We start from the raw sequence: 288,358 nt of genomic DNA, 5'->3' as shown, positions 1-288,358 counted from the left end.
TTTGACAACCGAGTGTAGAGAGTATATAGACAAAATAGGTGTTTCACGAGGAGTTCCAGATGAATTTAAAGTGCAGAATCAAATAACAGCAGGACTCACCTCACTCTTCATATGGGTCCAGCCCAAAAAGAACGTCGGCTGGATAAACTACATCTACTACAACTGGCAGAGGTTTGTGAATTACACCAGAGATGCTATCAAAGGCATAGCAGCACAAGTGGACGCCACCTCTTTGACATCGTGGCAGAACCGTATAGCGTTGGATATGTTGCTGGCAGAAAGGGGCGGGGTATGCAAAATGTTCGGCACCTTCTGCTGCACTTTTATTGCAAACAATATGGCACCTGATGGAAGTATCGCCTTATAAAGGCCTACAAATGCTATCTGAAGTAGCTGAGAACTCTGGTGTAGAGAACCCCCTAACAGGACTCTTCGAAAAATGGTTTGGTAAATGGGGTGATCTTGCAAAAAGTTTGCTTATCTCTATTGTCATGGCAGCTGCAGTTACTACATTGTGTGGATGTTGCTGCATTCCCTGTATTAGGGGAATTCTTCAAAGATTGATTGACACATCTTTAACAAAAACTATGCTCCTCCAGAGCGACACGGAACTATCCTCATACCTGATGATGAATTTACAACTCTCACTAAGGACTCATCTGTCTAAATGATAATACCTGGTAAAATAAAAGAACCTGGATATTTGAATTATTGACATTATGAGTATAAAAGGAGGGAGATGTTAGAGAAATTATACTTTAAATGTCCTCTATGAAAACATCATTTGATATGAATATGGCCTTATAGCTGTAGTGATAATATGCTTAGACTTGCATTATATAGCTCTAGTTATAATATGCTTAGACTTGCATTATTTGAAACATCCTGTTGTTTGCAAATGGCTTAGGGAGTTTTCCAAGTCAGTATCCTGTATAACCATTGTGAATGTATATAAAAAGTCTGTAACGGATATTTCCATCTTTCCTGTTGTGTTCAGAATAAAGTTGAAACACGTGACTGGGCATTTTTAAAACAGGAAAGGGGGGTGTCCAGGGCCTATAAAAAAGACATGTACTACAATATTCTCTTCAGAAATTAAATGACACCACATGAGCTTGTAATGCAAATTTTATTCATTTCTCTTGCATATGCAATAAATGTTATCTTGATTCCCGAGGACGGTCTTAAGACAGTAACAATTCAGCTACTGTAACCATCATGGTTCTGTAATGTGTATCAAGTCATCAGGTTTCTTTTTTTTCAGCGAGCCAGCATCTGTGGGCATCATGACTGACGATAAGGGACATTTTTGGGATTTTTATTTATTTTAATAAAGAACTCGTCAAACATTTGGGCATCTTTAGTTATAGGTTATTTTATTTTGTGAGTGAGTACCCCATGCTCTATCACGTAAGGTGGTTCCTTTATAATTAAAGGGGCTTCCGGATTTTGATAACCCCCCCCCACCTGCAGGCCCCAAAAATCAATGTACAAGGGTTGTGGGGATGAGGTCATTGACCACCCCATGTTGGGGTCATGTGGCCTAGTACATGTGGGGGCATCAGGCACACTTGCCCCCCCTCCTAGCCAGCCTGCATGCTTGGATTAAGGGTGTGGTATAGATTTTAGGTCTAAAATGACACCTAGGCCTGAGCCCGAGAGTTGAACAGAGGATGACCCATACTCTCCACCAAAGCCCAGGTGACCTACAGTAGCAGGCCAACTACCTCTAATTCTTAGAGAGTTCAACTCTCTTTTTACTTCAGCCTAATACATAGCATACTTGTATACTTCACAGAAAAAGGGGATGTCTAGGCCAAATTACATTGTAACAAACAAATTTTACTTGAACAAAAAGAAATGTGAAAAGTCCATTCAACAGAGTAGCTTCACAAGTTGCATCTTTGTAACACAGTCTAATTTTCCTTCACTGGAAATCCACTGCCCATATTGGAAGATTAGCTCTACACTTATTAATTATGGGGGAAAAAAAACTTATCTGAAAACTGTACATGAATAAGCTGCCCCTGTTACACATAGGCACATGCTTACTGGTAAATCTGGCCCTGGTTATTGTATAATTTACTAACAGACTAAAGCTTGGAGCAGTAACAGGGTGAGCTTAGCTGATGGAAGAAATTGTTTTTAGTTATCTAACTCTAAATAAGACTCCATGCATGCTAGAATTTTTTTAAGCTCCTAGAAGCTGTTATTAGCATTTTTTTTCTGTTCCTAGAAGCTAAATAGTGTTATCCTATGTGTCCATACACAGTACTTAAGGCTATTAGTGTTTTTTTGAGTTTCAGCATCTAGAAGCAGAAAAAAAATAGTTTTTGTAGAGTTTTTGTGGAGTGTTTTTTCCAGCAGAAATGCTCCTAAACGCTGCTAAACGTTCCTAAACGCTACTGATAGTGTTTTTTTTAGCTCCCCCCCCCTTTTTTTTTAAAGGAACTGCAAAAACACTAATAAACAGTAACGCTCTTAAACGCTCCTCAATCACTGCTAAAATGCTGCTACAAAAAGCTATTACCAGCGTTTTTTTAATCTAGCTTTTTCCCAGCATTTTTTTAGCTTAAAAAAATGCTAGTGTGCATGGAGCCTTAGGCCTCATGTACACTGCAGCTGATAAATTCATGTTTTTGTGAGTTTGGGCGTTTTTTTTTTTTAACAGCCCATAAATTCCCCTCTATGTTATCCTATGTGTCCGTGCACACATGGACATTTTTTTAAGTTTATCAGCAGGGGAGTTTATGGGCTGTTGTCTGAATGCCCTAAAATCACGTTCAAGAGCAGTTCTTCTGACCACAAAAAACGCACATAGTGTGCATTTTTTACAATGTAGAGGTGAATGTAAGCTGGTGTAATTTTACAAAAATGTCCAAAACCACTGACTCTGCAAAAAGCTCAAAAATGCACACAAACTCTATAAAAAAACACTGTTAAAAGGGTGTTTTTAAAGCAGCGTTTTATTGCCAGTAACCCAGAAAGACTTTTTTGAATGTCCTGTGTGCCTGGAGTCTTAATTTAAAGATACATTACTCCACAGCACCTGCACCTAGAGAGGTCAGTGAGGGCTTGTTAGCTGTTTTACAATTTGTGGAGAGCACGCAATTACTTTAATGACCATAGCCTAGGATCAGATTAACATGAACTCCAGGAGGATAAAAAAAACACACACACACCATAAATGCAGTTATGTATTTATTACAACAATCATTAAAATTAATCTGGATAAATGTACTTTATTGGTTATTTGCAAGTTTTAAAAGCATGGATATAGTAATAGCTAATAATATTAATAAAAGATCAGTCTGGTGAAGATATGTGGGTTTTGACCCCAGTGCAGACGTTGGTTTCTTTCCCACCCATCTACTGCTGTGCCTAAACCCTCAAGCCCACGCTATACCACTCCTACTATTATGTTGAAGAAAGAGTTCTGCCCTCTGATTTGGCTACAATATTACAACACCCCTTGGCTTACATTTTCTACATAGTAAGTGTAAAGGCCCGCACACACGATACGAAAATTGGATGGAAAAATTTGTACGGCGAGCTGTCTGCTGATTTTTGGATCGTTAGTACAGTGCTTTCAACAGCCAGTTTGGCTTTTTCGTCAGACAAAAGCTGGATGTGCAGACTATAAATTTTTTGTCGGATGTGAACTCAACGTCCGATTTTCATTTCATTAGTACGGTTTTCGTACAAAAAAAATCGTAAGAGTAAAAGTACGCATGCTCAGAAACGAAAGCATACATACAAAACTATTCAACACATTACAGGGGGTCCCCGGGTTACAAACAAGATAGGGACTTTAGGTTTGTTCTTAAGTTGAATCTGTTTGTAAGTCAGAACAGGTACATTTTTTAAGTGTAGCTCCAGCCAAAAAAATCTATTTTTAAGTTTTGTAGATAGCATAGGGAAGGGTTATCACCCCTGTAACATTTGTTTTGCTGTCTGTGCCCCTGTTCAGAAGATTTCACCTCACTTTCTGTCCCAATGACAATTGGATTTTGAAAATTTGGGGTTATTAGGGAAATAAGGATTGGTGATAAAGCATCAGTGGAGACACCTTTTTCCCATATTAACTCTTACAGGAGTGAATTTCCCTTCCTAGGGGTAGATTTCATCTCACTTCCTGTTGTCTCCTTCCGTTTGTAAGTAGGAGTCGTTTGTAAGTCGGATGTTTGTAAGTAGGGGACCCCCTGTACTTCACTTCTGATGTTGAATTCTGTCGTATGAAAATTTTCTGATGGTGAGTAACCTCTTCACTTTCAATTTGAGACTAGCATGCAACAAAAAACTTACGAAAATTTGTCCAATAATCTGATCATGTGTACAAGGCTTTATACACTATGTGCAGGGGAAAATGGACAGAAAAGGTCCGGTATCAGCTGTGAATGCAGTTTCTATGCCACTGCACCTGTCTTTGAGTTATTAGCATCTAGCTTCTAGAACCACCTTGAAATTAATAAATGTTTACCAATATTAATGGAATAAACATTTTTATATATTTTAACTTGGCATAGGATTTAACTGATCTCTGCTGTTTAACTGTGTTAATTATATCAACCATTGGGAAAGCAACAGGATAAATTGCTAATTAGAACCTGGGTAGAAAAAAAATTATATAATTTTCCCTATGATCATGCTTTACAGGCATGGACAAAGTAATAGCCATCATGATGAAAGGTGTCCTTTACTGGTTTTTCAGTCCATGGAATGACCTTTAGTTTTACTATTTCATAGCCAGCCTCCTTAAATGCCATCTCCAGTTCTTCCTTAGTAATGGACAAAGAGAAAAACTTTTTATGACCAACATAATAATATGAACTCTTAAGCACACTCTGAATTACTATGTGACCCCCAGGTTTAATGAGGCTCTTGAGATTCCTCAAAACATTGGTGAAAGATTCTACATCTTTGCAGGGTGCTTCTAAACAGAGGCAACTAATCAGGCAGTCGGCTTGTGGTATGTCCTCCGGGTCAAATGGTTTTTTTTTCAGAGCATCACATTTCAGAACTTTTGTCACTGTTCTCCTTAGTTTTTCCTCCTTCTTCTTGCAGCTCTCATTGTCACTAAAAGAGGACATTGTAGTGTGTTATTATTACACGTTTCTAATAATCTTTATAGTAAATAAGCTCTATATGGATTGAAAGAAACCAGAGTACCTAGTACCAAGCTAAGTAAGAATCTTGTCTCCTTTAGCACCCTCTATTAGCACTGGAATGAGAAGAGTGGGTTCCACCAATTTAATTAAAGTGGTACTAAAGGTGATTTTGTTACTTGCTGTGCCCTTCCCCTCACCTAAATACTTACCCGAGTCCTGTATTGATCCAGCGATGTGCCCGTCTGCTGGTATTCTTTCCTCTTGCCCCACTCTCGCAAGCATGGCTGAAAGAAGCAGGAGCCATTGGCTCCTGCTGCTGTCAGTTAAATCCTGTGAGCAGAGAGTGGGGGGTGGGGCCGAACCAAGTTGTGTGTTTCAATGGACCCACATGTCTGCCCCCATAGCAAGTGTTTGCTATGTGGGCAGACACAGAAGAGGAGGAAGCCAAGATTGAGGGCAGGGAACCTGGGAAGGGGAGGTTCGGGGACCGTACCACAAGTTAGTTGCAATTTACATTTATACATTTTCTATATTTTACTTTGTGTGTAATTTTTTGAAGGTTTCTCCTAGGTGCAAGAAAATGATTATGCAGGTCAGTCCCTTTTACAGCACTACAGATAATATGAGAAAGGATTCTCACCTAGCCTTTAGCTGCTTTCTCCTCCTGTGGAAGCCATGTAAATATATTGGGAATATGGATTCTACATAACAGCAGTTACCCCTGTTTCAAAAAGGGGACATCTGGCAGGTTTAGGGCTTGTTCACCCCATATCAATTGAACTGCGTTGATCTGCAAACTATTGTTTTCTATGTGCCCTATATAGCACTCTCGGCAAATGTTGTTTTTGGATGCTTCTGTAGTCAAGGGAGCAGTGATTGATTGTTCTGGCCTGTTCGGGGTTTCACAGGCTGGGAGAGTCAAATGACCAGACTGAATATTTCTCATAGCCTAGACAACCTCTGGAGGGGAATGTTCAGATGGTGCCTAGGAGGCAATACATGGTCTGGAGCCCTACAGAGATCATTCTTTCCTCATCAGGGAGAGTTCCAAAGCCTCTGAGGCTGTTGCCTCCTGAGACAACCGGTGGACCGTGTAGCTGTTCTTTGAGGTATCAGCTGTGGCAGAGCTGAGAGCCCGAAGTGACCTTGAGAAGCTGGCTTTGGAACTTCACAATAAGGGCTCGGGTCTGGAGAAGGATTGCCACCCTCACTGGATTGTGTCTGAGGGAAGCTGAAAGTTGTGCAGCTATCCTGAGGACTTGTGAGTACTGTTCCTGAATTGTGATACTTGGAGACTGCATTACTTTGGAATGTAAGTGCTAGAGGTAGCCATAGACTGAGACAGCTCTCATAGTGCCTTAGAGTACAGGCCATTCCTCTGTGGCCCCAGTGGATCTGTGTATGCAAGCCTAGAGAAGAGAGTCCTCTTATTTTTGTGAAGGCAATTTTGAGTATCCCATGCTCTAACCCTCCTCCTGTTTGAAGTACTTAAAGCAATACATTTCAAAAAGACATAACCTAGACTAAGTTATTGGAGCTGGTGTGTCTATGGACTGGTGCTTGTGGGGACGGGCATCCTCTGTACTATTGGAAAGAACCAGCTATTCTGAGCAGCCCCTAGAGGGCTAGCACTACACTTATTTCCACCAAAACGCTGCGTTGAGGTGGGTGTTGGTGAAGTGCGTAAAAAAGCAGACACGCTGCTTTTATTGCAACATACCACACCTCACCTCATGTTAGTGCATTTCACTGCAATGCGGCAAAGAAGAGAATGAAAGTGTGTGACATTTCAATAAAGTTGTGTAGCGGTCATAATATATGTATAATATGATGTTGCATATATATGTTGTCATTTGGCGCCACCTAGCGGCCAAAATATAAAAGGACTGCATCTTTATTTTCTATTACTGTTCAGAAGTTGACATGGAAGTACTTTGTTTGTTTACCTCTGGACATTAACTTGACCTATCCAGAATGCTGAATAACTCCCATGAATCTTAAGGGAACAGACTGCATTGTGGGAAGCCTATAAAAGGGCTGGGAGCGGCCATCTTAGGTCTCTTGGACACGCATGGCCAGCCTGGGAGGAGCTGTGTGAAGTCTCCAGCACAGCGCGGCCTACCTCCACGGAGCAGGGATCCGAGCAGCGGCACTGTGATTTACCAGAGTGCTGGACTGATGGCGGGGCAAGACTGGAAAGGAGTCTGAGGGGCCTGTAGGAGTCATCTGGGAATTCCGGACCGTTTTATAGTGTGAAGCGGAGCAGCACAGCAGTGCCGGCCGGCCGGAGACAAAACCCTAAACATCTGAACGGAGTCCTCTGACAACACTGTCCTGGTTGGGTGAGAGGGCTGTTGCCTACAAGTTCATTGATGCATTTTTATACATACGTGTACACAAGACAGAGTTGCTGGGACCCTTAGTTCCACAAGCAGATTCAAGAGGATTTAGTACTGAATCTCTAGCATTAAATTTAGTTAAAGTGCCACAACACCAGAGCCTGGTTTTCATATTCTCAGTATACTTTGATGAGAAGTCATTAACCCTTGGATTACAAAATTATCTTGTTTGCTAGCAGAAGAAAAGAAGATAAAGAAAGACTGTTCAGTAACACAAGGCCTTGTGTCCCCTTACTATATAGGGGTAGTGTGATATTATTAGAGGGAGCTCCCAAATTGTGGTACTATATTTAATCAAGTTATCATTTGGTTTAGTATAGCCAATAAGTGCGCAGGAGATAGGACAGTGCTCAGAGTGAGATAGATTCACTCTGAAGGATGTCCTATTTGCTTTGCTATACCATTTATACGTTACTTCAGACAATTTATACCTGTATTATATTCTTGTAATATAAAGTTAAGTTGACTGTCAGATTATGTTGGTCTGATTGTACAACTATTGTAATACATCCCTTTAAAGTAATTACAGTAAACAAAGATTTACTTAAGTATAGCTGTATGGGTGTTATTTTCTTTGTATCCTCAAGTAAGTGAAGATCAAGGTAAAGACAAACAGGTATACTATATTGTGCACTGTGAATTTGTTTTAAGGTTTTGTGGTTATCACACACTATTACACATGATGGAACCTGAAGTGTCAGAGGTAGGGATAGCTTCAAGGGTCTGGGATGGCCAGTGGGAAAATGAACAAATTAGCAGCTCCTACGGGAGTAGTGCGCTACAGTTGAGAAAAAAAAAGATAGATAGTGTAATATATACAAACTAGTCAGGGAGGGCAGGACTGCTGTTACACAAACACATTATCCTAATAACACAATTGTGACACACCTGTTACCTTCCAGCTCACACACAAACTTGACAATTTTAGTCCAGTCTAATGCATCGGGATCCTTCCTCAGCCACTTCTGTAGCTGTGCTCGGTTTTGCTCAAGAAAGTCGGAAGTGATGATATTATTGAAAGCTTCACAAGCAGAGAGAAGCTGATAAATTGTGGGTCCAGCTCCAAAGTCAATTAGTAGGTCTCCTTTAACACCACCTTAGGGGACAAAAAAAGAGAGTGTAACTTTTTGTTTAGAAGCATAGAGGAGTCGAGGTGAAATCAGATTTATTCTGATAACACTGTGGTTAATGTATAACATACTTCTATGTGTGTTGTAGTAAGCAGTGCCCTGTGTAACAAACTGAATATCTTAATATTGACCTACCACATGGATTTTGTGCTAAGTCCTTTTCACCTCTGTTTTAAATGACAGTCTTTAACACTGAATGACCAAAGGATCCAAAGGATGAATATTTGAAAAGCTTTTCAATAGTAAATTAAGCAGGTTCTAAAAGAGTAAATACTATGGGGGGAGATTTACTAAAACTGGAGAACACAGAATCTGGTGCAGCTGTGCATGGGAGCCAATGAGCTCCCATGCAGCACTGCACCAGATTCTATGTGCTCCGGTTTTAGTAAACCTCTCCCTATATGTGCTAAAAATATGTTTAAAACAAGGGAACAAGAACTACACACTGGCTGGAATTTTGTTCTATGACTCTGAAGCCTCTGTGAATAGCAAAATGTGGCTTGCCGCCTTTGAAATCTTACATCAAACTGCTTCAAAAGGGGGGCTAAAGCTCTTTGGCCCTATTTCCCTTGCGGGTCACAGGAGTGCACTCAGTTTTGCACTCCTGTGACCCGTATTCAGACAACAGCAGGCTATAGTCTGGCTATAGTCACTCAGCCGGTCCAGGCTCTTTCATTTCAGGATACCACCAGATGCCTGACAGGCAGCTGGCTCAGCCTCTCGGCATTGCTGCTGAGATTCTCCTACACAGCTTGGTGCTCCAGGGAGTGCTGGAGGGGTAGAGCAGAAAACCAGTGACTGATAGTCACCAGCTCTCTGCTCACTAAAGACCGAGAACTGAGTGATCAGTGGTCTTTAATCACTCAGTTCTTGATTATAGAGGAGGCATGGGGCAGATGCAGCATTGGATCAATGCTGCACATATCTTCCAACAGTCAGCATCTTCAGCATTCCTCATTATCTATTTGATAGCAGTATCAAAAGTGATACACGTATATAATGAAAATGAACGTCATGATGACCCTTCTAACTTCCTTCACTTGCCTCACAAATTACACCTAGTTCTATTTCCCTTTTTCCTTCAATAATTTTAATATTTGCTACAGTACCGGGAATATCTTTCTATATATATATATATATATATATATATATAGTATCTCACAAAAGTGAGTACACCCCTCACATTTTTGTAAATATTTTATTATATCTTTTTATGTGACAACACTGAAGAAATGACACTTTGCTACAATATAAAGTAGTGAGTATACAGCTTGTATAACAGTGTAAATTTGCTGTCCCCTCAAAATAACTCAACACACAGCCATTAATGTCTAAAACGCTGGCAACAAAAGTGAGTACACCCCTAAGTGAAAATGTCCAAATTGGGCCCAAACTGTCAATATTTTGTGTGGTCACCATTATTTTCCAGCACTGCCTTAACCCTCTTGGGCATGGAGTTCACCAGAGCTTCACAGGTTGCCACTGGAGTCCTCTGCCACTCCTCCATGACGACATCACGGAGCTAGTGGATGTTAGAGACCTTGCACTCCTCCACCTTCTGTTTTAGGATGCCCCACAGATGCTCAATAGGGTTTAGGTCTGGAGACATGCTTGGCCAGCCCATCACATTTACCCTCAGCTTCTTTAGCAAGGCAGTGGTTGTCTTGGAGGTGTGTTTGGGGTTCTTATTATGTTTGAATATTGCCCTGCAGCCCAGTCTCCAAAGGGAGAGGATCATGCTTGGCTTCAGTAAGTCACAGTACATGTTGGCATTCATGGTTCGCTCAATGAACTGTAGCTCCCCAATGCCGGCAGCACTCATGCAGTCCCAGACCATGACACTCCCACCACCATGCTTGACTGTAGGCAAGACACACTTGTCTTTGTACTCCTCACCTGGTTGCGGCCACACACGCTTGACACCATCTGAACCAAATAAGTTTATCTTGGTCTCATCAGACCACGTGACATGGTTACAGTAATCAATGTCCTTAGTCTGCTTGTTTTCAGCAAACTGTTTGTGGGCTTTCTTGTGCGTCATCTTTAGAAGAGGCTTCCTTCTGGGACGACTGCCATGCAGACCAATTTGATGCAGCGTGCGGCGTATGGTCTAGGCACTGACAGGCTGATCCCCCACCCCTTCAACCTCTGCAGCAATGCTGGCAGCCCTCATGCGTCTATTTCACAAAGACAACCTCTGGATATGACGCTGAGCACATGAAGTCTTGCCACAGATTCTCAATTGGATTTAGGTCTGGACTTTGACTGGGCCATTCTAACACATGAATATGCTTTGATCTAAACCATTTAATTGTAGCTCTAGCTGTATGTATAGGGTGGTTGTCTTGCTGGAGGGTGAACCTTTGCCCCAGTCTCAAGTCTTTTGCAGACGCTAACAGGTATTTTTTTAAGATTGCCCTGTATTTGGCTCCGTCCATCTTCCTATCAACTATGACCAGCTTCCCTGTCGAAAAAAAGCATCCCCATAGCATGCTGCTGCCACCACCATGTTTCACAGTGGGGATGGTGTGTTCAGGGTGCTGTGCAGTGTGAGTTTTTCGCCACACATAGCATTTTGCTTTAAGGCCAAAATATTACATTTTGGTCTCTTTGGACCAGAGCACCTTCTTCCACATGTTTGCTGTGTCCCCCACATGGCTTCTCACAAACTGCAAACGGGACTTCTTATGGCTTTCTTTCAACAATGGCTTTCTTCTTGCCACTCTTCCATAAAGACCAGATTTGTGGAGTGCATGACTAATAGTTGTCCTGTGGACAGATTCTCCCACCTGAGCTGTGGATCTCTGCAGCTCCTCCAGTGTTACCAGGGGCCTCTTGGCTGCTTCTCTGATTAATTCTCTCCTTGACCAGCCTGTCAGTTTAGGTGGACGGCCATGTCTTGGTGGGTTTACAGTTGTGCCATACTCTTTCCATTTTTGGATAAGGGATTGAACAGTGCTCCATGAGATGTTCAAAGCTTGGGATATTTTTTTTTATGATCTAACCCTGCTTTAAACTTCTCCACAACTTTATCCCTGACCTGTCTGATGTGTTCCTTGGCCTTCACGATGCTGTTTGTTCACTAAGGTTTTCTAACAAACCTCTGAGGGCTTCACAGAACAGCTGTATTTATACTGAGATTAAATTACACACAGGTGGATTCTATTTACTAATTAGGTGACTTCTGACGGCAATTGGTTCCACTAGATTTTAGTTAAGGGTATCAGAGTAAAGGGAGCTGAATACAAATGCATGCCACACTTTTCAGATATTTATTTGTAAAAAATGTTGAAAACCATTTATCATTTTCCTTTCACTTCACAATTATGTGCCACTTTGTGTTGGTCAATCACATAAAATCCCAATAAAATACATTTATGTTTTTAATTGCAACATGAGGAAATGTGGAAAATTTTGAGAGGTATGAATACTTTTTCAAGGCACTATATATATATATATATATGTATTTATATGTATGGCACTGTATGTATATGTGTATATATGTATATATATATATATATATATATATATATATATATATATATATATATATATATACAGTATTTCACGAAAGTGAGTACGCTCCTCACGTTTTTGTAAAAATTTTATTATATCTTTTCAAGTGACAACACTGAATAAATGACACTTTGCTACAATGTAAAGTAGTGAGTGTACAGCTTGTATAACAGTGTAAATTTACTGTCCCCTAAAAATAACTGAACACATAGTCAGTCATTAATGTCTAAACCACTGGCAACAAAAGTGAGTACACCCCTAAGTGAAAATTTCCAAATTAGGCCCAATTAGCCATTTTCCCTTCCCGTTGTCATGTGACTCGTTAGTGTTACAAGGTCTCAGGTGTGAATGGGGAGTAGGTGTGTTAAATTTGGTGTTGTCGCTCTCACTCTCTCATACTGGTCCCTGGAAGTTCAACATGGCACCTCATGGCAAAGAACTCTGAGGATCTGAAAAAAAGAATTGTTGCTCTACATAAAGATGGCCTAGGCCAGGGCCGGCCCTACCATGGGACCCGATGGAGCCATGGTTCCAGGTGGCACATTCAGGGGGGTGGCAAATTGCCTCCCGCCAGCCAGCCCGTTCCGCCCGCTCCTCTGCGGATCCCACTGGGAGGATCCGCCGAGAAAAGTCCCCCATCGGATACTGTCCGCCCTGTACTGCGCAGGCGCAGCGCTTGCGCAGTACGGAGGACAAAGGAGACGCCGAAAGTCTCCAAACATGAACAGCTGTTCATGAGCTCTACACGGCGCCTGCGCTTCAGATTACATTGAGCCACACGCTCCCGCTGTTGATGTTAGGAGACTTTCGGCGTGTCCTTTGTCCTCCGTACTGCGCAAGTGCAGTACAGGGCGGAGACTATGCGATGGGGGACCTTTTTCGGCAGAACACCTGGCTCCTCACAGTGGGATTAGCAGCAGTGGAAAGTGACAATCCACAATGTGTGCCTGGTGACGTGGCAAGCGACAATCCGGTACGTGTGGCAGGTGACATGGCAAGCGACAATCCGGTATGTGTGGCAGGTGGAGTTGTGGCAAGTGACAATCCGCAATGTGTGGCAGGTGGTGTCGTTGAAAGTGACAATCCGCAATGTGTGGTGGGTGGCGTCGTGGCAAGTGACAATCAGCAATGTGTGGCAGGTGGAGTAGTGGCAAGTGACAACCTGCAATGTGTGGCAGGTGGCGCTGCGACAATCGGCAATGTGTGGCAGGTGGTGCCGTGGCAAGTGACAATCCGCAATGTGTGGCAGGTGGAGTCGTGGCAAGTGACAATCCGCAATGTGTGGCAGGTGGTGTTGTGGCAAGTGACAATCCCCAATGTGAGGCAGGTGGCGTCACGGCAATCCGCAGTGTGTGGCGGGTGGCGTCATGGCAAGTGACAATCTGCAACGTGTGGCAGGTGGAGTTGTGGCAAGTGACAATCCGCAATGTGTGGCAGGTGGCGTCGTGGCAAGTGACAATCCGCATCTGAAGGCAGGTGACATTGGCAAGTGACACGCTCGGGGCTCCCACTGATTCTGCATTATGGTGAGTTGAACTATTTTATTGTATATAACAATGTAATAATAGAAATATTGCACTTCAATCATTTTTTTTGCGATATGACACTGCATCGCTTTAACTGACAATTACGCGGTCGCGCGACATTGCACACAAACAAAATTTACGCCCTTTTTTTCCCACAAATAGAGCTTTCTTTTGGTGGTATTTGATCACCTCTGCGGTTTGTATTTTTACAGGTCCTCTTTATACTCCTTTACATGTATAGAGCCATGGCAGGTCCTCTTTGTACTTCTATATACATGTATAGAGCCATGACAGGTCCTCTTATACTTCTATATACATGTATAGAGCCATGACAGGTCCACTTTAGTTACCATGATATAAAATAATGGATGTGGGGGCATTTTGGTGGGCGTGATTTTTTTTGGGGGGGGGGGGCAGCATTTCATTCTTGGTACCAGGCAGCACAATGTCTTGGGCCGGCACTGGCCTAGGCTATAAGAAGATTGCCAAGACCCTGAAACTGAGCTGCAGCACAGTGGCCAAGACTAGGGATGAGCTTCGAGTTCGAGTCGAACTCATGTTCGACTCGAACATTGGCTGTTCGCAAGTTCGCCGAACAGCGAACAATTTGGGGTGTTCGCGGCAAATTCGAATGCCGCAGAACACCCTTTAAAAGTCTATGGGAGAAATCAAAAGTGCTCATTTTAAAGGCTAATATGCAAGTTATTGTCATAAAAAGTGTTTGGGGACCCAGGTCCTGCCCCAGGGGACAAGGATCAATGCAAAAAAAAGTTTTAAAAACGGCCGTTTTTTCAGGAGCAGTGATTTTAATAATGCTTCTCAACTTCTTTGGTCGACCATGGCGAGGACTGCTGTCCTGTTAAACCACTGCATGGTCTTGGCTAGGGATGAGCGGAACACCCCCCTGTTCGGTTCGCACCAGAACATGCGAACAGGAAAAAAGTTTGTTCGAACACGCGAACACCGTTAAAGTCTATGGGACACGAACATGAATAATCAAAAGTGCTAATTTTAAAGGCTAATATGCAAGTTATTGTCATAAAAAGTGTTTGGGGACCTGGGTCCTGCCCCAGGGGACATGGATCAATGCAAAAAAAAGTTTTAAAAACGGCCGTTTTTTCAGGAGCAATTATTTTAATAATGCTTAAAGTCAAACAATAAAAGTGTAATATCCCTTTAAATTTCGTACCTGGGGGGTGTCTATAGTATGCCTGTAAAGGGGCGCATGTTTCCTGTGTTTAGAACAGTCTGACAGCAAAATGACATTTTGAAGGAAAAAACTCATTTAAAACTACCCGCGGCTATTGCATTGCCGACAATACACATAGAAGTTCATTGATAAAAACGGCATGGGAATTCCCCAAAGGGAATTAAAAAAAAAAATTAAAAAAAAAAATGACGTGGGAGTCCCCCTAAATTCCATACCAGGCCCTTCAGGTCTAATATGGATATTAAGGGGAACCCCGGCCAAAATTTAAAAAAAAAAATGACGTGGGGTTCCCCCTAAATTCCATACCAGACCCTTCAGGTCTGGTATGGATTTTAAGGGGAACCCCGCGCCAAAAAAAAAAAAAAAAAAAACGGCGTGGGGTCCCCCCAAAAATCCATACCAGACCCTTATCCGAGCACGCAACCTGGCAGGCCGCAGGAAAAGAGGGGGGGACGAGAGTGCGGCCCCCCCCTCCTGAACCGTACCAGGCCACATGCCCTCAACATTGGGAGGGTGCTTTGGGGTAGCCCCCCAAAACACCTTGTCCCCATGTTGATGAGGACAAGGGCCTCATCCCCACAACCCTGGCCGGTGGTTGTGGGGGTCTGCGGGCGGGGGGCTTATCGGAATCTGGAAGCCCCCTTTAACAAGGGGACCCCCAGATCCCGGCCCCCCCCTGTGTGAAATGGTAAGGGGGTACAAAAGTACCCCTACCATTTCACTAAAAAACTGTCAAAAAATGTTAAAAATGACAAGAGACAGTTTTTGACAATTCCTTTATTTAAATACTTCTTTCTTCTATCTTCCTTCATCTTCTGGTTCTTCTGGTTCTTCTGGCTCTTCTGGTTCTTCGTCCGGCGTTCTCGTCCAGCATCTCCTCCGCGGCGTCTTCTATCTTCTTCTCCTCGGGCCACTCCGCACCCATGGCATGGGGGGGAGGCTCCCGCTCTTCTTCTTTTCTTCTTTTCTTCATTTTCTTCTCCGGGCCGCTCCTCACACATGCTAGCATGGAGGGAGGCTCCCGCTGTGTGACGGCGCTCCTCGTCTGACAGTTCTTAAATAACGGGGGGCGGGGCCACCCGGTGACCCCGCCCCCTCTGACGCACGGTGACTTGACGGGACTTCCCTGTGACGTCACGGGGAATGCCACAGGGAAGTCCCGTCATGTCCCGTGCGTCAGAGGGGGCGGGGTCACCGGGTGGCCCCGCCCCCCGTTATTTAAGAACTGTCAGACGAGGAGCGCCGTCACACAGCGAGAGCCTCCCTCCATGCTAGCATGGATGCGGAGCGGCCCGGAGAAGAAAATGAAGAAGAGAAGAAGAGAAGAAGAGAAGAAGATGAAGAAGAAGAGAAGAGCGGGAGCCTCCCCCCATGCCATGGGTGCGGAGCGGCCCGAGGAGAAGAAGATAGAAGACGCCGCGGAGGAGATGCTGGACGAGAACGCCGGACGAAGAACCAGAAGAGCCAGAAGAACCAGAAGAACCAGAAGATGAAGGAAGATAGAAGAAAGAAGAAGTATTTAAATAAAGGAATTGTCAAAAACTGTCTCTTGTCATTTTTAACATTTTTGACAGTTTTTTAGTGAAATGGTAGGGGTACTTTTGTACCCCCTTACCATTTCACACAGGGGGGGGCCGGGATCTGGAGGTCCCCTTGTTAAAGGGGGCTTCCAGATTCTGATAAGCCCCCCGCCCGCAGACCCCCACAACCACCGGCCAGGGTTGTGGGGATGAGGCCCTTGTCCTCATCAACATGGGGACAAGGTGTTTTGGGGGGCTACCCCAAAGCACCCTCCCAATGTTGAGGGCATGTGGCCTGGTACGGTTCAGGAGGGAGGGGGGGCCGCACTCTCATCCCCCCCTCTTTTCCTGCGGCCTGCCAGGTTGCGTGCTCGGATAAGGGTCTGGTATGGATTTTTGGGGGGACCCCACGTCATTTTTTTTTTTTAATTTTGGCCGGGGTTCCCCTTAATATCCATACCAGACCTGAAGGGCCTGGTATGGAATTTAGGGGGAACCCCACGTCATTTTTTTTTTTTAATTTTGGCCGGGGTTCCCCTTAATATCCATACCAGACCTGAAGGGCCTGGTATGGAATTTAGGGGGACTCCCACGTCATTTTTTTTTTTTTAATTTTGGTTCGGGGTTCCCCTTTGGGGAATTCCCATGCCGTTTTTATCAATGAACTTCTATGTGTATTGTCGGCAATGCAATAGCCGCGGGTAGTTTTAAATGAGTTTTTTCCTTCAAAATGTCATTTTGCTGTCAGACTGTTCTAAACACAGGAAACATGCGCCCCTTTACAGGCATACTATAGACACCCCCCAGGTACGAAATTTAAAGGGATATTACACTTTTATTGTTTGACTTTAAGCATTATTAAAATCATTGCTCCTGAAAAAACGGCCGTTTTTAAAACTTTTTTTTGCATTGATCCATGTCCCCTGGGGCAGGACCCAGGTCCCCAAACACTTTTTATGACAATAACTTGCATATTAGCCTTTAAAATTAGCACTTTTGATTATTCATGTTCGTGTCCCATAGACTTTAACGGTGTTCGCGTGTTCGAACGAACTTTTTTCCTGTTCGCATGTTCTGGTGCGAACCGAACAGGGGGGTGTTCGGCTCATCCCTAGCCAAGACCATGCAGTGGTTTAACAGGACAGCAGTCCTCGCCATGGTCGACCAAAGAAGTTGAGTGCTCAGCGTCATATCCAGAGGTTGTCTTTGGGAAATAGACGTATGAGTGCTGCCAGTATTGCTGCAAAGGTTGAAGGGGTAGGGGATCAGCCTGTCAGTGCTCAGACCATACGCCGCACACTGCATCATATTGGTCTGCATGGCTGTCGTCCCAGAAGGAAGCCTCTTCTGAAGATGATGTACAAGAAAGCCCACAAACAGTTTGCTGAAGACAAGCAGACTAAGGACATGGATTACTGGAACCATGTCCTGTGGTCCGATGAGACCAAGATGAACTTATTAGGTTCAGATGGTGTCAAGCATGTGTGGCAGCAACCAGGTGAGGAGTACAAAGACAAATGTGTGTCTTGCCTACAGTCAAGCATGGTGGTGTTATGGGCTGGGGCTGCATGAGTGCTGCCAGCACTGGGGAGCTAAGCATGTCTTCAGGCCTAAACCCTATTGAGCATCTGTGGGTCATCCTCAAATGGAAGGTGGAGGAGCGCAAGTTCTCTAACATCCACCAGCTCCGTGATGTTGTCATGGAGGAGTGGAAGAGAACTTCAGTGGCAACCTGTGAAGCTCTGGTGAACTCCATGCCCAAGAGGATTAAGGCAGTGCTGGAAAATAATGGTGGCCACACAAAATATTGACACTTTGGGCCCATTTGGATATTTTCACTTAGGGGTGTTCTCACTTTTTTTGGCCAGTGGTTTAGACATTAATGGTTGTGTGTTGAGTTATTTTGAGGGGACAGCAAATTTACACTGTTATACAAGCTGTGCACTCACTACTTTACATTGTAGCAAAGTTTCATTTTTTCATTGTTGTCACATGAAAAGATATAATAAAACATGTACAATGTGAGGGGTGTACTCACTTTTGTAAGATACCAAATATATATATATCTGTTTAGATATATATATATATCTATATATATATATATCGATATATATATATATATATATAGAGAGAGAGAGAGAGAGAGAGAGAGAGAGAGATACATATATATATATATATATATATATATATATATATATATATATATCTATCTATCTATCTATATCTATATATCTGTGTGTATATATATATATATATATATATATATATATATATATATATCTGTGTGTATATATATATATATAGCTATAGATATAGATATATATCTATATCTATATATATATATATATTTAGACATAGATATACAGTCGTGCTCAAAAATTTGCATAGAGACAAGGAGAAAGGCGCCTCTGAATGTGGACGTTTGTAAAACTTTAATAAAACATACAGTTTAACAACTCACATTTATGTGGTGAATACAGGCATGTGGGTCCCAACAAGGGTAAGTCCTGGTGATGTCCCTGCTTCCTGCTTCCTCAATCATCCACGCACTGACACTGTCTGTGTGGATATCCAACGCTGTAGATGAAAAGCCGGCTGCTGTGGAAGGACTCAGAACGAGGTGTGAGGCACAAAGGCAAGGGTGGCAGCAAGGGATGACGTCACACATAATGGACACGTTTCGTGAGCATGCGCTCTGCGATATTCCGCCAACCCGCGCTCAATTTCAAATGGAAAAAAAAGATCCCGCCTCCCCCATGAAACAAGAACCAATATGTAGTGTATTTATATGATAGTGGAAATTTCGATGCCTTCGTTGATACCACCAGGCGAAAGGACATCGAGGTTGTAAATCCAGAATATTTCTCTGGCACAAAGTTTCTTAAAGTGTTCGGCCAACGGGAGAGAGCTGGGTATCCTGTCTTGCATAGGAGGGGCCCTGATCCTTCTCTGCTGCAGTTTTCCTTCCAGGTCCCCTCCTTGTGACTGTACAAGAGAAGCAGCACATCATTAAGCTTAGGTGGGGACCTGGAAGGAAAGTTGTAGCAGAGAAGGATCTGGCCACCTCCTATGCAAGACAGGATACCCAGCTCTCTCCCGGTGGCCAGACGCTTTAAGAAACTTTGTGCCAGAGAAACATTCTGGATTTACAACCTCAATGTCCTTTCACCTGGTGGTATCAACGAAGGCATCGAAATTTCCACTATCATATAAATACACTACATATTGGTCCTTATTTCATGGAGGAGGCGGGATCTTATTTTTTGAAAAAAGGGGCTGGAATATGGCAGCACACATGCTCATGAAACGTGTCCATTACGTGTGACGTCATCCCTTGCTGCCACCCTTGCTTTTTTGCGCCTCACGCCTCGTTCTGAGTCCTTCGACAGCAGCCGGCTTTTCATCTACAGCGGTGGATATCCACACAGACAGTGCCAGTGCGTGGATGATCGAGGAAGCAGGAAGCAGGAACATCACCAGGGCTTACCATTGTTGGGACCCACATGCCTGTATTCACCACATAAATGTGAGTTGTTAAACCGTATGTTTTATTAAAGTTTTAGAAACATCTACACTCAGAAGCGCCTCTCTCCTTGTCACTTGCAATGTTTGGAACCTGGTTTCTGTTCCTATATGATTGCAGCCTTGAGATCTCTGGACTTTTTATTTCCCATATATTAATAATTACCTACATGGACTAAAATAGACTGTGTATTTCACAACAGACTTTTGTTGCTATTGGGAGATTTACGATTCTAAGATATTGCGCCTTTACTTGTATTTTTTTTTCAAACGTTTGCATACCCTGCCATAGATTGTGAAATTTTGGCATTAACCAATTGCCGACATTTGACAGCGGCAGAATGTTTCCCCTGCGCGAATCACAGTAGGTGTAAGGCACCCGTCGCGTCACAGAGGAGCTGATGCTTGTGCCCGGCAGGGGCGATGTCCACCGGGCATCCTCGATCACTCCTGACAGAGCAGGAACGAGGATCTGTGTGTGTAAACTAGGGATGAGCTTGAAGTTCGAGTCAAACCCATGTTCGACTCGAACATCGCATGTTTGATCATTCGTCGAATTGCGAACGTTATGGGCCGTTCGCGCCAATTTAGAGTGGCGCATCACAGCCCATAATTCACTGCGGCATTGCAGTGCATTGCTGGCTGATGATTGGCCAAGCATGCACTATGACCTGCATGCTAGGCCAATCATAGCGCCATCTGTACAGAGAGCCGTAATTGGCCAAGGCCAGGGTGGCTTTGGCCAATTATGGCTCAGGGGGTTTAGTACACGCCCCACACTGTATAAGGTCGCCTGCGGCAGCGGAGAGATAGACAGAGAGACAATGTCATTTGATTTAAGTTAGAGTAGGCAGGCGAATCAGTTAGCTGCACTTACAGTGCATTGTGTATATATATGCATCCCAGGTGTTGTGTATATATATATATATATATATATATATATATATATATATATATATACACTGTATTCAGTTTAGCTAGATCCGTTCCTGTTATTCTCTTCCTACTGCCAGGCAGGCAGGTGTTTTTACAGTATTTACAGCTACCAGAAGAAAATTGCTGGTGTTCTTCTGATCCTCTTAGTACCACAGGCAGACAGCTACAGTATTTACAGTTAGTGTAGTGCGTCCTCTGCACAGTGTGCACCTAAAGCGAGACTCTGCACAATCACAACGCGAGACACCAGCACTGGATTAACACCTGTTGTATGCTTTGAGGAATCCCACAAAGGACGCCTTTTTTCACTTATAGTGCACCGGGGACTTACCCATATGAACTGTTTACTATCATAGAACCATTTGCATGGCACGTGTGTTTAGCACTTTTCAGAGTGACCTCTTCATAGGGCACTTGTCACTTTGTTATTTGCAACGTTTGTAGAACAACATTTTAATATTTATTTATTTAGCACTAGACACTTTAGAATTTTTTGCATGTCACGTGTGATGTATTTATTGCAACTTTGCGTTTTCTAGTGTTTAGACACAGACCGCTTCATGCTCTTAGCAGTGATTAATACTGTTTTTTCCTTTTGAGGGAATATAGCACTAGACACCTTGGATGCGATTTATTGCACTCATTATGCTTCTCATGTTTAAATCACCAGTCACTTTAACCCACAGGAGTGGTAATAACTGCCATACATATTTCACTTAAAGGAATACACACGTGACACTTTTGATAAAACTGTATATATGCAGACATTTCTTCTGCAACTTTGGGACAGCGCCACACTCACACACTTTTCTTTTTTCACTTTTTCCGCTCATTCCACCCCCTGTGGAGTAGGGATGAGCTTCGTGTTCGAGTCGAACCCATGTTCGACTCGAACATCGGCTGTTCGCCCGTTTGCCGAATTGCGAACGATATGGGCCGTTCGCGCTAAATTCGTGTGGCGCGTCACGGCCCATAATTCACTGCGGCATCGCAGTGCATTGCTGGCTGATGATTGGCCAAGCATGCACTATGACCCGCATGCTTGGCCAATCACAGCGCCGTCAGTAGAGAGAGCTGTAATTGGCCAAAGCCAGGGTGGCTTTGGCCAATTATGGCTCAGGGGATTTAGTACACACCCCACACTATATAAGGCCGCCTGCACGGCGGCCCTGTGTAGTGTGTGTTCCGGTGTGCTGAGAGATAGAGAGAGAGAGAGACAGTGTCATTTGATTTGAGTTAGATAGATTAGGCAGAACAGTCAGTCAGTCAGCTGCACTTACAGTGTATTGTGTATATATATGCATCCCAGGTGTTGCATATATATATATATATACACTGTATTCAGTTTAGCTAGATCCGTTCCTGTTATCTTCTATCTAGACTATTTACATTTAATGCAGTGCGTCCTGCTCACAGTGTTTAGCTAGATCCGTTCCTGCTATTTACATTTAGTGCAGTGCGTCCTGCTCACAGTGTTCAGCTAGATCCGTTCCTGTTATCTTCTAGACTATTTACATTTAGTGCAGTGCGTCCTGCTCACAGTGTTCAGCTAGATCCGTTCCTGCAATTTACATTTAGTGCAGTGCGTCCTGCTCACAGTGTTCAGCTAGATCCGTTCCTGCTATTTACATTTAGTGCAGTGCGTCCTGCTCACAGTGTTCAGCTAGATCCGTTCCTGCTATTTACATTTAGTGCAGTGCGTCCTGCTCACAGTGTTCAGCTAGATCCGTTCCTGTTATTTACATTTAGTGCAGTGCGTCCTGCTCACAGTGTTCAGCTAGATCCGTTCCTGCTATTTACATTTAGTGCAGTGCGTCCTGCTCACAGTGTTCAGCTAGATCCGTTCCTGCTATTTACATTTAGTGCAGTGCGTCCTGCTCACAGTGTTCAGCTAGATCCGTTCCTGTTATCTTCTAGACTATTTACATTTAGTGCAGTGCGTCCTGCTCACAGTGTTCAGCTAGATCCGTTCCTGTTATTTACATTTAGTGCAGTGCGTCCTGCTCACAGTGTTCAGCTAGATCCGTTCCTGCTATTTACATTTAGTGCAGTGCGTCCTGCTCACAGTGTTCAGCTAGAGCCGTTCCTGCTATTTACATTTAGTGCAGTGCGTCCTGCTCACAGTGTTCAGCTAGATCCGTTCCTGTTATCTTCTAGACTATTTACATTTAGTGCAGTGCGTCCTGCTCACAGTGTTCAGCTAGATCCGTTCCTGCTATTTACATTTAGTGCAGTGCGTCCTGCTCACAGTGTTCAGCTAGATCCGTTCCTGTTATCTTCTAGACTATTTACATTTAGTGCAGTGCGTCCTGCTCACAGTGTTCAGCTAGATCCGTTCCTGTTATCTTCTAGACTATTTACATTTAGTGCAGTGCGTCCTGCTCACAGTGTTCAGCTAGATCCGTTCCTGTTATCTTCTAGACTATTTACATTTAGTGCAGTGCGTCCTGCTCACAGTGTTCAGCTAGATCCGTTCCTGTTATCTTCTAGACTATTTACATTTAGTGCAGTGCGTCCTGCTCACAGTGTTCAGCTAGATCCGTTCCTGTTATCTTCCTACTGACAGGCAGGCTTGTCTGGTTACAGTATATAAAGCTACCTGAAGAAATCGTGGTATCGAGGAGAAGGACCAATACTGGCTGGCAACCCTCCTTGATCCACGTTACAAGGGTAAGGTTGCGGACCTTATCTTGCCATCGCAGAGGGAGCAGAGGATGAAACATCTTCGGGAGGCCTTGCAGAAAGGTCTGTGCAACGCGTTCCCAGAGACTGGGAGGTTACAAACTCCTGTTTCTGGACAACGTGTTGCTGAGGCTTCGGTCAGTCAAAGAAGGAGCGGTGGAGAAGGTGGCCGTCTGACCGATGCGTTCAGACAATTTTTTGGTCCGCAGCCCCAAGGTATGATCGGTTCCAGCAACCATCGCCAGCGTCTGTTTTACATGGTGCAGGAATACCTAGGGGCAAGATCAGACTTGGACACCTTTCCCACCGAAAATCCTCTGGGTTACTGGGTCTTGAGGATGGATCACTGGCCAGAGCTTGCACAGTATGCAATTGAGCTACTGGCCTGTCCTGCATCCAGCGTTCTTTCGGAACGCACATTCAGTGCTGCTGGAGGCGTGGTAACCGATCACAGGGTGCATCTGTCCACCGACTCGGTCGATCGGCTGACCTTCATAAAAATGAATGAGTCTTGGATCACCACCAGCTACCAAGCACCTGATGCTGATGTAACCGAATAATTTTTTTTGAAATCTCAGATCCCTTCAAAGACTGCCTATGCTGATGCTGAGTGACTATCCCTGAGTAATTATCCTCTTCCTCCTCAATCATCACGCTGATAACTTGTAAGAACATTTTTGGTTCTGGGCGCCACCACCAGTGCCTAAGGCACAATTTTTCAGCCCCTGTTTAACAGGGGCGTGTAATTACAATTTTTGATGTAATACTTTGCAGCAGGGCTCGTTCCTGCATTCCAACTAGAGTGTCTGTGAGGGGTTGCAGTGTTGTGGCACCAGCACCAGTGCCTAAGGCCCAATTTTTCTGCCCCTGTCTAACAGGGGCGTGTAATTACAATTTTTGATGCAATACTTTGCAGCAGGGCTCGTTCCTGCGTTCCAACTAGAGTGTCTGTGAGGGGTTGCAGTGTTGTGGCACCAGCACCAGTGCCTAAGGCCCAATTTTTCTGCCCCTGTCTAACAGGGGCGTGTAATTACAATTTTTGATGCAATACTTTGCAGCAGGGCTCGTTCCTGCGTTCCAACTAGAGTGTCTGTGAGGGGTTGCAGTGTTGTGGCACCAGCACCAGTGCCTAAGGCCCAATTTTTCTGCCCCTGTCTAACAGGGGCGTGTAATTACAATTTTTGAAGCAATACTTTGCAGCAGGGCTCGTTCCTGCGTTCCAACTAGAGTGTCTGTGAGGGGTTGCAGTGTTGTGGCACCAGCACCAGTGCCTAAGGCCTAATTTTTCAGCTCCTGTTCAACAGGGGCATGTAATTACAATTCTTGATCTAATATTTCACAGCAGGGCCCTGTGAGGGCTTACAGTGTTGTGGCCACAGCAACACCTAAGGCCCAAATTTCTGCTGAGTATATAGGGCAGGACCCTACTTTCAAACATCTAACTTACAAACGACTCCTACTTGCAAACGGAAGGAGACAACAGGAAGTGAGATGAAATCTACCCCTAGGAAGGGAAATTCTCTCCTGTAAGAGTTAATATGGGAAAACAATTTCTCCTTTCCACTGATGCTTTCCAATCCTTGTTCCACAAAAAAACCCAAATTTTCAAAAAACATTTTTCATTGGGACAAAAAAGTGAGGTGAAATCTTCTGAAGAGGAGGAAAGACAGCAAAACAAATGTCACAGGGGTGATAACCCTTCCCTATGTTTTCCAAAAAGCTTAGAAAAGATTTTTTGGCTGGAGCTAAACACGTTAAAAATGTTCAAAATTACAAACAGATTCTACTTAACAACAAACCTACAGTCCCTGTCTTGTTTGCACCGCCTGTATACTGCTGTTCAGAGTATATAGGGCCTGGTGGCCCCACACCTTTCCTTATTTTAATTTGGGTGCGGGGTTCCCCTTAATATCCATACAATACCCAAAGGGCCTGGTAATGGACTGGGGGGTACCCATGCCGTTTGTCTCACTGATTTTCATCCATATTGCCATGACCCGACATGACATTAAACCCGCAAGCAGTTTTAAATGAGATTTTTTCCTTTAAAAATGACATTTGGTGCAGGGACTGTTCTAAACATGGGAAACACGCGTCACTTTACAGGCATACTATAGACACCCCCCAGGTACGATATTTAAAGGAATATTTCACTTTTTTTTTTTTACTTTAAGCATCATTAAAATCACTGCTCCCGAAAAAACGGCCGTTTTTAAAAGTTTTTTTTGCATTGATACATGTCCCCTGGGGTAGGACCCGGGTCCCCAAACCCTTTTTAGGACAATACCATGCAAATTAGCCTTTAAAATGAGCACTTTTGATTTCGAACGTTCGAGTCCCATAGACGTCAATGGGGTTCTAACGTTCGTGCGAACTTTCGGTCCGTTCGCGGGTTCTGGTGCGAACCGAACCGGGGGGTGTTCGGCTCATCCCTACTGTGGAGTCAGCGTATGTGAGGGCAGCAGTCTATCAATTTAGGAATATACTTCCCACCTAGGCTTCTAATTACACCCATTAGCGCGGACTCCCTATTTCCTCTGTTGCACCTAAAGCTACCTGAAGAAAATTGGTGGTGTTCTTCTGATCCTATTAGTACCACAGGCAAGCAGCTGCAGTATTTACAGTTAGTGTGTCCTGTATAGTGCAGTGTGTCCTCTGCACAGTGTGCACCTAAAGCTACCTGAAGAAAATTGGTGGTGTTCTTCTGATGCTTTTAGTACCACAGGCAGGCAGCTGCAGTATTTACAGTTAGTGTAGTGCGTCCTCTGCACAGTGTGCACATAAAGCTACCTGAAGACAATTGCTGTTGTTCTGATCCTAGTAATACCATAGGCAGGCAGCTGCAGTATTTACAGTTAGAGTAGTGCGTCCACTGCACAGTGTGCACCTAAAGTTGCCTGAAGAAAATTGGTGGTGTTCTTCTGATCCTATTAGTACCATAGGCAGGCAGCTGCAGTATTTATAGTTAGTGTACTGCGTCCCCTGCACAGTGTGCACCTAAAGCTACCTGAAGACAATTGCTGTTGTTCTGATCCTATTAATACCACAGGCAGGCAGCTGCAGTATTTACAGTTAGTGTAGTGCGTCCTCTGCACAGTGTGCACATAAAGCTACCTGAAGACAATTGCTGTTGTTCTGATCCTAGTAATACCATAGGCAGGCAGCTGCAGTATTTACAGTTAGAGTAGTGCGTCCACTGCACAGTGTGCACCTAAAGTTGCCTGAAGAAAATTGGTGGTGTTCTTCTGATCCTTTTAGTACCACAGGCAGGCAGCTGCAGTATTTACAGTTAGTGTAGTGCGTCCTCTGCACAGTGTGCACATAAAGCTACCTGAAGACAATTGCTGTTGTTCTGATCCTATTAATACCACAGGCAGGCAGCTGCAGTATTTACAGTTAGTGTAGTGCGTCCTCTGCACAGTGTGCACCTAAAGCTACCTAAAGAAAATTGGTGGTGTTCTTTTGATCCTATTAGTACCACAGGCAGGCAACTGCAGTATTTACAGTTAGTGTAGTGCATCCTCTGCACAGTATGCACCTAAAGCTACCTGAAGACAATTGCTGTTGTTCTGATCCTATTAATACCATAGGCAGGCAGCTGCAGTATTTACAGTTAGTGTAGTGCGTGCTCTGCACAGTGTGTACCTAAAGCTACCTGAAGAAAATTGGTGGTGTTCTTCTGATCCTATTAGTACCACAGGCAGGCAGCTGCAGTATTTACAGTTAGTGTAGTGCATTCTCTGCACAGTATGCACCGAAAGCTACCTGAAGACAATTTGTTCTGATCCAATTAATACCACAGGCAGGCAGCTGCAGTATTTACAGTTAGTGTACTGTGTCCTCTGCACAGTGTGCATCTAAAGCTACCTGAAGACATTTGCTGTTGTTCTGATCCTATTAGTACCACAGGCAGGTAGCTGCAGTATTTACAGTTAGCGTAGTGCATCCTCTGCACAGTGTGCACCGAAAGCTACCTGAAGACAATTGCTGTTGTTCTGATCCTATTAATACCACAGGCAGGCAGCTGCAGTATTTACAGTTAGTGTAGTGCGTCCTCTGCACAGTGTGCACCGAAAGCTACCTGAAGAAAATTGGTGGTGTTCTTCTGATCCTATTAGTACCACAGGCAGGCAGCTGCAGTATTTACAGTTAGTGTACTGTGTCCTCTGCACAGTGTGCACCTAAAGCTACCTGAAGACAATTGCTGTTGTTCTGATCCTATTAGTACCACAGGCAAGCAGCTGCAGTATTTACAGTTCGTTTAGTGCATCCTCTGCATAGTGTGCACCTAAAGCTACCTGAAGACAATTGCTGTTGTTCTGATCCTATTAATACCACAGGCAGGCAGCTGCAGTATTTTCAGTTCGTGTACTGTGTCCTCTGCACAGTGTGCACCTAAAGCTACCTGAAGACATTTGCTGTTGTTCTGATCCTATTAATACCACAGGCAGGCAGCTGCAGTATTTACAGTTAGTGTACTGTGTCCTCTACACAGTGTGCACCTAAAGCTACCTGAAGACAATTTGTTCTGATCCAATTAATACCACAGGCAGGCAGCTGCAGTATTTACAGTTAGTGTACTGTGACCTCTGCACAGTGTGCACCTAAAGCTACCTGAAGACAATTGCTGTTGTTCTGATCCTAATAATACCACAGGCAGGCAGCTGCAGTTTTACAGTTAGTGTACTGTGTCCACTGCACAGTGTGCACCTAAAGCTACCTGAAGAAAATTGGTGGTGTTCTTCTGATCCTATTAGTACCACAGGCAAGCAGCTGCAGTATTTACAGTTAGTGTACTGTGTCCTCTGCACAGTGTGCACCTAAAGCTACCTGAAGACAATTGCTGTTGTTCTGATCCTATTAGTACCACAGGCAGGCAGCTACAGTATTTACAGTTAGTGTACTGTGTCCTCTGCACAGTGTGCACCTAAAGCTACCTGAAGACAATTGCTGGTGTTCTCATACTAATAATATTACAGGCAGGAAGTTGATTCTGCTAGCTGCAATATCAGTATATATATACATCCCAGCTTTGTGCATCTACATCTCACTGCAGGCCATTAGTATGTTTGGAAGGCAAACAAGGAGAGGCAGACAGTCACAAGCCAATAAAAGAGGGCAAGCAGGCTCTGTCTCTAGAGGCAACAGTGCTGGTCGCGGAGACGGTGTATCCTCATCAGCACGTGGCCGTGGGACGCGCTTGTCCTTTTTTTCGGCAGCTGGCCGTGTTGAGCTGCAACATGCCGAAGACTTGGTAGAGTGGATGACCAAGCTGTCCTCATCCTCTCTCACCCAGGTTTAGGGTACTTTGTCTGGCAAAGCAGCTGCCAACGCAGCCTCTTCCCTCGGCTCAATGCCATCCGTCACTCCTTCCCTAGCCCCGCCATGTCCTCCTGAGGAGTCTCCGAACTGTTTGACCACAGTGTTGGGTACATGCTCCAGGAGGATGCCTAGCGTTTTGAAGGCTCCAATGATGGTACCCAGCTAGAGGAAGGCAGTAACGTGAGACCAGAGAGAGGGGTTGCCCAAGAAGGACAGCAATCTGGCAGTCATGTTCCCCCAGCTGCAGCATACTGCCAGGTTTGCTCCAGTGATGAGGAGGGAGGGGATGATGAGGCCACTGACTCCACGTAGGTGCCTGATAGGAGAGAGGAGGAGGCACATCTCCAATGAGGCAGGATGCCCTCCAGGGGCCAGCTTAAGGGCAGCACACCGACTGCATCACACCGCAGAGCTCCGCATGTGCAGGGTGCTGCTGTCTCTGCGCATTTTTCCAAAAGTTCTTTGGCGTGGGCCTTTTTTGAGATGAGTGCATCAGATCCCACCACTGCTTTTTGCAACATATGTCTCAAGCGTATCTTGCGTGTCCAAAACATCACCCGCTTGGGCACCACATGCTTGACCAGACATATGTCGACCTGCCATGCAGTTCGTTGGCAAAAAAGACCCACACCAAAGAACAAAGTGGACCTCTCCTTGCTCTTCATCAGCTGGGATCTCCAACCCCACTATACCTTCAGTCCTCTCTGAAACCTGCACTGAGAGGAATGAAGGTGTAGAATTAGGTGTGTCACCGCCAAGTACTTGCGGGCAATCTGCTATCAGTACACCAACATCAGATTGTACCAGGCAAATTTCCCTGCCCCAGCTGCTGCACCACTGAAAGAAGTTTGCTCCCAACCATCCACATGCCCAGCGGTTGAATGCTAGCTTGGCTAAATTGCTAGCACATCAACTGCTGCCTTTTCAGTTGGTAGACTATGCCCCTTTCTGTGAGTTTGTGGAATGTGCGGTTCCTCAGTGGCAGGTTCCGAAATGCCACTTTTTCTCACGGAAGGCGATTCCGGCTCTCTACCGGCATGTGGAAGGCAATGTCTTGGCCTTGCTGGACAGGGCGGTCAGCGGTAAGGTGCATATTACCGCTGACTCATGGTCCAGCAGGCATGGACAGGGACGTTGCCTATCTTTCACTGCGCACTTGTGACTCTTCTGGCAGCTGGGAAGGATGCAGGACAAGGTGCAGTAGTGTTGGAGGTTGTTCCGCCACCACGCCTCCAAAATTCTACTAGTGGTGATTCTGCCACACTTCTCTCCTCCACCCCCTCCTCTTCTTCCTCCATGGCCTCTTCCTGTGCTGATTTGTCCTCAGAACCAGCGGTGCTCCGTAGGCATTCAAGGGGCTACGCAAGCACATAGGCAAAAAGATGCCATGCGGTGCTTGAGCTGGTGTGCTTGGAGGACAGGAGTCACACTGGGGCAGAGATTCTGTCAGCTCTGCAGGGGCAGGTTCAGAGGTGGTTGACGCCACGCCAGCTTAAGCCAGGTATGGTGGTTTGCGACAATGGCACCAACCTCCTCTCCGCCCTCCGACAGGGACAACTGACCCATGTGCCCTGTTTGGCTCACGTCCTTAACTTGGTGGTGCAGCGGTTCTTGGGCAGGTACCCGGGCTTACAGGATGTCCTGAGGCAGGCCAGGGAAGTCTGTGTGCATTTCCGCAGGTCATATAATGCCAGTGCTCGGCTGGCAGACCTCCGAAAGGAGTTTAACCTGCCCAAGAACCGCCTAATATGTGACATGCCCACCAGGTGGAACTCAACGTTGGCCATGCTGCAGCAGCTGCACACAGAGCAGAGGGCCATCAATGAGTACCTATGCGACTATGGCAGCAGGACAGGGTCAGGGGAGCTTGTTTTTTTTCCCCACGCTATGATGGGCTATGATCAGGGATGCATGCACTGTCCTGTCACCATTTGAGGAGGCCACGAGGATAGTGAGCAGTGACAGTGCATGCATCAGTGACACTGTCCCTCTTGTCCACCTGTTGGAGCACACGCTGAGTGGAATAATGGACAGGGCACTTGAGGCAGAACAGAGGGAGGAAGAGGAGGACTTCCTTACCTCTCAAGGCCCCCTTTATCCAGACAGTGTTCCTGCATGCCCGCCGATCACACAGGAAGAGAAGGAGGAGGAGGATTGTGTCAGCATGGAGGTGGAGCCTAGCACTCAGCATCAGCAGCAGTCTTCAAGGGATCATTTACAGTCCCAAGAAACCCATGGACTTGTACGTGGCTGGGAGGAGGTGGCTGCGGATCATGTCGTCCTTAGTGACCCAGAAGACTCTAGACCGAATGCCTCAGAAAACCTACGCTGCATGGCCTCCCTGATCCTGCACAGCCTGGCTGGCTGGCAGGCAACCCTCCTTGATCCACGTTACAAGGGTAAGGTTGCGGACCTTATCTTGCTGTCGCAGAGGGAGCAGAGGATGAAACATCTTCGGGTGGCCTTGCAGAAAGGTCTGTGCAACGTGTTTCCAGAGCCTGGGAGGTTACAATTTCCTGGTCCTCCTGGACAACGTGTTGCTGAGGCTTCGGTCAGTCACAGAAGGAGCAGTGGAGAAGGTGGCCTTCTGACCGATGCGTTTAGACAATTTTTTAGTCCGCAGCTCCAAGGTCTGATCGGTTCCAGCAACCATCGCCAGCGTCTGATTCACATGGTGCAGGATTACCTAGGGGCAAGATCAGACTTGGACACCTTTCCCACCGAAAATCCTCTGGATTACTGGGTCTTGAGGATGGATCACTAGCCAGAGCTTGCACAGTATACAATTGAGCTACTGGCCTGTCCTGCATCCAGCGTTCTTTCGGAACGCACATTCAGTGCTGCTGGAGGCTTTGTAACCGATCACAGGGTGCGCCTGTCCACCGAATCGGTCGATCGGCTGACCTTCATAAAAATTAAACCAGTCTTGGATCACCAGCTACCAAGAACATGATGCTGATGTAACCGTTTGATTTTTTTTTTAATGTGAGATCCCTTCAAGACTGCCTATGCTGATGCTGAGTGACTATCCTGTTATGCTGAGTGACAATCCTCTTCCTCCTTAATTTTCATGCTGATAGCTTGCAAGAACATTTTTGGTTCTGGGCACCGCCACCAGTGGCCAAGGCCCGCATTTGTGAGGGGTTGCAGTGTTGGGCACCAGTGCCTAAGGCCCAATTTTTCTGCCCCTGTTCAACAGGGACATGTAACTACAATTCTTGATCTAATATTTCACAGCAGGGCCCATTCTTGCGCCCACCAAAACTAACTGTGAGGGCTTACAGTGTTGTGGCACCAGCACCACCACCACCACCAAAGGCCCAATTTTTTTGCCCCTGTTCAGCAGGTGCATGTAATTACAATTCTTGATGTAATATTTCACAGCAGGGCCCGTTCCAGCGCCCACCAAGAGTAACTGTGAGGACTTACAGTGTTGTGGCACCACCACCACCAAAGGCCCAAGTTATCTACCACTGTTCAACAATGGCATTCCTGCACCCACCAAGAGTAACTGTGAGGGCTTACAGTGTTGTGGCACCAGCACCACCACCAAAGGCCCAATTTTTTTGCCCCTGTTCAACAGGTGCATGTAATTACAATTCTTGATGTAATATTTCACAGCAGGGCCCGTTCCAGCGCCCACCAAGAGTAACTGTGAGGACTTACAGTGTTGTGGCACCAGCACCACCACCACCACCACCAAAGGCCCAAGTTTTCTACCACTGTTTAACAATGGCATGTAATTACAATTCTTGATCTAATATTTCACAGCAGGGCCCATTCCAGCGCCCACCAAGAGTAACTGTGAGGACTTACAGTGTTGTGGCACCAGCACCACCACCACCACCAAAGGCCCAAGTTTTCTACCACTGTTTAACAATGGCATGTAATTACAATTCTTGATCTAATATTTAACAGCACGGCCCGTTCCTGTGCCCACCAAGAGTAACTGTGAGGGCTTACAGTGTTGTGGCAACACCAACACCTAAGGCCCCAATTTCTGCAGAGTATATAGGGCAGGCCCCTACTTTCAAACATCCAACTTACAAACGACTCCTACTTGTAAACGGAAAGAGACAGCAGGAAGTGAGATGAAATCTACCCCTAGGAAGGAAAATTCTCTCCTGTAAGAGTTAATATGGGAAAAAACGTGTCTCTTCTTCACTGATGCTTTATCACCAATCCTTGTTTCACTAAAAACCCCAAATTTTCAAAAAACATTTGTCATTGGGACAGAAAGTGAGGTGAAATCTTCTGAAGAGGTGCACAGACAGCAAAACAAATGTTACAGGGGTGATAACCCTTCCCTATGTTTTCCAAAAAGCTTTTGGCTGGAACTACACTTTAAAAATGTACCAGTTCAAAATTACAAACAGATTCTACTTAACAACAAACCTACAGTCCCTGTCTTGTATATAAGTTTTGTTGGCGGAAAATTTGAGAACCTGCTATCAAACATTTGTTGGCGAAAAGTCGGACAGCAAATGTTCGATGGAGCATACACATGGTCGGACTTTCTGACAACAAGCTCATATGCAACATTTCCCGTCGGAAAGTCTGACCGTGTGTGCGCTGATCTAAAAAAAATTAAATATGTATCTTACCACAAAGCACGTGAGCAAATATTATATATAATACATCAAAAATTGCTGCATAAAACTACATTTCCACAATCCTGCGTAGTGATGATAATAATGATCGTGTATTCAATAGATAAACAGTCCCCTTGATCCTCTGTATAAATGGAACATCCAAATCCCATGTGCACAAATTCACATCTGTGACTGGAATAAAGTTTTCACTAATTCGTGAGACACCACCACCTTCTGAAATGGGCACTCACCAGAAACGAGTAAAAAATGCACCTTTGGTTAATGCTGGGTTTAACCACTCCACTCTATGTTTGAAGATTCCCAAATTGGTTGCCAACAATTTTCACTGTAAACATTTTATACCCCACAATTTTGACGGGGGATTTTTCAATGTCAAGGTATTGTTGAGCATATTGTAACAAGTTTTTTGGAACTTGTCCAGTAAAGGCTTCTTTCTGGCAACTTGACCATGCAGCTCTTTTTTGTTCAAGTATCATCGTATTGTGCTCCTTAAAAACAACCACACCATATTTTTCCAGAGAAGCCTGTATTTCTCCTGAGGTTACCTGTGGGGTTTTCTTTGTATCCCGAACAGTTCCTGTGGCAGTTGCAGCTGAAATCTTTCTTGATTTATCTGACCTTGGCTTGATATCAAGAGATCCCCAAATCTTCCACTTCTTATTAAGTGATTGAAGAGTACTGACTGGCATATTTAAGGCTTTGGATATCTTTTTATATCTTTTCCATCTTTGTAAAGTTTCATTACCTTGTTACACAGGTCTTTTGTCTTTTCTTTTCTAACTCCTTATGTCTCAGTGTCTAGACTGCTTGGTGCATCCATGGGAGAGCTAACAAACTCATTGACTATTTATACACAGACACTAATTGTGATTTAAAAAGCCACAAATGTGGGAAATTAACCTTTAATTGCCATTTTAACCTGTGTGTGCCACCTTCTATGTACCAAGGCCGAACATTCCAGGGTATGTAAACTTTTTATCAGGGCCATTTGGGTGATTTCTGTTATCATTATGATTTAAAAAGGATCCAAAAAACTATGCGATAATAAATTGCTTCATGTGATTGCTATCCTTAAATAAAAGACAGTTTTTTGGCATGATCAGTAATATATGACTGCCAAAATGTCACAATTTCTGCCAGGGTATGCAAACTTTTGAGCACAACTGTATATATATATATATATATATATATATATATATATATATATATATATATATATATATATAGAGATAGATCTATAGATAGAGAGAGATCTATCTATCTATCTATCTATCTATCTATCTATCTATCTATCTATCTATCTATCTATCTATCTATCTATATATATCTATAATATCTATAGAGAAACCACATACTATACATACACATAGGTATCTGCAACCAACTTCTCATCCCAGCCAGGTGTGTCAGAGTATGGAGCTATTCACAGTGTTGTGGGCCAATAACAGAGGACCTGATACATCAAGTTGTTCCTTCGGGGTAATCACTACATGCATAAGTAAAAATAGAACAATTTTTGCATTTTTTTAGTAAATCCTTGTTTTAAAATAATTTTTCAAAGAAGCTCACAGTTTGCACTGAAATCAAAATAAGCAATTTGTAATGCAATCCATGCTCCAAGCTCATAAAGGACGTTTTTTGGAGTTTGGGCGTTTTTTTTAACAGCCCATAAACTTCACTCTATGTTATCCTATGTGTCCATGCACACATAGACGTTTTTGAACTTTTATTAGAAGTGGAATTTATGGGCTGTTTTCTGAACGCCATAAAATCGCGTTCAGGAGTCGTTTTTCTGACCACAAAAAACGCCAATCGCTCATAAACGCTGATAAACGTTGATAAATACTCAAAAACGTGGCTCACTAGCGTTTAACGTTTTTGATCCTTTGAAATAAAAAAAAAATTGCTAAAAAATACTAGTGTGGAAAAACGCTAATAAACGCTATTGCAAAAACATTAAAAAACATTGAAAGACTCACTGCAAAGCTACTGGCGTTTTTATAACGTTATTTTAACGTCCAGTGTGCATGGAGCCTGAAAAGAAAGATGGAGTACAACTTTTTTGTGTGATAATTCTTGTAGCAATAATAATAATAATAATAAAGCTGTCAGTTGTTTACCTGAAGTGAAAGTTTCATGAAAATTCCGCAATGTAAAATCAAGCCATTCTCCGGTTATAGTTCCCTCTTCAGGGTGATAGTATGTTCTGTAGTAATCTACAGGGTCAAACTCATCAATGTAGGTTTGAGGTGATGTATATGGAGTCTCCATGCTGATCTATCTTCTCTCAATAAAGTATGCTTGATTCTGTTAATTGCAAGTGAATTGAAACAGAGAATGCAATACTTTGGATTAAAAGAGATAATTAGGAAGGACTTTGCTCATTATGAAATGTTAAGCAAACATCAAACATCATTCTCTGTTTAAATATTGCCACTAATATTCAGAGTCAAATTTGTGTGTTCTCTACTGTGGTAGATCATAGAAAGAATTAAAATATATTGGCAATTTTATGCAAATAACAAAATCACAAACTGGCATAAATGTTTTATTGGCCTAAAGCAAAACTTTACTCATAACAGTTTGATAAAAAAATAATGTTCCTTAGCAAGGGACAAACATTCCACAATAATAATTATGCTACCAAAATTAGTGTGTGTTGTAAATTGCCTTCAGCATTGCTCCTGTTTCTTCTTGACGGAAGCTGCCATTTTGCTGAAGCTCAGAGCCCCTGAACAGCAGTAAATCATGAAGGGAAACTAAACCTATCGATTTAAAGGTTTAAAAGAAAACAGATACATTCCTGGAATGCCAGGATTGTTAACCATCACATTTGCTTGTGTCCTCAACCAAACTGTCAAACCATCAAATGGTTGGTGTCATAATTGATCACATGTGCAGCACCATGGCAGTTGCAGATCAAACAGAAGCAGCTTCCTTGGCTGTAAAGGATAGGAGAGTATAATTCTGCGTTAAGGCTGTCAGCACACAAAACAAACTCGGCAATGCCTAAAAATGGAGAGCAAATGAGCATGTGCAGAGCAGGGTAAGACAGTGTGTTACTGGACTTTAAGTGGTATAGGCACTTATTTTTAATGTTTTACATAGCTATACCTGCAAAAGGGGCCAGCCTGAAGTCATCTAGTAGGTCTTCATTTCCACTTTAATTAGGAGAAGTAGCCTGGATCTCAAATGTTAAACATGTTCTGCCTCTTATCTTAGCAGCTTCTTTAGTTCTAAAAAAAGTCAAACATACTCTGATATTCATAGACCCAACAACCAAACACAGACAAAGTAACCTGTAACCTGGTATTTGTATTCCAGTGTACCGAAGAACTGGGGAGCCAAAGCAACCTCTCAATATAAGGATGGCCCAACATGGAAGGCAAACTCTGTAGGTCAAAACTCAGCAGTCTTCCATACCTTAAATATGAACACCAGAAAAAAACATATATAACTCTTATGCCCTGTACACACGATCAGACTTTCCGACAACAAAACCGTGGAATTTTGTTCGAAGGTTGTTGGCTCCAACTTGTCTTGCATACACACGGTCACACAAATGTTGGCCAACAATTACGACCGTGGGAATGTGGTGACGTACAAGATGTTCTACGAGCCGAGAAAAAGGAAGTTCAATAGCCAGTGCGGCTCCTTCTGCTTGATTCCGAGCATGTGTGAACTTTTGTGCGTCTGACTTGTTTACACACGATTGGAAATTCCGACAACAAAGTTTTGTTGGCAGAAAATTTGAGAACCTGCTCGCCAACAAATGTTCGATGGAGCATACACAGGGTCGGACTTTCAGCCAACAAGCTCACATCCAACATTTGTTGTCGGAAAATCCGATCGTGTGTACGGGGCATAACAGTGGGTATTCCCCAGCACTGCAAGGAATCATCTGGGGGTAAGGGAAAACCAGCTATATTTATCTTTTCCCTTCCTTGCCCAGCAGCTGACACGCTTCTCTCTCCGACACCGAAATGTAGTTGAAAAAGTAAAAGTCTGGCACTGATCCAACTTGAAGTAAAATCATATAGCCTTTATTAGTGATTCATCAGAACATAAGCGAATCTGTGGAACAGCAAGATTGATGTGTTTCAGCCCTAACCAGTGTCAACCATCCCTTCAAATGGGTTTTGCATTTCCCAATAAAGTCTGAGCATACAAAACCATCTTGAAGCAGGTCAAATGCACCCATCAATTGATTCTGAGTTCTCAAAGAGTCTCAAACTGATGTCATAGACTCAAGCCCAAAGCTCATCAACACAGGCCCTTATACTTTACTCCTTAGGTAACTTTTTGGTTTAAAGAAAATATGCAGCTTTTCTATGTACAAAAAGAAACACACATCAAGGTTATGCTCATGGTGGTGACAAGGTTCGGTTTTGCAGTCGGCGTGCTAAAAATTGTTTTAACCGCTTGCCGCCCAGCCGCTGCAGTTGTACTGCGGCAACATGGCTCGGCTGCGCGAATCGCCGTCATGTTACATCGCTTTTATATCTGGCCACTAGGCGCGACCCCCGCTCGCCCACGGAGCCGATGCGAGTGCCCTGGCGGTCACGATCACCGCCGGGCTGCTGCGTTTGCTTGGGGCACATGGAGAACCGGGATCTGTGTGTGTAAACACACAGATCCTGGTTCTCTGAGGGAAGAACAGACAGATCATCTGTTCATACAGAGTATTAACAGCGATCTGTCATCTCCCCTATACAGTCTCCTCCCACCCTTCAGTTAGAACACAGAATAGGGAACACAGTTAACCCCTTGATCACCCCCTAGTGGTTAACCTCTTCACTGCCAGTGACATTTTTACAGTAATCAATGCATTTTTATAGCACTGATCGCTGTAAAAATGCCAATGTCTCAAAAATGTGTCACAATTGTCCGACGTGTCCGCCATAATGTCGCAGTCCCGATAAAAATCGCCAATCGCCGCCATTACTAGTAGAAAAAAAAAATAATAAAAATGCCATAAAACTATCCCCTATTTTGTAGACGCTATAACTTTTGCGCAAACCAAACAATATACGCTTATTGCGATTTTGTTTTTTTTACCAAAAATATGTAGAAGAATACGTACCGGCCTAAACTGAGGAAAAAAATATTTTATTTTTGGGGGATATTTATTATAGCAAAAAGTAAAAAATAATGCATTTTTTTCAAAATTGTCGCTCTTTTTTTTGTTTATAGCCCAAAAAATAAAAACCACAGAGGTGATCAAATACCACCAAAAGAAAGCTCTATTTGTGGGAAAAAAAGGACGTCAATTTTGTTTTGGTGCAACGCTGCACGATCGCGCAATTGTCAGTTAAAGCGACGCAGTGCCGAATCGCAAAAAGTGCTCTGGTCAGGAAGGGGGTAAAATCTTCCGGGGCTGAAGCGGTTAAAGTGAGAGACAACAACATGTCAGAAGAATCATGGTAAAAAGGTAGTGCACCATATTGAATACATGTATCTCTACAAGATTGCCATTTTTCCCCGAACAGAAATTGTGTTTGGATTTGTTTTACATTGCAGAACTTCACATTTAACATTGTAATATAAAATTAAATCTTTCCATGTATTTAATCAGCTTGTTATATGGCATATGTGACTTCTACAATACTGTTTTTGGACCCTTAATATCTATATTCAGCACTTTTTACCACATAAGGAAATACATACTGATATACAATTTTATGGTCAATTGTTTTTCAGACTTACTGTAATTTTTTATTTACGGGCTCGCCCCCAGCATAGCTCAAGTCAATAATGGTGATAGTATTCACATAGCCCTAAATGATCCACAATGCCTCAAAAATTGATATGGCCCAGAAACACTAAACAAAATAAAGATGAATAAAGTACCTGGACCTGATGGCTTACACACAGGTGTCCTCAGAGTTGAGCTCTGTTATTTTAAATCCATTGTTTCTCATTTGGTGTAAAGCCAAGGTGGTGCCTATATTTACTGTAAAAAGATCAAAATCTTTACCAAGTAACTATAGACTGGTTAGTTTAACTTCTAAAGTCTGGAAAATACTTGAGAGTTTAATAAAAGACCATATGAAAGTTTTTTGCTAGAAAACAATATTTTAAGCAATAATCAGCATGGATTCACAAAATACCAAAGTTGTCCATTTCTTTTTATGAGGAATTAAGCAAACACTTAAACAAAGAAATGGCTCTGGATATAGCATAAGTGTTTGACACAGTTTCCCACATGTGGTTATTGTGTAAGTTAACCACTTCAGCTCCGGAAGATTTGGCTGCTCAATGACCAGGCCATTTTTTGCGATTCGGCACTGCGTCGCGGGCGTGCGACACTGTACCCAAACAAAATTGACGTTCTTCTTTTCCCCACAAGTAGAGCTTTTTTTATTTGGTGGTATTTGATCATCTCTGCAGTTTTTATTTTTTGCGCTATAAACAAAAAAAGAGTGACAATTTTGAAAAAAACACAATAATTTGTACTTTTTGCTATAATAAATATCCCCATTTTTTAAAAAATAAATAAAACATTTTTCTCAGTTTAGGCCGATATGTATTCTACTTTTTTTTGGTAATAAAAATCACAATAAGCGTATATTGATTGGTTTGTGCAAAAGTTATAGCGTCTACAAAATAGGGGATAGATTTATGGCATTTTTATTATTATTTTTTTATTTACTAGTAATGGCGGTGATCTGTGATTTTTATCAGGACTGCGACATTATGGCGGACACATCGGACACTTTTGACACATTTTTGAAACCATCGACAATTATACAGCGATCAGTGCTATAAAAATACACTGATTACTGTGTAAATGTCTCTGGCAGGGAAGGGGTTAACACTAGGGGGCGATCAAGGGGTTAACTGTGTTCCCTGACTGTGTGTTTTAACTGTAGGGCGAGGGGACTGACTATAGGAGATGACAGATTGTGGTTTCTAGCTATTAGGAACTCATGATCTGCTTCTCCTCTCGTCAAAGAACAGGGATTTGTGTGTTTACACACACACGTCCCTGTTCTGCCTCTCGTGCCTGCAACTGCGTGCGACCGCTGACCATGAGCATCGGAACCCCAGCAATGCAGCGGGCGCACATGCCTGCTATCCCGCTTAAGGGAACCAATGTACAGCTACGACGGTTCGCAGGATCGTGCCGACGTGCCACGGTATAATGACAGCGGCTGGTCGGCAAGTGGCTAAAGTCTACACGCTTAAGAATCCAGTTTGTAAATGGATAGAAAACTGGCTAAAAGACCATATTCAGAAAGCAATAATATTGATTCATACTCTAAATGGTCTAAGGTTATTAGTGGTGTACCCCAAGGTTCAGTGTTGGAAACCTTACTTTATAACCTATTTATAAATTATAGAGTTTGGGATTAAAGTACCATATTGCAAATGAGGTTTAATGTTGAAAAATGCAAAGTTACGAAATGGGGGGCAAACATTACACAGTCTAAAAGAAGAACTGCTAGAGGAGTTAGTGGTTGACAAGGATCTTGGTGTTCTGGTAGATCATGCAATGTAAACTTAATAGCATGTATATCACCCTCCAGTGTACAGTTTAGGTAGGTAAATTTAGCTGACTCGTAGTAGCTTGTATGAGTCTGGGAAATTTGTTTGGGCTCAGTTTAAGGTCAGGTTGAAAGGCTCTGCAGACCAGGCCCTAATTGCCTCCCCCTGGTTCTGGAGGTCCATGGAAACTTCTAGAAACTAGTGAGCGGTGGTAAAGAGGCAGGGTCTGAATATTGATGGGGTTTTTGACCAATCCCCAGGCAGGAGGCCTGGCAGGACTGTCAAACAGGCTCAGAAATATTGAAGAGCCTGGCCAGAGGTTGTTGTCGGGTGGAAGATGGAGTGCTGTGGGCTAAGGTTGATGTAATAAGGTCCGTGAGGGGACCCCGGCCCTAGGGGCCTCTGCCTCCAGGCTGAGGCTGAAGAAGGAAGGGGAGGAAGCTAAAGAGAGGGATCTCAGGGTGGCTGGTGAAGTTTTAGGATCGTAGGGAGCCAGACCCCGCCCTTCCTTTTTGACCCCCTCATTTCTCATAAGCCCCACCCCTTATAGAATCAGCCCACTCTGTCCCCTGTATTCCACTTGCTTCCAACCATATAGTGTCAGGAGTACACAGCTCAGCATCACAGATCAGGGTATATAGATCAGCAGCATCACATAAAGGCTATATAGATCAGCAGCACCACATATATGGTATATAGATCAGCAGCATCACATATACTGATCTCGCAGCACACTGTCAGCACCCCCACACTGGTGGAGGACACGATAACAGCACCTCCCCGGATCGCAGCACACTGGCTTGGGGCTCGTAGGACACACTGACAGAAATTCCTCCCCCCAGCGGGGATTTAGGCACACTGATAACATCCCCCACCTCGGGGCTCACAGGACATGCTGACAGCACCACCAGCCAGCAGGGCTGCTGTTAGAAATCACAGGGCGCTGTACAGTCTACCTGACAGGCCCCCCCCCTCCCCCCGAAAATATCAAATGACATTTTTGCTACAATGCGATGGTTGCAATGCGGTTTTGCAGCCATGCCAGAAATGATATCCTTGCTACAGCCACCCCCTGATTTTTGTTATACTTTTTTAAATTGCTGAATGGTAATTTTACATTGTGAGATTGCACTGCAACTGTGAGCCAAGTGTTTGGCTCGCAGTTGTAGAGTGGCTCCATTGAACTCAACAGGGAGTTTGATCGGTGATGCCACCTTCCACACTCTGTAGCCTGTGTTAAAAGTGCCGCAGCTGTGTAGTAAAGCGTTGCAGCCACAGCGTGTATAAAGCCTTGTCTGGCTGTATTTTTAGGATTTGGGTGCGCAGCCAGAGATGGCGGTAAATCCGTGACTCAGCCACCCATGTGAAAGAGTCCTTAGGCCGCATTCACATTTTGCATTTCCTAAATATGTGACAAAGTGCACAGGAAACTAACGCTTTGCAGTACATTTTATAAATGCACTGCAAACTCACATAGCACTTGTGGTGCCATTAATTGTTAATGGCACCCCCAAAAACACTTAGCAGACTTGCGTTTTGTCATGTGGCAAAGTTGTATGCCTCAAAAGAGCATTCTATGGTGCGTTTGTCAAACGTAGGGCAGCCCATTCAAGTGAATGGGCTGTCCTACGTGTGAAAAACGGGCTAAAAGAAAAAATGTGAGCAGAAACATGCATTCCCGCTATGCAAAGTGTGAATGGGGCCTCATGGGTGGCATATAGAAATGGCTGATGCAGAGAAATCTTTCAGGTGGAGGGAGAGGTGTATTCACTGGCCCCTAGCTCCAGCATTGCAGTGGTAGCCGGGGTCTACCTGCAGTACAAGGCTGGCTCCTGGCACATTCTCCCCTTTCTTAAGCTTCACCCCCCACTCACCTTCTTCCAGCAGTAGCACTACAACATGCAGCCATTTCAGGTTATAGGACACACAGAGCACAGTGTGGAGGTCAGTAGAGCTCAGGACTCAGGGAGAAGCAGGCAGAGAACTTCTTACCACGATCTTTCCTCCAAGAAATAACATTGCGATCACAGGGGGAGGGGAGTTTTAGGACCCGGTGTATAGTCACATATGACGACCCATCACATTTGGCTACCCGCTGGAGTACGCATGCACGACGCCGCCATATGCGTTCCAACACTTTTACGACAAAACAGTATGTGGCTCCACCCCTGAGTCTAGGTTTAAGCCCCTATATATACATAGAGGTAGAATATAATTATGCCGAGCGAAGTGAGGCCGTGCCGAAGCGTGGCGAGCGGAGCGAGCCCGCGAGGCGCCCTGTTGCAAAGTGTTGTCTTACAATACGGAAGAAGTTTCACTGCTCCGTATTGTCGTAAAAACTTTTGGAACGCATATGGATAAGTTACGTATGCACAGTGCGTAATTTGTCAGTGGAAAGTCACTTTCGTAGCAAAATGTGATGGGTAGCCGAATGTGACGAAACACCGGCAGGCAGTGTAAACAGTTTATGGAAAAAGGCAGAGAGATTTTGCAGCTGTCCCTGCTGTTCCAAAATCAAGACACAGCCTGAGAACAAAGCCAGCATGGGACAGCTTTCTAACTGAAGGAACTGTGTGCAAATATGTAGCATTGATCCCCTGCATAGCAGCTGGGAGGAAGAAATCCAGCAGCGCTGCAGGGGTTGAACACCAGTAACAAGGCAGAACAGCGGCTCTCCTCTCCTGCAGGTGCCCGGCCCCCTTCTGAACTAATGAGGCTCGAAAACACACACTTATAGCACCCCCTTCCCCCCCCGTTCTCCGTAGGAGGTCCAGCACTTACCGGGCTGTGGTGTCCTCTCATCCTGCTGTGTCTCCTTCAGTGGGCAGCAGGCAGCAGCGGCGGTTGAGGTAGAGTTGCCACCTCATCCCTTTAAAACTGAACACATATTAATTACACAGGTTCTGTGGATTATTAGAGTGGTAGTTAAACTCACTTGGTGTCTTATCTGCATTAAATTAGCCTCAGAAACTGTGTAATTCATATGTGTTTGGGTTTAAAGGGATGAGGCAGCAACCCTAGGTGAAGGAGTCCGCTCCTCATGCTTCCTTCACTCGGGCGCACTGGCACAGAGAAAACCGGAAGTGACATCGTAACTCGAATGTCAATCAAAGCACCCGTCCGTAGTAATACATACTACGGCGCCAGGCGGAAGTTATTCAGCACGATGGATTGCGCCGCAAGGCAGGTCAAAAGCCTGCAAATGAAGCGCCTCGCCTCCAATCTCGTAATTGCATAGATGTGGTGCTTCACCCGGACGCAGTGCACTTAAGGACCTTTTTTTCTATTTTTTTTTTTTAAAGGGCCATTTTTATTTTATTTTATTATTATTATTTTTTTGTGACTGCCTGGAGGGGGTTGGGGAGGGGGGGGGGGGGCGCCTTGCCCGTGCGCCCCATATGGACAGGCCACCACTGCAAGGGAGCAACGGTTTTCACAAAGCTTGATTTGAGAGGGGCATACAATCTCATGAGGATTAAGGAGGGCGACGAGTGGAAAACTGCGTTTAATACCAAAACAGGTCATTATGAGTACCTCGTAATGTCTTTTGGCCTTTGTAACGCCCCAGCAATTTTCCAGGAATTTATTAACGATGTCCTCCGAGATTTGTTGCAGTTATGTGTGGTGCTTTATCTCGATGATATCCTCATATTTTCCAAGACCCTGGAGAGCCACCACACAGATGTCTGTCGTGTGCTTCAGAAACTAAGAGACAAGAATCTCTATTGTAAACTGGAGAAGTGCGAGTTCCATCGTGAACAGGTTAAATTCCTGGGTTATGTAATTTCCACTGCTGGTTTTTTTCGATGGACCAGGAGAAACTTTTGTCAGTTCTACAGTGACCCTGACCCATGGGTTTACGTCCTCTGCAGCGTTTCCTGGGCTTTGCCAACTATTAGCGGAAGTTTATTCGTAACTTCTCGTCTCTGGTCAAGCCCCTGACTGATATGACCAGAAAGGAAGGTAGCCCACAGAGTTGGTCTCTGGAGTCCATTAAGGCCTTTGAGAGTCTCAAGGCTGTCTTTGTTTCTGCTCCTGTGTTGGCACATCCTTATCCTACGTGATCTTTTATCCTTGAGGTTGATGCTTCTGAGATTGGTGTTGGTGCCCTCCTGTCTAAACATCCTACCTCTATGAGCGCTATGCATCCTTGTGGCTACTTTTCCAAAAAAATGGTCACCTGCAGAGTGCAATTACGAGATTGGTGAAAGAGAGCTGTTGGCAATCATTTTAGCCCTGAAAGAATGGAGACATCTCCTCGAAGGTACCACTGTGTCGGTTCTCATTCTTACTGACCATAAGAATCTCACATTCTTGTCTGAGGCTAAACGCCTCTCTCCCAGAAGGGCGCGATGGGATCTTTTCTTGTCAAGTTTCAATTACATTGTGTCATTCTTACCCGGTACTAAGAATGTAAGGGCTGATGCCTTGTCACAAAAATTTTCCTCCACTTCCAAGTTGGAGTCGGTTCCAGTGTCTGTGATTCCTCCTGATCGTATTCTGGCTACGGTTCGCACCGGTCTCACTTCTCCTTTGGGTGACAAAATTCTTGCTGCTCAGGTCCATGCTCCTTCTGAGAAACCTTGTGACCGCTGCTTTGTCCAAGAGAGTCTCCGTACTGACGTGCTCCAGACTTACCATTCTCCCAAGGCTGCTGGCCACTCTGGGTAGAATCAACTCTTTTGGGCCATTTCCCAACAATTCTGGTGGCCTAGTCTAAGTGCTGATGTAATAGCCTTCATAGCTGCCTGTTCCATGTGTGCTCAGAATAAGGCTCCAACACATCTTCAAGTGGGCCTCCTACAACCCATACCCAATGGAGAGAGGCCCTGGACCCACCTGTCTATGGATTTCATTGTGGAGTTACCCAACTCCCAGGGTAACACAGTTATCCTTATGGTGGTTGACCGGTTCTCAAAAAATTTCTCATTGTATTCCACTTAAGAAGTTGCCCACTTCTAAGGAACTGGCTTCCATTTTTGCTCGGGAGATCTTTCGCTTACATGGGCTACCCAAGGTGATTGTCTCGGACAGGGGTAGTCAGTTTGTGTCCGGATTCTGGCGAGCCTTTTGTGCACAGTTGGGAATTCAGCTTGCTTTTTCCACTGCGAATCACCTGCAGTCTAATGGGGCCGCAGAACGAGCCAATCAGTCCTTGGAGCAATTCCTTCTTTGCTATATTTCTATGCAAAATAAGGGAGAGTCGTGCTGGGACTTTAAATGAGGTGGTCACGGTTAGCCACTGAGTAACAAGAGTAATAGCAGTATAAATGTTTATTAAAATTAATGTACATACATGGATAATAGTATATTAGCTCAGCCAATGGATTTGCACTTAATAAAGAGAATGAATAAAGTTAATACAAATGTTATACAATGCAGTATTTATAAATGCATGCATCAGAAAACCCGACGCGCGTTCATTGCCGAGATCATTGCTGTGCCATACTTTGGCTGCTGCCGTCCATTTGGGTGTTCAGCGATGGAAACTATAGTTTCGTTCATTGGTAAGTATTGGGCCGTTTTGCTCTGGCCCATTCTGCCATTGCTCTTACATATACCACTGTGACACATCTTTTTGTCTATTTAGATACATCTCATCCGCATCCACCCCTGATGAGCGAGCAATGATCTTGCGAAACGCGCGTCGGGTTTTCTGATGCGTGCATTTATATATACTGCATTGAATAACGTTTGTATCAACTTTATTCATTCTCTTTATTATGTGCAAATCCATTGGCTGAGCTAATATGCTATATTATCCATGTATGTACATTAATTTTAATAAACATTTATACTGCTATTACTCTTGTTACTCAGTGGCTAACTGTGACAACCTCATTTAAAGTCCCAGGGCGATTCTCCTTTTTTTGCATATGTATATAGGGATGGAGTTGCATCACTGGTGACTGCAGACCTTTTATTTTATTTTGTTTCTACTTTGCTATATTTCTGCCCATCATAACAACTGGTCAGACCTATTACCGTGGGCAGAGTTTGCTCACAATAGTGCCTTGAATTCTGCTTACCGATTGTCCCCGTTTATGGCAAACTATAGTTTCCAACCTTCCATGTTGCCTGACTCATTTGTTCCGCAGAGTATTCCTGCGTTACAGGAGCATCTCCGTGGTCTTCGTTCCACTTGGGCACAAGTCCAGGAGGCTTTGCGACATACTAATGATAGGTACAGACTCCATGCTGACCGCAGACCCCTGCCCACGCCTTCCTAACAGGTTGGGGACAGGGTCTGGCTGTCATCTTGCAGCATTAGACCTTCCTTCTAACATGTGTATTTCGAATGTATTTCATGTCTCCTTAATAAAACCTTTGGTCTTCAACCGCTTTACCACCTCGGTGCCACGTCCTCACCCTGTACAGGTTGAGAACCATGAGTTTGAAGTACAGTCCATTGTTGACTCCCGTAGGTTCCGTGGGCGCATACAGTACCTGGTGCATTGGAAGGGGTACAGTCCGGAGGAATGCTCTTGGGTCTCATCCTCGGGCGTACATGCCCCTGTCCCCCTCTGAGATTTCCATAGACGTTTTCCCCCTCAAGCCTGGTAGTCCTCTGAGGGGGAGGGGTCATTGAGGAGGGGGTACTGTCAGGGCTGGGCTCAGCCTTTCCTTCTCAGAGCTGGCCGCTCACCCATTGGCTAATTGCCAGCTCCTATCTCTCCACAGTTACTCAGCTGTTGATGATATCCTGCTCATCAGTCCTGCCTACTTAAGCCATCCAGCCCAAAGGATCTCTGCCTTCGTCTTGGTCAACATCAAAGAAACTATCTCCTGCGATCCTGTTCAAGACTTGCTTTGCTGACATCCCTTCTGGCTCCAGATCCTGCTTGCTGTTCCACTACATTGATCCCTGACTTCTGGCTTGGCTGACTATCCTTTCCAGTTACTGAACTCTGGCTATATTTTGATTATATTTGTTCTTTTTACTTTTATTATTAAACAAGTGTGATTTAACTGTACTTCTGTCTCGGCCTGATTTAATGGTTTCTGACATAAGGTCTGTGAGGGGATCCGGGCCTAGGGGCCTCTGCCTCCAGGCTGGGGCTGAAGCAGGAAGGGGAGGAAGCTAAAGAGAGGGATCTCCACTGACCTTCTGTCTCATTCAGGAGACGTGCTGTCTTGGGAAGATCTGTCCAGCAGGAGGTCTGAACAGTCTTGTCCAAAGAAGCAGAAATAAAGGGACAGTGTGAGTACCTCTATACCTCCAGGGCCTATAAGGGAGAAGGCTGCCAGATGCAATATCCAGCATCCTTTCACAGGGACAGTGCCACACCTAAATCGCTTGATCTGGGACACTTTTGAAGGCAGCCAGGTGGGCTTGTATTTGCTGCAAGTGTTTAGACTTTGTGAGTTTCTACTAAGGGGACACAATCCTCCTACATACAGTTACGTTTAAGCTACTTTCTCCTAGCGGGACACAGTGCTCCTGCATATAGCTGAGACTTTGAGAATATTCACCAAGGGGCCATAGAGCTCCTGAAAGAGGAAACCTTGCTATTGATCCATGAGAGACTGATATTGGGACTGGAGTACAGTCCAGGTTCTGCCCTTTTGTGTACATAGTGAAAGAAGTTTGTTCTCAAGTTGTTCTTTTTGTTTACCAAGTTCAAGTTGGGCATCCCATAATCCTTCATCCCTATTGAAGTTGATTTGCCTCAATAAAACAACAAAAAAAAGCCCATGGACTGATTACTGCCTCAGTAAAAAGAAAAATTCAAAACAAGAACTTTTTTTTTCAAAATGAGAATTTATTTTTTTAACCACTTGACAACTGGGCACTTAAACCCCGCTTGTGACCAGATCAATTTTCAGCTTTCGGTGCTCTCACACTTTGAATGACAATTACTCATGTCATATAATACTGTACCCAAATTAATTTTTTGTCCTTTTTTTCATACAAATAGAACTTTCTTTTTGTGGTATTTGATCACCTCTGGGTTTTTATTTTTTGCGCTATAAATGAAAAAAGACAGAAAATTTTGAAAAAAACGCATTTTTCTTAGTTTCTGTGATAACATATTGCACATTATTAATTTTTCTTCATAAATTTTGGCCACAATTTATACTGCTACATATCTTTGGTAAAAATAACCCAAATTAGTGGATATTATTTGGTCTGTGTGAAAGTTAGAGAGTCTACAAGCTGTGGTGCAAATCATAAAAAATTGATCACACCTGATGTACTGAGGCCTATCTCATTTCTTGCGACCCAAACAAATCAGGAAAGTACAAAAACTCCCCAAATGACCCTCTTTTTGAAAGTAGACATTCCAAGGTGTATAGTAAGATGCATGGTGAGGTTGTCATTTTTTCCCACAATTCTTTGCAAAATGAAGATTTTTTTTTCCACAAAATTGTCATTGTAACAGGTTATTTCTCTCACATGGCATGTATATACCACAAATGACACCCCAAAATACATTCTGCTACTCCTCCTAAGTATGGTGATGCCACATGTGTGGGACTTTTTCACAGCCTAGCCACATAGAGAGGCCCAACATGCAGGGAGCGCCATCAGGTCTTCTAGGAGCATAAATTACACATCTAACTTGTTGACTACCTATTACACTTTTGAAGGCCCTGGAGCACCAGGACAATGACACTGATGTGGCACTGATGACAGATGTCACTAATTTGCGGCACTGATGACACGTGACACTGATGTGGCACTGATGACAGATGGCACTAATACGTGGCACTGATGACACGTGGCACTGATGACAGATGGCACTAATATGTGGCACTGATGACACGTGGCACTGATGACAGATGGCACTAATACGTGGCACTGATGACAGATGGCACTAATACGTGGCACTGATGACAGATGCACTTATACGTGGCACTGATGACACACGACACTGATGACAGATGCACTGATACGTGGCACTGATAACAGATGGCACGTGACACTGACAGGTGGCACCGATAACAGATGGCACTGATGACAGATGGCACTGATGACAGATGGCACTGACATGTGACACTGATGACAGATGGCACTAATATGTGGCACTGATGACAGATGGCACTTATACGTGGCACTGGGGACAGATGGCAGTGGGGACAGATAGCACTGACAGGTACTGTGGTCATTTTTTTTTCTGTTTATTTATTTTTTTCCTGACACTCACTGCTGCAGCCATTAGCTCTTCCTCCTCACATGCTGTCTCTGTGTGAGAAGGGAGAGCCAGCAATGAGAGATGATCTCATATGTTTACATATGAGATCATCTCTAATTGAAAGCTCCGATCACGCTGTAAACGGCCACTGTGATTGGCCATTTACAGAAATCTGTGACTGGCTGTGGCCAAGGGACAAGGCCAGCACAGAATTTCCCCGATGCGTGCCCGCGGGTGCGTGCATCGCGGAAGTAAACAGGAGGACGTCCAGGGAAGCCCTCCCGGCAATTGGCGTCCGCGTTGTAGCCGTCTTTCGGCTATAGCGCGGACGCCTAGTGGTTAAACCTGAACTGTCCATAGCAACCAGTCCATAGCAACCAGTACATAGCAACAAGGCAAAATGAGAAAACAATTTTTTTTTTTTCAAAACGCCGAAAAAAATTTTTTTCATAGCAGCCAGTCCATAGTAACCATCCATAGCAACTGTTCATAGCAACCAGTCCATAGCAACCAATCTATAGCAACCAGTCCATAGCAAAAAATTTCCAAACCAGAAATTTTTTTTTTCAAAATGTGGAAATTTTTTTTTTTTTCAAAACGAGAATTAAAAAAAATTTCAAAACGAGAGTTTTTTTTTTAAATTTGAACCGTCCATAGCAACAAGTCCATAGCAACCAGTCCATAGCAACCATGCAAAATGAGAAAACATTTTTTTTTTCAAAATGAGAACTTTTTATTATTTGAACCGTCCAAAGCAATCAGTCCATAGTAACCATCCAAAACGAGAATTTTTTTTTCAAAACGAGAAAATAATTTTCTTTTTCAAAACGAGAATTTTTTTTTTTCAAAACGAAATTTTTTTATAAACCTTGAACCACCCATAGCAACCAGTCCATAGCAACCGTCTATAGCAACCAGTCCATAGCAACCAATCTATAGCAACAAGTTCATAGCAACCGTCCATAGCAACCAGTCCATAGCAACCATCCAAAACAAGTTTTTTTCTCAAAACGAGAAATTAATTTTTTTTTTCAAACTGAGAAAACATTTTTTTTTAAGCGAGAACTTTTTGTAAAATTTGAACCGTCCATAGCAACCATCCATAGCAACCATGCAAAATGAGAAAACATTTTTTTTTTGCAAAATGAGATTTTTTTTTTTCTTAAATTTGAACCGTCCATAGCAACTAGTCCATAGCAATCATCCAAAGCAACCAATCCATAGCAACCATCCAAAACAATTTTTTTTTTCAAAACGAGAGTTTTTTAAAGTGAGAAACAGTGGGGAAAAGATTAGGGGGATTTTTGCGATGCCAAGTACAAAAAGAGAAGAGTTGTTTTCATCAGTTAAAATAGAAAAAGATTTTATTTAAAGACATATTTAAAAAAGATTTGAATGTATAAAATTACAAATGTTTGGTGGTCATATTTTAAACAAATATAGCATGATTCACAGTGGAGACGTTGCACATTAACCCGACATGTTTTGCTATTCGCTTCCTCAGGGGATGTGCAAGGCTTATTTGAAACCACTAAATGGATGAGATATAGAGATATTATTACACGCATATGAGTCATACAGTCAAAATTTGTCATACAAAAGATATAAGATAGGATATGAGTTTGGTTGCCAAAGGGAGACGTGGGTGCAAACACTTACCCAGACAATAGCTAACACCCGCACACCACCAAGCCGGACCCTAGACAATCACCCCCAGTTGACCCGATCCGTCAGGTGTGGCCATAGAGGGAAGAAAGGCGACGCTGGAGGACAGTAAATGGTCATAAAATTAAAATTGATTTTAATAAATATATTTAAGTATTTTATTTTTTATTTTTTATTTATTATTTTTAGGGCTAATAATAATTATTTTATTTTATTATTATTTTATTTTATTTTTAATAATAATTTTTTTTAGGAAAGGATTAGGGTCTAGACCTTTGCCAAATTCCCCACCTATTATTACCCCTAGTAAAGAAAATGACCAACAACTTTCGATCATTAATCTGTCTTCCCGCAAATTAACAGACATAGAGACACAAGTCTTACAATTAGGCCTCACATTTTGTCCTGACTCTCAATGTGACAAATTCTCACTCATTAAAGACCTGCATTTATTTGCACATAGGCTTATCTACAGGATCATCTTTGACAAACTTCCTCTAGAAAAGTTAGAGGATAGAAGCGGGATAAATTGCATCGGACTCCTGATGATTGGTTTCAAGCCAAGAAATGCCTTGAGTTAATAACTATTGATGCACATATCAACCCACTGTACAATGTATTCTTTCTTGCAACTGTACAATTAGTATTTGAATTATGCTTTTCAATATACTGTCTACAACATGCTCAATTGTGGCCTAAGATGTGTCCATTTATGATTGTATTTGGCTCTAGGACCTATGTTATTAAACTTTTATACCATTACTATCTTGCAACAACTTTCTGTGGACATTACTATGTACAGGACCTACTCCAGATATTATATCACACCATATATCATTGAGTTAACACACCCACCAACATGCCTCATGCAAAGTCCCGCTTCTATCCTCTAACTTTTCCTGCATTTATTGGGATGGAGGCATGTTGGTGCATCCCTATAAAATTGCGTGGACAGGTCACAACCCCATTTTTCGATATACGATAACCAGGGAGGCAGACACCCGTTCTCTGTGAACTGAGTAATCCACCTACTAAGTCCACACATACCAACTACAATTTACCCTTTATTTATTTCATGTAACCTTGTTTTATACTTTATTCTACTTATTTCTACTCTTTTATATTTTCTATTTTTACATTTTTTGTTTTTTTCTTTTTCTATATCATTATATATTTGATAGAGACCTATGGTCCTCCTCTTGTCCATTGATTAATTTCAGTGCAAGAGTCGCATATATATTCTTTTTTATATATTTTTTGTTTACAAAAATTGTTTTTGCATATTGATTCAATTCAGTGCAAAGAACCAGAACAATTTTCCATTTTATTAATTTTTCTACATCCTTTCCTATATAATTCCTTCACTACACACCGTTTCAATTCAGTGCAAAATAACAGTTTTTGTTACCTTTCAAACGCTATATAGGATTTTCATCACTATAGCTAATTCTATTTCATGCATATCTACTTTAGTAAATATTTCCCCTCCCTTTTCTGTCTTTGTTGTTTTCCTTTAGTCAAACAAACACTGATTCAATTCAGGGCTAAAGCTTCTGTTCTTGTCTGTTTGTGTTGTTTCCCTTTAGTCAGATAAATACTGATTCAATTCAGGGCTAAAGTTTTTTGTTTTTGTTTTTGTTGTTTTTCTTTAGTCAGACATATACTGATTAAATTCAGGGCTAAAGTTTTTTACATCTCACACTTCTTTGCATAGTGATTAAATTCAGTGCAAAGAGTGAGTGTTTATTTTGCTACTTTCTTTGCTATATATTGATTTAATTCAAGGCAAAGAATTTTTGCTTTTGCATTTATTATTTAGTTTTTTTCGTTTTTCTTTTTTTTTTAACTTTTGTTCCCTTCTGAATTTCTGATTCTTTATTACAGTCCATACATTTTTATCCAACCACTTCCATTATGCATTTGGTGCTGGGATCGGTCTGGTCTACTTCCCGGGGTTGCGATGCGCCCAGTTTATGACCTGTCACCTGTCCTGTCACATGACGGGGGCGGGCCCTGGCCTTGGCACATTGGCGTCATGCTCTCCACATCCCGCTTGCGCCGCTTCACGGGATTCTCAGTGGCTTACCATCCCTGGGCCTAGGCGCTGCGTGGGATGGTGGGCGGCCACATTTGTGTTGTGGCTGTCCTTCCCCCCGTCGCGTCATCACACCCGTACATGATGTTGGCGTGAGCATGCCCCTGGCCCACGGCATTTAACGGCGGTCTTTGACCGGGTGCCTTGAGGTGTCGTCACGGTTTTGGGACATCTGGCCTGGCCCGGCATTCACCACACAGGCAACTCTTTGACACTCCTTCACTCTGGTCCATCCACGACAGCAGTGGCTTCTTAGTTGCACATACATTCTATCCAACTTATACTCTTACACTCCTCTTTTATTTTCTAGCTCCTCTCCACACACTCACACTCACTCACCTCTTGATTTTCTGCCTAGTTTTTCCCTTCTCATTTATCTTTTACCCACCACACTCAGTCATTAGCTTACACACTTCCTCTCATTGTTTCCACAGTTTTTCCCATGTCCTCTGGCCTCGTTACTTGTCCCTGCCTGGCGGCCCTTATGGTACTTTGGCCAATTTGGTAGCCGTGGCCGACGGTTGCCTGGGGCGTGCTCTCTGCCTCAACCCCGGGGGAGACTTTATGGACCCAGACCAATGCTGTATCTTAGTATATAGGTCACTACCGATCAATGCATTATTTGTGAGTATTTTAGATATTTACATCCCCAGTGTATCTTTCCTTTATATATCTGTCCATACACTAATAGATACTTCATTGTCTTAATACAGCTAAATTGCATCGGACTCCTGATGATTGGTTTCAAGCCAAGAAACGCGTTGAGTTAATAACTATTGATGCACATATCAACCCACTGTACAATGTATTCTTTCTTGCAACTGTACAATTAGTATTTAAATTATGCTTTTCAATATACTGTCTACAACATGCTCAATTGTGGCCTAAGATGTGTCCATTTATGATTGTATTTGGCTCTAGGACCTATGTTATTAAACTTTTATACCATTACTATCTTGCAACAACTTTCTGTGGACATTACTATGTACAGGACCTACTCCAGATATTATATCACAGCATATATCATTGAGTTAACACACCCACCAACATGCCTCATGCAAAGTCCCGCTTCTATCCTCTAACATTTCCTGCATTTATGGGGATGGAGGCATGTTGGTGCATCCCTATAAAATTGCGTGGACAGGTCACAACCCCATTTTTCGATATACGATAACCAGGGTGGCAGACACCCGTTCTCTGTGACCTGAGTAATCCACCTACTAAGTCCACACATACCAACTACAATTTACCCTTTATTTATTTCATGTAACCTTGTTTTATACTTTATTCTACTTATTTCTACTCTTTTATATTTTCTATTTTTACATTTTTTGTTTTTTTTTCTTTTTCTATATCATTATATATTTGATAGAGACCTATGGTCCTCCTCTTGTCCATTGATTAATTTCAGTGCAAGAGTCGCATATATATCCTTTTTTATATATTTTTTGTTTACAAAAATTGTTTTTGCATATTGATTCAATTCAGTGCAAAGAACCAGAACAATTTTCCATTTTATTAATTTTTCTACATCCTTTCCTACATAATTCCTTCACTACACACCGTTTCAATTTAGTGCAAAATAACTCTGTTTTCTTTACCTTTCAAACGCTATATAGGATTTTCATCACTATAGCTAATTCTATTTCATGCATATCTACTTTAGTAAATATTTCCCCTCCCTTTTCTGTCTTTGTTGTTTCCCTTTAGTCAAACAAACACTGATTCAATTCAGGGCTAAAGCTTCTGTTCTTGTCTGTTTGTGTTGTTTCCCTTTAGTCAGATAAACACTGATTCAATTCAGGGCTAAAGTTTTTTGTTTTTGTTTTTGTTGTTTTTCTTTAGTTAGACATATACTGATTAAATTCAGGGCTAAAGTTTTTTACATCTCACACTTCTTTGCATAGTGATTAAATTCAGTGCAAAGAGTGAGTGTTTATTTTGCTACTTTCTTTGCTATATATTGATTTAATTCAAGGCAAAGAATTTTTGCTTTTGCATTTATTATTTAGTTTTTTTCGTTTTTCTTTTTTTTTAACTTTTGTTCCCTTCTGAATTTCTGATTCTTTATTACAGTCCATACATTTTTATCCAACCACTTATATTATGCATTTGGTGCTGGGATCGGTCTAGTCTGCTTCCCAGGGTTGCGATGCGCCCAGTTTATGACCCGTCACCCGTCCTGTCACATGACGGGGCGGGCCCTGACCTTGGCGCATCGGCGTCATGCTCTCCACGTCCCGCTTGCGCCGCTTCACGGGATTCTCAGTGGCTTACCATCCCTGGGCCTAGGCGCTGCGTGGGATGGTGGGCGGCCGCATTTGTGTTGTGGCTGTCCTTCCCCCCCCGTCGCGTCATCACGCCCGTACATGACGTTGGCGTGAGCATGCCCCTGGCTCGTGGCATTTAACGGCGGTCTTTGACCGGGTGCCTTGAGGTTTCGTCACGGTTTTGGGACATCTGGCCTGGCCCGGCATTCACCACACAGGTAACTCTTTGACACTCCTTCACTCTGGTCCATCCATGACAGCAGTGGCTTCTTAGTTGCACATACATTCTATCCAACTTATACTCTTACACTCCTCTTTTATTTTCTAGCTCCTCTCCACACACTCACACTCACTCACCTCTTGATTTTCTGCCTAGTTTTTCCCTTCTCATTTATCTTTTACCCACCACACTCAGTCATTAGCTTACACACTTCCTCTCATTGTTTCCACAGTTTTTCCCATGTCCTCTGGCCTCGTTACTTGTCCCTGCCTGGTGGCCCTTATGGGTACTTTGGTCAATTTGGTAGCCGTGGCCGACGGTTGCCTGGGGCATGCTCTCTGTCTCAACCCCGGGGGAGACTTTATGGACCCAGACCAATGCTGTATCTTAGTATATAGGTCACTACCGATCAATGCATTATTTGTAAGTATTTTAGATATTTACATCCCCAGTGTATCTTTCCTTTATATATCTGTCCATACACTAATAGATACTTCATTGTCTTAATACAGCTAAATTGCATCGGACTCCTGATGATTGGTTTCAAGCCAAGAAACGCGTTGAGTTAATAACTATTGATGCACATATCAACCCACTGTACAATGTATTCTTTCTTGCAACTGTACAATTAGTATTTGAATTATGCTTTTCAATATACTGTCTACAACATGCTCATTTGTGGCCTAAGATGTGTCCATTTATGATTGTATTTGGCTCTAGGACCTATTTTATTAAACTTTTATACCATTTTTCGATAAACTTCCTCTAGAGATGCATTCAACAGACCCAAATTCCAATATTCAGGAAAACATTGAAGAACATCAAGCTCTTGAGGATTTGATGGAACTTTGAGAGGAGGGACACACCACCGACGACGACGCAGTTGGTATTCCCCCACCAGCGCTGTCGATCGCTGGTGTGTCCTCCCCCCTCCCTCAATCCTTCAGACCCAAATCTAGACTTTTCCCCCTTTTAAATACTAACCCAAATATATGGGCATTTATCCAACAAACAACAAAAGCTATTGAGGACCTCAAAATCTCTACCACCAAGACTCCCAATTTAACTCCAGAACAAATCGATGCTATCAAATTTTTGCAAACAAATTCTGACATAATAATCAAGCCCTCTGACAAGGGCTGAAATTTGGTGGTCATGAACATCTCCCATTATGTAACTATGCGTCAAAAAATTCTCACTAACCGTAGTTGGTATCGCCCCATTTCTAAAACAGTGATCAACAACTTTGATGCACAATATCGTGCAATTATCTTTCGGGCTTACCACCAAGGCGTCATTGATCAGAACACTCTGAATTTCTTGAACGTTAGGGATCCTAGGATCCCTACGTTTTACGCACTACCCAAAATGCATAAATCACTGAACCCCCAGGACGTCCCATAATTTCTGTATGTTCCAGCCTGACTGAAAATGCTAGCTCTCTAGTAGATAGCTACTTACAACCTCATATCACGGCACTATCATCATACATCAAGGACACTACTGACCTTTTAAGAACTATTGAAGGTATTTCCCTTCCTCCCAACACCTGGCTAGTTGCCCTTGATGTAGAAAGCCTTTACAACGCTATTTCACACGATCTAGGAATTAAAGTGATACAGCAACACCTCAAATGAAAGAGGTCCTTCTTTTGCCAAATATAATGCATTTGTATTGGATCTACTCGACTACATCCTGAAACACAACGTGTTCATCTTTGACTCCTCCCACTACCTCCAGGTACAGGGGGTCGCAATGGGGACCAAATGTGCCCCCTCATATGCGAACCTGTACCTGGGGGGTGGGAGAAGGAGGTCCTCACTAGAAAGGATTTGAGTCATCTCCATGATAAAATCCTGGCTTGGTACCGTTTTATAGATGATGTCCTTATTTTTTGGTCCGGAACTGAAACTGAACTCAATGAATTTTTACGAATAATCTCAATTAATAATCTGAATCTAAAATTCACCATGCATTGCAGTCAGAACAACATCAGCTTTTTGGATCTGGTTATATCTATTAATGCACAAGGCAAACTTGACTCGTCTCTCTACAGAAAGCCCTCAGCGGGAAATACTATCCTTCATGCCCAAAGCTCGCACCCTACCTCACTAATTAGAAGTATCCCCTATAGCCAGTACTTAAGGCCTAAACGTAACTGCAGTAGAGACTCCGACTTTAGAACCGCAGCTAGGGATTTATATAATAGACTGAGAGTTAGAGGTTACAGCCATGCTTGCCTTAAAAAAGCCTTTAATCAGGCAAATGCGGAACAAAGAAATTCATTGATTTTTTCCAACAAACGGGTTACAAAATCCGACATGGTGAGAGTCATCACCCGATACTCGAGCCAGCACCAACAAATTAGACACATACTAACCAGATTTTGGCCACTTCTAACCGCAGATTCCATTGCAAGTAAATATATAAAAGATGTTCCTGAAATCACCTTTAGACGAGCTCCCTCTCTCAGGGATCGACTGGTTCGAAGTCACTTTGAAACTACACAACCTTCTATAATTCAAGCCAACTGGGGTACCTGTGATGTTGATGCTAAAACTAAATTCAAGCTCCCCAACGGCAAATGGCACTCCACCCAATCTAGGGTCACCTGCCAGACACCCGGTGTTATATACCTGGCCCAGTGTCTGTGCGGTGGCTTCTACATTGGAAAACAAAACATCAATTCTTTAAATGTATACGAGATCATATTAAACCCATCAAGAAAAATAAAATGGACACTGCCATTAGCCGGCACATTGGTATACATCATCACTTTAATCCTCACTACAATCAATTTTAATTTTATGACCATTTACTGTCATCCAGCGTTGCCTTTCTTCCCTCTATGGCCACACCTGACTGATTTTTCGGATCGGGTCAACTGGGGGTGATTGTCTAGGGTCTGGCTTGGTGGTGTGCGGGTGTTAGCTATTGTCTGGGTAAGTGTTTGCACCCACGTCTCCCTTTGGCAACCAAACTCATATCCTATCTCATATCTTTTGTATGACAAATTTTGACTGTATGACTCATACGCATGTAATAATATCTCCATATCTCATCCATTTAGTGGTTTCAAATAAGCCTTGCACATCCCCTGAGGAAGCGAATAGCGAAACATGCCGGGTTAATGTGCAACGTCTCCACTGTGAATCATGCTATATTTGTTTAAAATATGACCACCAAACATTTGTAATTTTATACATTCAAATCTTTTTTAAATATGTCTTTAAATAAAATCTTTTTTTATCTTAACTGATGGAAACAACTCTTCTCTTTTTGTACTTGGCACCGCAAAAATCTCCCTAATCTTTTCCCCATTGTTTCTCACTTACATTAGGATGAGGTGCCTAACTTAGGGGTGTTGCATCATCAACCAGACCAAAAATTTCTTGAGAGTTTTTTAAAATCTAAACCATCCATAGCAACCGTCCATAGAAACCAGTCCATAGCAACCAATCCCTAGCAACCAGTCCATAGCAACCAATCCCTAGCAACCAGTCCATATCAACCAGGCAAAATGAAAAAACTATTTTTTTTTCAAAACAAGAACTGGTTGCAATCCATAGCAACCAGTCCATAGCGACCAATCCATAGCAACCAGTCCATAGCAACCATGCAAAATGAAAAAACATTTTTTATTTAAAACGAGAAAAAATATTTTTTTTTTTCAAAATGAGAACTGGTTGCAATCCATAGCAACCAGTCAATAGCAACAGTACATAGCAACCAGCCCATAGCAACCATCCATAGCAACCAGTCTATAGCAACCGTCTATAGCAACCAGTCCATAGCAATCCATAGCAACCAGTCCATAGCACCCATGCAAAATGAGAAAAACATTTTTTTTTTCAAAACGAGAATTTTTTTTTCTTAAATTTGAACTGTCCATAGCAACTAGTCAATAGCAACCATCTATAGCAACCAATCCATAGCAACCATCCAAAACGAGATTTTTTTTTTTTTTCAAAACAAGAAAATATTTTTTTTTTTCAAAACAAGAAAATAATTTTCTTTTTCAAAACGAGTTTTTTAAAATTTGAACCATCCATAGCAAACGGTCTATCGCAACCATCCATAGCAATGAATCCATAGCAACCAGTCTATAGCAACCAGTCCATAGCAACCGTCCATAGCAACCAGTCCATAGCAACCATCCAAAATGAGAATTTTTTTTTCAAAACAAGAAAATAATTTTCTTTTTCACAACGAGAACCGTCCATAGCAACTATCCAAAACGAGAATTTTTTGTTTCAAAACGAGAAAATAATTTTGTTTTGCAAAACGAGAAAAATTTTTTTCCAAACGAGAATTTTTTTTTAACCTTGAACCATCCATAGCAACCAATCCATTGCAACTGTCCATAGCAACCAATCCATTGCAACCGTCCATAGCAACCAGTCCATAGCAAGCAATCTATAGCAATCAGTCCATAGCACCAATGCAAAATGAGAAAACATTTTTTTTTCAAAACAAGAATTTTTTTTTCTTAAATTTGAACCGTCCATAGCAACTAGTCAATAGCAACCATCCATAGCAACCAATCTATAGCAACCATCCAAAATGAGAATTTTTTTTTTTCAAAATAAGATAATAATTTTCCTTTTAAAAACGAGAAAATAATTTTCTTTTTCAAAACGAGAATTTTTTTTTTTTCAAAACAAGAGTTTTTTAAAATTTGAACCATCCATAGCAACCAGTCCATAGCAACCAGTCCAAAACAAGATTGACTAATTTGGAAGAGGATAAGTCCATTGTTATCCGCAACACAGACAAAGGACTGTTAAGAGTTGTCATGGGTGTTGATTCTTATTTAAATGAAACAGCCAGGCAGCTTTCTGATAACCAGACATATAGTCGGTTGAAGAGCGATCTCACCAAAAAATACAAGTCTATTTTGACAGAACTAGTGGATAGGGGGTTTAGACAGGGTTAGGACAGGGTTAGGCGTGAATAAATAAAACAATGTGTCCTATGCGCCACAATTGAGTAAATGCAGTGAATGTGCTGAAAAAAAGGTGGATATGTGTCTTGCCGTGAAATAAGATTGCAGCAAAATCTGAAATGTGTTCACACTACATCAACATGAAATATATAGTAAAAATGATCTTGCGCAATCCCATCATTTCTCACACAATAAATATACAGCGCCAAATATAAAATGACGTCTCAATAATCTAATAATAAATAAAAGTACTCTATTGGTGTCATAGAGGCTGAAAAAAGGTGAAAAAGTTCTATCAAAAAATGATATAAAATGATGAAGTCACGAGCGGTGACGTAACGTGTAGGGAGTGGCCGTGGAAAGATGTAAACCGGAAGTCACGTGAGAAGGCGCTTCAGACGCCGCTGTTCTGCATTTCACTGTATCTCGCCTGTTTTTAATGGTTTTAATTGTAAGAGCACATCTGAATACTTTAATAAAACCTTTTACGTATCACTTAACTACTACACTATTGGAGCCTTCTTTCCTTTTCCTTCTTATACCACCGGGCCGTTTGTGCCTCGATGGTATATATCATGACAGGCCAGTGAGCGGTATTGGGATATAAGAGGAAACTGACCAAGCCAGGATAAAGTGATGAGGAACGTTTGAACTTCATTTTGCTGCCATACATCTTTCCACCACTTGATGTCAATATACAACACTTGTTCATATATGCATGAAGGTGAGAGTTTAGAGAGACTGACACGTACAGGGCACCATTTATGAAGATACTTATGAACTTTGATTTATCTACACATTTTTTATGCATTTTTTAGATATATTTTTTATGCATTTTTTATTCTTCACCCAGCCACTTCATTTTATATCATTTTTTGATAGAACTTTTTCACCTTTTTTTCAGCCTTTATGACACCAATAGAGTACTTTTATTTATTATTAGCTTATTGAGACGTCATTTTATATTTGGCACTGTATATTTATTGTGTGAGAAATGATGGGATTGCACGAGATCATTTTTATTATATAGGACAGGGTTAGGGTTATTTAAATAAAAAGGAGGCTGAGTCTCTAATACCTGAATACCCTACACTACCCACCTTTTACCGCCTCTCTAAAATGCACAAAGGGCTCACCCCCTTACAAGGTAGACATATAATAGCAGGCATAGGGTCTCTCAATGAAAGGTTGGGCCAATAGCTGGATGGACATTTGCAGCCTTTGGTCAAACAGCTACCTGTTTTTTTGAAGGATACTAACCACCTCCTACACATTATGCAAAACTTTTCTTGGAGTGATCATTACCCGTGGGCCACTTGTGACATCACGAGTTTGTATTCTTCCATTCCCCATGGGTTGGCTATCACAGCAGTTTCCTTTTATTTGGAGACATACACTGATTTTACCTTGGACTATCAGGCATTTGTCATTGAGGTATTGGAATTTCTACTGACACATAACTACTTTGTCTTTGATGGTGTGTTCTATCTCCAGAGGTGGCCAACCTTTACATGGGTTGGTGGGAGCGATCTTTGGAGTGGAAAACACATTTAGATCTCAGATTGTACTCTATTTAAGGTATATTGATGACCTGTTGCTGGTGGTTACTGATGGTGACATGCTTGACCCGTTTTTGCGATACCTCAAAGACAATGACAAAAACTTGGCGTTCACAGGAATGATAGATCCTGACAGGATCTGTTATTTAGATGTGTGTCTCATGGGAGAAGGACTGGAAGTAAGTACCACACTATACAAGAAACCTTCATCTGGGAATACATTACTCTTAGTCCAGTCTGGACTTCCCAAACACACTATTAGGGTATCCTTGTAGGACAGTTTTTCCGCATAAGACGCATTTGTAGTGATGATTCACGATTCAGTATAGACAATTCAGTAAAAACGATTTTTGAATAGGGGCTACCCTAAGTGGATGCTAAACAGAACTTATATAGTATTGCAAAACGCAAGAGTAGGGATGAGTTGGTGACTCCACAGGCTTGTGAGAAAGTATATAAAAACAAATTAACTCTATCTACACCTTTCAGTTTGGAGCTTGGTGAGGTGCTATCATCAACAAATACCTACCTATTCTCTGTGTTGATGATGTATGTGTCGAATATCTTGCATAACGCATCAACATAGTACCTAGAAGGGCACCAACACTAGGACATTCCCTGTCACCCAGTTTTTATGATAATAAGACTGGCACTTTCAAATTTCAAATGTGGGTCATCAGAATGTCCCTGCTGTGGCTATGCTCTTGGGGGAAATATGTGTAGCAATAACTCTCGGCGGAGCTGCTGGTTTAAAGCGGGCTTGTTACCTTCACTCTCCTTCCCTCCGTTTCACCAGCACCGGGTCTAGGGTTCCGTTGAGTTTACGTCCGGACGATACAAGCACCAACACTTGAGTAAGTTTTCAATGCTTTATTGAACAATTAACGAAGGAAGTAGCAGGAAAGAGGCAGAAGGGAAACTGCAGGGAAAGCTCAAATACCTTTCTGTAGGATTCTTGATAAATGTCCTTTAGAGTTGAATATTACAGTAGAATGCGCTCCCCTCGTGGGACACACTCTTTGCTCGCCTAGATAGGCCTCTCTCACTTGCCCAGCAGCCAGTACGTAGCAGGAACAAAAGTCTCTTCCACAGACTTGCTTGGGATGAACCCGTACGATCCTCTGCCACAGGATGTATTGGTTTTGTGGTGAATGTCAGTCACAGTGCTTGAACTTTTAAACCAAACCCGGCAACACTATGCTGTAAAGTTATTTTAGGATACGTCCTCCAACCGAGTCACCAGGCCCCTCTCCAGACCAGCACTCTGCATGATCCTTCCATGACGGGTCCTCCCCTGGGATCTCCTTGGTTGTCCAGCTTCTTCACTCTGGATAGACAGCTCAGGACCATTCCTCGGCTGCTGTGGTAGGCCCCAGACAAGCTTCTGGGCCCACCCATGCGCCGCAGCGACGCGGGCCTCCAGAACGGAGGACCACGAGGTAGCACTCTAACACATACCTTTCGGCCAGGAGAGCCAGCAGGTGGCTGTAAAACGAACCCCAAAATATAGCGTCTGTCCCATAAATACCCTCTCCCAGAATGCAACTTGGAGGACCACCTCCACCGAGTTGTCTCCGGGACAGAGGAGCACCCATACGCTTTGACACGTTGCCTTTCCAACACTAGCCAGTGGTAACAGCGACACCCACCGGCTCAGTACGGAAACACACACAACGTCAGCCAAGTTGGAACAGAGGCAAATTTAACTTCCCTAATGAACAAGTTACTAAATTTACCTATCAGATGGTAGATCGCAAATCTACCAGTGCTACATATGTTTAGGGCATCATCCAACCAGAGGGAATATGAAATCAGGTCCTTTTATAATTGTAACACAAGTTATGTTATATATCTGGCTATATGCAAAATGTTGGTAGGACTACGAGACGTCTGCATGACCATTTCTATGAACATGTATACAGTGTAGTCAAAAATAAGGGAACCAACATAGCTAAACACTTCAGAGAGTGCCATGATGGTAACATCAAGGCTATAAAAGTGCAGGTTATAGAAAAAGTGTGTACACCAAAAAGGTGGGGTGATGTCTTTCGGATGTTTTGCCGAAGGGAAACGTTCTGGATACACAGGCTCCAGACTCGCATCCCTTCAGGTCTCAACTTTGAGTGGGATGTTAGCCACTATCCCGATTAGACACTTGCCATACTGCTGCAAAGATGTTGTTATGTTTCTCGCCATTTGGTGGTCCATATGATGTTCTCCACACTACCTTTGCCCGTATATGTTTAAAATTTGTAATTATGACCCCTTTCACACTGGAGGCGTTTTTCAAGCGCTTTAGCACTAAAAATAGCACCTGTAAAGCACCTGAAAAAAGCCTCAGATGCAATCCCAGTGTAAAAGCCCAAGTGCTTTCACACTGGAGCGCTGCGCTGGCAGGGCATCACAAAAAGTCCTGCAAGCAGCTTCTTTGCAGCGCTGTAGGAGCGGTGAATACACCGCTCCTAAAGCGCCCTCGCCCATTGAAATCATTGGGCAGCACCGCCGATCTGCCGGTAATGCGTTTTGTGGCCCGATTTAACCCTTTTTCGGCCGCTAGCGGGAGATAAAACTGCCCCGCTAGCGGCCAAATAGCGCCGCTAAAACGACGGTAAAGCGGTGCTAAAAATAGCGCCGCTTTACCGGCGATGCCCGGGCGCTTTCAGTGTGAAAGGGCTCTATATACAATTAGTTGACTATTTACTATAGCGGGTTGATGGCACTGTGGACATTGTTTGTATTGGATTTAGGGGATGTCTCTTGTGGAGTATTTTTCTATGGCTATAGGTTGGGGTCACCATGTGGTGTGCCAAGGGAAATGAGATCTTTTAGTCTTATCAGTTGTAATACAATAGTTTTGACTAGCACCATATACTCCACACTTTCTCATTAAGAGATCTTCTTTGTTCTTGTGCGTCCACAATATTAAACTGATTTATTTATTTTATGATATTGGGATGTTTTTTTCTTTTTCTTTTCTTCCTTTTCTTTTACTTTTGTTTTTATATATGAATTGCTAGGGTATTTACATATGGAATGTTATATTTCATTTGTTAATCAATATAGGACACTTTTATTTATTTATTTATTTTATTTTATTTACATATTTGGGCTAGTTTATTATTTTCAATATTATGCTATTTGTCATTTAAGTTTTTCTCCTTTTTTCTTCTTTACACATTTACATATTTATACCTATATTGTATGATTACTATACCAATCTTTAGCTGTGTTATTTTTCACAATATTATATATTTTTTGTATGAAGTTTCCATGTTATGCCATGTTGTCATATGGTAACACAGAGGTATGGTTATGCAGGTGTATTAGGATTGCCTTGGCAGACATTCGGCACAGCTGATTGCATTATCCCGTACCTGCATGGGGGGATGGAGCCTTTATGTGCTTCAGTTGTGCCGCAGATTTGAAGAAGCACTGAGGTCAGTGTGAAACGCTTGCGGCACCTCCTGGGTTCAGACACTCTGTCTTTGTTGGCTGTCATTTGCCATTTGGAATAAAATCGTTGGAACGTTCCTGTGGTGTACAGCCATTTTTTTTTCTTCCCACCTTTATAAGGTTACGGTGTGAAGGCACCACTGACACCCAAAGACCAATTTTTTCCACACCTGTTACTTCTATCCAAAGTCTGTGGAAGAGACACCAGAATTTATCCAAAAAATCTCTAATCCTGTTCCCAGTGCATTACATTGTGGTCTCATTATACAAACTGGCTCTGCAAGCTGTTGCTTACAAAATAAAGGTAGCTTGCAGGGAAAATGTCATTTTTTTGGCTTTATAAATGCAATTATTGCTGCAGCAGATTTTATACACAGTGCAGATGTGGCACTTTACAGGTAGACTAAGGGGACCCCCCAGGCACTATATTGAAAGGAATTTAAGCATCAATACATCAATGCTCATTTAAAAATGACATTTTTTCCAAACTTCTTTTTCATTGATACATGTCCCCCAGGGCAGTACCCGGACCCCCATAACCATTGTATGCCCAATCACTTGCATATACACCTTCAAAATGGGCACTTTTGATTTTTACAGTTCGGGTCCCATAGACTGCAATGAGGTTCGTTATTCCGTTCCGAACTTTCGCAATGTTCGAAACTTACTTATTTATTTACTAATATAGTGTACTCTTAAGAGGTTGGACATATAGTGCCAAAATGGGACAAACAGACACAGCTGGAAATAAAATGAGCAATAGACCAAAATCCTGCGATGCATGTCCACAAAGAGAAAATACACAAAGTCTAGGAGGGTGGAAAGTGTAAAAATAAAAATAAAGAAAACAATAAAACATGTTTTTTAAAGTGCCCCTATTCCCTTGTGCTCACAAGCAGAAGCGAATGCATATGTAGGTTGCACCCGCATACGTAAACGACATTCAAGCCACAAATATTGCTGCGAACATTAGAGCGAGAGCAAAAATTCTAGCACTAGACCTTCTCTGTAACTCTAAACTGGTAACCTGTAAACAATTTTAAAGCCTGCACAATTTTTGCATGTTTGGTATCTATTTACTTGGTGTAACCTCATCTTTTATATTTTACCAAAAAATTGTATTACCTATTGTGTTTTCTTGCATTAAAATTCAGTAAAGTGTATTTTTTCCCCAAAAATTGCATTTGAAAAATTGCTGAGCAAATACTGTGTGATATACACAATTGCAACAACTGTCATTTTATTCCCTAGGGTCTCTGCTAAAAATTACAGTGGCTTGCAAAAGTATTCACCCCCTCCTTGGCATTTTTCATGTTTTGTTGCCTCACAACCTGGAATTAACATGGATTGTTTGACGATTTGCATCATTTAATTTACAGAGCATGCCCACAACTTTGAAGATGTTTTTTTTTTTTTTTTTTTTATTGTGAAGCAAACAACAAATAGGACAAAATAACAGAAAAAAAGTCAATGTGCATAACTATTCACCCCCCTAAAGTCAATATTTTGTAGAGCCACCTTTTGCGGCTATCACAGCTCCAAGTAGCTTTAGATAAATCTCTATGAGCTTGCCACATCTTACCACTGGGATTTTTGCCCATTCCTCCTTGCAAAACTGCTCCAGCTCCTTCAAGTTGGATGGTTTGCGCTTGTGAACAGCAATCTTAAAGTCTGACCACATATTTTCTATTGGATTGAGGTCTGGGTTTTGACTAGGCCATTCCAACACATTTACGTGTTTCCCCTTAAACCACTCAAGTGTTACTTTAGTAGTGTATTTGGGGTCATTGTCTTGCTGGAAGGTGAACCTCTGTCCTAGCCTCAAATCACACACAGAGTGGTACAGGTTTTGCTCAAGAATATCCCTGTATTTAGCACCATCCATCTTTCTCTCAACTCTGACCAGTTTCCCAGTCCAGACTGCTGAAAAACATCCCCACAGCATAATGCTGCCACCACCATGTTTCACTGTGGGGATGGTGTTCTTTGGGTGATGTGATGTGTTGGGTTTGCGCCAAACATAGCGTTTTCTTTGATGGCCAAAAAGTTAAATTTTAGTCTCATCAGACCAGAGCACCTTCCTCCATACATTTTGGGAGTCTCCCACATGCCTTTTCGCAAACTCAAAACGTGCCATTTTGTATTTGCTGAAAGTAATGGCTTTCTTCTGGCCACTCTGCCATAAAGCCCAATTCTCTGGAGCGTACGACTTATTGTCGTCCTATGTACAGATACTCCAGTCTCTGTTGTAGAACTCTGCAGCTCCTCCAGGGTTACCTTAGGTCTCTGTGCTGCCTCTCTGATTAATGCCCTCCTTGCCTGGTCCGTGGGTTTTGGTGTGCGGCCGTCTCTTGGCAGGTTTGCTGTTGTGCTATGTTCTTTCTATTTGGTTATGATAGATTTGATGGAGCTCCTAGGGATCATCAAAGATTTGGATATTTTTTTATAACCTAACCCTGACTTGTACCTCTCAACAACATTGTCCTTTACTTGTTTGTAGAGATCCTTGGTCTTCATGGCAGTGTTTGAGTGTTTGGTTAGTGGTGCTTCTTGCTTAGGTGTTGTAGCCACTGGGGCCTTTCAAAAAGTTGTGTATATGTAATGATAAATCTTGTGACACTTAGATTGCATACAGGTGGTCATCATTTCACTAATTATGTGACTTTTGAAGGTAATTGGTTGCACCGGCGCTTTTTATGGGCTTCATAACAAAGGGGGAGAATACATACGCACATTCCAATTATCAGTTTTTTATTCCCGAAAAATAGTTTTATGTATATATTTTTTATATAATTTTACTTCACCAACTTAGACTATTGTGTTCTGATCCATCACATATAATTCAGATTAAAAAAACATTAACGAAAGGCTGTAATTTAACACAATAGGTAAAAAGCCAAGGGGGGTGAATACTTTTTGCAAGGCACTGTATATATGAATAATGTTTGGGGGGTTCTGAGTAATTTTCTAGCAAAAAAAATTATGGTTTTTACACATAGGAGAGAAATCCCAGAATCGGCTTGGGCTGGAAGTGGTTAGGGAAAGAATCAAAGAGATGCATACTCTTAAAATGTGAGTAAATCAAATGTTTCTTTAGCATATCTTGCCAGAACAAGGCCAAAGCACCGCTGCGCATATGAACAGACATTATGCCCATGGTGAATGCAAACTTAGCTGCTTGCAAGAGACTTTTGCAGCTGAAAAGCAGGCTTCAGTTATTTAAGGCTTGGTTCACATGTATGCGGGCCGCTGCGGCTGCGTGAATCGCAGCGATTCCCTTAACCACCCGTGGTGAAAACGTGCTGCTGTGAGAAAATGTGTGAGTCTGCCATTCATTCTGAATGACACGCCCACACATGTAAAAAACGCATGTGATTTCCCTGTGGGCTGTCTTTTGAAAAAGGTGCATGCAGGAAAACGCAGGCACAGCAGCCTATTAAAATGAATGGGCTGCTGTTCCTGAGTAAACGCAGCCCACACACATGCATAAGTGTGAACTGAGCATCAAAGTTCCAGGACACAAGAGATTATGGAGTGATCTCGTTTAAGAGTTGATCCACATTGATATGAATTCACCTAACATACCACTAATATGGAAAGGACAGACACAACAGATAACTCAAGCTGAGACCTAAGTTGAGAATCCAACTGATAGTGAAATCCCTAAGGATCCTTTCACATGGGGCAAACTCCGCCAGATATCCACTTGCTCAGCAGGGAATCTTTCCTCTGATCCCCGCTGAGCAGGTGGATAACAGGTCATTGTGGACAACAGGACTTATGCAGAGCGGACATGGACACAGCCCCTGTGCAGTCGAATGTAAATGGTTGAACTGGATGGACTTGTGTCTTTTTTTCAACCTGATTAACTATGTAACTATGACGGATGGGAATGAATCACCCTTCCATTTGTTTTTGGTGGAACGGATTGGAGCAAGGTGGGTGTAAATGGACACATGACTGTTTAGACCTGCCGCTCTATAGAGGAGAATGGAGGTTCTGATTGGGTCCATCAGAAAAACGGACAAGCGGACCCCATCGGGACATTTGTGGGAAAGGGGCCTAAAAGTAAAAATATCATCAACCTGTTTGGTGGTATGTTTGTAAGGCCCCTTTCACACAAACGTCATACGTTCAGTCACGTTTTTCCAAAGAAAGTGGATTCAGTTTTTAGTTCAATTTAGTTCAATTTAGTTCAGTTTGCACCAGTTTATATCAGTTTAATTCAGTTTACATCTGTTTTTTCTTAGTTGTTGCAGAGACCACTCAGAGCTGACAAAAGTTTAAACAAAAAATGTTTCTGGCCTAAAAACTGACATAAATGGAACAGATGTAAACGGATGGTATACATTTAGATCTGTTCCATTCCATTTCCTTGTCAAAAGAAGTTTATTGAGTATACAATGTTATAAAGATACATAAAGTAAGTTTACAAGGATCTATAAAGTAAGCTCATTGTTTTACAGTAGGGTTTATATAGGTAAATATCATGAAATTTCAAATATTAAACATTGGGTTCACGTAAACCTAAATTAAAGATATATATCATTTCCTTAGTTACTTTTGTAGGTATTTAAATTATTTATACCTACTATACATATTGTTTACAAGTAGAGTGTATATAGGTCAAATAAATTCTGATAATGAGCTTTAATCGTAAGGTGGAGAAAAGGAAAGAGAAGAAAAAGGGTTGAAAGGTAGAGGTATGGTCCACAAGGTTGTCCCGCTCGTCAGTTTATTATTCTTTTTAGTTCTCTTTGAAGCCTTAGAATGGGTGTCTCTGTAAGTCATTTAATCTGTTACCATGGCAACAGGACAGAGTCATTGAAATTTGACAGGAACTGTTGTTTTATCCAAGGATGCCAAAGTTTTTCAAATTTTGGAATTTGATTTTGATCGATGGCTACCATCTTAGCATGGGACATTGTATTATTCATTCTGTGAATTGTTTCTGCTAGTACCAATGTAGGAGATTTCCATGCCTTGGCCACTGTTTGTTTTGCAGCCGTTATTAGTTGGATCATAAGTTTGAATTGAGAGAGTGTTAACCATTCCGGTTTTAGATTAAGCAAAGTTAAATATGGATCTGGTTGTATTATTTTTTAAAATATTTTAGATGCAATCACGAAGATTACTGGGCACGTCCACCATATGTGTAAATATGTGCCTATTTCTGGGCATCCTCGAAAACAAAGAGTTGAGGTATTAGGTGAATATTTTGCCACTCTAGCGGGTACAAGGTACCAGCGAGTTAGGACTTTATAATTTGTCTCCAGTGCTAAGATGTTGGGTGAAGATGACTTAGATGTGAGCCATATGTTAGACCAGTCCGTGTCTTCTAAAGTTCGTCCCAGGTCCTCCTCCCACCTCTGAACGTAAGAGGGTCTATTAAGATTTGCTACTCCATATAATTGATTATAAAGTGATGAAATTGTACCTTTAGCAAATGGATCTTTTGTACAGATTGATTCAAAAATGGATAATTGGGATAATGGTGTATCCCCCTTTAGGAATGGTGTATAGAAATTTTTGATTTGGAGATATCTAAATATCTCAGAGTTTGGTAGATCATATTTTTCTCTAAGCGATGGGAATGAAAGGAATGATTTAGATGCTATGAAGTCATTTAGTGTCTGAATGCCTGATGTTGTCCAAGCTTTAAAAGAATTTGGGTAGATCCATGCCGGATAAAAGGCCGGATTTCTGATAAAAGAAAGGAGAGGATTGTGTGGAGATTGTAACTGATATTTGGTTTTTAGTTTATCCCAGAGAGATAAGAAGTGTTTAGTTATGGGATTATGAATTTTAAAGCGGTCTTTAGGATCAAGCCATAATAAATTTGATATTAATAGAGGGTCATTTTCTGAAGCCTCTATAAATACCCATAATGGGATTTCCTGTTTTGCATGGTATTTGGACAGACTGGCCAAATGTGCTGCTCTGTAGTAGTTAGTAAAATTAGGGTATCCCAGGCCTCCTTTATTTTTGGGAAGATGTAGTGTGTGTATAGGTATACGTGGTTTAGAAGAGCCCCATATAAACGAAGTTGCTCTTTTTTGTACTATTCTCAAAAAATAGGAAGGAATTGGAATAGGGAGGACTCTGAATAGATAAAGCAATTTGGGTAGAATAGTCATTTTGATTGCATTCATCTTCCCTATCCAGGATAAAGGAAGTTGCGACCATTGTTTTATTAGATTTGTGATCTGTCTTAATACAGGAGGATAATTGGTTGAGAATAAGTCAGAATGAGATGCTGTTAAATGAATTCCAAGATATGGGATTGATTTTTCTGCCCATGTGAATGGGAGTGCAGCCCTAGCCGGGATCAATTCCATGTTTGTGAGAGAAATATTAAGCACTAGGCATTTCTTAGGATTAATCATAAGGCCGGATAGGGCTGCAAATCCATCAAGAGCTGGTATTAAGTTAGGACCAGAGACCTGTGGTGATGATAGAAAAAGTAATATATCGTCTGCAAATATACATAATTTGTGTGTAATACCTCCTACTTCAATGCCAGTTATAGTTTGGTTTGTTCTGATGTATTGGGCCATGGGTTCGAGTATAAGGGCAAATAATAAGGGAGATAATGGGCAACCCTGTCGGGTACCTCTTTCGATATTAAAGGCTTCAGATTTGTATCCAGCATATTTTATATAGGCTTTGGGTTTATTATATAATGCTTTGATCCATGTTAAAAAGTGGGGTCCAAAACCCCATTTTTGTAATGAATATTGCATATATTGCCAGGATACTGTGTCAAATGCCCTCTTAATATCGAGAGATAGAAAACATAAAGGGATTTTCCGTTTTTTAGCAATATGTGCCAATAACACTGCCCTGCGTATATTATCGCCTGCCTGTCTATTTGGCATGAAGCCTACTTGATCTCTATGTATTAATTTTCCTATAATGCTATTGAGGCGTTTTGCTATTATTTTTGCTAATAATTTAATATCGAGGTTTAACAGTGAGATAGGCCTATAATTCACACAGGAAGTATCATCAGAAAGGGGTTTTGGGATCATACAAACAATTGCCATTAGTGTTTCTTGCCGAAAAGAATGTCCATCTAGAAGTTTGTTAAAAGTTTCAGTGAGAATGGGAGAGAGTATTTCTGAGAATGTTTTATAGTATAAAGCCGAGTAGCCATCTGGGCCTGGTCTTTTGTTAAGTTTTAGGTCTTTTATGGCGTTAGCAACTTCATCTATAATTATAGGCTCATCCAAACTGCTTTTTTGATTCTGAGATAACTCAGGTAAGGTTATTTTTGAGAAGAAGGATTCAGCTTCTGTAGGATTAAATTCATTGTTTGTCTTGTATAAAGTTGCGAGATGTGAGTGAAATTTATGGACTATTTTAACTGGATTACAAGTGTAAACATTTTTTGATAATTTCAAACGTATTGGTTTGAAAGATTTGTTAGTTGAATTTAATGCCCGAGCCAAATATGTACCTGGTTTGTTTGTATTCATGTAGAAATTGTGTTTGGAGCGTTTGAGGGATTTATCAACTGATTCAGTGAGAAATAGATCGTATTCCAATCTAGATTTTTCCAGATGAGATTTTGTACTCTGAGATGGATTATCTTGAAATGATATGTAGGCTGCATTAAAATTGAGTTCTAGTTTTTTTGCTAGATTTTTGCGTTCCCGTTTAAATAGTGCCATTTGTCTTTGTATTGTACCACGCAAGACAGGCTTATGAGCTTCCCACAGTGTTATTGGGGAGATGTCTGTTGTATTATTAATTGATATGTATTCCTTTAAAGCTTGTTCAATGGCCATCTGATGTAGTGGGTGTTTGAGCATTATGTCCGGTAAGTACCACGTTGGGTCATGCGCTTTTGGTATGGCTGAGGCTATAGTAGTGTATACTGCATTATGGTCAGACCACGGAATCGGAATTATATCTGATGCAATAATTTCTGGTAAAAAGGTGATTTATCTAGAAATGGGAGGAGGACCTGGTTCGAATCCCCACACATTATCACTGTTCCTATTTTGTGTGTATTAATCACTTGTAATATATGTGAGAGGAATGGTGTAGGTTGTTTGTTAGGAGCGTAGTAGGAAATCACCGTGATTGCTGTATCCATTATATAACCCATGAGTATCAGGTATCTACCTTCTGGGTCTTTAATTTCTGATGATAAGGTGAATGGTGTGGATCAGTGAAATGCAATTAGAGTTCCCCTTTGCTTGGTACAGGCAGAAGCCGTGTAAATTTGTTGATAAAAAGGAGAAATATATTTCGGAGTAGAATCTTTGGTGAAGTGTGTTTCTTGGAGGCATACTATGTGAGCCTTCTTGTTATGGAAAGTACGGAAGGCTTTGGTCCTTTTTTGTGGGACATTTATTCCCTGAACATTCAGGGAAAGTATATTCAGTGGTGCCATGGCAATAGATCAAATAGTTTTGACTTACTTTTTGTTATGCAGAGCTGACTGCGCAGATCAACCTGTGTGGACTGAAGAGATGAATAGATAGAAAAGAAACCAGTGAATTCTGGAGTAAAGAGTAAACAAAAAACATATGAGATTAGATGATACATTGTATAAATTATTTTTTGCAAGTAATTACAATTTACCCGTGAAAGAGAATAAATATCTCTCTCAGGGGAATAAGTGCCTTCGTCACACTCCCACATAATATGGTTGGGAGAATGAGGAGGGCTAATGGGGGTACACGGATCTTCCGCTTACAGGAGAGAAGTGCTATGTCAAAAGACATCAAAATGATGTTTCATTAATTGGAGTGCAGAATATAGTTTTTGTTGAAATTATTTATTCCAGGGTGGTTGTATATGGTTAGTCTTGCCCTAGGCTAAATAATTCAGTTAGAAAGGTACTGTTAATAACTTTGGTATTGATGAAGATAGTTTGAATTATTTTGGGATTTTAACCCTTTTAGAGTAAACAATTACATATTTTATTCATATGTAACTGTTTAGATATGTTAACTCGTAAAATTGAGGTTGTATTGCTTCAGATTAGAATAAACAAAAACATAATTCTACGAACTAGTTAGGTAATAATATATTTGTTTTAAGAAAAGAAAGAAAAAGCTTCCATTACTTCTGGATTATTGAACATATTTGTCCTAAAAAGTAATAAATCTATTGTTATTACCTGATAATATATAACTGAACAAGAATTTCCTTATTTCACTTATATATTCTAAGGCTATATGAATCAGAATTAATAAGAAATATAACTGGAATGTAACATGATCCCACACAGTGTGTGACTATCAGAATGCAGTTACATTCAGTTATAAATATAGGTTTTTTATAGAGAACCATCTCTTGGTATAATAAATGAAGAGATATCAGGAATTAGGATGTCAGTCCATTGAATCTTCTTGGTCCATGGATGATGTGGCATAACGGCCTCTTTTGTGAGAATGATGATTCCCATTTTGTTCTGAAATTTTCTGGGTGCTGCCTGAAGGTGAAGATGATGCCATTCTTCTGTGTGTGGGAGTGTTGCTGCTTGTGGGTTCTGTCAGATTTAATTTTAAAAGGGTTTGTTGTAGTTCATCTGCTGATCTGCTTCTGTAAATTGTACCTTGGTAGTTAAATCTGACTGAAAAGGGGAAGCCCCATTGATACATAATGTTGTGGCGTTGCAGTTCCATTAGTTGGGGTTTCATGGATCGTCTTTTAGTAATAGTAAGTTGGGATAGGTCAGCAAAAATTTGATAATTGTGTCCTTGAAAATTAAGTTCCTTTTTTTCTCTTGCAGCAATTAGTATTTGTTCTTTCGTTCTGTAATAATGAAATTTTGTGATTATATCACGTGGGGGTCCATCTTTCTTTTTTGGCTGTGAGGGCTCTGTGTACTCTGTCCAGTTCTAAACGTTCAATAGGGATATCTGGCTTTAGTTCTTGTAATAGAGCAGTAATAGTAGATTGCAGGTCTGTCACAGTTTCAGGTATTCCCCTTATGCGCAAGTTTGAACGTCTGGCTCTATTTTCGTAATCTTCGAGCTTAGTTTGAAGTATTAAATTCTCTTTTTTTAATTGTTCCAATTCTGTTATATTTTCTTGGGTTGTAATTTCAATTTCATCCATTTTTATTTCTAAGGCTGCGGTGCGGTTTCCCAGCTCTCTTATTTCTTTGGTTAGGCTTTTTGTTATTTGGTCTGAGGTTTGTTTTAAAGCCTTATGAAGCATCTTTTCAAATTGTAATAATATTACTGGGGATACTGAGGAGGCTTGTGGAGAAGTTTGTGAGAGGATTTGTTCTGTATCTGACTCAAATGGAGAGTCTTGCTGTGACATTTTCTGTCTGTGAGAGCGCCCTGATGCTGTATCTTGTGAGGTGACTGGAGCTGCTTCAGCTGCAGTGAGTGCCTGTGAGCTCTTTGTGAGGTGATTTTTATTTCTGCCACGGTTTCCTCCCAGTACCATATTTCCTGCCCAAACTTTCACAGTTTGTTCCCTGGGGCAAAAAGGTTCAAATGGATACCTTTTGAGCCTGCAGGCTCCGCTTTGTCCTTCTCTTCTCTCCTCAGCGGTGTGGAGTTCTAACAATGCATGTCTGCTCTTCTAGGCTCCGCCTCCTGCCCCCTGTTCCATTCCATTTCAACGGATCTAGACGTTGTTGGCTGTTCCACTTTATATATATATATATATATATATATATATATATATATATATATATATATATATATTTTTTTTTTTTTTATTAAAATTTATTTTTATTAAAGTTTTCATAGGCAAGTACAAAAACAAAAAACGCTCAACAACCCGACCCCTTTCAGGACGCCGGGCGCATGAATTCCTATGGCAGGGATGGGGAGGGTGTGTTTTTTGAAGCACCTGATTAGAGCCAGAGGCTATAATAGGCTTCAAATTAGGGTGGGCTTGGGGCGCAGAGAGTGCACCCTGATCCAACCCAATTGTGTGACCATAGCAAATAGATTTTTGCTATTTTCACACTACAGTTCCTCCCCGCAGATCAGGAGGCAGGTCGTAAGTCCTGTTTCCCGATTGGCCAAAGCACCAGGCGATCCTATTGGATGTCTAGTGCTTTGGAAGAGGAGACACGCTGGAGTCCGACCCACCGCAGCCGCTGCCCGGAGGACACAGGAGGAGAGGAGGACACATCAGGTTAGCAGCCCATCTCATAGTAAGTGCCGGATCTCCCATGGGGGGGGGGTGTGCTGGCTGACAGTGCCACGAGCCCCGCAGCCTGGTGGGGGGGAGAATTAGTGCTGCGCCGTCTGGGGGGGGGAGTCGTGCTGGTTGTTTTCTGTCCCCCCCAGAAGAAAAGACCACCAGCCGCCACTGTCAACAACATTCAGCACTACAACACAGCAACACCAGTAAGCAATGCAACTCTTATATAGGATATTAGTAGAGCTATTGAAAAGATACAGTGCCTTCAAAAAGTATTCATACACCTTGAAATTTTCCAAATTTTGTAATGTTACAATCAAAAACGTAAATGTATTTTATTGGGATTTTATGTGATTGACCAACGCAAAGTGGCACATAATTGTGAAGTGGAAGGAAACTGATAAATGGTTTTTAAATCTTTTTACAAATAAATATCTGAAAAGTGTGGCGTACATTTGTATTCAGCCCCCTTTACTCTGATACCTGTAACTAAAATCTAGTGGTACCATTTGCCTTCAGAAGTCACCTAATTAGTAAATAGAGACCACCTGTGTGTAATTTAATCTCAGTATAAACACAGCTGTTCTGTGAAGCCCTCAGAGATTAGTTAGAGAACATTAGTAAACAAACAGCATCATAAAGTCCAAGGAGCACACCAGACAAGTCAGGGATAAAGTTGTGGAGAAGTTTAAAGCAGGGTTAGGTTATAAAAAATAAATATCTCAAGCTTTGAACATCTCACGGAGCACTGTTCATTCCATCATCCGAAAATGGAAAGAGTATGGCACAACTGCAAACCTACCAAGACATGGCCGTCCACCTAAACTGACAGGCCAGGCAAGGAGAACATTAATCATAGAAGCAGCCATGAGGCCCATGGTAACTCAGGAGAAGCTACAGAGATCCACAGCTCAGGTGGGAGAATCTGTCCACAGGACAACTATTAGTCGTGCAATCCACAAATCTGGCCTTTATGAAAGAGTGGCAAGAAGAAAGCCATTGTTGAAAGAAAGCCATAAGAAGTCTCATTTGCAGTTTGCGAGAGGCCATGTGGGGGACACAGCAAACATGTGGCAGAAGGTCAGATGAGACCAAAAGTGAACTTTTTGGCCTAAAAGCAAAACACTATGTGTGGCAGAAAACTAACACTGCACATCACCCTAAAAACACCATCCCCACTGTGAAACATGGTGGTGGCAGCATCATGTTGTGGGGATTCTTTTGTTCAGCAGGGACAGGAAAGCTGGTCAGAGTTGATGGGAAGATTAATGGAGCCAAATACAGGGCAATCAGGACAAAAACAGTTGGAATCTGCAAAAGACTTGAGACTGGGTTCACCTTCCAGCAGGTCAACGACCCTAAACATACAACCAGAGCCACAATGAAATGATTTAGATCAAAGCATATTCATGTGTTAGAATGGCCCAGTCAAAGTTCAGACCTAAATCCAATGGAGAATCTATGGCAAGACTTATAATGCCTTCCATGCCAACACAGTTAGGGCTGCAGGTGTTTTCCATGTCAGAATAATTACTTTCCTTGCATAATAGAAGAATAGACTAAGTAACGTATGAATCACCTTTTTAAGTGTTATGCCCCGTACACACGGTCGGATTTTCCGACGGAAAATGTGTGATAGGATCTTGTTGTCGGAAATTCTGACCGTGTGTGGGCTCCATCACACATTTTCCATCGGATTTTACGACACACAAAGTTTGAGAGCAGGCTATAAAATTTTCCGACAACAAAATCCGTCATCGGAAATTCCGATCGTGTGTACACAAATCCGACGGACATAGTGCCAAGCATGTCCAGAATAAATAAAGAGATGAAAGCTATTGGCCACTGCCCCGTTTACAGTCCCGACGTACGTGTTTTACGTCACCGCGTTTAGAACGATCGGATTTTCCGACAACTTTGTGTGACCGTGTGTATGCAAGACAAGTTTGAGCCAACATCCGTCGGAAAAAATCCTAGGATTTTGTTGTTGGAATGTCCGAACAAAGTCCGACCGTGTGTACGGGGCATTAGTGAGTCAATCAGGCTCAATAAACAAATCTCCACTGAAGGAATAATACTAATGGTGGTGACTGACCGTATACAGCCTACCACCTCTGACCAAAACTATTGAATGGCTGTACAGTGCATGAAGTTCGCCCCAGGTGTAGCACCTCTCCAGCAGTTAGACGATTGAGTAGGAACATCTTTTGATATTTTAGCAGTGGTAAAATTGATTCTATGTAGGAAGATATACTGTATAAGGTGGTCACCAACCTAGAAAATGTAGGGCCCCAGATGTCATCCCAGTCATCACCATCCAACTGAGGGAAGTCCGAAAGCCATGCAATGCGACATGAGGAATAAACCTTAGGTGTATCAATGTTGGCTGTTCCATTTAAATAAAACGGACCTAAATAGATACGGATGTAGGCCTACATTCACCCACCCATAAACATACATTGTTATTCAGTCTGGATCCGTCTAAAAAACTGACACCCAAGTGAAAGGGGCCCTAAGGTGGATGACTGAAGGATGGGTATCCTTCAGTGGGGATCAGTAAATTACCTTTCAAATGAAAAAAGCTCCTGCACACCAGAGGCTTTGCCACAGCCCTAAGGCTGGAGAGAATTCTATGTCTAACTAAGAGTTCTGAAAAGAATCACAATGCAGACCCAAGTGCCAGGCTAACCCCCACAATCTTCAGTCCAGTGAGGCCCAAGTGCAGTCTCCAAAGCTAGTGCTGAGGAAACACCAATCCACAAAGCTGTTTGATAGAGACAAGTTTGAGCAGCATGTCTCCAAGTCTTAACTAAAGTTACCAGGAAAAACATCTATGGATTGTCTTACTGTAAATTAAGAAAGGTAAATTATCATTTTTCTCAGAGCTGGGAAAAAGGCATGCAACCTCCAAGGACAATAGCAAAAAACTGAGGCATGAAAGTTGGGGGAAGGGCTATATGGGGACTGTTTAAAGTGGTGTTAAACCCAGAATCAAAAATGTAGTATATTACAGCTTACCAATCATTAGATGTGATGGCTGCATTTGTTTCTTTTCTTTGGCTTTTTTCCTTCTGTTTTCACCTGATGATCTGCCCAGTAATACACCTCCTGTATTAGTGAGACGCTACTCTGGATGAATGAGCACGGGAGGCACAGCAGATAGCAGCTTTGTCAGTCTGGGGGAGGGGTGGGGAGGGTGGGGGTAAATGTATTAGCTAATTTAAATACACTAACAAACTGAAGCAAAACCCCAGCTCATAGTTTCTAATTTGTTACTAAAAACAGTTTTTTACTTTTGGGATAAATGTTTTGCATTAATAAATAAAAGATGATCATTTTAAACAAAAGTCTAATAGGGCGTACACACGGTCGGACTTTGTTCGGACATTCCGACAACAAAATCCTAGGATTTTTTCAGACGGATGTTGGCTCAAACTTGTCTTGCATACACACGGTCACACAAAGTTGTCGGAAAATCCGATCGTTCTGAACGCGGTGACGTAAAACATGTACGTCGGGACTATAAACGGGGCAGTGGCCAATAGCTTTCATCTCTTTATTTATTCTGAGCATGCGTGGCACTTTGTCCGTCGGATTTGTGTACACACGATCGGAATTTCCGACAACGGATTTTGTTCTCGGAAAATTTTATATCCTGCTCTCAAACTTTGTGTGTCGGAAAATCCGATGGAAAATGTGTGATGGAGCCCACACACGGTCGGAATTTCCGACAACACGCTCCGATCGGACATTTTCCATTGGAAAATCCGACCGTGTGTACGGGGCATTAGAATTACTACCTCCCTGCGGTGAGGTAAGTGGCTGGTGAGGCACTGGCTAGTATCAGAGCCAGATACACGCAGGGAAACTTTCTGAGGGTGCTTAGTGCGTACCCTAATAATCATTTAGTGAATCAACCCACATCACTATTTACTGAATAAACCCCCACATCACCATTTAGGGAATAAACCCCCACATTATTTAGTGAATAAACCCCACATCACCATTTAGTGAATAAACCCCCACATTATTTAGTGAATAAACCCCACATCACCATTTAGTAAATGAACCCCCACAGTGTAGTCGAGCGCTAATTTTTCATCTTCATCTTCAGCCAATTTGCTTTCGCTTTTAAAACATGTTCGTCAGAGGCAGGCAGTCAATCAGATACCCCCAGACAAATAAACGTCTGGTGAAAGGAATCTATTGGACAGCAGATTCTTATTTTTTTCTTCTGCATTCTGTAACAGCCCTGTAAATGCTAAGATTTCACTGCTCAAGTACAGGGCTGTTACAGAATGCAGAAATAAAAAAATAAAAATGACACTGCGCTCTATAAAGCTACCAACAGTCCGGATTTTATTAACCGCTTCCGGACCAGCCGCCGCAGATATACTGTGGCAGGTTGGCTCCCCTGCGTGAGCCGTCGTAGCTGTACCTTGGCTCTTTAAGACGCCTCCGGCTAAGGATTATATACGGCACCGCGTCACTTTAACTGACAATTGCACGGTCGTGCGGCGCTGTACCCAAACAAAATTGACGTCCTTTTTTTCCCACAAATAGAGCTTTCTTTTGGTGGTATTTGATCACCTCTGTGGTTTTTATTTTTTGCACTATATACAAACAAAGAGCGTCAATTTTGAAAAAAACACAATATCTTTTACTTTTTGCTATAATAAATATTCTAAATTTTTAAAAAACAAAAACAATTTTTTTCCTCAGTTTAGGCCGATATGTATTCTTCTACATATTTTTGGTAAAAAAAAAAATCACAATAAAGGTATATTGATTGGTTTGCGCACAAGTTATAGCGTCTACAAAATAGGGGATAATTTATGGCATTTTCATTATTATTATTTTTTTACTAGTAATGGCGGTGATCTGCGATTTTTATCGGGACTGCGATATTGCGGTGCACAAATTGGACACTTTTGACACATTTTTTGGGACCATTGACAATTATACAGCGATCAGTGCTATAAAAATGCACTGATTACTATATAAATGTCACTGGCAGGGAAGAGGTTAACACTAGGGGGCAATCAAGGGGTTAACTGTGTTCCCTAGTGTGTGTTCTAACTGTGGGGGGATGGGACTGACTAGGGGAGGAGAGAGATCGGTGTTCATATTTGCTATGAACACACGATCTGTCTCCCCTCCCCTGAATCTGTCACGAGCAATCGTGGGTCCCCGGCGGTCATCGCGCCTGCCGGGCAATCGCATCGGCTCCCGCGTGGCCCCTAGTGATCAAAAGGCGAACTGATGTACAGTTACGTCGGTTCGCCTAGGGGAGCCAACCTGCCGCAGTACAACTGCGGCGGCTGGTCAGGAAGGGGTTAAGGTAATTTACTATATTTTCAAAATCTGTACTCAAGCAGGTGTCTTAACGGACAAATTACTGAAGTTTGAAGTTATAACTTCAAACCAGTAATTTTACAGTAAATAGATAAATAATAAATTATTATGTTATAACATGTAGCGCTGGTAGATTTGTGATCTACCATATGTTAGGTAAATTTAGTAACTTGTTCGTTAAGAAGGTTAGGTTTGCCTCTGTTCCAGCTTGGCTGACGTTGTGTGTGTTTCCATACTGACCGGTGGGTGTCGCTGTTATCACTGGTCAGTGTTGGAAAGGCAACGTGTCGAAGCGTATGGATGCTTTTCTGTCCCGGAGACAACTCGGTGGAGGTGGTCCTCCGAGTTGCATTCTGGGCGAGGGTATTTATGGGACAGACGCCATATTGTGGGGTTCGTTTACAGCCACCTGCTGGCCCTCCTGGCCGACAGGTATGCGTTAGAGAGCAATCTCGTGGTCCTCCGTTCCGGAGGCCTACGTCGCTGCGGAGCAGGGGTGGGCCCAGAAGCTTGTCTGGGGCCTACCACAGCAGCTGAGGAATGGTCCTGAGCTGTCTATCCAGAGTGAAGAAGCTGGACAACCGAGGAGATCCCAGGGGAGGACCCGTCATGGAAGGATCATGCAACGTGCTGGTCTGGAGAGGGGCCTGGTGACTCGGTTGGAGGATGTATCCTAAAAGTAACTATACAGCATAGTGTTGCTGGGTTGGCTTAAAGGTTCAAGCACTGTGACTGACGTTCATTGCAGAAAGACCAATACATCCTGTGGCAGAGGATCGTACAGGTTTATCCCAAACAAGTCTGTGGCAGAGACTTTTGTTCGTGCTACGTACTGGCTGCTAGGCAAGGGAGAGAGGCCTATCAGGGCGAGCAAAGAGTGTGTCCCACGAGGGGAGCGCATTCTATTGTAATATCCAAATTCTACCAGGACATTTGTCAAGAATCTTACAAGAAGATATTTGAGTTTCTTCTGCAGTTTCTCTTCCTCCTCTTTCCTGCTACTTCCTTAGTAAATCGTTTAATAAAGCATTGAAAACGTACTCAAGTGTTGGTGTGTGTATCGTCCAGAGGTAAACTCAACGGAACCCTAGACCCGGTGTCGGTGAAACAGAGGGAAGGAGAGTGAAGGTAACAGGCTCCACTGAGAGTTATTGCTACAAACATATAGCATAATAATATATCATTTAGTTTGATTAAAAAGGTACCTTTTCAGCAGCAGCAGATTCTCCCTCTTAACTGTGTGAGAAAAACATGGAATTGTCGGTAAACCTTATACCCATAAACCCATGTATTTTCCTTGTAGTTAAGAGGGCTGGGCTGGAAGGGAGCATTTGTCTTTTCTTTGAGACTACAGTGAGAGGTGAGCCTCCACTGCAGCATTTTTATTGGACAGCTTGGACCAATGGTGCTTTACCATTGGTCCAAGGCTCAAAGCTGTCCATTGAGCTCAGTGCCTCTGACAAGAAGTCAGAAGCACTGTGAGCTCATCCTCTCAGTCTGCCGCAAACAGCGTGTGCCAGCTTGTATTTAAACTGGCCTCGCTGTACTGTATTTAGCTTCAGACAGGCTGTGCAAGGAGCCCCATATCTCCGTAACCATAGGTGCTAGGAGCCCCAAATTTTGACCAGTGGTGAGGTAGGACTTCAGCTACCTACCCCCATGAAGCTCATTTTTTGTGTGTGTTTTTTCTATGTTCATGAAGGTTCATGAAGTTAGAGAGAGAGTGACCCTGGTTCTACAGAGAGTTGGCTGAGGGGGCTGTCTATTGAAGATCTGGACTGCTATCACTGGTATAGAGTGTCGCTTGGAAGTTGGAGGAGTCAAACAGCTATCCCTGAACATTTTGTGAGTACAGACAACCTAAAGGATCTATAGACTTGTGCTCTTAACCCCTTCTGGTGTGCTATATATTCAGCTAAGGGTCCAGACAAGGGAACACTGGCTAGTGTTCTGACAAGTTTTGTCCAGTTACTACTGCTACTAAAAGGCTCAATCCTGAAACGACTTTGATGCTACTACCAAGAACAAGTCTTTTATCTTCTGTCAGCAAGGACTTCACCAGAGCTTGAATAAGAGATCAAATAGAGTCCCCCTTGTAGTTCTATTCTTGGAGTATACCACTTAATCCCCTTCCCTATCCAAGTTCTCCAAAAATAAAACAACAACCCCTAGACTGATCAGTGAAGACAACAAGTGGAATTGTGTGTGCACCTGGCTGTGTGAAATTACCTTCTGCCTGGTTGCGGGGCAAAAGTGGGGAAGACCTGGGCAAAGTACCAGAGGCTCCTACAGGAGTAGCACTACAATACATAGAGAGCAGAAAAATAGATGCATTCCTATTTATTGCTGTCCGTCAACTCTACATTTAACAAATAATTCAATTTGAAATTATGGGATACAGGTGTATAAAATTACAAAATCTACGGTTTCCCATGATTTTTATGTCATAATTTTCAAAGCAGCAAAAATAGTCTTTGGTTGGAATTCATCTGTGTGTACAGATAGAACAGATGTTGAACTGATACACCAACTGTGAGTAAGCATTATTCCGAGCTATTCAGCATGAAATGCACAAGAGATCCTGCTGCCCTGTACTATATGTATTCTGTTTTAAAACAATAAAAACAATAAAGGAGTGAGCACTTAATTCTGGCTCATGTCGTCATATGTTGTTTGCTTAATATATATTCCTCAGTGGTGAGCTGGACGGGCACTTAACTGTGGATTGTGGGCCGACCTGGAAAGGTATTAATGTTTTTTATTATTTTTTTACTAATATTCATTGAATTAAGAAAAATATTGGTTATTACATTTAAACTTGGCATAGCAATTCATTGATCTATGTTGTTTCCCTAACTTTGCTGATTATATCATACATTTGGAATGCATCCTGAGAAATTACTGATTAGGACCTGGGTATATGTATTTTATAAGTTCATTTGCCCTATGAACATGGCTTACGGGCATGGACAAAGTAATAGCTGTCCTGATTAGAAATGTCTGTTGACTTTTCAAGAACTGGAGTAACTTTTATTTTCACAATTTCATAGCCAGCCTCTTTAAATGCCATCTCCAGTTCTTCTTTAGAAATGGCCAGAGGGAAAAACTTTTTTGGGCCAACATAATAGTAAGTACAGTTAAGCGCACTCTGAATTACTATGTGACCCCCTGGTTTAATGAGGCCCTTAAGATTCCTCAAAGCATTGGTGAAGGATTCCACATCTTTGCAGGGTGCTTCTAAACAGAGGCAACTAATCAGGCAATCGGCTTGTGGCATCTCCACCGGGTCATATGGGTTCTTCTTCAGAGCATCACATTTCAGAACTTTTGTCACTGTTCTCCTTAATTTTTCTTCCTTCTTCTTACAGCTCTCATTGTCACTAAAAGGGGACAATATAGATTATATTTTCTAAGTGTTATGATTGCAAACATTTAAAGCCAACATTCCAAATCTTCCTTGTGTGACTACTACAGAGCACCCCAACAGACCTATCTATTAAACATATCTACTGTATATAACCTAAACAATAAGTGAACAATAAGCGAATTTTACATAACAGGAGACCTGTGTTACATGGTGGAGTATAAGACATACACATGTATTTGTACCCCATAGAGGGAAGATATATTTTCCAAATGCAATAATACCATCTGTGTTTTTGCTGGGATGTACATTGTTCTTAAATCCTTTTCGGATGTTTATTTCTTTTTTGGGGGGAAAGTATAGTATTTTATGTTCCAATGCTTATTTAGAGGTGTGGAGTCTCTGCAAAGGTTCCTTTTTAATGAAAATGTTTAATATATTTTCTATGCCAAATCAGCTCTATACCAATGTATGGATAGAACCAGACCAGCCTTTTAGCAAGCTAAGTAAGAACCTTGTCTCATTTGGCACACTCTATCAGTGCTGGAATAGGAAAGGTAGATTCCATCAACATCAAGTTATAAGATGTACAGTAACATTAAATATATATATATATTTAATATGCCTAATACATTTGATATAATATCATAATTTACATTTACAGATTTGCATATTTTTTCTATATTTTACTTTTGTGAAACATTAATACCTTCCAGAAAATTCTTATACATGTCTAGTTGCCTTCACTTCACTGTCCTTTAGGATAATATGAATCAAAATTCTCTATAGGAATAATATAGTGATGTGAATTCTACCGCAGTTATTTCCAAATCTAAAAGTGGAGGTCTGGCAGCTTTAGTAAAGTAATTATATGTAGCGCCCTACCCCAGAGGGCCACTGAGAATTTACCCAGGTCTCCCTTTTTAGAGGCTGCCTGCCACAGACACCATTACATACATACCGACAATACAGGCTCAGTCTAGGGTATGTCTTTTAAGAATTTATTGCTGAATAACTTAAATGGGAGAGGGATAAGGGTTCAGGATACCCTAAAAAAGATATCAGAGACTAATAGCAGGACAAATTTCTAAATTCATGTCTTATTTACAATGTCCCAGGAGCTGTCTGACAGCCAGGTTCCATAGGTAGTTCATCAGTGAGGGAGACATAAAAGATTTTTCTCCAACCCATGACTTCAAAAGAGTGCCCTCCAGCAAAAATTCATTACTAATCAACTCTAGGCCCTCAGCTCAGTACCTGTTGAGGCCCAAACTGCAATTCTTGACTCAGTATAGCTGCCTCCCAGGGGTAGCAGCCCCAGGAGAACTCTATTCCTCCTAGCACAGGAAGAACTCACTGGAAAGGCCTCCCAAATATTTAGTACCTTCCCCAACAACCTTTTGGACACTCCCTGCAGGGATTGTCTGAGGTATGATACGTTTTCATAACTGAGTGATTGACCCTCCTGATCTATCTCATGGAAAATTCTTCCAGAGACAGGCAGGAGCAATTAAAGTGGGGTTTCACCCACTTTTACAACTCTTCAGCATCCCTCACTAAACTGTGCACTGTAAACAAATTGGATATTTTTAATTTTTTTTTCTCAGCACCTACTGTATATCTGCTGTATTCATTTTTCACTTCCTCCTCCCTGGCCGTGGCCCATTGCATCACTTCCTGTTTGCAATGCCTTCTGGGAAGGGGCAGCAACTTTCTCTGACACTGCAGTTGCTATGGAAACCTGACCTGAAACCTATTACACTGCTTGTGCTGCACTGAGCATGTGCGAGATCTGCAAGGATGAGATCCAGGAAGAAATACAGTCTGGCTTCAGATGCCCACACTTAAGATGGCCACGGCCAGCTGTAAGTTTATAAAATAACAAACTACTGCTATAAACTAACAAAACAGACCTTGGTTTACAGACTAACTTTACTAGAATATATTAAGCTTGTGTATTATAGGGGTATTTTTATTTAAAAACTATCATTTCGGCTGGAACACCACTTTAATCACCTAGCCTGGGAAGCTCCGACCAGACCTAAGAAACTGAGCCCTACTCCACTAACTACAGTAGAGCTAAAAACTAAATTTAGTTTATCTTAGGCAGGGCATTATATATACATTAGGTACAGTAATTATGGTGTAATACATACAAATGAGTCAATAAGAGGGATAGAACTTACACAGGTACATTATGTTAACCACTTGCCGACCGCAATATGTATATATACGTTGCGGATTGCAAGTGGTTTACTGGGATTATGGCTGAAGATATCCACCATAACCCAAGTATAGTTTTTTGCAGCTGGCGGCTGGCTTCTCATTAAACTGTTCTGAGCGCCCCCCCCCCCCCCCCGCCACTCGTCTGTGTTTCTCAGGCTTACTGTTTCGGACGGTTCGCTTGAGGTGCGGCCGGCTGCTCCCTAGGCTATCACAGAGTAGATACTCTTTGATCACCTCTATGGCCTTGGAGGACCAGAGCGGCGTCGTGACATCACTTCCGGTCCAGGCTGGAAGTAAACCTTTTTTTTTTTTTTTTACAGTAAAATATCAAAAACATATCTTCATAAAGGGCGACCTGCCACTCTTACTTCTATTACAACGGATGTTTACAGTCTTTGTAATAGGAATAAAAGTGATAAAAAAAAATAAAGGGACAGTGTAAAAAAAAAAAATATGATTTTTTTTTTTTTTTAAAGCGCCTCTATTCTTTCGTGCTCATGTGCAGAAGCGAACGCATATGCATGTCGCGCACACATATGTAAATGGTATTTGCAATACACATGTGAGGTATCGCCGCAAACGTTAGAGGGAGTGCAATAATTCTAGCACTAGATCTCCTCTGTAACTCTAAACAGGTAACCTGTAAAGGTGTTTAAAGCATTGCCTAAGGTGTATTTTTTCCAAAAAATTGTATGTGTAAAACCCGCTGCACAAATTGTGACATAAAAAATTGTAATGATGGCCATTTTATTCCCTAGGGTCTCTGCTGAAAAAAAAAAAAAAAAAAAAAAAAGTATAATGTTTGGGGGTTTTAAGTAATTTTCTAGCAAAAAATACTGATTTAAACTTGTAAACAAAAAGTGCCAGAAAAAGCTTGGTCGGCAAGTGGTTTTTAAAGTGCAACTGAAGGCCCACAGTAAAAACTGGAACTGGCACTCAGAAGAAGATGCTGATGCCAGCACAGGGCTATTGGACAGGTAAGTATGGAGACTTTAGTTCCAGGAAGGGAAAGGCTCATTGCGCAACATCTATACAACCAATTTTCTATTAGGAAAAAATGCTACTCACAAGAAGAAAGAAATAAACAGGCATTCAGATTAACGCAGCGTCCGGCATCCCTGCAGGTGAACTAACACCACCACTGCTCCTGACCGCCTGACATACGTTTCATCCTAACAGACGTGGTTATGGGGCAACTGAATTTTTTTTCCATATCATCACTACCACTGGCTATAACCATCAATCCATGGTTGAAGGAACAAAATGCACATAATGTATGACCAGCCTTAATCACAATTATCACACACTTGCAACTTACCTATTACCTTCCAGCTCACACACATACTTGACAATCCTTGTCCAGTCAAATGCATCAGGATCATTCCTCAGCCACTTCTGTAGCTGTGCTAGGTTTTGCTCAAGAAAGTCGGAAGTGATGATATTGTTAAAAGCTTCACAAGCAGAGAGAAGCTGATAAATTGCGGGTCCAGCTCCAAAGTCAATTAGTAGGTCTCCTTTAACACCACCTTAGGGGACAAAAAACAAGCAGTGGACCTTTCCTTTAGAAGTGTAGATGAGACAAGTCAAAATCTGTCAATACCATGTACAATAGATAAAATACTTTTTACTATTTGTGTTCTAGTTAGTTGAAGCCTGTGTAATAAACAGAACCTTACTATTAACCTACCGGCTGGCATTGTGTATAGTCCTTTTTACCTCTCTTTTAAAGTGGAGATAAGTCACTGTTTAAAAAAATAAAAAACGCTGACAGGTAGACTTTTTATATGGCCGGTATAACCTAGAGGGCTGGTATTTAGGAGCAGTTGCTTCGCTGTGCAGCCACCTCCTGTGATGAAGTCGGAAGGATGAAACATGTCAAAGCATGGCTACACGGCAACTGGAAGTGGCGTCAAACACCGATCCGGAAGTGATGCATCAGAGGACTGGGTGAAGCGCCATTTGCTTGGCATGTATTCTGTGTCCAGCAGCTTTGGCAGGACACAGTTTTTTATTCAATGCTTTATGAGCTGGAATTTTATGTCCCTTGTGAGTTGTGATTTTTAGCCTATTGTAATAAAGTTTAATACACAATATTACGCTATGGAAGTTCCTTCTTTTTCTATACCATATGCCTTTGGAGCAGTATAAAAGGAGGAAGAATTGTGTATGAGAAGGAAGGGGGAGGATTTTGTAATTAAAAAATGTTTTGTGCCGATCATTGATATGAGTGGTATATGGATACGGTAAGTGCCTAACCTGTGGAGAGTGGTGCACTCCCGTTAGTCACATAGAGAGTTATTTACTAAAACTGGTGCACAAATAATCTGGTGCAGCTGGGCATAGTAATTGATCAGCTTCTAAAGTGGGGTACACACTATAAGAAAATCGGGCGAACGATCGACCGATTTCCCTCGTTGTTTCACAGCAAATCAGAACCGGTGAATGAAAATTCTTACGAAAAATTCTCGTGCGACAAAGGCTTTTTTTTGTTGTTGTTTATTGTTTCTGATCATGCGCAGTCTTTATTTTCTGATTTTTCTAGTACGAATATCGCACAAAAACAGTACACAGTAAATGAAAATTGTTTGTTCTGTCCCCGTATGAGAAAAATTTCCGCGTTTGTCCCTTCGGGAATTTTCGTATGAAAATTCAGAATCGGCTGTCAAAAGTTGTGTACACGCCATACGAAAATCGTAAGAAAATTCTTTGGATGAAAATATTCCCCAATTTTCTTATAGTATGTACAAGCCTTTACTTCAGCAAGTTTCAGCTTTGACAATAAAACCTAGAAGCTGATTGGTTACTATGCACAGCTGCACCAGATTCTGCATGCACCAGTTTTAGTAAATCTCCTCCATGGTGATTTGAAGATTTACTAGGTGGATAAAGAAGAAGATAAAAGCGAACATTGTTGACTTTTGTTTCTTTAGACATTTTTTCACATTTGCACATGCGTTGACACATGCAAATGTCTTGCAGTCTTTTCTTCTCTACATACATTAAAAGTCCAAAATTTATAAAGCTTACCTGAGCTGCCAGAAAAAGGGGGCAGAGCTGATTGGAAGGAGGGGTGTAAAAATGTGGAGAGGGTGTAAAAACCTTCTCTTCTCACAGACACGTGTTATGTCAACAGTGTCTTAGGCGTTTTGTTCAAAAGTTCAGTAGCCAGGCTGTCTTAAAACAAAGTGTGAGTTTATTTGGTCACACTTGGCAACAACTTGAAAATATATACAAAGTTAAATTCTTCTTACAGCTAGATGTAGCAAAACAAAAATAAATAGGAACAAAATCTTGTATCAAGAGAGTTCAAGAGATGCATCAGCTCTGTCTGTTTCTTCTCTATGTCAGAGAGGTGTCTGCTCTAGCAGCTGTTTGTGACGTAGGCTGTGTATAGGCCTAATGTAAACAAAACGTCTTCTGTAGTATAAGGATGCGTGTGTCCTTCCTCTTGTATGTGTGAAAAAGCAGTGAAGTCCTTCTGTGTGTGTGAGTGAAGGACGTGTGTTGTGTGTTGTAGTGAAGTGTCACTCTGTTTTTATACTATTTCAAATCAACTAGTCAGCAGACTAAAGTCATAGCCATATACGGCTAGAACTAAAAATGAAATGATCATATTTGTGATTCTTCTAAATATTCTCTTTCCCATGAGCTAACACGTCTCTTAAACTTCTTGATTGTCAGTAACACACAGCAGATTCTTATAAAAAACTAAAGGTGAATGACCTTTCCAAATGGCCGAATTCTTGTAATGGATATCCTTTAAGCTACAGAAATGCAATTCTGTACCAAACCTTACAAATGCATATTAAACTATAATTGGATACATATAAACATATATTACTTCACACAAACTCAATCTAGCTAACTAATTAAATAACTATATCAAATAACTAACTATATTATAGATAATATATGTTTTTACTTTTAAAAAGATCTTTACAATAAAGTCTATGACAGATATACTGAGTATATTCTTATCTGTGAATCCACTGACCTACTGACCTTAGTCATTAACTCAGCACATGTAGAACAACTGTTACAAAAATGACATGCACACAACCTAGCTATTTCAAGATTTGTCTTATGCTGAGCTGAATGAGCTTTTTCAATGTCAAAGCTTAAAAGGGAACCCAGACTGCATACTTACAGATCTTGATTATAAAGCCAAATTAATATAATTATTCTACAATTCCCCCTGAATATAATTTATTATATTAACTAAATCACGCACACTCCATTTATGGCCCTTTCATACACATTTTGAATCAGTTGTTCCAGATGTACCACAGCCAATCACAGGATCAGATAAGCCAGAAGTAATTTTCCGACTAAAAATACCTGTCATAATTTTTTCACCTTTTTTCATTTCTTCCTTAATCAATTTATAAAATTGTTTCATTCTAACCATAATACAGATTTGAAATAAAATACATAATATCATGATAATAAATATAATAACTATAGGATGCAATAATATATTTCCGGCAGCAGTTGTCACTGAGGTATTTCCTCAAACTAAAACATTACTGCTGATTACATCCTACCCATTTAGTTCTTATTTTTACCAATTATTTTTATTATTTATTACCAATTCTTTAGAAACAAAAAGTATAATTCCAATGTACCTTAAAAATAACAAAATAATCTTTCCAATTGACATCTCAGTTGACATCTGTTTGCATCCCTGGTACCTTCAGATCTATAATTCTTAACCATAACTTTAGCTACTGGAATAAATTACTAAACATACTCATTAGAAGTAGAAATCTCATTCAAGACATCATTTCTATTTAAATTTAGCAAAGGCCTAGCCATATTTTGTGAACAAACTTCTGAAATACCTGTACCTGTTGTTTGCAAAGTTTGCAACCACACTTCTTTCTATACAACAGATTATATAAAAATAACAGAGTATGCTAATCTCAAAAGACATCCTGTCATTAACTCAAAAAGTTAACAAACCCTATGTTTAAAAAAAATAATAAAGTTTTTCAACTAAAACTGTAGCAGGTAAATAAGTCACCCAATCTTTACCTTATTCTTGAATCATCTTACCCTATTTAGACTTTATAATACTATTCATACGTTCTACAATACCTGAGTATTTAAGATGATAAGAAACAAAAACTTTACTAAATACCTAAAATTGCATACATGTCCTGTAAAATTTTAAATCATAATCTGATTCCATGGTTTGAAATCCAACCCCAATGGAATATGACATAAGTTCACAACAACTTAGCTTTTGTTAAAAATATTATTTTTTCTAGAATTATCTCAATTAATTTATCAAAAAGAAACATTAACTAAAAAAAAACAACATCCTAATATCCTCCTTTAGTAGGTGGAAAAAAATTAATATAATCAATCTATAAAGATTTGCCAAATTCCTCAATACTTTGTAGTATCAGGTTACTTTTTCCTTTTGGATTGCTCTATAAACAAATAAAACATTATTCAGAAGTTTGATGACAAAGTGTTCTAAAATGAGTAGTTCAGAATTTCTTTCATTAGCTTAAACAAAAAAATCAATCAATCAGTTAGTCAGTCAGGTACCTGGATATGCAAAAAGAAATATTTTCATTTAAAAATAACTCTATTCATTATTGTTGGAATTATTTTTTTTTTTTTTACAATAAATATTATCTTCATCAGTCTGTACTGATTCTAACTAAAACAAAATGTCATAGTCCCCCTCTTTATCCTGTGACTAATATTAAATCTTGTAAAAGAATAATCTTACCAGATTATTGTATTTTTTCCTTTACACTGACAATTTAGGTTGGGCTTTCCCAAATATTCTTTTTCTGAAAGAAATGTGATCATGTAGAAATCTCTTTTCAGAACCAACCATCCCTCACATACAGTATGATTGAATGAGCCACACATGCCTGTCACTCTGACTGCTAAACACATGGCAGCCTTAAGTTCAGCTTTTAATGCAGACACTTACAGAAAGTTTAATATTGTCATTCCATTGTGCCAATATATTTAGCGCTATCTATATAAACACAGGAAATCCTTTTCCAATAAATGTCCACTAAAAATTGAATAAGTGACTTTTTCCTTAATTTACACAACTGTGGTTCTATCCCTCATATTGCATCTATATAATCCTCATGTATTTTTAAATACCACTACAACTGATCTTTTTAACATCCATTTGCCACTAGACAAAGCTGTGTGTTGACACCTCCTGTTTTCCTTGTAATAACACCCTTAGCGTAACATAAGATGTTTTTCAAAACAAATGGTGCAAAACCCACAATGTCTCTGATCTGTAGCATTGGACAATGTTTTTTTTTTTCCAATGAAATTGTCTCATCACCCACATACACTTGAATGTAAAATGGCTGAGAGAGATCTCTATATTAATCAAAAATACTAAATTAATAAGGACTTTTTTTAGATCTTCAAATTATTTTATATAAGTTCTCTCTTGTAATTAAAAATATTTACCCTACAGTAAGCCTATATAATTCATTAAAATTTACTCAGACAAATACTTTGTCTACAAAAATCTCAATGAACTCTCGAGAAAAGTTAAGGCCCAAAAAATCTTATTTTTTAAAAACAATTACTTTAGTAAGTGATAATACCTTTTAAAAATACATTTTTCTCATCCATGAACCCTCTTCCAGATATTTGGAAGACTTTGATCCACAGAAGTGAAAACTGTCATGGCATGACGACTAGTCTGTGTAACTTGATCTGCATTTCTCTGTTGGTAATAGGCTCCTCGTATGTCACAAACTCTTCAGAGAATGATCTGTTACAGTCAATCTTAGCTATCATGCTTTGTATACAACACACTGTACAATTCGGTAACAATCTAGTTTTTCGTTTTTAAAATGTTTAACCTTTTTAACACTTTTTAAACATATTTTGTTTGTACATCTGCCAAAAATCATGTACACTACGTTATATGACTTTCCTGATTATAATAATGACAAAAAAATTGTTTAGAGCACAATCTCGTGAAGCTCACAGATTGAGTCACGCCCAAAAACTGCGATTGGCCATATCCCCGAGAAAACTCCTCCCTCAATCAAAGTCCTTACTTTTACCAGAAATACTCATTTACAAAGACTTTTAACAATTGCTATTTTTACAATTTTTTAGATTGAACAAAACTTTCATATTTTAATATTTTCTCTGGGTAGTTTTAAATAAATTAGAACAATCTACTACTTTTAATTTAATAACCAAATCTAAGTTTGGAATTTTTGTAAAAATTGTTCAATCCTTAACTTATTATTTCTTACAACCAAATCTGTAGGATTTTTGTAAGACACTAAACACCATGTTTTTCCATAATCTCAATTTCATACAGTTCTTTCCACAATCTTAATCAATACTTTTTTCTCTGAAAACTTTTTCTTGCCCCCTATTTATGTGTCTTAAAATGACCACATGTAATAACACACATTTTCTGTTGTTCAGGGCTAAAATATTCATAAACATCATAAACATTTACATGCAGCATTAAACTTAGTTTCCTTATTAAATAACTTCTTTACACTCTGGAATTAATTAATTACCTTACTACTGCATGTATTCCTGTATTCCATATATATGGAATGTATCAATTTCCCGATGGTACAGGAAAATACTTCTGAACCTTGAGATGTTAACCATCCCATGTTACCCTATTATATAAACAAACACACTCACCCCTTGTTAGTATGATAGTCCTTGTGCACTTAAAAAAAAACAAGAGATGAATAATGTCCTTTAAATTTGTTGTTCGTTGCCTTTTCTTTAGTTTGTTGCTTTTTCTTTCGTTTGTTGCGTTTTCTTTCTTTCGTTGCTTCTTCTTTCGTTTGTTGCTTTTTCTTGGAAGAATCATTTTCTTGTAGCTTTTTGCCTTGTTCCTTGTATTGTGTGCTGTAGTGTGCTTTAGTGTGCTTTAGTGTTCTTGCCTGTTGATTTTTCTTTGCCTGCTTCTTGGACTTTCCATCTTCAAACATCAAAATCCAACTTTCATCTTAGCTTACCAAATAGTACATACATCTGCCTGTTGTACCTCAATGGTAGCTTTTTCAAATAACGTGAAGTCTCAGTTCCTGATTCAACATTTTTTCTTATTGGGCAACTACCCAATATTTTCTTATGTGAGACTTTCTCACCTTCTTAGGAACTAACCTTGGCAGAAATCTTCACGTACGTAACGTTACGTTTTCACAAACAAAGTCTTGGATTTCCAACCATAGCTTGAAGCAATCAACTTCGTAGGCTGGGTCTTCCTTTTTTTTTTTTTTCAAAGTTACAAACTTTGGCTAGAGGTGAGAAAACAGACATAGAAAAACTCACCCGCGACTTTTATTGAACTGTTGTCCACATCTGACGCAAACGCCTCCTTCTAGGTTCTTTACTTAGTTTCTTCTTGGAGCTTGTTCTTCCTCCATATTTGATTATCAGATGCCATATCTTATTTAGAAGAATTTCTTGTCTTTAGCTGGCTCAGTTCCTTGGACCTTGCATCCTTGTCTGATGGAACACAAACGCCGCTTTCTAGGTTCTTTGATCGTTTTTTCCCGAGACTTGATCAATCATGAAAATGTGTGAGTCTCCCCCCCTTTGTCAAGGAGCAGGGAAAAAAAACTGGACTGGCTGGCAATCGCCAATGTAAAAATGTGGAGAGGGTGTAAAAACCTTCTCTTCTCACAGACACGTGTTATGTCAACAGTGTCTTAGGCGTTTTGTTCAAAAGTTCAGTAGCCAGGCTGTCTTAAAACAAAGTGTGAGTTTATTTGGTCACACTTGGCAACAACTTGAAAATATATACAAAGTTAAATTCTTCTTACAGCTAGATGTAGCAAAACAAAAATAAATAGGAACAAAATCTTGTATCAAGAGAGTTCAAGAGATGCATCAGCTCTGTCTGTTTCTTCTCTATGTCAGAGAGGTGTCTGCTCTAGCAGCTGTTTGTGACGTAGGCTGTGTATAGGCCTAATGTAAACAAAACGTCTTCTGTAGTATAAGGATGCGTGTGTCCTTCCTCTTGTATGTGTGAAAAAGCAGTGAAGTCCTTCTGTGTGTGTGAGTGAAGGACGTGTGTTGTGTGTTGTAGTGAAGTGTCACTCTGTTTTTATACTATTTCAAATCAACTAGTCAGCAGACTAAAGTCATAGCCATATACGGCTAGAACTAAAAATGAAATGATCATATTTGTGATTCTTCTAAATATTCTCTTTCCCATGAGCTAACACGTCTCTTAAACTTCTTGATTGTCAGTAACACACAGCAGATTCTTATAAAAAACTAAAGGTGAATGACCTTTCCAAATGGCCGAATTCTTGTAATGGATATCCTTTAAGCTACAGAAATGCAATTCTGTACCAAACCTTACAAATGCATATTAAACTATAATTGGATACATATAAACATATATTACTTCACACAAACTCAATCTAGCTAACTAATTAAATAACTATATCAAATAACTAACTATATTATAGATAATATATGTTTTTACTTTTAAAAAGATCTTTACAATAAAGTCTATGACAGATATACTGAGTATATTCTTATCTGTGAATCCACTGACCTACTGACCTTAGTCATTAACTCAGCACATGTAGAACAACTGTTACAAAAATGACATGCACACAACCTAGCTATTTCAAGATTTGTCTTATGCTGAGCTGAATGAGCTTTTTCAATGTCAAAGCTTAAAAGGGAACCCAGACTGCATACTTACAGATCTTGATTATAAAGCCAAATTAATATAATTATTCTACAAGGGGACACCCCCCTCCCCCCACACACAGCACACAGGAACAGAGCTGAGGCTGTCAATCCCCTGTCACCTTTTTTCTCTTGGTGTCAGGAAAACTTGCAGAAGTGATTAATACTGATAGCAGAGGAACGAAGCATCAGACAGAAATGACATTTAGTGCACCTAATTGAGACAAGTACACACTATAGAGGAATATGCTTTGTTCATATTTCACGTCTGAGGTTTACAACCATTTTAAGGAAGATGGCCGGTTCTCCTCCCTATCTGTGAGTAACTGTATTATTTAATACAACTTGTGGTATCGCCCAGCCAACAATCTAAATCACCCTGTATCCCTAAGGAATCCTTCACACTTTTGCAGATACATGTTCACAGCTCTCATTTGTGGCTGTAGTGTACTGCACCAGATGTGCATTAGGTTGCGTTTAGCAAGGTGCATTAAGGTGCCATTAAAATTGCCATTTCTGTCAATTCTGGTTTGGGTATTAACACAATGCACAGCTGTGAATCCTGTGAAAGGGGTGGGAGTGCTTAAAATTTACACCAAGGCCCTAAAGCTGAACTCCAGCTTTTGCTACACTTTACAATTTATAATTTTGGCCAAGCTGGGCCAAACGAACTATGTCCCTCACTAACATGTGAGGCCGCTGGATGTACTGTATAAACTGTTTGTATGTAGCTGAGGCTATATAGAGCATACGGCACTGTGTTCCGGGTTCGAGCCGAGGCTTCCTGTTTTATACCCGGAACACACTAGAGTCTGTCTGATCGGCACTCAGCCAATCAGAGAAAAACGATGTATGCTAATGTAGCCATGGTGTTGCAGCTAATAACAAACAATCCGCCAAATCACCCCACTGCCAGACCTCATACATCCTTTCAGAGACAATGAACAGTCTTTTGCAAGCTTTGTTTTTGTTGTTTTATTGGGGGGTACAACTTGGATAGGGATAGGAATATGGGATGCCCATAGGATAAGTCTTTACCATCATATTTAAGGATTTTAGTACACTTTGAATAAAGTTAGAGCCAGAAGCTAGAATGTGCATTGTACATTAGATACTAATCTCCTCCTGCATCTCCATGCAGACTGTTGCTCCTCCTGTGGCTCAACCCCCGCAGACTATTTCATCAAAGAGTTCCCTGCCATCTGACCGTTTGGTGGCTGAGGCATCACTAATGACCCTGTAAAAGCAATGTTCTTAGATCTCTGTCACCTCCTGCACATAACTTGTTTCCTCCTGTTCCCTTGGTTCCTCCTGCACAAACTTGAAGTTACTAATTGAAGCATGACACATCCTCTTCTATTGAATAGTAGGGGCCCACTCTGAATAAGCCTCCCTACTGTGGCTCTGGTTGCCCACTGCCACTAGGCCAGAGGCCTGCAGAACCTCTCCCCGGAGGCCCAGTGTGTTAAAAGCATATATTCTAGGAAATATGGACTACTGTTCCCAGCCAGCCCAACTTGCAAATCATGTGCCCACAGGCTACACCGACTTGACACACATCCCCACAGTCTCTTTTCTGATTCAGGACTCCCCATCATCCACCGTGTGTTTGAAGAAGACTCCACTAGTGACAGTGTACTAGCAGAGTTCCCTTCACAGGCTCCTTGGCATTTCAGCCCTTGGCACCTCCAGCCCCACTGTGGTAACACTCACCGACCTTCCAACAGCCCTGAGTCCTTGATGAGGAACTTTGACTGGACCATGCGTACTGCCAGTTTCACCTGCCCTTCTGCTCCAGGAGTTCCCTGCCATCCAACCGTGTGGTGGCAGAGACATTGCCAATGACCGTGTAGAGGCAATGTTCCCTCAAAGCTCTCCCCGGGCCTCTCCTGCGATCGGCACCCCCCCCCCAGATGGGGATGGCCTCCTGCGACTGACTAACATGCCATTCCTCACTTCACCCAGCCGATTCTGACCCCTGTGGAGAATCACCTCAGCTACATATGAGGCCCGCCCCCTGCCAATCTCGGTTGGGGATTGGTCAGGGCTCACACACAAGCTGCCTGCCACTCCAGTTCCAGACCAAGCCCCCTTTCCAGAATCTTCTCTCTGGAAACAGGGGGAGGAACCTCAGAGTTAGAGCACAGGTGGTAACGCCCACAGCTACTCTGACCACTCCCAGCCCCCAGATCAAAACAGACAAGCCTAGCATGCAGTATAAGCCTGCCTAAATTTACCTGTGCTGGAATAACCTAGTAAAAATACCTTACTAGCACCTACCTACTAGTAGAGGGTGCTACACTAACAGTGAATACAAAGCTTCCTTTGATTGGTTCAGAGGTTAGGACATCATCAGCATGCCTCTGAGTCATAGAGGCATGCTGATGATGTCATAACCTCTGAACCAATCGGAGGAAACTTTGTATTCATTGCTATTCATTGACCGACCCTTGTTGACCAATTCAACTACATCCCGGTTGTCGGACAGAAATAAAATAGTGTGTCCTGTCCAGAGATGGCCCCATACTGATGCTGCAGCCACAACAGGATATAATTCAAAAAGGGGGGAGGAAACTGTAAGGCCTCCTGAGGCCACGGACCCCCCAACCAATGAAACTGAAAAATTGCGGCGTAGCCCCTAGAGGCGGCTGCATCTACGAATACCTTAGGGGACGAAACAGACACTGTAGGGATGAACATGGAAATGCCATTCCATCCACCTAAAAACTTATTCCACATTAAGTCAACCTTCGCCTGCTGATCCAGAGACACTATACTATCGGGCTCAGGAGCTAGAGGAAGCAGAGCCAGGTGCCTGGAAATAAAAGCTGTGGTATGATCCACATAGCATGATTCAACTGACCCAGTAGTGATTGTAGAAACTACAAATTTGTGTACTGACTGTGTAATCCGAATCAACTTGTTCGTGGGTAAACTAGCCTCCATTTTTACAGAACCCAAGGTAATACCCAGGAAGGTCAACGACTTGACAGGGGGCCTCTACTTTGTGGGGTGCAACTGGGCCTCTTAATTTGGCAAAAACCCTCTTAAGAATGCATAAGTCAATAGGGTCCCGATGAGATGGCTCAATCAGCAGAAAATCATCTAGATAATGTATTACATTAGCACAACCAAAGGGATTACGCAGTATCCACTCTAAAGCATCAGCGAATCTGTTGAATAGCCAAGGGATACTTTTTGAGCCGAATGTAAGGCGGACAGCAAAGTAGTAAAACTGATGCCACTTGAGCCCGTGCCATTGCCATGGAGACGGTAGAATAGGTAGAAGTTTGAAGGCATCTGATATGTCAGCCTAGGATAACCAACCGCCCCTACCTAGGCGGATAATCTGCTGAATGGGGTAATCGACCGATGCATACTTCAGTGAAAATTAGGGAACTAAGGAGTTTAAACTTGGGGTTGACAAAGAATGATGACCAGACAAATCGTAAATGAACATTTTTTAATTAGAAAATTTACCCAGAGCTACACCAATCGGGCTGACTCTCCAAGAGTTGAAGGGAGGTGTTACGTAAGGCCCAATCAGGAAGCCTTTGTCCACTTCTGTCTAAAGCAGTAAGTTCACTGAACCTGGATCCGACATGGCTGAAAGCAGATTCCTGCACTCAAATGTATCATGTGGGACAGCAAGCAACCCAGTGTGGAAACCTGAGGTGAATCCCTAGCAAAGAAATTTTGCCAAACATGCAACTGGTGACTATCTAAGCAGAAATCGAGATAATCGACGTCCACACTCCCTAGTCAGGAACTAGATGTCCCAACCTTCTTGGGGCATTGGGATCTTGGATGAGCCCTAAAACAAACTGAGCAGATATGCAATTGCCTGCACTTACTAAAATAGCACACCCTATGATTGAAGTTATTACATATTTTGGCTCTGCCTAGGTAATGGATCGGCCTGCTCAGCTTATCAACTTGCGGGGATTGTGACAGGGAAGGAACCACGGATATGGAGGGAACAGATGTGTAATGTGACATCGGACACCATTTACTGTTGTGTGTCATAGACTGGCAGTACTGACATGCAGGTGATTTGAAGCCAGCAAAATGCCTACAAAAGCGAAGGGTGTTGAGAACGCTCCAGGTAGTGGAGTATTGGAACTGGGACAATGCTGCGGCTGCTTTAGATGCCACTAGAAGGGACTATCCTTGCCAACCAGAATATGTGCAGAAATAACTTTCGGAGCTGGTGCGGGTGTACCTGTCACTGCGGGGACCGCTACACTGGTGACATTGATATGTTGAGCGGATGGGCCTGTAATAGGGAGCACTGGGAGGCTGGTTCAGGCTTCCAAGATCTCCAACCTATCCTAAATATTCTGGACGGAGGTAGACATAGAGTTTAATAAGGTGTGAATCTGGGCTAAGGAGGTGGCCAAGGACTAATTTAATATGGGCTGTTGACTAGAAACTGCCTGGCTAGGGTACAGCAGGCAAAACAACTCTGTCTTTCTAGCTGTGGCTGGATAGGGAATACCTTGCCGGTGGAGTTCAGTCGTAAGTTTAGGGATAGTTCAGGCTCGTAAAGATGACACGCTGCCTAGCTCTGAGGCTCTTGCAGGGGGAAGCGGGAATAGCGGCAGAGTCTTCAGAGTCTGAAACATGTGACATCTTGTCCTGGGAACAAATCGGGACATATGAAGTCAAATCAAACAGATATCTAAGAGGGCATACACCCAGTACCGGACAAAAAGACGAGAATAATTGAATACACCATGTGAACTGATACAGATGACAGTAAGGTGCACAAGACAAATGTGACTTACATGACATGGCTTACATGACATGAGGCATCGGGCATTTACGTAGAAATGCTGACCTTGAACATGGCCACCACAGACAATAAAAAGACTCATAATAGAGCCCCGGCCAACAAAGAACCTGTCAGGGATCCACCAGCACCAGTCCAGGGCACTTGCATTCGCCTATGCGTCGGCGCGCTTCCATTCGGACACGGCATCAAACTGCTGTGCATCAGCGCGGCGCTCGGGCGCGCGCGGGTGCGCGGCGCGGGTGCGCGCGCGTTCGCGTTAGCGCCGGTTTGGCGCCATTTTAGCACATAAAAGTTCCCCTGTTCCATGAGAACGTCGCTGCTTCGTCTCAGCTCTGTGAATCTGTTGACCCGTATCCTGATTGTCTGCTACCTGATCTTGACCCGGCTTGTTTGACCATCCGACCTGCTCCTATCCCGATCCGGCTTGTCTGACTACTCTTCTGTCTGTATTTGCTACCGTTGCCGAACCCTGCCTGTTCACCGACTCTGCCTCGCCTGCCGTTATTACCTGTGCCAGCTACCTGCCGACCCGGACTGTCTGACTCTGCTTGTGCCTACTGTTCACTTGCTGTTGCACCTTCAGCTTCAGCTTCAGTGATCTCTCCCTCCAGCGTGTCAAGCCTGCTGCCGTTCCAGTCTGCTCTCACCTGCAACTCAGCCATCCAGTGTGTCAAGCCTGCTGCCGTTCCAGTCTCCTCTCACCTGCAACCCAGTGAGTCAAGTTACTGCTATTCCAGTCTCCACTCACCTGCAGCTCGGCCATCCCAGGAGGGATCTCTGCCTCCACATCAGAGACTATACAGGCACTCCTACCCCACTGCGCTCAGGAGACCACTGTCCCCACTCCAGTGGCTCCTGAACCAGCGTTGTATGAGAGGTCTTCTCCTACAGTCAGGCTCTCCTACCAGGTACCTTACAGTACGAAGCAGCCATGACTGAGCCTGCAGGAGATACCTCTCCTTTGAAAGAAATATGCACCCACCTTGCGGCCCTCACTCAAGCCGTACAATCCCTTCAGGATAACTACAACAGATTGGAGGGACAAGTCCAGAACCTAGCAGGGCCTAACCCCTTGGCCTCCTCTTCAGCCACAACCCCAGCACAGACGGCTCCTGGACCTTCTGTTGTAATGCTTCCACCTGAACCAAAGGTTCCCACTCCTGATAGATTCTCTGGAGACCGGTCCAAGTTCCGGGCCTTTCGCAACGCCTGCAAGCTCTTCTTTGCGTTACAGCCCCGAACTTTTTCACTGGAGGCCACCAAAGTGGGGTTTGTGATCTCCCTCCTACAAGGGGAACCTCAGATCTGGGCTCATCGGCTACTTGAGGGGGACTCAGTCCTAACCCAGTCTTTATCCTCTTTCTTTGAAGCCATGGCACAAATTTATGAGGACCCTCAACAGACTGCAACAGCTGAATCAGCACTGCTCACGCTCCAGCAAGGTCGCAGACCTGCGGAAGATTATGTCATGAACTTTAGACGTTGGAGTGCGGACACTCAGTGGAATGACGCGGCCCTGCGTCATCAGTTCCGCTTAGGTCTGTCTGAAGGTTTAAAGGACGAACTTGCCCGAGTGGGTGTACCAGACACTCTTGAAGCATTAATTAATCTGACTATCCAAATTGACCGGCGAATCCGGGAACGTCGTTCTGAACGATCCACTTTACAATCCCGCCCGATGTGGATGACAGCCAGAGCACCACTCCCGGCAGCACGCTACTTACCCCCATCCAGTTCAAATCCAGCTAATGCTATGCCTGATCCTGTGGAGCCTATGCAATTGGGACTGATGCGACCTGCCTTATCGCCTGAAGAACGGGCCCGGCGCCGGCAACTCAATCTGTGCCTCTACTGCGGTGGGACTGGGCACTATGTCCTGAACTGTCCAGTCAAATTAAGTAAGTGCCCATTCTCTGTGTATACCAGTCTTTCTGCTCTGTCTGCGAACTCTACCCACATTGCCATTCCTCTGTCTTTACAGCTGCAAGAAGGGACAATAACGATCAACGCCATCATTGATTCCGGAGCATGCAGCTGCTTTATTGACTCAAACTTTGCCAGCCAGCATAACATTCCATTACAAACCAAGACCCATGGACTCGCTGTGTTTCTAGCTGATGGTTCCCGCATCAGATCGGGACAAGTAACCCAAGAAACCCTGCCTCTGCCTGCTTCTACTTCCTCCCAACACAAGGAACTGCTGGTTCTTGATGTCATCTCCTCCCCTATGTTTCCCATCATCCTGGGCATTCCTTGGCTGCAGGCCCACAACCCTTACATTCATTGGACATCTGGAGAAGTGAAATTCTCATCTTCTTACTGTCTTGAACACTGTGTAAAGGAAGATTCGGATTCTTCATCTACTCTACTTTGTCTAGACACCGACCAGAAACTCTGCCAGGTCATACCTAAACAATATCATGAATTCATCGATGTTTTTAGTAAAAAGGGGGCAGACTCTCTTCCACCTCATCGGCCCTACGATTGCCCCATTGATTTGCTGCCTGGATCCGAGATACCATTCGGACGCATTTTTCCTTTATCCGAGAAGGAACAGGAAGTACTAAAAACATATATAGATGAGAATCTGGCCAAAGGTTTTATACGTCACTCTACCTCTCCAGCTGGTGCCGGAATATTTTTTGTGACCAAAAAGGACAAGTCGCTCCGGCCGTGTATCGATTATCGTGAGCTAAACAAGATCACGGTCAAAAATCGGTATCCCCTACCCTTGATACCTGAACTTTTTCAAAAATTAAGGACTGCCGTCATCTTCACCAAGCTTGACCTAAGAGGGGCATATAATCTAGTCCGCATCCGGGCTGGACATGAGTGGAAGACAGCATTCCGAACCCGATTCGAGCATTATGAATACCTGGTCATGCCCTTTGGGCTCTGCAACGCCCCTGCAACTTTTCAACACCTGATTAACGACGTCCTCAGGGACTTTCTAGATGTGTTTGTAATTGCATACCTGGACGATATCTTGATTTTTTCTGAATCCCGTGAATTGCATCAGGAACATGTCCGCAGGGTGTTGGGTCGTCTTCGCTTACACAGTCTGTACGCAAAAGCGGAGAAATGTGAGTTTGAACAACAGAGCATCCAATTCTTGGGGTTAATCATCTCCGCAACAGGCATCAAGATGGACCCACAAAAAGTGTCCGCTGTGCTGGACTGGCCGGTACCCTTGGACAAGAAAGGAGTTCAACGGTTTGTGGGGTTTGCAAACTTCTACAGGAAATTCATCAGGGGGTTCTCAGCCATAATTGCACCCATCACGCAGTTAACCAAACAAAATATCCGTTTCTCCTGGAACCAACTTGCCCAAGATGCCTTCGAAAATCTCAAGAAGCTGTTTACTTCAGCACCTATCCTCAGTCACCCTGAACCATCCCTACCGTTTATTTTAGAGGTTGATGCCTCCGAGATTGCGGTAGGTGCGATTCTTTCACAGCGCAAAGGTAGCAAAGAGATAATGCATCCTGTAGGGTTCTTCTCCCGTAAACTCTCCCCCGCGGAGAAGAATTATGACGTCGGTGACCGTGAACTTCTCGCTATAAAAGCTGCTCTAGAAGAATGGAGGTACCTGTTGGAGGGGGCTATGCCACCAGTACTAATTTATACTGACCATAAAAACCTAGAGTACTTACGATCTGCCAAACGTCTGAAGCCTCGACAAGCCCGCTGGGCTCTGTTTTTCTCACGTTTCTCCTTCCACATCATGTACCGTCCAGGCTCTAAAAATATCAAACCAGACGCATTATCACGTATGCATGACAATCCTAAGGACTTATCCACTCCGGACACCATCTTACCCTCAAACAGTTTTTTACTGCTGCAAAAAGATTTACTTTCCCTGATTAAGGAAGCATCCTCTGAATCAGCCAGGCCTACTGGAATTTCTTTAGTAAGTAGAGATGGTCTGTTCTGGAAAGGAAGCCAAATTTTTGTTCCTGAAGACATTCGGGTCAAGGTTTTAACACTTCTCCACGACCACCCATTGGCAGGCCACTTTGGGGTCCGCAAGACCTTGGAACTAGTGCAGCGTACTTTCTGGTGGCCCAATCTGAAAGACTTTTGCGAAAAGTATGTTAGTTCCTGTCCCATCTGTATCCAGAATAAGTCGTCCAGGAATCGAGCTTGGGGCCTATTGAAACCATTGCCCGTACCCGACAGACCATGGAAAATGATTTCTATGGACTTTATTGTGGAACTTCCATGTTCCGAAGGATGTTCAGCTATCTTTGTAGTTGTGGACCGTCTAACCAAGATGGCTCATTTTCTACCTTTAAGGGGAACCCCGTCTGCCTCCGAAACTGCTTGCATATTTATCAAGGAGATCATCAGACTTCATGGAGTACCGGCAAACATAGTTTCTGATAGAGGGGTTCAATTCACTTCACGTTTCTGGAGATCCCTGTGTGAAACCTTAAAGATTGAATTGGCCTTGTCCTCGGCATACCATCCTCAGACAAACGGTCAGACAGAGAGGACTAATCAGACCCTGGAACAATACATCAGATGCTTCACATCATTCACACAAGATGATTGGGTATCTCTATTACCCTTAGCAGAATTTGCCTATAACAATGCCAAACATTCTGCCACCGGTCAATCTCCCTTTTTCGCCAATTATGGCTTTCACCTAACCTTTCTACCTGATTTCCTTTCAGAGTCTTCGGTTCCAGCAGTACAAAGTACGGTGGAATTCCTCAGACACAACAGCCGGTTGCTACAGGAAACGGTATCCAAGGCTCAGGCTGATGGTAAGAGAATCTTCGACCGGAAAAGAAGGGGGGAGCTGAACTTGCAAATTGGCGACCAGGTATGGCTTTCTACTGTTAACATCAAATTAGGATGTCCTTCCAAGAAGTTGGCACCTAGATTCATGGGACCTTTTCCAGTCAGAAGGAAAATCAATGAGGTATCTTATGAGTTGACGTTACCTGATTCATTTAAAATTCATCCAGTATTCCATGTATCTCTGCTTAAACCTGCTGTACCTGATCCCTTTCCTGCTAGGGGCACAAGACCCCCTGAACCTGTTGTTGTTAATGGCAGTGAGGAATTTGAGGTCGAGGCTATCCTTGATTGTAGAAGAAGGCAAGGGCAAAACCAATTCTTAATCAAGTGGAAAGGCTACGGCCCAGAAAGTAACTCATGGGAACCGGACAGTAATGTGCATGCCAGGCGTCTAGTGCGCGCTTATTTTTCTACTCATCCTGAGAAGAAGAGGTTGTTGGGCATCCGGAGGCTGCCCCTTGGGGGGGGGGCAATGTCAGGGATCCACCAGCACCAGTCCAGGGCACTTGCATTCGCCTATGCGTCGGCGCGCTTCCATTCGGACATGGCATCAAACTGCTGTGCATCAGCGCGGCGCCCGGGCGCGCGCGGGTGCGCGCGCGTGTGCGCGCGTGCACGCGCACGGGCACGCGTGCGTTCGCGTTAGCGCCGGTTTGGCGCCATTTTAGCACATAAAAGTTCCCCTGTTCCATGAGAACGTCGCTGCTTCGTCTCAGCTCTGTGAATCTGTTGACCCGTATCCTGATTGTCTGCTACCTGATCTTGACCCGGCTTGTTTGACCATCCGACCTGCTCCTATCCCGATCCGGCTTGTCTGACTACTCTTCTGTCTGTATTTGCTACCGTTGCCGAACCCTGCCTGTTCACCGACTCTGCCTCGCCTGCCGTTATTACCTGTGCCAGCTACCTGCCGACCCGGACTGTCTGACTCTGCTTGTGCCTACTGTTCACTTGCTGTTGCACCTTCAGCTTCAGCTTCAGTGATCTCTCCCTCCAGCGTGTCAAGCCTGCTGCCGTTCCAGTCTGCTCTCACCTGCAACTCAGCCATCCAGTGTGTCAAGCCTGCTGCCGTTCCAGTCTCCTCTCACCTGCAACCCAGTGAGTCAAGTTACTGCTATTCCAGTCTCCACTCACCTGCAGCTCGGCCATCCCAGGAGGGATCTCTGCCTCCACATCAGAGACTATACAGGCACTCCTACCCCACTGCGCTCAGGAGACCACTGTCCCCACTCCAGTGGCTCCTGAACCAGCGTTGTATGAGAGGTCTTCTCCTACAGTCAGGCTCTCCTACCAGGTACCTTACAGAACCAAATTAGCCAATTTGAGCTAACACGTATTGTTAGCGACTATGCACAAGCAATAGACCTAATCAATGGATCACGGTCGATTAATAACGAAAAATTGGTTATACCAAATACTGAAAAGGGGTATTAGGATATGCTATACTAAAATCAAGCTGAAAAAAAAAACTGATGGGGCCAGAATTGTGGCCCATGGAAGTACACTAGATCTTGTATGTACCTCCAGCAGATTATGGTCGTATGCATAAAACAAAAACAAACAAAAAAATAAATTTAAAAAGTTCTGTTTTTTTTCCCCCTCTACACAGACACTAAAGCCGCATACACACGATCGGACTTTCCAACAGGAAATGTTCAATGACAGGCTGTTGACGGTAAATCTGACCGTGTGTATACTCCATCGGACAAATGTTGTCGGACTTTCTGCGGACAAATGTTGGGTTGCAGGTTTTCACATTTTCTGCGGACAAATGTGTGTTGTCGAAAATTAGACATGATATCTGCAAATAGAACTTAACCAAAAAGTGCATTCTATGCATCCAAAAATATAGAAAATATACCAAATCAAATCATTATTCCACCAAAAAAAACAATGTCAAAGCAATAACTCCAAGGCCAATAATAAATAACACGTTATCTCCTCCGATTCCGCAACATGGCTGGTTCAGAAACGAACTGAAAAGCGCAAGATGAAAAGAGGGAAATGAAAAGTGCAAAATGAAAAGTGCGAATCCACACACCAGACTTCTACTAACATGAAATTAGCAGAAGGAGCCCAAAGGGTGGCGCTAAAGAGCTGAAAAACAACGTAGTATGTCACTACATTCGTATTTGTTGGCCAACAATTGTGTGGCCGTGTGTATGGAAGACAAACTTGGGCCAATGCCATTCGGACAAAATTCCATGGTTTTGTTGGCCAACAATCTGATCGTGTGTACGAGGCTTAACAGGACACAACCAACAAGATACAAAAATGAAACGAATGATGTACACATGAAGGAGACACTAACATCGCCTAGAATATAAACGCTAATGAGTCAAGGTGCTATACATAACAAAATGTAACTTACTTCAAGTACCTCACTTGACTGGTGGGTGAGTAATGAATTCACAGTACCTGTGAATGAACGTACGTGGTCAGAGCTAAAAAGGTTTTTTTTCCTAAGCATTCAGCAGCCCTAACTGACTAAGCAACCCTGGTTACAAAGAGAGCAGCATAGATTGAAAACGTCAGGTGTACAAGTCGTAACATGATTTGTATGAAGCTAGCACTGCAACAGACACCCTGCACCCAGACATCCCTTATATTGCTGCTGAATTAACACTAAACAGTGGAACCAGCTGATGCTAGGCAATGAAGCTCATTAATGGGGCTGGGAGGAAAACTGAGGAAACAAACAAACAGACAGCATGAATCCCCAGGCTGGGGGAGCTGGGCTTAAAAGACAAGTATGTTTTTTTGATTTTTTTTTAATCATATTTACAAAAGTGGATGCAGCATCGGATCAATGCTGCATCTGTCCCCTGGTGCCTCTGCACTGAGAACCGAGCCATCGAACATCGCCAATGGCTCAGTTCTGTCAGCTGCCCGAGCAGAGAGCTGCTGCCTCTCAGTCAGCAGCTCTCTGCTCTGCCCCCCCCCCCTGTGCTCACTGAGGAGGGGAGGGAAGCGGCCCTCTCAGGCTCTCAGCGGCTCGACGAGAGGCTGAGACGGGTATCAGTCCAGGCACCTGGTGGATCCAGACTTTATTGTAGTGATAACGTGGTGCCTGGACTGATTTCGGCGACATCAGCAAACAGCGCACTTCAGACCGCTTTCTGTTGAAAATGGGTCACAGGAGTGCAAAATTACACTGATCCATAGGAGACGCCCAGCCAAACAAGCTCAGGCTGGACTTCTCCCTTAACACAAAACAAGTGGGACTGCATAAAGCAGCCTAGGACCGACGGTACAAGTAACAGATAACATAGCCACCGAAGTATAGGCCTATACACGTAGCACAGCAAATACGTATGGAACACCTAGGAACGAGAGGCACATTTAACATACGGAGGGAGTTTTATATGGCATGGCAGCCTTAAAAATGAGCAGGGAAATCGCCTGCAATACTTAACCGTCAAGAGGGTGGAAGACCGCATACTGCACGAAAGACAAGCATATACGAACAGCACAGGTCCAGGAATGAGAGAACCACATGAGACACTGTGCTGACCCGAAAGTAGTCAAAACGTAACGCAGTGACCACTAGAGGGTAGTGTCTGGGGGTTTAAATAGATGAATAGCTCCCCCCCCACAAATACAGGCTAACTACCTCAGCCTTACAACTTAAGCAGCAATTTATTGCTCTGTTCATCTATTATGGCATACATTCTGGTAGCTTTCTCTGGCTTCGCCTCTGGGTACATCTTGACTAGACATACCTTGGCAAAGTATTTGGAATTGGAGCCTTCCCCACAGACTTCAGTACATGAAGAGGAAACAGTTATTGTGGCTGGAACATGACTTTGTGGCTCCCCGCCATGGTTTGAGGCAGGGCTGGATGTCCCTGGATACTGTGGATTGTCAGGAAGTGGGGTGGGATGCATAAGTGCAACATGCTTGTCACTATTGCATTTTGTGCACTTGATAATAACTTCAACCCTTTCACTGTCAAGTCCGTATGCGGACCTACAAAAGAGCCTGCAGGTGGCCAGGTCTGTATGGCATATGGACCTCCTTTCTTCCTCTCCTATAAGCTAATGGTCACTTCAATGACCATAAGCTTATATCAGAATTGTTCAGCAGACTCTGCTGAACAATTCTATAACTGATCCGCGGATTACAACCCGTTGATCAGAGTTATTAACCCCTAATGTGACCACCCCCCCCTCCATGCAGCCGCTTCCCTGTCCCCAGCCTCTCCACCTCCCGCAGCTCCCTTCCACCTAAAACTACTCCCCCAACTCTCCCCTACCTCAGCCTGCTGCTTCTGCTCTGGTAAACTGATAGGCTGGGGATTGCGGCGGGGGGGGGGGAGGGAGAGAGGTGCGGGTGATGTTTAGGCTTGGGGGGCTTGGTAAACATGTGTTTACCACCCCTCTTATTGTGGCACCCTGGGCGCATGCAGCGATCACTGAGTATGAGTCCGGCGCAGGGGGGTGGCGCCCCTGTGCCCTAATGAACCGGCCGCTCTTGGTAGGACTCCTTTCACATGGAGCAGACTCCGTCAAGCTTGCTCAGCTGGTGAACTGTCTGCTGATCCCCACTGAGCAGGCGGATGACAGGTCCGTGTCTGCTCCTCTGATGCAGAGTGGACATGGACACAGCCCGCTGTTCTCTATGGGGCGGTCAGATGGAAACGGACCACCTTTTCATTTCCATCGGATGACATCCGATCTGCTAGATGGATGGGGAATAGAATCCCCCTCCATCTGTTTTTAGCGGACTGGATCAGGTGCAGGCGGGAGTAAACGGACACATGTCCATTTACATCAGTCTCTCCATAGAGAACAATAGGTGGTCCAATTTGGGCCCGTCTGAAAAATGGACAGGTAGACATGATCGGTGTGCTTGTGTGAAAGAGGCCTAAGGCCTTGTTCACACAGGGCATACACAAAGTACCTTTACAGGGATGCACAGGTGTTCCATGCATCTCTGTGCAGGCAGTCCCCTTGATGCCATTTGGGATGTAGCAACTGCACGAACAGAGCCGTGGCCGTGTAGGTCCTCATGCATGTCCCTGAGCTCAGACTGTCTGCGTTCGGGGTCATGTACCCACACCCACACGGATGTCAGATTGGGAACAGCAGCTATGCCTGTGCAGCCGCTGCATCCCAATTGACATAAATGGGACTGGCTGTCTGGGGATGCACGGAACACCTGTGCATACCTGTGTAGGTGAAAATGGCCCCCCATGAGCGTACACTTTAGTATGCCACATGTGAACAATGCTTTAGTACTAATTTAGCAGGAATTTTGTAAGTTACGTTGTGCAATATTAATGATTTTAGTGTATTTTTAGTGAGAATAGCGATATGATGAACATTTGCACAATTATTGTGGGGCCCAAAAAATCTGTAGCACTTTTCTTTTATTGTACAGGTCATGTGCTTTTAGAAAATGTCTAGTTTGAGCGGTCTTTATAAATTCTGAAAGATGAAAAATGAAAACCTCCAGATTTTTTGAGAAATGTTTGGGTACGTTCCATCTTCACCATTTTGCAAAAAGGCACAATTTAAAATTTACAAATATTTGTTATTTATTAACTCCATACAGGTTAAGCTTTTATATTTAGTATAGTAAGGATTTAGCAGGAATTTTGAAAAATTAGCTGTATTTTTATCTGCTAATTAGCTAATTTTAGTGTATTTTTTGCAAATATATTGATTTGATAAACATTTGCGCAAATACCACAGGGTTAAAAAATTCACTACCCTGTTTCCCCGAAAATAAGACCTAGCCTGATTGTTGGTGATGGCTGCAATATAAGCCCTACCCCCCAATAAGCCCTACCCTGAAAATAAGACCTACAAGGACTTTAACTAGGGCTTATTTGGGGGGTAGGGCTTATATTGCAGCCATCACCGACAATCACGCTAGGTCTTATTTTCGAGGAAACAGGGTAGCACCTTCTTTTTATTCTAGAGGTTATATGCTTTCAGAAAATATATGGTTTTGGGGGTCTTTCACAAATTTTGAAAGCTGTAAGGGAAAAATGTAAAACTTCAGATTTTTAGAGAAATTTGGATATTTACATTTTTGCATACGTTCGATTTTCACCATTTTGCAAAAAGGCGCAATGTAAAAATTAAAACTTTTTGTTATGTATTAACTCCATACAGGTTAAGCTTTTATATTTAGTAGGGATTTAGCAGGAATTTTGTAAAATTTTCTGTGTTTTTATCTGCTAATAATGGATTTAGTGTATTTTTAGCGAATATATTGGTTTGATAAACATTTGTGCAAATACCGTGGGGTCTAAAGAATCAGTAGCACCTTCTTTTTATATTAGAGGTCATTTACTTTCAGAAGATATATGGTTTTGGGGGTCTTTCACAAATTCTGAAAGCTGTAGGAAAAAAAAAACCTTCTGGTTTTTTGAGAAATTTGGATATTTACATTTTTGCGTCTGTTCAGTTTTCACCATTTTGCAAAAAGGCGCAATTTAAAAGTTACAAATATTGGTTATTTATTAACTCAATACAGGTTAAGCTTTTCAGCGTTAAATGGTTTGTCTCAACCCTCTAACCACTACTTTGTCTGGACATCTTGGTCTGTTAAAGTAAGTTGAAAAATAACAGACTTACTAAAAAAAGAAAAGAAACAAAAACTACTGCAGCAATCACTTTAAAGAATTGTTGATATGAAAGCTAATAGATTTTTCTTTTAATACCTCTTTAACAAAGGTGGGTATCTTTCAACCCATAAGACTGAGGGCATGCTGTGGCAGAAAAGAAGTACTGCAGAAGTTAGCTCCAGATTGAAGATAGGTATTACAGCCAGAGCTGTTTTTTTTTTTTTTTTTTTTTTTTAATCAGCTGGGGAACCATTTAAAAAAGCTCGGGGTTCAGTACAGTAGTTAAGAATGCTTAAAATATTGATTACATGTGACTCCTAGTTTAACAACCAATTTGTTTAACTACTTGGTCGTTAAGTGAGGAGTACCTGTATATCTCTATCACCTACACTGTCCACCTTTAAGCTATCCTTGAAAACTCAATTATTCATGAGGAAAGCCTACCCCACCTCCACCTAAAAACTGTACTTCGGCCATCTCCATCAGATAATTCCCCACAGCTATTATTTTTTGTACCACCTCCCCCTCCCTGTGGATTGTAAGCTCCGATGAGCAAGCCCCTCCTAATTCTTCTGTATTGAACTGTACTGTAACCGTACTTTCTACCTTTATGTTGTAAAACTCTGTTTTCAAACTGCTGATGCTATAAAAAACCCTGTATTATACTGATAATAATATAAAAATACGGTAATAATAAAATACAGGCACTATACACATATAACTCAAAAATACAATCAATTTATCTCATTTCTAAAATTTCTAAAAAAAGCTTTAAAAAATCAAATTGTTTACCTAAAGTGAAAGTTTCGTGAAAATTCCGCAATGTAAAATCAAGCCATTCTCCAGTTAATGCTCCTTCTTCAGGGTGATAGTAAGTTTTGTAATAATCTAAAGGGTCAAACTCATCAATGTAGGTTTGAGATGATGAGAATGGAGTCTCCATGCTGATCTCCTCTCCAGGAAAGTCAAGGTAGCTCAATTCTGCAAAGTGCAGCTGGACTGTTACTGGATGGGAAATAAAATCTTTTAAATATATTTGGAATTTAAGTAGAAAGCACAGTATGAAAGGTGAAGGACAAACATTATTTCCCCTTGCGAAAGTCGTCACTGATGCAATGCATTGGGGTTAAGTCAGGCAATGCCTGATAGTGTAGAGCAGTGGCGGCTGGTGCTCCATTTTTTTAGGGGGGGAGCAAACAAAATCCCATCCCAACCCCGCACCCCCCCCCCCCCCCCAACGTCACTCGCCCGTGATGGGGCCTATAGACAGACAGAGGGGTAGATGTGTAGAATAGATAGATAGATAGATGTGTAGAATAGATAGATAGATAGATAGATAGATAGATAGATAGATAGATAGATAGATAGATAGATAGATAGATAGATAGATAGATAGATAGATAGATAGATAGATAGACAGATATATATATGCAGTTATAAAGATAGATCGATAGATATGCAGCTATACAAATAGATAGATCGATCGATAGATAGATAGATAGATATGCAGTTATACAGATAGATAGATCGATAGACAGACAGATAGATATATATGCAGATAGATAGATAGACAGACAGATATATATGCAGTTATATAGATAGATCGATAGATATGCAGCTATACAGATAGATAGATAGATAGATAGATAGATAGATAGATAGATAGATAGATAGATAGATAGATAGATAGATAGATAGATAGATAGATAGATAGATAGATAGATAGATAGATAGATAGATAGATAGATAGATAGATAGATAGATATTCACAAACAATGAGAAATAAACAGAAACAAAGTATTTCTCCCTCAGCACTCATGCAAAAAAAAAAAAAAAAAATGTGATAAATAAAAATATATATAGCTGCTACTATAAAAATGTAAACTGTATCAAAAAATATGTTAAAAAACCAAAGTATTTAAAACATTAGCAGCGCTTAAGAAGTTCATATGTGAAATAAAATATAAATAAAGATGAAAAGTTCCACTTGTGTCTTAGTTGTGTACAGCAGGGTGTGGGGTGGTAGCTGATCTGTTTATAAAGAATGTTGAACACCAACTCTCTGCTGATCAAAATGCCAGATAAATCCTTCACCACATTGCTTTTATGGGAATCCCCTATAGGTAATTCACTTACCAGAAGGTGATGGGTTAACAGCGTGCCTTTGACTGGTTTAATATCGACTGACTTAGTTCACTCAAATAGGACTGGATCCGTGAATTAATATTTGGATAGCTGTCAGCGCACTCTGCATACTTCCATCTAAATTAAGCTCATAACGGCCGAAGAAATAGAAGTGCCCATAGCGTAATCCAGTAAATTAAAATACTTTTACTTAAAAAACAAAGTGATCCCATATAGATGTACACTTACAATGTATTAAAATAATATAAGCATGTATCATAGATCGTTGAGTCCAGATATACCTTATTACCACTGAGAGCGGTATTCCCTGTATGGTCATGGCCATACAGCTACCCACGCCGTTGATCTTCTGTGATACCTTACCCGGGAATATGATCAGCAGAGAGTTGGTGTTCAACATTCTTTATAAACGGATCAGCCACCACCCCACATCCTGCTGTACACAATTAAGACACAAGTGGAACTTTTCATCTTTATTTATATTTTATTTCACATATGAACTTCTTAAGCGCTGCTAATGTTTTGTATATGTATATATGCAGATAGATAATGTTTTGTATAATGTATATATGCAGATAGATAGATAGACAGACAGATATATATGCAGTTATATAGATAGATCGATAGATATGCAGCTATACAGATAGATAGATAGATAGATAGATAGATAGATAGATAGATAGATAGATAGATAGATAGATAGATAGATAGATAGATAGATAGATAGATAGACAGATATGCAGATAGATAGATAGAAATATAAAGACAGATAGATATATATGCAGTTATACAGATAGATAGATCGAGAAGAATATAATACGGTGGACAGACAATTACAGGCTCAGCTGTTAGTAACACATTACCTGGCTTCTACATTTACACAGAGCCGAAACAGCAAGTGATGTGACACGCCGCCTGGGGACAGCACCGCCCAGCCATGAAGACATGAAGGAGAATGCCCCAATGAGCGTGTAGAGGCACACTGCACAGCACCACAGGGCATAAAAAACACCGCAAATGAAGCGTCTTGCCTGCAATCACGGGATTGCATTGGCATGACGCTTCCATAGTGCACCGTGTCCGGCGCCCTCCCCGAACACAGTGCACTTAAAGGAACTTTTTTTTTTTTTTCTTAAGGGACTTTTTTTTTTTGTTGTGACTGGCTTTGGGGGGGCGGCGCCCATGCGCCCCCTATGGACGGGCCGGAGAACTTTGAGACATAGCCAGGCATGGGGAGCAATGCTTTTGCTACAGTAGCCGATCAATTGCAGAGCTCTGTCAGAGATTCCTACCACATTCCTGTGTGTGTACAGCCATTGTATTGGCCAGGAGCAACAGGATGGGGAGGGGTTTGGTTTAAGGGGGAGGTGGGGTCTCCCAGGCATCAATGGAGGGACAGGTGACAAAGCAGGCCGTTTCCACGCTGCTACTTGTCACAGCTACAGAGAAGATGGCTGACGTTGATAGGATCCTGGCCCAGCTGCGAGCGGCAGCAGCATCCAAGGGGCCTGAGTGGCTACAATGCCAGGTAGCAGCCCTGCTGGACCATCTGGATCAGCTGCGGGGGGGGGCAAGACATCCCACGCGCTTGGCGGTCTAGGCCGCGGGAGCGTTTTTTGCCCAGATCCTCCCCCTGAGCTTTGCGCCATGCTAGGAGCCCAGTACAGGACCCATCAGGCCCACAGCGAAGCACCCACCGGCTTCCACAGGTGGCGGGCCTGGACGGAATCCTCGTGGGAGGCAGAGCTCAGCAGGCGGGGAGTCAGGTAGAGTATGCACGCCTCCTCCACCTGCCTGGCAGCACTGTCCGGAGCCCGCTGACTGCTCCCCCTCTGACATATTGGGGACGGGGGAGTTTCGGCCAGGGAGAGACAATGTCACGGCTGTCAGCCCGTTACCTGACGCAGGCCGGCAGCTCCGGTGTGCTCGAGATGACCCCCGCTAGGAAGGAGAAGGGAGGGAAGTGCCGCAGGGAAGTAGAGACCTTGGCCCGGGGTCCGTGACATGGGGGCGGTTGCAACAACAGTTCTGTGGGCGGATCCGGTGCTGGGAGGCGGAGCCAAATACACTGTGGATCCACGGCAGCCAGGCCCCCATTGCCTGGGCTGCTTCAAGCTGATGATCTGCCACTGCCAGAAGTAGGTTGGAGGGTAAGCTGTCTTGCTCAGAGGAGGAATCACGGAGCCAGCCTGCATCGGGGAATCCTGGAGCGGCAGCTGTTGGGGGCACCCCTGGTCAGCCTGGTAAGTCTGCTAACTTATTTGCTAGTTCTGTTAACAATGTTTTGGAAAGCTTGTTGGGGGTAGCGGATGGGAGCGCAGCAGTAACGGGTGGAGCCACGGTGGGCTCTGCGCCCGGCCCGCAGGTGGTGGGTGTTGCAGTTTCCACGTCCGGTACGGACGTGCAGCTATGGGATTTGTGAGGGAGGGGCTGCGGGGCTTAGTGCAGCGCTTCACCAGGAATAACGTGGGGACAACCCCGCAGGTGTCGTCATGGGTCCATGGGGCCCGTAGTATCTCCACCAGCACAAGGGGCTGCAGTTGCAGAGTCAGGGTCTAAGGCCGGATCATCCCAGGATGCCCTGAGAAAGGTGGATGCTGTGTGGATCGCCGAAGCAGCAAAATGTGAGGTTTATGTGTGTTTTGAAGGGCTGTTGGGGGCACACTTAAAACAGGACGTCCGGGATAAGATTTGGTGATCTCACCACTGGGGGTGGTGCCTAAGAAGGAACCGCACAAATTTTGCCTTAAACACCACCTGTCTTTCCTGAAGGGAGGTTCAGTCAATGATGCCATAGATCCGGAGGCGTGTACAGTTTCGTACACTTCTTTTGACGTGGCAGTTGGCTGGGTTTGCCGTTACGGAATGATGCTCTGACGGCAAAAGCGGACATTGAATCCGCTTTTCGTTTACTCTCTGTCCACCCAGACAGTTTCCGCTTGCTGGGGTGCTGTTGGTAGGACAAATTTTACATAGATCGCTGCTTTCCTATGGGCTGCTCAGTTTCCTGCGCTCTGTTTGAGAAGTTCAGTTCTTTTATTGAATGGGTGGTCCGTGATGTATTGGGGGTAAATTCCGTCAGCCATTATTTGGATGATTTCCTTTGCGTGGGGCTGCCTTCTTCTAAGGTGTGCGTGATACTTTTGTCCACGTTGCAGCACATTGCAGGTAGGTTCGGTATACCATTGGCTGCGGACAAGACAGAGGGCCCAACTACCATTCTAAGTTTCTTAGGCATAGTTTTCGACTCGGACGCCATGGAGTGTCGTTTGCCGGAGGATAAATTGTTTGCCCTCAAGACGGAGTTCCATGGGATATTGGGAATGCGCAAGATCCAGCTGCGGAAGCTGCAATCCCTGTTGGGCAGGGTTTTTTGCCAACGGTTGTCGGCTGCCACAGCGTGGGTTAAGTCCCCTACCCATTTTTATCCGTCTCAATCGGGAACATCGAGAGGATTTGAGGTTGTGGCACACGTTTCTGGAACACTATAGTGGTATGGATGTCTGGTCCGGTGAGTAATTTTGACCTGGAGCTGTTTACGGATGCAGCAGGGTCATCAGGTTATGGGGCTTTCTACCAGGGTCATTGAAGTGCGGAACCTTGGCCGAGTTCCTGGGGAGACACAGGTTTTCTTAGTAACATGGTGCTCCTGGAGCTTTTTCCAGTAGTATTGACTATGGAAATATGGGGTGAGTCATTTTGAAACTTCGTTTGAATTACGACAACATGGGAGTGGTTCAAGTCATTAACCGCATCTCAGCGTCATCACAACCTGTCATACGGCTGTTGCGGCATATGGTGCTATGCTGCCTTCAGTTGAACATTTTTCTGTTCAAGGTATGGCAGGAATGGTTGGAGATGTTGCGTTTAGCTAGGGTGGAGCAGAGAGATACGGCTGGTGGTTCTGTACTTTGTTTCTTGGAACATGGAGCAAGGTGTGTTGGTGTCTGCCCTGGAGCGGAAACTGGCGGGCTTGGTGTTTTTCTTTAAGTTGCAGGGCTGGGTGGATTTTACAAAAGATTTTTGGGTTCGTCAGGCGGTGAAAGGATATCGAAAGTCACATAAGCGCAGGGATGCTAGGCGGCCTGTGTCCTTTAGTAATCTACAGGCCATTTTTGTGGGGCTGGGCTCGTTGTGTTCATCCGGATACAGGTTGCCTTATTCAAGGCGGCTTTTTCCCTGGCATGTTTTGGGGCATTTCGGATTAGCAAGCTGGTCAGCCCGTCTCGGAAGGTCCCGGGGGGAACATTGGTGCAGGATGTGTTTTGTAGTGGGGACAGGTTGCAAGTCTTGCTGCGCAGGTCCAAGACAGACCAGGTGGGCAAGGGAGTGTGGGTGCAACTGTCTACACTGCCAGGTTCCCCGGTGCGTCCGGTGAGGGTGGTACGTGAGTTTATAGATATGCGCCCGATCGTGGAGGGGCTGTTTCTGATACATGGGGATGGGTCTCTGTTGTCCAAGTTTCAGTTCATAGCCATTTTCAGGAAGGGTCTTCAGGCAGCGGGCTTGGAAGAAAAGCAGTATGCCTCACACTCCTTCCGTATTGGGGCGGCCACAGAGGCTGTTCGGTGCGGGTTGGACAAGGAGGATGTTAGGCGGATTGGTAGATGGGACTCCAGGAGATGCTGGCTTGTGTAGCAGCAAATTAAAGTGATCTCAGTTTTTTTTAGCTGCTTTAAAGGCCAGAGGAAAGATCTGGGATCTCATAGACCCCAGATCTCTCCCTAAGGAGGATCTGCCATGGCCCATGTTATCACAAGGGATGTTCTTCATCCCTTATAATAGCAATAAAAGTGTAAAGGTACTGTGCGGTGTAAAAAAATTATAAAACAAATAATAAAATGTAAAAAAATGTTTAATGTGCCCCTGTCCCCCCGTACTCACACGCAAAGGCGAACGCACATGTTAGTCATGCATGCATATGTAAACACATGTGAGGTATCACTGTGAACATAAGAGCAATATTTCTAACACTAGGCCTCCTTTGTAAATCTAAAGTGGTAACCTGTAAAGGCATTTAGAGAGCTGCCTATGGATAATTGAATGTGCCGTAGTTTGTCGCCGTTCCACAGGTATGCACAATTTTAAAGCATGACATGTTTGGTAGCTATTTACTTGACGTAGCATCATCTTTTATATTTTAACAAAAATTTGATAATATGTTGTATTTGAGTCTACTAAAATTCACTAAAGTGCATTTTTTCCCAAAAATTTGTGTTTGAAAAACCGCTGCGTAAATACTATGTGACAAGGATTGCAACATCCACCATTTTATTCTCTAGGGCCTCTGCTTAAATAAAATATAATGTTTGGGGGCTCTAAGTAATTTTAAAGCAAATAAAAATTTGGATTTTTACATGTATGACAGTGTTGCCTTATGCGTTTATGTGAAATCTCCATTAATAGCTGTAAAATATTGTAATTATGAATATATTTCATTTAGCTTGTAACAATGGAGGGCATGTAACATAGCTTCACAGAATTGTCTGTTAGACAGACAATTCGGTGCCTAAGCTTGTGTATACAAACAATGGGACCCAAACCCCATTGTTCTACACATACTTCAAAGGATCCCAGGTTTGAATATGCAATGAGGAGCCGTGGCCAGTCCGTCATGTATACTTCATTTCCCTGAAAATGTAATCTACTTACAAGGTTAAGTTTCCTGCTCAAAATAGTCTGGGACAAGGATTTGCATTAAAGGGGACTGACTTATGCCACGTACACACGACCGGACTTTGCGGCATACTTGGTCCGGCGGACCAGAGTCTGTCAGACAATTCGATCGTGTGTGGGCTCCAGCGGACTTTTTTTTTCCAAAAGTTCGACGGACCTAGAAATGAAACATGTTTCAAATCTTTCCGACGGACTCGAGTCTGGTCGAAAAGTCTGCTTGTCTGTATGCTAGTCCCACGGGCAAAAACCGACGCTAGGGCAGCTATTGGCTACTGGCTATGAACTTCCTTGTTTTAGTCCGGTCGTACCTCATCATGTACGAATCCATCTGACTTTGGTTGATCGTGTGTAGGCAAGTCCGTTCATTCGGAAAGTCCATCGAAAAGTCTGCCAGACCTAGTCCGTCAAAGTCCGCCCGTGTGTACGCGGCATTATGCAAAGTATAGGGACCGGAAATGTAGCCAGTCCTTACCCAGGATTAGAGAGCCCCACCAATCAGAGCCACACTATGCCAACCATTGAGGCATCAGCCTGTAATGATATACACAGACTAGATGGGAGGGAAACACACACTCTCTGGTGGAGTGGTCACCCGAATGGAACCTTTGTGGGTCATAGCTTGGTAACTATTGGAACTAGTGTAAAAAATGTAGCGCTAAAACAAATAGTGCAGTAGTGACACATATAATATTAGAACATATTAATGCTCAAAAAGTGAAAAAATTAATATTGGAGTCCAACATGGTGCAATAAAGAAATGTGTAGAACAGAAAATATATATATATATATATATATATATATATAATATAATTAAAGTCCTGAAATATAAATCCAATCCTGTAAGGAAAAAAAAAATATTTATAGAAGTCCAACAGTGAAGTGAAGATCTTCCGATATGAAATATAATCCAAAACTGGTGAATCCTTAAAGTGAGAGAGATTAAACACTCTTACCGGAACAGGTGGATCCGGATGTCAGCGATACCGAATCAGACAAGCCTAGAAATCCAGATAGGTGGCTCTCCCAGATGGAAGTGAGGACCCCCGATCTCAGATGGCGTCTCCTCTTGTCTGGAATAACCTCAGCAGTATCAACCAAACTGGAGGGGCGATTTATCCAATGGGAACACCACAACAACTCCTCAACAACTCATCCAACTCCTCTGCTGCCAATTCCTGCAAGGTAGCGGCTAGTTCCTAGCCAGTAGAAGGACCCTGGTGATGCCAGCAGACCATGTGACTGTCGCAACCATTCCTGCAATGTCTCCTCTCTACTTCCTCCCAACTCACCCCTCTGTTGGACTTCTATAAATACATTTTTTTCCTTACAGGATTGGATTTTTATTTTCAGGACTTTAATTATATTTTATATATATATTTTCTGTTCTAGACATTTCCTTATTGCACCATATTGGACTCCAAAATCCTTTTTTTCATTTTTTGAGCATTAATATGTTCTAATATTATATGTGTCACTACTGCACAAATTGTTTTAGCGCTACATTTTTTGCACTATCCTATTTGAATATTAGTCACATTCTTGTGTAGCCGCTGTTCTATTTAGTTTGTTATTGGGTTTGCGCAGTTATATTATATTTTTCACCTAACTAATGGAACTAAAGATCTTTATCTTATGTCTTTTCTGTCCTACTGTTTGTAGATTAATGTTTTAAGGAATATACACTGTATTCCTTCATGTAATCCATGATTTTTACCCTTTTCCTGTACAATTAGATAGATTGCTGTGTATTAGTCTAGGCCTACTTTACTATATACCAATACATTTTTGTTATTGTGTTAAAGCTTTCACTCGTGGTCCAAGAACTGTCATTTAACCCAAATCATATCTGAGAGATATTTAAATCTCAAATATAGTAAACAGGTAACAACAGGAATGTCAGAATTGGCCTGAGAGTCAAGTGGTTAAACTCTTTGTGCAGCAAACTTTTCTGCTGTCGTTTGTGCAATTATTGAAGTTGACATTTAGTGTCACCACCTTAGTACATTTATGAGGAGATTATTTACTGTCACTGTAAATCCATTTTATTGCACATTTTCTATATTTATTATTGTATTTTGCATTTTTGTTGAATTACATTATGATATTATTGCACAGCTTATAACCATTGCACCATGTATATGAAGAAGGGGGGTGTTAGATTAAGAAACACAGAACAAACTGAAGCCAAACCCCAGCTTACAAGCAGTTAGAACTACAGTTTTGTTCCTTTTGGGATAAATGTTTTACATTAGTAAATAAAGGCTGATCATTGTATGCACCCCTTTAAGTGGTAAATGGTTTGTCTTAACCCCCTAGGTCAGAGTTTTCACATCTGGGGTTCTGCGGATCCCTAGGGTTGTGCCACAATTCACTATTGTGGTGGATGTATATTCACCCAATGGTGGGTTCAGTGAGCAATGACAGTGAGTACTGCTAGGGCACACTGATACCCAATGCTTCCCCTATAGTCCCGGCTTCTGTGACGTCACTGCAGTGCGCAGCACAGTCTAGAGGAGTGAGTGCACCATGGGAGAAACTTCCTGCCTCCCTCATCAGTGGCTGCTGAAATTGGGAAATATTAGGAAAATATTATGTTTGGGAATATTAAAAGATTACGTATTAATAAAGAAATATATATGTGCCAAAAAGTCCTAAAAATTATATCAAAAGTCTACCAGTGACTCAAGGTACTTTAAGTGACATGCAAACTAATTCAATTGCTTCAAGTGTTCAGGTGCCACTCTCTCATGCACAGACTCACTCATCATGCATAAAAAAATCACATACTGAGAGTCCCAGCATTCAGCTCCAATATAATAACAACAGAGGATATCTGTCTCCTTAGCCCACACTCGAATCCACAGATAATAGCCAAATTAAACAATGGAGAAGTCTGAGTCTCATAGCTGAAAACATGAATTTATTCAAAAAGTATTGCACTCATAGTTACATACATAGTTACATAGTAGGTAAGGTTGAATAAAGACAATAGTCCATCCAGTTCAACCTGTGTAGGTGCATGTGTGTCAGTGTCTATAATTATTTCCCATATTCCTGTATGTTGTGTTAAGATGCACATCCAAAAGTCTCTTAAAAATATCAATACTCTCCACAGCCACCAATTGTGGAAGAGAGTTCCACATCCTTATTGCCCTGACATTGAAAAAAAACCCCTGCGCAGTTTAACCACTTCGGGACTGCCGCACGCCGATATATGTCCTAACTTTGAAGATTCATATCGTTGTTATGGCAGCAGCTAGCTGCCATAACCCTGGTATCCTCTTCTTCGGCTGGTATCCTCTTCTTCAGCTAGCTGCCATAACCCTGGTATCCTCTTCTTCGGCTGGTATCCTCTTCTTCAGCTAGCTGCCATAACCCTGGTATCCTCTTGTATTTTTTTTAAACGCACCCCGTTCCGCCGAGCTCGCTTGCAGAAGCGAGCACATATGTGAGCAGCGCCCTCATATCAAAATGGTGTTCAAACCACACGTGAGGTATTACCGCGATCTGTAGCATGAGAGCAATAATTCTAGCCCTAGACCTCTTCTGTAACTCAAAACATGCAACCTGTAGAATTTTTTATACGTCGCCTATGGAGATTTTTAAGGGTAAAAGTTTGTCGCCATTCCACAAGTGGGCGCAATTTTGAAGCGTGACATGTTGGGTATCAATTTACTCGGCATTACATTATCTTTCACAATATAAAAAAAAATTGGGCTAACTTTACTATTGTCTTATTTTTTAATTTAAAAAAGTGTATTTTTTTCCAATAAAACTGTACTTCTAAGACCGCTGTGCAAATACGGTGTGACAGAAAGTATTGCAATGACCGCCATTTTATTCTCTAGGGTGTTAGAAAAAAAAATGTATGTTTGGGGGTTCTAAGTAATTTTCTAGCAAAAAAAACAGTTTTTAACTTGTAAACAACAAATCTCAAAAAGAGGCTCGGTCCTTAAGTGGTTAAGGTTAAACCGCTTCTCCTCCAATCTCATAGTGCAGGGCTCAAAATTTCAAGTCCTGAGCTTCTAGCCAGGCCTCAAGGGTTACTCGCCACCAGTTGATCCACCCAACCCCCTACCATGCCCCGCCCCTAATTCCACCCCTAAACATGCCTTCATAAATTATCTCATGAAAATGACACTTAAATGATTATGTAGAATTAGATTATAAAAAAAAAAATTACAACAACTTTATCTGTGCCCATCAGTGCAGCCTCACCTGTGTCCATCAATGCAGCCTCACCTGTGCCCAACAATGCAGCCTCACCTGTGTCCAACAATGCAGCCTCACCTGTGTCCATCAATGCAGCCTCACCTGTGTCCATCAGTGCAGCCCGTCCGTGTCCATCAATGCAGCCTGTCCGTGTCCAGGGCCGGACTGGCCAACTGGGATACCGGGAAATCTCCCGGTGGGCCGGTGCTCTGGCTACCCCTGCGGCCGCTGTGAGGGCAGCGGCGCCTGAAAGAAATATGGCTGCGGGGCCAGGCCGACGTGCAACTGCGCAGGCGCCAGCGCTGTTCCGAAGTTAGCTGTGCTCGGGAAAGCCCGTACACGCTCGTCAATTTTCGGAAATGCAGGCGCATGCGCAGTGACACGATGGCGCCGAGTGGCGCCATTTTTAAAAGTAAAGCGGTTACAGCGCTCAGTGAGGACTCATCTGGTGGCGTGTGCCTCTTCCTGCGTCCCCCCCACAGCCTCTGACCACCTGCCCCCCCCTGCAGCCTCTGACCTCCTGCCCCCCCCTGCAGCCTCTGACCACCTGTCCCCCCCTGCAGCCTCTGACCACCTGTCCCCCCTGCAGCCTCTGACCACCTGTCCCCCCCCTGCAGCCTCTGACCACCTGTCCCCCCCTGCAGCCTCTGACCACCTGTCCCCCCCTGCAGCCTCTGACCACCTGTCCCCCCCCCGCAGCCTCTGACCTCCTGTCCCCCCCTGCAGCCTCTGACCTCCTGTCCCCCCCTGCAGCCTCTGACCACCTGTCCCCCCCTGCAGCCTCTGACCTCCTGCCCCCCCCCTGCAGCCTCTGACCACCTGTCCCCCCCTGCAGCCTCTGACCACATGTCCCCCCCTGCAGCCTCTGACCACATGTCCCCCCCTGCAGCCTCTGACCTCCTGTCCCCCCCCGCAGCCTCTGACCCCTGTCCCCCCCGCAGCCTCTGACTTCCTGTCCCCCCCTGCAGCCTCTGACCTCCTGCCCCCTCCTGCAGCCTCTGACCACCTGTCCCCCCCTACAGCCTCTGACCACCTGTCCCCCCCTGCAGCCTCTGACCTCCTGTGCTCCCCTGCAGCCTCTGACCTCCTGCCCCCCCTGCAGCCTCTGACTTCCTGTCCCCCTCCTGCATCCTCTGACCACCTGTCGTCCCCTCCTAAGCCTCTGACCACATGTCCCCCCCTGCAGCCTCTGACCTCCTGTCCCCCCCCTGCAGCCTCTGACCCCTGTCCCCCCTGCAGCCTCTGACTTCCTGTCCCCCCCTGCAGCCTCTGACGTCCTGCCCCCCCCTGCAGCCTCTGACCACCTGTCCCCCCCTGCAGCCTCTGACCACCTGTCCCCCCCTGCAGCCTCTGACCTCCTGTGCTCCCCTGCAGCCTCTGACCTCCTGCCCCCCCTGCAGCCTCTGACTTCCTGTCCCCCTCCTGCATCCTCTGACCACCTGTCGTCCCCTCCTCAGCCTCTGACCTCCTGTCTCCCACCCGCAGCCACTGACCTTCTGTCGTCCCCCCCGCAGCCTCTGACCTCCTGTCGTCCCCCCCGCAGCCTCTGACCTCTCCTGTGGTCCCCTCCTCAGCCTCTAACCTTCTGTCATTCCCTCCGCAGCCTCAGCTCCTGACATCCCCCCCGCAGCCTCTGATCTCTCCTGTCGTTTCCCCCCCCCGCAGCCTCTGACCTCTCCTGTCGTCCCCTCCGCAGCCTCTGACCTCTCCTGTCATCCCCTCCGCAGCCTCTGACCTCTCCTGTCGTCCCCTCCGCAGCCTCTGACCTCCCCTGCACCATCCGCAGCCTCTGACCTCCCCTGCACCATCCGCAGCCTCTGACCTCCCCTGCACCATCCGCAGCCTCTGACCTCTCCTGTACCTTCCGCAGCCTCTGACCTCTCTTGTACCATCCGCAGCCTCTGACCTCTCCTGTACCATCCGCAGCCTCTGACCTCTCCTGTACCATCCACAGCCTCTGACCTCTCCTGTACCATCCGCAGCCTCTGACATCTCCTGTACCATCCGCAGCCTCTGACATCTCCTGTACCATCCACAGCGTCTGACCATCTTTTGTCTTATTTCACGACTGCAGTCTGGAGCGGAGTCAACAGTGGGAGTGCCGCAGGGATGGGGGTCATGGGAGAAGTCAGACATGTATGGACTGTGGAGAGGAAACTATGGGATAAAACCAGAGCCACCGAGCTGGAGCCGACTGACTGAGCCCTGTACGGTGCACCTGAGAGGAGGTCAGTGACAGAGCTGCCAGGCCAGCCTGAGAGGGGGGGGGAGTCAATACAATATTGTAAGGGGGCACTGATATATAGATTTCCCCCTTATATCAGTAAACCCCCGTACCTTAGTGTTTTCTTTCTGCAGAAGGTGTTCTCTGGTCACCAGAGTCCTCCCCACATTCCCAGAGTTCCCCTTTACATCATAGTATGCAGGATTCCACCTTACAGTGCAAGGGGGAGCTCTGATGTAAAGGGCAATTCTGCAGACCCTGATGTAAGTGAGAACTCTGATGTAAAGGGCAATTCTGCAGACCCTGATGTAAGTGAGAACTCTGATGTAAAGGGCAATTCTGCAGACCCTGATGTAAGTGAGAACTCTGATGTAAAGGGGAAAGCAGTGGACTCTGATATAAGTGGGGTCTCTGGTCACCAGTGCCCTCCTTTTATATCAGAGTTCCCGCTTAGATCATGATCTGCAATGTTCCCCTTTATGTCAGAGTTCCCTTGCACTGTAAAGGGGAATCCTCCTGATGCATAGGGGGAACTCTGTGCTGGGTTATATTAATCTGACCTTCATGTAAGAGGAGAAATATGGTGTTTGACTTTTGTTTAACTTAACACATTGCTAATAGCAGTTTATAGCTTAAATATTGATATTTGCACTGAAACCTGCCATTTACGGCACCTTTTTTTTGTAGTATCAGTAAAAAATGTGCCAGTAAATGCCATGATTTTTGCCAGTAAAAAAATAAAAAATTGCTGCTGTTTGTAAATTCCATGTCTCTCTTATCTATATATAATGCACTCTTCAAATGTGCTTTAAAATGCATGGTTTCCCCTTTTGTGAACTAGAAAATAACGATGTTATGCAGTTGGGCTGGTATAAAAATGCTATGGGGCTGGTATGAAATTATTTCCAGGGCTGGTTTTTATTCCCAGTCCGGCCCTGTCCGTGTCCACCAATGCAGCCTGTCCGTGTCCACCAATGCAGCCTGCCTGTTGCCCACCAATGCAGCCTGCCTGTTGTCCACCAATGCAGCCTGCCTGTTGCCCACCAATGCAGCCTGCCTGTTGTCCACCAATGCAGCATGCCTGTTGTCCACCAATGTAGCCTGCCTGCGTCCACCAATGCAGCCTTCCTGTGTCCACCAATGCAGCCTGCCTGTACCCACCAATGCAGTCTGCCTGTGTGCACCAATGCAGGCTGCCTGTGCCCACCAATACAGCCCGGGTCCACCAATGCAGCCTGCCTGTTGCCCACCAATGCAGCCTGCCTGTTTCCACCAATGCAGCCTGCCTGTGTCCACCAATGCAGCCTGCCTGTTGCACACCAAAGCAGCCTGCCTGTTGCCCACCAATGCAGCCTGCATGTTGCCCACCAATGCAGCCTGCCTGTTGCCCACCAATGCAGCCTGCCTGTGTCCACCAATGCAGCCTGCCTGTGTCCACCAATGCAGCCTGCCTGTTGTCTACCAATGCAGCCTACTTGTGTGCACCAATGCAGGCTGTCCGTGTCCACCAATGCAGCCCATGTCCACCAATGCAGCCTTCCTGTGTCCACCAATGCAGCCTGCCTGTGCCCACCAATGCAGCCTGCCTGTGTCCACCAATGCAGCCTGCCTGTGTCCACCAATGCAGCCTGCCTGTGCCCACCAATGCAGCCTGCCTGTTTCCACCAATGCAGCCTGCCTGTGTCTACCAATGCAGCCTGCCTGTGTCCACCAATGCAGCCTGCCTGTTCCCCATCAATGCAGCCTGCCTGTTTCCACCAATGCAGCCTGCCTGTGCCCACCAATGCAGCCTGCCTGTGTCCACCAATGCAGCCTGCCTGTTGCCCACCAATGCAGATTGCCTGTGTCCACCAATGCAGGCTGCCTGTGCCCACCAATGCTGCCTGTGTCCATCAATGCAGCCTACCTGTGCAAACCTGTGATTGGTTTGCGCAAAAGTTATAGCACCCACAAAATAGGGGATAGATTTGTGGCATCTTTTTTATTTTTATTTTTTTTACTAGTAATATTGGCGATCTGTGATTTGTAGCGGGACTGCGACATTGCAGCGGACAGATCGGACACTTTTGACACTTCATTGGGACCATTGACATTTATACAGCGATCAGCGCTATAAATAGCCACTGACTACTGTGTAAATGTCACTGGCAAGGAAGGGGTTAACACTAGGGGGCGATCAAGGGGTTAAATGTGTTCCCTCAGCATGTTCTAACTGTAGGGGGGGTGGGCTACCATGGACATGACAGAGATCACTGTTCCCGATCACTAGGAACAGTAGATCTCTAACATGTCCCCTGTCAGAACGGGGATTCGCCTTGTTTACAAAGGCAGTTCCCTGTTCTGCCTCTGTAATAGGCGATCGCGGGTCGCCGGCGGACATCGAGTCTACCGGACCCGCGGGCACCCTACCGCAGCGGGCACGGGTGTGAGCCCGCTGTCGTGCCTGCACAAGCCGACTTACAGCTATGGGGATTTGTGCAGGAGAGCCGACCTGCCGCAGTATAATGACGGTGGCTGGTAGGCTAGTGGTTAAAAGTATTTACATGGATAAATGGTGGCAATACTGGAAGAAAAGCATAGCATAAAAGATTTACATAATCAGTGATATTTGTTGACATTTTTTATTATGAAATCCAGTTTTTAACATTTATATTCAAAATAAGTAAACTTCAATACTTTTAGAAACAGTACATGGGCTATCGCGGTGTCCCTTAAAGCCCTACTATATTAAGGTCCATTTGTATCATTATTTGGGGATGTGGATACTGTTAGATGTTGAACTGATAAATCAAATCTATGAGTTAGCGATATTCAGCATGAAACACTAGAAATCTTGCCGCCCCATATATACCCTGTTTTAACACAATAAGAAGTTATGCTTGCTCATGTCTACATAGAGTATGCTGTTTGATTGCTATATATTCCTCAGTGGTGAGCTGGACAGGCATCTAGCTATAGATTGCGGGCAAGCGTGGGCCAACCTGGAGTGGTTTTAATGCTTTGTATCATTTGTAAAATAATATTAATGGAATTAAAAAAAATATTTTAATACATTTACACTTGTCAAAGCATTTAATTGATCTATGTAGTTTCCCTAGCTTTGCTGATTATACCATACATTTGGAAAGCAAAAGGAGAAATTGCTGATTAGGACCTGGGTATACAGTACCGTACTTCATAAGGTAGTTTTCCCTATGAGCATGGCTTACGGGCATGGATAAAGTAATAGCCATTCTCATCAGTCAAGTCCAAACTTAGCTTTTCAGTTAATGGAATGGCCTTTAGTTTCACAATTTCATAGCCAGCATCCCTATATGCCTTCTCAAGCTCTTCCTTAGTAATGGCCAGACAGAAGAATCTCTTTTTTCCAACATAGTAGTAGGAACAGTTAAGCACACTCTGAATTACTATGTGACCCCCTGGTTTAATGAGGGCTTTAAGATTCCTCAAAGCATTGGTGAAAGTTTCCACATCTTTGCAGGGCGTTTCTAAACAGAGGCAACTAATAATACAATCAGCTTGTGGCATCTTCACTGGTTCAAATGGGTTCTTCTTCAGAGCATCACATGTCAGAACTTTTGTCACTGTTCTCCTTAGTTTTTCTTCTTTCTTCTTACAGCTCTCGCTGTCACTGAAAGAGGACAATATTTTTTTTTAATCAGAAAAAGTTTTATTGAACACATTATACATCTTCCAATGTACAAACATTACAGTGTCGAATAACCACATTTACAGATTTCAGTGGTCGTTGCACCTGCAGATAATCTAAGAGTATTACATAGGTTCACATTTCTTCAATCCTACTCAGTTGTATTTTACACTTAATACTGAAAAATGTCAACATATCAAAATCACCCTGTGGGACATTGCAAAAGTCTTCACATCACCAACTCTCTGGGACTCAGTCCAGGTATGTCTAGCCACGGTGACCACAGCCGTTAAAATCTACCTGGGCTCCCCCTGTGTTGGTAAATTTACCATTCCATAACAAGAGTATTCCCCATGTGTGTTATCCACGAGGCGACTGTGAGCGGGGAGATTGATTTCCACCCCATCAAAATGAGTTTCCTGGCCCGAGAAAATGTGATCCTGACCATTTCATCAGGTACCACCTCCTCCAAAACCCTAATATACAGCAGATTGGGTCTAAGGGTACATTCGTTTGAAACACTCGATTGAGTGTTCCAAGGACCACCCTCCAGTAACGATGAAGCTTCTGGCATCGCCATAGGCGGTGGATAAGATCCCCAGTGCGTTGCCTGCACTTACCACACTGTGAGTTGCCCCAGGTCTCCTTCTCACAGGGATACTACCTTAATGGGATGTGTAGTGTGGTAGTGACCCTGTACAAAGTGCCTAGTGTAGCTCAGAAGAACCCACCCCGGGATAGGGCTCTCATGTACTCCTTGCTTGGCACCCAACGAGGAGGTAAACATGGAGAATGTGATGACCACCCTATCACATGACCCACCACCTACCCTACAAGTGTCCCTTCCAGCCACTGTCTGTTAGCGCCAGATTTCCACCACATTATCACAGCAACACTAAAAGTTGCTGATCACTGTTATTACAAGTATAGCGTCTATACCTGTGTACATTTTATACCAAAGACATGTAGCAGAGTAAATTTTGGCCTATATTTATGAAGAAATTTGATTTTAATGGATATGTTTTATAACAGAAAGTAGAAAATTTTTTTTTTTCATAATTTTTGGTCTGTTTTTTATATAATAAAAAAAATTGAAAAAGCCAGTGGTGATCAAATACTAGCAAAAAAAGAAAGCTCTATTTGTGTGAAAAAACATATATATAAATGTAATTTGGGTACAGCGTTGCATGACTGAGCCAGTAGCACAGTGCTGAATAGCAAAAGATGCCCTGGTCATGAAGGGGATAAAAACTTCCCAAGGTCAGGTGGTTAAAGCAGTCATAAACTCTGCTAAATGTTTTTATTTTAATGGGTTCCCAGGGGGTTTATGCCATATTGTGCTAGTACAGACATCCCAACCTGCAAAAACTCATTTCAGGAAGGTGGAATTCCCCACCCCCGCGGAGAAATACGGGCATGGCTTCAATTGCGCTACATATTGGGTGTGGCTTAAAGGGGGTGTGGTTTAATAGTCTGAGATGACTTACATAGTGCAGAATGCAGTAATGTTCAATAGGGAATATACAGTGCGGAGTGTACGGCAGTGGGAAGTACAGTGCCTTACAAAAGTATTCACCAACTTGGCATTTTTAGTGTTTAGTTGCCTCACAACCTGGAATTAAAGTGGATTGTTTGAGGATTTGCATTTAATTTACAGAACATGCCCACAACTTTGAAGATGTTTTTTTTTTTTTTTTTTGTTAAGCAAACAAATAGGACAAAATAACAGAAAAAGTCAATGTGCATAACTATTCTCCCCCCTAAAGTCAATACTTTGTAGAGCCACCTTTTGCGGCTATCACAGCTCCAAGTCGCCTTGGATAAGTCTTTATGAGCTTACCACATCTTACCACTGGGATGTTTGCCCATTCCTCCTTGCAAAACTGCTCCAGCTCCTTCAAGTTGGATGGTTTGCGCTTGTGAACAGCAATCTTTAAGTCTGACCACAGATTTTCTATTGGATTGAGGTCTGGGCTTTGACTAGGCCATTCCAACACATTTACATGTTTCCCCTTAAACCATTCAAGTGTTGCTTTAGCAGTGTGCTTGGGGTCATTGTCCTGCTGGAAGGTGAACCTCTGTCCTAGCCTCAAATCACACACAGAGTGTTACAGGTTTTGCTCAAGAATATCCCAGTATTTAGCACCATCCATCATTCCCTTGACTCTGACCAGTTTCCCAGTCCCGACTGGTGAAAAACATCCCCACAGCATGATGCTGTCACCACCATGTTTCACAGTGGGGATGGTGTTCTTTGGGTGATGTGTTGGGTTTGCGCCAGACATATCGTTTTCTTTGATGGCCAAAAAGTTCAATTTTAGTCTCATCAGACCAGAGCACCTTCCTCCATACATTTTGGGAGTCTCCCACATGCCTTTTCGCAAACTTAAAATGTACCATTTTGTTTTTTGCTGAAAGTAATGGCTTTCTTCTGGCCACTCTGCCATAAAGGCCAACACTCTAGAGCGTACGGCTTATTGTCGTCCTATGTACAGATACTCCAGTCTCTGCTGTGGAACTCTGCAGCTCCTCCAGGGTTACCTTAGGTCTCTGTGCTGCCTCTCTGATTAATGCCCTCCTTGGTGAGTTTTGGTGTGCGGCCGTCTCTTGGCAGGTTTGCTGTTGTGCCATGTTCTTTCCATTTGGTTATGATAGATTTGATGGCGCTCCTAGGGATCATCAAAGATTTGGACATTTTTTTATAACCTAACCCTGACTTGTACTTCTCAACAACATTGTCCCTTACTTGTTTGGAGAGTTCCTTGGTCTTCATGGCAGTGTTTGGTTAGTGGTGCGTCTTGCTTAGGTGTTACAGCCTCTGGGGCCTTTCAAAAAGGTGTGTATATGTAATGACAGATCATGTGACACTTAGATTGCACACAGGTGGACATCATTTCACTAATTATGTGACTTCTGAAGGTAATTGGTTGCACCAGGCTTCATAACAAAGGGGGTGAATACATATGCACATGGCAATTATCAGTTTTTTATTTCTGAAAAGTAGTTTTATGTATATATTTTTCTAATTTTACTTCACCAAATTAGACTATTGTGTTCCACCACATATAATTCAGATAAAAAAACATTGAACTAAAGGCTGTAATGTAACAAAATAGGTAAAAAGCCAAGGGGGTGAATACTTTTGCAAGGCACTGTATGTGCAGGAGAGGAGTGTGGAGTGTATGGTGGTGGGTAGTATGTGCAGGAGAGGAGTGCAGAGTGTATGTTGGTGGGTATAATGTGCAGGTGAGGAGTACGGAGTGTACAGCGGTGGGTAGTATGTTCAGGATGGTGCCAGTAAGGCAGTGGACAGTGTCGGTATTATTTTTTTATTATTATTTTTTTATAATTTAGTTTTTTTGTATTTATTTTTTTTTCATTTTTTCAAAATGCTTTTTGGGGGCCAGTGGACGGTGTCAGTAGGGCAGTGGACAGTTTGTATTTTCAGTTTTTTGCAATGATTAGGTGTGGGGGGTAGTGGACAGTGTCAGTAGAGCAGTGGACGGTGTCAGTAATTTCTTATTTTTACGTATTGATTTTTTTACAATTTAATTTGTTTTTAATTTTTTTCACAATGCTTTTTGGGGGAAGGGGGTTGGGGCAGTGGACAGTGTTGGTAGGGCAGGGTGGAGTGGTGTAATTTTTTTTTTTACAATTTAATTTTTTTATGTTTATTGATTTTTTTTTATCTGTTGGGGGGCTTTGGTTAGATATCAAGGGTCTAAACAGAGACAGAGAAAGGGACTGAGGACTGAGGACAGATTCCCCAGTCCCTTTCTCAGCACTGAAGATGAATTGAGAGGAGACAGAGTCTCCTCTCAATTCATAAACTGAGCAGAGTAAACACAGGTTACTCTGCTAAGTTTTCACAGGAGCGATCTCGCTCACTGTGTCCAGTTCAGAAAAGGAAGTGGCTGTAAATGACATTTAACGGTCCCTTTCTCACTGATCATCCCCGGCTGTGAACCAGGGGACCATCCATGTGTGCAGGGTGATACGCCACTGCCGCCCAGGATTGGCCCTGTGGCTGGGAGACCGCACGGCACTCGCGGGTGTGTGGGAGTTGCAGCTAAAATGTGCCAGACTCCTGCACCTCACGGGAGACTTGGGATGTCTGGCTTGTATGCACCGCATATTAGCACATTACGGCAAACCAGCCCATCAGCACTATGCTGTCACTGCTCCAGCTGGTCCCAGGCACTTCCACCCTTGCATGGTATTCCTTTCACATTCCCTCTCTCCCAAAAGCTTTAAAAGCTGGGCCACGATGACGTTACTCCAGCACATGCACACAGGATTCACATCACCACAGCACAGAGAGGGTGCTATAAATGTTGTCTGAGCAGCGCGTACGCGGCTCAGATTACATTACCACTGACAGGCTAGGAGAGGCATTTATAACAGAAGAGAACAAGGTCTCTTGTTATAAAAACCCTACCTGTCAGCAGTTTTTCAAAATTTGACTTTAAACACTTCAGCCCCAGAAGGATTTGCCCCCTTAATGACCAGGCTATTTTTTGCGATACGGCACTGCGTCGCTTTAACTGACAATTGCATGGTCGTGCTCACCTCTGCGTTTTTTATTTTTTGCGCTATAAACAAAGAGCGACAATTTTGAAAAAAAAAAATGTTTCTTTACTTTTTGTGAAAAAAGAAAACTAAAGCGCTGATGTGGATTCTCTATAAGATAACAAAACACCAGAAAAAAATATGTGAGCTGCAACCAACCAATTAGTGGTGTGACACCTGCTACAAATCAATATAAAATATGTTGGTGCGCTTATCAAACTCTCCCCATCTGTTGGAGTGGTGCTTGTATATAAAATCCTAAACCATAAAAAATACCCTGATATCACAATCAGTAAAGTGAATAAGTACAAATAAATATATCAATCAATAAAGTGAATGGATGCAAATAAATGCATCGAAGACCTATAGGGGAACACATATCCCTGGATATATGTTGATGAAAGAAATAAAAAAACATTTAATAGTGTCTGTGTTAATCCAGCTGAGGTCTAAATGTCCAGTCAAATGCCTTTGATGAACTTGCTTGTATTTCAATTATCACAGATCACAGTTGCATGATGAATTACATTTGCAAGGTGATGATTCACATAAAGATAAAAGAAAAACCATCATTGTTTTTAAATGCTACAAAACTGGGCAATCAATGTAATCCACTCACACATTCCCTGTAGCTGAACCGGTTTTGTTACAATGGTCAGACAGCTTCACCGCTCATACAGCTATCGCTGTGTTTGCCGAACACTATGCGAAGACTTCACTGACTCCTCATCCCCACGCGTATCATCACATGTCACGTGACTTTCTCAAGGGTAGTCATGTGGCCGGCCAAGCTTCCTATTTAAGCTATGGACGGCATATTAGTTACCATAGTGATATCGGTAAATAAGCAAGTCATCAATGGGACCGTATGCAGAACAATTACATTTACAATTATAATAATTAATCAATAATAAACCAATACTACAATGGATTTGAATGGCCGGGACCCTTTATTATTGGTATTATAATTTATTTACCAACTTATAACAATAATAAACATGTTCATTTTCTTTAAAACATAACACTCATTTATTTATACTGTAAACTATCACTATAACTCAGCCATGACAGCTCGAGTTAATACCAAGACATGTTAAACAGTTCCATAACTGTCCCTTTTCTTGAGAAAAGGACCAAACCACATAACAAGGGCCTCGACGATGGGAGGAAGGGTGGGATGCTTCTTCTTCTCCGCTGATCCTCCGCTGTCTGTTGTTCCTACGCAGTATTAATTCCTTATATAAGGGTTAGCTCGTGCCACCTTAACATGTGACCTGCCTTTTAAGCCAATAATATTTAAAATTTTTATTTAAAAATTTACTAAATAACTGTCATTTTTTTACATGTAGTCTGCCCCGGCCCCATGGGTGGGCGGAGCCAATTCTTTTGCTCCTCCCTTTTCCTTCTGCATTTCAGCAATACTTATTTTTGGTAATAGATTATACAATATAACTTTTAATAATACAACTTTTGTAAGACACAAGTTAAAATCAAATTTGGAATTAAGAAACATTACTCACTAAAAAGATCTATTTAACACAGACTTCAGGCTCCCCCCCATGGTCACACTTGGTATTTATATCCAAATTAAATAATAGATGACAATAATCCATAGTACTATACCCTTCAGTGGTGAGTATTGAGTATAACATCACGAGCGAGAAGCATGCGTAGATAAATAATTCAACCCCAAATAAAACGTTATTCTTTTCACGGTATTCCTTTCACATCACCACAGCACAGAGTGGATGCTGTAAATGTTGTCTGAGCAGTGCGTACGCGGCTCAGATTACATTACCACTGACAGGCTAGGAGAGGCATTTATGACAGAAGAGAACAAGGTCTCTTGTTATAAAAACCCTACCTGTCAGCAGTTTTTCAAAATTTGACTTTAACCACTTCAGCCCCAGAAGGATTTGCCCCCTTAATGACCAGGCCATTTTTTGCGATACAGCACTGCGTCGCTTTAACTGACAATTGCATGGTCATGCGGCGCTGCACCCTAACAAAATTGACGTCCTTTTTTTCCCCCATAAAATAGAGCTTTCTTTTGGTGGTATTTGATCACCTCTGCGTTTTTTATTTTTTGCGCTATAAACAAAGAGCGGCAATTTTGAAAAAAAAAAAAAAAAGTTTCTTTACTTTTTGCTATAATACATATCCAAAAAAAAATTATTCATCAGCTTAGGCCGATATATATTCTTCTACATATTTTTGGTAAAAAAATAAATATTGATTGGTGTGCGCAAAAGTTATCGCATCTACAAACTATGGGATAGATTTAGGGACTTTTATTTTTTTATTGTTTTTACTAGTATTAGTGGGGGTCTGTGATATTTAGCGGAACTGCCACATTGCGGCAGACAAGCTGACCCCAAATTACACTTTTTGGGGACCAGTGTAGTCTTGCCAACCTACCAGATTGAAATTTATTGGCACAACACCCAAAATTTCCTGGCACAGCCACGTTTTCACTGGCATTTACAAAAATTACAAAATTACAGTTTTAAGTGCAAATTTTAGTATTTAGGCTACAAACAAGTACAATATGCAATTAGCAATGTGATTTAAGGTAGCTATTAGGGCAAAAAAACATATTTCTTATTTTATTTTCAATATAGTAAGTAAGTAGCTCAGGGACAGGATTCAGGAGGGCAAGAAATTAGAATAGGAAGGCACACACACACACATGAAGTTGACTCTCACAGTGACAATGACAGAAGTGTGCAGCAGCACAGATGATGCTGACATGTCCCCCTTCTGAGTCACAGTGACAGTCTCTCTCCAAGCAGGTGGTCCCTTCAGTCCACTCCAGTCTAAGCAACACTGACAGTCCCACTCCTGACCTGCCCTGCTCCTTTCCTGCAGACCCACACACGAGGCTCTGGCCGCTCTGCTTGGCTCCCTTGCACCATGACATCACACGACATGCTTGGGCACCACCTCCACCAGAGCCGCCCGAACACATTGTAGCAGGCACTTGGATGGTCTCGGCCAACTCTGGACCGGGCCGAACATCACAGCCATTTTTTTTACTGGCGACTTTTTCCTTTTACTGGCATTTACTGGCAGGAGAAAATTGCCTGTTTTTTACTGGCTGCCAGTAAAAATACTGACGGCAACAGTGGACCAGTGACATTACATTGATCAGTGCTATAAAAATGCACTGATCAATGTAAAAATGACACTGGCAGGAAAGGGGTTAACACTAGGGGGCGATCAAGGGGTTTAGTATGATCCCTCAACAGGGGGGATGGGCTGCCAGGGACATGACAGAGATCTAATGTTCCCAATCACTGGAAACAGTAGATCTCTGACATGTCACCTGTTAGAATGGGGAATCGCTTTGTTTACAAAGGCAGTTTCCCGTTCTGCCTTTGTAATAGGCGATCGCGGATTGGCAGGGACGCAGCGTGCAACGGGAGCGAGAGTCCGCTTGATTGATATCAGCAAAGAAATTTTGTTCCTGTTGCAGCAGACAAATTGTACGATGCTCATGCTCACCTCCAGGTGCCACATTATCTGACATAGCTCTGCTCAGGGTATCGCTGATATACATTTCACATCCTGGCTTGTAGACAACATTGAGGTTGTAATGCTGCAATGTAAGCATCATGCTCCGCAAACGCTTGGGAGCACACAAAAGGGGCTTTTTGAATATGGCTATCAGATGTTTGTGATCAGTTTCAGCTGTAATTGAATCCCATCCATAAAGATAATGATGGAAACGCTGGCAAGCAAATACAATGCTTAAACATTCCTTCTCAATTTGAGCATAATTTTGCTCAGCTGAGGAAAGAGCTCTGGAGGGGGATCCTCTGCCATTCCTCCTTGCAGATCCTCTCCAGCTCTGTCAGGTTGGATGGTAAACGTTGGTAGACAGCCATTTTTAGGTCTCTCCAGAGATGCTCAATTGGGTTTAAGTCAGGGCTCTGGCTGGGCCATTCAAGAACAGTCACGGAGTTGTTGTGAAGCCACTCCTTCGTTATTTTAGCTGTGTGCTTAGGGTCATTGTTTTTTTGGAAGTTAAACCTTTGGCCCAGTCTGAGGTCCTGAGCACTCAGGAGAAGGTTTTCGTCCAGGATATCCCTGTACTTGGCCGCATTCATCTTTCCTTCAATTGCAACCAGTTGTCCTGTCCCTGCAGCTGAAAAAGACCCCCACAGCATGATGCTGCCACCACCATGCTTCACTGTTGGGACTGTATTGGACAGGTGATGAGCAGTGCCTGGTTTTCTCCACACATACTGCTTAGAATTAAGGCCAAAAAGTTCTATCTTGGTCTCATCAGGCCAGAGAATCTTATTTCTCACCATCTTGGAGTCATCAGGTGTTTTTTAGCAAACTCCATGTGGGCTTTCATGTGTCTTGCACTGAGGAGAGGCTTCCGTCGGGCCACTCTGCCATACAGCCCCGACTGGTGGAGGGCTGCAGTGATGGTTGACTTTCTACAACTTTCTCCCATCTCCCGACTGGATCTCTGGAGCTCAGCCACAGTGATCTTTGGGTTCTTCTTTACCTCTCTCACCAATGTTCTTCTCCCCTGATAGCTCAGTTTGGCCGGACAGCCAGCTCTAGGAAGGGTTCTGGTCATCCCAAACGTCTTCCATTTAAGGATTATGGAGGCCACTGTGCTCTTAGGATCCTTAAGTGCAGCAGAATTTTTTTGTAACCTTGGCCAGATCTGTGCCTTGCCACAATTCTGTCTCTGAGCTCTTCAGGCAGTTCCTTTGACCTCATGATTCTCATTTGCTCTGACATGCACTGTGAGCTGTAAGGTCTTATATAGACAGGTGTGTGGCTTTCCTAATCAAGTCCAATCAGTATAATCAAACACAGCTGGACTCAAATGAAGGTGTAGCGCCATCTCAAGAATGATCAGAAGAAATGAACAGCACCTGAGTTAAATATATGAGTGTCACAGCAAAGGGTCTGAATACTGATAAGGTCAGGGATTTAATTTAGAGTTCTCACTTAATATAATGCCTACGTGTAAATCTGTTATGAATGTAACTTTTTGGCTGTTGAACTCAATTGAAGCTGCTTTTGTTTTCTTGTAACTGTATTGCCATGGTGTTGAAGCTTGTGTTCGTAGCCCAGGTGACTCCTGTTGTTGTTTACCCTTGCCCTTTGTGGGGTTGTGCTGATGCTATTGCCTATAAAAGGCCTTTGAAAGAAGTAAAAGGCAGCAGTCCATTATGCTCAAGAACTGATACACGGATTTCTGACTCTGTGTCTTAATTCCTATAGAAGCAATAATTTGACAAAGCAATATAAATTTAAAGCAACTTATTTAAAAGTTGAACCTAACATTTTGGCGCCCGGACGAGGGACTCACCGATGATACTACAAGAGGTGGCTGAGCTACGCTGACGGAACGAAAGGACAGGCATTCCGGGAACCACAGATCAAAAAACCTGCGCAGGTAAGAAAAAGCTTTATTTTTCTTATATTCTGTGCTCCCCTGATTTGTGCCTATCCGTTCTGTCAGTTACGGTTCTCCTGGTTTTAAAACACCAGCCTCTGTAGTGGTGAGTCTAGAATTACTGCATATTTTAGTTTATATTGCTGGAATTATCTGTTTGGTTGTTGTCTGTGTCTGTCTTGTCTGTCTTGTTGAGAAAGTGAATGAGCCTTGTCAAGGATGGTATGAGTTAGAAGGGGATTGCCGAACTAAGCAACGGAATGCGCCTTACCTCACATGATTGGGAACCTGAGGGCTTGTGAGCTTGGGGGTCTGACGCTTATGCTTAACCTCACATCTAACTCATAAACCATAGACGGGTTGAGAGTATAAGCCCTGTCTGCTCCATAAAGCAGGGATAAGAGTGTATGAGAGGGATTCCCAGATACGGGGAGGGAATAAGATCTCCAAAAGTCCGGAGATCTAGTCGGATACCTGGCCACTTAAAGGAATGCTTGTATATGTTGTAGCCGCATTTTTGTATATGTTGTAGCCGCATTCTGGTTTGTTATTGGGCTAGCATATAAAGTAATTATTTGTTAGTTGGGCTAGCATATAAAGTAATTCGATTTCAGAAATCTCATTCCGGAGAGGTTTTTAGAATTCTAGCACCCTAGGAGGAAGGCAACGAGGAACTAGTGTAACTTAGCTGGTTTGTTATTGGGCTAGCATATAAAGTAATTATTCATTCTTGTATATGTTGTAGCCGCATTATATTGTACACTAAGTGTCCCACACGCTACCTAGGCAGGACTGTTAGAATGGGCCAGAGGAACACAAAACCCCGTCAGGGAATTGTAGCACATTACACAGTGCCACAGATAATTAAAAACATCTGTGGAGAAGATGAAGCACGGGACTTAAAGGATGTCCTTCGTAAATTTAAGGTGAAAGGAGCAGCGGGTTTAGACCCGGAGTGTATGGAGTGAAATAAAAAGGGACAGACAAGGAGAGGTGTTAGAGAAGCAATGGATGCGTCAGGTTCAATGCTTAATTAAGGTTTCAAATAGAGCAAAAGAAGAGGGGTGGAAGTATAATCCAGACTGTGATGGTTGGGATATGAAAGACAGAAGAACAAAAAATGTTGAAATTTTAAATAATCTTAGTTCAACCATCCCACCCCCATATACTGACATAGAACGTAAACCACACAAGATATATCCTGTACTTAAGGGTAGAGAATGTTTTTTTTTTTCAGGTTTGTGGAGTATAAGAATTTCATTCAAAAACCTCTAGCCCCCGTACGCATTGATACATGCATTATAGTAAAGCCAGCTGTTTTCTGTAGATTTGTGACACAGTTAATGAATACACATGAAGCAACCTGGCAGGATGGGGAGGATTTATGCAGACATAAAATGACTCTGACCCTGTTTAACCAGTTTATGACTGACCTGCAGACCGAGCTGAGGGGGATGGCAATACTGGAGACAGGACATGTCAGACATATAGACTCAAGGGCTCCTTTTATTGCTAGATTAGAAGCTTTCTGTCAGGCAAAACAACAAGAGGGGGGGTCAATATCACCCATGAAACAAATTCCAGGACAGACTGTATCAGAATTTTACTTATCTATAGAAAGTATGATGGCAGATGAGGGAATGGATTTAGAGCTGCCAGTCACGATCCGAGCCTTCAATAGACAGTTTATGGAAGGATTAATTCCACAGATAAGTGAAAGACTGAAAGCTTGCACACCACCCTTAATTTGTTGCGATTTTTGGCAGAAAAAGGTTGCAAGGTTAATAAGAAAAAGTTGCAAGTGTGTCAGGAAAAAGTTATCTTTTTGGGACATTGTATATCACAGGGTACGAGACATCTCACTGAGGAGAGGGTTCAAGTGATAAAGGGAATGTTACCCCCAAGGAATTTCAAACAATTGCGTATGTTTTTAGGTATCGTGTCATATTGTAGACAGTGGATACCACATGCTAGCGCTTTGATGCAGCCATTATACGATTGTTTGAAAATTGTACCGTATATGCTTACAGAAGTAGCTTATGAGTCGTTTATCACTTTGAAAAAGTTGTTGATTTCTGCCCCGGCTATTGGTATACCAGATTACATCAAGATATTTAATCTGTACATTGCTGAGATCACTGGACATACCACAGGTGTTCTGACACAGGCACATGTAAAACAAAGACCAGTCGCTTACTTTTCAGCAGCATTAGATCCAGTATCTAGAGGTTCACCGTCCTGTGTATGGGCGGTAGCTGCAGTGTCAATTATCATAGATAAGTCATCAGAGATTGTTCTAGACAATCCAGTCGTAGTGCATACCACACATGACATACATGCAATCTTGTCTCAGGTACAGCCCAAACACATTTCAATGGCTAGGCAATTAAGATTACAGTGTACTTTACTCTTACCTCCAAATGTTACTTTTCAGCGCTGTACAACCTTAAATTTGGCCACCTTTTTGCCTCTTCAGTCACCAGATTTGGCAAGGGGGAATGATAGTGCTAATAGTACTAGTGAGAAAGGAAATGAGGAAACTGACACTCTTTTGTTTAAGGAAGTAAATGAGCACGATTGTTTTCAGCTCATGGAACAGGAGACAATGGGATTCCCACATGTTACAGATACACTGATTTTAAATGCTGAGTACACCTTGTGCATAGATGGCAGCAGGTTTGCTGATGACAAGGGTAAATATCACACAGGGTATGCTGTAGTGACTGATACGCAGGTAATTGAAGCACAGGCCTTACCAGCCCACATGTCAGCACAGGAAGCAGAATTAAAAGCTTTAGAACAAGCCTTAGAATACTTAAAAGAACGAGAAGGGAATATTTACACTGACTCTGCCTACGCTTATGGTGTAGCGCACGATTATGGCCACATAGGGAGGGCTAGAGGTTATCTGACAGCAGCAGGTACACCTGTAAAACATGGAGAAGGGATTAAGAGAGTCCTGAACAATCTTCAAAAGGTTAAACGAGTGGCCATCATGAAGATAGCGGCACACACGAGCGCAAAAACAATTGAGGCAAAAGGAAATGCATTTGCAGATTTGACTGCAAAACAGGCAGCTCTAGGGGAAGGAAGCCCTGAGACCTTAGCAGCGGTAGAGGTGAGTATCCCAGAACCAACATGGCAGCAGCTGAGTAAATTACAGGAGCAAGCAGGGGAGAGCGAGAAAGATAAGTGGGTCAGAATGGGAGCAGCACCAGACCTTGACAATGTATGGAGGGAAGGGGGCAAAATATGCCTACCTGCCTCTCTGTACCCAGCAATGGCAGCGGCAGTTCACCTACCCACACACGTCAGTTCCAATTCCATGTATAGGATTGTGAACCAAGGATGGCTCGCCCCTGGATTCAGTAGCACTGCAAGAAACTACTGTGCAGCCTGCCAAATCTGTCTCCTGAATAACCCAGGACAGAGAGTAAAAACCCCACGAAAACACCAGGTCCGGGCCCAATACCCCTTCCAGAGACTGCAAATTGATTACATACAAATGCCTAAGAGCGGCCCCTTTGAATTTGTCCTCGTGTGTATCGATTTATTCTCAGGTTGGCCCGAAAGTTATCCAGTAAAATTGGCTACAGCTAAAGCCACAGCTAAGAAACTGATCACCGAGTTAATACCTAGGTTTGGTCTTCCTGAAACCATAGAATCAGATAGGGGGACACACTTTACAGGAGAAATCATGCAGAATGTGATGACCATGTTAGGGGTTCAACAAAGTTTTCACACCCCTTACCACCCACAGAGTTCAGGATCAGTGGAGAGAGTAAATGGGACAATAAAGTTAAAAATACAAAAAGCCATGCAAGAGTTAAACAAGCCTTGGCCAGAATGCCTGCCTCTGGCTTTATTCTCTATAAGGTACACTCCAACAGGAAAAACAGGATTATCCCCATACGAAATACTTTTTGGGAATGCACCTAGATTAGGTCTATACTTTCCACAGAGTATGCAATTGCAATGTGATAGTTTGACTGCATATGTAATACAATTACAACAACGTCTAACTAAGATCCACAAAAGTGTATATTCTTCTCTTCCAGACCCTAATTCAATAGCAGGTACACATACTCTGCTACCAGGGGATTATGTATATGTAAAGAAACACACCAGAAAGACATTGGAGCCAAGGTTTGAAGGTCCTTATCAAGTGCTTCTGACCACAGCCACTTCAGTAAAGCTGGAAGGAAAACCTACCTGGATACACGCATCACACTGCAAGAAACAACCCGAGAAAACAACATGATGAAATATCTACTTACGTATTTTCTGTTGAAAATTGTTGTTTTACAAATACATGCATGGACTCCTGGTATTAATGTAATTGAGGTAGAGGAAACAGCAAACTTTCAATGGGTTATAGATGATCCTAAAGTAGCAAATGATTCAGGATATGAGATGAATAAGTATTATGATGTAGGTAATTACACTGTTAAAGGACACAGGCGACCATTTCATATAGATGTAGGTATAGTATGGATACAAGCAGACCCCCTCTCAGAAGTAACCGTAACTTTCCAGTGGAATGATAATATGGGTTTTCCTTTTAACAATAGTAAAAATCATAGGTGCCATAAAATATCCCTTTCACAGACGTGGAAACAAGCCCGGGAACGGGTGATAGGACAAATGTACCAAATATTAGTCCATAAAACAGGGGGAGAAAATATATCAGAAGGGATGTTCAATCTGACAGGTATTACCGTTAATCAATCCAGTACTTTCCTCTGTGCCTCTTGGTGGAGGGAAGAGAGAGTTGATGGGTGGTATTGGAATGCAGAGGCCTGTGGATTTCACATACAAATGGAGGAAGAAGTAACGCCAATAATTGAATCTTCCATATTAACACCCGTACCAAACACTTGCATAAATGTATCAACATCACAACAGAAAACAAAAATAAAATTCAATATCACCTTTCCCTCTATACCGGAGTGTAGGTATAAGCGGGAATGGTATGATACTCTATTGGGATTAACAGGTACAGGGATGGGAATTTTAAACTCGGTCGAGATAGAAGAAATGAACAACAGATGGAAGCATGCAGGGGGACACATAGCTGGCAGTTTGACTATTACAAGCAAATGGCTACCCACCGCTTTTGAAACCCAATTGCAAGAAATACCCCTATTACAATTTTTGGGAGGGTTAATAAATCACACGATAGGAGCAGAGCTCCAGCTGTGGAATCAAAATCAACAGTTTGTAAATTTCACACAGTGCTCTTTTAACCTCTTATCCTATCATATACAAATAAATAGGGCCAGGACTGAACTACAGTTGGGAAATTATCATACCTGGATGAAATATTTTAGGGTTTAACTGACGATGGTGTATGGTTCCAAGTAAAAGGGGATAAGATAGAATGTGAGGAGAAATGGTGTGTAGGAAGGTTTGAAGCATACCGGGTAGCAGATGTAATGGAAATGTGTAAAATAGTGGTCATGCCACTAGTAATTAAAGACGAGTTTTGGTATCCAGAAATATATGGGAAATATGTAGATAAAGGAAACAGAACCCATGATTTAACTCTATGTGAAGGAACTAATAAGGGAATGGTATGTGGCAGAAGTTCCCCAGTATATGAACCTTGCTTGTTAAAATACCAAACTAGCATATGCAAAATGCAAAGAACACCGATAAATGTGAACAATAGATTCATAGAAATAGGACCCCAGCATATTTGTATCATTACTAATGACAACTGCACCATGTTAGCGTTAAATAGATCGGCGCCGTTTGCGGGATGTATAAAAAAGATTAAAATATTACAATGGGGTAACGATACCTATCTTTTTGAACCAGACGCCGATAAGGTATTCTCTTCAGTCTATGAGGTACATAATCTCACTGACACTACACCCTTTATAATTTCTTTAGACCCACTAAAACAGGTTTTGGAACAATCAGAGTTGTTAAGACAACACATAGAAACACTAGAACATACCCTACAGAATAACCTTGTATCCGCAATTATTGACAAAGGTAGACTAGTACATCTTTCCTCACAGATATAACAGGATACTGCACCACATTGGTGGGATATATTTAGTGGAATGTCCTCTACAGCAACCAATACCTTTCACTGGTTGTTAAGTCCAATGGTAATTATTATTCTAATATTAATATCACTTACAATCATGAATATATGTGTATACAGGAAAATAAATAGGAAAATTAGGCGAATAGACAGGGCATACCGATAAATGTGTATTGACATCACCCTACTCCTATAAAACTCCTCTTCTTGAATTTTAAGATGTTGGTAATACCTAGGGGGATGGGTTCTACCCCTCTGACAACTCGCGGTCAGGGAAAGGACTCTGGGGAAAAACTGACTAGAACTTATTCATGAGGACCCAGGGGGAAGGAGAGGATGATGTCAAAGGGGGAAATTGATAAGGTCAGGGATTTAATTTAGAGTTCTCACTTAATATAATGCCTACGTGTAAATCTGTTATGAATGTAACTTTTTGGCTGTTGAACTCAATTGAAGCTGCTTTTGTTTTCTTGTAACTGTATTGCCATGGTGTTGAAGCTTGTGTTCGTAGCCCAGGTGACTCCTGTTGTTGTTTACCCTTGCCCTTTGTGGGGTTGTGCTGATGCTATTGTTTGTATAATTGCCTATAAAAGGCCTTTGAAAGAAGTAAAAGGCAGCAGTCCATTATGCTCAAGAACTGATACACGGATTTCTGACTCTGTGTCTTAATTCCTATAGAAGCAATAATTTGACAAAGCAATATAAACTTAAAGCAACTTATTTAAAAGTTGAACCTAACAATACTTAGGACCATGTGATATTTCAGTTTTTCTTTTTTAATAAATCTGCAAAAATGTCAACAATTCTGTGTTTTTCTGTCAATATGGGGTGCTGTGTGTACATTAATGAGGAAAAACAATGAACTTAAATGATTTTAGCAAATGGCTGCAATATAACAGAGTGAAACATTTAAGGGGGTCTAAATACTTTCCGTCCCCACTGTATGTTAGGATCCTACGTTTGGCTTTAAAAAAAATCATGTCAGTGGAACTCCACTTTAACTTTTCAGCGTGGTCATGCTCAGCCTCCTCAACTGTATTACCGCAGCCAACTATAAGAATGTCATCATCTATTGGCTCAATTCCGTGAAGACCACCTAATAGTTCATGCTGCTTTCGCTGGTATACTTCAGGTGCTACAGAGACTCCAAATGGTAGTTTGAGCATCTCTTTCTGCCCCAAGGAGTCCAGAACATGGTCATGTAGCTACTATTTTCATCCAGTTTGCACTGTAAAAAGGCATCTCTAGCATCAACAAATGTGAAGACACGTGCTTTAGGTAGTTTATGCAAAATATCATCGAGTTTTGGCATTAAGTAGTGTGACCGTTTCAGGGCCATATTCAGAAACTTGGGATCAATGCATATTCTGATCTTCTCAGGCTTTCTGATAACAACTATGTTACTGATCCAATCTGTAGGCTCTGATACTGCAGTTAGATGTCCTTCAGCTTCATATATATCCAGTTGAGCTTTAACCTGTGGCTTAATGGCGATAGGCACATTGCGTGGGGCACATTGTACAGGTTGAATGGTAGGATCAAGTTCAAAACGAACCTCTCCTGGAACAAAGGCCCTCAAACACATCACTGTAGGCATGAAGAATTTGCTGTTTTGTCAGTGGCCTAGTTAGAGATTTTGCAGGCTGATTATCAACATTATGTAGCTCAGCAGGAATGGTGAACAGTATCAGTCCAAGACGCTCAATTGTTGAACACGATAATAGCGGTTTCTGATCGGCCTCAACAATCTCAAAGTTCAGTTTGTGTAGACAATCACATATGCTGCATTCTATTTGGAATAGCCCCAATGATACCATTAGTTCCCCTGAATACAACTTTAGATTGGCGCTATAGGCTGAAGGGGTGCTCTGGGTGCCAGCTTCATTTTGTCCTTTATACTCATGACATCACACGTTGCACCCGAGTCCAGCTGGTAGGGTTGGATTATATTGTTTAATCTGAGGTTTACAAACCATTTTTTGCCCTTTGTGTTTACAGCACCAATGCATTCTGAGGAGTAAACCATATCAGTTCTAAGCATGTGTGCGTCCTCCGGATCAGACATTCGCTCAATTGTGTGCAGCTTCCTTGCTTCCATTTTACTGGAGAGACACACTCTTGCAAAGTGATTTGGTTTACCACGTGCAGTACAGATTTTCCCATATGCAAGACACCTGTCTTTCTCTCGTACATGCACATTGCTGCAATACTTGCATGATAAAGGCTTCCTCCCAGGTGAGTTGTGTAGGTGACCCTCGTGCTGAAAACTTATGCTGGTGGTTTCTGAAGCTTTGCTGTTGTTTAGAGGCTGCATTGATATTGTCAATAAGTTTATCCTGCTCCATAGCTTTCATATGTTTGTCAGTAAGTTCTGCACGGCGACATACTGTATCTCAATTGCTGTTTGTAGATCTAAATCATGTTTCCTCAGTAGGTGGCGGCATGTGCTTTCACTGGTGATACTAAAAACGATTTATTCACGAATAAGTTCACCTCTCAGAGAGCCAAACTCACTGCTTGCAGCTTTTTCTCTTAGCTGTGTGACAAACCTGTCTATTGATTCACAGTCTTCTTGCTTACAGCAGTTAAATATATATCTTTCAAATAATTACATTTTTAGAGGGTCTGAAGAAAGCTTCTAATGCAGTGGTTCTCAACCTGGGGGTCGGGACCCCCTCGGGGGTCGAATGACGATTTGCCAGGGGTCACCAAATCCTGGGCTGTTCCTCAAGCCCGCACTGCTCTCCCAGCCTGTTTGCGGCTGCCCAGCAGGGCTGTCTCTGAAGCCTGTGGCCACCCAGCTGGGCTGTTCCTGGAGCCCACGGCCGCCCACTCAGCCTCTTTTCAGCCACCCATTCAGTTCACGGCATGGTTGGGGGGCAGAGATTAGAGGTCAGCTGACTGGTGAGGAATGTGAAGTGGGAGAGGCTGGAGGAGACCCCATCTCCTGATTTTGGCATAGGTGTCACTGCTATGAGACACCACAGAGCTGGAGACACAGTGAAGCCAGAGACAACACTGCCTGTGATTAGAGTTGCCATTAAAAGTCCCCACTACAGTTCTCGGATCAACAGATGACCTTGATCAAGAGCACCCAAGTTGTCTGATCAGAACTCCCCCCAGCGCTGCCACTGATCCCACCCCCCCACCAGAACTGCCACTCATCCCAACTCCCCCACCCCCCACCAAGGAATAAAAATAGAGAATACATGGAAGGGAGAGGAAAAGAGGGGTAGGAACAAAGAAAAAGGAAGAGAAAGAATAAGAGAAAGAACAAGAAAGAGAGAGGGATGGGGAAAAAAACAAGAAATTAGGATAGAGAAAGAAAGGAGAACAAAGAGAAAAAGAGTGGTACATCCTAAAATGCACCTTAAGGGTTTTTAATACTATACGAGTGGAAGGAGAGCACTAAGTGTCCATGGGTTAGGGGTGCAAATTACTTGTCTTTCCTTTAGTGCTGACAACCCACGCTACGAAAATAATTTTACTGTTAGGGGTCCCCAACAACTTGGAAAATTTTATCAAGGGGTCAGGGCAGTAGAAGGGTTGAGAACCACTGTTCTAATGCATCCAGAATGGTTTTGGTGTCACTCTTTTGCTCCTCTGTGAGGTTCAGATTATGCTTGTAAACATGGAGGCATTCACTGCTCATCACCCTCCTCAGTGTGGCTGCACTGCTGCAGGCTTCTCATTTAACCTGTGGCTAGGAAGTAGTCCTCAAGCTCTGCCCTGAAATTGTCCCAGTTACTGCAGACATCTCCACTCAACCTCATTGCCTCAGGCAGTGGAATGCTGTGATGCAGCGTACACACGGTCGCACTTTTCGACCGGACCGGTCCGACGGACCAAATCCGGTGGATAATCCGATCGTGTGTGGGCTTCACTGGACCTTCAGCAGATTTTTCCAGTCGCAAATCTGACGGAGTTTAGATTTGGAACATGTTTCCAATCTTTACTTTGTAACTCCACCGGACCCAGAAATCCGCTCGTCTGTATGCTAGTCCAACAGACAAAAACCGACGCTAGGGCAGCTATTGGCTCCTGGCTATCAACTTCCTTATTTTAGTCCGGTCGTACGTCATCACGTACGAATCCGTTGGACTTTGGTGTGATTGTGTGTAGGCCAGTCCAGTCGTTAAAAAGTCCGTTGGAAGTCCCTCAAAAGTCTGTCGAAAGTCCGTCAAAAGTCCGTCGAAAGTCCGCCGGAAAGTCTGTCGGACCAGTCCGGTCGAAAAGTCCGCCCGTGTGTAGGCGGCGTTAGCTGCCATGATGCTGTTTTCCTTGCTGCAAATACTCAGCATCCAGGACAGGACTGCAATTGTTAGGAGGCAAAATCAGTTCCAAGAACACTCACGGCAGGCTCTCAGCATCAAGTGTGTAGAAAGTGCATGGATCCAGAAATCTTCTGACACCATGTTTGATGTGATATATGTAAAGAGACAGCACAAGCCATTACTGTACAGAAGCCATGTTTACTGAATGACCTAGCAGGAACAGGAAAACACCACACAGGCAGAAGTACAACAGAGATGCACCATAGGATTGCATCTAAAGAAACATATCATCCATAACATATTACTCTTCAGAGTGCTCTGTGACTTCGTTTACACTTGTGGTTGGGGGACAGTAAAAAATTGGAGGTTGAGCTGTGTTTTTACTTGTACCACTGTACAACTGTTCCTCTTAAGCTGCAAAGGCAGCAGTGGAGGGGTGTACATAGGGTTGCCACCTGTCCAGGATTCACCCGGACAGTCCGGGTTTTGAATCTTGTGTCCAGGTTTCAGGCAGACCGAAACCCGAACACATTATGCAGACTGGCTGTGGCTTCCCGAGTAACCAAGATAGTCACACACAAATTTGTTGCCACCTGGGAGCTGTGGGCAGCTGTCTGGGGCAGATTTGGCATCACTGGGGGGCAGGGCGGTGATGTCAGCAAGAGCAATTTGGCTACACCCACTGTTCACTACTGCATGCTATGCATTTTTTCTCTCCTTGGGGCACCCAAAAGTGTCCCAGGCCGCTAAAGTGTTTGGGTTTGGCTTAAAGAAAAGGTGGCATTCTTAGATGTACACATGCAATAGCCAAATTTCTTTGCATCACAGTATGGCGAAAATTGTCTGCACTGTTGGGTTCAGCGAGCAGTAATGCCTGCTGAATGTGGCCCATTCAAGTGAATGGGTGTTTTCTGCATCCGTGTGCAATGCATTCAGTTGCGGTGTGCTGCTGTGGGGTTTAAACAGGTGGTGAGGAGGCAAAATAACACCTCCTCGCTGCCTGTCAAATTCCCTCTGAAGAGCAATCCAAACATGGATTGCTCTTCAGAGGGCACCACATGTGTAAACAAGCCCTGAGCCTAGGTTCACACTGTAGCGTTGTGGGAACCAGTGCGATTCCAGCACCGGTTTCTGCATTGCATCTCTCCCGCAGGCAGTTCCCACTGCCCTCTATGAACAGCTGCGGGTGTCATTACATTGTTAATGACACCCCCAGAACAGTTCACAGATCGCAGTGCGAACTGTGAACTCGCACAGGAATCAGATTGCATAGATGAGAACACCCATGTGATCCGATTCCAGTGAGGGAAAAAAAGTCCCTGCACTATTTTCCTGCAAATCTAATGCGAGTTCAGCCATACAACTGTACGGCTGAACTCACATTGCACAGACATCGCATGTGATCGGCATAGCAGTGCGGGTGCGAATCACATGCGATGTCTGTGTTCGCACAAGTGTGAACCCCCGGCTAAGGCTGTTCAGCCATTCCGGTATATTCTGTGGAGTAACCTCTTGTCTGCAGCAATTCCAAAAAACTTCTACTCAGCTGGTGGCCAGGAGATGGAACACTATTTAACCCCCCCCGGGCTCAAGTGCTTACCTCCTGTTGTGATCCAGACTGTGGCTCTAGTTAATGTTATGAGGAATAAGTTCTTATCTTTATTCAGCAGTTCCAACAATCTAATCTAAATCCCAAAGTCAACTTCTATACAGATCCACGACAATGTAATTGCCTAATCCGCTGGGATTATTTGATGATTTTCGGGCTCAGGCGGAGTAATCCTTGTGCTGCAGTTCCTGGCAATAACATTACCAGGTTTATCTGTATAGAAAGTGACTTCTGGACTCAGATTAGATTGTCGGAACTGCTAAATAAAGATAAGAACTTATTCCTAATAACATTAACTAGTTATGTTCCTCCACCAGCTGAGCAGATGGAGCACAGAAACCACAGTGCAGTCTGGATCATGTGTCCAGGGTACCAGGCGGAAGGAGACCCAGACACATGATTCAAAACCTGTACTGTCCTGGTGAATCCCATGACCAGTGTAAATAAGATGCACACCTTTTATCTTCAAATGGCTGCTGCCATCTATCATACCCCAACATTAAGTCCCCCTTTATCCTTAACTATAGTGACGACACCACACCAATGTTGGAGTAAAAATGGCCATAGCAGCCTTTTATTAACCAATATAAATCCATATAAAATATATATATATATCTGTAACCTTTTAACGTAACAAAATAAACCTTCAGTTTCTCCTCCTGGTGGTCAATGACGGCACTCCCAACGTAACTTCTGTTCCACATCTACACTGTGGGCCTTCTATCATAATAGGCCTATGGCCGTGATAACATCAGCCCAAAGACAACTCGTTACCCGCAGTGTCACCATTACCATCTTCAGCTAATCAGTGTTAACTGTACACACCAATAGGGGCCCATAACCGTTGAGTCCCCCCACACTTCCATCTCCAGGGTTAGTTACCATCATCAAAGACCACCACCACCGCCAATGCTAACAAGGGTGACCCCCTCACCCTTGGGAGCCCCTCCACACACGCAGTGCCCTCCGAATCCCCTCCTCCAAACCCAGGGACCAAAGATCAATGCCGACTTCAGACAGGTGAACCCCATCCCTTCGCAGGTACAGCCCCACATCCTTCTCCAACTCCCAATGACGAACTACCAAACCTCCATTCCGTATAACAAATTGGCCCACCCTTTTATTCACCTTAATCCTGGTTTTGTTTATGCGGTCTACCGACCGTGCCAACCTCCAACTTGTCCTGGCCACAATATCGGACCAAACAATCAACATCTCAGGGAAGGAAGTCCTCAAACGCAAGAAATCAATCTTAACGTCCTTTATGAGCTCCCGGCTGGGACGTCCACCCAGGTCGTTGCCTCCAACATGGAGCACCAACACATCTGGTGGTCTATCCAAGCGCGCGAAGTGTTGTACTTCCGGCAACACCCTAGCCCATTGCATTCCTGGCCTGCCTACCCAACGTATACAAGCATCCTCCCTGGGAATCCCTAACTGTCTCCCATTAGGTCTCATATCTGCCCGTTTTGCCCCCCAAAACACATAGGAGTGGCCCAATATCCATACGAGACCCCTCTTGATTCCACCTAAAAGAAAAGAAAAGACCACAGATAACCAAAATCAAATAACATACCATGATCAATCCCCTTACCCAAAAAACAGACCCCCATCCATCCCCAAACCATTACTGAGCCGCACTTCACTCGACAACTAAGTGTGGCCGCACATATGAACGAAATCTCCTAGACTCCCAGCGGCCAATGCGCTTAACAGACGCTTCGTCCAACCCACATCGGGCCGCCTCTGTGGCCGCTCCAATGCGGAAGGAGTGCGAAGCATACTGCGTACCATCCAGACCCCCTGCGTTCAAGCATTTCTTAAAAACTGCCACAAACTGAAATTTTGTTAACGGAGAACCGTCGTTGTGGATCAACAAAGACCCCTCCCTCAATAGACGTTGCCCCAAAAATTCCCTCATCGCACTCACCGGGCATACTGGAGAATCTGGCATCCGATATAGCTGCACCTTAACCCCTTTTCCAACCTGATCTGTTTTTGACCGTCTCAACCATACCTCCAAGCTAAACCCCGTGACCTTCACATCCTGTACACCCATGCCCCCCGAAACCTTCTTAGAAGAGCTAACCAGTTCACCTATCCTAAAGGCACCAAAAAAGGCCAGCGAAAAAGCTGCCCGGAACAACAGCACCTCGTAATCTGACGCACATCCCTTGCCCAACTGATCAGATACCACCCGCAAGTTGTTAAAAGTCAATGGCCTCCTCATGTCTTGACTTTTACGCGACCGCCGATAACCTTTCATCGCTTGTCTTACCAAAAAATCCTTGGTAAAATCCGTCCCCCTTGCAACTTGAACAAAAATGCCAGACCGGCGAGCTTGCGGTCCATCATCGAAACCGAAACCCCCTGCTCCAGATTCCTGGAGACAAAATACACAACCAGCAACCTAACGTCCCCCACTCCAGGGTCCATACCAACTTGCCTGACAAGCGCCCACCACTCGGACCACACTTTTTCATAAGCCCCCCAAGTGGATACACTCACCGAGCCCTTTATCCATCCTGCGAGGGATCCCAAACGATCGACCACAGCCCTCGGGGACACCGAACCCCTTGCTGATCCGCCGCCGGAGCCAAGTCCCGAAATTTGTCCCACTGGAAACGAGACAAGGCATCAGCCAACGTGTTATCCACCCCCGGAAGATGTACCGCATACAAGAAGATATTCAACTGTAGGCAGCGCAGCACCAGGTGCCGCAACAGCCGAACGACCGGTGGTGATGAAGCTGAAATGCGGTTAATCACCTGCACCACCCCCAAATTGTCGCAGTTCAATCGGATCTTCAAATCCCTGAACGACTCACCCCAAACTTCCACCGCCAGCACCACCGGAAACAGCTCCAGCAGCACCAGGTTTTTGCAGAATCCCGCTTCCTGCCATTCCTTAGGCCATGGTTCAGCACTCCAATGCCCCTGGTAAACTGCCCCGTAACCCGACGACCCAGCTGCGTCCGTGAACAGCTGCAAATCGCAATTGCTCAACGGTCCCGCCAACCACAGTGATTTACCATTGTATGTGGACAAAAAGTTGTCCCACACCTTCAGATCAGCCCGATGTTCACTGGTCATCCTAATAAAATGATGAGGGGACTTTATCCCTGCTGTAGCTGCCGCCAGCCGTCGGCAGAACACCCTGCCCATGGGAATTATGCGATACGCAAAATTAAGCTTGCCCAGCAATGACTGCAGGCCTCTAAGCTGAATCTTACGCAACGTCACCGTCGTCCGGATCTCCCTTCTCAAAGCCACCAACTTATCCTCAGGCAATCGACATTCCATTGCCTCGGAGTCAATGACTATGCCCAAGAAGCTAAGCACAGTAGTAGGGCCTTCCGTTTTATCCCGTGCCAACGGGATACCAAACGTACCAGCCATGTGTTGTAACGTGGCCAACAGCATAGCACACGTCTTAGCTGCTGGGGGGCCAACGCATAGGAAATCGTCCAGGTAATGAATTACCGAATTCAAACCTGACACGTCCCGAACCACCCACTCAATAAATGAGCTAAAAGTTTCAAACAGTGCGCATGAAATCGAGCAGCCCATAGGCAAGCAGCGATCGACATAAAACCTACCCTGCCAGCAACACCCCAACAACCAACAGCTGTCCGGGTGCACCGGGAGGAGGCGAAAAGCCGATTCGATGTCTGCTTTTGCCATAAGCGCTCCCTTCCCACAACGGCGTACCCAACCCACCGCTGCATCGAACGACGTGTATGAAACCGTGCAAGCGTCAGGGTCAATCGCATCATTGACCGATCCGCCTTTGGGGAATGATAAATGGTGTATAAGTCGAAACTTATTCTGCTCCTTCTTGGGAACCACCCCAAGCGGAGAGACCACCAAATTCGGCAGCGGTAGTTCCTGAAATGGCCCGGCCATCCGGCCCAATGCCACTTCTTTCCCCAATTTTTCCCCAACCACCCTGGGATGACTCAGTGCAGAGCGTAAATTTTTAGCCACCGGCGGAATAATAGTCAATGAACTAGGAATTCTAAATCCTTCTAGGAACCCTTCCCTCAGCAGCCGCGCTGCCGCCTGGTCCGGGTACCTACTTAGGAAAGGCTGCATCTTTTCCACCTTCACTGGTGTCTTCCCTTTTGCTACCCATTTCTCCGGGGCGACTTTTCCCTTTCTTAAAACAACGGGATCCGGGGTGAGATCCACCGCAACCAGAGCATTCGTGTCTGAAACGACAGGCGCCCCCGAACTTACACGTCCCGTCATTGTATTGCCAACAGACGCCCCACTTTTTTGCGGCCGGCTGTCCGGGTGACGCAGAACCGCCGGCCCCCCCTGGAAAAAACTGGTTCGGGGCCCGAGCCGAGGACATGAGCCTCATCCAGAGGCTAATGTCCTTGTGGTCCCATCGGAGGGAGGGGCGCACCGCCCTCCGTTGCCGGAACTGCTCATCATACCTGAGCCACGCTGTACCCCCATATACCCTGTAGGCCTCCCCAATGGCGTCCAAGTAGCAAAAGAGCGCCGAACAATGTTCAGGGTTCTTTTCGCCAATTACACTTGCCATAATCGCGAACGCCTGCAGCCAATTAGCAAACGTGCGCGGTATCAACCTATACCGCCATTTCTCTTCATCCTCCTTCTTACTGTCATCTGGCTTAACCCTGTCCAGATTAAACTTCTCCAAGGGCAGAAGTGAAAAAATCTCCACATACTCCCCTTTCACTATTTTTTCCCGGACTTCCGACTTCAAATGTGCCCCAAGCGGCCCTTCAAAGCAAACGTACACCTCGCATTTTGCGGCATCCGCAATGCGAACCACGTCCGTCCTTTTTTCCCCGTCACCTGAAGCAACCCCACTAGTGGCCGGAGCGGACACCACTGGGGGCCCCGTCCCCGTGGGGGGCGGCACACCCCCCGCAGCCGGAGGGGGCACTGCCCCAACCCCCGGCGATTCTGCACATGTAGGGACCCACACTGCAGTATGTGGCGCCTGCCCATCCGTACCTGGTGCGAACCTCTGGACCAATTCCCGCAAACCCCCCAACAAAGCCTGCAACTGTCCATCCGTGCCCCCAGAAAATGGTCCTGAATCCGCTGGCTGGGGACCGGCCGTCCCAATAGCCCCCGATTGCGGCACACCCAATGTGGTCCCAGACCCCCCCACATTAGCCGCCCCCAACAACCCCTGCAAAGCATTGGTCAGTGTGTGAGAGGACACAGGAAGTGACTTACCGGGCCGACCAGGGGGTGTCCCCGCCGCCGCTGTTCCCGAATCCGATGGCGCCGAATGCTCCTGCCTCTCTTCCTCCTCAGACCCGCTCACCTCTCCCTCGGACCGGTCACCGGGGGCTTGCAGGGGCTCCGTGTCATCCATCCCCGGGGAAGAGGGCCTGGATGCTGCCGTCTCCTGACCGCGCTGGCTCCGCCTCCCGACGCTGGCTCCTCCCATCGCAGTTACCATCTTCTTCCTATGCGCACTGGATGCCTGACTGCTGGGCCTCCCACTCCTCCTGGAAGGGGTATCGCTCCGGACTTCCGAGCCGCCGGCCGGGGATGGGGAAAGCCCGGCGGCCGTTGACGTCATCCTCCCACGCTGAGACCTCCCCCTGGCTGCGTGTACAACACAGGGAGCGTCTGTCACCTCACGCTGCCCTCGACGAGCGGGTGGGGGGGAAACGCTGGGTCCTGCCGACGCCCCGCCCACTGAGCTCCGCCGATGACGAGGATTCCGTCCGGGAACCACCACGGCAGAAACCGGGTGTCGTTTCGCCGGTGGTCCCGACGGGTCCCGCTCCGGGGGGCTCCTAGTGTGGCGTGCAGCTCTGGGGGAGGCTTCTGGTGAAAAACGCTCCGGAGGCCGCGACCTCCGGGCGCGTGGAAGGTCCTGTCCCCTCACCTCCTCTCCAGCCTGAGGTCCGAGGAGTCTAGCCACTTGGCTGCGCAGCCATCCAGGGCCATGGGTGTTTGCAGCAGCTCACAGCTGTGCCAATAAGCTGTCTAAGTCAGCCATTGCTCTCTAGCCTGGGGACACAAAACTTCTTCCTCTCTGTAACTCTCCCCACAATGCTGCCCGGGACACCTCCTGCCCCCTAAATAACCTAAACCCCTCCCCATTCAACATAACCTGTACCCAATCCCTTTACCATAAATCCAAAACAACTTCAAGTTTAACCCTTGCTGTACCCTTATCCCCCTGTCATGCTGGCCTTCTGCTAGCTTCATTTCCTTCCACCTGCTCCAGGCCTCTCTTACAGGTGGCAACTCTACTCCCGCTGCTGTCAATCAAAGTCAGTGAGCCAATTAGGAAAGAAAGGGGGTGGGGCGGGCTGCAGCTCTGTGTCTGAATGGATGAAGGGAGCTGTGGCTCAGCTCGGGTGCCCCCATAGCAAGCTGCTTGCTGTGGGGGCACTCGACAGGTGAGAGAGGCAAGGAGCAACAAATAGGGACCTGAGAAGAGGAGGATCTGGGCTGCTCTGTGTAAAACCATTACACAGAGCAGGTAAGTATAACATGTTTGTTATTTTTAATGAGGAAAAAAAAAGGAGACTTTAGTATCACTTTAACCTTCATCTAGGTTTATTACCCTCCATAAAATTTGTATGCATGTTTAGCCATCACAGTGCCGTGCTTTATGATGGTATGAACCAAGATTCTCTATAGGAATATTTTGGTGACATGGCATTACTGCGGTTACTCCCATACCTAAAAGTGGAGGCCTGGCAGCTTTATTAAAGTAAATATACATTAAGGGAAAGTAAAAATGGTACAATATATGCAAACGATTTATGTTGGATAATATTATATATACATACACACAGTCTTTTTATGTGTACAAAGGTGTGTACTGTAGGGTTTGATTTATGGCCTAACACAGCTGGCAGGCAAGTTGCATTTTCTATATCAAACAGGCCTGTTACTTGCAGGGGATTGTAAAATGTACATTTTGTGTAATCAGACTAGAAAAGAATAGCAAAATCTGCATGGGGGTTTTTAGTGCTATTTGGTAAGAAGGCATTCATTCTTTCTCCATCAAGATGAGAAGGTCTAGAATAGTCTAGGGTGAATGGGACTCTCAAGTAGGGATGAGCTGAACACCCCCCGGTTTGGTTCACAGCAGAACATGCGAACAGGCAAAAAATTTGTTTGAACACGTGAACCGTTAAAGTCTATGGGGCACGAACGTGAAAAATCAAAAGTGATAATTTTAAGGGTTAATATGCAAGTTATTGTTATAAAAAGTGTTTGGGGACCTGGGTCCTGCCCCAGGGGACATGTATCAATGCAAAAAATAGTTTTAAAAACGGCCGTTTTTTCGGGAGCAGTGATTTTAATAATGCTTAAAGTGAAACAATAAAAGTGAAATATTTCTTTACATTTTCTACCTGGGGGGTGTCTTTAGTATGCCTGTAAAGTGGCACATGTTTCCCGTGTTTAGAACAGTCCCTGCACAGAATGACATTTCTAAAGGAAAAAAAGTCATTTAAAACTACTCGCGGCTATAATGAACTGTCGGGTCCCGGCAATACAGATAAAAGTCATTGAAAAAAATGGCATGGGATCCCCCCAGTCCATTACCAGGCCCATTGGGTCTGGTATGAATATTAAGGAGAACTCCGAAAAAAAATTTAAAAAAATAATTGCGTGGGGGTCCCCCAAATTCCATACCAGGCCCTTCAGGTCTGGTATGGATTTTAAGGGGAACCCCGTGCCAAAATGTAAAAAAAAATGACGTGGGGGTCCTCCCAAAAATCCATACCAGACCCTTATCCGAGCACACAACCTGGCAGGCCGCAGGAAAAGAGGGGGGGATGAGAGAGCACCCCCCTCCTGAACCGTACCAGGCCACATGCCCTCAACATGGGGAGGGTGCTTGTTGCATGTGGCAAAGCACCTTGTCCCCATGTTGATGGGGACAAGGGCCTCATCCCCACAACCCTTGCCCGGGGGTCTGCGGGCAGGGGGGTCTGCGGGCGGGGGGCTTATTGGAATCTGATAGCCCCCTTTAACAAGGGGACCCCCAGATCCCAGCCCACCCCCCCGTTTGAAATGGTAACGAGTACATTGTACCCATACCATTTCACAAAAAAAGTGTAAAAATGTTAAAAAAAAAGTCCTTTATTAAAAAATAAAAATGTCCCACAAAGTCCGTTCATCTTCTATTGTTCCGCCGACAGACCGAAAAATAAAACAAAAAATATCCGCCTCCATGGGAGGCACCCGCTGTATGAGGCTTCAGTGCCAATGACAGTTCTTTTATAACTGAGGGCGGGGCCACACGGTGACGTACCCAGGTGACCCCGCCCCCCTCTGACGCACAGGGACTTCCCAATGGCTTCCTCGTGGCGTCAGAGGGGGCGGGGTCACCCGGGTACGTCACCGTGTGTCCCTCTGTCCCTCTTTCTTTCTCATTTGTCCCTCATTTTATGTCTGATCTATATAGATGTATATAAAATGCACGTTTTATGTATCAGAAAGTGTTTTCCAGTGCTAAACCTTTCATTTTATTTCTATATTGCTGCATTTGTACATTTCAAAAGCCAATATAAAGGAATAGTAGTGGTAAAAAAGCACTTGTGGGTTTAACCAATCTTGTTTTTTTGTACAATTCTCCTTTAAGGGGGCGTGCCAGGGGGTGTGTCCTATGCCTGCATACCTTTGCTGATAGGTGTCCCTCTTTCTCATCTCAAAAGGTTGGGAGGTATGCTGAAGGCTGCTGTCCGTTGGGATAATTACTCTGTTGGATTTTGTCATCTGTTGCAAGTATCTTGTGAACTTTTTTCTGTGCTGGGAGTTAATAAATGCATTCTCTGGAAGAACTGGGTTGCTGCTGAAATGACTCGCATTATAGTAATAATTCATTAATATTTATCATCCCACTACTATATCACTACAATTTAGAGAGAGGGATAGAACTTACACAGGTACAATATAAACCTACCACACACTTGTAACTTACCTATTACCTTCCAGCTCACACACCATCTTGACAATTGGAGTCCAGTCAAATGCATCGGGATCCTTCCTCAGCCACTTCTCTACCTCTGCTCGGTTATTCTCTACAAAGTCAGAACTAATGATATTTTTGAAAACTTCACAAGCAGAGAGAAGCTGATAAATTGTGGGTCCACCTCCAAAGTCAATTAGTAGGTCTCCTTTAATACAACCTTAGGGAACAAAAAACAAAGAATGGATTTTTCCTTTCTAAGTGTAAATGAGACAAGACAAAATCCAATTTATTCTGATAACAAATTGTATAGTAGATAAAATACTTGAATGTGTGTGGTGGTCAGTTAGGGTTTGTGTAGTAAACTGGGAATTTTAAATTATATGTGAACCCTTACCTTATAAAACAAAACAAAAAAAAATGGTTGTGTGTATATAGTTAAAAAACACATTCTAAATATCTTTTTTTCATAAGTGATCACATAGTCTCTGTATTCAGCTGCAAAGGGGCTTGGAGAGGTGAGGGTGGAAAAACAGCAATACACTGATCTTCCCAGTGAATGGCTGTGCAGGGAAGCGTATCAACACATGTCTGATCTTTGGAGAATAGGCAGGCTGTTCTCCCAGCACAGCCATAAAACTGACCACCCTGGAATAGATGTGCTCTTATGCCTAGCATGGTCAGCTTGAAATAGGAAAGCAGGGGGACTGGCAAGAACACCAGGTATTTCACACAAAGGAAGCAATACAAAGAGAAGAGGAAAGTACGAGGTACAAGAGACACATATCAGGAATATGAAATGTTGTGGTAACATATTCTTTAAAGTGGTTGTAATGTCTCACATTTTTTTACCTTGATGCATTCTATGCATTAAGGTGAAAACCTTCTGTACTGCAGCTTCCCCCCAGACCTCCCTTGTTCTTACCTGAGCCCGTTCCGATCCATCGATGTGCACGAGCCCAGTGGCTCCAGCCGCTGTCTCTCTCCTCATTGGACAGATTGATTGCAGCGGGAGCCTCTGCTGCTGGCAATCAAATCCTGTGAGACGGGAGCAGGGGATGGGGCCAAGTCCCGCTGTCTGTGTCAATGGACACAGCAGAGGAACTTGGGAGCGTCCCCGCCAGTGGTGGCTGGTGCTCCATTTTTTTTTTTTTAGAAAAAAAAACCTTTACAGATACTTTAATATCAACCTATCGGCTGCATTTTGTGCTTAGCCCTTTTCACCTCGCTGTTTTAAAGTGGAGGTAAGCTATTGTGTTTAAAAACACTGACAGGTAGGCTTTCTATATGTCAGAATCAGCTTTATTGGCCTAGTTGTGTACAGCATACAAAAATGTTGTCTTCAGTTAAAGTGGCACTAAACAATATGCTCATAGCCATCCACTACTTGATTGCTGTGTAATCTATTTTTCATGGAATAGTTTCTTCATGTGTTTTTCAGCCTTCCGGTAACGTCCTCCGTGAGCACTCTCCTTGTAATACTTACTTCCTTCTACAAGACACTAACCGGGGTGAAGAAAAGCCAATACTCCCTTCTGACCACCTAAAACCCTTCTATATTAAGTCCACTGCATCTTATTGCAGGTTTCATGTGTTTTGTGAATTCAGCTATCTGACGAAGATTAACCGCGGTGAGTATCTCTACTATATACAGGCCATGCATAGGGATCTCAGGAAGGGATAGTAATTAACACATTTGGAGTCTGAATAATATTCCTGGCATAGTATAGAGAGTGCAAATTGGAAATCAGGTTTTCATTAATGTGATATCCTAGGGGGAAGAAACTGTTCCAAACCGCTTCGCGCCTGTGCTTTAGCTGAATGATAACTACAGCATGGGCTTACTTTGCCGGGAGGCCATCATATGATGTCCTCCCGTGATCACGTTGCCCGTGCACCCCCAGCGGTGGGCGGGTGCCATGGTCTGTGTTCACTGAGTCCTTCGGACGCAGCTGATCAGAATGCTTTCAGAAATACAAGTGTTAATAGTTTATTTTTATCAATTAGCAAAATGGAAAGTAAATGAACAGAAGAGGAATCCAAAGCAAAACAATATTTGGTGTGACCACCCTTTTCAGATAAAAACAGCAGGTAGATTGTGTAGAACGTGTACCGGAGTGGGTTCCCCAGGATACAGCGAAGTCACAAACGAGGAAAACAACTCCACCACCAGCTCTTGTCAAAACTGAATTTTCCTTAAACGTGGTAAAGAACCTGTCATGAAGCTTGGAATACTGAAGTATTTCTCCTTTGATTCTATTACACAGTAGGGGGTCTTCTGCCCTGTCTTAAGGCTAACCCCCTCCAGATGGCTCCATGGTCTGGAAGGAAGGCATTGTTCTGTGTTTGACCATTTGTTTATGTACTTTAATTACCCCCTGGGGCTTCTCTGTGTCATTACACATATCAGGCCTCCTATTCAAGCTCCATAGGATGCAGGCGAAAGACAAGTAATTTGCCTAATGGCGGGCACGACTAAACCGCCACACCTTACCTGTTAATACCCTTAGAACAACACAAGAATAACTTTATGGGTGTGTGGTGCGGGCTAGCCTGCGGTGCAGCACAACAGTTTACAAACTTACAAAGCTCTACCGTATTCCCCTCCTCCCTTAACTGGTGTCGTATCATGCGTCTGTGTATTCCTCCTGAGCACAACGCCAGTCTGCCTCGAGTTTGTAGAAAGATCATCAGCTCTCCAATTGTGACATGACACTTTAGGTTATGGAGTCCCGGTAATCAACAGTAGCAACAATTTTGGCCTGACACAAACAGAGACCCTACTAACTACCTACAAGCCTGGTCTCAGTTCCTAGGCGCCAACAAAGTAATGGGGTGCGTGCACAATCTTACCGACCCGGGTCTGCTCTGCATCCGCTGGTGACTCTGACTGGAACAAAATGTCTCTCCAACAAGTATGCGGTCCCACAGTGTATGTTGTTTTATTCCTCTCTCATCCGTGTTCCTGCAAGCAATTCCTCGTTCCTCAGGACAGGATCTTGGACACAAGTCCCTCTCTCTCTCTCTCTCTCTCTCTCTCTCTCTCTCACAGCAGAATGACAGTTAAATATTTAATTTTAAACAGTGTTCAGACAATGAGAGCTGCTTCCCATCTTACAATTGTTCCAAACATCTTGGAGAACTAACCACAGATCTTCTGTGGATGTAGGCTGCCTCAGATCCTTCTGTTTCTTCATGTAATCCCAGACAGACTCTGTTATTTTGAGATCAGGGCTCTGTGGGGGCCAAACCGTCACTCCCAGGACTCCTTGTTCTTCTTAACACTGAAGATAGTTCTTAATGACATTGGCTGTATGTTTGGGGTAGTTGTCCTGCTGCAGAATAAATTGGGGGTCAATCGCACGCCTCCCCAAGAGTATGGCATGATGGATAAATATCTGCCTGTATTTCTCAGCATTGAAGACACTGTTAATCCTGACAAAATCTCCAACTCCATTTGCCGATGCTGCAGCAGGTAGGGTAGGTACGTATGTTTTTTTTTTAATTACCCGCACTTCTCCTTTCAAGTAAATTAAAAAATAACAGACTTACTAGGAGTGGGAAGATAGGGTTTTGGGGGCTATGGGGGAAAGAGGCATTAGAATTTTGCAATAGGCCACTTGACCTGTAGTTGCACTCCTGAGAGATAATCTTTTATTTAAATGGAGTAAATGCCCAAACCTCTTATCCATATTGCTTGGTGGCTGTTAAGGGTGGGAGGACTTATTAGAGTAGAATGCACCTATGGCATTGTGGAAGCCAATTAAGTACTGGAAGCCTGATTACATGAATCCAAAATAGTATAAATAGTCACACACATCAGCCTGATCCACCACATGTTGTACTTTTGTACCCCCTCCGCTCCCTTTAGATTGTAATCTCCAAAAGCAGGACCACCCTAATCCTTCTGTATTAACCTGTATTGTAATTTGACCTCCCTTTATATTGTAAAGTGCTGTGCAAACTGTTGTTGCTATATAAAGCCTGCATAACAAAACATGTTTATTCTACTGGCTGCCTAATGTTTACAAAGATTATGTATGTACATCATTTCCACTCTTGGTGTCTGGGTCAGAAACCCCAGAAGGATGAAATGGAGAGGGAGAATGGAGCCACATGAACTTATGCACACAGGGGCTGCTACTGCTTCTGTATTTTTTTAGATATACTTTATTGTCATTGTATACATACAACAAAATTTTTTCGGATACTCTTTACAGCAGCAATAAAACATTTCTCAAGAAAACCACACATACATACTCCTAGCACATGCCCACATATCTATTTAAATATATCAATATATAAAATGTTATTTAAAAATAAATAAATAAAAGAATGTTAAAATTCTACATAAAATTCCTAAAACACTGTACCTGATGGGATTATGGACAATACGGCCCTAGGGAAAAAACTATGCTTTAAGCGATTAGTGTGCGTTTTAAGTGTTCTATATCTTTTCCCTGATGGCAATGGGACAAACACACTGTAACCTGGATGGGTTGGATCAATACTAATAGCTTTTGCCCGCTTTTTTAATCGGCTGGCATATGCTGTGTCCAAATTGGGTAGATCTGTTCCTATGATCCGCTGTGCTGTTTTCACCACACGAGACAGGCACTTCTTATCCTCCGCCCTGCAGCTGGCATACCACACCACAGCGCAGTGGAGAAGAATACTCTCAATGGTACAATGATAGAAATTGACCAGAAGCTTTATGGGCAATCCAGCCTGCTTCAGTCTCCGAAGGAAAAACAGTCTCTGCTGCGCTTTTTTCACTAGAAAAAAAGTATTTTGAGACCACGACAACTCCCTTGTAATATGTACTCCCAAAAATGTAATAGTGTCCACAGAGGCGGCTCTAGACTTTGTGAGGCCTTAGGCAAAACTTAGACATGAGGCCCCACTCACACCCATAATGGGAAAAATTATTCAATCGATAAAAAATTAATGGTATAAATCGCCTACATTAAGAGCCTTAAATACTATGAGCTATGAATTCACAGTTTCTATAATTTTCTCTAACTAATTATCCTTTAAGCAAATATCATTAAACATAGGGTATGTATATATATTTTTTTATTACACCCACACAAATATAGATACAATTTGTGCAGCTGCTACTAGCAATGTGTTTAAGTTATAACAAAAGTCAAAAACCGTATTTCTTCATTTACATGAAGGTCAGGTTAATATAACCCAACACAGAGTTCCCCCTCACATCAGAGTCGGCAGGATTCCCCCTTACAGTGCAAGGGGAAATTTGATGTAAAGGGGAATGCTGCAAATCATGATGTAAGAGGGAATGCTGCAGACTAGTGTAAAGGGGAACTCTGATGTACGGGGGGCTCTGGTGACCAGAGATCACCTTCCACAGAGTGAATGCACTAAGGTAAGGGGGTTACTGATACCAGGGGGGACTTTTATATCAGCGCCACCACACCTTATTGTATTTACTCCCCCCTTAAATCAGTGATCCCCCTCAGACTATCCTTGCAGCACTGTCCCTGACCTCCTCTCAGGTGCACCTTGCAGGGCTCAGTCAGACGGTCCTCTCTGGACTTCAGCTTGGTGGCTCTAGTTTCATCCTATATTATCCTCTCCAGAGTCTACACACATCTGACTCCTCACGTGACCCCCGTCCTGGCAGCACTCCCGCTCTTGACTCCTCTGTAGGCTCCCCCCCCCAGAGACTGCAGACATGATACAAGAGATGGTCAGAGACTGTGCAGACATGATACAAGAGATGGTCAGAGACTGTGCAGACATGATACAGGAGATGGTCAGAGACTCTGCGGATATGATACAGGAGATGGTCACAGACTGTGCAGACATGATACTAGAAATGGTCAGAGACTGTGCGGACATGATACAAGACATGGTCAGAGACTGTGCAGATATGATACAGGAGATGGTCAGAGACTGCAGATATGATACAGGAGATGGTCAAAGATTGTGCCACCATAATACAGGAGACAGTCAGAGACTGTGCGGACATGATACAGGAGATGGTTAAAGACTGAGCAGACATGATACAGGAGATGGTCAGAGACTGCAAACATGCTGCAGAAGATGGTCAGAAACTGTGCGGTTATGATACAGGGGATGGTCTTAGACTGTGCAGACAGGCACCAAACACTAGAGCCATAGCCACAGATAATCCCGCCACACAGACAGGGTGCAGAGCTGAATAAAGAGCTTGTGAGCTGGTCTGGGGAGAGCTCTGGTGACTGCTGGGCTGGGCTGAACAGATCAGTGCAGTATGATGAACTTTCTAAACCTGCTCCACCCACCTCTACTGCTGCTCAGACTGTGCAAGCCTCGATCCGGCCAGGCCAACCTAGGAGGATCGTCCTTCTCCTGTATGTATACTGGTATGACTGCAGCTACAGAGAGGAGGCACGCAGTGTGCACAGACACAACCTCTGCTCAGGCCATTTCTACCGCACATAATGAGCATAGTGCAGCTCGCAATCCGACGCCCCTCCTTCCAGCTCTGGTGCCAGCATTCTGAGAAGGCTAGGAGGGTAGTGATCATGAGCTGTTCTCTGTGTGAGGGGGATATTACAGCTGGCCCAGTCTGGAACCTGCATGGCTTTACCCGCTTACCCTGCCAGCCTGGGGACACCGATCAGGGACATTCCCTCTCACACATGTTAGGCAAAGTTTGCCTAATTAGAGAGCTGCCTCTGATCACAACAGGTGTGTAGATTACAGTCAGGTGAACTATTTAGTTGTGACCCCTGTGAGATTGTGAGACGAGCTGTGGATGGCTTTGTATGTTGTTGTTAGTATTTAAATTTTTATTGGTTAGGCCAGCAGAAGACAGTGGGAAGATTGGAAAAGGGGGTAAGGGTGCACACTGAAAGAGTCCTAAATTGAAACCCCAGGAATTATCTTTATTGCCAACTTCCCTTGATCCAGCTTGGCATAATGTAATTATCCATATTGCATATTTTACGGGCTGCTGGAGACGATGAAAGCCTACATACAGTTATACCCACAATATATCAGGTCTTGCTCAAGCAGCTTCCCCTCTGCACAATGAACACTTACGGTTGCCCAGCACTGCTGCCATTCAGAGAACACTTTGTATTTTGTGAATACAAGGCATCATTCACCCCTCCTCTCCACCTCGTCCAATCATAGAAAACTTCTTGTATTCATTATAAAAGCACATTCTACAAGTCAGAGAAGAGATGGCAGCACCCATATTTCTATTTATCCTGAAAGATTTATTTTTAAGGGCAAAGCTTGAAGTTTGCATTCTTTTAACCACTTCAGCCCCGGAAGATTTTACCCCCTTCCTGACCAAAGCGTTTTTTGCGATTCGGCACTGCGTCGCTTTAATTGACAATTGCGCGGTCGTGCGATGTGGCTCCCAAACAAAATTGACGTCCTTTTTTTCCCACAAATAGAGCTTTCTTTTGGTGGTATTTGATCACCTCTGCGATTTTTATTTTTTGCGCTATAAACAAAATAAGAGCAACAATTTTGAAAAAAACGCATTATTTTTTACATTTTGCTATAATAAATATCCCCCAAAAATATATAAAAAAACATTGTTTTTCCTCAGTTTAGGCCGATCGTATTCTTCTACATATTTTTGGTAAAATAAAATCACAATAAGCGTTTAATAATTGGTTTGCGCAAACGTTATAGCGTTTACTAAATAGGGGATAGTTTTATGGCATTTTTATTAATAATTTTTTTTTACTAGTAATGGCGGCGATCAGCGATTTTTATTGTGACTGCGACGTTATGGCGGACATGTCGGACATTTTTGACACATTTTTGGGACCATTGTCATTTATACAGCGATCAGTGCAATTAAAATCGCACTGATTACTGTGTAAATGGCACTGGCAGTGAAGGGGTTAACCACTAGGGGGCGGGGAGGGGTTAAGTGTGTCCTAGGGAGTGATTACTAACTGTGGGGGGATGGGCTGTATGTGTGACGTCACTGATCTCTGCTCCGATGACAGGGAGCAGAGATCGAGTGACACTTGTCACTAGGCAGAACGGGGAGATGCTGTTTACAACGGCATCTCCCCGTTCGTCCTCTCCGTGGGGCGATCGCGGGTATCCCCGCGGCGAACGAGTCCGCGGGACCCGCAACCTGACTCATGGAGCTCCCGGCCGGTGCGTGCGTGCGCCGGCGGCGGCGCGCATGCAATGGCACGCCGGGGAATTCAAATGGACGTACAGGTACGCCCATTTGCCCAGCTGTGCCATTCTGCCGACGTACATCGGCGTGCGCCGGTTGGGAATCGGTTAAATACTATAAGATTTACAAAACAAGACTGTAAAAGCATAAAGTGAGTCTGATCTGATAATCAAATTCCTAAGTTACCAAAAGTGCTGAAATCCAAACATCTTTTAGGTCTAGGCTTTACACAATAAGGTACCCCCTACCTGGAGTTGTCACCTTCTAATTCTCATTGCACACACTGTGCACACGTGTTGTGTGTTTTGCATGAATTTTAAAAGACTTCAGCACATCAAGCCATGCTTTAAAATGCAAATGTTCAATGCCAGCCTTACAGATCAACACACCCTGAGCCTGTCATGCTAATATATCTTGTAGTATGGAGTCTTGAGTAACAAGCTATGTACTACACCTGCTCCTCGGTCCCCTAGCCTACTAAAGGCAGCATGAGAAGCTGGCGACGAGTGATGTTGTCTTTGAGCTCCTTGCAGGCTGCAGTGCAATCTGGGAGTTGTAGTCTCTGCAGAGCACAGGCACCAGAGGGCCAAGTCTGTTGTTTGTGCTGTGAAAAACTACAACTCCCGCCATGCACTGGGGCCGCCGACTTTGGGGGAAAGGCTAGGAGGATGGCGCCGCGGCGGTGGAGCCTGCTATTGGATGCAGCCGACTGAGCCGAGAGCCGTCCGTGGAGGCTCATGAGCTCACACAGGCGGCGCTGGCGTCAGTCGTGCAGCGCTCGCTCACCCCAATGGCTTGAATGTACACACGATCATGGCTCACGGGGGATATTTCCTTCCACTCCCGAGTCCCCACACCTATGTCCTGTCAGGCAAGTTAGATGGCCGCGGCCCGCGAGGCCCTTTTGGGGGGCGAGGCCTAAGGCAATCGCCTAATTAAAGAGCCGCCTCTGAGTGTCCACCCTTTCCACCTCCTCACCACCTATATAAACCGGGCAATGATTGATCTTTCTTGATCTCCTATAATCCACTATTATTTCTTTAGTTTTTGCCATATTGAGTATTAAATCATTTTCTCTACACCACTCAACCAAATGTTGAATTTCCTGCCTATAAGCTGTCTCATCATTATCTTATATGAGTCCCACTAAAGTGGTGTCATCAGAAAACTTCACTATAGTGTTAGACACATGTATGGGAGTACAGTCGTGTGTGAACAATGTAAACAAGGCCGGACTTAACACACATCCCTGTGGTACCCCTGTATTCAAAATAATAGTGTTAGACATCTGATCTCCTATTCTCACCATTTGTGGCCTGTTTGTTAGAAAATCCATAATCCATGAGCGCAGCAATGGACATAGGCCCAAAGCTTTTTAACTTTTCCACTAATTTGTCAGGAACTACTGTGTTAAATGCAGAGCTAAAATCAATGAATAACATCCTAACATATGTGTTAGGGTGCTCAAGATGTGTCAAGGCAGCATGCAATGCAATAGCAATTGCATCATCTGTGCATCTATTTGCACGATAGGCAAACTGATACTTATCCAGATCAACAGGAATGCTTGCCTTAAGATGTGATAATACGAGCCTCTCAAAACATTTCATGATGATAGGAGTTAGGGCAACTGGGCGATAATCATTTAAGCATGATACCGCTGATTTTTTAGGTATTGGGACAATAGTAGTAGATTTAAAACAAGAGGGTACTGCAGCCTGCTTCAATGACAAATTAAAAATATCAGTAAAAACACCTGCTAACTGGTCTGCACATCCCCTCAGTATACGGCCTGACACCCCGTCTGGTCCTGCTGCCTTTCTGATGTCAATCTTCCTCAAATTTGACCTGACCTCATTTTAATACCAATAAATGGTCGTCCTCCACTAGTTCTTTACTATGGGTTTCACATCTCATATTTTGGCCCTCAAAGCGAGCAAAAAATTGGTTTAAGGTGTCAGGGAGCACTTTACAAACCTGTGTATTCCTAGATTTAAAATCTACCATTGTTTTAATCCCTTTCCACGTGCTACAAGAATTTTGATTTTCAAAATAAGATTCAGTGCGCTGTTTATATCTATGCTTAGCCTCCTTAATGCCTTTATTTAATTCATTCCGAGCTTTCCTATAAGCCATAGGGTCGCCCGATCTAAAGGCCACATCCCTTGCTCTAAGCTGAGCCCTTAGTGCCGGTTCACACTAGAAGCGGCACAACTTGCAGGTCGCCTCACCGAGGCGACCTGCACACGACTGCCACGGCGACTTGCAAAACGACTTCTGTATAGAAGTCTATGCAAGTCGCCCCCAAAGTAGTACAGGAACCTTTTCTCTAAGTCGGAGCGACTTGTGTCGCTCCGATTAGAACGGTTCCATTGTACAGAACGGGAGGCGACCTGTCAGGCGGCTAGGTCGCCTGACAAGTCGCCCCCGTGTGAACCGGCTCTAACTTTACCATCCAACCAAGGCTTTTGGTTTGGGAACACCTTAATAGTTTTTGTAACTAGGAACATCTCCATACAAAAGCGGATATAAGCTAGAACAGATGAAGCATATTCCTCTAAGTCTGCATCCTGTGCAAATACATTCCAATCAGTTAATTCAAAGCACTCTTGCAGGAGTGAATTTGACTCCTCACTCCAAACCTGTATGGTTTTAATATCTGGTTTTGTTCTGCAAACAAGAGGCTTATAACATGGGATCATCATTAAAGAGGTATGATCTGATAGACCAAGATGTGGCAACAAAGTAGCTTTATATGCACTGGAAACATTTGTACATACCTGATCTAAAATATTGTTCTCCCTTGTTGGAAAGTGCACATTCTTATAAAATTTAGGAAGAACCATTTCTAGCTCCACATGATTAAAATCGCCAGCCACAATCACAACCCCCTCTGGATGTGCATTCAACTGAATGTTGATAGCATCATATAATTCCTCCAGAGCCAGCTTAGAATTAACCTGTGGAGGTATGTACACAGCCACAATTATAACATTAGTAAATTCTCTTGGTATGAAAAAAGGTCTACATTTTAGCATAAGATATTCCAAATCAGGTGAACAGTATGTCCCGACAATATTGATAGTTGTACTCCAGTTATTGTTAACATATACACACAGACCACCTCCTTTAGTCTTTCCAGAGTCCGCAGTCCTATCCGCTCGATAGACAGAGCAGCCTGCCAGCTCAATGGCCTCATCAGGTATAGAACCATCCAGCCAGGTCTCTGTGAGGACAGTCACACAGCTATTTAATTTGTGTGTAATAAACCACAGCCTGAGTTCATCTATCTTGTTTAAAAGAGATCGGCAATTACTAAGAAAAAGATTTGGCAACACAGATCTATATGGGCGAGCTTCCAGTCTTAATCTTATACCTGCTCTCTTACCCCGTTTCTGTTTCCTGTACCTCCATTTCCTCCGGTGTCTCCCAAGAAAAACATCAGCACCTCCAACAGTTCCTTTGGATGTTTTAACGGCAGCCTCAGCACACTCAGCTAAGCCTGAGCTCTCCAGGGGAAGTTTTAGTGTGCTGCACCTCCACTGCTTAGCTTGCTTGCTTTTCCTCCAGTGCTTTTCTTGTTTTCCTGTCAGCTCTGCAGCAGCTGCCATGGCATCGATTGCAGTCTCAGCACACTTCCCAAAGTGCTGAATCTCTGGCAAAGCTCCTAGCAGGGCATATAGTGGGGCAGGACATGAAACCCAAGGCACTAAAGCGTAGTCCTGGCCTTCCATAGCACACACAGCATTTTTCTGCCTACAGCAAATAGCCAGCAGCTCCTCTCGCTCATAGCAAACAGTCATCCTCTCACACTGCTGTACCGAGCACCCAGCCGCTGCATCTGCATGCGCCGCCATCGTTCCCCCTTCAATCATTTTCACTCAGACCAGAAGCAGAGACTATTAGGCAGGTAGTCCTATGTTCTAATAGTTTAACTGCAGCTGCCTATAGCTTCTTGAGTGTGTACCTAAATCCTTGTGACAGAATTTTCTCTGTCCTAATGTTATTATCTCACATGCACAGTGCCAGATAGCTAGGTCTGTGCTACTGTATGTGTGTAGTGGTCACTTTCCAAAGTATATGAAAAAGCGAAGCTGTTTATAGAGTTTATATGCAGCTCCTTATATTTAGGTTAACCTGTCCCTTCTGGTCTCGGATCCAATAGCTAGTTTTGGCCCAGGGCTCAATAACCAGCATAGGCTAGAGCCACGTTAGGTATCTGACATCCACTTCTAGTAGTTGGAGGTCTGGTTGAATGACAGACTAGACAATACTGGGGACCAAGAGTAAATTGGATGACTCTGAGTTCCAGTGACACACTAAGGTTTCTGGTGGCAAAAAGCTGTGTTTCAGGCAGGTTGGACCGCAGGTCATGTCTTTAGGTGTCTGACACCATGACAAACACCACATCATGATCATCCTCAGGGGCCCGTGCAACTGGACATTGCTACAACATTCTTTTGGAGGGATCTCTAATATTAACTACATAGAGTATACACAGGTATATGTGCACAAATCCACCAGGACTCTTGTTGGGCCCTTTGCTGATAATACCTGTTTGTACATTGGATGTTATGTACTGTCATTAAACCTTTTCTTATAAAGCTTGTATTATTTCCATATTGGTGTGTATCTATATACTTATGGTTATTGTTATATGCTGGGTACAGTAGCCCCTCTGCTCCTAATTATTTTGATTAGATTATTGGTTAATATCCAAGGAAGGAAATCCCCTCTGTTTAAAGGCCCTGTCCTGGGTGGAGAGACTGACAACTTTATCATTAAATCCACTCTTGCACTTAGCGAAGGTTCTCTTATTTACCTGCATGTTAGAGCTATGGGCTCCATTCACAAAGTAAGATACTGCATAGCGTTTTTCAAAATGCTTTTTAGCATTCACCAAAATATCGCCAGAGTTACTGCATGAGTTAAGCCAATGTCCTTACCACAGGTTGTCACTAGCTGGTTGCTAACCAGTTGCCGACCGGGCCATAGCTGAATGACAGCTATAGCCAGGCTGGATAACTCTGGGTGGCCGTCACATGACCTCCCGGAAACGCGCTCCCGCGCTCCCACTGGGGCACGCACTTGGGAATGTATGTGACCATCGGGTCCTCCGGATCCGGCGAGTCACGGAACAGGGTAAAGGGCAAATGACAGTGGCCCCTTACCACGTGATTGCTCCCTCCAATGACAGAGCGATCAGTTGTCAACAGACCGGAGCATGTCTGGTTCGGTTTTTCCCCTCTCCTCGCACCAATCGGCACAATGTGCAAGGAGAGGAAGGAGCCAGGTGCAGCAAAGCTGTTGGCTGGATCTGAAGTGCCCACAGTAATGATCTCTGCCCATCCTTGGCTCATCCATCCATCCATACATCCATCCTTTCATGCTCCATCCATGGCTCATCCATGCTCCATCCATGTTCCATTCGTGTCCAGCCATGCTCATCCATGCCCAGCCATGCTCTTCCATGCTCATACGTGCCCGGCCATGCTCATCCATGCTCACCTGTTCCCAGCCATGCTCATCCATGTTTATCCATGCCCAGCCATGCTCACCCATGCCCATCCTTGCCCATTCTTGCCCAGCCATGCTCATCCATGCTCAGACGTGCCCAGCCATGCTCATCCATGCTCACCTGTGCCCAGTCATGCTCAGCCGTGTTCATCCATGCCCAGCTGTACTCACCCATGCTCATCCGTGCACAGCCATGCCCATCCGTGCCCAGCCATGCTCATCAATGCCCAGCCATGCTCAGCCATGCTCATCCATGCTCATCTATGCCCAGCCATGCCCAACCATGCTCATCCGTGCCCAGCCGTACTCATCCATGCTCACCTGTGCCCAGCCATGCTCAGCCGTGTTCATCCATGCCCAGCTGTACTCACCCATGCTCATCCGTGCACAGCCATGCCCATCCGTGCCCAGCCATGCTCATCAATGCCCAGCCGTGCTCAGCCATGCTCATCCATGCTCATCTATGCCCAGCCATGCCCATCCGTGCCCAACCATGCTCATCCGTGCCCAGCCGTACTCATCCATGTGCAGCCATGCCCATCCCTGCCATCCCACTGACAGCTGATAACTCATTGGTTGTTAAGGACACGGCAGCTGTCCGCTCCTTAACAACCAGGTCGTTTACTGGTTGTTAACCACTTGCCGACCAGCCGCCGTCATTCTATTGCGGCAGGTTGGGTCTATTGCGCGAATCCCTGTAGGTCTACGTCGCTTTGTGCAATAGATACAGTGGGCACGCACACCCACGGCGTGTGGCCAAGAAGATGCGCATGGACGGCAGGCGCGATGCCCGCTGCCCACCCGCGAGCGCTCCACAGAGAGCCAGAGTGGGGATCTGTTTACATTGACAGATCCCCACTCTGGCTCTCTGTGGAACGCTCGCGGGTGGCCAGCGGGCATCGCGGCCGCCGGCCATGCGCATCTTCTTGGCCACACGCAGTGGGTGTGCGTGCCCACTGTATCTATTGCACAAAGCGACGTGCAATAGATACGAGAGCCAGAGTGGGGATCTGTCAATGCAAACAGATCCCTGTTCTGTCAGGGGAGTACAGAGTGATCGTCTGTTCCTTGTGATTAGGAACACCGATCTCTTTGTATTCCCAGTTAGTCCCCTCCCCCCAGAGTTAGAAACACCTCCTAGGGAACACAGTTAACCCCTCAATCGTCCTAGTGTTAACCCCTTCCCTGCCAGTGACATTTATACAGTAATCAGTGCATTTTTATAGCACTAATTGCTATATAAATGTCACTGGTCCCACAAAAGTGTCCGATCTGTCCGCTGGAATGTTGCAGTTCAGCTAAAAATCGCTGATCACTGCCATTACTAGTAAAAAACAAATAATAATACAAATTCCATAAATCTATTCCCTATTTTGTAGATACTATAACTTTTGTGCAAACCAATCAATCTACGCTTATTGTGATTTTTTTACCTAAAATATGTAGAAGAATACATATCGACCTAAACTGATGAAGAAATTTGTTTTTTTTTGGATATTTTTTATAGCAAAAAGTAGAAAATATTAGGGGTTTTTTTTCAAAATTTTCCCTTTTTTTTTTGTTTATTGCGCAAAAAATAAAAACTGCAGAGGTGATAAAATACCACCAAAAAAAGCTCTTATTGTGGGGAAAAAAAGGACATGAATTTTGTTTGGGTATAATGTCACACGACCGCACAATTGTCAGTTAAAGCGTCGCAGTGCCGTATCGCAAAAAATGGCCTGGGGCAAATCCTTCTGGGGCTGAAGTGGTTAACAAGCAGGTCATTTACTGGTTATTAAGGATGTGGCAGCTGCCGGTTCCTTAAATATCGCATGCAAGGACTACTACATTATTCGCCGCATTTTTTATTTATTTTTTTCTTATCAATTGACTTTCACTCCTGTTTTATGCAGTATTTAGAGAGCTATTTTTGCTTTATGCAGTAAATACTAGTAAATTGACATTTTCAGGATCGCATGCGGTAGTTGGGAAAGCACCTAAATACCACATGTAATCTAGTTCTGTGAATGGAGCCCAATATCCTGTTGGTGGGGGCTATTTGTTATAACCCCCCCCCCCCCAAAGTTGGCAACAAATGTAAAGATTGGAACAATATACAGACATACACATAGATTAATGCTTCCAGGAATAATTATAGAAGAAAAAGGCAAATTGGTCGCACACCATGGAAGGAAGAACTTCTGTGTAATACTTGCTTTATTTTCAAAGTGCCAAAGGACGTAAACAGGACGTTAGAGGAACATTGGTACCGGTCTACCAATGTCCCTGTAACGTCCTGTTTACGTCCTTTGGCACTTTGAATATAAAGCAAGTATTACACAGAGGTTCTCCATTCCATGGTGTGCGACTAGGATTTCCACCTTTTCTTCAAGCCAAACCTGAACACTTCTGGTGCCCCAAGGAGAGTAGTAATGCAGTGCACATAGCATGCGGCAGCAAAACGCGGGTGTAGCCAAATTGCTTTTGCTGACATCATCACCCTGCCCCGCAGTGATGCCGAACCTACTTCCAGACAGCTGCCCATAGCTCCTGGCTAGCAACAGATTTGTGTGTGACTATCTCAGGTACTTGTGGAGTCACAGCGCGGTCTCATCAAATGTGTCCGGGTTTCAGTCCGCCTGAGACCCGGACACATGATTCAAAAAATGGACTGTTCTGGGAAGTCCCTCTTCGTCTCTGCCCCCCTACCATTGTCTCATGGCTCCACCCCCTACCCACTTCCCAGTACCAACCAAATATCATTTTGTGCTACTAAATTGTATGGAATTTGATAGAGCCCACCCAAGCAGCAACAGACCCCACCACAGCAACAATAGATCCCCCCCCCCCACACACACACACAACGACAGACCTCCCCCCAGCAAAAATGAATCCCCTGCAACAAAATACCACCCCAGCAACAATAGACCCCCACAAAAAAATAGATCCCCAGTGACAATAGATCCCAAGCAGTCAGCATCAATTGACTCTCCAGCACACTTTGCCATAGAATACATTCAGTGCTGGAGGTGCCGGAACTGCGTTCCCCTGCGTTCCCGCTGAAAAAAAGCCCTGGTTCTGGGTTAATCCTGGACAGGTGGCAACCCTATGTTCGACCAATCTTCCTTTTTCTTCAATTACTATTGATGGTGGTGATCCGGGGCCAGCACCCACGAGGAATTCCTTATCCACAGTCTGAGCGGTGTTACACTCTTTAGGGATAATTATATCTCAAAAATACAATTCATTTATCTAATTTCTAAAAATTGTAGAAAAAAAAAAAAAAAACATGAATACATCAATCATGATTCTGAGCTTTGACTACAGCTTTTTTGTATCATATTCCTGCAGCGGTAAAGCTCATAAATAAGCCATTTGTTTACCTGAAGTGAAAACTTCATGAAAATTCTGCAATGCAAAATCAACCCATTCTCTGGCATATGTTTCTTGTTTGGGGTCATAGTATGCTTTGCAATATGCTAAAGCGCCAAACTCATCAATGTAGGTTTGAGGTGATGTGTATGGGGTGGTCTCCATGCTGATCTTCTCTCCAGAATAGTCAAGGTATCTTGGGTCTATCAAGTGCAGCTGGACTGTCACTGAACGGGAAATAAAATCCACTGTGATCGGTATGAAAGGTCAGAACAGGACAACCATCCTTCTCGGCGAAAAAGTGATGGAATGCATTGGGGGGGGGGGAGTCAGGCCGTGTCCAATAGTGTGGAGAGAACCCTGAGAGGTAGCCAGGAATATGGAGCAATGCTTTTGCTACAATGACCAGCCGATTGCAAACCTTTGTCAGAGTTTTCTCCCATGTTCTTGTGTACAGTCATTGTTCATGCGAGCCAGTCTGCCCTGATGATTGTAAGCACAACGTGTATTTTATATAAAGCCTTTTTACAAAATGGTATCACCCTATGTGAGGTTCTGCTTTGTTTCCTTCCTGTGCTGCTATTATATCTGAATAATTCGGAGGGTCTCTTGGGGTAAGCACTGCAGCTGGACAAGCATACAGAATCAGTTTACACAGCAGCTATTTATATTCCAAGTGCCGTGTGCCAACCTTGTTTAAAGTGGTATTAAACCCAAAACCAAAATGTAATATATTGCAGATTACCAACCATTAGATGTGGCGGCTGCATTCGTGTTTTTTTTTTTTTTTTTTAAGGCTTTTTTCCCTTCTGTTTTCACCTGGTGATCTGTCCAGTAACACACCTCATGTACAATGTATTAGAGTGCCTAAGCTCTGGATAAAGGAGCAACAGAGACACCTTTGGACAGCAGCATAGTCAGTCTTGGGGAAGAGGAGTACTAAAAAAATTGAAGCCGAATTCCAGCTAACACTTTTTAAAGGAGAAGTACAGCCAAAGCTTGTTTGGCTGTAACTCTCCTGTGGATCACAGGAGGGCAGTTCATTTTGCACTCCTGTGACCTGTTTTCAGCAGACAGTGGGCTGAAGTCCGCTGTCTGCTAACGTCACTCAGCCAGTCCAGGCTCGGGCAAGATTGTGATAATGTAGTCAGGATCCACTCACATGCCTGGACCAGCACCCAGATCAGCCTCCCAGCAAGCCGCTGAGAGCCTGAGCCGACTGCTCCTGCCCCCTCCGCAGCCCAGTGCTCCAGCGAGAGTGGGGGGGGGGGTTGGGCAGAGCAGAGAGTGGTGACTGACAGTCACCAGATCTCTGCTCGGGGAGCTGTGAGAACAGAGCAACCGCTGGTGTTAGATCAAATGGTTCTCAGTGTTAGAGTCACCGGGGGACAGATGCAGCATCGGGACGATGCTGCATCCACCTAGCTAAGTATAAATATGCAAATACCCTGATTTTCATACTTCCCTTTTAAGCAGTGACAGCAAATAGTTTTCTTCCTTTTGGGATAAAGGTTTTACATAAATAAAAGCTGATCATTGTAAGCACCCTTTTCTCACCTCGTCTTTCAGGACAGCAGCTGGAGAGAGCGCAGCTCCACCCACTTCACAGGAAACACTACAGTCATTTCTTTAAAGCCTGGACACTTCCACCATGGCCTCAGTTGTAGTGTTTCCTCCAGCCATGGTGGAAGCGCTGCAGGGGACCAGGGTTGTGCTGCGCTCTCTCCAAATGGAGAAGGGTTAGGGCATACCTGGTGCCGTTTTTTTCTTGTCTGCTGACCAGCCCAACACCCCCCCTGATGGGTGGGTGGTGTCCCAGTGCCTTTCCCTTTTTCAAGACTAGCGAGGGCAGAGGTTGGCGGAGAGTCCTTCACTGATAGACCAGGGGGCGGGCGGAGTGCGGGGTGTGCTCTAGGTAGTGCGGCATCTCTGGTTTCCAGCCTGCGCTCTCTTCTGGGTCATGAGTGCCGGGTGACGTCATTGCCGGATGGGGCAGGACTTCCAGTAGCACGCAGCGGCTTCCGGTTTGGGCCGCTGGAAACACAGGAGAGGGAGGTGGCCTCGGCGGGTGCAATTTCCGGTCCTCGCAGCGGCGAAAGGACAGTGAAAATTTTAAATAAAAAGGCTGCTGGACGCTGCTGAAACCCTGGGAGGGATGGAGCCAGAGGAACCAGCGGCGGTGGCGGGAGCAGGAGTCACAAGTACCAGCCAGACCCAGGTAGGAGAGGCAGTGGCCTCTGTTAGCTAGACCTGGGCTATGTTTGTTGTTTCCCTCCCTTCTGCCCCTGATGGGGGGGGGGGGGAGCCTACATCACACTCCTCAGGTGACTTCTCTGGGGAAGTGTGATTTGCAGCAGTGATGTTGTGGGGTATATTGTATCACTAACTTTTGTTTATGGGTCTGCTGGGCATGAGATCTAAATCTGCAGGATTTAATCATGGTATATTTTGTCTGCTTGGTCTTTTTTCAGGCAAAAGACTAAAGAAAAGACAAAACACGTTTCTCCTCCCCCAAGAAACGATGTGCCTCATGTAAGGCTTCCCTTGGGAATTCTTGGACCAAACCTTTATGCAGGTCCTGCATAGCAGATATGGTCAGAGAGGATACTTCTACTAAAGCACCCTCTGCTCAACCTAGTGAGATGCTCACTTCATTCCGGAAGGAGCTGGAAGACACTTTCCAGTCCTTCCGCTCCTATCTGGATAAACGTCCGGTGGCACAATCAACAGATGGTTCTCCATCCAGCCCCCACACGTCCTCTGCTACTCGGAGAGTGGTTAGTGAGTCAGAAGAGGAGGAGAGAAGTATGTCTTCAGGGTAAGACGAGGGGGAAGGCCAAGAAAAGGAGGTTTCTTCCTCCCATTATAGGTTGTCATTGGAAGAGGTGGATGACCTATCGAAGACCATACATACTACCCTCAACATCGAGGATAAGACCCAATTGTCCCTACACGACAAAATGTATCAGGGTATGGATTAGGTCAAACATTATGTGTTCCAGGTGCACAAAGTGTTGACAGAGGCTATAAAAAGGGAGTAAATAAATAAAAGTATTATCCGCACTTGGTAAAAACATCAAAACAGCAGTAAGCACTATAATCCAGACATTGGGCACAGGAACAAAATACGTAATAAAAAGTCAAATGATACATATATGTGTGTACCAAACAAAGTGCAAATGTGCAAATGCTAACCGTGACTGTCCTACAATATTCATGTAAAATCAACACAGTGCAAGACAAGAACACACTAAATGTGAATCCAGTATATACAAAGTGCAACAATAATATAAACAAACAACTGTACACATGCAAAAAGATGATTTAAGTTCATTAGAAGTCCTTGTGACACATGGATTCAGTGAGGGAAGTCACTTGTGAAGTGTGAAGCATAAAATCTAAAACTTGATCACGTGAAACCCGTCACCACAGAGAGACAAGGGGTTTACCAGAAAGCCAGCGACCACCCTTATTCAGGGGGGGTCACAAAAAGCTTGTTGGATCTGAGATCTGTTGGAGGGATGTCCTGATGTCCAAGGCGTTCTCCACTGGAGACCTCCAGATATGCCAAGCGGTAGTCAAATCCAATCCGATAGCGTTAATGTCAAAGTGCAAATATGCAAAAAAAAACTCCAATAGTGCGATATTGCCTTTAAAGTGCTTTAATGGAGGGTAATGCAATGCTGCATGTAAACTAAATGACCCACAAACGAGTCATCCGATTAAAAATAGATAAAATTGGAATTCCAAACAGATAAAAATCACATCAGCATGTGGGGGTGATCGCGCATGCGCAGAGCGTGTGTGTGTAACGTCCTGACGATCTTTTCGTCAGATATGACGTCATCAGGGTTACGTCCACATACCTGCCCCAATGCTCTAAACAATCCCTTGACAGAACAAAGGAGCACAGCTATTGGTTAGGCCAAACAATACAAGGGAACTCATAGGGTACAGGTAATGAGAGAGGTGGAAAAGTATTCCATGCGGTTATTGATAGGACAAAGATGTCCATTATCCAATAGCAACACGGACTAACTTTAGGCATAAAAGCCCATGATGAACCACTTGTGCTGCCATCATGTGGTCAAAAATGAGAAAGCTGATTAAAAGGATTATTAAAAAGTACTGGCCGATTATTAAGAATTATTTAGGTCCTCTTTTGTCGGATCGACCCAGCGTTATTTTCAGGGGCGCATCCAATTTGAGGAACACATAATAGCACCAAATGTCCCTGATCCTCCTACTAGACCTACCTTCTTTGGCGATTTTAAAGGGTATTACCTGTGTGGTAAATGTCATGCTTGCAAGATTAACACTCACCGTGGCAGGAAGATTATTGATTTTACTTCAGAGGTAAATAGATTTGGGATTTCATCCACTACAATCCCCCCGGCTCCAGCCAATACACATACAGGTTCTGAACCCGTAGATTCTAGCTTGTCTGATGTACAAGTTACACATTCAGGATTATCCAATCCATCTATATTTAACCCCCCAGGCTCTCTGGCTCCCTCCATACAGGTTTTTAAAAACCTTGTTCTGGGAGATCTGGACAAATTAAACAAACAGAAAAAACGTGTCTATATTCAATCAGACATAAAAAACGGCCTCAGATCTCTTTGTGAGAAAAAGAACCTGATAATCCGCCCAGCGGATAAGGGGGGCGGGATTGTAGTTCTTGATAAGGTCGATTACCTTAAAGAGATGTATAGAATCCTTAACGATTCAAACACTTACAGCCCTATTCCCACGGACCCCACTACACCTTTCAAAAAGGCTCTGGTCAAACTTATTGAGGAAGGTTATGCGCTAGGGATTTTAAACAAAAAGGAAAAAAGTTTTCTAGTCCCACAAGTCCCACGCATTCCAGCTATCTATTATCTTCCTAAAGTCCATAAGGACTCAGTCAATCCCCCTGGCAGACCTATTGTCAGCTGGATTGACTCAGTCACAGCCCGTATTGGTAAATACGTAGATTTTTATTTACAGCCGTTGGTTCGTTCCACGCAGTCCTATCTTAAGGACACTAGAGACACCATTATATTACTGGAAGCGGTTTCAGTTTCAGAAGGGATGCTTTTAGTCACAGCAGATGTGGCGGCACTTTATACATGCATCCCACATCACTTGGGCTTTGAGGCGGTGGAGAAACACCTATCTAGAGACAACAAGCTCCCTTCCCTTCAGCGTAATTTTATTATGCAATTACTCATATTTGCAACGGAACACAATTATTTTTGGTTCCAGAATCAATTTTTTCTACAGAAGAGGGGCGTGGCTATGGGGGCTAAGTTTGCCCCCAGCCTCGCCAACCTCTTCATGGCCCAGTGGGAGGAGGATGTCGTCTATGCGGCCCAGAGATCCGAGTTGATCCTCTGGGCCAGGTACATAGACGACATCCTCTTCCTATGGGATGGTGACCGTACATCACTTGACAGTTTCATGACTAGTCTCAATTCTAATGATAGAGGAATATCTTTGAGCTATGAGGCCAGCTCTACCAGTGTACATTTTTTGGACCTTGAAATATTTGTGGTGGACAAACATTTGGAGTTCCGCACGTATTTCAAGGCCACCGACCGGAACGGATTCATTCCCATTGACAGTTGCCATCAGGAGCAGTGGCTCAAGTCTGTTCCCCGTAGCCAATTTTTGAGACTACGACGCAACTGTACCAATGCTATTGATTTCCAGTCACAATCGCTAGTTCTGAGAGATCGATTTATTGAAAAAGGTTATGATCCCAGACATCTAGACGAGGAACTCAATAGGGCACTATCCACCGATAGAGAATCCACTTTGATAGAACGCCCCAAATCCACAGCTGAATCTATGCACAAATGGGCTTTCTTTACTACTCACTCCATTCAGTCCAAACAAGTAAAAGCTATATTCAAAAAGCACTGGAAGGTACTTTTAAATGATAATCTACTGGGGTCAGTTCTTCCTGAACGGGCGGCTGTTGTATTCAGGGGAGCACGGTCCATTCAAGGACAGATTGCTCCGAATATAATAGACCCCCCCAAAAGAGTTTCATTTTTTCAGGAATGTCAGGGTTATTACCCCTGCCGTAGATGCAATGTCTGCCTCCACAACATTCGAGGCAGACAAAAAAGTACCACTTTCCAATCCACAGTCACCTCCCTCACTTACCAGATGAAACACTTCACAACTTGTACATCACAATACATTGTCTACCTCATTACTTGCCCCTGCCACAAACAGTATGTTGGGCGTACCATCAGAACTTTCTCTATACAAATCAATGAACATGTGGCAGGTATCAAGAAAGGCAAGGACAAACATACAGTACCCCGGCATTATCTGGAACACCATAATAAAGACCCTACCGGGACTTTATTCCAGGTGATCGACAAATTTGTCCCACATTGGAGAGGTGAGTCCCGCCTCCGAGGAGTGTCACGCCTCGAGACTTATTGGATATGGGAGTTGAGGTCCTATTTCCCGTTAGGTTTAAACGTGGAGTGGGACCTCAACTCCTTTATCAACCAATCCTAAATTCCTTCCACATCTCTATGCATGTCCCTCCCTCTCTTTATTAATATTTTTATATATTTTTTTTATTTTTTAATTTTCATTATTTCAACACTTTTTCCCCCTCCCCCTCTCCCTTTTTTTCACCTATATTCACAAGCTGGTACACAGTTTATATATGGTGCACCTTAGAGGGTTATCTATTCACCCAATTGAAATTGGTCCAATCCAAATTGATCCATTCGGTCTATGCTGATGATTCTTTACAGTCAAGGAATCATAGGGATAACTATCAGATATTTGGGTCACTTTACAAATCCACACATTCCCTCCACATATATATTCATTTTAACACATTTTACAATGTGCGTTCTGGAGATTTTGTGTTCACATAATTTTTCAATTTTTTAATTTTTTATTTCAGTCCCACCTAACACACATGGACCTTAAGATACATTCACACATGCCACTCCAGTATTTTTTTTACACATTTATGCGATTCCACCTTAGTTAGTCATTTCCCAACACATTATATTTCACTATATGTGTCCCCACTTCCAATACACTTCTGGTTCACTGGAGTTCTATGCACACTTCCGGGTCATCGGGTCCCGGTCTGCTGCATAACACATTTTTTTACACAGACACCATAGAGATGCTGTTTTGTCTCATTCAGCGTCCGTTGCTTGCTGGATTGCATTGCCGGGACGCTAGGTGTATTTATTTAAGTCCCATCCCTCTGCGGTGTACGGATTGTACGTACAGCAGAGTTGAGTGGGATGTTTGCTCTCTGATTGGCCCAGTGAGTCATGTGAGAGGGAGACGTCAGACACGCCCACGGACGTGACATCATTTCCTACACAGACTGGTCATGTGGGCGTTCAGGGATAGAGGCCGGCTCATACATAGCGGCCTATTGGTCAGCTTTATTTAACACCTTTTGTCTTCTTATTGAGGATTGGCTCCTCTGGCTGACAGGGCGGTACATTCTGCCGGACTGTCAGCAGAGGAGTGCAGAGGAGTGCTGTTTTCATTTAATCTTTAAATGCTTTATTTTTGTTAGAGAGATCATAGAGTGATATATTTTTCTGCTTGTAGACCTTTATACAGTCTCCTGAGCTTCACCTTAATGTCATTCATTTATTTATATAGAAATTGTGTATGATCTTTATGTCTAGACATTCAAGCAAGTCATGTGATTGTATTCACCCAATCCAATCTCCTGGTTTTTCAGCCCTTGTGATTGGTCCTTCTCTAAATAATTTTATTATATATATTTGGCAACTTGGAGTGAGTGGTCTATTCCCCTGTTGAAGACCCCTAGGTCGAAACGCGTCGGGTACATACACCACTCTCTTTGTTGCCCATTTGTTTTTATCCACCGTGATCACGCTTTTATTTGTGTATGGTTGTTTTTGTCAATAAAAACACCCTTTTTTATCTGCACCATGTGGAGGCACATTCTTTTTGTTTCCACATTTACCGCATGAGATCCAGTCCCTCCAACTGCTCCTTTCGGGGGACCGTTTGTGAAACTTCTGATGCACGCTGGGACGGTTCGGTGTGAGGACGGTTCGTTGTGAGGACCCATCCGGTTGCCGGCCGAGATCCATACAGACCACAATCCAAGAGATTGGCGATTCCTGAGCTCCCATTCCACGTCATTTGTGACAAACTGCGCATGCGATTCCCTGTCGCTGACATGGGAATCCACAGGATCTGGTAAGAGGCTTTTTTGCACTTTCTCTGAATGACCCATTGGGACCCGGTTTCTCGGTTGGGAAGTCGCTGTATGATGCCAGGTGTTTTCTGACAACCATCAGACCATCACCACCCCTTGGAGTACTTATACCTCCTGTGCGGTTGGACATTTACATCCATCTATGGACGTTTGTGTTTCAAGGCACCTGTGGTCAATTAGTTATTTCTTGACTGTTTCACCATTTTAAAGACCTATATTCATTTGTACATGCGCTGCATTTTTCCATATGCCTATGTTGATTTTACTTCAGCAGGTACAGGGGTCACTTACCCTATAAAAACGTTCATCACATGCACGATGAAATGTGTGGTTTACCTTCTAAGGTGTCCTTGCGGCCTTGAATATGTATGGCGCACTATATGAATGCTGCATATTAGATTGGGGGAACACATAGCGAACACTGGAAAAGGTTTCAATAAGCATAAAGTTCAAAACATTACGATCTAAACCATAACCGGGACCCTAGTGGTACCACCTTTGTTGCCCTTGAAAAATATGTGCCCCACTGGCTTGGGAGCAATGGTAAGTATCTCCAGGGCTGAGACCAATTGGATATTTAAATTGTGGTCTCATGTACCTGGTGGCTTGAATGTGGAGTGGGGCATTAACTATTTTATTAATAATAGTTGATATTTGTGCATGGGCTATGATGCTTGCCTGTGTCACATATATCCTTTTCCTCCTCTGTCGTATATTTGGTGGTTTGAATGTTTTACATTCAGAGCCCCCCCCCCCCCTTTTTCATTAAGTTGTGGCTGTTATTATGAGCGCAATTTTGTTCTGACTGAACAATTTTCATATTTGTATATTACATTTTTCATTTATTTTTGTTTATTTTTTATTTTTATTTTTCAAAAGGGACAAGGTATTGATTATTTTTAGTGCAAATTTTTGCATACTCTAATAGGGAATGCTATGTTGACATTTTTAATGATAACCCATATTGGTATAGACTTATTGGCAATACATGGGAGCAGGCCCTTATAATTATATTGCTGATGCTGTTTTCTCATTTTTGACCACATGATGGCAGCACAAGCAGTTCATCATGGGCTTGTATGCCTAAGATTTGTCCGTGTTCCTATTGGATAATGGACATCTTTGTCCTACCAGTAACCGCAGGGAATACTTCTCCACCTCTCTCATTACATATGAGTTCCCTTGGATTGTTTGGCCTAACCAATGGCTGTGGTCCTTTGTTCTGTCAAGGAATTATTTAGAGCGTTGGCGCAGGCGTGCCCCTGATGATGTCATATCTGATTTAATCAGATATGATTTCATCAGATGACCCGTTTGTGGGTCATTTCATTTACATGCCGCATTGCATTACCCTCCATTAAAGCACTTTAAAGGCATTATCGCACTATTGGATTTTTTTGCTCTTTTGCATATTTGCATATTTGCACTTTGGCATTAACGCTATCGGATTGGAATTGACTACCGCTTGGCATCTGTGGAGGTCTCTGGTGGGGAATGACTTGGACATCAGACATCCCTCCAACAGATCTCAGATCCAACAAGCTTTTTGTGACACCCTTGAATAAGGGTGGTCGCTGGCTTTCTGGTAAGCCTCTAGTCTCTCTGTGGTGACAGGTTTCACGTGGTCAAGTTTTAGATTTTATGCTTCACACTTCACAAGTGACTTCCCTCATTGAATCCATGTGTCACAAGGACTTCTTCTAACGAACTTAAATCACCTATGAGATTTTTGCATATGTGTACAGTTGTTTGTTTATATTATTTTTGCACTTTATATATACTGGATTCACATTTAATGTGTTCTTGTTTTGCACTGTGTTGATTTTACATGAATATTGTATGACAGTCACTGTTAGCATTTGCACTTTATTTTTGGTACACACATATATATATATATATATATATATATATATATATATATATCATTTGACTAGTTTCTATAGCGCTGCACTTTTTATTAGGTATAAAAAGGGAGTGGAAAGTCCCAATGAGAGCCCCCTTTTTTCCAGGTCACTTAAAAGGCGTTTCCCTTTTGATGAAGACATACATTTGGAATAAGAGACCTAAGCTTGATGCAGCTTTCTTGCAGGTATCGCAGAACACCAATTTAGCCTTTGAGGACATGGGAGTCTTGAAGTACACTATGGACAAGAGGCGTTGATTCCTTGCTAAAAAAAGGCTTGGGATTCTACAATAGTCAATCTCAAACCAGCAATGGCATCAACGATAGTAGCCAGGAATTTAGAGCAGCTAAAGGGCCATGTTGAGGCAGGGACCTCACGCAAAGATCTGCTGGAGATTCTGCCAGTCCTACAGAAGGCAGTAGGTTACATGGCAGATGCCTCGGCAGAATTAGTGAGGATGACTGCAAGATCTTCGGCTTTAATTAATTCAGCAAGAAGAGCTTTGTGGGTGAAGACCTGGTCTGGCGATTCAGCCTCTAAGTCAAAGCTGTGTGGCCTACCCTCTGAGGGGGATCTGGTGTTTGGTCCGGACCTTGACGCTGTTCTGGACAGAACAGCAGATAAGGAAAAAGCCTTTCCAGCCAAAAAGAAAGTTTCACCGCAACCTAAAAAAATTTTTTGTCCTTTTCACGAGACCTAGGACTCAAATGAAACAGGACAGAAGAGACCTTGGCTGTCCCAGATGGGTTGAGGGTGCACTGGGGTGTTGTTTTGTCTCCCCAGCCAACCCAGAAAGACCCAGTGACAGTCTCCCGACTGTGGGAGGAGGGCTGCAGTCTTTTCTCCTACAGTGGGAGGGGGCAACATCCAGTGCGTTTGTCCTCAAAATAATCTCGGAAGGCTACACACTGGAGTTCTCAGAAAATCCTCCATCTCGATTTTATGTGACGCAGCTCCTCAAAGATCAAGAAAGATCACTCTTGCAGGAGTTTTTTTTCTACAGAAAGTAATCATCCCAGTGCCCTGGGAAGAGGAAGGACTAGGGTGTTATTCACATGTTTTTCTAGTTAAAAAAAACAGTCAGGAAAGTTCAGCTTAATACTGAATTTAAAGATCTTAAACAAGTCCATTCGATACAAAAAATTTTGTATGGACACGATTTATTTGGTGGGGAAGCTTCTTCACGCAGGGTGCTTCCTAGCCTCCATAGATCTCAGGGACGCATACTTACATGTTCCCATAACACCAACGTCACAGAAATATCTACGTCTGGCAATCAGAGCAGGGGGGAGTGGTATCGCACTTTCAGGGCCCTTCCGTTCGGTCTCTCCTCTTCCCCAAGGATCTTCACGAAGATCATGGCAGAAGCATTGGCACCGCCTAAGTTGGAGGGGGTCTCAGTAGTGCCTTATCTGGACTACCTCCTGTTATTTGCCAGCTCAAAAGACCTATTGTGCAGGGATTTGAAAAAGGCGCTGAGCCATTTAGAAAATTTGGGACGGCTTCTGAACAAGGAAAAATCAAACCTCATTCCTTCTCAGAGGACTATTTTCCTGGGGTATGCCATCGACTCGGTACAGGAAAAGATTTTCCTCCCAGAGGAAAAGATGATAAAGGTGCAGGCCACAGTGAAAAGAGTACAGACAAATTTATCTGTTTCACTTCAAGCAGCCATGTCCACGCTGGGGCTTCTGACAGCCTCAATCCCATCTGTTCAGTGGGCCCGCCTCCATTCAAGAGGTCTCCAACAGGCGATTCTACAGAATTGGGCCTACGGAGAGTCTTTGGAGAAACAGATCAAAATCCCCTCTCCAGTAAAAAGGAAGTTATGGTGGTGGAGGAGGCAAACAAATTTGAGCAAGGGTTTGTTCTGGACCTTTTCTGCAGCAAAGGTCTTGACAAGAGATGCGAGTTCCTGGGGGTGAAGTGCACATCTCGAAAGCCAGATGGCCCAAGGGTCTTGGACAGTAGAGGAATCTGGAAAGTCTTCCAAATGGAGGGAACTAAGGACTGTTTTCCTGGGGCTGTGGGCCTTCAAACAGATAATCAGGGGACAACACATCCAGGTGTTATCAGACAATAACACAGCAGTGGCCTACATCTCAAAACAAGAAGCAGGTGTCTTCTAAACTTGGCCCTAAAGACTCTGACTTGGGCGGAAGACAACTTGGCATCCTTAACAGCAGTGCACCCAAAGGGCAGCCTAAACCAGATAGCAGACTTCTTAAGCAGAAGAAGGGTACTAGAGTCTGAATGGAGCCTAAGCCTGGATGTTTTTCAGAGGATAGCAGGCAGATGGGTGGGCTTCCCCTGCATCACAAACAAATGCAAAAGTACCGGTCTACTTTTCTCTGAACAGACAGGACCAAGCGGCGGGTCTGGATGCACTGGCTCAGCACTGGACCTTCCTCTTGTGTTACGCCTTTCTCCCTGTGCAAATGATCCCTTTTAGTGCCTAAGAAACTAGAGGGAGAAAAAATGACCGATATATCTAGTAGCCCCATATTGGCCCAAGAGGATTTGGATTTCTACAAAAGTTAGTGGTAAAGCCCAATTGGTTGCTTCTGGTTCAAAGGGACTGGCTGACTCAGGGTCCTCTCCTGCATCCCGATGTAAGTCATCTCAGACTGGCAGCTTGGCTACCTAGGAGCAAATCCTGAGGAGAAGGGGTGTGTCTGAAGGTTTAATTCGTACCCTGCTAAATAGCAGGAAGAAGGTCACAAGGGCCATTTATTTTAAAACCTGGAAATGCTTCAATTCCTGGTGTGTTTCAAAAGATTACTCTCCACAGGAGGACCCTTCAGTTCTGGAATGTCTCCATGACGAAATGGAGAAGGGTTTGGCAGCCAGTACCTTAAAAGTTCAGGTAGCTGCGCTGTCAGTTTTTCTAGATAGATGGTTATCACTAGACCCTTTGGTCATCAGATTTTTTCTTTCAAAATGTTTATTGAAGATTAGAAAATTACATGAAATAATAACTATATCACAATAGAAAATAATGTTGGATCAGCAGTACATATTATCTGTATAGACAATTATCTCTCATCAGAATTCAGGTAATATAGTAGAAAAACTTCCTGTGTTCCAGATAGTTAGAAACAAATAGTGATAAAGCATCTAGTTCGCCCATCGCTCCTGATACCCCTAATGGGTGCATACTGTGTCATGAGGCGACTGGTGAAAGGAATAGCATTAAGTGCCATTTGTATCATTACCAGACCTAACAACTCGGAAATGACAGTGGTTTCCAGAGGTGCGGAAAATTCCTATGATGAGCATCAAAACTGAGGATACAACAATCAAGTCCTATCAGGGAGTGGCTAGGAGTATGTCCAGCAGTAGCCCGTTGACTCTGGAGGTTGTGATACTGATATAGGCTTAGAACAATCACAGTTAGAAATGAAACTCTTATCAACTTCAACTTTATAATAAAACAGAAAAGTATAGAAAGGGAAAGGAAAGTAGTAGAGAGAGAGAGGAAGGAGAGGTGTCAGATTCCAGGGTGACCACCCTGGTTATATTGTTTTGATGCCGGGGATGAGAGAGGTTCCTACGTGTCTAGCCCAAGGTTACCATATTGCTTCAAAGGTTTTGGTAGTGTTTAACATTGAGCTGACCATGTCTTCTTGGGTCATGATCCACAATATCTTTCTCCTGGCTGCTAGGAACTAAACCGTGGGTGGCTTCCATGCATTGGCAATGGTAATCTTTGCTCCCAGAAGCATAAAGAAGATCAATTTTTGGGTGTATTTGGGGATTTTTGGTATGAGGGTGTTCAGCAACGCTACTTGGGGAGACTTCGGGACTGAATGGCCTGAGACTTTCCAGATAAGGTTGAACATTTTGTTCCAAAATCCTCAAATTTTTGGGCATTCCCACCATACGTGTAGCATGGAACCAAGGGTGTGACATTCCCTAAAACATAAAGGGGAGGCTGAGAGGAAAATGACTGCTAGTCTGGCGGGTATCAGGTACCATCTTATAATTACCTTTAGGTTGACTTCTATCAAGGAAATGTTCAGTATACCTTTAAAGGCCCTCGTCACCGCTCTATGCCAATCCTCCAGGTCCCAGGTTTCCTGTAGGTCTCTTTCCCATGCTTCCATGTATGGGAATTTGGAGGCAGGTTTGGACAGTGATGCATAAATTATTGATATACCACCTTTTTGCTCAGTTGCTTGTCCATACCAACGCTCATCGTTTGTGAATTCTGGGGGAGTGGGTTTGCTTTTCCAAATGGAAGAGAGAAAATTCGAGATTTGATGAAACCTAAATCTCTCTGAGTCCGGTAGGTCTAGTTTGTTTATACAATGTTTCAAAGATAACAGGCCTGCAATAGAGAAGTAATGTCCAATACGGTTCATCCCCTTGTCCAGCCACCACTGGAATGATTTAATGTCCATACCTGGTTTGAATTGTGGGTTGTGGAAAATGTGCGCTTGAGGGCATATTTCGGATGTCAGGGAGGGTAGATGTCTTATGTCATCCCATAACGCTAGGGAATGGGAGAGAGTGGGGACATTACAGGGGGTCCAGATTTTCGGGAGCACCAAAGGAGATAGTCTAGTGTATATGTTGGGACTGCCTGTCTTTCTATGTGAATCCAGTCATGCTTCCCAAGCCCAGAGTAGACCGTGGATAATTGGGCTAGACTTGCTGCCTGATAATACCATAACTGGTTGGGGAGGCCTAGTCCCGCTTGTGACTTGGGGCTAAAGAAAATGCGTTGAGTAAATCCACCCACCTATCCATTCATCCACCCACCCACCTATCCATCCATCCACCTTTCCATCCATCCATCCACCCACTTATCCATCCACCCACCCATCCATCCATAAATCCATCCACCCACCTACTCACCTACCTGTCCATTCATCCCTGCACACCCCTTCCTGCTGGTTGTGTATATTCTGGCTATCCCTCCTCTTTCCTATATGAAAGCAGTTTATTTCTTGGAATTGTCCTAAAGCTGACCATACTCTGTCCAATCTCCTTTTTCAGCAGACCATACACAATACAGTTTGTACAATCTCCTATAGATTTGCCAACTACTATGTCATGCAAGAGCCTGCCTTGGGGAGGGGGGGGGGGGGGTGCAAGTTAGGGGGCCAGGTCTGTTTTGCGCCCCCCTAAAATTTTGACCACCAGCCACCACTGGTAGCAACATCCTGGGCGGAACGAGCTGTAGCTTCACCAAGGCGAATCTGCAAGGCGGCCACATGGACGAGTTTTCCCACCTTCACTCGTCACTATAGGATGGACCTGCTCTCGGCAGCAGAGCAATCATTTGGCAGGAAGGTCCTGCAGGCGGTGGTCCCACCCTAAGAGTAAGTACTCTCTTATCTCCTGGTGCTGTCCTGAAAGACAAGGTAAGAAAACCTTAGTTAGACTTGCCGCCGGTAATGGTATTTCTACGAGTCTTTCAGGACAGCGCTGATGACCTTCCCTTGTTTATGAATGTTAATATGGTATTATTTCTATGTTCTGCTTATATAATTTCAGCATGGCTGGAGGTGCTCGATAACGACTGAGGCCATGGTGGAAGTGTTCAGGCTTTAAAGAAATGACTGCAGTGTTTCCTGGGAAGTGGGTGGAGCTGCGCTCTCTCCAGGTGCTGTCCTGAAAGACTCATAGAAATACTGTTACCGGTAAGTCTAACTAAGGTTTTCAGTGGTAAATAGTTTTTCTTAACCTTCTAATGGCTACATCTGCAGGATAGCTTGCTCTTTTGAAAAAAAAAATAGACTTGCGGGCAGGATCATCAGGTGAAAATAAAAGAAATAATTCCTTCAAGAGTGAAAATGGTGTATAATGAACAAAACACCAAGTATTTGTAAACCTCCTTATGTGGATACCATATTCACACCGACAGACTAATGCCCTGTACACATGATAGGATTTCCGACTACAAAATCCATGGTTTCTTTCCGACGGATGTAGGCTCAAACTTGTCTTGCATACACACGGTCACACAAATCTATACGGAAATTCCAAACATCAAGAACGCGTACGACGAGCCAAGAAGGATGAAGTTCAATAGCCAGTGTGGCTCTTCTGCTTGATTCCGAGCATGCGTGGAAGTTTGTGCGTCGGAATTGTGTACACGCGATCAGAATTTCCGACAACGGATTTTGTTGTCGGAAAATTTGAGAACCAGCTCTCAAATTTTGCATGACGGAAATTCAGATGGAAAATGTCTGATGGAGCCTACACACGGTCGGAATTTCCAACAACAAGCTCCCATAGAACATTTTCCGTCTGAAAATCCTATTGTGTGTACGCGGCGTTAGTGTAAATCCACCACCACATGAAGTGCACACCTACCAGCTTTCACAAGCTGACTCGCTTGTAGCCAATACCCAACCAGGGCCTTTTACTCCAGGGATGGTAGGTGAATGGCAGATCCGACCACAACAGCCTCCAAATGCCACTTTCAGGCAGCTAATCTCTGGATATCACAGGGGCACAAAGGGAAAAAGGGAGGAGCGACATGCTGACGTCACTGCGCTGTTTAACGCCTTGAAAGGACGGGCGTTTGTATCGTAGCCGGCTGGCTTACTATTCATGTTTGATACACCTTACCCAAATGTAAGTGATACTGTTTTTATACAATAAATATCAGTCTGGTTTTATGGCGAGCCTTTCTTTTTTCGGGTTGTTATGAACACGAAAATCGAGTGAGGATCTTGAATCCTTTGTGCCCCTGTGATAACCAGAGATTATCCGCCTGAAAGTGGCATTTGGAGGCTGTTGTGGTCGGATCTGCCATTCACCTGCCATCCCTGGAGGAAAAGGCCCTGGCTGGCCACAAGCGAGTCAGCTTGTGCGAGCTAGTAAGCGTGCACTTCATGTGGTGGTGGATTTACATTTGGTCTGTCGGTGTGAATATGTTATCCACATAAGGAGGATTACAAATTGGTACTTGGTGATTTGTTCATTATACACCATTTTCATTCATGCAGGAATTATTTGTTCAAGTTTCCTTTGGGACTTGCTGATTGTAACAAGGGGTTAACTTCTGTGTTAAATTTGTTCATAGGTTCATTCATATATTTACCCTTTCAGATATGTGGTCAGTAAATGCAAGGATTAAAACACAGAACACACAAAGAATGTAATAAAGGTGATTTACTTAGCTTTGATTAAAGATGTATTATAGATGATATGATACAGGATAAATACAGCATATTCAATCCAGGGGAGTCACAATCTCATTAGAAATGAGAAACCTGGAGACGACAGTCAACTTGATTCAGACTCTCTTCAGTCCTGAATCAAACCTCAAACTCGGGACTGGCCTCCTAGTCATATTTATATGGTAGGGAAAACAATAGCTACAACTGATGAAAAGAAAAGGTCAGCGGTTCCCAACTTCCCATAGCATAATGAAGCAGATGTCTCATGGATTAAACATGTTGTATATAGATAGAAGTGATTACTTTTACCATTACTAAGTTTCTTGTAATTCAATAACCAAAGTTATATATGAATATAGACCCATACTACACTGATCCACGGTGTTGATTCACATATTGTCACTATATTGTGATTGTGCAAATTATTGATTCACATATTGCCACTTATTTGTGGTATTATGCAATTTTTTATTGTTACTATATTAGATTTGTTTGCCAGAGCACAGCTCCCATTTTTTCATTGTTATTTTTTTGTGTATGTCTCACATTAGAGCTGCGGCCACGTTTAGGGGTTATAGGATACAGCGCAGTTTTATTTTCTATACATGAAAATAAAAGAAAGAAAGCCTAAAAAAAACAAATGCAGCCAGCCATCACATCTAAGAATTGATAAGCTGCAATATAATAAATGTTTGCTTTTGGGTTTAATAATGCTTTAATAGATGAACGGGGAGCAGGTAAGTAAGTTTCCACTGGGTGGTGAAGGGATTCAGTGATCTGGGTGCAGTTTTATCTCCACACTTGAAAGACTCTTTGAGAACATTTATGCACATGTTGCGCAACAAACTTTTGAACTTTTACTTGGGCACTTACAGAAGTTATTTTGTATCACTTAACTTAGTGTCAACACTTCAGTACATTTATGAGGAGAATATTTACTTTAACATTTTTGTATCCACTTTGTTGCACATTTTTGAATTTTTATCATTGTAGATACTGTGTTTTTGAGTTTAACATTATGATACTATTAGTGCTGTATTGAAGTTATACTATCATTGTTAGTATAACTTGTGCTAGTTAAAGGGGTTTTAAACCCTCATGGTTTTTCACCTTAATGCATTCTATGCAGGTGGTGAAATACATGTCAAGATATTTTTTACCACGTTGTTTGTCACTTGCCTCATCTAAAGTCCCAAACTCCCCCATTCTATGCATTAAGACCAAAAACCTTCTGTGGTGCTGCACCCCCCCCAGGCCCTGTTTTACTTACCTGACCCCAATCTTTCTCCAGCCGGGAACGAGCACACCAGATCTAGCTGGTGTCTCGTGTTCTGATTGGATAGATTGATAGCAGCGCAGCCATTGGCTCCCGCTGCTGTCAATCAAGTCCAATGACGCTGTGCGGGGGGGGGGGACTCCTGCATTCTGTGTGAATGGACACAGATGTGGGACTCGGGAGCACGCCCGTGCAGGTGTCCACCAAGGAGAGAGCTTCTCCAACGTGGACACTCAATGCGGGGAGGAGCCACCAGAGCTGCTGAGGGACCCCATAAGACGCGGTTCGGGGCCACTCTGTGCAAAATGAACTGCACAGTGGAGGTAAGTATGACATGTTTGTTTAAAAATAAAAAAATAAAAAACAAGGGTTTACAACCCCTTTAAATTATTGCCACTAATTGAATACCCAAAGCCAAAATCAGAATCTCTTCCAGCACAGTCAAGGACAATGGATACACCTAAAATAAATTGGCAATAATGCACAATTTACAGATCACACACTGGCATAAATCTTTCCCTTGTGCCAGACTTTATATGTAATTGGTAAAAAATATGTTGGCAGGTGTAGTGCCCCTTTATTTGTAACCTCTCATGTGGTGTGTGCATGTGTGTGTGTGGCGGGAGTATGCCCTTTTAATACCAGCTGTGGGTGGGGCCTGGCTGTTTGGGGGATGAAAACAGTACAATCCTGACCAACAATATGTAGGTCTGTATCATGTGTAAAGACTGAGAGGGCTGAACTGTCAAGCTGACTAGAGGAGGACACACAGGGGTGGGTTTACTAAAACTGGAAAGTGCACAATCTGGTGCAGATCTGCATAGAAACCGATCAGCTTTTGACAAAGCCTAATTGAATAACCTGAAGTTAGAAGCTGTTTGGTTACAATGCACAGCTGCACCAGATTTTGCAGTGGCAGTACTTATGTATGTACTAACTGCTATGTACTATGTTATTTGTTCATGGCAATATACATGTGAAGATATTTTAAAGATATTCTAAAGTCCCAAACTCCCCCATGTACATATACCAAATAAATATGTTTTGAGTATTTTAATGAAAGCATTAACCCTGTGTCTCAGTTCACACTAGGGTGGCTTCAAAGTCGTCTGACGCTAACGCCGCCTCGCACAGCGTGACTCCCATGTGGCTTGCAAACGACTTCTGTAATAGAAGTCAATGCAAGCCGCTCTAAAGTCGCCCCCAAGTAGTAAAGGAACCTTTTTCTAAGTCGGAACAACTTGAGTCACTCAGATTAGAACGGTTCCATTGCGCTGCATAGAGCAGTGTTTCTCAACTCCAGTCCTCAAGGCGCCCCAACAGCTCATGTTTTCAGGCCTTCCGTTAGTTTGCACAGGTGGTTTGATCAGTTTTACTGCCTTATGCTGCCCATACACGGTTCGAATTTTGAAAGAATTTTCTTTCGAAAATCGTATCAAAAAATTTTTCGTACGAATTTCGCACCGTTAGTGGGCTGCAACAACGGCCGATTTTCGTGCGGCAATCAAATTTGAGGAATCGGAGATGTGGGAAATTTTTTGAAAAACGAACAATTTTCTAATCAATGATGGGAGAATTGTGCATGAAATGTAATAAGAAAAGAAAATTTACGGAGAGAAAAGAAGATTCCCACCCACAAAAATTCTTTTCTGTAGCAACATGAGATGAAATTGAAGGCTTGGTTGGCCGAATTTCGAAAATCAATGGTGGCATCATCGGATCACAAAAAAAATGAATTTTCTGATTTTGAAAAGAAAATTTGTTCGAAATTCAACCGTGTATGGCCTGCTTTAGTAATTACCATATCCGTTTCATCTGAGGGAAATCCTGAAAACATGACCTGTTGGGGTGCCTTGAGGACTGGAGTTGAGAAACACTGGCATAGAGCACGACTTGTCAGGGGGCTAAGTCAGGTCGCTCCAGTGTGAACCGGCACTGAAAGTTTGTATTATTCTTGGTGAGTGAATTGGTATCATTCTATTGTTTCCCTATATGGGTATCTCAAGTCCCTCTTTTGTTATAGACAAGGCACTTGCACTTCCTGAGCTTACAAGAATAGGTAAAGTAGATTTCATAACCGACATCCTGATTTTATAAAATTAAGAATGGGTCCAAAAAATATAGGTGTTACTTGCCACATTTATTCAGTTTTTATGAGAAATTGAGAATGTACTACATGTACTTTGTTTGGAAATCATTACAGTTACACTGGTTTACGAGCATTGACATAATAATGAGTGTCAGCAGAAAAAATGTCCACCTCTGACTGATAATTCTGGGCAGTAAATTTAGTTTCCAAAATTTCATAACCAGCATCTTTAAGTGCCTTCTCTAGTCCCTCTTTCGTTATAGGCAAGGAACTAAAAAACTTGTCACCAACAGAGTAGTAGCAACCATTTAACATGCTCAAAAGTAGTAGATGGCCCCCAGGCTTGATTAAGGCCTTTAAATTTGTTAGGGCATTATAAAAGGAATCCATATCTTTACAACATACTTCAAGACAGAGACAAGACATAACACAATCCACAGGTGTTAATGTTAGGGGATCAAAAGGATTTTTCTTCAGGACATCACACCTGAGAACCTCTTTCACCTTACTACGGAGCTTCTCAGCTTTTTCCTCACAGCTCATTCTGAAAAACAAAGACAGAAATCCTTAATCGCTTTCATTATTAATCAACATCTTTCCTTTGTGAGCCACCAGCTAACACTTTGCATAGCTTATGGCTCTCAATCCAGGTTGTCAGTGACCATACTTAGGGAGGGGGGAGCAGTTTCCCAACTTTGCCCCTGGCACTGGATGACCTTGCTCCAGCAGTACATACTTCTTAGGAAAGCTGAAGGTTTTACCAAAAAGCTTGGTACATTAACCGCTTCAGCCCCGGAAGATTTTACTCCCTTCCAGATCCACTTTTTGCAATTCGGCACTGCGTCGCATTAACTGACAATTGCACGGTCATGCGACGTTGCACCCAAACAAAATTGACTTCCTTTTTTTCCCACAAATAGAGCTTTCTTTTGGTGGTATTTAATCACCTCTGCGGTTTTTATTTTTTGCGCTATAAACAAAAAAAGAGCGTAAATTTTGAAAAAAAACGCATTTTTTTTTACTTTTTGCTATAATAATTATCCCCCAAAAATATATAAAAAAAACAAATTTTTTCCTAAGTTTAGGCTGATATGTATTCTTCTACATATTTTTGGTAAAAAAAAAATCGCAATAAGCGTATACTGATTGGTTTGCGCAAAAGTTATAGCGTCTACAAAATAGGGGACAGTTTTATGGTATTTTTATTTTTTTTTTACTAGTAATGGTGGTGATCTGCAATTTTTATCGGGACTGCGACATTATAGCGGACACATTGGAAACTTTTGACACTATTTTGGGACCATTGTCATTTATACAGGGATCAGTGCTTAAAAAATGCACTACTTACTGTGTAAATGACACTGGCAGTGACCCCTAGGGGGCGATGAAGGGGTTAAGTGTGTCCTAGGGAGTGATTCTAACTGTGGGGGGATGGGCTTCAAGTTACATGACAGCGATCACTGCTCCCGATGACAGGGAGCGGTGATCTCTGTCATGACACAAACCAGAACAGGGAAATGCCTTGTTTACATAGGATAGGCACTTCCCCGTCCTGAGGCTCTGTGACACGATCGCCGGGAGACCGGCAGACATCGAGTCCGCCGGTCCCGCGGGCACGGTCAAGCTATACGTGGCGGGCATGCTCGCCTGCTATCCCCGGCTCTTAAAGGGGACATACAGGTACGCCCATTTGCCCACCGCTGCCATTGTGCCGACGTATATCGGCAAGTGGTTAAGCCCAACTCCAGTCAGCAATGTTAATTGCTGTTTATTTCCCTCTTTGTCCCTCTTCTCCATTTCAGTATGAGAGGTTCATATTCTCTGTCAGGTTTATTGCCTACCATGTCCTTATTGGAGAAAAATGTTCTTAATTCATATCCTGTCAGACACAGCTAGAAGTGTGGTAACATTTTGTATTACAAGATTTAAAACTTATTTAAAACCTACTCAACAATTCAAATAGCAAAAAAGATTTCCATGGGAATTTAACTTTGGCATGATAGCTATATATTGCTCTAGACACATAAAAGTTATAAATCACATTCCTGTACTCCTCCATGTCTTAGGTGGGTGGTGTCTGCCCCCCACCCAACCTATTATTTAGCTTTAAATAGAGTGGTAAGGGTAAGAGCTTCTGGTAGATTATCTGTGTTAATAAAGTATAAGGTAAGTTATCAGAGCACTAGGAATATTAAATCCCCAGCAGCTGGATATATTCTGCCCCCTTGCAGAGAAAATGATCAAATTTAACACAAAACCAGTGCTTAGTGGAGGCACCCCAAAATACATTCTGCTACTCGCCCCCAGTATGGCGATACCACATGTGAGACTTTTACGCAGCCTGGCCACATAGAGAGGCTCAACATGCAGGGAGCATCATCAGGCATTCTAGGAGCATAAATTACACATATAATTTCCTGATGACCTATCACACTTTTGAAGGTCCTGGAGCACCAGGGCAATGGAAGCACCCACAAAATGACCCCATTTTGAAAAGAAAACACCCCAACGTATATTCTATGGGGCATGGGCTGGTGACAGGTACTCGGGTACTCTGATAATCTGGTGACAGGTACTCGGGTACTCTGATAAGCTGGTGACAGGTACTCGGGTACTCTGATGGCCTGGTGATAGGTACTCGGGTACTCTGATGGGCTGGTGACAGGTATTTAGGTACTCTGATGGGCTGGTGACAGGTACTCATGTACTCTGATGGGCTGGTGACAGGTACTCATGTACTCTGATGGGCTGATGTTAGGTACTCAGGTACTTTGATGGGCTGGTGACAGGTACTTGGGTACTCTGATGGGCTGGTGACAGGTACACGGGTACTCCGATGAGCTGGAGATAGGTACCCGGGTACTCTGATGGGCTGGTGACAGGTACTCGGGTACTCTGATGGGCTGGTGACAGGTACTCGGGTACTCTGATGGGCTGGTGACAGGTACTTGGGTACTCTGATGGGATGGTGACAGGTACTTGGGTACTCTGATGGGATGGTGACAGGTACTCAGGTACTCTGATGAGCTGGAGATAGGTACTCTGGGGCTGGTGACAGATACTCTGATGCTGGTGACAGGTACTCTGATGCTGGTGACAGGAACTCGGGTACTCTGATGGGCTGGAGATAGCTACTCGGGTACTCTTATGGGCCGGTGACAGGTACTCGGGTACTCTGATGGGCTGGAGATAGGTACTTGGGTAGTCTGATGGGCTGGTGACAGGTATTCGTGTACTCTGATGAGCTGGAGATAAGTGCTCGGGTACTCTGATGGGCTGGTGACAGGTACTCGGGTACTCTGATGGGCTGGTTATAGGTACTCGGGTACTCTGATGGGCTGGTTATAGGTACTCAGGTACTCTGATGGGCTGGTGACAGGTACTCGGGTACTTTGATGGACTGGTGACAGGTACTGAGGTGCTCTGATGAGCTGGTGACAGTTATTCGGTTACTCTGATGGGCTGGTGACAGGTACTTGGGTACTCTGCTGAGCTGGAGATAGGTACTCTGGGGCTGGTGACAGGTACTTTGATGCTGGTGAGAGGTACTCTGATGCTGGTGACAGGTACTCTGATGCTGGTGACAGGAACTCTGATGCTGGTGACAGGAACTCTGATGCTGGTGACAGATACTCTGGGGCTGGTGACAGATACTCGGGTACTCTGATGGGCTGGTGACAGGTACTTCTGGTGGGCTGATGACAGGTACTCTTGGGCTGGTGACAGGTCCTCTTTATTTGTGGGGCAATCAGGGGGCCAATTTTATTGGCTCTTTACCCTGAGGGACACGCCTCATCCCCGGGGGCCCGCAGGAGCATCGAGAACCAGAGAACGTCATATGACATCCACCCAGAGGGAGGAGATGTTCCTGCTGGCGTCATTTTACTTGGGTACTCTGATGGCCTGGTGACAGGTACTCAGGTACTCTGATGGGCTGATGATAGGTACTCAGGTACTTTGATGAGCTGGAGATAGGTACTCAGGTACTCTGATGGGCTGGTGACAGGCACTCGGGTACTCTGATGGGCTGGTGACAGGCACTTGGGTACTCTGATGGTCTGGTGATAGGTACTTGGGTACTCTGATGGGCTGGTGACAGGTACTCAGGTACTCTCATGAGCCGGTGACAGGTACTCGGGTACTCAAGGGCTGGTAACAGGTACTCGGGGTACTCTGATGAGTTGGAGATAGGTACTCGGGTACTCCGATGTCCTGGTGACAGGTACTCGGGTACTCTGATGGGCTGGTGATAGGTACTTGGGTACTCTGATGGGCTGGTGTCAGGAAGTCAGGTACTCTGATGAGCTGGAGATAGGTACTTGGGTACTCTTATGGGCTGGTGACAGGTACTCGGGTACTCTGATGGGCCGGTGACAGGTACTCGGGTACTCTGATGAGTTGGAGATAGGTACTCGGGTACTCCGATGTCCTGGTGACAGGTACTCGGGTACTCTGATGGGCTGGTGATAGGTACTTGGGTACTCTGATGGGCTGGTGTCAGGAAGTCAGGTACTCTGATGAGCTGGAGATAGGTACTTGGGTACTCTTATGGGCTGGTGACAGGTACTCGGGTACTCTGATGGGCCGGTGACAGGTACTCGGGTACTCTGATGGGCTGGTGACAGGTACTTGGGTACTCTGATGGGATGGTGACAGGTACTCAGGTACTCTGATGAGCTGGAGATAGGTACTCTGGTGCTGGTGACAGATACTTTGATGCTGGTGAGAGGTACTCTGATGCAGGTGACAGGTACTTTGATGCTGGTGACAGGTACTCTGATGCTGGTAACAGGAACTTGGGTACTCTGATGAGCTGGAAATAGGTACTCGGGTACTCTGATGGGCCGGTGACAGGTACTCAGGTACTCGGATAGGCCGGTGACAGGTACTCGGGTACTCTGATGGGCTGGAGATAGGTACTCGGGTACTCTGATGGGCTGGTGATAGGTACTTGGGTACTCTGATGGGCTGGAGACAGGTACTCGGGTACTCTGATGGGCTGGTGAGTGGCACTCGGGTACTCTGATGAGCTGGAGATAGGTACTTGGATAGTCTGATGGGCTGGTGACAGGTACTTGTGTACTCTAATGAGCTGGAGATAAGTGCTCGGGTACTCTGGTGGGCTGGTGATGGACACTTGGGTACTCTGATGGGCTGGTGACAGGTACTCAGGTACTCTGATGGGCTGGTTATAAGTACTCAGGTACTCTGATGGGCTGGTGACAGGTACTCGGGTACTCTGATGGGCTGGTGACAGGTACTCGGGTACTTTGATGGACTGGTGACAGGTACTGAGGTGCTCTGATGAGCTGATGACAGTTATTCGGTTACTCTGATGGGCTGGTGACAGGTACTCGGGTACTCTGATGAGCTGGAGATAGGTACTCTGGGGCTGGTGACAGGTACTTTGATGCTGGTGAGACAAGTCATGGACAAGTCACTGCCTTTAAGTGGCCAGCCCTCACGCACAAGGTATGTGCTTGTGAGGGGAGGGGTTGAGGTACAGTCGCAAATACTTGTATTTTCTCATGTCATATCTCGCCTTCCGCCCCTTGTTTTCTTTCTCCAGCCCTTCTAGATCGGACCCTCAGATCGTGGTTCAGAATGACAGAGACCTTGCCAGGCCACAATATCACTCATCGTCTAGATCCAGACGAGACTCTCCGTCTGGAACTCACCACTAGAGGAGATGTTCCCATTCCTCCTCCAAACACCGCTCCCACCGCCATGACAGCCGCTCTGATCGAAGAGCATGCTGGGGATGTGGAACATGAGTTCCAGAGGGCAAGACACTGTGTGACCGTTGCTATGCCCGTGCGATTGGGGAAAAAGATGGAAAACCAGCGTTTGGAGTCTCTCATGTAACGTGTGGTGCAACAATTCCTGAAAGAGATGGATACATTCCACACGTTGAGCCAATCTACTACTTTGTCTGGCCCTCTGGCTGACGAGGCCTGTGATGGTCCGGGCACTTCCCAGCCCTACGTTGCCTCTTCGGATGATGAACCTGAAGATGAAGAGGACATCGGAGGCTTTGACCACCAGTGGTTTCGCCACTAATCAAAGCAATTAAGGAGGCCCTTAAGTGGGAAGACTCCTCCACCCCCCAGCTAAACAGAAAAAGTTCTTTAAACATCTGGGGAAAGAACGCTCAAACTTTCCGCTCCTTTCTGAATTAAAGGACATCATTGATGAGGAATGGAGTAAGACGAACAAGAAGTCCTCCATGTCAAATAAAACCTCCAGATTATACCCCTTCAAGTCAGAAGAAGTAAAGTATCTGGAAAAAGCTCCCCTTGTGGATGCAGCCCTAATGCATCTGGCCAAACACGTTACTCTCCCTTTGGAAGATGCGGTGTCCTTCAAGGATGGTCTTGAGAGAAAGATAGATCAGGATTTGAAGAAAATTTACGGGCTTGCCTGTAAACCGGCCCTGGCACTAGCAGCCATGTCGAAGGCCATGGAGGCCTGGACAGAGAATGTAGATTCCTTCCTCAGGGATGTTTTGGAGGAGCTGGCTGGAAGTTCAGCAGCTGCAGAACTAAAGCTGGCGGCAGTCTTCCTGGGGGAGGCGTCTATCGATTTGATCCGCCTACTGGCACGAATTATGTTATCATCAGTCACGGCCAAACGTGCTTTATGGTTGCATCCTTGGTTCACCGACCTGGTCTCCAAGCAAGCCTGGTGTAAAATTCCCTTTGAGGGGTCCTCACTGTTTGGCAACAAATTAGATTATGCCATAACACGGGCCACGGGCGGTAAGTCGGGCTTCCTTCCCCAAGACAGGCGTCTGCTTGGATGGAAGAAACCCCAGAATAGAAAACGCAGGCCGGAGTGCTCCAGAGAAGCACGCTCCTACAAGTCTGGCCGAGACTTCAGGAAAAATTGGAGCAGAGGACAGGCATCCTTTTGTAAGCCCGCTAAAGGCCAGACATCCAGCGGATGTGAGCAGGCCAAGTCCTTTTAAGATTGCGCCCGCCCAGGCAGGTCGGGTGGGGGCTCGTCTGCTCCTCTTCCGGCACGTCTGGGTGGCCTCAATCTCGGACTACTGGGTCTTAAGGACAGTCTCGGTAGGGCACAGATGGGCTTTCTCCAGTACTCCTACCCCCAGATTCGTCTCCACTCAACTTCCTCGTTCAGAGGAACAGAAACAAGTGTTACTGTCCTACGTGGACTTACTGAAGGCTCAGGGAGCAGTGGTACATGTCCCAAAGGACGAATGGTTCCAAGGCATATACTCCCCTCTCTTCCTAGTGCAAAAGAAGAGTGGTTCTTGGCGCCCAGTCATAGACCTGACCTACCTCAACAAGTTCATAGAGCATGGAAAGTTCAAAATGGAAACCCTGTCAACCATCCAGCAAGCCATACAGCCAGGCGATTGGATGATTTCAATTGACTTAAAAGGCGCTTATTTCCACTTCCCGGTGGAAAAGCAATTTTACAAATATCGCCGATTCCAAGTCGGGCAAGATCATCTACAATTTATCTGCCTCCCCTTCGGGCTGACAACGTCCCCCCGGGTCTTTTCAAAGGTTCTCTTGGCCATAGTGGCTCGCATCAGATTAAAAGGGATACGTTTTACCATTACCTCGACGATCTCCTAGTGTTGTCTCAAAACAGAGAGCAGTTGCTGGTCCACCTGGAGCAAGTGATCTCCACCCTGTCCAGCTTCAGGTGGCTTCTGAACTTGTAAAAAAGTCATCTAGACCCAGTTCAACGTTTAATATACTTAGGGGCTCAGTTCGATACAGTGGAAAACACCATCTCCCTTCCAATAGAGAAGATCCCGACTGTTTGAGACCCACACGCCCCACGTCTGAAAGCTTCCCAGAGCCTGGAGATTGTCGGCACGATGGTCTCCATGACTCCCATGATCAAATGGGCCTTGTGGAGGTTACGCCCTTTCCAGTCAGGTTTCCTCAGGCAATGGAAGTCAGGAGACAAAAAACAAAATTTCCACATAACTACAACGATGAGGAACAGCCTCTTCTGGTGGCTTCAGCGCAAAAACCTTCTAACTTGCCACTCCATTGTCCCCATCTCCTGGGTCATGGTCACGACTGACGCCAGCGGTACTGGTTGGGGAGCCTTCTGCAGATCGAACCTTGCTCAGGGCAAGTGGGACACTCGCCTCCCAATCCGGGCTCGAACATCCTGGAACTTCGAGCAGCCTGGTGCCCTCCAGTCCTTCTCTCACCTTCTGAAAGGGGAGTCGGTGTTAAGGATGGACAACACCAAGGCGGTCTCCTATGTGAAAAAGCAAGGGGGTACTCAGAGCTCCACACTCCTTCAAGAAGTCGAACCCATTCTATCATGGGCACAGAAGAATCTTTCCAACATCTCAGCAGTCTTCGTCCCAGGAGTCCAGAACACTCAAGTGGACTTCCTATCACGTACTCAGTTGGACAAAAACGAGTGGTCCCTTCATGTACAGCCATTCAAGTGGATCCTGTCACTGGGAATCGATCCCGAAGTAGATCTGTTCGTTTCCCCCTGCAATTTCAAGGTGAAGAAATTTTACACCCGAGGCCATTGTAGCCAGGCCTTTGGAACAGATGCCCTGACGGATCAGTGGAGGTTCAGGAGGGCGTATGCCTTTACCCCACTTCCATTTATCCTGAGATTCCTGCAGAGGCTCCGAGCAGAAGCAGTCGAAGTGGTGACAATAGCTCCCTATTGGCCAAACAGGCCTTGGTTCCCCCTCCTTATCTAACTCAGTTTCCAGGACCCGGTGCCTCTATCTCTCAGGCTGGACCTTCTTTCTCAGGGGACAGTCCTACACCCTTGTCCGGCAGTACTGAGACTGATGGTCTGGTTCTTGATAGGGATAGGCTAGAATCCCTTGGGTGCGCCTCAAAAGTGATCTCCACCCTCATGAGCTCAAGAAGATCAAGCACAAATAAAGTTTATAGGAGAATCTGGGCCAAATTCGTGGAATTTTGCTCTTTTATGGATAGGTCTTTCAGACATCCAGAAGTCCAGGATATTCTCAGCTTCCTTCAAACTGGTCTAGATCTACCCTTATCTATCAGCTCTCTTAGAGTCCAAGTATCTACTTTGTCGGCATTCTCTGGTACTTCATGGGCGGTTCATCCCTTGATTCGGCAATTTTTCCTCGGAGCGTCAAGGCTCAAGCCCCAAAGAAAACCCAGATTTCCCAAGTGGGACCTTCCCTTTGTCCTCGACTCAATCTCTGGACTCAGTACCACAGGGCCCTCCCTGCTTTCCATCAAGGACTTTTCAGCTAAAGTAGCCTTTTTAGTAGCCGTCACCTCAGCTAAAAGGGTCTCTGAGATCGGCTCACTGGGTCATGAAGAACCCTTCCTGACGTTTTTTCCCGGACTGAGTAGTCCTCATCCCCATGCTAGGTTCAAACCCGAAAGTGTCTTCGGTGTTCCACGAGAATCAGGAGATCGTCTTACCTACATTCAGGTCCCCGGGGTCCACTGAAACTCACCACCTGGTTGTAGGCAAAGCTTTAAAAGAATATATACAAATTACTTCTCCCTTTAAGCGTTCTGATCACCTCTTTATCCTGCATTCTGGTAGCAATAAAGGAAAGAAGGCCTCAACCAGGACACTCGTGGCCTGGATTGTGCAGACCATCCAGCAAGCATACAGCATACAGGGCTAAGGGCTTGGCTCCTCCAGAGGTGGTGACAGCTCACTCCACCAGGGGAATGGCAGCCTCGTGGGCGGCGGCCCGACATGTGGCTCCAGACACCATTTGCAAAGCGGCCCCCTGGGTCTCTATTAATACATTTATGTCTCATTACTGCATAGAGCCTGCTTCACTGTCCTCTGTAAACTTTGGTTAAAAATCCTATCAGTTGATAGGACAAATTAAAAATTATTTTTTTCAGCATACCCACCAGTGTGGTTGGCTAGTTATTTCCCACATGTAGGCTGCCATGGAGTCTGTCAGGAAAAATGTAAATTTATTGTCAAATACCGTAATTTTCCTTTCCTGATGGACTCCATGGCAGACGGAGTTCCCACCTATTGGTCAAAGAGTAGGCTAGTTACGGAACGCAGTATCTAGCGGTGAGTGCTCATTTATGGGAATGGGGTCCTATAGCATTGGAGAGGAGGTGGGGTTAACCCACACGTAGGCTGCCATGAAGTCCATCAGGAAAGTAAAATTACGGTATTTGACAATAAATTTTCCTTTTTATCTAATATATTGGGACTACTGCCTCTACTAAGTGCTGGTATTATGTTCAATTTTGTTAATAAAATAAAGTATCACACCTATTTCCTTCCAGTTCACACACACGTTTGACACATGAGGTCCAGTCGAATTTCCCAGGTTCATTCTTTAACCATTTCTTCAGCTCAGCGAGGTTTTTTCCAAGAAATCAGACACAATTATGTTGTTGAAAACCTTACAAGCAGAGAGAAGTTGATAGATGGTTGGACCAGTACCAATATCAATTATAGTGTCTCCTCCAACACCACCTTATTGGACAAGATAGAATAAGAGATTGCAATTATTTACCAGCAGCACTTTTTTCTTTTTGCAAACATGCTTGCAAGACAAAGACAGACCATGGGAATGCTAAGGAATGCTCTTCAACTCCCTGCACTTTGGGAGAGGTTTATAAAGGCTGAGAGTCTAAATAATGTGCCACATATTCTAGGGCTTATGAACTTCTTCTTGTTTGGAAGCTGTATATAAATGTTCTCCATCATGATGTGCCATCTTGGTGATATGTTTATGAAGCTTCTTTTTGAGAGTGTGAAATCATTGGATTGGTTACCAATTATGTGATCAGTGTCACTATATCAGCTATCAGATAGTGAGCACACTCAGGCTGGAGGTACACAAAATGAAAGCCCTCCAGATAAACACTTGTATATATTGTCTGTAGTGTTCATCTTCAGTGTGATATAGTTAGTGTAATTGTCAGACACAGTTGCACTACTAAAAATACTGAAAAATTCATTAAAAGGGGAAAAAAAATTAAAAATAATGAATTGTGTGCCAAATAAAATATCTGTCCCTAAAATATTAACAACAATGATTTAGGTATGCAAATAATCAGTTCTTTTTAAGTTAAATAAGCTCCTTGAGGTTAGGGACTGATGTGAATGTACAATGTATATGTAAAGTGTTGCGTAAATTGACGGTACTATATAAGTACCTGAAATAAATAAATAAATGACACATGCAGACACTGCACAATTTGCCAGAGCATCTAAATATCATTGACCTCTGGGTGAAAAAGAGTTAAAGATGAACTCCAGGCAAACAGTTAAAATGCACAATTTATATATATATATATATATATATATATATATATATATATATATATATATATATATATATATATATATATATATATATATATATACACACACACACACACACACACACACATACATACATACATACATACATACAGTATCTTACAAAAGATAGTACACATTGTAAATATTTTATTCTATCTTTTCTTATGACAACACTGAAGAAATTACACTTTGCTACAATGTAAAGTAGTGAGTGCACAGCTTGTATAGCAGTGTAAATTTGCTGTCCCCTCAAAATAACTCAACACACCATTAATGTCTAAACCGCTGGCAACAAAAGTAAGCACACCCCTAGGGGAAAATGTCCAAATTGGACCCAAAGTGTCAATATTTTGTGTGGCCACCATTATTTTCCAGCACTGCCTTAACCCTCTTGGGCATGGAGTTAACCAGAGCTTCACAGGTTGCCACTGGAGTCCTCTTCCACTCCTCCATGACGACATCATGAAGCTAATGGATGTTAGAGACCCTCGCGCTCAGGGGCGCAACTAGAAATCACAGGGCCCCATAGCAAAATGTTGTATGGGCCCCCCCCAAATGAAATGAACTAATGCCATTGAACAACAAATTACCACACTCATGTGGCACAGTACCCAGGCAACAGCTTATATTAATTTCGAACAAAACAAAAATTTGCCAATAAAATCTACAGGTTACATTTAGTACATTATAGTGTAAGTAAAGTCAAAAAAGTTTTTTTCAAGTTTTGCACCCCCACAACTAATGCCCCAGAGATTGTGGGGAAGAGGCCCTTGTCCACATCTGCACGGGGACAAGGTGCTTTTCCAGGCACTGTGCAAAACAGATGACAGTCTGTCTACTTCTTGTCCAGACTCCAGAGCCTCCTCATGTGCCGAAAATGATGTCCCTTCACAGGCGTGCTCGAGCGTTCTGCCCCGCCCACTCTACTCTCTGCTCCTGCCTCCTGCTGTATGCGGCTGCCTGTGTCGGGACACGGCCGGATTCGCGGGGCCGGGAGGCTTAACAGTAAGCTTACATTCCTCGGAGTGGAGTGCTTCCTTACATCTCAGGTGTCCCCAGTGGAGTGCCTCCTTACATCTCAGGTGTCCCCAGCGGAGTTCCTCCTTACATCTCAGGTGTCCCCAGCGGAGTGCTTCCTTACATCTCAGGTGTCCCCAGCAGAGTGCCTCCGTACATCTCAGGTGTCCCCAGCGGAGTGCCTCCTTACATCTCAGGTGTCCTCAGCGGAGTGCCTCCTTACATCTCAGGTGTCCCCAGCGGAGTGTTTCCTTACATCTCAGGTGTCCCCAGCGGAGTTCCTCCTTACATCTCAGGTGTCCCCAGCGGAGTGCTTCCTTACATCTCAGGTGTCCCCAGCAGAGTGCCTCCGTACATCTCAGGTGTCCCCAGTGGAGTGCCTCCTTACATCTCAGGTGTCCCCAGCAGAGTGCCTCCTTACATCTCAGGTGTCCCCAGCGGAGTGCTTCCTCACAGCTCAGGTGTCCCCAAAGTGCCTCCTTACATCTCAGGTGTCTCCAGCCGAGTGCCTCCTTATATCTCAGGTGTCCCCAGCAGAGTGCTTCCTTAGAGCTCAGGTGTCCCCAGTGGAGTGCTTCCTTACATCTCAGGTGTCCCCAGCAAGAGTGCCTCCTTACATCTCAGGTGTCCCCAGCGGAGTGCCTCCTTACATCTCAGGTGTCCACAGCGGAGTGCCTCCTTACATCTCAGGTGTCCACAGCGGAGTGCCTCCTTACATCTCAGGTGTCCACAGTGGAGTGCTTCCTTACATCTCAGGTGTCCCCAGCGGAGTGCTTCCTTACATCTCAGGTGTCCCCAGCGGAGTGCCTCCTTACATCTCAGGTGTCCCCAGCGGAGTGCTTCCTTACATCTCAGGTGTCCCCAGCAGAGTGCCTCCGTACATCTCAGGTGTCCCCAGTGGAGTGCCTCCTTACATCTCAGGTGTCCCCAGCAGAGTGCCTCCTTACATCTCAGGTGTCCCCAGCGGAGTGCTTCCTCACAGCTCAGGTGTCCCCAAAGTGCCTCCTTACATCTCAGGTGTCTCCAGCCGAGTGCCTCCTTATATCTCAGGTGTCCCCAGCAAGAGTGCCTCCTTACATCTCAGGTGTCCCCAGCGGAGTGCCTCCTTACATCTCAGGTGTCCCCAGCGGAGTGCCTCCTTACATCTCAGGTGTCCACAGCGGAGTGCCTCCTTACATCTCAGGTGTCCACAGCGGAGTGCCTCCTTACATCTCAGGTGTCCACAGTGGAGTGCTTCCTTACATCTCAGGTGTCCCCAGCGGAGTGCTTCCTTACATCTCAGGTGTCCCCAGCGGAGTGCCTCCTTACATCTCAGGTGTCCCCAGCGGAGTGCCTCCTTACATCTCAGGTGTCCCCAGTGGAGTGTTTTCTTACATCTCAGGTGTCCCCAGCGGAGTGCCTCCTTACATCTCAGGTGTCCCCAGCGGAGTGCTCCCTCACAGCTCAGGTGTCCCCAAAGTGCCTCCTTACATCTCAGGTGTCTCCAGCCGAGTGCCTCCTTATATCTCAGGTGTCCCCAGCAAGAGTGCCTCCTTACATCTCAGGTGTCCCCAGCGGAGTGCCTCCTTACATCTCAGGTGTCCCCAGCGGAGTGCCTCCTTACATCTCAGGTGTCCCCAGCAGAGTGCCTCCTTACATCTCAGGTGTCCCCAGCGGAGTGCTTCCTCACAGCTCAGGTGTCCCCAAAGTGCCTCCTTACATCTCAGGTGTCTCCAGCCGAGTGCCTCCTTATATCTCAGGTGTCCCCAGCAAGAGTGCCTCCTTACATCTCAGGTGTCTCCAGCAGAGTGCCTCCTTACATCTCAGGTGTCTCCAGCAGAGTGCCTCCTTACATCTCAGGTGTCCACAGCGGAGTGCCTCCTTACATCTCAGGTGTCCCCAGCGGAGTGCCTTCTTACATCTCAGGTGTCCCCAGCGGAGTGCCTCCTTACATCTCAGGTGTCCCCAGTGGAGTGTTTCCTTACATCTCAGGTGTCCCCAGTGGAGTGTTTCCTTACATCTCAGGTGTCCCCAGCGGTGTCTCCGCCCCAGCGGAGTGCCTCCTTACATCTCAGGTGTCCCCAGCGGAGTGCCTCCTTACATCTCAGGTGTCCCCAGTGGAGTGTCTCCTTACATCTCAGGTGTCCCCAGTGGAGTGTTTCCTTACATCTCAGGTGTCCCCAGCGGTGTCTCCGCCCCAGCGGAGTGCCTCCTTACATCTCAGGTGTCCACAGCGGAGTGCCTCCTTACATCTCAGGTGTCCACAGTGGAGTGCCTCCTTACATCTTAGGTGTCCACAGCGGAGTGCCTCCTTACATCTCAGGTGTCCACAGTGGAGTGCCTCCTTACATCTCAGGTGTCCACAGTGGAGTGCTTCCTTACATCTCAGGTGTCCCAAGCGGTGTCTCCGCTGCCATTACTGAAGGCCAAGGGGGAAAAAAATAGAGGCAGAGCCGGCCGGCTACAATAGAAATTGAGCTGCGGCACCGCCCACCCACCACCCCTTTCCACAACAGGTTACGGAGTGCCTTCTTACATCTCAGGTGTCCCCAGCGGAGTGCCTCCTTACATCTCAGGTGTCCCCAGTGGAGTGTTTCCTTACATCTCAGGTGTCCCCAGTGGAGTGTTTCCTTACATCTCAGGTGTCCCCAGCGGTGTCTCCGCCCCAGCGGAGTGCCTCCTTACATCTCAGGTGTCCCCAGTGGAGTGTTTCCTTACATCTCAGGTGTCCCCAGTGGAGTGTTTCCTTACATCTCAGGTGTCCCCAGCGGTGTCTCCGCCCCAGCGGAGTGCCTCCTTACATCTCAGGTGTCCCCAGCGGAGTGCCTCCGTACATCTCAGGTGTCCCCAGTGGAGTGTTTCCTTACGTCTCAGGTGTCCCCAGCGGTGTCTCCGCCCCAGCGGAGTGCCTCCTTACATCTCAGGTGTCCACAGCGGAGTGCCTCCTTACATCTCAGGTGTCCACAGCGGAGTGCCTCCTTACATCTCAGGTGTCCACAGTGGAGTGCCTCTTTACATCTCAGGTGTCCACAGCGGAGTGCCTCCTTACATCTCAGGTGTCCACAGTGGAGTGCCTCCTTACATCTCAGGTGTCCCCAGCGGAGTGCCTCCTTACATCTCAGGTGTCCCAAGCGGTGTCTCCGCTGCCATTACTGAAGGCCAAGGGGGAAAAAAATAGAGGCAGAGCCGGCCACAATAGAAATTGAGCTGCGGCACCGCCCACCCACCACCCCTTTCCACAACAGGTTACAGATGACAGACAGACCGGGGGCGGGGGGTGGGCGGCGCCGCAGCTCTATTTCTATTGTAGCCACTTCGCAGGCTCCGCTTTTCGTTTCTGACTCGTCTGGTCTTCTGGAAAATGGCGGCCGGCGGAGACGTTATCTCCGCGGGCCGTGGACCTCTAGCAGCGGCAACAGGCAGCGAAAAATCGGATAAAAAGTATTCTATTGGCAACTATGACCAGGCCCCACTCGGCTGCGGGCCCCATAGCGCCCGTGTGGGTCACTATGGCCGTAGTTCCGCCACTGCTTGCGCTCCTCCACCTTCCATTTGAGGATGCCCCACAGATGCTCAATAGGGTTTAGGACTGAAGACATGCTTGCCCAGTCCATCACCTTTACCCTCAGCTTCTTTAGCAAGGCAGTGATCATCTTGGAGGTGTGTTTGGGGTTGGAATACTGCCCTGTGGCCCAGTCTCCAAAGGGAGGGGATCTTGCTCTGCTTCAGTATGTCACAGTACATGTTGGCATTCGTGGTTCCCTCAATGAACTGTAGCTCCCCAGTGCCGGTAGCACTCATGCAGCCCCAGACCATGACACTCCCACCACCATGCTTGGCTGTAGGCAAGACAGGCTTTTCTTTGTACTTCTCACCTGGTTGCTTCCAAACACGCTTGACACCATCTGAACCAAATAAGTTTATCTTGGACTCATCGGTCAACAGGACATGGTTCCAGTAATCAATTTCCTTAGTCTGCTTGTCTTTCTTGTGCATCATCTTTAGAAGAGGCTTCCTTCTGGGGTGACAGCCATGCAGACCAATTTGATGCAGTGTGCGGCATATGGTCTGAGCACTGACAGGCTGACCCCCCTCCCTTCAACCTCTGCAGCAATGCTGGCAGCACTCATATGTCTATTTCCCAAAGACAACCTCTGGATGTGATGCTGAGCATGTGCACTCAACTTCTTTGGTCGACCATGGCGAGGCCTGTTCTGAGTGGAACCTGTCCTGTTAAAACGCTATATGGTCTTGGCCACCGTGCCGCAGCTCAGTTTCGGGGTCTTGGCAATCTTCTTTTAGCCTAGGCCATCTTTGTGTAGAGCAACGATTCTTTTTTTCAGATCCTCAGAGAGTTCCTTGCCATGTGGTGCCATTTTGAACTTCCAGTGACCAGTATGAGAGAGTGAGAGCGATAACACCAAATGTTTGGCTGAAGCCATTATCAATCGACTGTGTTTACTCTTTTTAAATCATAATGGCAATAGAAACTACCCAAATGACCCTGATCAAAAGTTGCAATCAATCAGTAACATCAATGACAGCTTGAAGTCTTTTGTGGTATTTGTGGACGAGGCTCTTTATCTTCTCAGATGGTAAAGCTGCCCATTCCTCTTGGCAAAAAGCCTCCAGTTCCTGTAAATTCTTGGGCTGTCTTGCATGAACTGCACGTTTGAGATCTCCCCAGAGTGGCTCAATGATATTGAGGTCAGGAGACTGAGATGGCCACTCCAGAACCTTCACTTTATTCTGCTGTAGCCAATGACAGGTCGACTTGGCCTTGTGTTTTGGATCATTGTCATGTTGGAATGTCTAAGGGCCCTTTCACACGTGCGGACCGTTCATTAGATCAGTTCAGTCACGTATTTTGTTGTCAGTAAACATCAGTTTTCATCCATTTTCATTTCCGTTTACCATCCGTTGTCATCCATTTTCCATCCGTTTTCCTTCCGTTGTCATTCGTTTTTCATCCGCTGCCATCCGTTTTTCATCCGTTGTCATCCGTTTTTCATCCGTTGTCATCCGTTTTTCATCTGTTGTCATCCGTTTTCCTTCCGTTATCATCCTTTTTGCATCCGCTTTATACCCGTTTATGTCCGTTTTTCATCCGTTTATGTCCGTTTTTTTTTTTTTTTTGTTCAGAACTGTCTTTAATCATTTTTTCATGAATTATGGGAATTTTCCCATGATTCTTTGTATTCCCCAGCGTGCATTGTGCTTCCCATGCTGCTTTGTGGTTTCAGCTTGCTTTGTGTTTCCTGATTCCTTGCTGTAGTGTACGTGCTTATTTACAGCAATGGATTTGGTCAGATTTTTTGAGCATGTGACATTATTTGTCATGCTATCTTATTGGAGGAGACAGAAAAGCATGACCAGGAAGATTTCTGCAAGACGCAGGTACTGGACACATCCCATGCTGCTCAAGAGGCCCACTGAAGGGTTTTTTGCTCTGCAGTATGCAGATCTGCGACGTTTCCCACAAAAATTTTTTAATTTTACGCGAATGTCTGTACCAACATTTGATTTTTTATTAGAAAAGTTGCATCCCCGTTTGGAAAGGATGAACACGGATATGAGATGTTGTGTGCCACCAGAGGAGCGACTTCCACTTACCCTGAGGTAAGCCAGCCAGCCTTTCTGCTTGATTATGTCCAGCATAATGTAGGATTCCTTTCATCATTTGTTCTACTCATCCTAGGTTTCTGGCATCTGGACTATCCTATACGTCCCTAAACCACTACTTTTTGGTGGGAACCTCTACAATTTCTGGAATTGTGCACAACACCTGTCAAGCAATATGGGAGGAGCTTCGGTGTACTGCAATGCCTGTTCCAGATACATCCACGTGGCAGGAAATAGCAAATGGGTTTTGGAAGAAGACCCAATTCCCTAATTGTGTTGGAGCCCTGGATGGGAAACACATCCGAATTCAGATGCCACCTGGATCTGGCTCACAATATTTTAACTATAAGAAATACTTCTCCCTTGTGCTTATGGCAATCTGTGACAGTAATTATAAGTTTGTAGCTGTAGATATTGGGGCGTATGGACGTACTGCAGACTCAAGAGCGTTTACAGCATCAGCAATGGGGAGAAGACTACTTGAGGGTCACTTTCATTTGCCATCAGACAAACCTCTTCCAGGAACTGTAGGGCCAGATATGCCACATGTGCTTGTAGCTGATGAGGCATTTGCACTTTCTAGGCATCTCCTAAGGCCTTATGCCAGGCACAATCTAACTCCCCCCAAAAAAATTCTTAACTATCGGTTGAGTCGTGCAAGGCGTCTTATTGAATGCACCTTTGGCATTTTGACAAGCAAGTGGCGCATATTTCATACAACAATTCAACTGAGCCTGGAGAATGCCGAACTAGCTATACAAGCATGTTGACTCCTCCATAACATTATACGTGAGAAAGAAGGAATTACTGTTGAGGAAGAGGACGAGATCGATTTACCTTCTGTACGGTTTGCCGGACTGCGTCCCAACAATTCAGTCGTTACCATGCGTGATACGTTTGCAAACTATTTCATGTCCCCAGAGGGAGAGGTTCCGTGGCAGTATCAACATGTGTAAAAACTTTCACCAGGCACTTTATAAGGTATAATTTGCTAGTACCATGTTTGACCCTCTTTTTGTACTCTGCATTGTATTTGTTTTCCCATAGAAAATGTAAATTCAATAGTTTGACGAAATATACATTTTCACATTAGCAGTATAGCAGTCTTGTGACCTCTATCAGTGTATGTTTATAAAGCTTGTTGTTTTCAGTCTCCTAGTGCCAACATCGATCATCACTCACCCTAGGACCATCACATTCATTTGTATCAGTTGATTTTGGTTTATATAGAGTACAATAATAAAATTACATTTTCCATGCAGTCAATTATTTTTATTAATAATAGAAAATGACCACAACAAATATCTAAAAAATTATTCAAACTGTACAGACATAATTTTTGTACAAATATATACACATACATAACATGTAGTGTTTCGGTGCAAACTTGGTGGCCAACTACAACGGGGCAACTTAAAATGGGGATTCTTTAAAGGTCCTGATAATAAGGACTGTGGGAAGTGGAATAGGGAGTGGATGACTGGGAGGAATGGCTGTATGAAGTACCCTGTGAACTGGAGGACTCATAGGTGGGTGCCACTTGCGGTGGGGGTACAACATTTTGGCCAGTGTGGGCTGGTGCACGTTGGTGATGGGGGTTAATGCCTGGATGATATGGATGAAATTAATGTTGTGGAGCTTGCTCACCATGGTATGGACGTTGGTGATGGGTAATGACTGGTGGCATGGGTTCTCCAGACATTGCAGCCCTTATGCACACACCTGTAAAATTAAAGATGGACATTTGCACATCCATTTTACGCTCATTTGGAACTCTTACTAAATGGTGGTACAGATTCCTAGCAAAACTTGCATCCTGGTTATTGGGGTCTGAAAATGGGTCGGTAGTATCAGCCCTTCTTGTTGCCCTCATCTCCTCCATAAAACTTAACATGGCTGCATCCATGTCACGTTTGGGATGTCCGTGACGTTTCCTGGCCCTCGGTGTGGTAGCTCCAACAGAACGAATCTGAGGGGTGGAAAATTTTATTAGCACATTTTAGTTTGTCAGCATTTAAAAAAGGGGCATTTTATATAGGATACTTACAGGCACACGTTGTCTATCAAGCGTGGCTGTTGCTGTAGATTGGGAGGACGGGTTTTCTTTGGGACCTTGCTCGTTAACTCCCACGTCTTCCTCTTGCGCAGGCTGGGTATCCACTGCATCCCCCTCCTCTTCAGTTTCTGAAATGTTGCTGGTGGTACTGTAAAATATGTGTACATAGATGGATTACAGCTCAGTACAGTATAGTTATTACAATACATAGATCCATGTGTGTCATTACTGTTAAATAGGTTGTAAACCTTACAGACCACTTTTACCTACAGGTAGGTGCAAGAAATATCTCCTAAACCTACACAGTTATTAGGAGATTTTTAATGAAAACACATAGACAACGGCGCCTGACTAGGCGTGCCATTTCTGAAGGCAATCGTCCCGTGACTGGTGGCTCCCGCACGCATGACGTAAACGCGGCTACGGCCAGTCACAGCACCGGAGCCGTGATACCCGGAAGTCACTCCAGGAGTGATGGCGGTGACGGAGGAGGGGAACGAGGACCGATGCGGGGGCTTCGATCTCGGGCAAGAAATTCATAATGAGCTAGTATGCTATGCATACTAGCTCATTATGCCTGCAGGTTTTTTTTTTTTTTCATGGTTTTCTTCCTCTTTGGAGTATATGATTATTTCGACTAGGCCAAATAATTTAATTTAGGGGAGAAAGAATGTATTTACTTACCTTCTTAAGTCCATCACACATCTTAAGAAGTCCAGCATCTCAAAGAAGGGGCTTTTTTTTTTACTGGACGATCCTGCTCCGCTCTGACTGTCTTTTGCTTCCTCTTTTAGTTCCCGCCTATAGCGGTCTCTTAAGGATCTCCACCTTGTGATTATTTTTTCACCTGCATAGGAACAGTAGACACAATGAGCTTATAGAACTCCAACATGACAATTTTGTATACTATTTAAAACCCATATGTGGAATACAGTGGTTTAACAACTATTTTTGTCAGTTTTACATATAGGTAAGCCTATAAAATGGCTTCACTAGAAGTACTGTAATTATCTCTGCGCCGTTTAGGATATATTTGCTGTACACTGGGGGATGACAACGTGGCCAGGTGATATGGCAGGTGACGTTTGCATGTGACGTTTGCATGTGACGTGGCCAGGTGACATGCAAGGTGACTTTGCAGGTGACATTTGCAGGTGACGTGGCAGGTGACATGCAAGGTGACATGGCCAGGTGATGTGGCTGGTGACGTGGCCAGGTGATGTGGCAGGAGACGTGGCCAGGTGACGTGGCAGGAGACGTGGCCAGGTGACGTGGCAGGAGACGTGGCCAGGTGACGTGGCAGGAGACGTGGCCAGGTGACGTGGCCAGGTGACGTGGCAGGAGACGTGGCCAGGTGACGTGGCAGGAGACGTGGCAGGAGACGTGGCCAGGTGACGTGGCAGGAGACGTGGCCAGGTGACGTGTCAAGGTGACGTGGACAGGTGACATGGCCAGGTGATGTGGCTGGTGACGTGGCAGGTGAGGTGGCCAGGTCACATGTCAGGTGATCGGGCCAGGTCACATGGCAAGGTGATGTGGCAGGTGGACAATCCACAACTTGTGGCAGGTGATGTGGCAAGTGACACACTAAATACAAATATACACGCTAAACGTGGCTCAACGCGGCATGCAAATGCGGCAAAATGGGCATTTCTAAACGCCGGTTTCAAGCTTCGTCAGAAGAGTTTGCACCAGCGAAACGTCTACATGGGGCCTAATGTAGGAGAAGAGTGCTGGAATTTATATGGTGAGTTGGACTACAATTATTAGGATGCTGACATATGGGTGTACTATAAGTTTAACCATGCCAACCCACCCCCATTCCACAAAATGCTTACCACGTATCCGACGGTGTCTATTGCTGAGCGACAACCAGTTTGGAGTGACCTCCTCGAATACTTCCCACTTCATGCTTGTGCAGTTTCGGTCGCTGTATTCTGCACTTCTCTTGTCCCATAATGCTGGCCTGGCATGTACAAGCTGGATGAGCTGCTCATGGGATACATCTCTTGCCCTTTTTTGCTCTTCTCCTCTCTCCAGCATGTGCTTGTGCATGTGATTTTTACTACTTTTACTACTGACCACTACCTGGGTCAGAGGTTAATTGTAATGTATGCATATTGAATAAATTACATATTTTGATGAAAAACGGATGTCAGCGGATCGGATGTTAATGGATCGTCCGCAAACATCCATTTTTCATCAGTTCCGTTTTTTTTACGGAATAAAAATAGGGTTTTCTTCCGTTCAAAAAAACGGAGCTGAACGGAGACGGATGTTAACGGACGTTAGCGGATGATGATCCGCTAACGTCCGCTATCCCATAGAGTTGCATTGAGGTCCGTTTTTATCCGTAAACGGACGTATGAAAAAACGGACGAACGGTCCGCACGTGTGAAAGGGCCCTAAGTACGTCCCATGCACAGCTTCCTGGCTGATGAATGCAAATTTTCCTCCAGTATTTTTTGATAACATATTGCATTCAACTTGCCATCAATTTTGACCAAATTTCCTGTGCCTTTGTAGCTCACACAACCCCAAAACATCAGTGATCCACCTCTGTGCTTCACAGGAATGGTGTACCTTTCAATCACAGGCCTTGTTGACTCCTCTCCAAATGAAGCGTTTATGGTTGTGGCCAAGAAGCTCAATTTTGATCTTGTCACTCCAAATGACTTTGTGCCAGAAGGTTTGAGGCTTGTCTCTGTGCTGTTTGGTAGACATGTGCACAGCCAAAACATTCGTTCATTTTCGTTTTCGTTTCAAAAGTTTTTTTTTTTTCGTTTTTCGGGTCATTCGTTATGATCGCGATTCATAAATTCGTTCATTCGTAAATGCGTTCGTTCGTACATTCGTACATTTGTAAATTTTTACATTTGTTCATTTGTAAATTCGTAAAATCGTAAATTAGAAAATTCGGAAATTTGTAAATTCGAAGTTTGAAAATCCAAAAACCCGAAAATTCAAAAATCTGAAATAGTAACTAACTATTAAATTATAGGTATTGTAATTTCCTTTCAAATTTGACTGTCAGTGAACGTAACAAATACGAATTTATCCGACGTTACGAATTATCCAAAACGAATGCTGCATCTAAACAAATGGAACGGAACAAATTAATAATAAATAATAATAATAAAACGTTGTTATTATTATTAATAATTCATTACGTTCCATTCCATTTTTTCGGATCATTCATAACTTTGGATAAATTTGTATGTGTTACGTTCACTAACAGCCAAATTTTAAAGGAAATTACAATACCTATAATTTAAAACTTACTATTAATTACTAATAGTTAAGTTATTATTAGTTAACTATTATTTCAGATTTCCGAATTTTCGAATTTATAAATTTACGAATTCACTAATTTACTAATGTACGAATGTACATTCGTAAATTGCGAATATACGAATGCCCGAATTTACGAATGTCCAATTTTATCGCATTTACGAATATTCGGAAAAAATTTGTTAAACAAGTTTTCGTTATTTCGGATATTCCCGAATTAACGAATTTGTCGAAATTCGTTAAAAAACGAATTCGGAACGAAACGAATTGCACATGCCTACTGTTTGGCGTATCGTAAGCGGGATACTTTGTGGCATTTGCGTAGTAATGGCTTTCTTCTGGCGACTTGACCATGCAGCCCATCTTTCTTCAAATGCCTCCTTATTGTGCATCTTTAAACAGCCACACCACATGTTTTCAGAAAGTCCTGTATTTCACCTGAAGTGGGTTTTTATTTGCATCCCGAACAATTTTCCTGGCAGTTGTGGCTGAAATCTTAGTTGGTCTACCTGACCGTGGTTGGTTTCAACAGAACCCCTCATTTTCCACTTCTTGATTAGAGTTTGAACACTGCTGATTGGCATTCTCAATTACTTGCATATCTTTTTTATATCCCTTTCCTGTTTTATACAGTTCAACTACCTTTTCCCACAGATTTGACCGCTCTTTTGCTTTCCCCATCACTCAGAATCCAGAAACGTCAGTGCAGCACTGGATGAAAGATGCAAGGGTCTGTCAGGAGTCCAGAAACTCATTGACCTTTTATACACACACACAATAATTAAACCCCTTTGTGTCAACTTGTGTACATGTTATCAGGCCAAAATCACCAGGGTATGTAAACTTTTGATCAGGGTCATTTGGGTAGTTTCTGTTGCTATTAATTGCTAAGAAATCATAAATTCTGCCAGGGTATGTACACATATGAGCGCAACTGTATATATAAGGTGAGTAAAAGTATGCATTAGTCTATTTCAGAGGGGAAATACATTTATTTTCAATAAAACCACATATTTATATTGTATTGTTTGTTTATGTCTGATGTATCCCAATGAGGAAATAGTCAGCACTGAAAAAACTGTTTCCCTTGGTGTTTTTATGTATTTTGAGAAAATGTCCTTAGGGGTTACAAAGAGAACAATAAAGACCTGTACTTTTTTTTAGTAGTTTAGTGTTACAACCTGATGTTTTATATTTTACCTGAAGAAAATACTTCATGAAGAATTTGCAGTACAAAATGCATCCACTCGGACAGTTTTCCATGCCCTGGGTCATAATACGTCTTGAGGTATTCTACAGAACTGAACTCATCAATATAGGTCTCCTGTGAGGTAAATGAAGCTTCCATGGTGTCTTTTGCTTCCAATGGGTACATTTATTTCTGTTGAAAAAATTCAAGTGATTTAAACCAGCAAATAATGTATTCATTAGAACAACACAGATACCAAACACTGAAACAACCAGCCATATAAAGATGATTGCAAAAAAAGATCAATAAGTCTGCCCTGGCTTGGTTCAAGACTGCCTCAGACTAAACAGAAGAAATACTTCTAGGTGATAATCTGCTAGTAGCTTTCTTTGAAAAATTTCACTATGTGTTTTACACCAGGGAGGTAGCACACTCACAGCCCATTCACTAGACACACACACAACACCATATTTGCAATCATCCCCACACATGTGGAATGTGTTGTGGAGATCGGGCATGCTATGTGGATGTTTACTTGACCAGGGCGGGGTTCCTTGCCTCAGCAAAAATTTTTGCTCTTTTTTTGTTTATAGCGCAAAAAATAAAAACCGCAGAGGTGATCAAATGCCACCAAAAGAAATCTCTGTCTGTGGGAAAAAAAGAACGTCAATTTTGTTTCGGTGCAACGTCACACGACCACGCAATTGTCAGCGACGCAGTGCCGTATCGCCAAAAAGTGCTCTGGTCAGGAAGGGGGTAAATCCTTCCTGGGCTGAAGTGGTTACCTGAATCAGGGATGAAGATACATTCATTGTGCTTCATTTAAAGTCCCAATACTCCCCCCTCTCATTTATATAATTCTCCTGGAATGATACCTCAATCAATTACCTAGGGGTCAATTTGACTGCCAAGGTTGAACACCTTTATCAGACCAATTACCCCCCCTTTAAAAAATTAGAGGCAGATCTCTCCAGGTGGTCGCAATGTTCTCTTTCCTGGCTGGGTAGAATCAATGTGATAAAAATGATGCTACTCCCTTGCATCCTTTATTTTTTTAGGTCTCTCCCTATCCATTAGTCAGGACTCACCTAAGACACTTTCAAGCCAAAATAATCAAATTTGTTTGGGGTAAAGGTGGCTACTGGCTCTCTATTTCGGTCCTATTTCGCTTGAGGGGCGAAGGGGGTCTGGGCCTTCCCAACCTGCTCTGGTACTACCAAGCAGCACAATTAGCCCACATCTTAATTGTCTACTCCCGCTGGGAATTTCCTGACTGGATCCACATCGAGAGACAGGTGTCCCCTTTCACACCTTGGACTATCTCCTATGATGTCAAAAGAAATTCAGACCCCCAATACTTTCCCAATCGCTCTCACACTTGTTTTTCCCTTTGGGACAACTTGAGACACCATTCCCAGCTAACCTCCAAACTGGAGTCTTTAATGCATCTTTTCCAGAACCCAGTATTCCCTCCTAGGATGGAAATCAAAGCTTTCAGCTGGTGGCTCAACAAGGGGCTATTTAGGATAGGCCATTTCTTCTGACCTCTGGGCCCACTCTCCAAAGCGTATTGTATTAGCAAATTGGACATGCCACCCTCTGAACTCTTTCGTTTTACCCAAATTTCCAACTTCCTTCACCAGCTATGTGTCACAGACCTAGCCAGGACAGAGGCTTTTTGAGGGGACTGAATGCTAGCCTCTTGCCGACCGATCATGGGCTCTGGCATTTGGAGGTGCTCTTTGTGAGCTGTATGCCTGGGGACCCTTGAGGTGGTGTTACTTTTGGATTCAGGTCCCCCCAAAAGACAGACTGTGGGAACCCTGTATATGCCATATTACAAATAGTGACTGATTCATACTGTTGGGACACATACTGTTAGATGCTAATGTCATCAACTCCAGCCACCTGTCTGTTGTCTTCTATAATGTAAATGAGTCTAGTCTGGCTTGCCACAGCTTCTAAGAGTCTTTCACCCATTGTTTGCTCTGCCAACAGCGTGTGGAGAAGGGAGGAGGAACCCCACGTTCCTCCTCCCTTCTCCGATATATCGGTCGATCTCTACCTTCTTACGATTCCGGGGGGGGGAATTGCCCCCCCTTGCCCTATGCTGAGGACGCTCATGGATAGCAAGTATACTCTTGGACCGCACCGAGAAATTTGAATCGATCTGGGAACCTTGGGCGACCTTCATAAATGTTCCTAAACACTAATGTTCCTAATGTTCTAAACACTTGACCTTATACCCGCTGTATACTCTACCTCTCCTATGAATTCACTCCTCTAGTCGCACCGTCTTCCATAAACTTCTCCTGTACCCTGACTCCTTTCTCTTCTGCCTCTCTTCTCCCCCTCTTTGCCAGATTTCGTCCCTCACCATCTCAGCTCTCGCTAATATTGGTGTAAGATCGATGATGGGAAGCCGGTAATTTATCTCCAATAGCTCTTTAACCACTTAAGGACCAAGCCTCTTTCTGAGATTTGTTTACAAGTTAAAAACATTTTTTTTGTTAGAAAATTACTTAGAACCCCCAAACCTTATATATTTTTTTTTCTAACACCCTAGAGAATAAAATGGCGGTCATTGCAATACTTTGTCAAACCGTATTTGCGCAGCGCACTTTTTTTGGAAAAAATACATTTTTGAATTAAAAAATAAAACAGTAAAGTTAGCCCATTTTTTTTTTTATATTGTGAAAGATAATGTTAGGCCAAATAAATTGATACCCAACATGTCATGCTTCAAAATTGTGCCCGTTAGTGGAATGGTGACAAAATTTTACCCTTAAAAATCTCCATAGGCGACGTTTAAAAAATTCTACAGGTTGCATGTTTTGAGTTACAGAGGAGTTCTAGGGCTACAATTATTGCACTCGCTCTACAGATCGAGGAGATACCTCACATGTGTGGTTTGAACAACGTTTACATATGTAGGCGCTACTCACGAATCTGTTCACTTCTGCACACAAGCTCGGCAGGATGGGGCGCGTTTAAAAAAACAAACAAACTTTTTTTATTATTTATTTTACCTTTTGTTTGTTATTTTTACACAGTTCTTAAAAAAAAATGGTGTCACTTTTATTCCTATTACAGGGAATGTAAACATCCCATATAATAGAAAAAAAGCATGACAGGACCTCTTAAATATGAGATCTGGGGTCAAAAAGACCTCAGATCTCATATTTACACTAAAATGCAATAATAAAAAAAAAAAAAAAGGTCTAGAGGCATTTCAAGTGCTAAACGCTTTTAAACGTGGCTAAACGTGGTAACTCGCATTTAGCTGCATTTCGTTTACAGGTGTTTTTTCATTTTTGGCTATTTTGAAAAAAAAATGTTTTTTTCAAACGCTTTTAAACGCAGCAAAACGCGACTAAACACGACATGTAAATGCGACAAAACAGACATTTTAAACATGGGTTACTATCTGTCAAGTTAAATCTTTTAGGAGAGGTTGTAAAAACGTTCCATGTACAAGTCTTGGGGAGGGCAGGCCTAGCTCCCCAGGTCTCCCTGCCCTTACATTACCTTAAAGGTATGTGCTCAGACTCACTTTCAATGCCTCAAAGGATGCTTAGAATTTGTCATGCACAATTAGTTTCTTTGTAAAGTGTAACATTTTTCTTCTTATGCCGCGTACACACGAGCGGACTTTTCGACTGGACTGGTCCGACGGACCGAGTCCGGTGGATAATCCGACCATGTGTGGACTTCACTGGACCTGCAGCAGACTTTTTCAGTCGAAAATCTGACGGACTTTAGCTTTGGAACATGTTTCAAATCTTTACGTCAGAACTTCGCTGGACCCAGTTCCTATTGAAAAGTCTGCTCGTCTGTATGCTAGTCCGATGGACGAAAACCGACGCTTGGGCAGCTATTGGCTACTGGCTATCAACTTCCTTATTTTAGTCCGGTCATACGTCATCACGTACGAATCCATCGGACTTTGGTGTGATTGTGTGTAGGCAAGTCCATTTGTTGGGAAAGTCCATTGGAAGTACGCTGAAAGTCCGTCGGATAGTCTGTCGGACCAGTCTGGTCGAAAAGTCCGCTTGTGTGTACGCGGCATTACACCTATTTCAATATTTGCCCATGTTGGCTATGGTTTGAACATTTATCTTTTAGATAATCTTGTACGCTATTTTGTAAATCCAATAAAAATATTGCAAAGAAAAAAAAAACATTTTAAAAACTGGGCTGTGAATTGAACAGAATGAGCGCTGAGTTTATATACTCTGTAATATTATCAGTGTGATGTGCAACACAGCAGAACATAGAAGGCCAAATACAAAAACCAGTACACTCATTACTGAGTACAAGGGTCAACTATATGCAATGTGTAACACAACATATATAATACAGGGGTCAGGAGTACAGGCATACCCCACTTTTAAGTACACAATGGGACCAGAGCATGTATGTAAAACGAAAATGTACTTAGCAAAATCAATACCTTTTTTCACTTCTGGGGTGTCAGGGGCTGTAGTGGGGGTGTCAGTCGGGTGCCCACGTGTCCCGGATTGCCCGGGACAATCCTGCAATTAGCAGGTCTGTCCGGGGCACACTCATTCCTGGACAATACAGTGTCCTGGAATTGCCCCCTGGCCCGTTCTGATGCCCTCTAAAATATCCCTCACATTGCTGCTGTGTCATGGGTATGCAGTAATCTTTCTCTGTCAGCTTACCTTCTCCTCATGTGTTCAGACTAAGAGGCCAGCCACTTACACCTGGCTGGTTTTATAACCTCTCCTCTAAGCATGGCCCCACCCCTGGCCCTATCAGGGAACCCTATATTAACCTGTGCACTGCAAGCCAGCGGTGCTGATCAATCATCGTGTATTCATTGTGTGTTTGGCTTCCTGCTTGCCGCGTGCTCTTTGTTTGTCTCTGGTACCGACCTTGGTGTGTTCCTGACTATTCCTGTCTGCTCGTGACCCTGACCTTTTGGCGTGTCCCTGACTATTCCTGTTTATCTGTTACCCTGAACCTTTGGCGTGTACTCTTTTGTTCCTATCTGCTTGTCGCCCTGACCTCTGCCTTATTCCTTTACTATCCTTGTTGTTCCAGCCTGCAGCTTCCTGCAGCTGAACACCTGCTGGCTCTTAGACTCCACGCCCTGGGGAATCTATGCTCTAGCTCCCACTGGGATCTGTGTTAGTGATCCAGTAGACCTGCTTCCTGAACCTCCCTGGGTACTATCTGCAACAGTCAGTCCTAGGGTTCACTATCTTAGTGGTACACTTCCGATTCCTACGGAGTGCATCTGTCACCTGGTCTCAGGTGACCTGACATGCTGTCACTCACTGACAGCCTGTGATGGACCCCTGGTTGGTAAGACCCTTTTTACATGAGCCGCTGGCACAGTGGCCAAATGGTTGCTAGCCACTGCCCGCCTCGCATCTAGCAACCAGTGACTTCATGAGGAGGAGAGAGACAGAGCCCCAGCATTCACAGTGGGAAGATTTAACTTCCTCCTCCACGCCTACCGATTAGCTCCACCCACCCCCTCCCTGCATCGTTAAGCCAGCAGCATGCAGAAGTGCACGAAGGAGAGATGAGTTTTGTAGAAAGGCAAGTGAATCCAAAGCACTCACCGTGGACAGATCGGGGTTAAAATCCTCAGTCAGCTCTCCCCCAGCAGCCAGCATTCTGTGCTACACTTGGAGCACTTCACAGGAGCTCCAAGTGTGTGTCAGCCTTGAGCTAGCACTGATAAGAGGACAGTAGGCAGGTATGGGGTCTGCAGAAGAGGAGGGGACACTGACAGATGAGATGACACCCTCTGAGGGATGGAAGAAGGACACATCCTTAGATATCAGGACAGGGTTCATGCTGGGATGTGACCCCCTCCAAAAGTGAAGGACTACAGGTCCCAGCATGAACCCCTCAGAACTGAAGATGTGATGCCCCCCAATCAGTAAGAACTACAGGTCCCAGCATTAGCATGTGAAATCTATGGGGTCACACCCTTAATTCTCAGGGGTCCATGCTGGGACCTGCAGTCCTTCAATTTGGGGGGGGAATCACATCCTTAGATATCAGGGGTTCATGCTGGGACTTGTAGTCCTTCACTTTTGGGGGATGTAACACCCCAAAAGTGAAGGACTACAGGTCCCAGCATGAACCCCTCAGAGCTGAAGATGTGACCCCCCCCGGCCCCCGCATGGGAGAAGTAACATAAGCTGCCAGCGGTGGAAGGGGCGTTCACTTTCCCGGGGCTCCCATGTATCAGACTGGTGGCAGGCTACGGGTGAAAAAGTGGCACACTGCATCTGGCGTCAGACAACGGTGGCAAGTGAAACGCTGCATCTGGTGGCAGGCAATGGGTTACAATTGGCACACTGCATCTGGTGGCAAGTGACAAGCTGCATCTGGTGGCAAGTGACACGCTACATCTGGCGGCAGGCAATGGTGGCAAGTGACAAGCCGCATCTGGGGGCAGGCGACAGTGGCAAATAACAAGCTGCATCTAGTGGCAGGCAACGGTGGCAAATGGCACACTGCATCTGGTGGCAAGTGACACGCTGCATCTGGGGGCAGGCAACAGTGGCAAGTAACAAGCTGCATCTAGTGGCAGGCAACTGTGGCAAGTGGCACACTGCATCAGGTGGCAAGTGACAAGCTCAGGGTCCCCAATGATTCTGCATTATGGTGAGTTGAACAATTTCATTATATATTACAATGTAGTACAACACCAGCCATTCACTCGACAAATCACCCCTTGCCACCGAATTCCCCGTCAACCCCGAGACTACATTCCCCCAACCCCCCCATCTTTTTTTGGGAAGGGGGCAGGGGGGTGTCCCTGAATGGCAATTTGGAAATGTGGTCACCCTAGGTGTCAGGGGCTGTAGAGGGGGGTCAGGGATTGTAGTGGGGGTGTCAGGGGCTGTAGTGGGGGGTCAGGAGCTGTAGTGGGGGTGTCAGGGGCTGTGGAGGGGGTGTCAGGGGCTGTGGAGGGGGTGTCAGGGGCTGTGGAGGGGGTGTCAGGGGCTGTAGTGGGTGGGTCAGGGGCTGTAGTAGGTGGGTCAGGGGCTGTAGTGGGTGGGTCAGGGACTAGTTGGGGGGCAGGGAGTGAAGTTTAGTACTGTACAGTTCAACGCGGGAGAATGGCACAGATGCTAGGCTGTAGCAGCCGATCAGACTAGTGAAAATAAAGTTCTCAGGCGGAGGGGGGGTTAGTAACTTACAGTTAGTAGAGCATGTTTCCAGGTAGCAGGGAATCTGAGCTATCCATGCACGGATTACTCAGCTGCAGCTTTAGCTTGCGAGTCACCTTACATAAACTTGTGGGTATGTCTGTACTCGCGTGTGTTTTACATAAACTTGTGGGTATGTTTTTACTCACATGTGTTTGTAAAGTGAGTGTACTTAAAGTGGAGTATGCCTGTATCTAATGAACAGTGCAAAAGGGTCAGGAGGATGGGAAGTGTTATCATAATGGGGGATTTTAATTATCCAGACATAGACTGGGTGGAGGGAACCGCGCATTCAGTTAAGGCTCGCCAATTCCTTAATGTCTTGCAGGACAATTTTATGGGTCAGATGGTAGACGCACCAACTAGAAATAAAACATTACTGGATCTACTGATTACCAACAATACAGACCTGATCACGGATGTGGAAATACGGGGCAATTTAGGTAACAGCGATCACAGGTCAATTAGTTTCAGTATAAATCACACAAATAGGAAACATAAAGGGAATACAAAGACACTGAATTTCAAAAGAGCCAACTTCCCTAAACTACAAACCTTGCTAAAAGGCATAAACTGGGATAAATTATTAGGAACAAAGAATACGGAGGAGAGATGGGTTTGCTTTAAGAGCATATTAAATAAGGGCATTAGCCAATGTATCCCATTGGGTAATAAATTTAAAAGAGCGAACAAAAGTCCTGGATTGCTTAACTCCAATGTAAAAATGCATATAAAAGCAAAGCAGAAGGCCTTCAAAAAATACAAGGTTGAGGGATCATCCTCAGCATTCAGACTTTATAAAGAATGCAACAGGAAATATAAGGGTGCAATTAGGACGGCTAAGATAGAACATGAAAGACACATAGCGGAGGAGAGCAAAAAAAATCCCAAGGAATTCTTTAAGTATGTAAACAGTAAAAAAGGGAGGACAGACCATATTGGCCCCATAAAGAATGAGGAAGGACATCTGGTTACAAAGGATGGGGAGATGGCAAAGGTATTGAATTTATTCTTCTCCTCAGTCTTCACGAGTGAATCAGGGGCTTCAGTAACCAAAACTGCAGTGTTTATCCTCATGACACAACACAGGAAGCACCTCCATGGTTAACAGAGGACGGAATTAAAATTAGACTTGAGAAACTTAACATTAATAAATCACCGGGACCAGATGGCTTGCATCCAAGGGTACTTAGGGAACTCAGTCAAGTGATTGCCAGACCGTTGTTCCTAATTTTTACAGATAGTCTACTGACTGGAATGGTACCAGCTGATTGGAGAAAAGCCAATGTAGCACCAATATTTAAAAAGGGCCCAAAATACATCCCTGGGAATTACAGACCAGTTAGCCTAACATCAATAGTATGTAAACTCTTGGAGGGGATGATAAGGGACTATATACAAGATTTTAGTAATAAGAACGGTATCATTAGCAGTAATCAGCATGGATTCATGAAGAATCGTTCTTGCCAAACCAATCTATTAACCTTCTATGAGGAGGTGAGTTGCCATCTAGATAAAGGAAGGCCCATAGACGTGGTGTATCTGGATTTTGCAAAAGCATTTGACACAGTTCCCCATAAACGTTTACTGTACAAGATAAGGTCCATTGGCATGGACCATAGGGTGAGTACATGGATTGAAAACTGGCTACAAGGGCGAGTTCAGAGGGTGGTGATAAATGGGGAGTACTCGGAATGGTCAGGGGTGGGTAGTGGGGTTCCCCAGGGTTCTGTGCTGGGACCAATCCTATTTAATTTGTTCATAAACGATCTAGAGGATGGGATAAACAGTTCAATCTCTGTATTTGCAGACAATACTAGCTAAGCAGGGCAATAACTTCTCCGCAGGACGTGGAAACCTTGCAAAAAGACCTGAACAAATTAATGGGGTGGGCGACTACATGGCAAATGAGGTTCAATGTAGAAAAATGTAAAATAATGCATTTGGGTGGCAAAAATATGAAGGCAATCTATACACTGGGGGGAGAACCTCCGGGGGAATCTAGGATGGAAAAGGACCTGGGGGTCCTAGTAGATGATCGGCTCAGCAATGGCATGCAATGCCAAGCTGCTGCTAACAAAGCAAACAGAATATTGGCATGCATTAAAAGGGGGATCAACTCCAGAGATAAAACGATAATTCTCCCGCTCTACAAGACTCTGGTCCGGCCGCACCTAGAGTATGCGGTCCAGTTCTGGGCACCAGTCCTCAGGAAGGATGTACTGGAAATGGAGCGAGTACAAAGAAGGGCAACAAAGCTAATAAAGGGTCTGGAGGATATTAGTTATGAGGAAAGGTTGCAAGCACTGAACTTATTCTCTCTGGAGAAGAGACGCTTGAGAGGGGATATGATTTCAATTTACAAATACCGGACTGGTGACCCCACAATAGGGTTAAAACTTTTTCGCAGAAGAGAGTTTAACAAGACTCGTGGCCACTCATTAAAATTAGAAGAAAATAGGTTTAACCTTAAACTTCGTAGAGGGTTCTTTACTGTAAGAGCGGCAAGGATGTGGAATTCCCTTCCACAGGCGGTGGTCTCAGCGGGGAGCATTGATAGCTTCAAGAAACTATTAGATAAGCACCTGAATGACCGCAACATACAGGGATATACAATGTAATACTGACACAATCACACACATAGGTTGGACTTGTGTCTTTTTTCAACCTCACCTACTATGTAACTATGTAAGTACAATGTAGGAAGAGTATAAAAATGGGTCGCGTTATGATAAAGAAAGGATCTGGGGATCCTGTAGATGCAGTATATAAAGAGACAATGATAACAAGATACAAAAAATCTTGCCCTTGTACAAAGCATTAATAAACCTTTTGAATATGAAATTCAGTTTTGGGCATAAGTTCTTAAAAACATTGCAGAAAATTAATTATTAAATGACACAGATAACTTCAGTTATAAACAAAAATGTACTAAACTGAATTTACTGAACATTGAAAAGAGGGCTTAGTGAATGTGGTGAAGTTTAATTTTGCAAGAATAACCATTCATGCAAGGAAAATAAAAACAACAATATTGCTTGCACATGATTTAATGATGGAAATCAGCAGAACTTCACCACATTCACTAAGTTCTGGGGAAAATTCCCTTGCAATTTGCAACTTTCTTCGCAAAGTCCAAGGCCCACAGCCCAAACCAGCAGTCTACTCCTGGTACTGATAATAACCACTTGCCAACTGCCCAGGTCACATGATGGAGGGACGGTACGGCTCTAGTTCTGGGGCGATGTCATATGACGGCGCACCCGACCGGCTGATCCCGAACGCCCATGGGGGCATGCAGCGCAGCGATCGAGGCCGCGCCATGCTGGTAGGACACGGTGCGGCCCCGATCTCTGTAAAGAGCAGCTCGCGGCTCTTTAAACATGTGAATGCCTGTGTCCGTTCACAGCTGGTCCTGGTAAATACAGGAAGTACCGGTAATCGCCTCTCATCGCCTCAAACTGACAGTGTGCAGCGAGGAAAGCCGATCAGTGGCATCTCCTCACAGGGAAGAACAGGGCATGTAATTAGGGCACTGATCATCAGTGCCCTGATTACAGTAAATCCCCAGAAGTGCCACCAATCAATGCCCATGAGTGCCACCAATCAGTGCCTATGAGTGCCCAGTGACACAAATCTGTGCCCATCAGTGACACAAATCAGTGCCCATTACTGGTGCCAGTCAGTGCTGCCTTTTAGAGCCCATCAGTGCCGCCTATCTGTGCTGCCTATCAGTGCCACCTATCAGTGCTCACCAGTGCCGCATATCAGTGTCACCTATCAGTGCCCATCAGTGCGGCATAATAGTATAGCATAGCATCATAAGTGCCACCTAATCAGTGCCCATAAGTGCCACCTCATCAGTGCCCCTAAGTGCCACCTCATCAGTGCCCCTAAGTGCCACCTCATCAGTGCCCCTAAGTGCCACCTCATCAGTGCCCCTAAGTGCCACCTCATCAGTGCAGCCTATCAGTGCCCATAAGTGTTCCCTCCTCGTGCACATCAGTGAAGGAGAAAAATTACTTATTTACAAAATTTACTGACAGAAACTAAGACAAATTTTTTTTCAAAATTTTCTTTTTTCTTTATTTGTAAAAAATAAAAAACCTAGCAGTGATTAAATATCACCAAAAGAAAGCGCTGTTTGTGTGAAGAAAGTAATACAAAACTAATTTGGGTACAGTGTTGCATGACCGTGCAATTCTCATTCAAGGTGTGACCGCGCTGAAAGCTGAAAAATGGTCTGGGCATGGGCAGGAAGGGGGTGAAAGTGCCCCGTATTGAGGGGGTTACAAATGTGCTTAAATCAGCATTGGGTTATTAGAAAAGAAGAATGCATGTTCTTACTAACAGAAAAATGTAATTATAAAAATACAAGTGAGTGCCTAGAGGTAAAAGCAGCTGGCACAAAGATAACAAAATAAACCTTGTAATATATACAAATCAAGATAGGTGCAGCGCTAATAAATTAAACCACAGTCAGTATAAAGGTAAAGTCCAAAGTGTAATGAAATAATATGTTGTTCAATACAATATGAAAACAATCTGAATGGTGCCAGAGAAAAATGGATTATCTTTTATTTTATATGCACTCATCAGAAGTTCCACCAAAAAAGATCCACAAACAGTAGTCTCAAACATAGTGACTCTCCAAAGAAAGAACATCCACTGATTCTGTTAAGTGCAGGAACGAGCCCTGCTGTGAAATAAGAGCAAATATTGTAATTAAATGCCCCTGTTAAACAGGGGCCGAAAAATTGGGCCTTAGGCACTGGTGGTGGTGCCACAACACAGCAACCCCTCACAGATACTCTAGTTGAGCGCAGGAACGAGCCCTGCTGTGAAATATTACAGCAAAAATTGTAATTACATGCCCCTGTTAAACAGGGGCAGAAAAATTGGGCCTTTGGTGGTGGTGGACTGGTGGTGGTGCCACAACACTGTAAGCCCTCACAGTTACTCTTGGTGGGCGCAGGAACAGGCTCTGCCGTGAAATATTATATAAAGAATTGTAATTACATGCCACTGTTAAACAGGGGCAGAAAAAATTGGGCCTTTGGTGGTGGTGGTGGTGGGGCCACAACACTGTAAGCCCTCACAGTTACTCTTGGTGGGCGCAGGAACGGGCCCTGCTGTGAAATATTAGATCAAAAATTGCAATTACACGCCCCAGTTAAACAGGGGCAGAAAAATTGGGTCTTAGGCAGTGGTGGTGGTGCCACAACACTGTAACCCCTCACAGATTCTGTTGTTGAGTGCAGGAACGAACCCTGCTGTGAAATAATAGAGTAAATATTGTTATTACATGCCCCTGTTAAACAGAGGAAGAAAAATTGGTCCTTAGGCACTGGTGTGGGTGCCCTGAAACAAAAATGTTCTTAGAAGCTATCAGCATGAACATTGAGGAGGAATAGGATAGTCACTCAGCATAACAGGATAGTCACTCAGCATAGGCAGTCTTCAAGGGATCTCACATTCATAGAAAAATGAATTGGTTACATCAGCATCAGATGCTTGGTAGCTGGTGATCCAAGACTGATTCATTTTTATGAAGGTGAGCTGATCAACTGAGTCTGTGGACAGGTAGACTCTGATCGGTTACAAAGCCACCAGCAGCACTGAATGTGCGTTCAGAAAGAACGCTGGATGCAGGACAGGCCAGTAGCTCAATTGCATATGGTGCAAGCTCTGGCCAGTGATCTATCCTCAAGACCCAGTAACCCAGTGGATTTTCAGGTTGGAAAGGTCTCCAAGTCTGATTTTGCCCCTAGGTATTCCTGCACCATGTAAATCAGATGCTGGCGATGGTTGCTGGAACAGATCAGACCTTGGGGCTGCGGACTAAAGAATTGTCTGAATGCATTGGTCAGACGGCCACCTTCTCCACTGCACCTTCTGTGACTGACCGAAGCCTCAGCAACACGTTGTCCTTGAGGACCAGGAAATTTTAACCTCCCAGGCTCTGGAAACACATTGCACAAACCTTTCTGCAAGGCCTCCCGAAGATGTTTCATCCTCTGCTCCCTCCACAACCTTACTCTTGTAACGTGGATCAAGAAGGGTTGCCAGTCAGTAATGATCCCTCTCCTTGATACCACGAATCCGAGGGTCCTTTCGCAAGCTTTGCAGGATCAAGGAGGCCAAGCAGCGAAGGTTTGCTGAGGCATTCGACCTTGAGTCCTCTGGGTCACTAAGGATGACATGATCCACAGCCACCTCCTCCCAGCCACGTACAAGTCCATGGGTTTCTGGGGACTGTAAACGATCTCTTGAAGATTGCTGCTGATATGTATAGTAGGTATAAATCATCTAAATACCTACAAAAGTAACTAAGGAAATGATATATATCTTTAATTTAGGTTTACGTGAACCCAATGTTTAATATTTGAAATTTCATGATATTTACCTATATAAACCCTACTGTAAAACAATGAGCTTACTTTATAGATCCTTGTAAACTTACTTTATGTATCTTTATAATATTGTATACTCAATAAACTTCTTTTGACAAGGAAGATTGCTGCTGATGCTGAGTGCCAGGCTCCACCTCCATGCTGACACAATCCTCCTCCTCCTCTTCCTGTGTGATCGGCGGGCCCACAGGAATACTGTCTGGATAAAGGGGACCTTGAGAGGTAAGGAAGTCCTCCTCTTCCTCCCTCTGTTCTGCTTCAAGTTCCCTGTCCATTATTCCATGAAGCGTGTGCTTCAACAGGAAGACCAGAGGGACAGTATCACTGATGCATGCACTGTCACTGCTCACCCCTGGTTCAGAGGGCAAATCTGCAGAGGAAGAGGCCATAGAGGAAGAAGAGGAGGGGGTGGAGGAGAGAGGTGTGGCAGAATCACCACTACTAGCATTTTGGAGGAGTGGCGGAACAAGCTCCAATACTGCATCCTGTCCTGCATCTTTCCCAGCTGCCATTAGACTTACCCAGTGCTCCGTGAAAGAAAGGTAACGTCCCTGTCCATGCCTGTAATATGCACCTTACCGCTGACCACCCTGTCCAACGATGCCAAGACATTGCCTTCCACATGCCGGTAGAGAGCCGGAATAGCCTTCTGTGAAAAGAAATGGCGTTTGGGAACCTGCCACTGAGGTAGCGCACATTCCAAAAATTCACGGGGGCAGAGTCTACCAGCTGAAAAGGCAGCAGTTGGAGTGCTAGCAATTTAGCCAAGCTAGCATACAGCCGCTGAGCATGTGGATGGCTGGGACCAAATTTCTTTTGACGGTTTAGCAACTGGGGTAGGGAAATTTGCCTGCTACAATTGGATGTTGGTGTAGCGATAGCAGATTCAAAAAAGGTTATAGGGTATTCCTGCGCTATCGTAAGACGGGGTGAGGGAGAAAAGGAAAAACCCGGAATTGAAGTGAAACAAGGAAAAGCAGCCTACACCGAGTAGGGTACAGCCTGTCCCTCGCTAAAATAAAGATGAGTAAAAATGTGGTGCTGCGCTAATCCTTTAGATGAACACTTGTTCTATGTGTAATACCTCAGTGATGGTGGGTATCTCCAAGCATAAAAATTAAAGTAAAATATATAACAATAAACTAATATCCAAATGTGATACTATAATAAAAGCATAGAGTGGTGGTATGTCTTCTAGCAGCGTGTAACAATAGACCTATTATACAGAAATTCTACTCGTTCTACTATGCTGTCTTCTAGCAGCGTATAACAATAGACCTATTATACAGAAATTCTACTAGTTCTAACAATGAAAACACACAAAATTGGTGAAAAAGTGACTAGTGCATCTGAATAATTCTAATATACACAGAATATATAAAAAAATGATATAACAAACTAACTTTAGACGTATTAAGTCTCTGGCTGGACTGACATACATCTGTGACTCAACACACTCCCTGGTGTATATATATATATATATATATATATATATGTATCCCCTGAAGAAGTCACGTGACCGTGACGTCACGCGTAGGGACGGGACAGGCACTCTATGACTGTTTTTGCATTACGAGCTCCCGCTCGTCGGATCTCCACCCGGTATTAGTGATTGTAATGTGAGTACATACGTTTTTTTAATAAAGAGTTATATGCTTGCCATACAATATTACACCATTGTGGGCTTCCTTCTTTTGATTTATCTGGGTGACCCCGGGACACTACTTGAAGGAATAGATGCCCGCATAGGAGATAGACCAGGATAGGACTACATCTCCACCAACCCCCTACAGCTGGTTGATTCCACCGCCTCCACAACGAAAGGTTGCTATGCCCTAAAGTGGCTTAATGCGAGTACCCCATTATCTTCAGGTAAGGGGCCACTGCCCCCCAGTGTGTGCTGTGCTGCATGAAGAGTCACCACTACTGTCACGCATACTTAGCACCAAGTGGACCACTCATATTCTGTGGACTTTGAATTATCGATCGTTTTCTAAGAGGAGCACTTTTTGTTGCATGTGTTACTTGCATGCATACGAATGAACTTTATAGCACTCAGCCATATCAAGACTGTCACTCTATGTTATGCACTTTAAGCACGATTCACTTTATATATATACACCAGGGAGTGTGTTGAGTCACAGATGTATGTCAGTCCAGCCAGAGACTGATTACGTCTAAAGTTAGTTTGTTATATCATTTTTTTTATATATTCTGTGTATATTAGAATTATTCAGATGCACTAGTCACTTTTTCACCAATTTTGTGTGTTTTCATTGTTAGAACTAGTAGAATTTCTGTATAATAGGTCTATTGTTATACGCTGCTAGAAGACAGCATAGTAGAATGAGTAGAATTTCTGTATAATAGGTCTATTGTTACACGCTGCTAGAAGACATACCACCACTCTATGCTTTTATTATAGTGTCACATTTGGATATTAGTTTATTGTTATATATTTTACTTTAATTTTTATGCTTGGAGATACCCACCATCACTGAGGTATTACACATAGAACAAGTGTTCATCTAAAGGATTAGCGCAGCACCACATCTTTACTCATCTTAATTTTAGCGATAGCAGATTGCCCGCACACCTAATTCTACACCTTCATTCCTCTCAGTGCAGGGTTCTGAGAGGACTGAAGTTATAGTGGCATTGGAGATCCCAGCTGATGAGGAGTAAGAAGAGGTCCGCCTTGTTCTTTGGTGTGGGTCTTTTAAGTACTGTTGCCAACGGACTGCATGGGAGGTCGTCATATGTCTGGTCAAGCATGTGGTGCCCAAGCAGCTGCTGTTTTGGCCAAGCTCGATACGCTTCAGACATATGTTGCAAACAGCAATGGTGCGATCTGCTGGACACGTATCAAAAAAGGCCCACACCAAAGAACTTTTCAAAATACGAGGGGAGTCAGCAGCGCCCTGCACATGCGGAGCTCTGCGGTGTGATGCAGTTGGGTGGCTGACCTTAAGCTGGCCCCTGAAGGGCATCCTGCCTCTTTGGAGATGTTCCTCCTCCTCCTCCTCTCTTCTATCAGGCACCCATGTAGAGTCAGTGACCTCATCATCCCCTCCCTCCTCGTCACTGGAGCAAACCTGGCAGTATGCTGCAGCTGGGGGAACATGACTGCCAGTTTCTTGTCCTTCTTGGGCACCCCCTCTCTCTGGGCTCCCGTTAGTGCCTTCCTCAACCTGGGTACATCATCGGAGCCTTCAAAACGCTGCGCATTCTCCTGCAGCATGTACCCGACACTGTGGTCGAACAGTTCAGGGGACTCCTCCGTGCATGATGGTGGGGCTAGGGAAGGAGTGACTGATGACACTGAGCCGATGGAATAGGCCGCTTTGGCAGCTGCATTGGCAGGCAAACTGCTCTGAGCCTAGGTGACAGAGGATGAGGACGGCTTAGTTATCCACTCTACCAACTCTTCTGCATGTTGTGGATCAACACGGCCAGCTGCCGAAAAAAAGGACAAGCATGCCCCATGGCCACATTCTGAGGATTAGGGATGAGCTTCAAGCTCGAGTCAAACCCATGTTCGACTCGAACATTGCCTGTTCGGTTGTTCATCGAATTGCGAACGTTATGGGCCGTTCACGCCAAATTAGAGTGGTGCGTCATGGCCCATAATTCACTGCGTCATCGCAGTGCATTGCTGGCTGATGATTGGCCAAGCATGCACTATGACCCGCATGCTTGGCCAATCACAGCGCCGTCTGTACAGAGAGCCGTAATTGGCCAAAGCCAGGGTGGCTTTGGCCAATCATGGCTCAGGGGGTTTAGTACACGCCCCACACTATATAAGGCCACCTGTGTGGCGGCCTTGTGTAGTATGTTGCGGCGATGGAGAGAGATAGACAGAGAGACAGTGTCATTTGATTTAAGTTAGATAGAGTAGGCAGGCGAGTCAGTTAGCTGCACTTACAGTGTATTGTGTATATATACTGTATGCATCCTAGGTGTTGTGTGTGTGTGTGTATGTATATATATATATATATATATATATATATATATATATATATATATATATATATATATATATATATATATACATACATACATACATACATACACACACACACATACACACACACATACACTGTATTCAGTTTAGCTAGATCTGTTCCTGTTATTCTCTTCCTAATATACTGACAGGCAGGTGGGTGTTTTTACAGTATTTACAGTCAGTGTACTGTGTCCTTGTGTCCTTTGCACAGTGTGCACCTAAAGCTACCTAAAGACAATTGCTGGTGTTCTGATCCTATTAATACCACAGGCAGGCAGCTGCAGTATTTACAGTTAGTGTACTGTGTCCTCTGCACAGTGTGCACCTAAAGCTACCTGAAGATAATTGCTGGTGTTCTGATCCTATTAATACCACAGGCAGGCAGCTGCAGTATTTACAGTTAGTGTACTGTGTCCTCTGCACAGTGTGCAACTAAAGCTACCTGAAGACAATTGCTGGTTTTCTTCTGATCCTATTAATACCACAGGCGGGCAGCTGCAGTATTTACAGTTAGTGTACTGTGTCCTCTGCACAGTGTGCACCTATAGGTGTGCGCAGCCTATTGGATTAGGGTGTGCACCCCAAAGCTCAAACACTCATGCCTTTCTAGGCAGCCTCAGCTGCATGGAACAGTGAATGAATGGGAAGTGCTCTGTGCTGAGCTGCTTCCTGTTCATTCACAAACTGAAACATAGTAAACACTGTTTACTGTGCTTCAGTTATGATTGAACACAGTGAGTGAGTGTTTTCATTGTGTTCATTTAGAAAAGGAAGGGGCCGGTAAATGACATTCATTAGCGCCTTCCCCCACTCTTCATCCTTAAAACATCCCCTAGGGGGAGAGGAGGAAAGCCAGCAGCACTGTGGTGGAGGGGCTCAACACAGAGGGAAGCGGCACCACACAGAGTGATTAGGGTGTGCTCAGGCACACCTGGCACACCCCCTGTGCACGCCTATGTGTGCACCTAAAGCTACCTGAAGACAATTTCTGGTGTTCTTCTGATCCTATTAATACCACAGGCAGGCAGCTGCAGTATTTACAGTTAGTGTACTGTGTCCTCTGCACAGTGTGCACCTAAAGCTACCTGAAGACAATTGCTGGTGTTCTGATCCTATTAAAACCACAGGCAGGCAGCTGCAGTATTTACAGTTAGTGTACTGTGTCCTTTGCACAGTGTGCACCTAAAGCTACCTGAAGACAATTGCTGGTGTTCTGATCCTATTAATACCACAGGCAGGCAGCTGCAGTATTTACAGTTAGTGTACTGTGTCCTCTGCACAGTGTGCACCTAAAGCTACCTGAAGATAATTGCTGGTGTTCTGATCCTATTCATACCACAGACAGGCAGCTGCAGTATTTACAGTTAGTGTACTGTGTCCTCTGCACAGTGTGCACCTAAAGCTACCTGAAGACAATTGCTGGCGTTCTGATCCTAATAATACCACAGGCAGGCAGCTGCAGTATTTACAGTTAGTGTACTGTGTTCTCTGCACAGTGTGCACCTAAAGCTACCTGAAGACAATTGCTGGTGTTCTTCTGATCCTATTAATACCACAGGCAGGCAGCTGCAGTATTTACAGTTAGTGTTCTGTGTCCTCTGCACAGTGTGCACCTAAAGCTACCTGAAGATAATTGCTGGTGTTCTTCTGATTCTATTAATACCACAGGCAGGAAGCTGCAGTATTTACAGTTAGTGTACTGTGTCCTATGCACAGTGTGCACTTAAAGCTACCTGAAGACAATTGCTGGTGTTCTGATCCTATTAATACCACAGGCAGGCAGCTGCAGTATTTACAGTTATTGTACGGTGTCCTCTGCACAGTGTGCACCTAAAGCTACCTGAAGACAATTGCTGGTGTTCTGATCCTATTAATACCACAGGCAGGCAGCTGCAGTATTTACTGTTATTGTACTGTGTCCATTGAACAGTGTGCACCTAAAGCTACCTGAAGACAATTGCTGGTGTTCTGATCCTTTTAATACCACAGGCAGGCAGCTGCAGTATTTACAGTTAGTGTATTGTGGCCTCTGCACAGTGTGCACCTAAAGCTACCTGAAGACAATTTCTGGTGTTCTTTTGATTCTATTAATACCACAGGCAGGCAGCTGCAGTATTTACAGTTAGTGTACTGTGTCCTTTGCACAGTGTGCACCTAAAGCTACCTAAAGACAATTGCTGGTGTTCTCATACTAATAATACTACAGGCAGGCAGTTGATTCTGCTATAATCAGTATATATATATATCCCAGCTTTGTGCAGCTACATTTCACTGCAGGCCATTAGTATGTCTGGAAGGCCAACAAGGAGAGGCAGACAGTCACAAGCCAATAAAAGAGGGGAAGCAGGCTCTGTGTCTAGAGGCAACAGTGCTGGTCGTGGAGACGGTGCATCCTCATCAGCACGTGGCCGTGGGTCACGCTTGTCGTTTTTTTCGGCAGCTGGCCGTGTTGAGCCGCAACATGCCGAAGACTTGGTAGAGTGGATGACCATGCCGTCCTCATCCTCCTCATCCTCTTTCACCCAGGCTCAGGGTACTTTGGCAAAGCAGCTGCCAACACACCCTTTTCCCTCAGCTCAATGGCATCAGTCACTCCTTCCCTAGCCCCACCATGTCCTCCTGAGGAGTCCCCCGAACTGTTTGACCACAGTGTTGGGTACATGCTCCAGGAGGATGCCCAGCGTTTTGAAGGCTCCGATGATGGTACCCAGCTAGAGGAAGGCAGTAACGTGAGCCCAGAGAGAGGGGGTGCCCAAGAAGGACAGCAATCTGGCAGTCATGTTACCCCAGCTGCAGAATACTGCCAGGTTTGCTCCAGTGATGAGGAGGGAGGGGATGATGAGGAAGTCACTGACTCCACGTGGAAGCCTGATAGGAGAGAGGAGGAGGAGGCACATCTCCAACGAGGCAGGATGCCCTCCAGGGGCCAGCTTAAGGGAAGCACACCGACTGCATCACACCGCAGAGCTCTGTATGTGCAGGGCGCTGCTGTCTCTGCAAGTTATTCCAAAAGTTCTTTGGTGTGGGCCTTTTTTGAGACGAGTGCATCAGATCGCACCGCTGCTATTTGCAACATATGTCTCAAGCGTATCTCGCGTGGCCAAAACATGACCCACTTGGGCACCACATGCTTGACCAGACATATGTCGACCTGCCATGCAGTTCATTGGCAAACGTACCTAAAAGACCCACACCAAAGAACAAAGTGGACCTCTCCTTGCTCCTCATCAGCTGGGATCTCCAACCCCACTATACCTTCAGTCCTCTCTGAAACCTGCACTGAGACAAATGAAAGTGTAGAATTAGGTGTGTCACAGCCAAGTACTTGCGGGCAATCTGCTATCGGTACACCGATGTCAGATTGTACCAGGCAAATTTCCCTGCCCCAGCTGCTGCACTGCTGAAAGAAGTTCGCTCCCAGCCATCTACATGCCCAGCGGTTGAATGCTAGCTTGGCTAAATTGCTAGCACTTCAACTGCTGCCTTTTCAGTTGGTAGACTCTGTCCCCTTCCGTGAGTTTGTGGAATGTGCGGTTCCTCAGTGGCAGGTTCCCAAACGCCACTTTTTCTCACGGAAGGCAATTCCAGCTCTCTACCTCCATGTGGAAGGCATTGTCTTGACCTCACTGGACAGGGCGGTCAGCGGTAAGGTGCATATTACCGCTGACTCATGATCTAACAGGCATGGACAGGGACATTACCTATATTTCACCGCACACTGGGTGACTCTTCTGGCAGCTGGGAAGGATGCAGGACAAGGTGCAGTAATGTTGGAGGTTGTTCTGCTACCACGCCTCCAAAATTCTACTAGTGATTCTGCCACAGCCCTCTCCTCCAACCCTCCTCTTCTTCTTCCTCCATGGCCTCTTCCTGTGCTGATTTGTCCTCGGAACCAGCGGTGCTCCGTAGGCGTTCAAGGGGCTACACAAGCACTCAGGCAAGAAAGATGCCATGCAGTGCTTGAGCTGGTGTGCTTGGGGGACAGGAGCCACACTGGTTCAGAGATTCTATCAGCTCTGCAGGGGCAGGTTCAGAGGTGGTTGACGCCACGTCAGCTTAAGCCAGGAATGGTGGTTTGTGACAATGGCACTAACCTTCTCTCTGCCCTCCGACAGGGACAACTGACCCATGTGCCCTGTTTGGCTCATGTCCTTAAATTGGTGGTGCAGCGGTTCTTGGGCAGGTACCCGGGCTTACAGGATGTCCTGAGGCAGGCAGGAAAGTCTGTGTGCATTTACGCTGGATCATATAATACCAGTGCTCGGCTGGCTGACCTCCAAAAAGGAATTTTACCTGCCCAAGAACCGCCTAATCTGTGACATGCCCACCAGGTGGAACTCAACGTTGGCCATGCTGCAGTGGCTGCACACGCCGCAGAGGGCCATCAATGAGTACCTATGTGACTATGGCACCAGGACAGGGTCAGGGGAGCTTGTTTTTTTCCCCACGCCAGTGGGCCATGATTAGGGATGCATGCACTGTCCTGTCACCATTTGAGGAAGCCACAAGGATAGTGAGCAGTGACAGTGCATGCATCAGTGACACTGTTCCTCTTGCCCACCTGTTGAAGCACACGCTTCGTGGAATAATGGACAGGGCACTTAAAGGCAGAACAGAGGCAGGAAGAGGAGGACTTCCTTACCTCTCAAGGACCCCTTTAACCAGACAGTGTTCCTGCGTGCCCGTCGATCACACAGGAAGAGGACGAGGAGGAGGATTGTGTCAGCATGGAGGTGGAGCCTGGCACTCAGCATCAGCAGCAGTCTTCAAGGGATCATTTACAGTCCGAAGAAACCCAGGACTTGTACGTGGCTGGGAGGAGGTGGCTGCGGATCATGTCGTCTTTAGTGACCCAGAGGACTCCGGACCGAATGCCTCAGCAAACCTACGCTGCATGGCCTCCCTGATCCTGCAAAGCCTGCAGAAGGATCCTCGTATTCGTGGTATCAAGGAGAGGGATCATTACTGGCTGGTAACCCTCCTTGATCCACGTTACAAGGGTAAGGTTGCGGACCTTATCTTGCCGTCGCAGAGGGAGCAGAGGATGAAACATCTTTGGGAGGCCTTGCAGAAAGGTCTGTGCAACGCGTTCTCAGAGACTGGGAGGTTACAAACGTGTTGCTGATGCTTCGGTCAGTTAAAGGGGGTGCAGGGTGAGAAGGTGGCCATCTGACCGATGCGTTCAGACAATTTTTTAGTCCGCAGCCCCAAGGTATGATCGGTTCCAGCAACCATTGCCAGCGTCTGTTTTACATGGTGCAGGAATACCTAGGGGCAAGATCAGCCTTGGACACCTTTCCCACCGAAAATCCTCTGGGTTACTGGGTCTTGAGGATGGATCACTGGCCAGAGCTTGCACAGTATGCAATTGAGCTACTGGCCTGTCCTGCATCCAGCGTTCTTTCGGAACGCACATTCAGTGCTGCTGGAGGATTTGTAACCGATCACAGGGTGCGCCTGTCCGACTCGGTCGATCGACTGACCTTCATAAAAATGAATCAGTCTTGGATCACCACCAGCTACCAAGCACCTGATGCTGATGTAACCGAATATTTTTTTTTAAATGCCAAATCCCTTCAAGACTTCCTATGCTGATGCTGAGTGACTATCCTGTCATGCTGAGTGACTATCCTCTTCCTCCTCAATGATCATGCTGATAGCTTGTAAGAACATTTTTGGTTCTGGGCACCGCCACCAGTGGCTAAGGCCCAATTTTTCAGCCCCTGTTTAACAGGGGCGTGTATTTACAATTTTTGATGCAATACTTTGCAGCAGGGCTCATTCCTGAGCTCCAACTAGAGTATCTGTGAGGGGTTTTAGTGTTGTGGCACCAGCACCAGTGCCTAAGGCCCAATTTTTCAGCCCCTGTTTAACAGGAGCATGTAATTACAATTTTTGATGCAATACTTTGCAGCAGGGCTCATTCCTGCACTCCAACTAGAGTATCTGTGAGGGGTTGCAGTGTTGTGGCACCAGTGCCTAAGGCCCAATTTTTCTGCCCCTGTTCAACAGGGACATGTAATTACAATTCTTGATCTAATATTTCACAGCAGGGCCCATTCTTGTGCCCACCAAGAGTAACTGTGAGGGCTTACAGTGTTGTGGCAACACCACCACCACCAAAGGCCCAATTTTTCTACCACTGTTCAACAATGGCATGTAATTACAATTCTTGATATAATAGTTCACAGCAGGGCGTTCCAGCGCCCACCAAGAGTAACTGTGAGGGCTTACAGTGTTGTGGCAACACCAACACCTAAGGCCCAAGTTTATGCAGAGTATATAGGGCAGGCCCCTACTTACAAACGACTCCTACTTGCAAACGGAAGGACAACAGGAAGTGAGATGAAATCTACCCCTAGGAAGGGAAATTCTCTCCTGTAAGAGTTAATATGGGAAAACATGTCTCCTCTCCACTGCTGCTTTATCACCAATCCTTGTTTCACTAAAAACCCCAAATTTTCAAAAAACATTTGTCATTGGGACAGAAAGTGAGGTGAAATCTTCTGAAGAGGTGCACAGACAGCAAAACAAATGTTACAGGGGTGATAACCCTTCCCTATGTTTTCCAAAAAGCTTAAAAATAGATTTTTTTGGCTGGAGCTACACTTTAAAAATGTACCAGTTCAAAATTACAAACAGATTCTACTTAACAAACCTACAGTCTCTGTCTTGTTTGCACCGCCTGTATAATGCTGTTCAGAGTATATAGGGCCTGGGGGCCCCACGCCTTTCCCTTTTTTAATTTGGGTGCGGGGTTCCCCTTAAAATCCATACAAGGCCCAAAGGTGCTGGTAATGGGCTGGGGAGGGGGTACCCATGCCATTTTTCTCAATAATTTTCATCCATATTGCCAGGACCAGACATTACATTAAAGCCGCAAGCAGTTTTAAATGACTTTTTTTCCTTTAGAAATGTCATTTTGTGTAGGGACAGTTCTAAACACGGGAAACACGTGCCACTTCACAGGCATACTATAGACACCCCCCAGGTACGATAGTTAAAGGAATATTTCACTTTTTTCACTTTAATCATTAAAATCACTGCTCCCGAAAAAACGGCCGTTTTTAAAACTTTTTTTTGCATTGATACATGTCCTGGGGCAGGACCCGGGTCCCCAAACCCTTTTTAGGACAATAACTTGCATATTAGCCTTTAAAATTAGCACTTTTGATTTCGAACGTTAAAGTCCTATAGACTTTAACGGGGTTCTAAAGTTCACGCAAACTTTCAGTCCGTTCGCAGGTTCTGGTGCGAACCGAACCGGGGGGGTGTTCGGCTCATCCCTACTGAGGATGCACCGTGTCCACGACTAGCACTGTTGGCTGTAGACACAGAGCCTGCTTGCCCTCTTTTAGTGGCCTGTGAGCATCTGCCTCTCCTTGGTGGCCTTCCAGAAATGCTGTAAAATTTTATTACAAAACACCGCCTGAAGTTTACACGAAAAAGTACACCAGAAATGGCCTGCAGTCAGATATAGGCTTGGCTAGACTAGAATGCAGTGGATGTATATATATAGGAGACTGTATATATATTTTATGCACTGCAGATCACTGAATCACCTGCCTGCCTGCCTGAAAGTGTATTTGAAAACGTACACCAGGAATGGCCTGCAGTCAGATATAGGCTTGGCTAGACTAGAATGCAGTGGATATATACTGTATGTAGGAGACTGTATGTATACAGTGGGGCAAAAAGTATTTAGTCAGCCACCAATTGTGCAAGTTCTTCCACTTAAGATGAGAGAGGCCTGTAATTGTCTTTAAAGGTATACCTCAACTATGAGAGACAAAATGTGGAAACAAATCCAGACAATCGCATTGTCTGATTTTTTAAAGAATTTATTTGCACAATTTACGGTGGAAAATAAGTATTTTGTCAATATCAAAAGTTCATCTCAATACTTTGTTATGTATCCTTTGTTGGCAATGACAGAGGTCAAACGTTTTCTGTAAGTCTTCACAAGGTTGTCAAACAATGTTGCTGGTATGTTGGCCCATTCCTCCATGCAGATCTCCTCTAGAGCAGTGATGTTTTGGGGCTGTCACTGGGCAACATGGACTTTCAACTCCCTCCAAAGGTTTTCTATGGGGTTGAGATTTGGAGACTGGCTAGGCCACTCCTGGACCTTGAAATGCTTCTTATGAAGCCACTCCTTCGTTGCCCAGGTGGTGTGTTTGGGATTATTGTCATGCTGAAAGACCCAGCCACGTTTCATCTTCAATGCCCTTGCTGATGGGAGGAGGTTTGCACTCAAAATCTCACGATACATGGCCCCATTCATTCTTTTATGTACACAGATCAGTCGTCCTGTTCCCTTTGCAGATTAACAGCCCCAAAGCATGATGTTGTCACCCCCATGCTTTACAGTAGGTATGGTGTTCTTTGGTTGCAACTCAGCATTCTCTCTCCTTCAAACACGACGAGTTGTGTTTCTACCAAACAGTTCTACTTTGGTTTCATCTGACCATATGACATTCTCCCAATCCTCTTCTGGATCATCCAAATGCTCTCTAGCAAACCTCAGACGGGCCCGGACATGTACTGGCTTAAGAAGGGGGAAACGTCTGGCACTGCAGGATCTGAGTCCCTGGCGGCGTAGTGTGTTACTGATGGTAGCCTTTGTTATGTTGGTCCCAGCTCTCTGCAGGTCATTCACTAGGTCCCCCCGTGTGGTCATGGGATTTTTGCTCACCATTCTTGTGATCATTTTGACCCCACGGGGTGAGATCTAGCGTGGAGCCCCAGATCGAGGGTGATTATCAGCGGTCTTGTATGTCTTCCATTTTCTAATTATTGCTCCCAACATTGATTTCTTCACACCAAACTGCATGCCTATTGCAGATTCAGTCTTCTCAGCCTGGTGCAGGTCTACAATTTTGTTTCTGGTGTCCTTCGACAGCTCTTTGGTCTTCACCATAGTGGAGTTTGGAGTGTGACTGTTTGAGGTTGTGGACAGGTGTCTTTTATACTGATAACAAGTTCAAACAGGTGCCATTAATACAGGTAATGAGTGGAGGGCAGAGGAGCCTCTTAAAGAAGAAGATACAGGTCTGTGAGAGCCAGAAATCGTGCTTGTTTGTAGGTGACCAAATTTATTTTCCACCATAATTTGCAAATAAATTCTTTCAAAATTCAGACAATGTGATTGTCTGGATTTGTTTCCACATTTTGTCTCTCATAGCTGAGGTATACCTATGATGACAATTACAGGCCTCTCTCGTCTTTTTAAGTGGGAGAACTTGCACAATTGGTGGCTGACTAAATACTTTTTTGCCCCACTGTATTTTATCCACTGCAGATCACTGAATCACTTGCCTGCCTGCCTGAAGTATATTAGAAACAGTACACCAGGAACGGACCGCAGTGAGATCTAACTAAACTGTATGCAGTGGATATATTATATATATATATATATATATATATATATATATATATATATATATATATATATATATATATATATATATATATATATATATCGATACATATATATCGATATATATCTATCTATCTATCTATAGATAGATATATATAGATATATATCGATATATCGATATATACACACACACACTAGACTGACTATATATATATATATATATATATATGAAATACACTACAGCTAACTGAATCACTTGCCTGCCAGAAGTATTGTAGAAACAGTACACCACCAGGAATGGACCGCAGTGAAATCTAGCTAAACTTTATGCAGTGGATATATATATACTAGACTGACTGTTTATATATATGAAATACACTGCAGCTAACCAAATCACCTGCCTGGCAGATTTATAGTAGAAACAGTACACCACCAGGAATGGACCGCAGTGAGATCTAGCTAAACTGTATGCAGTGGATATATATATATGTGGAGATATATATATATATATATATATTGTAATGTTTGGGGTATTTAGCTCAAGCGATAAATGCGTTTTTAGTGCAGTGAGTCCACATCAGACAGGCATTATAGTTAAGGGCCTGGTAGCCCACGTTTATTAAACCGAAAAACAAAAGCAAAAAGGTCCATTCAGGATTCCCACGCAGGGGTTTAACTTCATTAAGCACTCCAAAAATAAGGAAAACATACCAAGCCACCTGGCTCTCTTGTCAGCAGTTCCTCTGCTTGCTCTCAACAGATTTGCCAATTCTTTACAGCCCCCTGGACTCACTGGCTTCCTCAGTCTCCCCGACTCTCAAGGCTGGCCAGCCTTTCCCAGTCCCTGGGCAAAGAATCCCCTTTACATAGGCTGCAGACTCCCACAGGGCAGACCACTCTCCAGACACAAGTCTGTCTTCACACAGCAGTAGCAACAAGCTACACACACTCCACCTTCCTCCACCCTCTGCTCTCACTAGCCCCTCGTTATATGGGCTGTGTGCACCTGGGCACACAACCTGCTGGCTCTCCATAAGACATGGACACAGGGTTAGGGATCCCATCCCTTTTCCCAGTGACAGGGACTATTACAATATATATATATATGAAATACACTGCAGCTAACGGAATAATCTGCCTGCCTGCCTGCTCAATCTAAATGACACTCTCTCTCCGTCCACACTGGCAACGACACACTACACGAGGCTGAGGTGCAGTCAGCCTTATATAGTGTGATAGTGTGGACGTGGACCTTGTCCCCCTGAGCCATGATTGGCGAAAGGCACCCTGCCTTTGGCCAATTATGGCTCTTAGCTGAGGGCGCTGTGATTGGCCAAAGCATCATACAGAAATGCACTGTGCTCCTGCAATGCATTATGGGCCGTTACTCGTCACTTGAATTTGGCACGAACGGCCCATAATGTTCGTTTGACGAACGGGCGAACAGCCAATGTTCGAGTCAAACTCACGTTCAACCCGAACAGAAAGCTCATCCGTAAATGTAGGTAATCCTCCCAGGAAGTTAGCAGGAATCTAACATGCTCTCCACCATGGAAGCATAATCTAACATGCTCTCCACCATGGAAAATTATGATCCGGAAGGAAATCGCCTTAAAAAGTTTACCACACAGAGCCTAGAGATATGCCATATAGTGTAGTATGTATTGTATAAATAAATCATATAAAACCACAAAATCCAGAATCCATTATGAACTTCAATCGCATGGACTATCAGAAAATAGCTAAAAAGACTCGGCTGGACTTACAAAAATGGCCACCATCCATTAACCACTTGCCTACAGGGCACTTACACCTCCTTCCTGCCCAAGCCATTTTCCAGCTTTCAGCGCTGTCGCATTTTGAATGACAATAGCGCGGTCATGCAACACTATACCCAAACAAATGTTTTATAATTTTGTTCACACAAATAGAGCGTTCTTTTGGTGGTATTTAATCACTGCTGTTTTTTTTATTGTTTACAAAAAAAAAAAATTTTGAAAAAAAAAAAAAGGTTTACTTTTTTTCTGTCAGTAAATTTTGTAACTAAGTAATTTTTCGCCTTCACTGATGTGCGCCAGTGAGGCAGCACTGATGGGCACTGATAGGCTGAACTGGTGGGAACTGATGAGGCAGCACTTATAGGCACTGATGAGGCGGCACTTATGGGCACTGATGAGGCGGCACTGATGAGGAGGCACTAATATGCCGCACTTATGGGCACTGATGAGCACTGATCGACAGCAGTGATGGGCATTGATGGGCAGCACTGATTGCCAGCACTGACTGGCATCGCTAATGGGCACTGATTGGTGGCACTTGTGGGCAGTGGTGGGCACTGATTGCTGCCATTGGTGGGCACTATATGTTGGCATTGGTGGGCAATGGTGGGCACTGTTTGTGACACTATTTATTTATTGTAATCAGGGCACTGATAATCAGTGCCCTGATTACATCCCTAGATGTCCTCCTGTGAGGAGATGCCACTGATCGGCTCTCCTCTCCTCACACTCTGTCAGTGTGAGGCGGGGAGAGCCGATTACCGGCATCTCCTTGTTTACATGTGACCAGCTGTGATTGGACACAGCCGATCACATGGTTAAAGAGCTGCGAACGTGGCTCTTTACACAGATCGGGGTCGCGCTGCTTCCTAGCAACACGGCGCAGCTGCCACACTGCAGGCCCCCACGGGCGCTTGAGAGCGGCCGTTCTGGAATGCCATCATATGATGTCATCCCAGAATGAGAGCTGCACCGCTCCACCATCATTTGACGGTGGGCGGGCAGCAAGCAGTTAAACCGGAAGCGGCAGTGTGACATCAGCATGTAGGCCCTGCCCAATGCGTTTTGTGGAGGTGGAGGATGAACACACTTTTCCTTTCCTGCGCATTGGAAGTTCTTTATCTGGAGAGTCAATTTATTTGACACTACTGTTTGTTTGTTTATACGCTCAATTTTATTTAACTTCTGTTGAGTGCATATAAGGTGGAAGATAATCAATTTTTCTCTGGAATCCAGATGTTTTCATATTGTATTGAACAAGCTAGTATTTCATTACACTTTGTACTTTACCTTTATATGGCCTCTCTTACACCTCTGACTCAAGGCCCCTGGTAGAGTAGACAGGAGGCGTGGGAGTGCAGAGTCGCACGAGTGCCTGGCAGGATCGCTGACAGCAGAGCTCAACTGGAACTCCTAGCGGGACTGTGGAGAAGCATAGCGGAAGACCAGGAATAGCGGTAAGCAGGAAGCTGGAACAGACTGGTACTGGAACACCACAGGCTGAGGAGCAGATGCAACTGCAGGTGGGATGGATGCTCCCAAAGGATGCTCCCAAAGGGCTGGAGAGAAGGCAGGTACAGGCAGGCTGGGTCATACACAGGCGGACAAGTCAGGAACTGATGCAGAGACTGGAGCAAAGTCAGGGTACAGGCCAGATCGGTAACGGGCTGGCAGCGAAGTCGCAGAAGGAGCAGCCAGGTGCGGAGTCAAATACAAGCCGGGGTCGGATGCAGGCAGAAACAGGAACATCGGGAACAAGCTGGGTCAAACAACAGGAACAGATGTCAGATACTGGTTAGCAGGGACACACGGGGAACGCTGTAGAGCAGACAGCATTGAGTCTGGGTGCTGACCCAGTTTAAATAGCCTATTTTGGTGCAATGAACTGTTACAAGGTGCACACACGCACCGCGAGCATGCGCACGTGCAGACACCAGCATGCGCAGTCGTACCTGCGGCATTCCCCTAACAGGAATTGAAGGTTCAGGATGTCTTCTGCGGCTACCATCTTCGTTGCTGGCATGCCCTTCCTGACACACCTATTTGTATGGGAAAATGTAATTATTTCTGTTCTGTAGCCCTTAAATTATTCCTTTATTGTCTCTAGTTGCCTAACTGTGCTTTTCATGAAAGTAATAAAAATACATGAAAGAATTTAGGCAAAGACAAACAACATTAAGCTATAAAGCATTTGTTATTTTCCAAAATTATTACCGGTATTTTCAACCATTTAACCTTAATCCTCGCTGCTTATTGGTTCTGACTGCTGAAACTAATTGTTTTTATGGCAAATAATGATAAATAGGGCTTAGTGAATTTAGCTTCTACCACTTCATATTTGACAATATTTTTAGCCTTGTCACTTTCAATATCGCCCCAGAGAATTGTCTCGTGTCTGTATCGATGCTTTTATTTAATAAATACCTTCAATACAATATCACCCCAGATAGAGCACAAAAGAACACATAAAGGTACTGTCATGACCTTGCAGTAATACTTTCATGACCTGTCTGTCTCTTACCTGGTCTGTGTGTCAGCCTTGAGGCTTGTTCTCTCACACCTGCATGCTTAAGTAATCTTTCCTCAGTGTGGCTCCACCCTAGCCTCAACAGGAACCACTATTTAACACCGTATTCTCCAAGCCTGCCTTGCCGTGCAATATTGTGTGTTTGGCTTCCTGTTTCCGCTACGTTTGTCTCTGTTACCGATCTTGGCGTGTTCCCGACTATCCCTGTCTGCTTGTGACCCTGCCCTTTGGCGTGTTCTCGACTATCCCTGCTTGCCTGTGACCCTGACCTTTGGCATGTTCTCTGTTCTCCTTGTCTGCTAGTCGCCCCGACATTTGGCTACCTCCTTACTATCCCTTGCTGTCCTGAGTTGCTGTTTCCTCTCCATCCTCCTGTAGCCTACCGTGAGCTGGGAGACCCTGGTGCCTCCATTTTTACCATGTTGGATCTCAGGGGTGCATACAATTTGATCCGAATACGGGAAGGGGATGAATGGAAAACTGTGTTTAACACTAGAGATGGGCATTACGAGTACTTGGTCATGCCCTTTGGTTTGTGTAATGCCCCAGCGGTGTTTCAAAACTTTGTTAACTAAATCTTCAGGGATCTGCTTTATCAATTTGTTGTCATCAACCTGGATGACATTCTCATCTTTTCGGATAGCCTGTTGGTTCACAGAGACCATGTCCGGATTGTACTTCAACGCATTCGAGAAAATAATCTGTACGCCAAGCTGGAGAAATGTTCTTTTGAATCTTCTGAAGTCCTGTTTCTGGGATGCTTCCTCTCTAACTTCGGTCTTCGTATGGATCCTGGGAAGGTCTAGGCCATTACCAACTGGCCTCTTCCTGCCAGTCTCAAGGCCACGTAGCGCTTTCTTGGGTTCACTAATTATTACAGGCAGTTCATTAGGAATTACTCCTCTATTGCTGCGCCAATTATCGCCTTGACCAAGAAGGGTGCTAATGCCAAGGAGTGGTCCCCCGAAGCTGTCTCTGCCTTTCATGATTTGAAACAGGCCTTCATTTCTGGACCTTTGTTGAGGCGACCTGACCCGGGGGATCCATTTTTTATTGAAGTGGACACTTCCTCAACTGGGGTGGGAGCTGTGCTTCTTCAATCCTTTGGGAAAAAACATCTACCCTGTGCGTTTTTCTCCAGAAAATTTTCTCAGGTGGAGAAGAATTACGCTATTGGTGATCGGGAACTTCTTGCGATTAAATTGGCGCTGGAGGAGTGACGTCATCTCTTGGAGGGTTCTCCACATTCCATAACAAATTTCACTGACCATAAAAATCTGCAGTATTTACAGAATGCCAAACGATTGAATCCCAGACATGCCAGGTGGAGTCTCTTCTTTTTCCGTTTTAACTTCACCATTACGTTCAAACCTGGTTCCTGCAACAGTCGGGCTGATGCATTCTCTAGATCTTTTGACATTCAGGATGAGGAGCCTACCATTGAACCTGAGCCGATTATCCCTACTTCATGCATCCTTGCCCATTCTACCACCCTGAAGTCAAAAATTCCTCCTGGCAAGATCTTCGTCCCCACTGAGCTAAGAGCTAAGATCCTTCATTGGGGACATGACTCCAACGTGGCAGGTCATGCTGGGTTTCTTCGATCCTTCCTCCTCATCAGTCACCACTACTGGTGACCTACTCTCCGTTCGGATGTCAAAGACTATGTTGAGGCTTGTCATGTCTGTGCCCAGTCTAAGTCCTCCACGCAGGCTCCTGCTGGTCTTCTCATGCCCTTGCCCATTCCCAAGGAGCCCTGGTCTCACATAGCCATGGACTTAATCACTGATCTTCTACCTTCTGAGAAGAATACGGTCATTTGGGTGGTAAGTGATCGATTCTCCAAGATGACCCATTTTGTTCCTCTTCCTGGTCTCCCTTCTGCTCCTGCCTTGGTTCCCATTTTCGTACGAGAGATTTTCCGTCTTTATGGTGTTCCTTCCCATGTTGTTTCGGACAGGGGTGTTCAGTTTACTTCTCGCTTTTGGTGAGCCGTTTACAAATCCCTCAACATTACCTTGGATTTTACCTCTTCTTAGAATCCCCAATCCAATGGCCAGACTGAAAGAGCTAATCAGGAGTTTGAGGTCTTTCTCCGTACCTTGGTCTTGGCTCATCACGATAATTGGGCATCATTACTCCCGTGGGCAGTTCTCCCACAACAATCATGTCAACGTCAGTTCTCAGAAGACACCCTTTGTCACTGTTTATGGAAGACATCCTCAGTTCCCTCTTCCTATGACCTGTTCTTGCGACATCCCAGCTTTGGCTACCGTTCAGGAATCATTCAATTCCATGTGGGTTGACGCTCATGATTCCTTGCAGAAAGTTGCCAACAAATTCAAAAGTTTTGCTGACCGTCACAGGCGTAAGCCGCCTTCTCTACAGTCAGGAGACAAAGTCTGACTTTCTACCAGGAACATCAGACGACTCCGGGTTCCTTCTCTCAAGTTTACCCCGAGATTCATTGGTCCTTACAATATAATTTCTAAGCTGAATCCTGTTTGTTTTAAACTCCAGATCCCTAAAAGCCTCAGAATCTCAAACTCCTTTCATGTATCCCTTCTGAAACCTTTAGTTTTTAATAAGTTCTCTCGTCCTCTTCTTACCTTGGCTCCAGTCTCTGAAGATGATCAGGAGTACGAGGTTAGTCAAATTTTGGATTCTCGCTTCTGTAAAGGTGTCCTTCAATATCTTATGGATTGGAAAGGTTTTGGTCCTGAGGAGAGATCTTGCATTTCTGCATCTGAAGTCTTCGCACCTCGTCTTCTGAGGAAGTTCCATTTGAAGTTCCCCTCCAAGCCTGGTCCAAAGCGGGGGAGGGGGAGGCCTCGTAAGAGGGGGGGTACTGTCATGACCTTGCAGTAATACTTTCATGACCTGTCTGTCTCTTACCTGGTCTGTGTGTCAGCCTTGAGGCTTGTACTCTCACACCCACATGCTTAAGTAATCTTCCCTCAGTGTGTATTCTCCAAGCCTGCCTTGCCTGCCTTGCCGTGCAATATTGTGTGTTTGGCTTCCTGTTTCCTGCTTGCCATGGGCTCTATGTTTGTCTCTGTTCCCGACTATCCCTGTCTGCTTGTGACCCTGACCTTTGGTGTATTCTCGACTATCCCTGTTTGCCTGTGACCCTGACCTTTGGCGTGTTCTCTGTTATCCTTGTCTGCTAGTCGCACCGACATTTGGCTACCTCCTTACAATCCCTTGCTGTCCTGGGCTGCTGTTTCCTCTCCATCCTCCTGTAGCTTACCGTGAGCGTGAGCTGGGAGACCCTGGGGGCCGCGACCTGGAGCCAGTTGCAGCCCAGTCCATCCTCACCACTAGAGGCTCTGGTGAATACCTGCTGGCTCTTAGACTGGGAAATTTATGCTCTAACTCCCTGTGGATCCGTGTTGGTGCACCAGGGGACCTGCCTTCCTGAACCACCCCGAGTTCCATCCGCAGCAGTCAGCCTTATGCACTCCTGACCCCCATGGGGTGCAGCTGTCACCTGGAATCAGGTGACCTGACAGGTACATTTATTAAACGTTAATATAAACAATATTTCTTGTTCTGAACATTAAATGCAGCTTTTCAGTTATTAAAAAGATGAGAAAATAACTCAACACAGAAAGCATAAAGAGAGGAAAACAATAGACATTCTATAGACATATCACCTTATCTGGAAACATCTACAAAGTCAGAGACAGTTGGCATTTCTTTTTCAATAATCCGTTTTGTATTGCTTTTAAGCAACAAAGACATATAAACATATAGAAGAAGGAGAAAAAAGAAAGAAAAAGAGCACAGCAGATGCAGAAAAGTCACATTGGGGTTGATTTAGTAAAACCGGAGAGTGCAAAATCTGATGTAGCTCTGAATAGACACCAGTCAGTTTCCATTTTTTTTTTTGTCAAAGCTTAGTTAAACAAGCTGACGTTAGAAGCTGATGGGCTACCATGCACAGCTGCACTAGATTTTGCAGTCAAGTTTTAGTAAAGCAACCCCAGTGTGTATTATTCTAAAAATCTTAAAAAGTAATATAAAGAAATTTAAGACAGTTGCCATTTATTCCGAAGTTACTTACATTTCTGCAGTAAGGGAAATATTCTGAGAAATATTCTGAGCATTTTCAGCTCATAAAACGCTCGTAAACCTCCCAATAAAAGACATGAAAAATGCCCAACAAGCAAAATCCCATTCATTTCAATGGCCCCTGTTCACATCTGAGCGTTTTGTCACCTGAAGCAAACGCCTGAAAAACGCCTGAAAAACGCCGGAAGCTCAAAAAAGTACATGAGCTTCTTTTTGAGCAGATTGCAGGCGTTTTTCTGATTTTTACATTGGTGACCTTTTGACCTGTACAAAATTGTGGCGAAAATGCGTTAAAAACTTTCTACCTGAAAATTAAACGCTCAGGTGTGAATGCAAACCTGTAAATTGCCTTTGGTCCCTATCTTAGCTGCCATCTTTTATGCTTCTAGCTGGCCAGGTGGACTTTTCCCCTCCTCTGATATATTGCTCAATCATGTGTTCCTTAGGCCCCTTTCACACTTGTGTGACTTGTCCTGTGACTTGGGACTACAAAGTCGCATGACAAGTCGTTCCCCATGTTTTCCAATGAGTACCATTCATATCTGTGGGACATCAAGTCTCAGCGACTTCAAAGTAGTCCCTGCACTACTTTGGTCCGACTTTGATGCGATTTGAGGTCCATAGACCTCATGTTAACACAGGCATTGCTTAAAGTCGCATCAAAATTGCGGCAAAATCGCACAATTTTCAGGTTGCACAAGTGTGAAAGGGGCCTTACATAAGTGAGGCTCTGTACAGCAATAAGGTAAGTTAGATTTGTATTTAGCAAGGAAGAAACCTTAAATACTAGTTACCAGTAATTTAATTAGACTGCCTATTAACAGTAACATTCTGGGCAAAGTGACAATACTTCCTGTGCATCCCCCCTTTAACTCCTCGCCCAGCATGGTTTACTGATCTATCCACGCTCCCTTGCCAACTCCACACTGCAAAAATCCTGCACTGAATACAATGGCTATAAAGCACATAAGCTGGCCATAGAGGGATTGAAATTCGGCTGGTTTAGCAGGAGCTGGCTGAATTGTGATCCATCTATGGCAGTGTTTCTCAACCTTTTTTCAGTCAAGGCCCCCTCTTTAAACATTGTGGACTATCTCGAGGCACCCTTATAAAATTCTGGACAGTCTTGAGGCACCCATTCTAAAATGTAAAAGCTATTTTAGTAGTTTTACATTATGCAGCAACATCCACACCCGTAGGACTTCCAACATTAGAGGAGTTTATTCTTACAAAGCAAATAAACTTTTGCGGTACTGACTAGTATTCCAATGTTTCTATTCTCTCTCAGTTTTTCTCTACAATTCAGCTAATGTGACCCCAATGCTGATAGAGAAGGGGATACAAGGATGCTGTGCAGGCGACTGACATCCTCCATATTAACTGATGACGCCATTGGTCGTTAGGATGCCGGCAGCTAGAAGGATGTAATGGTGCAGAATGAAAACATGTAGCTTTGTGTAACTAAAAGGCAGGCTTCATCCACACGTTGACTTGTATACATTTTTGGGCAATTTTTAGGCATTTTGCCAAGGCATCCCTGAAGAAACCTCAAGGCACCCTGGTTGAAAAAGGTTGATCTATGGCCATTCAGGTTTAAGAGTCCTAGTGATCAACTCGCGAATGGGAATGTTGGAAAATTTGTGTTCGATTAGCGCATGCAGCCAATTGGCTGCAGCACTGATCAATGTATTCTGGTAGTGGAGGAGCCCCGCTGTCAGAATACAATAGCACAGCAGGAGGGATTTCTTCATCCACATCTAATCTATTTGGTTTTTATATTGATCGAAAAAACTGGATAATCTATGGCCAGCTTTAATCTCCAGTAAGTGAAAGTAGACAAAGCTCACGGTTAGTCTACTAACCTCTTGCCTTATCTCCAAGTTAAAGTAAATAAAGGCAACATAAAGATTGCACACAAGGGCATTGCGTGAGTGCCCAATGTCTTCTTTGAGATATATATTCTATGTATTATACAGTTTTGGAACAATGTATAATGTACCGTATATACTCGTGTATAAGTCGAATTTTTCAGCCCCTTTTTTGGGGCTGAAAGTGCCCCCCTCGACTTATACTCGAGTCACCGCCGTCTGCCTACATGATCAGCATGTCATGCAGGCAGGCGGCGGCCAGCGTGTGCTACATAGCACTCGGCAGCGGCTCTCGGCTCTCACAGTTCAAAAGCCGCGCCTCCTCGTCTGTGATAGGCAGTCAGTGTACAGCCTATCACGGACATTCTCTCATCCTCGTCCGTGGTATGAGGATGAGAGAATGTCTGTGATAGGCTGACCGCTGACTGCTGGGAAATTGAGTTTTCTGCCTATTATGGTCGACGAGGAGGCGCGACTTTTGAACAGTGAATGGCCGCCGAATAGGAATAGCACACGCTGATTGGTGCAGAGCGGCACACAGAGGCGTGCACAGGACACAGGTACATGACACATGCACATATACACAGGGCACAGGTACATATACACATGCCACAGGTACAGGACACATGACACATGCACATATACACAAGTACATGACACATGCACATATACACAGGACACAGGTATGGGACACATGCACATATACACAGGACACAGGTACATGACACATGCACATATACACAGGACACATGCACATATACACAGGACACAGGTACATGACACATGCACATATACACAGGACACATGTACATATACACAGGACACAGGTACATGACACATCCACATATACACAGGACACATGACACATGCACAGGACACATGCACAGGACACAGGGAGGTATACAGCTGCAGATGGGCATTGTTGACCCTCTTTTTCCACTTACAGTAGCTGCTGCATTTCTCACCCTCGTCTTATACTCGGGTCAATAATTTTTTCCCATTTTTTGGTGGTAAATTAGGGCCTCGACTTATGCTCGGATCGACTTTATCTCGAGTATATACGGTATCTACTTTTCAATGTATTATTTATTTTGCCATCATAAAGTAACATTACAGTTTTGAGACCAATTGATTTTGTTTATTTACAAAGATTATATTAGAGAATTATAGTAGTCCTAGATTTATTCCAAAGTGGTCATTGTGGTAGCCTCTTCAGCCTCTTAGTAACCTCTTCATCTTTGATATGAGATTAGCATGTGGAAAAAAAAGGACGATCATTCGTCTGATAATATCATCATATGTATCAGGCATTATCCATTACAGTTGAATCCCCAGCCATTCTGACTGGTAAAGCATTGATACATCTTGACAGGGGCAATGTTTGTTGGCCACCCTTCTTGCATTCCATGCATTTCTATGGGGCAGTATGGCAGCTCATCCTAATGATGAGCCAATAAGAGTGTGCAGGGAGGGTAAGGTAGTGGCCAGCATTAACGTGATTTTAAACCCTCAGTGTTTAAGCACTTTTAGAAGCTGATTTAATAATCACTAGGGATGGTCTGGATGTTCAAACAAACATATGGGACATTCGCAGCAAATTCGAGCGCCACGGAGCACCCCATAATGCATTGCAAGATTGCAGTGCATTGACGGTTGCTGCTTGGCCAAAACGTGCATCTGACCTGCATGCTTTGGACAATCACAGAACAATCTGCTGTGAGAGCCATGAGTGGCCAAAGGCTGGGTGCCTTTGGCCAATCATGGCTCAGGGGCTAAGTCCACGCCCCACACTATATAAGGCTGCTGCTTACACGGCGGCCGTATATAGTGTATGAAGGGAGACTAGGAAGATAGTGTAGTTTAGTGTGCAGTCAGTCAGTGTAGTATATATATAAAACAGTCCAGAGTATATAATGCAGTTACTGTAGTATATATATAATACAATTCAGAGTATATAGTGCAGTTAGTGTAGTATATATATATATAAAACATTCCAGAGTATATAGTGTAGTGTATATATATAAAACAGTCCAGAGTATATAGCGCAGTTAGTGTAGTATATATATCAGTGGCGGCTGGTGAAGTTTTAGGATGGGGGGGCGCCAGACCCCGCCCTTCCTTTTTGACCCCTCCCACTTGGTGAAGATGGGAGTGGTTTCAGCAAAATAGTGGGCGTGGCTCTAAGGTGGTGTGGTTAGCATCTGAGATGAATGAGGGATGAAGGGAGAGAGGGATGGAGGGACAGCAGGCCCAGATGCTACACAACAATAGAAATATGTGTATTCTAGAAAGTTTAACAATCAGCAGATAAAGATATTCCAAACACCTGGTGTTAGCACTTCAATCATCCCGGCACCATGGTTGTTATGGTGTCAGGATAATTGAAGCGCATTAATTCTATTATTACATTGTAATATAAAATGAAATCATTCAACTCACCATGCAGAATCAGTGGGTGCCCTGAGCGTGTCACTAGCCACGTCGCCTGCCACCAGATGCCATCAGGTGTCCCCAGCGGAGTCCGTCCTTACATGCAGCCTGTGTCACACAAAATGCAGCCTGTGTCACACAAAATGCAGCCTGTGTCCCACCAAATGCAGCCTGTGTCCCACAAAATACAGCCAGCTTGTGTCCCCCAAATGCAGCCTGTGTCTCACCAAATGCAGCCTGTGTCTCACCAAATGCAGACTGTGTCTCACCAAATGCAGACTGTGTCTCACCAAATGCAGACTGTGTCTCACCAAATGCAGCCTGTGTCCACCAAATGCAGCTTGTGTCCCCCAATGCAGCCTTGCCTGTGTCCCCCAATGCAGCCTTGCCTGTGTCCCCCAATGCAGCCTTGCCTGTGTCCCCCAAGGCAGCCTTTCCTGTGTCCCACAATGCAGCCTTGCCTGTGTCCCCAATGCAGCCTTGCATGTGTCCCCCAATGCAGCCTTGCCTGTGTCCCCCAATGCAGCATTGCCTGTGTCCCACAATGCAGCCTTGCCTGTGTCCCCCAATGCAGCCTTGCCTGTGTCCCCCAATGCAGCCTTGCCTGTGTCCCCCAATGCAGCATTGCCTGTGTCCCCCAATGCAGAATTGCCTGTGTCCCACAATGCAGCCTTGCCTGTGTCCCCCAATGCAGCATTGCCTGTGTCCCACAATGCAGCCTTGCCTGTGTCCCACAATGCAGCCTTGCCTGTGTCCCCCAATGCAGCATTGCCTGTGTCCCCCAATGCAGCATTGCCTGTGTCCCTCAATGCAGCCTTGCCTGTGTCCCCCAATGCAGCCTTGCCTGTGTCCCCCAATGCAGCCTTGCCTGTGTCCCCCAATGCAGCCTTGCATGTGTCCCCAAATGCAGCCTGTGTCCACCAAATGCAGCCTTGCCTGTGTTCACCAAATGCAGCCTTGCATGTGTCCACCAAATGCAGCCTTGCCTGTGTCCACCAAATGCAGCCTGTGTCCACCAAATGCAGCCTTGCCTGTGTCCCCCAATGCAACATTGCCTGTGTCCCCAATGCAGCTTTGCCTGTGTCCCCAATGCAGCTTTGCCTGTGTCCCCAATGCAGCCTTGCCTGTGTCCCCCAATGCAGCCTTGCCTGTGTCCCCCAATGCAGCATTGCCTGTTTCCCCCAATGCAGCATTGCCTGTGTCCCACAATTCAGCCTTGCCTGTGTCCCCCAATGCAGAATTGCCTGTGTCCCACAATGCAGCCTTGCCTGTGTCCCACAATGCAGCCTTGCCTGTGTCCCACAATGCAGTCTTGCCTGTGTCTCCCAATGCAGCATTGCCTGTGTCCCTCAATGCAGCATTGCTTGTGTCCCCCAATGCAGCCTTGCATGTGTCCCCAAATGCAGCCTGTGTCCACCAAATGCAGCCTTGCCTGTGTCCCCCAATGCAGCCTTGCCTGTGTCCCCAATGCAGCCTTGCCTGTGTCCACCAAATGCAGCCTGTGTCCACCAAATGCAGCCTTGCCTGTGTCCACCAAATGCAGCCTTGCCTGTGTCCCCCAATGCAGCATTGCCTGTGTCCCCAAAGTAGCCTTGCCTGTGTCCCCAATGTAGCCTTGCCTGTGTCCCCCAATGCAGCATTGCCTGTGTCCCCAATGCAGCTTTGTCTGTGTCCCCAATGTAGCCTTGCCTGTGTCCCCCAATGCAGCATTGCCTGTGTTCTCAATGCAGCCTTGCATGTGTCCCCCAATGCAGCCTTGCCTGTGTCCCCCAATGCAGCATTGCCTGTGTCCCCAATGCAGCCTTGCCTGTGTCCCCAATGCAGCCTTGCCTGTGTCCCCAATGCAGCCTTGCCTGTGTCCCCAATGCAGCCTTGCCTGTTTCCCCAATGCAGCCTTGCCTGTGTCCCCCAATGCAGCCTTGCCTGTGTCCCCAATGCAGCCTTGCATGTGTCCCCAATGCAGCCTTGCATGTGTCCCCAATGCAGCCTTGCATGTGTCCCCAATGCAGCCTTGCCTGTGTCCCCCAATGCAGCCTTGCCTGTGTCCCCAATGCAGCCTTGCATGTGTCCCCAATGCAGCCTTGCCTGTGTCCCCAATGCAGCCTTGCCTGTGTCCCCAATGCAGCCTTGCCTGTGTCCCCAATGCAGCCTTGCCTGTGTCTCCAATGCAGCCTTGCCTGTGTCCCCAATGCAGCCTTGCCTTTGTCCTCCAATGCAGCATTGCCTGTGTCCCCCAATGCAGCCTTGCCTGTGTCCCCAATTCAGCCTTGCATGTGTCCCCAATGCAGCCTTGCATGTGTCCCCAATGCAGCCTTGCCTGTGTCCCCCAATGCAGCCTTGCCTGTGTCCCCAATGCAGCCTTGCCTGTGTCCCCAATGCAGCCTTGCCTGTGTCCCCAATGCAGCCTTGCCTGTGTCCCCAATGCAGCCTTGCCTGTGTCCCCAATGCAGCCTTGCCTGTGTCCCCAATGCAGCCTTGCCTGTGTCCACCAATGCAGCCTTGCCTGTGTCCCCAATGCAGCCTTGCCTGTGTCCCCAATGCAGCCTTGCCTGTGTCCCCCAATGCAGCCTTGCCTGTGTCCCCAATGCAGCCTTGCATGTGTCCCCAATGCAGCCTTGCATGTGTCCCCAATGCAGCCTTGCATGTGTCCCCAATGCAGCCTTGCCTGTGTCCCCAATGCAGCCTTGCCTGTGTCCCCAATGCAGCCTTGCCTGTGTCCCCAATGCAGCCTTGCCTGTGTCCCCAATGCAGCCTTGCCTGTGTCCCCAATGCAGCCTTGCCTGTGTCCCCAATGCAGCCTTGCCTGTGTCCCCAATGCAGCCTTGCCTGTGTCTCCAATGCAGCATTGCCTGTGTCCCCCAATGCAGCCTTGCCTGTGTCCCCAATGCAGCCTTGCCTTTGTCCTCCAATGCAGCATTGCCTGTGTCCCCCAATGCAGCATTGCCTGTGTCCCCCAATGCAGCTTTGCCTGTGTCCCCAATGCAGCCTTGCCTGTGTCCCCAATGCAGCCTTGCCTGTGTCCCCCAATGCAGCCTTGCCTGTGTCCCCCAATGGAGCCTTGCCTGTGTCCCCCAATGCAGCCTTGCCTGTGTCCCCCAATGCAGCCTTGCCTGTGTCCCCAATGCAGCCTTGCATGTGTCCCCAATGCAGCCTTGCCTGTGTCCCCCAATGCAGCCTTGCCTGTGTCCCCCAATGCAGCCTTGCCTGTGTCCCCCAATGCAGCCTTGCCTGTGTCCCCAATGCAGCCTTGCCTGTGTCCCCCAATGCAGCCTGTGCAGCCCCCCCCCCGGGGGTAGTGTACTACTTACCTTGCCGTTGTCCTCTCCAGCAGTGTCTTCTTCATACTTCCTGTTTCCTTTCTCCGGGCGCAATGGGAGAATGAGAAAAGGAAGTGACATCAAACTGAGATGTCAATCAAACCGCCCGGCCGTAGTAACATATACTACGATCGCCGGGCGGAAGCTGATCGGCGCTTCAGAAAGCGCCGCAAGGCGGGCTCAATGCCCGCAAATGCAGCGCCACATCTGCAATCTCGTGATTGCATAGACGTGGCGCTTCCCCTTAGTGCAATGTGTCCGGCGTCACACTGTGTCCGGAGTCCGCACACAGTGCACTAAAGGACCTTTTATTGTTTTGTTTTGTTTTTTTAAAGGGCCGGTATTAAAAAAAAATTTTTTATTTTTTTTTGACATTTTTTTTTACATTTTTTTTTTTTTTTTTGGTACTGCCGTTAGTGTAGTACTGCAGTTAGTGTAGTATATATATAATGCAGTTCAGAGTGTATAGTGCAGTCCGTATATTATGTATATTACAGTGCACGGTATATAGTGCAGTGCAGAGTATATAATACAGTCTATTGAAGTTGTTAAGGGGGACCCTATGAAAAAATTAAGAAAAAACGGCATGGGGTCCCCCCAAAATTCATACCAGGCCCACTTTAGCGCCGGAAGGTTTTACCCACTTCCTGACCAGGCCATTTTTTGCGATACGGCACTGCATTGTTTTACCTGACAATTGCGCAGTTGTGTGATGTTGTACCCAAATAAAATTGTTGTCCTTTTTTTCCCCACAAGTAGAGCTTTCTTTTGGTGGTATTTGATCACCTCTGTGGTTTTTATTTTTTGCGCTATAAATAAATAAATACCAACAATTTTGAATAAAGAACAATATTTTTTACTTACTATGAAACATTCTCAATAAAAAAAAAAAATTCTGCTTCATATTTTTGGTAAAAAAAATGCCAATAAGCGTATATTGATTGGTTTGCACAAAAGTTATAGTGTCTACAAACTATGGGATATATTTAGGGACTTTTTAAAATTGTTTTTACTAGTAATGGCAGTGATCTGTGATTTTTAGCGGGACTGCAACATTGCGGCAGACAAATTGGACACTAAAGTGACACTTTTTTGGGGACCAGTGACATCAATATTGTGATCAGTGCTAAAAAAAATGCACCGGCACAGTATAAATTACACTGGCAGTGAAAGGGTTAGCACCAAGGGCGATTAAGGGGTTAAGTTTGTCCCTGGGAGGTGTTTTCTAACTGTATGGGGGAGGGACAGACTGGAGGAAAAGAGATCATGTTTCGGCTTAGCTGAAACACAAAGATCTCTCCTTTGCTTTCTGCCATCGCAGCCACCGGACCAGCTGATTGGCTCCCGGTGTGATTGGACGCGCGCCCCCTACACCGCGTGTACAAAATCACATACAGGTATGTGATTTTGCGCGTTCGGGCCACCCTGCCGCAGTATATGTATGGTGGGCGGTCCGGAACCGGTTAAAAAAAATGATTTTTTGTTTTGGCACAGAAATATTTGTAAAATATATGCTATGGCTTTTGGAGATATTTGGAAACTCTTGAAATAGTTTCATTTGAGTGACAGCTCTGAATCCTCTGGGGCTACTGACATGGCTTTAAGATGTCTACTCAAAAAAGCTTTACAGGTAAAAAACGTACATAAAGCATGTTAAGTTTAGCAGTTGTTGAAGGAGCTTTTCTATTAAAATATATAATCCTTTGGAGATATGGCCAAGGTATTAACATAGACATGAGACATGATACTCAGATGTTCAAGCTTGAAGAAGGAGTGAAAAACAAAGGACGCCATTTGATGGTTATCTAACATCTTCACACCATTTTATTCCTGTATATGACATTTTTAATTAAAATTGTATTTTATACACACAAGTACAGACAAATATTTATATTAATATGCAAATCCATTTCAGAAACCAATATTTCTGGCAGGAAAAGTGAGTATGCAGCAAAGGAATTAAGAAGGATTACAATAAGGGAGACCATAGATGATTCTTTTTTTTTTTTTTTAATTTAGGATTTAGGAATCCTTCATGCTGTTGATCAGTGTTGCCTGCTATAGACAGCAGCACTGATCAACTTGTGTACAACCAGTTAGCCCATATATGGATTGTTGAGCCAAGCCAAAGGCATAACTAGTGCCTTCAGGACCCAGGTGCAAGAAACCATGAAGGGCCCCCTGACCCCCAGCCAGGGCCTTTCCCACTGATCCTGAGGCCCTTTACTCCCATCAGAAGGCTCTTTCACATGTTCTGCTGTGGCCTCCCTTCCTGCCATCTTGCCCCCCCCCCCCCGATGGTGGTGGAACCCCAGGGCCCAGTCACAAGTGCAACCTTTGTGACCCTGGTAGTTCCGCCACTGATGTCAATTTTATTTTTGTTATTTTATCTAGGGGGCAGCAGGCCCTAGATAGGAGGGACAGTGGGGGGCGACATATAGAGGAACTGATGCCTGTCATTTCCCTTCTGCAGCCGCTGAATGCCTGCAGGAGGAAGAGGAGGAAGAGCAGTATTTCAGCGGATGCAGAAGGACATTGGCAGGCATCAGTTCCTCTATTTGTCATCCCCCCGCCGTCCCTCCTATCCACATTACACTGTTGCCCCCCCCCCACTGGAGGCCAGTCAAAGTAGGTGGTTGGGTGTAATTAATACTTTGTTGCCCCTCATGGGTTTCTGTGCCCTTCTCCCCTCTTTTGGCACTTGTAGTTTAGCCTTCTCTGAATCCCCTTCCCCCATGACAGGTCCTCTTTCCCCCTCCCACTATTGGGTGTATGGCTCAGGAACAGGAGAGCAGGACAGGCTTAGTGACAGGGGGTGGGATTACTAGTTTCCAATCCCCTCCCCCATGACAGGTCATCTTTACTCCTCCCACTTGTTTAAGGCTCAGGGGCAGGAGGGTGGAGCAGGCTTAAGTGACAGGGAAGGGGGACTACTTGTCTCTAATACCCTTCCCCTTTGACAGGTCCTCTTTCCCCTGCCAGTGACCAGTATATGACTCAGGGACAAGAGGGCAGGGCGGGCTCAGGCATATGGGGCAGGGTTACTATTAACATACTGGGCCCTTCCGCCCCCCTCCCCACTTCCTTCGGAGCACCCTTGCAGTCTGACTGAATGAAGAACAGAGCGGGGAGGCGCTGCGGGGCTGAGGCTGCATTTCCTCCTGCAGCCGCTGAATGCCTGTGATAGGGAGAGAAGGAGAAGCGAGCATTCAGCGGCTGCAGGAGGAAATGGAGGGCATCAGTTCCTCTATATGCTGCCAATCCTAGGCAGGTGTACAAGGGAGCCGCACGGGCCCCCTGGAGCAAGAGGCCATGACGCAATTGCAACCTCTGCAACCCCTGAACTAAGCTGAACTTTGATCTATGTATGGTTGGCTTTAGAGTAACAGGAGGGTTTTTGTGGGTGGAGGTTGGGTGTGGGATTGAGTAGTACATTCCTTTCTGCACTATACTTCTGTATACGCAATCATGCTGTAGCATAAACCCTCTTTTTTTGGATCACAGGAAGGATGGTTGGCACTAGGGATAGCATCCAAAAATAATCTTCCTTTATTGAAAATGCATGTACAATTGCTGTAAAACAGGCATTATTTATTTCCCTCACGCATACTGTAATTGGTTATTGACCTTTTTTTTTTTTTTACCAAAGTTAACTTTGCAAAGTGAACATACAAAGTAGACAAACATACAAAGAGCATAACACATTCCTTTGTTTCCCTCTATATTTATGTATGTAAATGCTGACATAATGCTAAAATGTATAACTTTTTTTGTTTTCCTTTTTGGGATTATAGTAGACTTTAAGAACTTCAGCCAAAACATTTTCTTTCGTTTTGGATGTAGTGGGTGAGTGCAAGAACCTCCATTAGGTTTTTATTGCTGTCTGTGTCCCTTTTGGGGAGTTTCTCCTCCTTTCCTGTACTGAAGACACAACAGGAAACAAATGTAAATTTCCCAAATTTATATTCCATCACCAGGACAAATAGTGGAGGTGGATCTTTTCATAGGGGACAAAGAAAGCAGTAAAACCTTGATAGATGTGCCGGTTCACACGCATCGCACCCGACTCGCACGGCAGTTCACACTGCCATATGCGAACTGCGGGGAGTGTCAATACATTGTTAATGACACCCCCATTTCAGCTCACAAATTGCACTGCAAACTGACAGTTCGGACATGTGTCGTGTGCGATTCGATTCTGGTGCGGACCAAAAAAAGGGTCCTGAGCGAGTTTGGTCCGAATGCGATGCGATTTCAGCCATTCTATATGTATGGCTGAAATGGCATCGCACGGACATCGCATGTGATTTGCACTGCAGTGCGGTGCAAATCACATTCGATCTCACACCACCTAGCAGTGTGAACTGGCACGTAAGGTGCGAACCTTTTAAATTTATCATAGTAAAGTGGGGGATATTTACTAAAACTGGTGCACACAGAATCTGGTGCATCTGTACATAGTAAACAGCTTATAAGTTCAGCTTGTTCAATTAGGCTTTGACAATAAGGCCTCATGCACACAGGCTGTTAAAATAACGTTATGAAAACGCCAGTATCTTTGCAGTGATTTTTTTTCAACGTTTTTGCAATAGCGTTTTTGAGCGTTTTTCCGCATTAGCGTTTTTTAGCGTTTTTTTTGTTCAAAATTTTTTTTTTCAATGGACCAAAAACGTCAAAAACGGTGAATGGCGTTTTTGAGCGTTTTTGAGCGTTAGAGCGTTTTTACAGCTGAAAAACGTCTCTCAGAACCCACTGATCCTGGGCTTTTTTTACAGCTTAAAAACGCCTATGCCATTTGCAGCTCAAAAACGCCTAGGTGGGCATGAAGCCATAGACTAACATAGACAGGCCTTTTTAAGCTGAAAAAAAAGCTCAAAAAAGCAGCTGTAAAAACGTCCGTGTGCATGAGGCCTAAGGCCGGGTTCACACTGGTAGGATAAATGCTCCAATATTGGGAGCTCATGTCGCATGACGTGTGAAAATCAATGTTTCCCTATAAGAGCCGTCTTAACTGGTCCGACACAAGTCGGTCCGACTTTTAAAATGCTCCCTGTACTACTTTGGTCCGACTTTGATCCTACTCAGCCCACTGAATATCACTGAAGTCAGATCAAAGTCGGATCGCCGTCTTGACTGATCCGACTTTGGCATGCGACTTGTGCTTTGATGATCTTGAAGGGGTACTCCATGCCAAATAAAAAAAAAAAAACATGGGTTCCCTCTCCAAGAGCATAGCAGGCCCTTCAGTCTGGCATGGATTTTAAGGGGAACTCCTGACGCTGGAAAAAAGGCGTGGAAGTCCCCCCAAAATCCATACCAAACCCTTATCCGAGCACACAGACCGGCAGGGCAGGAAAGGGGGTGGGGACAAGCGAGCGCCCCCCCTCCTGAACCATACCAGGCCACATGCCCTCAACATGGGGGTGGGTGCTTTGGGGCAGAGGGGGCCCTGTGCCCCCCCACCCCAAAGCACCTTGTCCCCAAAGCACATGTTAATGAGGACAAAGGCCTCTTCCCGACAACCCTGGTCGTTGGTTGTCGGGGTCTGCGGGCCGGGGGCTTATTGGAATCTGGAAGCCCCCTTTAACAAAGGGCCCCCAGATTCCAGCCCCCCACCCTATGTGAATGAGTATGGGGTACATTGTACCCCTACCGAATCACCTAAAAAAAATGTCAAAAATAAAACACATTACATTGTTTTTAAAGTAATTTAATAAGCAGCTCTGTCGTCTCTTCTGATCTCTTCTCCCCTCTCCGGCTCTTCTGCCTCCTCTGCTGATGTCTTCTGCCTCTGCCGATTCTTCTCCCCTCTCCGGGTCTTCTCCGATGATGAGCGATATCATAAGGGGCGGGGCCTCTGAATGACATTACACGGGGCCCCATGCCTATATAAGTAGTGGCATACCGCGCACCCAGCATTAGCGCGGGAGAGAGCATTGAGTCAACTTCGGAAGAAGAACAGAGGGAGAAGAGAGCATAGAAGACCCAGCAAAAGAGCGAGAACATAGCGGAGAAGACCTGGCAGAGGCAGAAGACAGAGGGAGAAGAACCGGACAGAGAGCAGAGAAGACCCAACGAGGGGAGAAGAACCGGAGATGGCTAGAAGACATCAGCGCAAAAGACCCAGAGAGGGGAGAAGAAGTTGGAAGAGACGCCGGAGCTGCCTTAATAAATTACTTTAACACCCTGTTGTGCTGTGATTTATTTTTGAGACTTTTTTTCAGGTGAATGGGTAGGGGTACAATTTACCCCATACTCATTAACATAGGGTGGGGGGCCGAGATCTAAGGGCCCCTTGTTAAAGGGGGCTTCCAGATTCCGATAATCTCCCCCGCCCGCCGCAGGCTCCAATAACCAACAGCCAAGGTTGTCGGGAAGAGGCCCTTGTCCTCATCAACATGGGGACAAGGTGCTTTGGGGTGGGGGGCACAGTGCCCGTTTATTATTACCCCCTCTGTCTACACCTGAAGAAGTGGAAACCATCCAAGAAATGCATCAAGCTAATTATAACACCTAATAATGGGTCTACTAAGATATGAAAGAAAGGTGTTTTTTTGTCATATATCTCTGATGTAATGTATGTTGTGATGACTAACTTAATATGACAAGTGAGTTGTTTTTTACTATTGGATTTAATTTTAAACTATCCATGAAATAAAAACTTGTTTAACCACTTGCCGCCCGCCCACCATCAAATGATGGCTGGGCGGTGCGGCTCTCGTTCTGGGTGGACGTCATATGACAGCCTCCCAGAACGATCGCTCTCCCGTGCCGTGTTGCTAGGACATGGCGCGACACCGATCTGTGTAAAGAGCTACGGCCACGGCTCTTTAACCATGTGATTGGCTGTGTTCAATCACAGCCAGTCACATGTAAACACGGAGATGCCGGTAATTGGTGCTCCTCGCCTCACACTGACAGAGTGTGAGGAGAGCAGAGCCAATCAGTGGCATCTCCTCACAGAGGACATCTAGGGATCATCAGTGCCCTGATTACAATTAGCCAGCAATGTATACCCAACACTGCCAGAAATTAGGGCCAACCAGTGCCCATAATTGCCACCAATCTGTGCCCACAAGTGCCAGCAATCAGTGCCCACAAGTACCAGCAATCAGTGGCCATTAGTGATGCCAGTCAGTGCTGGCTATCAGTGCTGCCCATCAATGCCCATCACCGCTGCCCATCAATGCTCATCACTGCTGCCCATCAGTGCCCATCAGTGCTGCCCATCAGTGCCATCTATCTGTGCCGCCCATATGTGCCCACCAGTGCTGCCTATCTATCCCCAGTGCCCACCAGGGCCACCCATCAGTGCCGCCTATCAGTGCTCATCAGTGCCACATATCAGTGCCCATAAATGCGGCATCTTCGTGCCTCCTCATCAATGCCACCTAATCAGTGCCCATAAGTGCTGCCTCATCAGTGCCCATAAGTGCCGCCTCATCAGTGCTGCCTTATCAGCACCCATCAGTGAAGGAGAAAAATTACTTATTTACAAAATTTACTGACATAACCTAAGAAAAACTTTTTTTTTTTTCAAAATTTTTGGTCTCTTTTTTTTTTAGGAAAAAATAAAAAACCCAGGGGTGATTAACCACTTGCCGCCCGCCATATAGCAAAATGACGGCGGCAAAGTGGTTTCAATATCCTGACCGGACGTCATATGACGTGATCAGGATATTGAGCCACTGCGCACCCCCGGGGGCGCGCATCGTGGCGATCGTTGTTGCGGTGTGTCAGTCTGACACACCGCAACTCCGATCTAGGTAAAGAGTCTCTGACGGAGACTATTTACTACGTGATCAGCCGTGTCCAATCATGGCTGATCACGATGTAAATAGGAAGAGCCGGTAATCAGCTTTTCCTCACTCGCGTCTGACAGATGCAAGTAGAGGAGAGCCGATCGGCTGCTCTCCTGACAGGGGGGGTCTGTGCTGATTGTTTATCAGCACAGCCCCCCTCGTATCCCACCCAGGACCACCAGGGAAGGCTCCCAGGACCACCAGGATGGCCACCACACTGGACCACCAGGTATGCCCCCTAGACCCCCAGGGAAATACCAATATTTGCCCAGGCATCTGCCAATCTGTGCCCAGGCAGCTGCCAATCAGTGCCCACTCAAATGCCTATCACTGCCAGTGCCACCAGGGATGCCCATCAGTGCCATGTATCAGTGCCCATCAGTGCCATGTATCAGTGCCCATCAGTGCCCAGCAGTGCTGCCTATCAGTGCCCAGCAGTGCCGCCTATCAGTGCCACCCTATCAGTGCCCAGCAGTGCCACCTTTCAGTGCCCATCAGTGTCGCCTATCAGTGCCCATCAATGCCAACCAGTGCCACCCAGTGCCACCCATGAGTGCCCATCAGTGCCGCCTATCAATGCCCTTCAGTGCTGCATATCAGTGCCACGCATCAGTGCCGCCTACCAGTGCCCATCAGTGCCGCCTACCAGTGCCCATCGTCAGTGCCCATCAGTGCCCGCTCATTGGTGCCACCTCATCGGTGCTGCCGTATCAGTGCCGCCTTATCAGTGCCCATCAGTAAAAGAGAAAACTTACTTATTTACAAATTTTTTTAACAGAAACAAAAGCAAAACTTTTATTTTTTTCAAAATTTTCGGTCTTTTTTTATTTGTTTAGCAAAAAATAAAAACGCAGAGGTGATCAAATACCACCAAAAGAAAGCTCTATTTGTAGGAACAAAATGATAAAAATTTAGTTTGGGTACAGTGTAGATTGACCGTGCAATTGTCATTCAAACTGCGACAGCGCTGAAAGCTGAAATTTGGTCTGGGCAGGAAGGTGTATAAGTGCCCCGTATTAAAGTGGTTAAATACCACCAAAAGAAAGCTCTATTTGTGTGAAGAAAATGATAACAATTTCACATGGTTACAGTGTAGCATGACCGCGCAATTGTCATTCAAATCGTGACAGCGCTGAAAGCTGAAAAATGGCTTGGGCAGGAAGGGGGTGTAAGTGCCCTGTATTGAGGTGGTTAAATTTTATATTGAAATTTGTAGCAGGAGTTTGGTTCCGATTAATGGTGAAACACCCAATTACGTTGGCACCACATCCCTAGAAAAATATGAATAGCAGTGGAGAAGGATAAGGGATTTTAACGGTGCATAGATAATAAACACAAAAAAGAAAAATTAAATAAAAAACTAATTTTTAATTTAACATTCAGGGTTAAAAAACATGTAGATAATACACAATTGACATATATTACAGTGTTTGTACAATAACAGTGGTCAGACAGTATACAAATGTGTTTTTTGAAAGATGATATGGCTGCATACTAGCCCGACATGTTTCGCTGAATTGCTTTCTCAAGGGATATGCAGACCGAGAATTAATATCATCCAACACTGTTATAGTTCTAAAAATAGAAAACAACAATATGAACAACAAAAATCACAAATCATTGGAATATATTCTCTCAATGAACAAAGAGACAAACAAGCACAGTGTCCTCTGGACATAGCACAGATAAGTGCTTACCCCCAAGTGACCCCAGCTCAGGTCAGTATCCGCATAACACTCCACCCGCACTGAAAACCTGACTTGGCCATGTAGGTGCAATCACAGGGGACAGAAAGGTAAAACTGTGGATAAGGTGAAATGCACACATACGGTATATATGAGAAAATTAAGGTTGTATGGAGTTAATATGTATAGCTTTTTGTCAAAACTGAAACAGTTGAATGCTGAAGCAATCAAGAGACAGATAATAGCTCCCAAAGCAGAGGCGGCTCTAGACTTTGTGAGGCCTTAGGCAAGCAGAGCTGCACAGGGAAGCTGCTCTCACAGATCCTACCTATTCTGGAAGGAAGGAAAGAGAAAGATGGAAGGAAAGAAAGAAAGAGAAAAAAAGATGGAAGGAAAGAAAGAAAGAGAAAAAAAGATGGAAGGAAAGAAAGAGAGAAAAAAAGATGGAAGGAAAGAAAGAGAGAAAAAAAGATGGAAGGAAAGAAAGAGAGAAAAAAAGATGGAAGGAAAGAAAGAAAGAGAAAAAAAGATGGAAGGAAAGAAAGAAAGAGAAAAAAAGATGGAAGGAAAGAAAGAAAGAGAAAAAAAGATGGAAGGAAAGAAAGAAAGAAAGAAAGAAAGAAAGAAAGAAAGAAAGAAAGAAAGAAAGATGGAAAAAAAGAAATAGAAAGAAAGAAATAGAAAGAAAGAAAGATGGAAAGAAAAAAAGAAAGAGAAAGAAAGAAAGAAAGAAAGAAAGAAAGAAAGAAAGAAAGAAAGGAGAAGGGGGTGGAGGAAGAAGGGAAGGAAGAGCATCCCCTACATCAGTGTACTCACTGGGACGCAGGAGGGACTGGATGGATGGAGGGACTGGAGGGATGGATGGATCAGACTCCCCTTTTCCTTTTCTGTTTTCTTCTTCAGCATGAAGGAGAGTGGGCGGGGCAGACACAGGAGGAGAGGGCGGGAGGAGGAGGAGGAGCAGAAGCTCTCTCTCCTCTTCTGTTTGGCTGTGCGGGCAGCAGGGGGAGGGGGGAGATCTGTCAGAACAGGCTATGCTGAGCGGCTCTCCCTGTCTGTGATCCGGAGATGTATGTGAGCTCTGATCTCACTCGCAGCCTTGTTATCTCTCCCTGTAACAAAACAAGGGGACTCAGGACTGTGTGATGGCGGATACCTCTGCTGCTGGAAGAGGCGGCTCTCTGATTAGGTAAACAATCCAGCTGTGCGAGGCCCCTATGACTGCGAGGCCTGAGGCCACCGCCTATTTCGCCTAATTAGAGAGCCGCCTCTGTCCCAGCGTGTATTAATACTTACTTTAAATTGTTAATTAACAAAGCATATTTGTGGAAAGGAAACTTCAGAACACCTGCTGGTGGTAATTGCAGGGAATTATTCTGGTAGCTGGTAAATCAGAAAAATATATATGTGTAAGGATTTAAAGATTGAATAAAACATAAAATGAAAGTTATAGAGATAAATGTATTCATAATCTATGAAATGCAGAGTTAAACAGTAAGTTTTGTATTGAATATGGCTAAAGATATAAGATAGATGAAAAGAAATGAATTATCTAAATAAATAGGTAATATTGAGGACATGGTCTCATCAAATATATATGAAGAAAAAGCAAAAACATATTCAATAAGGTAAACAATCAGATCAGACCGCTACATTTTTACAGATAGGAAACCAAAGTTTCACAAGATAGTAAGCAAGTTAACTAAGAGAAATAGAATCAAGGAGATAGTGCAGTGTATGGTATGCTCACCAGTCACTAACACTGCAGATAGCGAGTTCCACCCTCCAGCTCTGGCAGCAAGTGCTGACAGTAGTGATGTCCAGTTCATGAACGAATCGTTCTTTTGAATCGATTCTTTTCAGTGAACTGGATGAATCGATTCATCTGAGTGAACTGATCCGTTTGAAACAGTTCACTATGCACTCAATACATAGCAGAGCAGGCCTGGTAATATGATCCTAGAGTGAGAGAGCTTGGCCCCTCCCTGCAACCAATCAGTATGCTCAAGGCACAGTGACACTCAGGAACTGGATACAAACTTAAAACAAGAGTCAGGAGTACACAGTACACCGAGTTAAAGAATCATACAGGTTACCAAGTTAAAGAATCATACAAGTTACCAAGTTAAAGAATCATACAAGTTACCAAGTTAAAGAATCATACAGGTTACCGAGTTAAAGAATCATAGGAGTTGTTAGAACACAGTACACTGAAAGAACCATGAGTCGCCACCAGTAGAACAATACACTAAATCAATGATCAGGTAGCAGCACTACACTACAGACTGCTTTAAAGACAGAGAGGACAAAGTCAAGATAACAAGCCTCTATATGATAGTTTGTTGAAGTGACAGGTTCTCTTTATTGCATCTTGGGTCTGTTATATGATCACATGAGTATAGGATTGTGCTCAGTAACCTGGGTAGCAGGTGTTCTGTCAGATCAAGCAATCTATAGGAGTAGCCAATATTGCCACTTACGTGATGCACAAACAGCTGTGTAAACGAAAAGCGGGTTTTTGTGCATGTGAACTGCATTCTGATGGGCCGACTTCACAGTTAAGATTGCTAGCCATCAGATTTGTCCGTAGTCTTTACAGTGCATAATGAGGCCCCTTTCACACTTGTGTGACTTGTCCTGCGACTTGGGACTACAAAGTCGCATGACAAGTGGTACCCTATGATTTCCAATGAGTACTGTTCATATCTGTGCGTCTTCAACTCACAGCGACTTCAAAGTAGTCACTGCATTACTTTGGTCCTATTTTGATGCGACTTGAGGCAGAGACCTCAAGATTACATAGGTAATTCTTCAAGTCGCATCAAAGTCACGGTAAAAATCGTGGCAAAAATTGCACGACTTTCAAATGGCACAAGTGTGAAAGGAGCCTAACGATTGCATTTTACTACCGTGGGTACTTCGCCCGCCCACAGTAGTAAAATCCGATCATTTTTCCTGTGCATGCACTGTAAAGATTACGGAAAAATCTGATGGCTAGCAATATTAACTGTGAAGTTGGCCCATCAGAATGAGGTTCACACGCACAAAAACCTGCTTTTCATCTACACAGCTTTTTGTGCGACACCAAAATTGATGACACTGGCTGGTCTGACGGTCTGACACAATAGTATTGTGCTTGTGCTCTGAGCAGCAAACTAAATACAAGTAAACCTCCCAGGACCTGCCAACCTTCTGTGAAGAATCATTCTTTTGATTCTAATCATTTAAGGTTGAGTCAGAGATTTGGTTCACTTGCTTGTCAGTAGACTCAGCAAGTGAACCGAAGAATCGATTCATTGAATCGGTTCATTTCAGTGAGTAGTTCGAAATGAACCGATTCAATTAAAAGATCCGGACTTCCCATCACTAGCTGACAGATGCGCCAGCTATATGCTGTCCCCCATCGTGTTGGCGTGTGACGTCACCAACATGATGCGGACGTGAGGACGCCAGAGCGCATGTCCAGGGAGCCGGGACTCCGTTCTTACTACAGATCCCAGGGAGCGCTATGGTCGCAAATAGTATGCAACCGGCAGGCAGACCAGGACTGTGTGAGAACCATCCACACAGCCCACAATGTTAAGGCTGCGGAGGATGGTGGTGGGATGCTAATAGCATATCCCAAACCAACTCAGATCTTCCTGGTAGCGCGGCGTGGATAGGGCACATATTGATGTGCCCCGGGAGTCCGTGTGACTGCCATGGACCTGGCCAGGAAACGTGAAGGGGAGGGGCTGAGACATAACCGAGAAGGGAGAAGACTGGGGGCAGATGATGGGATCGGTTCAGGACCACACACAGATCGAACCCAGCAATATGTCAAAGGGACACTGCGCTTGATAATAAAATACAATCACATTACAAAACAGACACAATTTACAGTAGTTATATGAATTCATACGTTACACAGGTCATTGGAAGAATAAGCTAAAAAATACATAAATATAACAATCTAGAAAAATTAATTGAATAATATAATGTTGTGTAGAAAAACAGATAAACACTAGAGCTTGAAAAAGGAAATTGAAAATAAAAATAAATAAATGGGAAAGAGGATAAGGAAAAGAAAAAGAGAAAGAAGTAGAAAAAGGAAAAAAGGGGGGCAGATAAATGGGGGATGAAAGGGAAGGGTGGGGAAATCCCTTGTACAGGATTTACAGAAAGGGCCTATAACTCAAACTTTCATTGAAACCCAGAAAAGTAGTTGCTCTAAGGTCATATATCCAACGGGCTTCAAGCTGAAGCAGCGTTCGATCAACGCTGCCCCCTCTTTCATCCAAAGGGATATGCTCTAACGCCAAGAATTAGATGGTGTAGGGATTGAAATCATGGTAAGTGCCAACATGTCTACCTATGGCGGTATTCATTTTCTTTTTAAAGATAGGTTTCATATGATCCCTTATACGTTTCAAAAATCGTCGCTATGTTTTACCAATATAAAAACCACCACAGAGACACTGAGCTAAATAGATGACACCTGATGTTTGACAAGTAACTTTAAATTTGATAGAGTGCCATTTCCCATTAGGAAGCAAAAATCGAGATTTGTTGTCCACAAAAGTACAGACATCGCAGTGTCCACATGAGAGGTACCTGTACTTGTTGGATTATTAGAGGAAAAAACTTTGCTAAAGTGGCTATGGACTAAACGGTCTTTCAAAGAGGGGACCCGTCTGAAAGTTATCGCTGGAAATTCTTTTATATATTTCCTGGTCACTGGGTCAGCTGACAAAAGAGGCCAGAATCTGTTTAAAATTTTTCTAATTTCATTATGTTGGTTAGAATAACGGGTAATTATTCTTATTGTATCCACTTTTTTGGGGGGCTTGGAGGAAAAAATCAAAGAATCTCTCCTTTGGGCATTGACACGATTGTAGGCTCTCTTGAGGCAAGCATGACTATAGCCCTGAGCGAGCAATCTCTCATATAGGTCTTTGGCAGCTATTTGAAAGTCCAAATCCTTGCTACAGTTGCGTTTGAGTTGCAGATATTGGCTATAGGGGATACTCCTTAGTAATGCATCTGGGTGCAAACTATTCGCATGGAGAATTGTATTGCCTGCAGAGGGTTTTCTATAAAGTGAGGAGTCCAATTTACCATTGACATCAATGGAGATTGTCAAATCCAGAAAATTAATTCTAGTTTGACTATGCTCCATGGTGAATCTGAGATTGAAATCATTTATGGAGATCAATCTCAGAAATTCATACAGTTCTGATTCGGAGCCAGACCAAAAAATGTAACGATGCCAGGAGACGACCTTCTCCGAAGGATGGGCAAGGTCGTCCCTGTAAAAAACATCCTTTTCCCACCCGTTCAGGTACATGTTGGCATACGATGGGGCACACTTGGCCCCCATCGCAACCCCCTGCACCTGGAGGTAGTGGGAAGAGTCAAACAGAAAAACGTTATGTCTTAAAATATAATTGAGGAGTTCCAACACAAACTCATTATATTTACAAGAGGAGGGGCCTCTCTCACTTAGATGATTTTGTACTACTTCAATACCCTTGTTCTGAGGAATACTGTTGTACATACTTTCAATGTCAAGTGCTACGAGCCATGTGCCTAGGGGGAGTGAAATACCCTCAATGGTTCTTAGTAAGTCAATAGTATCCTTCATGTAGGAAAAAAGAGATATTACGTGGGGATGCAAATAGCTGTCCACCAAACTGCTTGCATTTTTATATCGGGACATTAAAAGAAATATTTTCTGTATTCAAAGTAATTCCAGTGCTGAGTGTGCTCTGCTGTGTTCAAATCATTCACCAGAAATCAGGAATGATTTGAACACAGCAGAGCACAGCACAGCTCAGCACTGGAATTACTTTGAATACACACAAGATTTCTTTTAATCAGATCACAGATTTATATATTTCAGAACTATATTTATTCACTACTTAATAAGACTCTTTTGTGCATTTGTCACCACAAAGCACTGCACACCATTTTTTGTTTTATTGCCCTATCTGCATGCTCAGTGTAGAGGTGGGGGGAAGAGCAGAGGACTGTGTGGATGCTGGTTGAGAAGGATGGGAATTGGTCCGTGGTGACACTGGGCAGGGGAGCGCCGATGGAAAATGTCCCATCGGAGCGTGTTGTCAGAAATTCCGACCGTGTGTGGGCTCCATTGGACATTTTCCATCGGATTTTCCGACACACAAAGTTGGAGAGCAGGAGATAACATTTTCCGACAACAAAATCCGATCGCGTCAATTCCGACCGTGTGTGGCCTGTTCCGACGCACAAAGTGCCACGCATGCTCAGAAGAAATTCCGGTATGGAACAGCTCGTTCTGGTAAACTTAGCGTTCGCAATGGATACAGCACTTTCGTCACGCTGCAATGTCAAAAATGGTTTAATACAGCGCACTCTCTTCTTCTTTATAATGTGAGAAGAATTAAGTAGTTTTGCTGCTCATATTCACACACACTTCTCACAAAGTTTTATTTTTGTTTTTTTATTGGGATTCCCTGAATATATTGTTATTAGTTGTCACATCTGACAGAATGTTGTTTTTTTTTATTTTATTTTTTTGGGGATTTTAAGCCTTTTTTTTTTAGATTTAATGTTTGTATTTTTTCCAAGGCTGATCTTTGTTCAATGTTATTTTTATTTTTACTCCAGAATATTTTTGTGTGTGTTTTGTGTGTCAAGTTACCCCAACACCATTGATATCTTTTATTATTTAATCTCAAGGAGATTGTTTGTTGTTGGTGTCCCTTGTTCATTTCACATTGTATATTTGAAATGTACCTGAATCCTCACAAAAAACTGTCCTTTTTGAAGTAAAACACATAGGAGAGTATAATTCAAAACAAAAATCCTTTATTAAGGGATCAGAACCAAACAAAGAGGAAGGCAACACTGGATCAACATGAGAAATTAGCGAAGCCTGGGACCCCCAGGGCAGACATCAGTTCTTGAACATCAAAATTGGTGGCCTGAGGAGTCCATATGTAAGGGAGGGCAGTCTGGTCCAGAATTCGCAGAGATCCAGATAGCAGCAGATGACATCTGTGTCCCCAGGCTGTGGTACCACAAGAGGCTGCATTTTTTGGCCGACCAGACTGGATCCAGGGTCCTCACTTTCTGGTCTTCCTTCCACGCTTCCTTCCGGGCTGTGCTGTTGGAGATGTGGCAGGAGGAGGAGTAGGACCTGGAGGAGGAGGAGTACTGGGAGGACCTGGAGGAGGAGGAGGAGGAGGACCTGCAGGAGGAGGACCTGCAGGAGGAGGAGGAGGACCATCGCAAAGGTGTGTCTGAGCTGTAATTTGGCCCCTCATACCTTTGTTAAGAGCCTCCAATATGAGCGACTCACACATGGCTTGTTGGCCCTCCTCCATCCTCTGCATTTTATAGGCAATGGTGGCAGCAATGTCCTCCTCCATGGTGTGTGGTGCTCCCAGGACCTCTGTAGCCCTCCAAAAGAGTCCTCTGCCAGCCTCCTCTAGGGCACTCCTCCTCCTGCCACTTTCTCTTTCCAGGTGTAGGGGAGGGACCTGCAGATCAGCCAGCCGGCTCGGCCCGGCCACCTCCTGGCTGAGACTTCCCTGTGTATGAAAAAGGGACATGGTTTTAGTTTTTGCTTCATCAATCACAATCATAAATTAGTACTCCCAACTAACATCTAGGTAACATCATTGATTGGACAAGCAGAAATATTTAGAGGAATGCTATACCTGGCTCAAGCTGGGCTCCTCCACATGCAACCTGGAAGGCCCAGGTTGGGCGTCAGAAGCCTCAGCCGGGGGGGAAGGAAGCGTGGAAGGAAGACTGGAGAGGGATGGCCTGGGTTCAGTCTGGCCTGCCAGAAAATGCAGCCTGTCATAGTACAACATCCTGGGGACATAGATGTCATCTGCTGCTCCGGATCTCTGTGAATCCAGGACTTTCTTGCGCTCCCTTAGATATGTACTCCTCAGGCCACCAATTAAGATCTTTAAATAGGTGATGTCTGCCTTGGGGATCACCTGCTTCACAATTTCACACAATTGCTCCAGCGCTGCCTTCCTCTTTGCTTGGTTCTTGTAATGGGGGTGTTTAATCTCCCACAGACATGGCAGCTCCCTTAACATATCTAGGAATACTGACATGAAGTCATTGTCTTTCAGTAGCATATCCATGTTGACTGCAAGACACAACACAAGACAAAGCCTAATGTCAGATAAAACTCTCCTAATCTTGTTACAATATAGGCCTCAATGTAGAAGCAGTATAGGCAAAAGTTTGTCTCTTACCTTCGTTCTTACGATCGGTGCGTCCAATGCTCCTTCCTCCGCTCACAGATCGTACGTAATACGCACGTGTGTTACGCTTTATATACACTGCGCATGCGTGTAACTCCGCCCGCCCCTGACGTTCTTTCTATTCTATTCCCTGCCCCTTTTCGTTCGGCGCAGTGGGGGAAGAGCACATGGCGGAGTCACAGCAGGTGTGTGCTAATTACAGGAACGAGGAGGAGGAGGAGGAAAGCCCGGATCCGGACACGTCCCGATCCAGAAGGAGACGTTTTAAGGCCACAAATATGTCCTTTGGGGAGATGTTGGAGATGGTCGACATCATGAAGAAGGCCGACTATGACGGAAAGTATGGGCCTTACCCCAACCCCAATATCAGAAAGGCCAAGATCATGGCGAAAGTGGTCAAAAGTCTGCACAGGAATTTCGGGGTACGACGATCGAAAGATCAGCTCAGGAAGTGGTGGTCGGACCTGAAATTAAGAGAGCCAGAGCAGTACCGAAAGATCCGGAGAGTGCTGCAAAAAAGTAAGTAGTTGTGCTGTGTTCCTATTCTTTCTGTCTTTATTCCGTTCGTGCTGCTCCATATGCTTTTCTTAATTGTACAGTTTAAAAGGGCAACTTTAATGTTCATGGGCCCATTATTCGTTCATATCAAACATTTTTCTTTCAGCCTCTAAAACACCATTGTTTAGGCCATATGCATTTTCCCACATTTTTTAGGGCCTACTTGGATGCCAAATATTTGTTTGTCTAGATGGGTTTGTTACTAGAATGAAATGCAAACTAGATTCTGTGTAAGGAGAGGACACTGAGCAGCTGTTTTCACATCTGGACACTGGAGCACTAGTGTGGGACACAAGAACACCATTTTTATTAGGGGGCCACACAGGTGCTCCAGTGTATACTATAGGGGGGTCTCCATCTGTGAAGCTTGTACTAAACAGGTAAAGTATTGCAGCTTGACAAAGGCCAATAAAAAAAATACATCTTGGAACTCGGCAAAAATAGACAATTGTACCCCACTTCCAAGCAATGTTTCCTATTTATAGTTCTGCCATCAAATATCTGTGTGCTAATTATACCATTTTTGTTTTACATAGGGGAGAAAAGACTCGGAGGACACCCCTCATCCGAGGAGACCACAGACCCCCCACCTATGGAAGAAGGTGAAATACCCCCAAGCTGAGCAGGAGGAAGAAGAAGATGTGGTGAAAATTGGCACCACAACAGGTGAGTGTCTGCGACCACAGACTCAGGTAAAAGAGATGGATGGTGGCAGATTTTTGATACCTGTTTTTGTTTGGTTTCTCTCTTTTTAGGTGATCGTGATGTGAGGGATCAAGATCCTTTCACATCTGAAAGTGCCCAGATCCTGATCAGGGAGATCATGGGGTGTAATGTCGAATTGCAAAACATCCAGAAAAAAATTAATGATGTGATTCAAAAAAATAATAACATCATTGATGTTTTGGGGTGAATTTAAAACCCCACAAAATCACTTGTTTTATTGTGGTCCAGGGTTTTAAATTTTTTTGCAATGTTTTGAAAAGCCAAATTTGGAGGATGCACACAGTGTGCCAACATGTGCTATCTGCCATCACGGGAGATCAATGAACGCGTTTTGGGGGTGCAACCCCTTCCTCAATTATAAAGTAGCGGTGAGGAAGGGCTTGCTCCCCCAAAACACGTCCCTTGATCCCCCGTGATGGCAGCTAGCACATGTTGACATTTGTAAATTGGTGTGCATCTTCCAAATTTGGCTTTTCCAGGAGTGATTTTCCCCCATCTGAACGCAATATCAAACACAGTTCCTAAATACTGATGTCTGATATTGCCTTCAGGTTTTACCTAATGTGAACTTTGTAAGTTCAAGTTTTTTGTCTTTCTTGTTGGTTTTACACAGGCCTATTTTATCGTAAATGGACATTTCTATTTTTGATAATGCCACCCCAAAAATTGTTATACAACAAACATGTTGGTTTGTTTTAAAAACCTTTGGTAAATGCACATTGTGCAGGTATAAAAAAGTTGGTTAATCAAGAATGTGTGGATTATTGTCTCAACACTACAACACGTTTGGGGTGATGTAATTGGTGTTTTCTGCGAAAATGGGGGTTATTTCCTAAGGGCAAAACCACTTTGCACTACAAGTGCAGGTTCAGTGCAGTTGCAAGTGCACTTGTAGTTAAATGTTTTTTTTGCATTTAGTAAATAACAGCCAACAGTGCTTTGTATAAGGTTACACAATCACGCCATTTTATGCACTCAAAACATTTCTGTCAGAGTCAGCTAAAACAAACACAAGCAATAAATGTCCACAAAGAATTTCTTTTTGTTTTTTGTTATAAAAAGGCTTCACATATTTGCTGGCATATTGATGGCCCCCCTACCCGCAAAGAACTCCAGGTAGCGTAACCGGACATCACGGTCACTCAGGGAGGGCAAGCCAGGACGGCCGCTTTCAAGTGCCGTCAGTGTGGTTTGATG

General features: G+C 44.2%; 5 protein-coding genes across 6 annotated transcripts; all 5 read right to left on the bottom strand.

The window, feature by feature from the left end:
• Positions 1-3,188: 3,188 nt before the first annotated feature.
• Positions 3,189-35,846, bottom strand: LOC141111107 (nicotinamide N-methyltransferase-like). The gene is made up of 3 exons (XM_073603123.1): positions 35,605-35,846; positions 8,396-8,603; positions 3,189-5,076 (listed from the first exon to the last, which is right to left on the bottom strand). The coding sequence occupies exons 1-3, from the start codon at positions 35,753-35,755 to the stop codon at positions 4,644-4,646; spliced, it is 792 nt and encodes a 263-aa protein (XP_073459224.1). The 5' UTR covers positions 35,756-35,846; the 3' UTR covers positions 3,189-4,643.
• Positions 35,847-85,123: 49,277 nt separating this feature from the next.
• LOC141111105 (nicotinamide N-methyltransferase-like) lies at positions 85,124-115,298 on the bottom strand. Its single transcript, XM_073603121.1, has 3 exons — positions 115,049-115,298; positions 89,707-89,914; positions 85,124-86,178 (listed from the first exon to the last, which is right to left on the bottom strand). Exons 1-3 carry the CDS (start codon positions 115,197-115,199, stop codon positions 85,743-85,745), a joined length of 795 nt encoding a protein of 264 aa, XP_073459222.1. The 5' UTR covers positions 115,200-115,298; the 3' UTR covers positions 85,124-85,742.
• Positions 115,299-131,131: 15,833 nt separating this feature from the next.
• LOC141111104 (nicotinamide N-methyltransferase-like) lies at positions 131,132-180,404 on the bottom strand. 2 transcript variants are annotated; one of them, XM_073603119.1, is made up of 3 exons: positions 180,072-180,404; positions 163,038-163,245; positions 131,132-132,144 (listed from the first exon to the last, which is right to left on the bottom strand). In XM_073603119.1, exons 1-3 carry the CDS (start codon positions 180,223-180,225, stop codon positions 131,706-131,708), a joined length of 801 nt encoding a protein of 266 aa, XP_073459220.1. In that variant the 5' UTR covers positions 180,226-180,404; the 3' UTR covers positions 131,132-131,705. The 2 variants fall into 2 exon arrangements, with proteins under 2 accessions (XP_073459220.1, XP_073459219.1); XM_073603118.1 differs by lacking the exon at positions 180,072-180,404 and adding an exon at positions 174,578-175,688.
• A 16,912-nt stretch (positions 180,405-197,316) lies between these two features.
• Positions 197,317-217,919, bottom strand: LOC141109875 (nicotinamide N-methyltransferase-like). Its single transcript, XM_073601132.1, is given in 4 exon segments — positions 197,317-201,248; positions 210,956-211,058; positions 211,061-211,162; positions 217,907-217,919. Coding segments are annotated over 4 exon segments (648 nt in total). The 3' UTR covers positions 197,317-200,818.
• Positions 217,920-219,864: 1,945 nt separating this feature from the next.
• On the bottom strand, positions 219,865-225,342 carry LOC141111103 (uncharacterized). The gene is made up of 4 exons (XM_073603117.1): positions 225,162-225,342; positions 221,355-221,517; positions 220,662-220,818; positions 219,865-220,583 (listed from the first exon to the last, which is right to left on the bottom strand). Exons 1-4 carry the CDS (start codon positions 225,334-225,336, stop codon positions 220,239-220,241), a joined length of 840 nt encoding a protein of 279 aa, XP_073459218.1. The 5' UTR covers positions 225,337-225,342; the 3' UTR covers positions 219,865-220,238.
• Between the last annotated feature and the right edge of the window lie 63,016 nt (positions 225,343-288,358).

The sequence above is a fragment of the Aquarana catesbeiana genome, linkage group LG10 (assembly GCF_042186555.1).
Source record: "Aquarana catesbeiana isolate 2022-GZ linkage group LG10, ASM4218655v1, whole genome shotgun sequence".
Classification (NCBI taxonomy): domain Eukaryota; kingdom Metazoa; phylum Chordata; class Amphibia; order Anura; family Ranidae; genus Aquarana; species Aquarana catesbeiana.
This window is presented reverse-complemented; position numbering and strand designations above follow the sequence as displayed.

Coding starts and splice junctions, on each gene's coding strand:
- LOC141111105 (XM_073603121.1), bottom strand. CDS start 115,199: ATGGAGACTCCATTCTCATCATCTCAAACCTACATTGATGAGTTTGAC. Junction 89,915..115,048: donor TCACGAAACTTTCACTTTAG/GTAAACAATTTG, acceptor TTGTCCCCTAAG/GTGGTGTTAAAGGAGACCTA. Junction 86,179..89,706: donor TGTGAGCTGGAAGGTAATAG/GTAAGTTGCAAG, acceptor GTCCCCTTTTAG/TGACAATGAGAGCTGTAAGA.
- LOC141111107 (XM_073603123.1), bottom strand. CDS start 35,755: ATGGAGACTCCATATACATCACCTCAAACCTACATTGATGAGTTTGAC. Junction 8,604..35,604: donor TCATGAAACTTTCACTTCAG/GTAAACAACTGA, acceptor TTGTCCCCTAAG/GTGGTGTTAAAGGAGACCTA. Junction 5,077..8,395: donor TGTGAGCTGGAAGGTAACAG/GTGTGTCACAAT, acceptor GTCCTCTTTTAG/TGACAATGAGAGCTGCAAGA.
- LOC141111103 (XM_073603117.1), bottom strand. CDS start 225,336: ATGTACCCATTGGAAGCAAAAGACACCATGGAAGCTTCATTTACCTCA. Junction 221,518..225,161: donor TCATGAAGTATTTTCTTCAG/GTAAAATATAAA, acceptor GTTCCTATGCAG/GTGAAAAAATAATCACAAGG. Junction 220,584..220,661: donor TTGATAGACAACGTGTGCCT/GTAAGTATCCTA, acceptor TCCACCCCTCAG/ATTCGTTCTGTTGGAGCTAC.
- LOC141111104 (XM_073603118.1), bottom strand. CDS start 175,064: ATGATTGAAGGGGGAACGATGGCGGCGCATGCAGATGCAGCGGCTGGG. Junction 163,246..174,577: donor GTACAGGAAACAGAAACGGG/GTAAGAGAGCAG, acceptor TTGTTCCCTAAG/GTTGTATTAAAGGAGACCTA. Junction 132,145..163,037: donor TGTGAGCTGGAAGGTAATAG/GTAAGTTACAAG, acceptor GTCCTCTTTCAG/TGACAGCGAGAGCTGTAAGA.